At 36.3% G+C, this 270,605-nt stretch overlaps 10 protein-coding genes and 1 long non-coding RNA gene across 13 annotated transcripts; 6 read left to right on the forward strand and 5 right to left on the reverse strand.

The window, feature by feature from the left end:
• The first annotated feature begins 2,517 nt into the window (after positions 1-2,517).
• LOC127868422 (uncharacterized) lies at positions 2,518-20,601 on the forward strand. Its single transcript, XM_052410205.1, has 4 exons — positions 2,518-3,139; positions 10,741-10,899; positions 16,019-16,220; positions 19,267-20,601. Exons 1-4 carry the CDS (start codon positions 2,888-2,890, stop codon positions 19,365-19,367), a joined length of 714 nt encoding a protein of 237 aa, XP_052266165.1. The 5' UTR covers positions 2,518-2,887; the 3' UTR covers positions 19,368-20,601.
• Positions 20,602-21,691: 1,090 nt separating this feature from the next.
• Positions 21,692-176,941, reverse strand: LOC127868399 (ubiquitin conjugation factor E4 A-like). 3 transcript variants are annotated; one of them, XM_052410152.1, is made up of 20 exons: positions 176,923-176,941; positions 45,478-45,624; positions 41,403-41,519; positions 41,147-41,247; positions 40,319-40,483; positions 39,685-39,835; positions 38,681-38,886; positions 38,191-38,373; positions 37,960-38,077; positions 37,083-37,295; positions 36,568-36,683; positions 35,371-35,512; positions 34,970-35,226; positions 34,615-34,781; positions 34,216-34,408; positions 33,844-33,957; positions 29,052-29,303; positions 24,921-25,172; positions 22,581-22,738; positions 21,692-22,285 (listed from the first exon to the last, which is right to left on the reverse strand). In XM_052410152.1, the coding sequence occupies exons 2-20, from the start codon at positions 45,590-45,592 to the stop codon at positions 22,159-22,161; spliced, it is 3,147 nt and encodes a 1,048-aa protein (XP_052266112.1). In that variant the 5' UTR covers positions 45,593-45,624; positions 176,923-176,941; the 3' UTR covers positions 21,692-22,158. The 3 variants fall into 3 exon arrangements, with proteins under 3 accessions (XP_052266112.1, XP_052266110.1, XP_052266111.1); XM_052410150.1 differs by lacking the exon at positions 176,923-176,941 and adding an exon at positions 56,908-56,995; XM_052410151.1 differs by lacking the exon at positions 176,923-176,941 and adding an exon at positions 56,867-56,960.
• LOC127868423 (HAUS augmin-like complex subunit 2) lies at positions 56,997-76,797 on the forward strand. Its single transcript, XM_052410206.1, has 6 exons — positions 56,997-57,175; positions 59,843-59,950; positions 62,318-62,387; positions 64,045-64,177; positions 64,916-65,024; positions 75,620-76,797. Exons 1-6 carry the CDS (start codon positions 57,056-57,058, stop codon positions 75,758-75,760), a joined length of 681 nt encoding a protein of 226 aa, XP_052266166.1. The 5' UTR covers positions 56,997-57,055; the 3' UTR covers positions 75,761-76,797.
• On the forward strand, positions 83,798-85,823 carry LOC127868414 (uncharacterized). Its single transcript, XM_052410183.1, has one exon. It carries the CDS (start codon positions 83,809-83,811, stop codon positions 84,955-84,957), a length of 1,149 nt encoding a protein of 382 aa, XP_052266143.1. The 5' UTR covers positions 83,798-83,808; the 3' UTR covers positions 84,958-85,823.
• LOC127868408 (maternal embryonic leucine zipper kinase-like) lies at positions 87,488-153,918 on the reverse strand. The gene is made up of 16 exons (XM_052410176.1): positions 153,780-153,918; positions 140,191-140,251; positions 107,326-107,411; positions 107,055-107,171; positions 106,492-106,704; positions 106,077-106,169; positions 102,984-103,082; positions 98,441-98,608; positions 97,976-98,059; positions 96,663-96,776; positions 95,239-95,566; positions 94,859-94,979; positions 91,469-91,631; positions 91,184-91,287; positions 89,254-89,427; positions 87,488-88,754 (listed from the first exon to the last, which is right to left on the reverse strand). The coding sequence occupies exons 2-16, from the start codon at positions 140,243-140,245 to the stop codon at positions 88,745-88,747; spliced, it is 1,929 nt and encodes a 642-aa protein (XP_052266136.1). The 5' UTR covers positions 140,246-140,251; positions 153,780-153,918; the 3' UTR covers positions 87,488-88,744.
• On the reverse strand, positions 120,465-130,492 carry LOC127868425 (uncharacterized). Its single transcript, XM_052410209.1, has 4 exons — positions 130,382-130,492; positions 124,145-124,268; positions 121,691-121,817; positions 120,465-121,129 (listed from the first exon to the last, which is right to left on the reverse strand). Exons 2-4 carry the CDS (start codon positions 124,160-124,162, stop codon positions 120,786-120,788), a joined length of 489 nt encoding a protein of 162 aa, XP_052266169.1. The 5' UTR covers positions 124,163-124,268; positions 130,382-130,492; the 3' UTR covers positions 120,465-120,785.
• LOC127868411 (uncharacterized) lies at positions 154,102-156,946 on the forward strand. The gene is made up of 4 exons (XM_052410178.1): positions 154,102-154,187; positions 154,490-154,551; positions 154,899-155,028; positions 155,518-156,946. Exons 2-4 carry the CDS (start codon positions 154,500-154,502, stop codon positions 156,857-156,859), a joined length of 1,524 nt encoding a protein of 507 aa, XP_052266138.1. The 5' UTR covers positions 154,102-154,187; positions 154,490-154,499; the 3' UTR covers positions 156,860-156,946.
• LOC127868398 (uncharacterized) lies at positions 172,517-216,569 on the forward strand. The gene is made up of 8 exons (XM_052410149.1): positions 172,517-172,603; positions 187,519-187,566; positions 187,910-187,975; positions 188,475-188,840; positions 209,198-209,354; positions 212,126-214,723; positions 215,238-215,429; positions 216,230-216,569. Exons 1-8 carry the CDS (start codon positions 172,586-172,588, stop codon positions 216,337-216,339), a joined length of 3,555 nt encoding a protein of 1,184 aa, XP_052266109.1. The 5' UTR covers positions 172,517-172,585; the 3' UTR covers positions 216,340-216,569.
• Positions 179,401-180,253, reverse strand: LOC127868432 (uncharacterized). Its single transcript, XR_008044121.1, has 2 exons — positions 180,046-180,253; positions 179,401-179,476 (listed from the first exon to the last, which is right to left on the reverse strand). It is a non-coding gene; the product is annotated as an uncharacterized LOC127868432 (long non-coding RNA).
• Positions 216,570-228,148: 11,579 nt separating the features above from the next.
• LOC127868412 (synaptotagmin-17-like) lies at positions 228,149-242,306 on the forward strand. Its single transcript, XM_052410179.1, has 4 exons — positions 228,149-228,341; positions 233,470-234,369; positions 239,757-239,877; positions 240,676-242,306. Exons 1-4 carry the CDS (start codon positions 228,330-228,332, stop codon positions 241,026-241,028), a joined length of 1,386 nt encoding a protein of 461 aa, XP_052266139.1. The 5' UTR covers positions 228,149-228,329; the 3' UTR covers positions 241,029-242,306.
• A 15,561-nt stretch (positions 242,307-257,867) lies between these two features.
• LOC127868415 (low-density lipoprotein receptor-related protein 12-like) lies at positions 257,868-267,312 on the reverse strand. Its single transcript, XM_052410184.1, has 9 exons — positions 267,181-267,312; positions 266,553-266,745; positions 265,714-265,904; positions 265,371-265,490; positions 264,852-265,061; positions 264,203-264,330; positions 263,655-263,757; positions 258,484-258,606; positions 257,868-257,943 (listed from the first exon to the last, which is right to left on the reverse strand). Exons 1-9 carry the CDS (start codon positions 267,236-267,238, stop codon positions 257,939-257,941), a joined length of 1,131 nt encoding a protein of 376 aa, XP_052266144.1. The 5' UTR covers positions 267,239-267,312; the 3' UTR covers positions 257,868-257,938.
• Positions 267,313-270,605: the final 3,293 nt, after the last annotated feature.

Here is a 270,605-nt window from a genome sequence, read left to right on the forward strand (position 1 = left end):
GATGACCCCTATTGATTTTCAGGTCACTAGGTCAAAGGTCAAGGTCACGGTGACCCGAAACAGTAAAATGGTTTCCGGATGATAACTCAAGAACGCTTATGCCTAGGATCATGAAACTTCATAGGTACATTGATGACCCCTTCAAAGAAGAGGGGGTATATTGTTTTTCTCATGTCTGTCCGTCCGTATGTCCATCCGTCCACCAGATGGTTTCCGGATGATAACTCAAGAACGCTTAGGCCTAGGATCATGAAACTTCATAGGTACATTGATCATGACTCGCAGATGACCCCTATTGATTTAGAGGTCACTAGGTCAAGGTCAGGGTGACCCGAAATAGTTAAATGGTTTCCAGATGATAACTCAAGAACGCTTATGCCTAGGATCATGAAACTTCATAGGTACATTGATCATGACTCGCAGATGACCCCTATTGATTTTCAGGTCACTAGGTCAAAGGTCAAGGTCACAGTGACAAAAAACATATTCACACAATGGCTGCCACAACAACTGACAGCCCATATGGGGGGCATGCATGTTTTACAAACAGCCCTTGTTACGGACTGAGGCGCAGTAAGTGACACATAATGCCAGAATTTATTGATATACGTGTAGCAGGAATATTTATTTTTAACTAATTCTGTGCGCCCGCACCAACAAAAACAGCAATCAGATCCGCCATGAATCCCGTTTTAATAGTAAGCACAACATATTGAAGAGTGAGCTGTTCTGGTTGGCGTCTTCTTCAGCAATTTTACAAAACAAATAACTCTTGATACGGCTGAGATGAACACGTGTTGATTATCAATCAAGTTTCTATGACGTGAAACACCGCTTACATTGAGAGAGGCATTTTCCATGTCTGGCTTTCCCAAACTAATTAATTGTTATAGTCTTGATTTCGTCATAATTAAAAACAAATGGTCATTTGTGCGACCCTCCTGTACATATGTTCAAACTCATTTTATTCTTATTAAACGGCATGGCCTTTGTAGACATGGTCGCCTTTTTCGCTCACCTGAGCACAATGTGCTTCTGGTGAGCTTCTGTGATCACCTTTTGTGGGGCATCAACATTTGCCTTGTTAACACTTTAGAGACCACATTTATTGTCCGATCTTCATGAAATTTGGTCAGAAGATTCGTCTCAATGAAATCTTGGACGAGTTCGAAAATAGTCACGATTACTATGAGTTTTGTGGATTCATCTGATAGGTATGAAGAATGGCAATCATGGCAAGAGGTTCGACGCATAATCGCAAGAAACTAGGTTTCTCATGAGAACCTAGGTTCTCAGAATGAGAACCTAGGTTTTCAAATGAGAACCTAGGTTCTCATGAAAACCTAGGTTCTCATTTGAAAACCTAGGTTCTCGCGTGAAGATTGCACATGGCTTCAAGAACCTAAGTTTTCAAATGAGAACCTAGGTTTTCATGAGAACCTAGGTTCTCATTTGAAAACCAAGGTTCTCATGAGAACCTAGGTTCTCAATCTGAGAACCTAGGTTCTCATGAGAAACCTAGTTTCTTGGGATTATGCGTCGAACCGCTTGCCATGTCACATTGCCGTCAGTATTTACTATTAACGTTGTCGTAAGAACGCAGCCGCGTGTAATAATGACCCTGTTCAGGGGTGGCACGTGCATTCTCGGCGACACATGGTGAGGGGGAGAGCTGTTGGGTTTGGGAAAACTTTGGGTAATATCTCAAACTTGTGAAATATAAAAATGTTTAGGTTCCATTTGTGTTAGCGGATTGATAAATGCATTAATTGCTTTGCAATTTCATGTAAACTGATAATGGATACGTAAATTCATCAGTTAACACAATACTGCGCCTGTATATTTAATAATCTATATTCTTACCCCTGAGGGGGTATCTACTGTAATACACATGGACGTCTATCTGTCCGTCTGTTTGTTCGTAAACTTGTTCCCCAACATTTTTCAACGTAAAACATTCAGACTTGCAGGCATTGTTCCTTGTGATATGCAGTTGTGCATGAGCGATTTTTATCGTCCTTTAAATTCCTTTGTTTACCTAAGTTTTCTATAATATTGTTCTACAGTTTCGACATGCGCCGTCGGGCGCTATTATTCGTCACTGGAGTGAGAAATTCAAGTTTCTGTAACTTTTAAAGTATTTATCAAGCATCTATATGACATTAATTTATCATGTTTGAATGATGTGTATGAGCATCGATTGGTCAGTATACCACAAAGCAAACGGGGTACGGAAATATTCCCAAATGTATTCAGAAGTATTGCGATGTGCCTTTTAAGACGTATTTTCCGTTGTCAGTGTGATATAACTAATATTATCTCCAACATTAAAGCGCTGGAACATCATTTCATGCCCGTTGAAAAATATATAAATGTATACAAAGGGTGGTTCATATAGGTAAACAGTTTTTCAGTAGTTTAAAAGTATTGTGATTGGTAAAACTGTAGAAGCACTAGTGTTTTGGGATGCCGATTAATGATAATGCTCGTAGACCTATTTTCAACGTCGTATCCAGGCAGCGCGCATGTACCGTCAATTGGTGTGTTATTGGGTTGGACGCAATGCAATTAATACAGAGCGCGCTATCCGACTTAAATTAGGAGTTTTTTTAAATCGACCCATTAGATCGCTCAAGGGTGGTACACAACGTGGGTCTATTCTTAAACCGAGCTGGATTTATTTCAGTAGCAATCAAACCGGTGATTGTTACAATGGTTTAAGGTGAAGTAATCGGGATTTGTGCTGTAGTGAATTAAGAAGTTCATAAATACAATACAGTAAATTTTTGTAGTGTGCGATATTTTAAAAACTATGTACCACGTATCACCTGTAAATATGTGCTGATAGTAATACTCATCTTGTACACTGGGGCTATACGACGGCCGGATGCCTATTCAGGAGTGTAGCCCAGTGATGCTGGGTCACGGGCAGGGAAAGCGCGCGGTGACGCTGCTCACAGAGGGCGGCTACTACTACCCCATCATATCGCACTACTCTTACCAGGACCGCTCCCGGGCGCACTCGGCACCACAGCACGCCGGCAGGATACGCGGCACTCGTCCCATGCACGGCACCACCATGCTCATCGCCCCCGGGCCATGGACACCAGCAGACGGATATACCACTACTGTGAAAAAGGTAGGGTCAGAAAATATTTATTTCGCTAATTTAGACGTTAACAGAGTAATAATATGGTCTTCAGGTTTAACGCTCATTGTAATAAAGCCGCAACAAATTGATCAGGTTGGCTGAATAACCAAATACATGGAGCAAGCGAATTAAAAAAAACACATTATTATTCCATTTTCGATATGATATTAATGTAGGTGGCAGAAAAGCAAGGAATGCAAAATATTATGTCCATACATGTAAAACATTTCTGCCAAATACACACACAAGCTTTAGTGCAAATAGTTCGCAAATAATTCAATATTGACTAGTTTTTGTCCCTGACATGTGTTAGTTATTGTAAAAATATTACAATAAACAGCATTTTGTTGTACATTATGTGGACTTAACATTATTCATTAAAATAAAAAAGCTATTTTTGTTTAAGTCGGATGCGTGGTAAAATGGAACATTTACAAGCAAAACATTTTTTTTAATTTACGATGTTCATGTGCTGCCTACAAGTAAAATTATCATGTAACATATATTTGTTGACATTTAATTTGCTTAAATTTTAAACGTAATATAACAGACGATTAAAATTATTAAACTCACTGGCGTTTCCTAACGGTGTTTAAATACATACGCGTTATTAAGAAAAAAATGAACGCTTTTGACAGCAACGTGTTGTTATTTTAAAAACGTAATAATGTAAACTGTGGTTTGGTTAAAAAACAAGATGTTTCAGATATCTTGAACAAATTACCGATGTTTCCGATTGTGATCAAAATATCACGTAAAACTACCATTGATTTGAGTTTAATAATTCAGCAGTTATTGAAGATTCCTGTTTGAAGGTTAAATGTTTAATTACATTACGAGTTGCTGTTTATTAAAAGTATTTACAATTATCCACAGTTAAAATGTGTCTACTCGAGTATTAAGAGTGTCCACGTCAATGAAAACTTAAACATAATTATATAAATGTCATCCTCAGCAAAATCATAAAACAGCGTTTCTTTTCATTACATACAGTAGTGTCATAATACTTTATTGATGTATAATAATATTTGATACATATTCCAAAAAAATATGTACATGATAAAGTTAAATCGACCGAAGAAATAAATTACAAAAATCATGATAGAAAATTTATGTAACAATTGCCGCACATAATTAGTACTTGTCTGTGTTTTCATATAAATAATCTATACATGCGGGTATTTTGAAATTATGTACCGTTTTGTATCATTTAACTATTGGCTCTTTAAAGCAGAGTCTTAACTTTTAACGACTGCAAGTGCCGAGTGTAGGGTTTCGTTTTAAGTATTTAAGAACTGCTTGCAAACTAAACACAATAATAACCTCTGATTGCTATCTTTTTCAACTGTTATGACGCGTGTCCATATTAACTCTCATTAGTTAACAAGAGCGTAAAGGCTTGATTGTCTGCGTGTCGCGCCTTCATTTGCAGTCTTAGACTGCATTCGCATAGCTCTTGTTAGATGAAATTGATGTCTGAATTAATTATGATGGAAAAATACACAAACAAATTTACATGTACCGGTAATAAATATTTTTTTTAAGATTGGTTATATTATGAGGTTCACAAATAAGTTAATGACAGATGAACTTGACGATATGGTTTGAGGAGGTAGATGTACTCAACTATATTCATATATATTTACGGGTACCTAACAATTTATGTAAATATTTTTTCAACCAGTCATAAAAGTGACCATTCAACCACCGGCCAAGAAAGTGAATATGTAACCACCAGCCATGAAAGTTACCATGTAACAACCAGTCACAAACGTGACCCTGTAACCATAGTAATGAAAGACACTATGTAACCACCAGTCATGATAGTGACCGTGCAATCACCAGTTATGAAAGTGACCATGTAATCACCAGTCAAAAAAGTGACCATGTAACCACAATTATGAAAGAGACTATGTAACCACCAGTCATGAAAGAGACCATGAAATCACCAGTAATAAAAGTGACCATGCAATCACCAGTCATGAAAGAGACCATGTAACCACCAGTCATGAAATAACCATGCAATAATCAGTCATGATAGTGACCATGCAACCACCAGTCATGATAGTTACAATGTAATCACCAGTCATGACACTGGCTATGTTACCACTAACCAGTTCATGACTATAAAACCAACCAGTCACATATAACCATTTAAGTTACAGTTTAAAAGTATTGTTGTTTTTCTCACGTTTCAAAGTTAGTATTGTGGTTGATTGAATAAATAAGTGTAATGCAATTTCCCACTTACATGTGTTTGTACAAATGCTCAAATTGTTCAATTGAAATCAGTTTAAAGTTATTCGCTGAAAAAGACTGATTTGCTGGAAATCCTGATCATTGTTGGCTGGGCATCTCATTTTGGGATTACCGGACAAAACATATCATGCGTTCGGAAATGCATTAAAAATATCAACTTCTTGTTTAGCCAGTTTTTTTAGCACCCGGTTCAAGCAAAGTATCTGGTATTTGTATGTATTGTATTTAAACATGTTTTGTTCGATCGATTTAAACAATCACAGTTTAGCCAAACAGCTAAGTTTTAAAGATTTAACGTCTGAATGAAAAAACAACATTTAACGTATGGAGGAATTGAAAAAACAAACATTTAACCTCCAGAGTGTTTACAATGAATTCTATTTTAATGTACAATATAATCCCTTCAATATCTGTATTTCGGGCTTCAAGACGATTACAATGGCGAGCCTATGCGGACTTCTTTGTCTCATGATTGTTTACAGAGCAGATAAAAGTTTTACGCATTTTGACAAATGATTGAGTGTTTGATATCCAGCAGTAATCCAGTAGCATTCAAACAGTGTCTGATCCCCACTAGCTCGGTGAAGTGTCCCGTTGACGACACATTGTGTTTGTCTGAGACCTGTCCTGATGTCCATCCGTCCGTATCTCGGAAAGCATGTATGTTGTCTGGATGTCCGTCCGCATGTTTCTCTGTAGGCATGTCCGTCCGTCCTTTTTATCGGGGTTTTTGTCTATCTATATTTATGTTCGTTCGTGTATTATATTATGATTTATGTATATCCGTTTGAATAACTGTTAGTCTCTAAACTTGGCGGCATTTATGAGATTCGATCAACAGATACATTTGCACCTCAAACCGGTTGTGAAGTACGCTCTCACTTGGAATGCTCAGACATATGGGTAACTTAAACAAGTAACAATTTGTACCATGTAATAAATATGACACTTGTTATGCCCCCGGATCGAATGATCGGGGGTATATTGTTTTTGGCCTGTCTGTCTGTCTGTCATTGTATGTCTGTCTGTCATTGTATGTGTCACAAACTTTAACCTTGGTCATAACGTTTGCAATATTGAAGATAGCAACTTGATAATTGTCATGCATGTGTATCTCATGAAGCTGCACATTTTGAGAGGTGAAAGGTCAAGGTCATCCTTCACGGTCAAAGGTCAAATATATGGCTTTAAAGCGGCGCAGTAGGGGGCATTGTGTTTCACTAATACAGCTCTTGTTCTTTATTGATTCAAATCAGCGCGCGTTATTTCCTTTCAGCATGAATGCTTCATAGATTGAACATGAGGACTGGTGTGTGTGTCTAGTGTACATGTGTGCACACATTTAGCCCCAGATGCATTTGCATGCTATCAATAGCGAACAGCAATTATTAAGCACTCTGTATTGATCGAACTCTACAAGACACTTCGGTGTGGATTGACATACGAATAAAATGATTTAAGTTTTCTATGCATTGTTCAAGTATTTAGTAAACATAAAAAATGTATAAATCTTGAATGGTATGCCTGTGCGCTGAAGAATGCAATTAAACGTTAGAATGTATGCTCTTGTTTAGGTAGAGAGACAATAATTGTATTGTACAAACCCTGAACCAGAAACGATCAGAATTTCCACACAAACTGAATAAATAATTAAAGGATTTAAACAAATCACTCGTGCTAATTTCAAAGTAATTTGGAACTTTTTTAATAAGAGTTTTGAATAAATATGCACTGTTAAATAGTTCGAATAGTATTCTCATGGTAAGTTGCCACGCTTTTGAATTATCTGCGTATCTTCAATTGTGCGATATCTCCGTGTATTTAACACACACGCACGCACGCACGCACGCACGCACGCACGCACGCACGCACGCACGCACGCACACACACACACACACACACACACACACACACACACACACACACACACACACACACACACACACATAATATTATATATTTATATATTGAGCCTTTTTTTCCTTAGTTGATAAACGTTTCCCGACAGTTAAAAACAAGATTGGTACATTGGGTTTCTTTAGAATCGTGTTTTAGTTATTGAAACTAAAAGAACGTTAGCCGCGAAATTTCATATTGACATTAAATATCGCGTGTTTCCTTCATATTACAGTAGAGTTCGTATTATATTTGTATCTAGTCTGGATTAAGGAATTGCGTGCGTAAATGTAAAACAAGTGTGTGAAAACAATATTAAAATAACAACAAAGAACGATATTCGTCTTAATCCCGCTCCAAGTAAGGTTTATAAAGTGTTTATTGATTACCGTAATATCAACTCTATAGAGGCGTATGGAAGCCTGGATTATCAATTCAGACTATTTGACTATTATGACCCGTCTTATTCAAATGAAATTCAATCGTGTGGTGGTTATTAACTGTAATATGTGATCCTTAATGAGATGTCTAAATCACCAACTATTGGAAAGTAAACTGTATGCATGCATATCAAGAAATTATATTTAAAGAAGCACACAAGTAATTGGAATACCGCTGCAAAGTTTAAACTGAATAAGGTAATATAGTTTTATATAAGGTATTTTTCATTTATTGATATAGCCATTATTAAACAACTATAGTAAACACGTTTACCATATTTGTTCATCGTATCCGGCATTGTTGTTAATGTATAATTTAAAATTGCTAATTACAAGTTTATAGCTGACTACAATATTTAGCTTCAAATATTAAAATATCCGTATTAAGTTAATATAATATTTTAGGCGAAATATGAAAACGAATTGCCCTCACTAGCCGGCATTGGAATCTAATCAGATGTTTTAACCTTTGAAATTTGATATTAGATACGACATTCATTGTACCACGCTGGGTATGAGGATACTTTGATAACAGGTGACACTTCGATACCAGATAACAACAAAGGCCACGCACGAGAGGTAAGTTCATCAGTTTTTTTAAAGGTACATCATAAAGATTAGTTTTTTAGACAAGGCGCATCGTCGAGTTTATAAATAGTGTATCCTTTTCTATTGCAAAGAAAAACATCACGGAAGAATGGTAGACTTTTCCCCCCCAAAATAGAAAATTCGGTCGTAAAACAAGATAAACAGGATGAAAAGTAAACATTTCAACAAAATAAAACTACTAAGAAATATTACAAGAAATTGTTTGATATTCCAGCATGTAGAGTAATCAATGTGCTTCAAATACTGAAATTTTGATAGTATTCATTGAAATATAAACGAAGATAGAGCATGTTTTAATAGGTGGTATTCATGAAGTTGTGGATACTTTGATTCCCAATATAGGGCACTTCGGATAACAGAGACTTTCAACAAATTGGGCACTCTTATCACCGAGTTTTATCTTCTACCTGAAATGCATTTATGTATATTATGGCTATTCTTTCCAAACATTTTGAAGTACGAATAAATTTGTATTGTCAAGCGTGTCGCGACACATTGGGAATCTATGCATAACGTAATAACATACATATGTAAAATATAACCAATGGCGTTGTTCGTTTTCAAAAATCTTATTACTAAATATTTATATAATTACTATTATGAGTGCAAATTTTAAATAAGATTCAAATGCTTATTTCTGAAGAAATATGTTTCAAGTGACAAACGAAATGAATTGTCTAAATAATTAACTTGTTTTTAATTGGTAAATTGAGATTAAGAGAATTGCAAATACAACGGATCATGTGGATCAACTCGACTGTGTTCAATTTAACTTATAGCAGGACTCTAGATAAGGGGAGCAAGGGGTCTTAAAGCAGCCAATACACCTCATAAAATCCTTTGTCATTGGTACTCATTAGAATCGCATCATGAAGACGATACTAATGCGTAGCCACAAAATTTAAGAGATTGGAAAACTCCCTTTATATTGAGCTTTACACTTCCCTTTCCCTTTTATTATCATATTCCAAAGGGATAACAACATGTTTCGGTAATTCGTTTTTAATTTACGTCAGTACATACATTTCTATGTATTGCCTGCTTACTATAGCAGTGTTCCACAGCGAATTCTGCATTTCTGATTCACTAAATAGAGTGTATTATATCTGGTAAAAAGTGTCGAGTTGTCTGGAATCGAAGTGCCATTGTCTTTGTGATGATCGGTAAAAGGAAAATGAAAATTTGGCATCCGACTCTTTAAACATTTGAATTTCCTCAAATACGTTATTCAACTAAAATTTAACATGTTGTAACATTACTGGACATATTGATCTTTTTTTTCGATTAGTTGGCACGTTCTTGATTTATTTCCAAGTAGTTTAATTTTGTTGAAATACGTACTGATCATCGAATTCATGACGATTATCGATGAAATGTTATCTCTTTTTTATAATCCACTGTTTTTTTTCGCGACTTTCTTGCTCCGCAATACAAAGTACACTACCATTGATCGACCAAACAATGTTACGTGTCTGAAAACCAAATGAACAGAACATAAATGCAAAAAAGCTGAAGAACTCAACTCTCGCGCGTGGCTTTTGTTGTTATCTGGTATCGAAGTGCCATCTGTTATCAAAGTATCCGCATACCCGGCGTGTGTACACACTTTGTTATTCTTTAGTATTAATAACGGTTTAAGTTAAATCTAACAGTAAAAGCCAATCTAAGCATCCGCAATAATACAACATGGAAGGGTTTGTCAATGTATCCGCATTTCCAATGGAATGTTTCTTATTACAAACATATTTATTCCAAATATTTCATCAGTGTTACTTGCGAATGATGGTTTAGGAACAGTATTAATAAGTTATCGTATCAAAAATAGGTTTATATCTCTCATTAACTATTCGGATGCTTGATATGTGTAATTGCTGCTGTAATTGTGTGAGTTTTTTTATAGAACCAAATGTTTCAAAAATAAATTGTATAATGATATGACCATGTCCGCATCCGGATTGGGGATACGTGGAAAACGTTATGTTGGTTTCAACGAGTACATGTACTATGCGGAAGTGTTTTTGCCCTATTATGATGCAAACATTCACCTTAATTTGTATCTTTATTACTAATTTTGGTATGGTTTTATCAGTTTTATTGATAAATACTGTCGACATAAATTATCATTAATGTAATAGATCTGCAAGTTAAGTTAGAGCTGTTACATCAATACTGTATATGGTATAGGCCTTTTAATAACAGCAGAGTTTTGCTACCATAACACAGGAAGGACAAATATCAGGTGGTGGTGCTCCTGATATTACAACGAAGCCTTGTTATCAGGTGGTGGTGCTCCTGATATTACAACGAAGCCTTGTTAATAAAAGTATTATCACAATTCTTAAAATAAAAAAAGGCTTCTAAAGATTTACTCGTGTGTGTTTTCAGAATTTCGGCGGGAGTAAATTGTTGAACCCCGTGTTACCGCCTGCCCGCTGCCGCTCCATGCACCGCTCCCAGATCCAGCTGGGCCTGACCCCCGGGGCGGGGCAGCAGGACTGGAACACACACTATACAGAGACCTTCATACAGAAACCAGTTGTGCCGGTACGTATGGATTCCCCACACTGCTTTGTAATAATACTAATATAATAGCAGCTCATAACAATTGTATGTGTAGTACTGATGTGTGTTGACCGCTATATATGTAATGCAAGTGTTGTGTGATGACCGCTATACATTAAATGCAGGCGATGCGTGTTGACCGAAGTGCGTGTTTTGTTTTCTTTTAATGTAAGCTGGATCTAACGCTACACTCTCATTAATTAGAAGATTGCTTTTCAAAGAGGCCGTCCGTGCGCGGTATTTCAATTGGTTTATTTGTCTTTGTTGGCTTGTTATATTCTAAGCATTGAAATTCATAAGGCCAAAACAAAAAAATGTTGTGGTTCAGGTTACGGGCCAAAAAAATATTAGGGTAGGTAGGTAGGAAAAACATTTTTTTTTTATTTTGTTCTATTTTGTTGAACGGCTTTTTCCAATACATACATAGGCAATCTAGCACAAAAACCATTTAACTGCTGATAAGGATGAATGGCCAATACATGGCTTCAACTTGGTTGTAGCCTTGCATTGACTTTTTATCCATATCAAAAAGAAACTTCAGAAAACTTTTTATATAGAGAAAACTACTGTAAATGTTGATGAATAAAAACCCGAAAATACTTTGAAAAACATAGCAGGAACCCAACAGGAATTAAGGGCAGTGCCCCTCCACCCCATCAAAAGCCCATACTAATTGTGTTTTTTTATAGTCTGTCCAATTGTATTTTAGGTGAATACAATTCGAAATATTATAAACCACACCGTCGTATCACTGCATGTGTATTCGTCATTCTATTTCTTCTATAAAGAACTTCGAAAATAAATTATAATGGACGAAAAACATAATGTATCCGAAAACGACAGTCCGAAAAATTGTACGCTTTTTGCACATAAAATAGTTAACTGGTCCCCCGTTGAATATAACCGTTGACTCCGTTGACTATAATATACAACAGGTACAGGCTAATGTATCGGCGATTTAAATTGGATAACGCGAAGACCAATCGATAGCGCTGTTCTTGACGTGACGTTACAATGTAATGGTTTGCGCGAAGGGTTTCCCATATTTTTTTAATATCTCTATCATTCCGTTGATAACTAGATCAAATACAAAGATGCACATGCTCACAAATCAAGAATTTCCACTTTTAAGTTACGCGAGTATATTATGTATCATGTAGTATTCAAGCTGCATATGTATTATGAATCTTATTTGACAAGAACGAGCTTTTATTCTTACATGTCAGCTTTCAAAAAGTTCGGGGAAATAAACCGGAAATGGTAGACGGATTACTGCCCCTGATATGTTTCTAAAAATAACCGGTCCAATTTTGGACCGGTAAAATTAGCTTGTACCGATCCCTATAGGTTACAATATACTAAATACTCGTTTCATGTAGGTCATAATACACCAAATAGTTTCCCTATATAATTCAATGTAAAAGCGACAACTTTGAGCGAAAATAAATGCAACATTTTGCACATAGAGACCCCCATAACCATACCTTTTCTCAAAGGCCATTCTAAGCGGAATCGATTTATGCAATAAAAAAGATATGTCATGTACAATGCAAGAAAGAACTTGACACAAATCAAAATCGACTGTTTTTGCAACTTTTTTTTTGGCCGTTTCTTAGTGGAATGTAACCTTTTCTAGTGCAATGGTTTACTATAGTCTTCAAGTGTATCATATTTCAGGGATTCAGTAGTGAACACCTATTCATGCCCTACCATTATCTCCGCAAGGTAACACCTGAATAATGGTAAAAAGTGTAAAACATGCCTTCCTGTCAACTATGATATTTTTTTAGAGAGTACAGCCCTACATGAAGCGATCATTTAGTGTATTGTAACCTATAAGACAACGTTTACTGTTAACATCGCGAAAAATAAGCACTTCTCGATACTTATAAACCTATTTTCTATGTGCATGCCAATTTTCAGACCGATCTTTCACGTAGAAATGCTTGAAAATGCATTTTATTATAACGCCTGATAAGCCAAGTGGCTTTCGCGTTCGGAGCTTTGATTTATAACGGGCGTTCAGGCGTAAAACGATTACCCTAAATAATTACAATCGGTCAAAATACTGAAATATTGTTACAAGCTATGTAGAAAAAGAAGTAAACAACTATTAAAACGTGTTCATGAGCTCTTTCAGCACAAATTGTTGCAATTTGAGATGCTCAAGACGAGTTTTTGTACATTTTTTTCTTATTTTCCTCTGAAAACGTATTTTTTTCTTAAAAACTCACGATGCTCCTAAAATTCGTGAAACAAACGCATTTTTTCCGTGAAATTTGCCAAAACGCATCATATCTCACTAAAAAAATGATGATTTTCTGTAAATACAGCTTCTTTGTGACTAGGCCTGGTTTTGCGTTTAGGTCATAATACACCAAATAGTTTCCCTATATAATTCAATGTAAAAGCGACAACTTTGAGCGAAAATAAATGCAACATTTTGCACATAGAGACCCCCATAACCATACCTTTTCTTAAAGGCCATTCTAAGCGGAATCGATTTATGCAATAAAAAAGATATGTCATGTACAATGCAAGAAAGAACTTCACACAAATCAAAATCGACTGTTTTTGCAACTTTTTTTTTCGGCCGTTTCTTAGTGGAATGTAACCTTTTCTAGTGCAATGGTTTACCATAGTCTTCAAGTGTATCATATTTCAGGGATTCAGTAGTGAACACCTATTCATGCCCTACCATTATCTCCGCAAGATAACACCTGAATAATGGTAAAAAGTGTAAAACATGCCTTCCTGTCAACTATGATATTTTTTTAGAGAGTACAGCCCTACATGAAGCGATCATTTAGTGTATTGTAACCTGTAGGGCTGTACTCTCTAAAAAAATATCATAGTTGACTCGAAGGCATGTTTTACATCTTAAACTATTGTTCGGGTTTTATCTTTCGGAGATAATGGTAGGGCATAAATAGGTGTTCACGACCGAATCCCTGAAATATGATAAACTTGGAGACTTTAGTAAAGCCTTGCACTGAAAAAGGTTACATTCCACTAAGAAACGGCCGAAAAAAAAGTTGCAAAAACAGTCGATTTTGATTAGCGTCAAGTTCTTTTTTGGTTTGAACATGACATATCTGTTTTATTGCATAAATCGATTCCGCTTAGAATGGCCTTTAAGAAAAGGTATGGTTATGGGGGTCTCTATGTGCAAAATGTTGCATTTATTTTCGCTCAAAGTTGTCGCTTTTACATTGAATTATATAGGGAAACTATTTAGTATATTGTGACCTATATAGAGATTAGCGATAGATAAGGGGAGGTAACCAATCTAATAAAATATCAATCTCTTGCACGACGGTTACATTACATTCACCTCTGTGTTGGGCTCAGTATGGACTATTGTTATGAAAGCGTCTCATTCATGTCATGATCATTCCAAGCGTTCATCATTGAGGTTACAGTATACTAAACAATCTCTTGCATTCACTGCATTAAAGAAAACCATCTCATACCATGATATCTTATATCAGTCTTAATTCATTATTATAAAATTGATATGTTTTTTTTATGTAAAGAAACCAACATACATACACACGTCGAAGCAATTCCTAACGTCACTCAATAAAAATTATGTTCAATTGTTTACATTTGTGAAGTGCGTGGAATGATTCCGTCTGCGTAAATGGGCAATAAAATAGTTCCAAAGAGTTGCATTAAAACTCGCAAGTTTTTGCACGATTTATCGTACATTTAAAAGTCATATTTCTTAATTGAATGCATGCGATCTTAAATATCCAATCAAATATACATTGAATGCGTTTGTTCGGTTTTACCTATTTTATAGGCAAAATGGCAAGCTGAGCATTTCGCAGAGTTGTATGTGAGAGTAAGGAACGACAACTCTGCGTGGAGATTGATAAAATAGAATGTGCATATCGTTTTTGACAGCAGAAAATGAAAACCAGAAACCTTGCAAACATCGAATTGGGTTGATAAATTACTTTACACTAGCACATTTTGTGCGTAAAAACAACTTAATTATCACCTTTTAATTTCAAACGTTAATCGGCAGAAAGGTGTAACATCATCGAGATAGAACTAATTATTTAATTATCATCCTTTAATCGATGGATTGATAGTCAGGAGAAAGGTGTACAGTGATCAGCTTTAAAAATAATTTGTTTATTGTTACGCTTCTTTTCATTTGTTTATCTTTAAATACGACGTTTGCCATCGGCCGCTATATTGTTTGCGGACGACAGTATCAACTGTGTATTCCGAGTATACAGTGTCTGCGCATGAATGACCCAATATTATTTGTGAGCAAACTCAATGCTGATTGGCCAGCTACAACGTGCACTTCAATAAAAGTAAGGTCAAGCGATGTCTAATGCTCTGGTGCAGACTGGTTTTCGTTTGTTGTTGAAATTGCGAACACTTTCATTGATAAAAAGAGAAAATATTGTAAACCAGTATGTTTTTAAATGGCGGATGTTTTCATTGAAATTTTACGAGATTTTAGCATTTTCGCAAATCAGATTTTTCTTGAGCCGAATTCTTAATACTTTTGCAAATGGCTGAAATGGCGAACGACAGCGCGAGCCTCACCAGACGAGGCTAACGGTGCGCTCGTAAAACGCACTCCGGCGTGGCTAAAAACCGTTCCTCCGGAGTACTGTACTGTAGGCTATAGTTTTAACTTTACTGCGATTTTTTTCTTTTGGCTTTTAATTTTGAATAAAATGTTGTAGGATCGCAGCAAAATAATAGGCTCGGTCGGGTAACCGTAACCATAACATTATTTTGTTTTGGCCTAATCAATTTAAACTGTAACGAAATAATTTAAGTTATAAATAGCGATAGGCTAGGTCAAAGCATTATGAAATTCAAAATAAATGTTAACAGTGTTCATGTGTCGTACATTTACATGTCGACTGAAGAAAAGTTTGCTGCCAAAATATGTTTTATAACAGATAAACCTGCATGATTGATTGATATTAGTTCCCAGTGTTAATTATTCTGAAATCTACTTTTACTTTTTGGCTAAATTCTTTCTACTAGTACATAGCAATACAAAGAACAATTAGCTCAATATTATAATGAATCTACAAACTTGTGTTCCATCTTTTTTCATTATTAGGCGAACCAATTACATTTAACATCTCTAGTCAATCGTATCGATCAACAAGAAGGCTCTGACATGAAAGCGAGCATCAAGATGGATTCTTCCCCTCCCACCTACTTCACACAGTACACAAGGGTGCACAGTAAGCTTGGGACCGTACTGGGGACGGGGGCGCCTAGAGAATATCCCGTAAGGCACGAGTACAATGTGATTACAGGTGAGACAGTAGTACAATGTGATAACAGTTGAGACAGTAGTACAATGTGTGTTAACAGGTGAGACATAAATACAATGTGTGTTAACAGGTAAGACAGTAGTACAATGTGATAACAGGTGAGACACGAGTACAATGTGATAACAGGTGAGACAGTAGTACAATGTGTGTTAACAGGTGAGACATAAGTACAATGTGTGTAAACAGGTCAGACAGTAGTACAATGTGATAACAGGTGAGACAGTAGTACAATTTGTGTTAACAGCAGGGTCTTCCCCAGGCCATTTAAGCGCCCCTTCCCGGGGCGCTTGAATTTCGAAATCAGAGTCCCCGGGGCGCTTGAAATTTTCTGATCAGTGTATTCTTCAGTAAAAGAAAGTGGAGATTGTCCAAAAAAATCAAGGTTTCCCTATCAGTGTATCAATATTCCCTGTTTTAAAAGAGCACTCGGTACCTACTTTCACAAGTAATCGCCATAAACACCACATGGGGTAATGGATAATCCACTGATAAGAGAATAGCATGACGCGCGTATCGATTATTCTAGCCACATTACGCGGTCATTTAAATGCTGACAAGGATGTATCTGGTAACTTTCCAGTTGTCAAACTGTGAAGTTAATCGTCCAATCGGTTACGCGAATGCTTATGAGGGCGGGGTTAACTATCGACCATTATTTTTGATTGACGTCGGGCATGAAGAAAGAGTTTATCGCAGCTTGATTAGCAAGTAGCATTTGAGTAATATAAAACCGGTAATTAGTACAGTACAGAACATTAAAGACGGTTTCGGGCATCATCATCACACCTTTTTACTGTAAACAAGTGTTACCTATGACTCATAATTAATACGAGAAATTAATTGCAAGTGGTAAACAATTAAATATTATAGCGGTTACAATTATGTGATAACAATTTATTTAATTCCAGTACATGTATATTTCAACATGTCCATTTATAGAACTGATTCACCTCGTTTTTCTGACATTTATTCGACACGTAATGCGCTTTAACAAATTTTCGTTGAATTAATTACGCACACTTGTAAATGTTTCGTCCGATAATCGATAGTTAGAAGACTGATGATGGCAACCGGCCGTGATCCTCGTGGACAACGTGAATTTCATGCATAATTCCGTCAAAACATTTATTCGACTCGTAAAGTGTGTAAACAAATTATCGTTGAATTTATAACGCAACGGTTAATATTTGTTGGAATCTCATATGGGAATAATTAAATTTGTAATCCGAAACCCATTACCGTAAGTAGATTTTAACACGTTTTTAATCCGAAACACACTTTCGAATGTAAATGTTACCGCAACGTTAAATATTTTTGCTTCAAATTAGCAGTGCAAATTTATTTTGTGTCGAATCTTTTTCGAAATTAAAAAGAGCGCGAAAATTATGCAGCATGTACAACGTCGCGTCTATTGCATACAAATGGCGTGTATTGAGCGTTTTAACAAGCACACAACAGGTCAGGGGATTGACGCATATTCAGAGGCAATATTTCATCAAATCTATAAATAGTCACTTAAAAAATGGCAAGGTTTGCGTTAAAGAAATAACTGAAAGCTTTTATCGTAAATATTTACCAGAAAGAGATTGATAAAAACGGAATAAACGGGATTATCGGGTAATAAATAGAAACTTGAAAAATAGTAAGTATACAGTAATAGAATCGGGTTGAAAGGGATGTATTGGGGAATCGTTCGAGTCGGGATTTTACTATCTGTGCGGAAAAGTTTTAAAACAATTAAGCAATATAAAAAAATATATTTTTAAATGACTGGGGGATTTTTTTTTAAGAGTCATAGCGCACCAAATGACGTCTTTTGACGCTGTTTTTCTTTGAGTTATAACGCACCACAGAACGTGAATTGACACGTTAAATTAAAAAAAAAAATCAACGTCGGGAGGGGACACCCCTCCCGAACCCATCCCCGGGGCGCCTGAACAAATTCCTGGGGAAGGCACTGAACAGGTGAGACATAAGTAAAATGTGATTACAGGAGAGACAGGATTACAATGTGATTACAGGTGAGACACTATTACAATGTGATAACAGGTGAGACAGTTGTACAATGTGATAACAGGTGAGACATGAGTACAATGTGATTACAGTTGAGACACGATTACAATGTGATAACAGGTGAGACAGTAGTACAATGTGATAACAGGTAAGACATGAGTACAATGTGATAACAGGTAAGACACGAGTAAAATGTGATAACAGGAGAGACAGGATTACAATGTGATTACAGGTGAGACACTATTACAATGTGATAACAGGTGAGACAGTTGTACAATGTGATAACAGGTGAGACATGAGTACAATGTGATTACAGTTGAGACACGATTACAATGTGATAACAGGTGAGACAGTAGTAATAAAATGTGATAACAGGTGAGGCATGAGTACAATGTGATAAAAGGTCAGACACGAGTACAATGTGATAACAGGTGAGACAGTAGTACAATGTGATAACAGGTGAGACACGAGTTCAATGTGATTATAGTTAAGACATGAGTACAATGTGATAACAGGTGAGACATGAGTACAATGTGATAACAGGTGAGACAGTAATAAGTGAAAACAGGTGAGGCATGAGTACAATGTGATAAAAGGTGAGACATGAGTACAATATAACAGGTGGGACACGAGTACAATGTGATAACAGGTGAGACAGTAGTACAATGTGATAACAGGTGAGACAGTAGTACAATGTGATAACAGGTGAGACATGAGTACCATGTTATAACAGGTGAGACACGAGTACCACGTAATAACAGGTCAGAGGTGAGTGCAATGTGATAACAGGATCGACTGAAGTTCCTGTGATAATAATAAGAACATCAATTTAATTACATGCTTGCTGAGATAAAATATCATTGTGATAACAAGTAAGCATACACCCAGACACTAGTATATACGTCACAACTGGTTATGCATTGGTTCCATCTCTTGATAATTGACCCTGTTAGAGAAGTATATTATTTTCGTGGAGGAAAAACTGAAATAACAAGAAAAACACCATACATTTCAGGTGAAACTGGTGGACCATCATGGCGTGAAGACAACAGACGAGTGTCAGGAGACAAAGTTCTTCAAACATTAAGAAGGGGAAACACAACTATTTTAGGATAATATATGTTTTATTGAGATATTTGAACATATGCAATACAATAAACATAATTCTTTATTATTCGTTTTTTTAAGTTGGCATTTTAAGACAAGGTCACATGCTTACAAAAATCTTGCAACATGAAGTTACATTTCAAATTGGACTCAAGATAGCCGACATGCTAAATTAAGCGGTCAATTAACATTTATTCAATTTTAGATGGTCCGAAAACGTGAAGCTTGGAGTCATTACGGTATGCATTTTATGACACTGTGTAGTGAGAGGCATTACAAATTGCACAAGGCTGTTCATGACGTGATAAAGTGGGACTGTCTGCCCGATACTGAAACTTCATCATTCTTAAGTTGATTTAAATTGATTGTCACCTGGATACAGTCGACGCGCTCTTGACCAGCCCTTCTGTCTCAGTCATACTTGCAGGTCAAATGTACTCATGAAACAGCTTGTTTGCATGCTAATAATTTACACTTACTTGACAATTTTAAAATAACTTTAAAGAATGATCACCATGACTTTGAGTCAGCATGTCCTTGTCAACACCAGTGTCCCTAGCTCAAAGTCCAAGGTATAACGGAGAGATCGAACATACAATATGGGAATAGTAGAGCCTATAGGAACTGAAACATCATAATTTATCGAGCCATTTTACACACAGGTAACATGTGATGACTACATGTCGCACATAACATGCGCATCCCTTATGCCATGTTCACACCTTCATGCAAAATGTGACATGTCTGTAAACAAAATTTAGTCAAGCAGAAGAAATGAAAAAGATTAATTACTGTGCAAGGTTGTAATTAAAAATTGAAAATCCTGGAGAAACAATTTCTACTCTCATGACATATTTCCAGGTAACTAAAATGTTTCCCCTGTTATGACATGACATTTCCCATACCCTAGATATGCATTTCAAATGTATGGCCTTGGTTTGCCGTTGTCTGTAGTTGTTTTTTCCAAATTGTTATGTTTGAGATGTTATGTAAATGCTTGTTTACTTGCCATTGCTTTTTATTCATCGAATAATGTGGAAAATATGCTTATTTAACATTTTAAATGCATTTATTCATGATTAAAATAAACTGACAATTCAAGAGCAGGCCCGAATCGGTTGTGCCGGTGCTTCCAGATGAGGCAAATATGATTGTAAATTGTCTGTTAGGTTCAACTATATATGTAGCAGCTTAAACTTTTTTACATTTAAAGAGATTATTTAATAAATATGTGTTAACATTTTGTATGTGCTTTTTGTTTCTTCTTTTTTTAATGATGAACGTGACTTCTTCTGATTAATTTTACGACGTATTCACCAATAAATTATTAGACTTTCTGAGACTTAATTGGATTGGAACGGTTTCAAAGCACCAACTCTAAAGGTATTTTAGTGCTGTAAGCAATTTTGTTGAACAAATATCTTCATTACCCTATGGACAGAACAAGCAGTACATGCCTTATGCATCAAAGATGCCAGAACCACTAGATATGTTGAAAAAAAATACTTCCAACACTGGCCTATATTTTTTTTTAGTAAGTACAATTAAATAGATTTCATGGTATTAATCAACACGTAACATTTAAATACAACGCAAAATATTGTTAATAATGCATGTTTACCCCAGCTTGAACGAGTAATTACTAGCCAAATGTCTGTTAGCAACATGTCGAGAACATGACGTGAATAATTACTAGCCAAATGTTTGTCAGCAACATGTCGAGAACATGATGTGAGTAAATACTAGCCAAATGTCTGTCAGCAACATGTAGAGAACATGACGTGAATAATTACTAGCCAAATGTCTGTCAGCAACATGTCGAGAACATGACGGGAATAATTAATTGCCAAATGTTTGTCAGCAACATGTCGTGAACATGATGTGAATAATTAATTGCCAAATGTCTGTCAGCAACATATCGAGAACATGACATGAACAATTACTAGCCAAATGTCTGTCAGCAACATGTTGAGAACATGGCGTGAATACTTACTAGCCAAATGTCTGTCAGCAACATATAGAGAACATTACGTGAATAATTACTAGCCAAATGTCTGTTAGCAATATGTAGAGAACATTACGTGAATAATTACTAGCCAAATGTCTGTCAGAAATATTTCAAGAACAGGACGTAAATAATATAAACTGGAGCCTATATCATATCGTATGGGGTAGATCTATATTTTATCAAAATATTTGCTAAGTTAGGTATATATTTAAGTATGGGCATGACCAGTGTTTAATTTTATTTACAGGACAATCTAATTTTCCTCGTAGACTATTAAGCCCTCATAATAAGCTTGATGCATGTATGTCAAACAAAACAACTGATATGTTTTGCACAAAATTGTATTTGACTTCTGTAGACACTTTCCATAACAATACATAACAACGCAATTCCTGACAAAGCATTCATACTAGCAAAATATGGACACCATGATCTATACATATGCAATAGCGAAATGCTGTGAACATCACTGTACAGTAAGAAAGTACACACCAATTGTACCAAACTCCTATATTGTCATGCAAAATCATGCAAAATCTCATTAGAAACTAATGTACATGTATCTGGCTGGCTGACAATGAATTGTCTGTTTCTACTACAAAAGTACTTGAAGTTCTACACATTATGTACATGCTTTAGAATGTTATTCAACAATACACAAGTGCATACTTCTTGCTCAGGTGAGCTATTAAAAATCTTCCCAAGTTAAGTGACTCAACAAATAACCCCAAAATCAAAGTTACTTTAATCCCCACATGATGGACATATACCCCAACTTTCCAATATAAACAATCAGCTGTCCGAGTGCTTCTTGTTCTTTTGATCTAGGATCCAAGTATCTATTTTTTCCTTCAGTTCAGTCATGGGTACCACCATGTCCAGAGTTAAAGGCTGTCGGTTGAACGGGTCGATCTGGTCACTGGAATATCGGGAACATGCATAACATAAACAGGATCTGCAACAGCTGGGTGTTTTAAAAAGCCATCCCAAAATTCTAGATCTAATTTAATTAATAAAACCATGACTTTATACACGTAGACATAATTATTTACAACATCAATTTAGTAACACAGGCTACAATCCATTTCCTTTTCTGAAACATTACATGGTCAAGATAGAAAACAATTGACAAACAATCGATAAATTAAGTAAGACATAAAATTATAGATCCTAAGGACAATAAACTACATTCTCCAAGAACAGAAATGTATTACCTGAGTATATGCCTGGAAATGATTGAGCGATCCACGATATTGCCAGACGTTGGCAGTTTGACAGGATCCCTCATGAGGGTTCCCATGATCGGGTCAAGGAATTCCTCTGGAGCATCAGCCAGCAGCTCCTCCTCCTCCTGCTGGGCCAGACCTACCGCCTGCACAGACACAACTTGTGAACAACGGCCTTACATGTCCTAGTATTATATCAAAAATTGAACATCCAACAATTAAATTTTTCTATAATTATGAGTTAAATCATTGAAAATCATTGACATGGTAAAGCAAACTTCCAAGAGGTCTCATCGAATTCCAACTTTTTAAAAGGGTATTTTAGAAAATTGTTAACTTCCATGAGAACATAACACACACACACACAAAGTTATGTCATGGTTCAATTCACATCTTATTGGTTATGATGATTTCATGAAGTTAAATTCAATATTAACCACTAGCTGCCAAGAAATACTCAGAACAATATACTACACTAGACGCTTACAAGTCCCATTACTCTCAGAAAACCCACCGCCATGTTAGGTGCTGGCTCAGTCCACACCTCTACGTCACTACATGCTCACCAAACAATTTTCAGTACAGTGCAACCTGCCCGAGCGACCGCCTGTTAATAGCGACCAACAGTCAATAACGACCACAACGATTTCCTCCCGAACGATTTCACTATATATTGAACCTGCGAATAAAGCCCACCTGTGAACAAAGACCAACGACCACCCTTTTACATTCCGAAATCTCCATTTTGATAGCTTACAACGACCACTGCAATCATAAAAATCAACGATTTCGCAACTTTCAAAAAACAAAATGGCGGCCAGGACGCTGCGTAGTCACGTGATACACATCTTACCAGTGGACTCGTCGGTCGCTATGGAGATATTGGCAAGTGACAGTTTATTGCACTCGATAGCAGTTGTTTGTTTATTTAACATGCATTGCTAATTGGTAGTCGCCTGCTTCTTTTATGCATTTGACAGTTTGTCAAAAGTGTAAAAATTTGCCTTTGTATTTAAGTGACTCGCGATTAATGTACTAATTGCCGAAAATATCAAAGACAAATTTGGGGCTTTCAAAAACTCATTAAGGAAATTAACGGTTTCATATCATTTACGATGCCTATTAAAGACAAACATTTTGATAGTCATTCTCTTCTTAAATTTCTCCGTAATAAGACGTTCATAGATAATAGAAAAGTAAATTGTCAGTTCAAGTTAACCATCATGGCTTCCAAGCGTAAGTTCTTGACGTTGGAAGAACGCGTTAAGGTCATTAGTTTGTTAGGTAAAGGACACAGTTGTAGACGAGTGGCTAGTGATCTTGGTGTAGGAAAAACTCAAATTCAGAGCATTTTAAAGCGTAAACATGAGATTATGGACGAATTCAAGGAGAACGTAAACTGTGAAAGTAAACGCCCTAAGCGTGAGTCGGAATTCGCGTCAGTGAATGACTTAGTGCATAAGTGGTTTGTTGACACAAGTGCAAGGCTCTTGCCTGTATCTGGACCTATAAATTAAATAAATAATAAAAACATAAAGGAATAGAAATACAACATGTAATAAATATACAAATGTATAACAAAACTGTGTTTCAATCCTTTATTTCATTATACATGCATAAGTATTCAAACATTTAAACAATAGAGCACATACATAGATAAGGTACCTGTTAAAAAACTACTATCATATTTTGCAAAGTTTCGATCGACCCTGCGAATAAAGACCACCTGTGAACAAAGACCACAACGACCAAATCCCTTGAGTGGTCTTTATTGACAGGTTGGACTGTAGTAACAAGTTGCCGCATTCAATAAACACTGAAGCCCGAAGTGGAGGCCATGTCAGTACTGATCCATTTTAATAAGTCTTCCCCACTCCAAAACTAGGTCAATGTAAAGTTCAAAAAGAGGTCAGAGTGTTAAGTGTTCACAGATACGATCCATGCCAGTATCAAAGGTTTGTGGGACACTTTATTTATGTTGGATGAAACACGTCAGTTTCACTGTTTGGGTAAAACAAGAGTAAAAATTTAGGTCAATAAAAAAGTCAAAATAAAGTAAGGTGATATGGGTGTTTTTATAGTGAGCCAAGACAAAATCCATACCAGTATCAGTATCAACACTTTAGGAAGCAAATTTAGACAAAATGTGTCATTTTGGGGTAACCTCAGACAGACAGACGTCAGACGGACTGACGACGGACGGATGGACAGACAGACAGACAGACAAAAAACGAACTGACAGGCAAATCACTGTACACTTCGTGGCATCATTAAATGCTGGGGTCTAATAAAAACATTCTTGCACAATGATAAAACAGATCCACTTACACAAATCTTTGTATGCAGCGCCGCAAAGTTACTGATAAATATTGGCGATGTGCCAATCTTCTGTAGAACATGGACTGCCTTTGGGAAGAGTTCTTTGGAGTAGGAGCGGCCATCACCAGACACTGCTCTGCAGAACGCATCATTGTCACTCAGGTTCATGTAGATTTTGGTGATATCGGACACCAGCTGCCGAGGCTTGAACTCAAAGTCATTCACGTCTTTAACTTTCAGGTCACGCTGTTTGGGCCCCACCTGAAGAATAATATGCATTGGTATCACAGTGAAATGTTCAAGTAATTTATTTATTTTACATTTTCTTCATAAAGCATAAAATTTTAGAGATTAACAACACGGCATGAAAAACTGAATTATTCAACTTAATTTTAACCCTATCCACATTCATTATATAGAGAATGAATGGTTATTGTCTTGGGATAACAGACAAATATAGGACAAGGATGATATCAGCATAGGGAAGCTGGGACTCTCTGATTTTTAGCTAATTCTATTAATAATGCAACTTTTCTATACACAAAATTATAAATAAACTGAAATAAGTAAAACAAGGCTATTGTCAAGCAATATGGTCCCCTACCGGCTCCACCATTGTCAGAAATTCCACCATTTTCAGATTATTATTTTTTGGTTGCCATAGCAACCACAATTTTTGACGTAGAAACGAAATGAAATGACGTGCATTATGTCCATATTGCCATCTATCTATGTTGAAATTTTCATGAAAAAATATTAAGAACTTTAAAAGTTATCTTAGGATCCAGAAAACCACCATTTTCAGCAGTATTTCTAGTCTATTTGTTGCCATAGCAACCAGAATTTTTGACATAGGAACAAAATGAAATGACGTGCATAATGTCCATATTGCCATCTATCCATGTTTCAAGTTTCATGAAAAAATATTAAAAACTTTTAAAGTTATCGCAGGATCCAGAAAAGTGTGACAGACAGACTCATAGACAGACAGACAGACAGACAGAAGGACACACAGAGCGCAAACCATAAGTCCCCTCCGGTGAAAAAGGTAGGGGACAATAAAAACACCACCAACATTTAGCAATTTACATTACTGCCCAATATGCAATGAGACAGAACATACAGTACTGCCCAATATGCAATGAGACAGCACATACAGTACTGACAAATATGCAATGAGACAGCACATACAGTACTGCCCAATATGCAATTAGACAGTGCATACAGTACTGCTCAATATGCAATAAGACAGCATATACAGTACTGCCAAATATGCAATGAGACAGCACATACAGTAATGCCCAATATGCAACAAGACAGTGCATAAAGTACTGCCCAATATGCAATGAGACAGCACATACAGTACTGCCCAATATGCAATGAGATAGCACATACAGTACTGCCAAATATGCAATGAGACAGCACATACAGTACTGCCCAATATGCAATGAGACAGCACATACATTACTGCCCAATATGCAATGAGACAGCACATACAGTACTGCCCAATATGCAATCAGATAGCACATACAGTACCGCCAAATATGCAATGAGACATCACATACAGTACTGCCCAATATGCAATGAAACGGCACATACAGTACTGCCCAATATGCAATGAAACAGCACATACAGTACTGCCCAATATGCAATGAGATAGCACATACAGTACTGCCCAATATGCAATGAGACAGCACATACAGTACTGCCCAATATGCAATAAGACAGCACATACAGTACTCCCCAATATGCAATGAAACAGCACATACAGTAATGCCTAATATGCAATGAGACAGCACATACAGTACTCCCCAATATGCAATGAGACAGCACATACAGTACTGCCCAATATGCAACAAGACAGTGCATACAGTACTGTCCAATATGCAATGAGACAGCACATACAGTACTGCCCATTATGAAATAAGACAGCACATACAGTACTGACAAATATGCAATGAGACAGCACATACAGTACTGCCCAATATGCAATGAGATAGCATATACAGTACTGCCCAATATGCAATGAGACAGCACATACATTACTGCCCAATATGCAATGAAACAGCACATACAGTAATGTCTAATATGCAATGAGACAGCACATACAGTACTGCCCAATATGCAATGAGACAGCACATACAGTACTGCCCAATATGCAATAAGACAGTGCATACAGTACTGCCCAATATGCAATGAGACAGCACATACAGTACTGCCCAATATGCAATGAGACAGCACATACAGCACTGCCAAATATGCAATGAGACAGCACATACAGTACTGCCCTATATGCAATGAGATAGCATATATAGTACTGCCCAATATGCAATGAGACAGCACATACAGTAATGCCCAATATGCAATGAAATAGCACATACAGTACTGCCCAATATGCAATGAGACAGCACATACATTACTGCCCAATATGCAATGAAACAGCACATACAGCACTGCCCAATATGAAATGAGACAGCACATACAGCACTGCCCAATATGAAATGAGACAGCACATTCAGTACTGCGAAATATGCAATGAGACAGCACATACAGTTACGCCCAATGTGCAATAAGACAGCTCATACAATACGGCCCAATTTTTCAATGAGACAACACATACATTACTGCCAAATATGCAATGAAACAGCACATACAGTACTGCCCAATATGCAATGAGTTAGCACATACAATACTGCCCAATATGCAATGAGACAGCACATACAGTACTGCCCAATATACAATGGGACAGCACATACAGCACTGCCCAATATGCAATGAGACAGTGCATACATTACTGCCCAATATGCAATGAAATAGCACATACAGTACTGCCCAATATGCAATGAGACAGCACATACATTACTGCCCAATATGCAATGAAACAGCACATACAGCACTGCCCAATATGAAATGAGACAGCACATACAGCACTGCCCAATATACAATGAGACAGCACATACAGCACTGCCCAATATGCAATGAGACAGCACATACAGCACTGTCCAATATGAAATGAGACAGCACATACAGCACTGCCCAATATACAATGAGACAGCACATACATTACTGCCAAATATGCAATGAAACAGCACATACAGTACTGCCCAATATGCAATGAGTTAGCACATACAATACTGCCCAATATGCAATGAGACAGCACATTCAGTACTGCCCAATATACAATGAGACAGTGCATACAGTACTGCCCAATATGCAATTAGACAGCACATACTTTATAAGTAAACATAAAATAATTTGAACAAGAAATTGTTTTAGTTTTTTGGTGATATTTAAGGCAAGAGTTTTACTTTTTATGCAATAAGGCATAATAAAGCTTTAATTATGCCAGATGTGTTACTCTGGTGCCAACTCAGCAAAAATAACAGCTCAAAAGTGATTGACACTTATATTATCACAGTGGAATTTGCTGGATTGTGGATTATAAAAGGTTAGAGTTTGAATATAATTCATTGAAGTGTGCACATGGTCTACAGTAAAACTGTTGAGATGGCAATTGTTTCAATTTAAATTATATTTACCTGTTTTTGACAATGACATTTTATTGGTCAGACCTGTTTAAACCATGATGTCCCGAATTTATCAACACTTTCTAAACATCTTAACCAGATCTATTTTTTGTGTTTACTATATCAACAACCTTCCTACAAACAAGATGACCACAATGGCCTGTAAGGGCCCACCTGAGCTCATGGACACCAATTACTGAAGAAATGCTGGTGTTCAAGTATTTGACCCCAATAAACCCAGATTAATAATTGGACTAGATATTGTATGTATAAACATTTTGACAAACACTGAGTCATAACTGTGGCATCTAGTGGTAAATTTTTTTTTTTTCTCATATTTTATCTGGTGACCTAGTTGAAGATCCACACTGCACACTACACAACAATGTACCCGACATACAGTCATCACAATAGCTCACCTTGAGCATTTCATGCTCAAATGAGCTAAAAATCAGTAAACATTCCAGTATAATCTAAAATGTGGGCAGGGCTTAAACTGTGTTATCTGAAATAGTCCTTATAACACTGTCTTTTATCACAAAATATTAGGCAGAAGTTACCAGGTCATTGTCATGACAGTTGCAAACTAAAAAAACATCAACAAATTACATACCAAGTGTAGGAGGAAGTAATTCAACATGGATGCAATGCGTTCCACCATGACCCTATGACAGAATATAGAGCAAATGTCCTTGGTGAGCATTTCTAGGGTGAGAATGGTGAGATTTCCCATCATGTTGTGGTAGCGGGCCATCATGCGCAGCTGGTGCATGCTGGACTCTGTCTCTTGACGGCGCTGTTGGGGCAAGCCTGACCAGTCGGGGCCATCCATCAATTGCTGCTTCTCCTTGATCTGCTTCATGAACTGAAACAACATCACAACTATCATAGACATCCTTGATCTGCTTCATGAACTGAAACAACAACACAACTGTCAGAGACATCCTTGATCTGCTTCATGAACTGAAACAACACCACAACTATCAGAGACATCCTTCATCTGCTTCATGAGCTGAAACAACATCACAACTGTCAGAGACATCCTTCATCTGCTTCATGAACTAAAACAACACCACAACTGTCAAGAGACATCCTTGATCTGCTTTATGAGCTGAAACAACATCACAACTGTCAGAGAAATCCTTCATCTGCTTCATGAGATGAAACAACATCACAACTGTCAGAAACATCCTTGATCTGCTTCATGAACTGAAACAACATCACAACTGTCAGAGACATCCTTCATCTGCTTCGTGAACTGAAACAACATCACAACTGTCAGAGACATCCTTCATCTGCTTCATGAACTGAAACAACATCACAACTGTCAGAAACATCCTTAATCTGCTTCATGAACTGAAACAACATCACAACTGTCAGAAACATCCTTCATCTGCTTCATGTGCTGAAACAACATCACAACTGGCAGAGACATTCTCATCATCTTTCATGAACTGAAACAACATCACAACTGTCAGAAACATCCTTGATCTGCTTCATGAACTGAAACAACATCACAACTGTCAGAGACATCCTTGATCTGCTTCATGAACTGAAACAACATCACAACTGTTAGTGACATCCTTTATCTGCTTCATGAACTGAAACAATACCACAACTGTCAGAGACATCCTTGATCTGCTTCATGAGCTGAAACAACATCACAACTGTCAGAGACATCCTTCATCTGCTTCATGAACTGAAATAATACCACAACTGTCAGAGACATCCTTGATCTGCTTCATGAACTGAAACAACATCACAACTGTCAAAGACATCCTTCATCTGCTTCATGAACTGAAATAATACCACAACTGTCAGAGACATCCTTGATCTGCTTCATGGACTGAAATAATACCACAACTGTCAGAGACATCCTTCATCTGCTTCATGGACTGAAATAATACCACAACTGTCAGAGACATCCTTCATCTGCTTCATGAACTGAAATAATACCACAACTGTCAGAGACATCCTTGATCTGCTTCATGAACTGAAACAACATCACAACTGTCAGAGACATCCTTCATCTGCTACATGAGCTGAAACAACATCACAACTGTCAGAGACATCCTTCATCTGCTTCATGAGCTCAAACAACATCACAACTGTCAGAGACATCCTTGATCTGCTTCATGAACTGAAATAATACCACAACTGTCAGAAACATCCTTGATCTGCTTCGTGAACTGAAATCATACCACAACTGTCAGAGGTATCCTTGATCTGCTTCATGAACTGAAACAACACCACAACTGTCAGAGATATCCTTCATCTGCTTCATGAACTGAAACAACATCACAACTGTCAGAGACATCCTTGATCTGCTTCATGAACTGAAATAATACCAGAACTGTCAGAGACATCCTTGATCTGCTTCATGAACTGAAATAATACCACAACTGTCAGAGACATCGTTGATCTGCTTCATGAACTGAAATAATACCACAATTGGCAGAGGTATCCTTGATCTGCTTCATGAACTGAAACAACACCACAACTATCAGAGACATCCATCATCTGCTTCATGAGCTCAAACATTATCACAACTGTCAGAGACATCCTTGATCTGCTTCATGAACTGAAATAATACCACAACTGTCAGAGACATCCTTCATCTGCTTCATGAACTGAAATAATACCACAACTGTCAGAGGTATCCTTGATCTGCTTCGTGAACTGAAACAACACCACAACTGTCAGAGATATCCTTCATCTGCTTCATGAACTGAAACAACATCACAACTGTCAGAGACATCCTTAATCTGCTTCATGAACTGAAACAACATCACAACTGTCAGAGACATCCTTGATCTGCTTCATGAACTGAAACAACGTCACAACTGTCAGAGACATCCTTCATCTGCTTCATGAACTGACACAACATCACAACTGTCATAGAAATCGTTTATCTGCTTCATGAACTGAGATAGTTGATCAAGATAGTTGTGGTGTTGTTTCAGTTCATGAAGTAGATAAAGGATGTAAAAATGATGTCTTGATCTGCTTCATGAACTGAAACAACATCACAACTATCAGAGACATCCTTGATCTGTTTCATGAACTGAAACAACATCACAACTATCAGAGACATCCTTGATCTGCTTCATGAACTGAAACAACATCACAACTATCAGAGACATCCTTCATCTGCTTCATGAACTGAAACAACATCACAACTATCAGAGACATCCTTGATCTGCTTCATGAACTGAAACAACATCACAGGCCCTTCTGATTGGTTGCTAAGATGTATGTACTTGTTCTACAAAAGTAACTTAATGGAAAAAACGAAACTCTTGCTCATGTTGTTCTTATAATATTTTTACATTTTATCACAAAAACTACTAGAAATCCATAAACAAACTAACATAACTGTGGGTTACGTAATTAAATATCATAGCATCATCCTGGAATAAACATAACCTTCTTTCCAAAGAACACTGAAAATGATGAGAATTATCATCGTTATAGTCATGGATAACTATCAAATAAATTACAACTTCTAAAGATTGAAAAAAACATTAACTTTCCAGCACTTCTTGAAGGTTTTTCGTTAAAGGCACGATACTATGAGGAGGACCGATACTATGAGAGAAAGGGATAGACTATATTCAGAAATCAGCCTTACATTAGACAAAAGAATAGCCTGGCCTATAACACTGTCTATCTTCCAACATACATTTATTTCCTATTGCTGGCAGTTGACAAGTGTAAACAAAGTCAAACCCAAGTTCAATATTTATGATATGATAGCAAAATGGACAAGAGCACCGCCTTGCGGGTGCAGACTGCTCATCCAGTTTTCTTTTAAAGGTGAAGGGACCTATCTCAATACTTCAATCACAAAGGAGGGAGGGGGTCGGGTGGAGAGGGGTTTATAGTGTGGGTGTGTGGTCATTTATTACATTTTCTTCAAAAAATGCAAAAAAAAAAATTTTTTTTTTTTGGGGGGGGGGGGGGGGGGGGGGGGAGTTTCTTGGGTGGTATGGTTGGGACGGTATTTCAAAAATAAATTAATTAAACAAAATTTGTTTGTTTTTTAACCGTGTTTCCCAAAAAAAATAATTTGGAGGGGGTGGGGGGGGGGGGGGGGGGCGGGTAAGTGTGAGGGTGTAGTCATTTATTAGATGATCTTTAAAAAAACAGAAAAACATATATTTTGGGTGGGGATTCTGGGGTGGGGGGGGCGTGGGGGATGGTTTGGGTGGAGTCTATTGTGGTATGTCAGGTAAGAGTTGTTATGTCAAAGTATCAATCAAATCTAATCATAGATAAAGAAGTTATGGCAATTTTAGCAAAATTTAATAATTTGACCTTGATTGTCAAGGTTATTCAAAGGTCAGGGTAAAATTCAACTTGCCAGGTACAGTACCCTCATGTAAGCATGAAAGTATTTGAAGTTTTAAAGCAATAGCCTTGATACTTTAGAAGTAAAGTGGATCTAAACACAAAATTTAACCATACATGTATATTCAAAGTTACTAAGTAAAAAAAAGGGCTATAATTCCATCAAAATGACAACCAGAGTTATGCAACTTGTCCTATACTGTCCCCTTATGATAGTTTGCGATTGTTCCAAGTATGAAAGCAATATCTATGATACTTTAGGGGTAATGTGGACCAAATCACAAAACTTAATCAAATTTTCAATTTCTAAGTATAAAGGGCCCATAATTTTGTCAAAATGCCAGTCAGAGTTAAATAACATTGCCTGCACAGTCCCCTTAAGATAGTTAGTAAGTGTTGCAAGTATGAAAGCAATAGCTTTGATACTTTAGGAATAAAGTAGACCTAAACACAAAACTTAACCAAATTTTCAATTTTTTAAGTATAAAAAGGGCACATAATTCTGTCAAAATGCCAGTCAGAGTTACATAACTTTGCCTGCACAGTCCCCTTATGATAGTTAGTAAGTGTTGCAAGTATGAAAGCAATAGCTTTGATTCTTAAGGAATAAAATGGACCTAAACACAAAACTAAACCAAATTTTCAATTTTCTTAGTATAAAAAGGGCACATAATTCTGTCAAAATGCACGCCAGAGTTATCTAACTTTGCCTGCCCAGTCCCCTCATGATAGTTAGTGTACCAAGTTTGAATGCAATAGCGTTGATACTTTCTGAGAAAAGTGGACCTAAACACAAAACTTAACTGGACGCCGACGCTGACGCCGAAGCCAAGGTGATGACAATAGCTCATAATTTAAAAAAAATAATAGATGAGCTAAAAATGGAATGAAGATAGTACATGCCCATCCCTAAGCTAGATATAATGGAATGAAGATAGTACATGCCCATCCCTAAGCTAGATATAATGGAATGAAGATAGTACATGCCCATCCATAAGCTAGATATAATGGAATGAAGATAGTACATGCCCATCCCTAAGCTAGAGTTAACTCACATCAAGAGCCTCATCAAGTAGATATATAGCGTCATTTATCAGCAGATTGATGAACCGCAGGAACAATGGGGCATCAGTGTCTTCAATGTGCTGTTCAGCATACACCGCAAGTCTCTAAACATCGAACAAAACAAATTACATTTCAAAGTGACAAACCTTTTTTCACAGTTTCTACACTTTGTACAAAAAGGTAGAGCAACTAAAGTGTTATCAAAAATGCAATGCTGTTTCAATGAAAGCATCGTACACAAAAAAGTATGTATGTCTTAAATTTAAATCAGTTTGCGTATGATTACAAAAAGGAAAGAGGAAACTCTAGGAGCATACTGATGATAACAAGATGTAGAAGACTGAGTTTGTTTGCTGCCGTACCTTGACCGCCTCCTTATGCACCTGTTTCTCCCAGATATAGTGCATCACCTGGTACATGGGCCGCCTGTAGTTGAACTTCTGCTCAAACCGCACGCTCTGGCCAGTCATCTCTATGCTCACAAACACGTGGATGAGCTTCTCAGCAAGGTGGGAGATCAGGGGATGCTTCTGGAAAACCTGCTCTCTGTGATACCTGCACAGTACGAATGTGGGACTCAAAATTATATGATTTTTAAGTGGTAGCGAGTTTCAAGCAGAAAAACAAAAACAATAATAAACAACAATATCTTCATGAAAATTCTTCATGAAAATTTAATTCATATAGCATACTGTATCCTGTTCATAGTGGTCTCAAAGAAAAAATAACATGAGTGATTAAATATGTTGTACAATCCATACTTGGATAACATTCCCTGCTGTGCATTGGCTTTGTCAGGGTTGAAAGGCATGAGAGCGGCCAGTGTTTCTGCTAACTCGGCCCTCAAGTGTGGATTCTTCATGTGCTTTGGACTGCCCATAAACACCAAGATCAAGGTCATGAAATGCTGCAGACCACTGCCTCCAGTCTGAAAGGTTTCAGTATTGGTGAACACCCGTTACATTTAAGCCACTGTCTGTAAAAAAGGCACGCTAAACCAGTGTATGTACGCTAAACCAGTGTATTTTTAAGGATTTTCAGCATTCTTGAGAGCAGATACTGTTATATAGTTTTTGTCATCAAATGTAATATTACAACTTTTAGCACATTTTCTACCTCATACATCTCATCCTTGAATCTATGCAGGAACAGTGTAAAGTCTGTCACATTGCCCATGATGAACTCTGGTACATAGCCAAGAATTGTGGGCACCTCCTCTGGAAGGGGAAAACTGACCGGCTCGAATCCTGTGACATCACTTGTCCTAGCAACCTGTGCCAGCCAGGTGCTGGTTGCCATGTGGAAGTTTAATGTCATTTCCAGTAACTGAGGTTCTGTCAGAGCTGCTTTCATACAGAGATACCACTTCATGCCTGAAAACGAAAAAATAGAAAAACAATTGAATCAAATAAATGGTATCAGGCACAATATTAAATCGTTATTCAGTTCATGAATTTCAATCTGGACACCAGCGGAGTTTTGGTTTGGATAGATAGGCTTCAAACAACCCATTTTACCTTTCTCCATTTGCACTTTAACCCCTGCCATTCTGCTATCGTCAGTGGTGAGGCCTTGTGCTTGCAGGGACTGGAACACCTGCTGGGTCCTGTGTAACTCCTGATTGATCTTCATGAACTTCTCGTGTACAGCATGAAATCCCTGGGCAATAAAACACTGCGTTTAAAACATTCAGAGAAGATTTCCAAGTCTTATTAAGTTAACCATGGCAAAAGCAAAATTCTTTTTGAAATCAATTAAAAGAACTGTCAAATTTAAATATTTTAATTGAGAAACAACAATGTGTCTCATCCATTCTCTCCAATGCTTGCCAAATTCCTGGAACATTTCTGAAAATCAGGTACAAACAAAACAAAGCCATTGATGAGAAGCATCAAAGGGACAATTATCAGTTTATATTTTGACACAAGTGACGTTATATTAGGAGTGATCAATGTCAGTCAATATATTTTCATTTTAAAATACTGAAATAAGCTAACAGGCTAATATAATTACGGAAGTTGAAGTACATGTATAAGCAAATGATTGACTGGTTTTATGCAAACGCAGTCAGCTTTAAAACAGTCACATGAATTCAGCAAAACTGTATCGGAGCATACTCAATCGAAGGAATGTTATCTTACCATTTAATCACAGTCAGCTAAAATTACGTAAATAAAGACTAAATATTAAACAAATAAGACATTTTCATTGCTAAATCTGATTAAAGTCAATAGCAAATGGACACCAGAATTAATTATGACAAAGTGTAGCATGCATTTTATATTGCAAGACAATGCAACATGACATCTACTTATTGAGGCCTTTTCATTTATTGAAAAAATTGACAAGTAAAAATAACAAATAACGCATACAAAAAAGTGTGTGCATTGCTATCAGGTTGTGTTGCCAGTTAAACTTTTTTAATGCAAGTTAAACCTTTTAGGGCCAGTTAAACATGGACTGGTTTGAATTGCTTTTAATTATTGTGGTTGCGTTTATTAACCCTTATAACTGTTGTAACTAGATCCATACAAATCAGGAGAAACAATTTAAATACACTTTGGTAAAGCAAACGAAATCATAAAAAGAAAACACAACGTCATAACCAGAGTCGTAAAAAAACACATAAATAAAACAATAATTATCCTAATAGGGCAAAAATTAAAATATCACTTCATAAAAAAGGCTGCACTTCAGCATCTAATGACTATTACCTGGTTGATTGCCTGATGACAAAGGAAAAAGCATTCAGTGATGAAATTGAAGTTGTCGTCTTCTGGAAGTTTGACATTCTCTTCCAAGGGAATCAAACAAGTTTCTTTACTTAATCCTGCATGATAAAATGGAGTCGCAAACCAGAATATGAGTGAAACAGTTGAAAACATAAAATTCAGTTTTATGAAAAAAAAGCAACCAGAAAATGGCAATAAAAAAAAAATGCAAACAATAACTCCAGCTAGTAAATACAGATGTACATCTATCAATCCCAACTAACACTCATCCTATATGAACTATCATTGACACAATGTTTTACATTTTCAACAGTAAAGAAAAAAAACAGTTTTGAAACTTGAAGTGAAACAGATAATTACTATCTGGCATAAACAGTCATGTATGACATATGTTACATAAAAAAAGTATAAACTTAATATCATTTAATGCTATTAAATTGTCAGTTGCACGCAGTTGCAATATGTTGACAGACCAACAAATCCCATGTTGGCAGCACCTTTAGCATGAATGCCTCTGATGAGAGCCTGCTCCTCATCTGCAGCAATTGCTCGAACATAGCTGGTCTGGATCTTGAGCAGTTTGGGTGAACACGGCTCCGAGAATGGCACGCACAACTTTAGCAGCACATAGCACAGATTTAAACTGAAGCCGTCTGTTGTGTAAATGTTGCTGTACATTGGAGCGTGTGTAGTCCAGATCTTGGCTCTTCCTAGATATCAAGTAACAAGCAAATTTTTTGTCAATACTGCTTAGAAGATGTAGATGAGTTTACAAATTAAATACTTGAACACAAGGGCTATGATAACCCTAAAGCACTCTCCTGAATTCACAGTGAACCAATTATCCAACAGACTTGACCTGGTGACAAGGTTTTAGACACACTTTTCCCAGATTCACACTTGCCCTAGATATTGTCAAGATAAACATTCTGACCAAGTTTCATGAAGATTGAGTCATAAATATTGCTTCTAGAAAAGTATTAAGGTTGTTATCAAATTTGACCAGTGGTGACATATTTTTTGGACACACATGACCCAGACTGTTAATGTCAAGATAAAAGTTCTGACCAACTTTCATAAAGACTAAGCAAAATGTGGCCTCTAGAGTGGTAATAGGCTAAAGGTTGACAATGCCCACTTGGCTACCCCAGAGATAGAGTGATCACCATAACGCACATTGAGCTCTTTGTAAAATACTGTAGAGTGTAGATAATATGCTCACACACTGTTAACTGATAAAGCAATACCTGTTCACAACAGTCATGTTTTAAAACTTAATTATTTTTATATTCTTATCGTTTTTTTTAATCTATGTTTGTTATTTAAATAATATACTAATACATTAAATCAATGAGTGTTTGAACGAGACTACACCAGCATTGGCACTGATACATTTTCCCAGCCAGGACAGAACTCTGTGGCGTAATGCTGACGACAGTTTGATGATGCTGAAGACAATCTGAGATACCCCTTCACACACACCGGACTGGGGCTGAAATCACATATGGAACATATAATTTAAACCATATCATTATACATGTGAGCATTACTGATTATATTGTACTGGAATTTTCCATGAAACCTTCGACAAAAACATTGTGTTACCATCCACAGATTCTTTTCTGCAATATCATGGTCCTGTTTTGTGGCACTGGATGGATTTTCAAACAGGTCATTGGGTTTGTGAAGCTCTGGTATGGGACTCAAGCTCAGCATGGCACCAAGCAGAGTCTGCTCAAAGTCACTTCCCTTTTCCCAGTCATTGGGGGAGTTGTACGTCAGGAACATCTGGAAAAACAACTGAATCATAGATACATGTCTGAACTTGCATATATTAATGGTATTTCAAACCTTTGATATCACAATATACAAAATAAAATACAATTGCACAAATTGTCAATAACCAATTTTGTTAAGGCTACAATTCACAAGACCAAATTGTCAATAAAAAGTTTTGTTTGACTAGGATAATCCTAATGTTCACAAATATCCGTAACATAGAATATGATTCACAGGTGAGTTATTTGGTAAGCTTTTATGTAATATTTATTTTCTCTTCCTTACATACGACCCCATATTGCTCGAGTTGTCCTACCTCTGCTAGTGGTGCACTTTTTGTAAAGAACATTGTAAACTTGATGAACTTGTTCACTTCAGGATGCATGAGTGTGAAGTCTGACATGAACCTCTGTCTGATCACATCCAGCACCGGTGTGAACACCTGCTCCAGGCTACCATCCTCAGAACTTGCATGGATTTCTGCAGCAGTCTTCAGAAGAAAGTCCTCTAGGGTCCCACTCTCTGATTGTATATAATTCACACTTTCAGGACAGAATACTGTTACAGTTGAATACTGTAATATTGAACACCGGTAATTTAACGCTATTTGAAACATTTCCCCAGTCTTTCTTTTTGTTCTTTACTAATCTAAAATTTGTTCATCAAATTTCCTTTAAGTATTCATATGTATTTCTAATCACAATTTTGGTCGCATTACATTTTTGAAACCGTTTCAGTGGTGTTTATTTCAACATTGCACCTAGGCTAGTACTGTCTTTAAAAGTTGTGATAACATTGCATTCATAGACTGGTAATGTTTATTTGCCTTCCATTGTTTCCTTGATTAAGTGGTCTTTTGCTGATTTACACATGGGTACAAATGAATTTTGAAATAAACTTTGTATACATAATTGTGTTCCATAATGTACAACTCACATTCATCTTTTTCATTAATTTGTTTATATATTTGTTGTATATACAAATGTTTGTACAAACAAAACTAAATAACTTCGTTTGATTGATTAAGACAAAGTGTAAACAGAATCCTCATTATTTCTATGAATGAACAACAAAGACAACAGCTTTTTCTAACTTGCTACACAAAATATTTTTGATGGTACCAATTGTTCTGTGAAAATTGTGAAATAAACAAAATGCTGGTGCAAGCAGAGTGTGCCTGACAAGTGTGCTATAAACAAAACAGCAGTTGAAGTCATGGACATGACAAAACCATCTTGAAGTGGGTCTTATGAAAATAAAATAACCACAAATATGTTATGTGCTGCACATGCCATGTTGTAAATGCTGCGTATGACTTACCAGCCTGGTAGTGGCATGTCTCCATGTACAGGTCTATGAACTGTTGATGAACACGCTGGCTAGGGTACAGCTCTGGCTGCTGCAGGCATGTCTTGCTGTTCAACAGAATCACAGCCATGCACCTCGCCACATCAGCCTCCAGATCACAAAACTGTGCAGGGAAACCAGGGTATGAAAACGGCATAGCTGTATTTTTATGTTGGGACAAAATTCCTGTGTTTGGTTCATTTATAACGTTTCTCTCAGTCATTTGAAAATGTATATATTGTGGACAAAGTGCCATATACGAGATGAAGTGAAATGGATTACTTATTTATATTTACATCTGATCTTCACTTTTGGCACAACCTTGAAATTACAGACTGCTTCTTTTATGTGAGTCACAGTCTGGTGATTAAGTTAAGTTATTGGAAATCTTTAACAAACATACTAACTAAGTTGTGTTTACTTTTTCATTTATCTTGACATCTGACCTGGAAAAGCTTTCATAAAATACCTAGTTATTTGTTCCAATTAGGATCGAAACAAGAAACCTTTAATCTTTGTTTAAGTAATCATTTATATTGTTTAAGAATAACCATTGTATTGTTACTGTCTAATATATATATAATGCTAGTGGATACATGCAGCTGACCTGTTGTTGAGATTTCAACTTGAGACATCTGTTGAAGCACTGGTACAGATATCTAAGAACCTGCGCCTCGCCTGCCTCTGAGGCCTCTGTTGGCAGGACTTTACCAGGCACGGTCTGGATCACACATAGCCCGGGCTTCTCCACCAGCAACCTCTCAAACACCGCCTAAAGAGAGAAACTACTGGAATGTGTAAGGAATGAGGAATGACAAGAGAAACTTCTGGAATGTGTAAGGAAAGAGGAATGACTAATCCAGCATTCATTTACATTGTCCTACACGATTGTCTTTCATAAATTTGACAAGGTTGGTATTTGTTATAGGATTATAATCATATGTACCGTTACATGATATTGTAATTATTGTTAAAGATGATAACATTGTATGCCACATTTTTATGCTATATTGCTACAATAAAACTTTTTGGAAAATGTTTGTGAACTTATTTAAGCAACTATTAATTTATAAAATTTGCCTACATCAAATAATTGTCTTTCAATGCAAAGAAAGAGATATGGAGAAATTATACACAAACCTAAAAATGTCATTTCTAACTACAAAATGGGGCACAATTCTGCTAAATGTCCAATCAAAGTTATGGAACTTGGTTATTGACCTCACTACATGACCTGAATATAACAGCAAATGTTTTTTAATGAATATCTGCATAAGAAAAAGTTATATTGAGTTGTTGCACAATCACCCTAATCATAGAATTATGTCAATGCCTACACATGGGTAAGTATAAGATGAATAGTCTAGCTAATAACTGATAGTCTGATAACAAAATGTATTGAAAACATCAAATCTATCAACTCCTGTCAAAGTACATGTTCCAAGGAGGCAATGTCCAGCCAGTGCTGTCCCTCCATTGTTTCTGCCATTCGTTCAAGATACACACATCTGGGAGGACGACAGCTGTCTATAGGCTCTGAAATAAAGCATGGCCACAGTAATTTATAGTATGCACAAACAAATAATTCGGAAACAGATCAACACCTATTCTGATGAGAAGCAGAATTGCTCCATTTAATTTTATTTAAAAATTGATCTTTTCAAATTAAAACATGTTTAATGCATTTATACCTTCATTGTCCAGGGTTATGAGAAAGACATGCTCAAGTAGTTGATTGACTTTTCGAGTACGAGTAGACAACTCCTCGATATTTTCTGCAGACTCTGTTTCTAATGTTTCTAAGCTCACTGAAAAAAGGTTATATAAAAAGTATCAGAACTACATGTACATGAACTGGATTGGTTATAAAAGAATTCGATTGAAAAATTAAATACAAATCAGTGAGCAAAATGCTCTTAGGCGCTCACCTGAGACCCAAAGGAACTTAAGTATTCTGAGATGAAGAGTTAAGATGAATAAAAGTTCTTTATGAAACAGAAATATTTAACTTCTACGCATAGTATTATAGTAAACAATGAAACTCTAGAAATTATATCAGGAGAGAACTTCTTGCTCTTCTCTACTACTTTAATAAAACAAGACCAACATTAAACATACAATTATTAAAACTGTAATCACCGACTTGTAACGGCCAAATGCAAGAATTCAACCACTATTTTTTTGTCCCAAATTCGTCCTTCCTTCAATGGTCACTAATCCAACCAACCCACTAATGCCCTATTACTACCGCTTGAATCAGAACCAATCAATGATATTGCTCTAAATTGACACCCCAAAACTACCAGCGATTTTTACAACTTACTTGATTGGGTGTTGTGGTTTGATCGGGTTTGTGTAAGAAGCTATTGTGACCCGATTAACAACAACAGTTTTGGCACTGACTGCAAGGTGTTCGAATTTTTCCCCTTGTTATTACTTTTAGCCCTTGATTCTAGATTGATAATTAGCTAATAGTATCGTGTCTTAGATGAGTAAATCAGTTAATATTTGGTGCAAACTTTTAATAACAAGACTATTGCCAAGCAATATATGTCCCCTACCGGCTCCACCGTTGTCAGAAATTCCACCATTGTCAATTTTTTTAAAATATATATGTTGCCATAGCAACCAGAATTTTTGACATATGAACGAAATGAAATGACGTGCATAATGTACATATTGCCATCTACCCCTGTTTCGAGTATCATGAAAAAATATGAAGAACTTTTTAAGTTATCGCAGGATCCAGAAAATTTTTAGCCATTTTCACCATTTTCAGCAACATTTCTAGTCTATTTGTTGCCATAGCAACCAGATTTTTCAACGTAGGAACAAAATGAAATGACATGTATAATGTCCATACTGCCATCTATCCATGTTTTAAGTATAATGAAAAAATATGAAGAACTTTTAAAGTTATCGCAGGATGCAGAAAAGTGTGACAGACTGACTGACTGACGGACACACAGAGCGCAAACCATAAGTCCCCTCCAGTTTCACCGGTACGGGACTAATAAAGACAGCGAATAATTTAATAGTTAGGATAATTGAGTAAGATGGCCTTGTTTAAAAAGTATATAAAAAACAACCTGTATGACGTATCGTTATTCAAAACGGATAAGCAAAAACTGGAAGAGTCGAGTTGAAAAAAAAGATTGATTAATAAACGGGAGTAATAGGAAAGCTCAATGACAGTTGGTTGATTTATTATGCGCTGGAAAGATGAAGGTGTGTTAATTTGTCAACTTTTCCGTCCTTCCAAAACATTATTTTCTCAGCTCCATTCTGTTGTTTGATAGTTGGTTTATTAGATTTGTATGCAGCTGGTAACCTATTGAGTAAATTGTGACAAAACAAATTCATTTGCCATAACAAAATTCGCTAATAATAAAAGTAGCCCATTATAAAAAACGGTGATTAAATAAAAACAAGGGCTGTTTGTAAAACATGCATGCCCCCCATATGGGCTGTCCGTTGTAGTGGCAGCCATTGTGTGAATACGTTTTTTGTCACTGTGACGACCTTTGACCTAGTGACCTGAAAATCAATAGGGGTCATCTGCGAGTCACGATCAATGTACCTATGAAGTGTCATGATCCTAGGCAAAAGCGTTCTTGAGTTATCATCCGAAAATCATTTAACTATTTCGGGTCACCGTGACCTTGACCTTTGACCTTGTGACCTCAAAATCAATAGGGGTCATCTGCGAGTCATGATCAATCTACCTGTGAAGTTTCATGATCCTAGGCATATGCGTTCTTGAGTAATCATCCGAAAACCATTTTACTATTTTGGGTCACCGTGACCTTGACCTTTGACCTAGTGACCTTAAAATCAATAGGGGTCATCTGCGAGTCATGATCAATCTACCCATGAAGTTTCATGATCCTAGGCGTATGCGTTCTTGAGTTATCATCCGGAAACCATTTTACTATTTCGGGTCACCGTGACCTTGACCTTTAACCTAGTGACCTCAAAATTAATAGGGGTTATCTGCGAGTCATGATCAATCTACCCATGAAGTTTTATGATCTTAGGCGTATGCGTTCTTGAGTTATCTTTCAAAAACCATTTTACTATTTCTGGTCACCGTGACCTTGACCTTTGACCTAGTGACCTCAAAATCAATAGGGGTCATCTGCGAGTCATGATCAATGTACCTATGAAGTTTCATGATCCTAGGCCCAAGCGTTCTTGAGTTATCGTCTGACAACCACCTGGTGGACGGACCGACCGACCGACAGACCGACCGACAGACCGACCGATAGACCTACATGAGCAAAGCAATATACCCCCTCTTCTTCGAAGGGGGGCATAAAAAGGTCTGCTAGGCAAACAACAATAGACTGTTGCTTTAAGTAAAGAGAAAAGAATAGCATCATGATGAAAACTATGTTTCACTTCTTGCTTGAAAAGCTTGAATTAAATACTATCTTTGTACATGTTTTTATGTATTACAGTCATTTTGCTTGCAAAAAGATTAAAGTTCATTGAATATTTACCATTTGTATTATCTGTCCATCAAAAGTCATGAAAAGTCAGCATTAAGAACATCTCACTATTAAGACCATTTTCAAAAGTCCCACAAGTGGTCTTAATAGTGAGGTTTCACTGTATATTGGATGAAAGGTAAAATAAGATTCAAATGAAACAGTTTTAGTTATTTTTCTGGGCTTAGCAAAATGTGTTAAAAAAAAATATATATATGTGTAAATATCTGAAAACAGTAAATTAGAGTAATCCAATATCATTAGATATTTGGATTTGTGTTCATCTTCATCATCAACAAAAACAACTTCAACATTACAAAAAACATGATTTCTCTTGTATGGCTGTAATCATCTTCATAAAGTGGCAACTTTAACCTCTGCTTAAAGGTTGCATTTAAGCCAAAGTTTGAAGCTGAACTTACACTTCCCTGCCCCATCCCCTGGCGGCCATGTTTTTCAACTGACCAGAAGCATTTGTGAACTCAGCTGAGATATCATAAGCACAAATTCACAGACAAAGTTTCATGAATATTGGACTAAAAGTGTAATTCCACAGTGCTAAGAAGGTTTCTCTATATCCATATAAGAAAAACTGCCCTGCAACAGCCAGGTTTTTTGACAACCTCAACCATTTTCAAACCTAGCAAAGAAATCATTAGAACAATTTTTTTTTACCAAGTTTCATTTATAATGGGAAAAAAACTGTGAATTCTTGAGTGTAGTAAGGTTTTACTACAGCCATATATGGAAAACTACCCCGCCCCCTGGTGGCCATGTTTTTCAAACTAGAAGATCCATTTTTTAACTCATCTGAGACATCATTAGAATAAATATTCTGACTAAGATTCATGAAGATCAAACAATAAATGTGACTTCTAAAGTGTTAACAAGCCTTTGCTTTCATTTGACCAAGTGACCTAGTAATTGACCTCAGGTGACTCAGTGTCATGTATTACAGATTACACAGCATCGAAGGGATACAGATACAACATTTAAAACTGAGAACAACATTTAAGACATGAATTTCACTATACAAAACAATGTTAGATCAGTTTTTGCATTCTTTATAGAACAAAGACTTACCCCCCACCCCTCCCCAACAAAAAAAGAATAGAGTTTTGTTATATATATATATATATATAACAAAACACAAAATGGATACAGAAAATATGCAACAATCTCCTATGTAGAGAGTTTGATTACCTCCCTTGTGTGCTGTTGTGCTGATTGCTAAAACCAAAAATCATATTTAAAAGCACATATTAAATCAACTGACCTGCTTCATCGTAGTTCTGTACCAGACTTTTGCCAGCTGCATACAGCTGTGCATCAACAATGCTCGGAAACAAGGCTGCAAATGGGTTGTTGGCGATGCTGTCTTTGTCTGACATTATGTACTGTCAATTTTGTTGTATTTTATTATCTGAAAATAGTAACTTAACTATTACAAGCTCGCTCATTGACATTTTTACTCAATAATACTATAAATAACAAGAGCTGTCAGAGGACAGCGCGCTCGACTTTTCGAGTGCTTAACATTATAACGTAAGCCATCATGGGGAAATTGTTCATATTCAATAATTTATTAGATGATCTTTCAAAAATAAACAAAGGAAAAAAATTCATTTTTTGGGGGGGGGTTTAAGAGGGGGTATAATGTGGGGTGTGGTCATTTATTAGACGATCTTTCAAAAATAAAAAAGGAGGAAAAAAAAAAAATTGGGGGGGGGGGGGTAGGGGGGGTGAGAGGGGGGTATAATGTGGGGTGTGGTAATTTATTAGATGATGTTTAAAAAAATAAAACATGCATGCCCCCCATATGGGCTGTCCTTTGTAGTGGCAGCCATTGTGTGAATACGATTTTGTCACTGTGACCTTGACCTTTGACCTAGTGACCTGAAAATCAATAGGGGTCATCTGCGAGTCACGATCAATGTACCTATGAAGTGTCATGATTCTAGGCAAAAGCGTTCTTGTGTTATCATCCGAAAATCATTTTACTATTTCGGGTCACCGTGACCTTGACCTTTGACCTTGTGACCTCAAAATCAATAGGGGTCATCTGCAAGTCATGATCAATCTACCTATGAAGTTTCATGATCCTAGGCGTATGCGTTCTTGAGTTATCATCCGAAAACCATTTTACTATTTTGGGTCACCGTGACCCTGACCTTTGACCAAGTGACCTCAAAATCAATAGGGGTCATCTGCGATTCATGATCAATCTACCCATGAAGTTTCATGATCCTAGGCGTATGCGTTCTTGAGTTATCATTCAAAAACCATTTTACTATTTTTTGTCACCGTGACATTGACCTTTGACCTAGTGACCTCAAAATCAATAGAGGTCATCTGCGAGTCAAGATCAATGTACCTATGAAGTTTTATGATCCTAGGCCCAAGCTTTCTTGAGTTATCGTCTGACAACCACCTGGTGGACGGACCGACCAACAGACCGACCAACAGACCGACATGAGCAAAGCAATATATCCCCTCTTCTTCAAAGGGGGGCATAAAAATGGGGGGGGGGGGGGGTAGGGGGGTGGGGGATGAGAGGGGGGTATTATGTGGGATGGGGTAATTTATTAGATGATGTTTAAAAAAAAAAGTTTTTTTGGGGAGGAGGGGGGGGGGGAGGTTTGGGGTGGGGGAAGGGATTCTGGGTAGCGGCGTTGGGTATTGTTTGGGTGGAATCCATTGTGGTATTCACGTAAAAATGTTGTTTTGTCAAAATAATAATAAAATGTGATCATAAATAAAGAAGTTATGGCAATTTAAGCAAAATGTTCAATTATCTAAGTGTAAAAGGGGCCATTTTTATGTAAAAATGCTTGATACAGTGGTCTGCTCTTGTTTATAGGTTGGGGTCATGTTGGTAAACAAGTATGCAAAATATAAAAGCAATATGTCAAAGGATATAGGAAATATTTGGGGTAGTACGCAAACTTTAACATAGATTTTTTGGGGAGGAGGGGGGGGGGAGGTTTGGGGTGGGGGAAGGGATTCTGGGTAGCGGCGTTGGGTATTGTTTGGGTGGAATCCATTGTGGTATTCACGTAAAAATGTTGTTTTGTCAAAATAATAATAAAATGTGATCATAAATAAAGAAGTTATGGCAATTTAAGCAAAATGTTCAATTATCTAAGTGTAAAAGGGGCCATTTTTATGTAAAAATGCTTGATACAGTGGTCTGCTCTTGTTTATAGGTTGGGGTCATGTTGGTAAACAAGTATGCAAAATATAAAAGCAATATGTCAAAGGATATAGGAAATATTTGGGGTAGTACGCAAACTTTAACATAGATTTATCAATAATATGCATATTCTAAGTATAAAAGGTGCAATAATTATGACAAAATGCTTGATAGAGTTGTCTGCTCTTGTTTATAGGTTGGGGTGATGTTGGTTAACAAGTATGCAAAATATGAAAGCAATATGTCAAGGGACAATGAAAATAAATGGGGAAGTACGAAAACATAAACATTTGCTGCATATTCTAAGTGGAAAAGAGGCCATAATTATGAAAAAATGCTTGATAGAGTTGTCTGCTCTTGTTTATAGGTTGGGGTCATGTTGGTAAACAAGTATGCAAAATATGAAAGCAATATGTCAACGGACAATGAAAATAATTGGGGTAGTACGAAAACTTTAACATTTGCACGCTAACGCAGACGCCGGGGTGAGTAGGATAGCTCCACTATATATATTTCATATATAATAGTCGAGCTAATAATTTAAACAAGAACAGACCGACATGAGCAAAGCAATATATCCCCTCTTCTTCAAAGGGGGGCATAAAAATGGGGGGGGGGGGGGTAGGGGGGGTGGGGGATGAGAGGGGGGTATTATGTGGGATGGGGTAATTTATTAGATGATGTTTAAAAAAAAAAGTTTTTTTGGGGAGGAGGGGGGGGGGGGGAGGTTTGGGGTGGGGGAAGGGATTCTGGGTAGCGGCGTTGGGTATTGTTTGGGTGGAATCCATTGTGGTATTCACGTAAAAATGTTGTTTTGTCAAAATAATAATAAAATGTGATCATAAATAAAGAAGTTATGGCAATTTAAGCAAAATGTTCAATTATCTAAGTGTAAAAGGGGCCATTTTTATGTAAAAATGCTTGATACAGTGGTCTGCTCTTGTTTATAGGTTGGGGTCATGTTGGTAAACAAGTATGCAAAATATAAAAGCAATATGTCAAAGGATATAGGAAATATTTGGGGTAGTACGCAAACTTTAACATAGATTTATCAATAATATGCATATTCTAAGTATAAAAGGTGCAATAATTATGACAAAATGCTTGATAGAGTTGTCTGCTCTTGTTTATAGGTTGGGGTGATGTTGGTTAACAAGTATGCAAAATATGAAAGCAATATGTCAAGGGACAATGAAAATAAATGGGGAAGTACGAAAACATAAACATTTGCTGCATATTCTAAGTGGAAAAGAGGCCATAATTATGAAAAAATGCTTGATAGAGTTGTCTGCTCTTGTTTATAGGTTGGGGTCATGTTGGTAAACAAGTATGCAAAATATGAAAGCAATATGTCAAGGGACAATGAAAATAATTGGGGTAGTACGAAAACTTTAACATTTGCACGCTAACGCAGACGCCGGGGTGAGTAGGATAGCTCCACTATATATATTTCATATATAATAGTCGAGCTAATAATTTAAACAAGAACTGTCCCAAGACAACAGGCTTGACTTCTCTTCTGCTTTGATAGTATATAATATACAATATTATTGTACATTTTCTATCAGAAAATCTGCTGTAATGACTACAAAGATATTTGATGTTGAATTTCTGTACAAGTTATAACTTATATAGTAAATGTAAACTTAGTTCTGAAAATGTATCAAATAAAACAAGAAATACGACCATGCCAGGAAACTATAGATTTTCAACAATTCACCTCATTTAGTTGAATGTAATTAACTTTGAAAGAAAGGTCTGCATCTCAGCTACCAACACACAATATTCTAGCACCATACAGTTAATACCTCCATACGAATTCAAGATAGGACACTTTTTCTATTTTAAGAAACAATGATCTACACCCAACTGAACCTAAATGCAATCCCTCTGTAAGTCTGCATTAACGCTAACAGTATCTACAAACAATATAAAATATTATAAATGCACAATAACTCCATCAAAACTTCAGTTATTGAGTGAAAACTATTTTAGTGACCTTGACCTCACTGACCTGTTATGCAATCATCTATATCAGCATGTCACCTACATACATAAACAATTCTAGCACCATATTTCCATCCCAACAGAATTTATTGAGCTCATACGCTTCATCTATTTTTCATCATCATCATTATCAATCCCTTGACCGGTTTGGCCGTTAGGGAGAAATGAGGGACTACGATACAGAATTCCTCCTCCAGTCAGGTCTGTGGTGTGCTGCTGAGAGTAATTTATCCTTGGGAAGGGATGTCCATTCTTTTACATTATCCATCCACGTTTTTTTCTGACGGCCTCAACGTCCAAGTCCCTATAGCGTGCCCTGGAGAACAGTCTTGCTCAGAAAGTTGTGCCTGGTAATGTGTACAAACCAAGCCAACTTTCATCATTTGATGGTTGCCAGTTGGGGCTCTTGTCGACCAATAAGTGTTGCAGTCATGTTCTGGACGTACTTGTTGGTGTTGTGCTCCGTATAGGGGATGCCGAGCAGTCTTCCGAGACATTTATGTTTAAATGCCCGTATCCTGCGTTCTGTGTCCGCGTGAAGCATCCAGGTCTCCGACCGTAGAGTAGGATAGTGACTATGAGGGACTTGTACAGCCTGTACTTGGTCGGGAAGATGATGGAACTGCTTGTCCAAAACCTTGTCAGTCTGGCCATTGCTGCCGTCGCCATGGCAAATCTTATTTGGACCTCAGCGGTACTGGTACCATCCTTTGACAGGGTTGAGCCCAAGTACTTGAAGCTGGTCACTTTTTATAGCTTTTCGCAGTTCATGGTGAGCTGGTGTTGATTGTGCTGTTCAACATGATCTTCTTTGTGCTGAACACCATCCTGTATGCTCTTGCTCTTTCATAGAGTCTTGAAGTTCACTGCTGGATCCATCCATAAGGTTAATGTCATCAGCGAAGTTTGAGATGGGTCTTCCACCACTAAAATCGCCAAAGTAAAGTCAATTCATTTGATGTTTCACACTTAACTAGATCGAAATCACCTATTTAAACTTGTCAAAGTCTTCAAAATCACTAAAATCATGGAGCTTCGGGGGGGAGGCACTTTTTTGGCATTATAAGAAGGTACTTTGATGAAATAATATAAGGCGTAACATGCTCGAGAAGTGGTTGTCAAAGCCTTCAAAATCACTAAAATCGTGGAGTTTACGGTGGACCCCCTAGCAGGGCTTTGCCCTGCACCCACCAGGGGCACTAGCAGCCCCATGGACCCCCAGCAAATCTGTCAATATCCCGCCCCCCCTAACCAGAAATCCTGGATCCGCCCCTGGAGATAGAGGTGTGATGATCAGGGAGAGTCTTCTGCAATATCTTCTCTGAACAGAACGAGAGAGAGCAGACATCCCTGACGGACACCCACTGATGTCCTGAAGAAGTCCCCCTGCTGTCTGTTGAGAAGTACTGCACTGGTGGCGTTTCTGTAGAATTCTTAAATGACTTGCACCAGCCCTTTGTAAATGTTAAATCCTCTCATAACATGCCATAGGCCATCATTCCACATGAAAGTCCATGAAATTGAGGAAGAGGTCATGTTGGTGTTGCAGGTGTTTTTCAATGATGATTCTGCAGTTAAAGATCTGTTCTACTGTTCACGCAGCTCTGAATCCAGCCTGCTCCTTGGTCAGCAGTTCCTCAGCCTTACTTTTCAATCGATTTAGGCAATGCGTAGCATGACTTTGCTGGGATGACTTATTAGACTGATGGTGCAGTAATTCTTGCACAACTTGAGATTGCCCTTTTTCAGTAGGGGCATGACCAGTGATGCTCCTTGGGCCACTTCTTCTCCTCCCAGATCTTTTGGCATGGTGCCGTCAATGCTACAGTTGTTGCCCCTTCTCCGTCTTCTCCATGCTTAATCAACTCAGAAAGGAAGTTATCCACTCCATGAGATTTTCTTTCCTTAAGACAACGCACTGCATCCTCCACCTCTGCCTTAAGTATGAGTGGATTTTCTTCGTCCACTTGTGGTCTGGGATCTTTCTGAAAAATTGCCCAGTTGGCCAGCGGATAGTTGTAGATGTGTTTAAGACTGTTGCACTCTCGGTAAGGAAATTCCCGTGGTTTCCGGTCTTTTCTTCCCCTGGACGTTTCTCCCCTGGTCTTTTCTCCTCCCAAACCCTAGACTTTTCTCCTCCCAACATTTTTTTTATTATCTCTATATTTAGGTAGGAGAAAATGAAGTATATGATTGAAGAACTGTTAATGAAGGAGCAATTTAGTTATACCAATAAATGTTGGTGTTGTTATTGCGTTATCAGTGAGTAGTAATATTTTTAATTAAATTTTGTTGTAAGTCTATAAGACTATGAAAGAAATAGTAATATAGTGACAAATTATTTTAAGTTTCTGTTTTAGTTTATAAGTTAATCTATTTAAATAAAAATTGATTGTTAATCATTATTCAATATTTATGAAATGATCAAAAGATGTTGTTTTTCACACTTCTATATTTTGTTTATAAGTACTTGAGACTGATTGAAATGTTTGTTGTCCAGTGATTAAATACACAATTTGATTAAATTATCACATTTATGATTGATCTGGAACATTGTTGGGTGATAATTAAATAATATTCTTCATTTAAAATATTATTTGATACAAACAAGATGTGTTTGTGAAACACAATGTCCCCCTATATGACGTTTGACCTTGAAGGATGACCTTGACCTTGTGAAGGATGACCTTGACCTTTCACCACTCAAAATGTGCAGCTCAATGAGATACACATGCATGCCAAATATCAAGTTGCTATCTTCAATATTACAAAAGTATTCATAAAATAAGCGATTTGGGCCACATATATTTGACCTCTGACCTTGAAGGATGACCTTGACCTTGACCTTTCACCACTCAAAATGTGCAGCTCCACGAGATACACATGCATGCCAAATATCAAGTTGCTATCTTCAATATTGCAAAAGTATTTATAAAATAAGCGATTTGGGCCACATATATTTGACCTCTGACCTTGAAGGATGACCTTGACCTTGACCTTTCACCACTCAAAATGTGCAGCTCCATGAGATACACATGCATGTTAAATATCAAGTTGCTATCTTCAATAATGCAAAAGTATTCATAAAATGAGCGATTTTGGCCACATATATTTGACCTCTGACCTTGAAGGATGACCTTGACCTTGACTTTTCACCACTCAAAATGTGCAGCTTCATGAGATACACATGCATGCCAAATATGAAGTTGCTATCTTCAATATAGCAAAAGTTATTGCAAAATGTTAAAGTTGGCGCAAACAGACCAACAGACAGACCAACAGACAGGGCAAAAACAATATGTCCCCCACTACTATAGTGGGGGACATAAAAATATTATTTGATACAAATGGCACAGATATAACTTCTGAAATGATATTATTGTAACAATTTTAACACATTCATATTTTTTATTCATTTTAATTAATATTTATTACAAAAAAATATATTAAAAATTTCATTAATTTTTTTACAAAACTAAAAATTGTTTTTGCTGTATAACATAATATTATGAGTAAAAATTGATGATTTGAAATAAAATAAAGTTAATTAATTTGTTATTGTGTTGTGTTTCTGTTTAAAATATATTTAAACTTTCATTAAATGTTTTACAAAACTAAAATTGTTCTTGATATATACCATGATATTATGAATAAAAATTGATGATTTGAAATAAAATAAATTAATTAGTAACTGTGTTGTGTTTCTGTTTAATGATCAGTTAAAAATGAGCCAAGATGTTGATTGGCACATTCTTTCAAATAAACAAGGATGGCATATTCCAAAGGATGGCACATTCCACACATGTAATTTAGCAAGATTTTTTCACAAGAATGTCTTAGGGATTCACACCTGACCATTTCCACATCCTGTCCATATCCTGCCCAGTCCCAGTGTCATGAAAAGAGTTAGTTCTGATTTGACTTTCATTGCTTCATGATCATTTTGAAATTTATATTTTACAATTTGGAAATTGTTAAATTGTTTTTAATTCAAAATTAATAATCAACATTCAAATTTGGGTTGCTACACATTTAAATCACACACTTATTTTAGCAATTTATTTCAATTTGCTATCATTTATTGTGTGATCTAAATCTTTAGCAGTTTAACTTTAAAAAACATAAAATGATAATTCACTTGAATAATTTAGTAATTTTTTACATTTTGTACATTAATACTTTGGCATTAGTAAATAAAAAGTAGCTTAGAATATGTTTAAAACAAATGTACATACTTAATTCAAATTAATGTAAGGATTTATTTTGAAATATAATTCTTAGTTACTTTATTGTTAATAATTTCTAAGTATTGGCTAATAAGTCTAAATGTTCAAAAATAATAATATGCCTGTTTTTTTTTACATTTGAGTCCGGTTATGTATATTTAGTATTAATTTTAACGCAATATTATAAAAAGCTACAACATAAAAATACTAAAATTCAATTTCAAAGAAATGCAACGACTGTTTAAATAAATTTAACATTATAATGTTGAAATGACATAAACACACTCAATCTATTTCATTGACAAATCGTGAAAATGAAGCAATGATAAACTTTCTTTCTCTATTGATGAGCTTGATTGATCACTGATTGAATTAACATTGATAATAGATCAATAGAGGCGTTAAAAGTAGCAGATTAATCCAACCAGTATGAAATATATTGGGAGGAGAAAAGACTAGGGTATTAGGAAGAGAAAAGACTTGGGGGAGAATTGTCCAAGGGGAAGAAAAGACCGTACACCATTCCTGTCAGCGTCTGATATAACACTGGTAATTAAGGGTCATAGTTGGACATGACAATTTCAGGTGTGTCATGTTAGAAATGTTGTTAATTTATTTAACTATTCCGTTGCATTTCAAGAAATTATTGAATACAAATAATGGGTAATGTAACGACTCGCCCCATTAACGACTCGCCCATACGACCCCACTTTTTATAACGAATCGCCCCACATGTATAACGACTCGCCCCACATATATAACGACTCGCCCTATCAAAATAAAATGTTATATTATATATGGTAATATAAATGATATCAATTCATAATATGAATTTAAGGTTCGGCATTGTTTGATAACCATCGTTCAGCGGTTTTTTGCCTTATACCTGACCTTATATACGTCTATTGCAGGCATATTCTGAAAAGTAATAATTTTTATTTTATGATTTTTTTTACATCTTTGTTCAGTGACAATATTATCATAAAGCAAGACTATTGGATATCGGTACATTTGTCTCATGTCATACTTTCCTTTATATTTATAAAAAGAAGCAAAGGCTAAGCTCATATCGACAATTAAAGATTCCCAGGTTAAATTACTCAAGAATTTAGGGATTATCGTTATAAAGGAGACCGATGAATTAACAACATAATTGACAGGTACATTACCGCGGGCGGGTGATGACAATCAACAATACACGTGTCATAATCGCGAAAGCGTGAATACCTTTCTTCGTGGTAAAGATATTTTCATATATACGGGTATTGAAAGGTAAGAAAAATGAAAAAAGGTCTTTGCCGAAATTTATTTTTTGCAGAAATTTTACGGACACAATTCATCTGTAAGATAATTTTTTATTTATAATTTTAAAATTACCATTATAATCTTAAATCTACCTATTTATTACCTGTTGATCTGAATACACAACACACGTTTAAAAAATCTTTTTTCATACTATAAAAATGCGTATCAGTCCTTTTGTGTTTTTCACACAAACTTTACTTTAAAATGCTAATCAAATGGCGGTTCTTTTAAATTTTGGTGTGAACAATTAGCGCGAAAAGTTTTCAATGGTTTCAAAAAAACATTAAACGCTAATTAAATGGCGGTTCTTTTAATTTGTAGGTGTGAACAATTATCGCGGAAAATTTGCAATGGTTTTAAATAAACAAGAAACCATTTGTGATAAATCAATTAATTCCACGATTTGTTTAATTACTTAAATGGTTATAACTTTAATTGAGTAATACGTGCCACTGCGGAGTTTAGTATTTAAAGATGTATACATGATTATAGTATACCATTATTTTAAATTGATAATTCGACTAACACCATGCCTGTGCTTTGCACTCTGTATTTGCAGCGCAGCTGCTGGACTTGTGTTCAGCCATGTACGGACCTGTGCAAATAGTTGTTGTTGCTGTTGTTGTTTGTGTAAATAGTGTTTAAATTTGTTATGAATAAAACGATTGAATAAAATCATTTTAATAAATTCAATGTTGATAATATTAAGATATAATTATATTGATTACCCGGTACTGATGTATTACTGTCTTTTTTAAAACTTTTCTTATTATATCAATGTATTGATATTATTGAATTTTTTTTTTCCCAATTCCAAAAAAAAAAAATTTTTTTTTTTTTTAACCTTAAAATATATCAGTTAACCGGATCCGGTGTAGAAAATAGAAAGTATTGCATAATGAAATTATCTGTTTCCTTGAATTTGTTTTAAAAACTGTAAAATATGTTAATGATTATTTAAGACTTTCCTTATTTTCCTCAAAATCTGACGCTTCGCGCGATTTTATTCAACTAAAAAAAGGCCAGGCCTTTTCCCCAAATTCAAATTAAAAAACCTGCACTTATCACACATGTTCATAATATTTTGTAAAATCTTAATAATAAGTTATCAAAATAGTCATTATTTACCAGTTAACAGCTTCTTTTGAAATATAAGAAACACTATTTACATGCGATAATTTTTCCCAATTGAGCCAATTTTGCGATTATTTTTTTTCACAAAATTGGGGTTTTCACGACGCGAAATTCCCAAAATTCCAGTGTGGCGTTTTCCCAAAATGGAGCGGAAAAAGCCTGTATATATCTCTCTTTCTATTTATCTGTACTGTTTACATTTAACATAGATGCTAAAAATGTAACAATAAAAATGATGGGACGAGTCGTTATATATTATATACGCAAAAACATAGTTATGTTACTGTGGTAACGCATAATATTAATTGCAAGAGTTGATAAAATTCCAGGTGTAGATATCTTGAACATATCATGCAGGATGCGATACAGTATTCCAGTTTCTGTTGAAAGTTCCTGAAAATGGTGAAAGTTAAAGTAAAACATTTTAACAAATTTCATCAAAATTCTAATTTGCCAAATCTTAAGATATTTTTTCAATACCCCACCAGTTTTTACCGACTAAAAATAAAATAAAATCGAAATTAAATAAAAATCCTACCATATAAGTAATTATGGGGCGAGTCGTTATCTATGTGGGGCGAGTCGTTATACATGTGGGCGAGTCGTTATAAAAGTGGGGCGAGTCGTTATAAAAAGTGGGGCGAGTCGTTATGGGGCGAGTCGTTAAGGGGGCGAGTCGTTAGTAAATCTCAACTCTTTGGCTGTGAAAGAAACGATGTTAAGACGGTTGCCCGTGTGGTCAACAAAATGTTATAGTTCGTTTCGATCCCTAATTTGTCATAAGTGTAATGTAAACTAACAAATTAAAATGATTCCGCATCAGTCAAGCGGGGTAGCTTACGTCTAATTATTTGGACTAAGTGTAACGTCAGCTGTCACTGAGACATGCAACTTGAAGGAAGTAAGCAGAACTCTTCCGAATATATGTTCATTGGTTCCCCTTTCCTTTATTGTTTACCCAAGCCGAGTATAAATTGGCTTTTGAAAACATGGTGGCAACTTCATCTCAGATGGCAGAATCTAACAACCCATGGAGCACACAGGACAAATCACTTACAGGGTTGAAGAAAGCATTGATGCTTGGTGAAAGGACTGGGCACGTGGCGAATGTAAGAACATAAATTAATTAAGTTAAATTAAACAATAAAACGAAATTCTGTAAACTTGTTCCATCTTGTCTCTCCTGCTGATGTTTTTAGTTCTTCTTGAATGCTCTGAGCTTTTAGGAGTACATACGTACAGCTCAGAGTTCTTCCTTGTAACCCATTTTTTAATGTAAAAAAATTATGTCTCACGTATTTCTATAAAATCGAGTTCAATCAACCTAATACATTGTTACAACCACAATACCTGTTGCAATCGACATCAATTTGCGTGTATTTTGTTGAGAAATGCTTAAAACATAAACTTGATAACAAATCGTTTATGGCGGAAGTTGTGAATTGTCGATTTGAGCAAAGCAAAAGAAAAGGTTACACTGCACAAATTGTTTTCACTGTAGTATCTGACGATGTCTTGTGGTAGCAGTTGAAATTGTATTGCACATAACAGTGTAGTTTGAATTATGACACATTCTTATTACTGTATTCTCGCTGCGATCGGATAAGTGGCAGAGTCTGTGCTTTTAGATACGGCATTGTATAAACAGTTATTGCGCTGTATGCTAATTGAACTGAAAATCAAGAAAAAATCTGAATGTAGTGTCGGGTGTTCTTACATGCTTAGCAAGTCTATCGCCCTGTTATGTACTCTGCGGTGCATTGAAAAAGGGATTAACATGTGCGAATGTCTTTGATAAGGCAATAGACCATTTCAGAGCTGATAAGGGTACTGATTATCGAGGGGTAGATAAAGCTATTACTGAAAGGGGTTGCCTAGAGATAAGGCTGTAGTATGGAATACTTAATAAATATTTTATTTTTTATTGCTATATACAATTTAGTACTTAATTAATTAACGGAATGAAATAAATATTAGCATAAACGTATATAGATGTATGTCTACTTATGTACATATTGCAAAGCTTGATACTGTGTGTGATTATGAAATAAATATTAAAATAAAAGTGTATAGATGTATGTCTCCTAGTGTACACATTGTAAAGCTTTGATAATGTGTGTAAATATTGAAATACATATTAAAATAAAAGCATATAGAACCCGTCCCTTGCAGTTGTCTATACGTATGGTCCTTCGTTAGTGGGAGACAGTTGACTGAGAGAGACGTTTAAGAGTGTTGAGTGCTTAAGGCTGTCTGTATTAAAGACTTTGTTAACTAAAGAGATGGGTGAAAGTGTGTTATGCGTTAGGGAAGGTTGCGTTTTAAAGAATTGTTCTGTATGTGAGTGTGATCTTTGTCAGTGTTGTTTGAGGTGCTGTGCAAAATGCGAATGTGTTGGTGTAATAGGTGTTTTGGAGAGATTTTTTAACCAGGTTTTCCGAAGGAAAAAACTGGTTATTAGATTGGCGAATGCGGGCGGGCTGGCTGGCGGGCTGGCTGGTGGGCGGGCGGAACAAGCTTGTCCGGGCCATAACTATGTCGTTCATTGTCAGATTTTAAAATCATTTGGCACATTTGTTCACCATCATTGGACGGTGTGTCGCGCGAAATAATTACGTCGATATCTCCAAGGTCAAGGTCACACTTTGAGTTCAAAGGTCAAAAATGACCATAAATGAGCTTGTCCGAGCCATAACTATGTCGTTCATTGTCAGATTTTAAAATGATTTGGCACATTTGTTCACCATCATTGGACGGTGTGTCGCGCGAAATAATTACGTCGATATCTCCAAGGTCAAGGTCACACTTTGAGTTCAAAGGTCAAAAATGGCCATAAATGTCCCTTGAGATATAACCTTCATATTTGGTATGCATGTGTATATGGACAACGCCTTTCCATACGCACACAAATTTTGACCGTCCTGTCCGTCCGTCCGTGTGTCCGTCCGAAAACTTTAACGTTGCTCATGACTTTTGCAATATTGAAGATAGCAACTTGATATTTGCCATGCATGTGTATCTTATGAAGCTGCACATTTTTAGTGGTGAAAGGTCAAGGTCATCCTTCATGGTCAAAGGTAAAAAAAAAATTCATGTGCATATCTCCAATGTCAAGGTCGCCACGACTAAAAATAGATTTATTTTAAAACAAACTTACAAAGGGGGTTAATTTTCTTTGTTCATTTCAAAAGTTCAGTTTGAGTTGTCTCCCTTTATCAGATTTTTTTTCACAATGAAAACCTGGTTTTGTGACAATTATGTCCCTTGTTATTTGATTATTGTCACTGATTAAAATGTAATGATAAACAGACAAGAATAACAAGCAAATAATATATATATATACTGGTACTGGCATTTCCCCATGAATTTCGTCAGGCACTGCGGCAGGCGGTCAAATTCTTTATATACTTTCTAAATGTTATAAATCAGTAGATTATTGGAATAAAGTCTTTACCAGACATGATGCTCATAACATTATCCATGTAAAAATTTGTGATTTAAACTCAAGCAAACTGATTTTCTGGCATAACTCATGTGTCCCCATTAAAATATTGTGAAATTTATTTTGGCAATAATCCAGCTAATTGTGCCCCATCTAAAAAGTAAAACTAAATACATGCATGTGTTAAAAATTGCTTTTATTAGATTAGCCCATTTACAAACACTTACTTCTTATTTACTTATGATGCACAATCCCCAAAATTTGATATTTTTAAGTCATCAGTTTTCCTACATCAGAATCATGATATATTTTATTTTTGCACATATATTTCCAGAAGAGCAGTAGCTTGGTGCTAGATCCAGAGAAATCAACTCACCTGCCATCTGTGAAACTAATCCAGGTGTTGAAGAAAATGAGCAGAGCACAGGCAGAGCTGAACAAGGTCAGTATGAGTATTCAAAGACCAGTCGGGGATCTTGCCCGATTGGGAAAGTTGGGGAATCCCCTTTTTACTTTCCTGATCGGGAAATATTGATTGAAAAATTGCCCGATCAGACAAGAAAACAGCCATTTTTTCATATACCTTGGCAAAACGTGTCCGGGCATCACACAACTCATCCAAGGAACAACTTAAATTACTGAAGCCAATCTTAAAACAATTATCTTAAATTTACCGTAGCGATTTTTATGCCCCCAGTAGGTTGGCATATAGCAGTTGAACTGTCCGTCAGTCAGTATGTCAGTATGTGTGTATGTCAGTCTGTCTGTCTGTCCGAAAAAAAACTTTAACATTGGCCATAACTTTTTCACTATTGAAGATAGCAACTTGATATTTGGCATGCATGTGTATCTCATGGAGCTGAACATTTTGAGTGGTGAACGGTGAAGGTCAAGGTCATCCTTAAAGGTCAAATGTCAAATATATGGCGTCTGCCCGTCCGAAAACTTTAACATTGGCCATAACTTTTTCAATATTGAAGATAGCAACTTGATATTTGGCATGCATATGAATCTCATGAAGCTGCACATTTTGAGTGGTGGAAGTTCAAGGTCAAGGTCATCCTTCAAGGTTAAGGTCATCCTTCAAACTCAAAGGTCATTTTTTTTTTTTTTCAAAGCAGCGTTCTCGTGAAGCTGCACATTTTGAGTGGTGAAAGTTCAATGTCAAGGTCATCCTTCAAGGTCTAGGTCATTCCTCAAGGTCAAAGGAAAAAAAAAAATTATAATTTTTTTTAAAGCGGTGTTCTCATGAAGCTGCACATTTTGAGTGGTGGAATTCAAGGTCAAGGTCATCCTTCAAGGTCAAAGGTCAAAAAAAATAATTGTTTCAAAGCGGCGTTCTCATGAAGCTGCACAATTTTGCTTCAGCAGCCTTTAACCTGATAGGTACGAGTTCAAATCCCACGTGGACCCAACTTCCCCCACCAGTATCAGGCATAATAGACACACATTTTTGTATCTTATTGTCATTTCGGTCATAATCTTCCAATCTGAATAAAACATTAAGAGGCCAATGAAGTTATTAAGTTTATATAATCAAATTTTCAACATTCAAAAATACCCTTGATAGTGTTTGAACGTAATGCACCTTACAGATGTAAAAAGTAGAAATAACTCAATCTGCTATATTCACACTGCTTTCACCGGATAAATCAGTCGGTACCACAACATGCATCAACATGTTGCACTGGTTCATCAGGAGCCCTCTTTCTACCACAGTCCGTACAGGTCTGTTCGACATGCTGTATACATCCATTACAAAACGATGCCTTTATTGTGTTAAGATGTCTATAATAATTATCACTGTATAATCTGTCCAAAATATCTAAGGATTGAGCTTTAATGTGTCGTCTATTTAATATAGCTTCATCACTTTGTAAGTTCCAGTGGTTATGTTGAAATTCAGTTCCACATTTCTTGCTAAATTGTCCCGCCATTTTCCCAGAATGTTACAAAAGTCCAATGTCAGTTGCCATAAATTGCTCGTTCAGGAAATTCAAATTCAAAACGTGCAAGTGATTAAATAGTGTAACCTCGACGACTTGCTCCTTCTGGCAAGTTTGCGTTCAAAACATGCAAGTGCGGAAAATGTTGATAGATGCTAAAAAATGCTCAACTTTGGTGTTGAATATCTGACAAACAACAACATTTTTAAGAAATCGCTACGGTTAAGATAATTGTTTTAAGATTGGATTCAGTAATTAAAGTTGTTCCTTGGATGAGTTGTGTGATGCCCGGACAGATTTTGCCAAGGTACCGTATATGAAAAATGGCTGTTTTCTTGCCTGATCGAGCAATTTTTCAATCAATATTTCCCGATCAGGAAAGTAAAAAGGGGATTCCTCAACTTTTCCAATCGGGCAAGATCCCAGACTGAAGACACTGCCCTATGTGTACCAGTATCATTGGGGCATGCATATACTGGAGCTTACCAGGCTTATGTGAGATAAGTAGGAACTTCAAAGATGCCGTAGTTTTTGTATTTTTTCGTGAATTAGTATCTGATGTTTTTACACTTTAAGCATCTTTGTATTTATATTTATTTTAAATGAATACGACCTTTTGGCTCTACAGTGTTTGTGCTTCCCTCAGTATAAAAAAGTTATTAAAAAACAACCGTCCACAAATCTGTTGTCTTCTTACATGACGTTCAAGACATTGGACAAATATAAGTTTCTCTCAATAAACTATTGAGGCTCAGGTACACTATTTTCCCAAGGCCGTTTTATCGAAGTTAACTCATTATTTGCCTGAACAAATTGTTTAACCCCGCTTTTTGGAACTGATGCCTTTATCTTTTATTTTACAGGTGAACCTGGAGATTCAGTTAAGAATGCAGGACAAGGAAACCAGAGATATAACACACCTGGATGTACTAGGTATGTATGAATGCATTGACAGGGTATTCTGTCAGTAAAACGTATTATTATTTCCATTTATCAGTTTTCAAAATTAGTAACCATTGATTTGTAAATGTATGGTAACCAGTTAATAACTATCACCATTAAATATTTCATAAATAATTCAACATGCTTTAAGTCCTGTTTATTGTTATACTACTCAGCATATATTTTAAACTGTCTGTCTTTTCTCAAGTACTTTGGTGTACAATCTGATCCAATCCAATCTAAAGAATGGTTTCACAAATGTTTATCATGTGCACATTTGTTTGCAATATGTTATAAGTTATTGAACACTATTTAGTATAACATTCCACTTATATTATTTTTATGTCCCACACTTTAGTAGTGGGGGACATATTGTTTTTGCCCTGTCCGTTGGTCTGTCTGTTGGTCTGTCTGTCTGTTTGCGCCAACTTTAATATTTTGCAATAACTTTTGCTATATTGAAGATGGCAACTTCATATTTGGCATGCATGTGTATCTCATGAAGCTGCACATTTTGAGTGGTGAAAGGTCAAGGTCATCCTTCAAGGTCAGAGGTCAAATATATGTGGCCCAAATCGCTTATTTTATAAATACTTCTGCAATATTGAAGATAGCAACTTGATATTTGGCATAGGTCAAGGTCATCCTTCAAGGTCAGAGGTCAAATATATGTGGCCAGGGGTGTCAATTTTCCGGATTATTCCGGAAATCCGGATTTGAGCTGTCCAGGGTTGATTTTGATGTGAATGTAAATCGGATGAGTTTGTTTAAGGCGGGTGGGGGTAGGGACAAAATTCTTTAAGTGCGGGTTCATTTCAGAACGAATATTGTTATAGCATCGTCGGCATTCTGGACATTTGCGCTTGGTACCGATTTTATTTATTGATTTCTGATTGGTAAGCGGCTGGCACTGACATCAGCAGGAACTGGCAAAGTAAAGCACTGCAATATCATATTTTAAAACAATATGTTAATCAAATTATATATTGACTGCGTATTTACTAGGTTACTGGTTACTGGTTTTCATTTTCTGCAGTCAAACGATATACATATTTTATTTCATTTGCAAATGATGTATCGCGACATGTTTTCGGACAGTCTTTTTCGGATACGCAGGTTTGTCGATTTTAATTTAATTTCGAAGTTCTTAATATCATTTGTTTAGAATGACAAATACACCTGCGGTGTTACGGATGGTTTGGTTTATAATATTTCACATTGTACTCACCAGAAATTGCACCTAGAAAGACTTTAAAAAAAGAACAATAAGCTAGGGCTCAGGGGTTGGGCCCTCTCTTCCTTAATATTCCGGATTTTAAATTGGGGACAATTGACACCCCTGGTGGCCCAAATCGCTTATTTTATGAATACTTTTGCAAGATTGAATATAGCAACTTGACATTTGGCATGCATGTGTATCTCATGGAGCTACACATTTTGAGTGGTGAAAGGTCAAGGTCATCCTTCACAAGGTCAAGGTCATCCTTCAAAGTCAAACGTCATATAGGGGGACATTGTGATTCACAAACGCATCTTGTTTTCATAAAAGAGAATATGGAGGAATTTGTTCTTGACTCTAAACAGATTACACCAAACATGGTTATTTTAGTGATCAACGGTGACGTTGTTGTCTGCCTTGTTATTGCAGAGGCAAGGATCAACAAGATCAAGAGCCTCAACAGCCACATAGAGTGTGTGATAGAGAGCAAGGAGCTGCTGAACAGGCGACTACAGCAGCCCTTCCAGGGAGAGTACCTCAAGCTGGAGGCACAGCACCATAAGTTAGCACACTCAAACAAGCAAATACCTGTTTAAACCATTTAAGCCTAGTGGACTCTCCCATCATTCTAAATTGGATCAATTTATTTCCAAAATTAGGGAAGTCTATTATATTTATTTCTATATTTAGAATATTTCTTACATTTCCTTTAAGCAAACAGCGCAGACCCTTATGAGACGCTGCATCATGCGGCGTCTCATCTGGGTCTATGCTGTTTGCAAAGGCTTTTTTTCTAGACGCTAGGCATAAATGGGTTAAGACAGGCATTTGTCTAAAGATCCAACATGTACATACCAGATCCAGTAATACAAGCGCAATATGGATTGTTTTTATTACATGAATGTCTCAGTAATACAGGATTTGGTTTATTTGTTTTAACAAAGACAATTTAAAAAACAACCAGAAATATATGAATGACAAAATCCGAACAGTTATTGATATTTTGCCACTATACTGCAATTATCTTTGTAATTAAAATTGACGCTAATCTCCCTTGGTTGTAATTAGACGTTGAATACTTGGAAGATATTCATAAACAGGCTTAACAGCAAATATGTTTTCTATGGGCAAAGTAGTATTCTTTAATCAGGCCTGGAATTTCTCATGTAATAATCTTTAGAAAATTGAATAGACATGTTTAATTGTTGTTCATAATTACACAAATACTGTGACATTCCTTTCTGAGATACCAAAGTTATGCATAGAAGTTGTTGCAATGCTCTGTTTCATGTATGCCTAGGTTTGCCTGCGAGCTGTTCCCACAGATAACACCCTTGCTGGGAGAGTTGAGCACCAATCTGGAAAACATAGTGTGGGCGAAATCCTTGAAGTGGACAGACGGACGTCTGGTATGTATCCACTGCCTGACCTATCAGTTTTCTTTTCTTCACATCATTCAAGTCTTGGCTCGCTAGGATGGAAGTGTTGCTTGTTGCAATTGGGAGCAATAACTGTTTGTTAGTTGCTTTGTCCACTTTAAGTTATTTGAACGCTTCAAAACTACAGTTTTCTCGTATCTTTCTGCTAGGCAGATTTGCAACATTACAATAGCAGCTCCAGTTACCGTTATTACTGTAAGTTTTCAGACGATCTAAATTTTCGAACACTCTTTTTTAGCCAAAATAATTATTTTAGCTCATCTATTTTTTGAAAAAAAAGAGCTATTGTCATCACCTTGGCGTCAGCGTCCCGTTAAGTTTTGTGTTTAGGTCCACTTTTCTCATAAAGTATCAATGATATTGCATTCAAACTTGGTACACTCACTTACTATCATGAGGGGACTGGGCAGGCAAAGTAAGATAACTCTGGCTTGCATTTTGACCAGTGTCCGACAAATTTCTTATTTTTCAGGTAGCCCACTGGGCTACCAATAAAAATATTTGGTAGCCCATACATTTTTCCTACAAAATGATAAGAGGCAGGTTTTCATTTTTATTTAATTTCTTCATTTAGATATACATAATATGTATACATACATATACATAATACAGCAAGTAGTCTGATGTACACAGTCAATATAGTAAATTAATGTTACAGTACAGGCACCGTGTACTTAAATGTAAATGTACCAAAGAAAATAATATACTACATGTAGATATTACATGTATGTGCACATGTATGTGAACTTAAATTCGGACAGCACGTTAAGTCGGAAACGTAAATAAAGCGTTTAGATGATCAATACGATTGACTCGTATGGTGTTAATCAATGCAATTGCCCTTTTTAACAACAAATACCGAGTTTTAAGAAATCAAGAGTATTAAATCATTTATTTACTTGTGTCCGACTTTAAGTACTGTCCGAATTTACGTATTGCATCAGTATGTTACGACACTTGTGTGCAGTCAGTATACATTACAATAATTGTTTCAATAATGAAGGAACTGATACAGCGTAACAGTAACGATACAGTGTGTTTACATTATATTTTATTTAGAGGAAATGTCAATGCCAAATAATTCGCGAGATACCCCGGTATTTTAGTTGAAATTCACAACAAAACTTTTAATGGAAATTAAATGATCTCAATGTTGTACCCGCTACGAAATTTTTATTTACAAATAAATACACCCACGCCAATTTTCGCGCGCTTTTTATCTGGACAAAGAACTTCATTTATTAAATGTAGAATTTGGTAACCTTAAATAGCTGTACACAACGCGTGCAAACCGTGGCAAGTGATTTACGCATGTTGCAATACAACAGTCCTGATTGGGAGCTTATTTCATCATATCTTTTAATAGAACCATATGCCGAAATTCATTTGACACTTTAGAAAATTTCAAACGTTTGTGTTTATGACTCTTATCGTCTATATTACCCACCCATAATTTGATTTTAAAAATATAAATCGGGCATATATGGGATTATTGATTTACAGTCGATTAATCCAATTATTAATTGACTATGCAAACTAATAAGCAGGTGTTTACCGCGTTCACACCGTTGTAATTAATATTCATTTTCGGTTTCGTTACCGTTTTGAAGAATCCGCTATTGTTTTGATTTATTTAATGTTCTGCGTCCTTGGATATTTAACGACATCAAAAACATTGTCGCTATTACTCATTGATGCGGTTAACAAAGAATTCCAAACTGCGAAATGATGTTGCATCATGTGCGCCAACTATCCAACCGGCTCTCATTATGTTATTAGCAGACGACAAATATTGATTCTGATTGGATGATTAAAATACACTGTTACTGTTTACGACATTACCGCAAGTGATCGGTGACTGATTAGATAATTGATTGCACTTTGTTATCGGATTATAAGCAAAACACAGTGTACAAACACATGGTCAGCGTGTTTATTCTACGTATGTCTGTCAATAAACCGGGCTACCACTCTTATAGATTTAAAGTAGCCCGGCGGGCGTCAGCCGGATAATTTCAGTAGCCCGATGGAAAATTTCGGTAGCCCCCGGGCTCCGGGCAATGGATTTGTCGGACACTGATTTTGACAGAATTATGTGCCCTTTTTATACTTAGAAAATTGAAAATTTTGGTTAAGTTTTGTGTTTAGGTCCATTTTATTCCTTAAGAATCAAAGCTATTGCTTTCATACTTGCAACACTTACTAACTATCATAAGGGGACTGTGCAGGCAAAGTTATGTAACTCTGACTGGCATTTTGACAGAATTATGTGCCCTTTTGATACTTAGAAAATTGAAAATTTGGTTAAGTTTTGTGTTTAGGTCCACTTTTTTCCTAAAGTATCAAAGCTATTGCTTTCATACTTGCAACACTTACTAACTATCTTAAGGGGACTGTGCAGGCAATTTAATTTAACTCTGACTGGCATTTTGACAGAATTATGGGCCCTTTATACTTGAAAATTTGGTTAAGTTTTGTGTTTTGGTCTACTTTACCCCTTAAGTATCATAGATATTGCTTTCATACTTGGAACACTCGCAAACTATCACTAGGGGACAGTAAAGGACAATTTGCATAACTCTGGTTGTCATTTTTACGGAATTATGGCCCTTTTTTGACTTAGTAACTTTGAATATATGGTTACATTTTGTGTTTAGATCCACTTTACTTCTAAAGTATCAAGACTATTGCTTTTAAACTTCAAATACTTTCATGCTATCATGAGGGTACTGTACCTGGCAAGTTGAATTTTACCTTGACCTTTGATTGAAAGGGTCAAATTATTAAATTTTGCTATAATTGCCATAACTTCTTTATGTATGATTAGATTCGATTGATACTTTGACAAAACAACTCTTACCTGACATACCACAATAGACTCCACCCAAACCATCCCACACGCCCCCCCCCCCCCCCCCCCCAAATCCCCCTCAATCCCCCCCATTTTTTTTTTAAATTAAAGATCATCTAATAAATGACCACCACACCCTCACACTACACCCCCCCCCACCCCAGAAAAATTATGTTTATGCTTCCGGTAGGGTGGCATATAGCAGTTGAACTGTCCGTCCATCTGAAAAAAACATTAACATTGGCCATAACTTTTTCACTTTTGAAGATAGCAACTTGATATTTTGCATGCATGTGTATCTCATGGAGCTGCACATTTTGAGTGGTGAAAGGTCAAGGTCATCCTTCAAGGTCAAATTTATGGTGTCTGTCCGTCCGAAAACTTTTACATTGGCCATAACTTTTCAATATTGAAGATAGCAACTTGATATTTGGTATGCATGTGTATCTCATAAAGCTGCACATTTTGAGTGGTGGAAATTCAAGGTCAAGGTCATCCTTCAAGGTCAAGGTCATCCTTCAAGGTCAAAGGTAAAATAAAATAAAATTTCAAAGCGGCGTTCTCATGAAGATGCACATTTTGAGTGGTGGAAGTTCAAGGTCAAGGTCATTCTTCATGGTCAAGGTCAAAGGCAAAAAAAATAAAATTTCAAAGCGGCATTATCATGAAGCTGCACATTTTGAGTGGTGGAAGTTCAAGGTCAAGGTCATCCTTCAAGGTCAAAGGTCCAAAAAAATATTTAAAAATTCAAAGCGGCGTTATCATGAAGCTGCACATTTTGAGTGGTGGAAGTTCAAGGTCAAGGTCATCCTTCAAGGTATTTTTTTTTTTTTTTATTTCAAAGCGGTGTTCTCATGAAGCTGCACATTTTAAAATCATAAATACATACCTGTTATCTCTAGCTAATCCCTTTCCAGGGATTTAATTATCCGGAAAACTTTAAGCGCTGGGAATCATCCACCTCTAATAAAGAACACCAAGTCAGGTTAAACATAGTACAATGTAACCTAACCGGAAAACAAGAACAACAACTTATCTTTTTTGTCCGGACAACCACGAGTGCACGCCTATTTTGGCTCAGGACTTTTTCGTTCTTTTAATCGTGTTTATTGTCGGAGTTTGAGGGATAAATTTTATTTATCTTTTCTGTATATTATTCGGTTTACTTTTTTATACTTTAATGCAGTTTTTGTTATAATTCTGCTTTTGCTGGGTATCTTTGTTTATAGTGCTCATGTACATGAGCACGTGCACCACGAGGTTTTCGTTCCATTTCCTTCTATAGGTAATCCACGAGGACTTCGTGCCTTTTTCCTCAATAAATAATTGAGGGCATTTGTAGAGATTTTGTTTATTTACATGATGGTTTAAATTTAACAATTGTTTTTGTCTGTTGTAGGCTCTTTCTGTTTCTTTTGTTTTCAGAAATGAACTTACAAAAGAGAGGTTTGTGTGGTCAAATCAAGGCAAGGTGGGATTCTCACGACACTTGCCTGGCATGTACCAATTGTACTCTACTTAAAAAATGTGCGGTGTGCGATTTATGGTCTTACGACATATGGACACAAGCTGGTCGCCATCGGATGTCGAACAGCCACAAACGCCACGAACCTCTAACGGACGTTGATGATCCGGTGACTTCACTGGTCAACGATGACCAGCTGACATTTCAGTCACTGGATACTGGGCACGATGGTGGTGTTGTCTGTCGGTCATCATCTGACCGTATGACTCCCACCATACATACCGGCGACATTGATCGTGGACCTACGGATCGATCAATGTCTGACCAAATGGCAGCCGCCATTCTACGGTCTTTGGCCAGTGATGTAACCGGTCGTGAAATGACCGGCCGGTCAGCAGTCCGGTCTGGTCATGATATGACCGACCGGTCCTCTGGTCATGATACCTTCACCGGTCCGGTCCAGTTCGGTCCGGTCACCGGTCAACAGTCAGAAGAAGGCATCGATCTTCATCATCGGATTACTCTTCTTCCAACTCATCATCGACGAATGAAACTTCGTCATCAAGGAGTAGACATTGGACACGCTCATCTTCGTCAAGCGATTCTCATGGTTGCTACGCGCGTAAGCGATCACGTCGTTGTTCACGGAGCACTATTCCAGAAGATTCCGGTCTCATCGCAGCCGATCTACATCTCTACATCGCAGCCGATCCAGATCGTGACATCGCAGAAAACGAGCACGTCGACAAACCTCACGTAGACATCGTACCTACCATTCGGATAGTCGATCACCGTCTTATTCCTTTATGGAATCACGTTTCATCACCACTTGTGTCGGCTCCCATGTTAACAGCCACACATGTTGGAACTTCAGGAACGCAGCTAACAACTACTGCTACATTATCAGCACCATGGGTGTCTTCGACCGTATCTAGTTGTGTACCCCCTAATGCTACCCATTTGAATCCTGATGTTCTATGGGTACGAATGCGTCTGGTCATTTTGTACCGGTCAATACTGATAAGCATTATCAAATTGCTGACGTTGTGGATGATAATTCATCTTTACCAGACAATATGGCACAAGATAGTTTCATTCCTGTTCCTACTGTTTCTCTACACACCTCTGTTCCTGTAGAGAGTGAAGCTGAATCGGATGCGGACATTGATACGGATAAATTTTTGGTATCCAGTAATCAAATTTACGAGCTGATATTCCAGACTCTGGGTGAAGAGTTGTGTCCACGACCTGTGGAGACTTCTTCTAATTCGACGATCTCGATCACTGAACAACTCGTTTGTACGTTTGATCCCACCATGGTTACTAAGGCGCGTTCCCGCTTGGATACAGGCCTTCCGATTGGTACTACTGTCTTATCTGTTTTTCAATAGTTGGAATCAGTGAATAAAACGATTCCTAAACGAGGAGATATGTTGAAAGTACGGAAGGATTTTGCGGAGTCTAAACTTCAGGAACGTAACTACAAACCACCAGTACCTGATCCGACTTCCGGTTTAGATAGCTATAAATTATCATCACAGGATCCAGACATCAATAAGCTGTTGCTTACTATGCCTAGTTCATCTACTTGAGTGTCTGTCCCTTTTTCCATGATAGAACATTGGGAAAGTAGAGAGCGAAGATCGTTAGGTCTATCCAACCAGGTAGACTTAATGCTAGCAACCTTGTTACACTTGGTTTGTGATTGGTCTGATTCTGTTCCGAAAGAACTTCGGGATTTATTGATCCACCTATCACGAACAGCATTATCCCTTTCACATAATGCTGCTTCTTCAATGTCTGAGATGTTAAGGATTCGTAGAGATCTTATCCTTTCATCTTTACCTAAAGATTTACTCTTAGAACCAGGTATGAATACTCAGAACGGCTCCTCTCACATCAGGTTTCCTTTTTGATGGAAGGATACAAGAAGCAATCACAGCTGACAAGGATGACCAACTTCATGCTTCTTTAGCTAGAAACAATTCTGGACAACGCCAAGGAGCCTTTAAGCAGCCTTCTTCTAGGCCACCAGCAGTTCCAGCACCCAAGAAGGCTAAGAGAAACAATCTTCTCTAAAAGACCTGCTGTTAATCCACGGTCGGGTCCTAACAGGCCTTCTTCCTATAACAGACCTTTTTTTAAGAAGTTTTCTGGTAGAGATTCTGGGAAAAAGAACAAACCCAAGCCGGATCAGAGGAATTTAAAACCTTCTGCGTACCGCCTCCTTATCAGCCCTAGGCCCCTACCCTTTCTACCTCCACAACCTCCGATGCCGGAAATACCAGTTGGGGCCAGACTTTTCCACTTTTCAAACCGATGGCTTCAAATTACTTCTGAGGCATGGGTTCATTCTCTGGTTACAAAAGGCATTACTTTTCAATTCAATAAAGGCCTTCAGTTTCTAGCGTTCTGATAGAACTGGTATCTCAGCATCCACATATTCCACAGTCCATTCTCGGGCTCTTGGAAAAACAGGCAGTAGAAAGGGTTCAAGATCCTTATTCTCCAGGATTGTACAGTTGTCTTTTTCTTGTTCAAAAGAAAAATGGTTCCTGGAGACCAGTAATAGATTTAAAAGTGTTAAACATGTACCTTCTCAAACCAACTTTCAAAATGGAGACTCCTTCCTTCATACGGAACTCCATCAAACCCCTGCACTGGGGGGTGTCTTTGGATCTGGAAGATGCGTACTTCCATGTTCCTATACATCCCAACTTCCGGAAGTACCTTCGATTCGCCTTTCATGGCCAAGTCTACCAGTTCCGGGCCATGCTATTTGGGTTGGCGACCGCCCCACGAGTTTTTACCAAACTAATGGCTGCAGTCGGAGCTCACCTCCGAGTTCACGGGATTGTTCTTCTTCAGTATTTCGACGACTGGCTCTTACACCAGCTCGATCGTCATTTACTTCTGACCAACCTAGAATTCTCTTGGAAGGAACTCCTCTCTTTAGGACTTCTTCTCAATGCAGACAAATCAGACCTCATTCCTTCTCAGGACTTCACTTTCGTGGGAATGAATTTCTTGACACACATCAATCGGGTCAGAGTGTCATGTCAACGTATATCAGACCTTCTGGTAAAGGTCAACTGGGTTTTGTCCCAATCTCATATAACAGCTTAATAATTCCTCTCTCTCAACGGTATCCTGAGCTCAGTAGCAGACTTTGTGCAGTTGGGACGTCTATTCCTATGTCCTCTTCAGCATTATCTCTCAGCTTGTTGGAAATGGTCTCCGGGCAATCTGTTAAAACAGATTCCAATCCATCCTTCCCTAGTGTCTCATCTTCAGTGGTGGCTAGACGAGGAGACTCTCTTAGCAGGAGTACCACTTCTTCCTCAGCAACCGTCATTACATCTAATCACGGATGCGAGCAAGAAAGGATGGGGTGCTCACCTGGAACCTCTCAGTCTAATAGTTTCAGGGTTGTGGTCTCATCAGGAATCTCACCTTCATATCAACAATCTAGAAATGCGAGCAGTATTTCTAGCTGTATCTCATTTCCAGTCACATCTTCGAGACTCTTGTGTGATGGTGTCAACAGACAGCACATCGGTATTGGCTTACATCCAGGCACAGGGGGGAATACATTCTCAATCCCTGTATCTGGAAACCAAGAAATTACTTTTTTTTTTTTTTTTTTTTGCAAAACACTCAACATTTTTTTTTTGGCCAAATACATACCAGTTTGCCTCAACGCCCTGGCGGATGGGTTGTCTCGCATACACCAGATACTTCCATCGGAATGGACACTTCATCAAGAAGTGACCAACCAGATCTTTTTCAAGTTCGGTTATCCCCTGGTCGATCTGTTTGCGACCAGACACAACTACAGACTACCTCTATATGTGAGTCTAGTTTATGATCCAGCAGCGTGGGCAATAGACGCGCTTTTGTTCACTTGGGACCAACTGGAAGCTTACGCCTATCCCCCACCCATTCTAATTCTCCAAATATTGGCGAAAATCAGGGTGAGCTCATGCCTGATACTCTTGATTGCCCCTTGGGGCCCAGGAGATCTTGGTTCAACAATCTTCTCAGTCTCCTGTACGATTATCCCAGGAAACTTCCTCACAGGTCAGATCTTCTATCTCAAAGCGGCAGACTACATGCGGATCCAGTAATGTTCCACTTACACGTCTGACCGTTATCAGGCAATCTCTGCAGAAGAAATGTTTTTCTGTCAGGGCTTCAACCCTCGTTGCTTCTGCAAGGAGAAAATCCACCAGAGCAGTCTATGATGCTCGCTGGAAACTCTTCTCTAATTGGTGTATTCGAGGGAAAATTGATCCCCTCAATCCCTCTGCTAGACGCATAGCGGATTTTCTCATCTATCTTTTTGATGATAAGAAACTTTCTTCTAGCTCTTTCAAGGGATACAGATCTATGATTTGGCATACATTGGCTTTTACTAAGTCATCACAAATCTGTGCTGATCCAGCGATTTCGGAACTGATTAGAGCTATGGAACTTAAACGTCCTGTATCTCGAACACTGGCTCCTAAATGGGATTTAGCTTGTGTACTTGGTTCGCTTACTAAGGCTCCCTATGAACCTCTTGATCAGGCTTCTTTACAGTTCCTAACCTGGAAGACCGTTTTTCTTCTTACTATGGCTTCATCCAAACGTAGATGTGAAATTCATGCTCTTTCTATAGAAGATAACCATCTTCGTTTTGATGCTGTCGATGGATCTGTTACATTATTATGTCAGCCTGGATTTCTTGCTAAAAATCAACTTCCCTCTATGGCTTCCAAACCCTTTAAAGTTCCAAGTCTTTCTAGAACTTGTGGACATGAAGATGATGATAGACTCCTTTGCCCGGTAATGGCTTTGAAGTTCAACCTTAAGAGAGTAAAGTTTATTCGAGGTTCTCGTAAAAGACTTTTCATTCCATTAAAAGGGGGGGGGGATGTGTCTGCGGCTTCTATTTCCCGTTGGATAGCCTCAACAATTAAGAAAGCTTATTCTTCTCTTTCATCCAGTGATTTATCCCTGTTTAAGATAAGACCGCATGAATTAAGAGCTCTTCGGCTTCGTGGGCTTATATTAATTATACCCCACTGTCTGAAGTGCTTCAAGCTGCTTTCTGGAGGAATCCTACCACCTTCTCCTCTTTTTATCTTCGTTCTCTTGAGTGCCAACAAGACAATTTGTATATGTTGGGTCCTCTTGTTGTGGCTCAAACTGTAATTTCTTCTATGGCATAAGTACTCTAGGCCATCCGAGAATTAAGTACGTACAATATGGTACTAACGAAGATAATCTGAGGACATGATCTACTATCTCTGGCTGAAAACCCTAAATATGGGTTCTGCTGTGATGGGAAAAATATGCGAACCTTCCCGCCGCAGCTGCAAAATCAGCTAGAGATAACAGGTATGTATTTATGATATTAAAACAAATTTTTGAAGTAAAATTCATTTTAATTATTAAATACTTACCTGTTATCGGTAAGTCCCACCTCCCTACCTGCTCATCGACATTTTATGTTTTTGTAAAGGAAAGATGAGTTGTTGTTCTTGTTTTTCGGTTAGGTTACATTGTACTATGTTTAACCTGACTTGGTGTTCTTTATTAGAGGTGGATGATTCCCAGCGCTTAAAGTTTTCCGGATAATTAACTCCCTGGAAAGGGATAAGCTAGAGATAACAGGTAAGAATTTAATAATTAAAATGAATTTTACTTTAAAAATTTGTTTTGAGTGGTGGAAGTTCAAGGTCAAGGTCATCCTTCAAGGTCAAAGGTCATAACTTTTGCAATATTGAAGATAGCAACTTGGTATCTCATGGAGCAGCACATTTTGAGTGGTGAAAGGTCAAGGTCATCCTTCAAGGTCAAATATATGGCTTCAAAGCGGCGCAATAGGAGGCATTGTGTTTCTGACAAACACATCTTTTGTTTGTTCTGTGTCAGTTCAGGCAAGAGTAAGCAAAGCTGTGAAGTTGTATTTATTTCAAAGTAGAAAAAGAAGAGTATAAAATTGCAATAAAACTATAATTGTGCTTCGATTTATTGGTTTGATTTCAATATAATTATAATTTTCTGACACTACATGTTTGTCTCTAAATTTTCATGGTAAAAAAACACTATTTTTTTCCAATATTTCGCCTGTATTTAAAGAAAAATTCAGTATCTAAATTTTCGGACGCAATTTTTTTAAGTTGTTTTTAACTTGCAGTAACTACAGTAAGTAAGTGACAGTTTATGAAACATTAATTTTGACTCCTCCATTTGTTGTTTCAGGACAAGTTGATATCTGAATTATCCAGTGCTCTTGGTGCCATGCAGACCAGCTTCCAGTCATATTGCCAGATACAGCAGAGCATGAGGCAGCTTCACGGCATGCAGTCAGACCCTCTTCAGTCCACACGCATAGATCACTAGCTGGTCTCTACATGAACTCACTAGCTTGTCTCTACATGAACTCAGAGCACTAGCTGGTCTCTACATGAACCCAGATCACTAGCTGGTCTCTACATTAACTCACTAGCTTGTCTCTACATGAACTCAGAGCACTAGCTGGTCTCTACATGAACCTAGATCACTAGCTGGTCTCTACATAAACTCACTAGCTTGTCTGTGCATGAACTCAGAGCACAAGCTGGTCTCTACATGAACTCAGAGCACTAGCTGGTCTCTACATGAACCCAGATCACTAGCTGGTCTCTACATGAACTCACTAGCTTGTCTCTACATGAACTCAGAGCACAAGCTGGTCTCTACATGAACTCAGAGCACTAGCTGGTCTCTACATGAACCCAGATCACTAGCAGGTCTCTACATGAACCCACTAGCTTGTCTCTGCATGAACTCGGAGCACTAGCTGGTCTCTACATGAACTCAGATAACTAGCTAGTCTGTATATGGATTCAAATCACTAGCTAGTCTTTATAATGACTCAGATCACTAGCTAGTCTCTATAAGGACTCAGATAACTAGCTAGTCTCTATATGGATTCAAATCACTAGCTAGTCTTTATAATGACTCAAATCACTAGCTAGTCTCTATAGGGACTCAGATCACTAGATAGTCTCTATATGGACTTGGATCACTAGCTAGTCTCTAAGGTCATCTACCATATATGAACTCGTATCAAAAGCAAACTTAAAACCTTCCATAAATCCAGTTTAGATAAAGATTACAGATGATATATGGTAACGGAAAACTCAGCTGCATGTTTGGCCTGGGCCATGTGAAGTTAATATTGTAGTCAGTTATAGTATGATAAATCGTGATACAAATAAAACAATTGAACATTTTATTAAATGAAAAATGTCCCTAAGTACACATAAAAAATAGCAAAATTTAATTATCGTTTTTTATTATAACAGTTTGTTTTTTTTCAATTTGTAAGTATTTTTTAATTGCTTTAAAGTCATTTGTTACTACTAAATGTTGAATTGGTAAATATGTAAATATAATTTGACTTGTCTTTACTGTTACTGGTGTAATGAATGAGCTATTTAATGCCCACATTTGACTTTGGACCAAGTGTGACCATGACATTCAACTGAAGTCAAGGGTTTGAGCATGACACGCCGCCATCATGATAATTACTAGCGGGTACTTATGGTTCATAATGATGGTAAGGCGACTAGTTATACCCTTATTACCATTGGTAATGGGGGCTATATAGGAGTCACTTTGTCGGTCGGTCTGTCTGTCTGTCCCGAAATTTCATCCGATTTTCACCAAACTTGGTCAAAAGTTGTATCTAGATGATGTCTATGTCAAGTTTGAATATGGGTCATGCCAGGTCAAAAACTAGGTCACGGGGTCACTTAGTGTGTTTTAAACTGAAAGTTTGTCCGGACCATAACTATGTCAACTTGGTACATTTGTTTACCATCATGGGACGGTGTGTCGCGTATAAAAAGTACGTCGATATCTCAAGGACAAGGTCACACTTGGAGTTCAAAGGTCAAATGCTTGTCCGGGCCATAACTTTTCATTTATGGTGAGATTTTAAAATCATTCGGCAAATGTGTTTACCATCATTGGACGGTGTGTCGCGCGAAAGAATTACGTCGATATCTCCAAGGGCAAGGTCACACTTTGAGTTCAACGATCATAAATGAGCTTGTCCAGGCCTCAACTGTCATTCATTGTAAGATATTAAAATCATTTGGCACATTTGTTCACCATCATTGGACGGTGTGTTGCGCGAAAGAATTACGTCAATATCGTCAAGGTCAAGGTCACACTTTAAGTTCAAAGGTCGAAAATGAGCTTGTTCAGGCCATAACTATGTCATTCATTGTGAGATTTAAAATCACTTGGCACATATGTTCACCATCATTGGACGGTGTGTCGCGCGAAAGAATTGCGTCGATATCTCCAAGGTCAAAGTCATACTTTTGAGTTCAAAGGTCAAAAATGGCCATAAATGAGCTTGTCCAGGCCATAACTATGTCGTCTATTGTGAGATTTAAAAATCATTCGGCTCTTTTCTTCACCGTCATTGGACGGTGTGTCGCGTGAAAGAATTACGTCAATATCTTCAAGGTCAAGGTCAAACTTTTAGTTCAAAGGTCAAAAATTGCAATAAATGATCTTGTCTGGGCCATAACTTTGTCATTCATTGTGAGATTTTAAAATGACTCTGTACATTAATTTTGTTAACAGTCATTGAACGGCGTGTCATGTGAAAGAATTCTAGAGTTCAAAGGTCAAAATGGCTATAAATGATAATGGCATAATAATTCTTAAAAATCGCCATATATTAGATTCTCTTGTTTTGTGAAGACAGCATGCAAAATAGTTTGTGTCAATGCGGCACGTGGGGGTATACGCCACGTCTGTGACAAAGCTCTAGTTTTATATCCAACCAAAAGAAATCAGCTGACAGGAGAAATAAAATCAACTTCTTGATGAAAAATGCTTTAGTTTCATTCTTGACGTGCCGTATTATTTCTATATGTTTCCCTCCTTGAAGGAGTGGGAAGTATATCGTGGATATTTGTGCATTTGAGAGTCAAAATCCTTTATCATTTCATGACTGGTCATAAAAAACATTTTTCATGAATGCAAACCAATCAAATGCAAATACGATCTAACACTGAAATCAACTAACTTTATTTCATGCTCCTGTAAATTGCAACTAATTACAGAGTGGGTAATCTTGTGGTAGTCAAGATGGTGACGTCCATGCCAAGACAGTTATTTTTCGCCATTTTATATCCTTTTTTACTATCAAAAATGGTTTAATTTTTTAATGAGGCTCACTTTCCAGCCATATCAGTAAAAAGGTGATTTGGTATTAAATTTGATTTATATCTCATCTTTATTCCCTGCAAATTTCCTAAGTGGTGCTGTAATTTGGTCTTTCTGCTAAGAACTTTAGCAGCTAGCAAAATCTAGATATAGAGCCAATATTTATACAAAAGAAACGCTAGTAACTTTCTTGCTGATATGGCTGGAAAGTGAGCGGCATTCAAAACATAATACAAGTAATAAAGGGTATAAAATGGCGAAAAATATCTGCCTTGGCATGGAGGTTGCCATCTTGACTCACGTTATTACCCCCTCTGTAATAATTGAGAAGATTTGCATGCACATTAATATAATGTAATATGATTTAAAACAAATGCTCTATGCTGTATACAAAACATAGTTTTTACCTAGCTGCGTGTTGTTTTTTTCCGCTTGATTATATTATTTTATATTAATTAAATAAAATCATTCAGTTTCTGGCAATATTTTACACTGATATTATTAGAAGTCTTCATGCATTCACTGCATAGCATTAAATAAATAGCTTTGTACCATATCATCCAGTCTGCATCTGCACAATATAATACAAGAGTTTGTTTGACCTACAGATATGCAAATTGGTATGTTGTTGACCTGTGTTGAGAATATGTAACGTCATGACTTTACGCGTTAATGTCGGCCATCAACGTCATTGTAATTGTTCTGATTTAAATAGAGTAAATAAAGGATCGAACCGTTAAAAGGCGTAGTCAGGGGTGTGATTGAGGCAAAGTCAGAGGGGAGGAAAATTCTGTTGACTGATTTTGACTACGCAAATGGCGCGCATAACGCAATGACAAACATAAAAACAGACATTAAAATAAACAACTTTTTGAACTTCATAACAATATTTCTTTATAAAAACCTGTTGAACTTCACATTTAACATACTGAGGATGCAAAGTAAACAGTATTTATTGTGATCAATAGCAGCAGTTTTTCAATGTATTGAATGACAGTTAATAGACTAAATATAAACAAACACACTTGAGTGTTCTTCTGGTGTTAATGATGTATTAATTGAGTTAAATTAATATATTTAATTTGTTTACCTTTCAATATCTTGCATTTCACATCTTCACTCAGTTCAAAGCTATTTCAGTTAACTGAACAGCGTGACAAACATAATAAAGCAGAATATGCATATGAATCTGATTATACACAGACCCACAGACATATAAAAATCAAATCATGTTTGTCTATTTCCATGTTCGAACGATACTCTCTAAATTGTTTTACTTTGTGAGTAGACTACACTCCAATTTGCAAACACTGGTTTCCGTGACACAAATTCAGTGGGCACATTTCTTAACAAAATATGTGTTGCTTGTATCTAAAACGTAGTCTTTTTTTTGACAAACACATTTCATTATTCCTATCAGACTAGGTGATGTCAGTCGTTTATTCGATTGCTATTTGTTATTTCAATAATCTTAATTTTCTCTTCACAACGGCGCCATTTGCAAACAAATTACAGAGCGCATTTTAAGAACACAATTTTAATTGGAAGATTGGGAAACGACAGCCAATTATATGGCTCGTTTTAAAAATGCTTAGGCGGAATCTACCAGTGTAAAATGCGGAGAGATTTCGCGGGCCGCGGATATTTTGGACCGCTTATGAAATACGTCCGCGGAATCGGTGGTAGCCCCTCTCCCCCACATTTTTTAAAACGAATTTACGCAAATCTCAGAAGTGACATCCGGGACAACCCGATCCGCGGAAATCCGCGGAAAAATCACACCCCTGGTAGTACTTTCTAAGCAACATTTCTCACAACCTGCAATGACAGATGATGCCTATCCATTTTGAAGTCACATCAAAACCCAGGGGCTTGTAACATACACTTATATTCAGCTTGATATGTTGAGAATGTTTTTGACCTTCAATCATGCAAATAGGCATACATGTAATTCAAGGTGCTTTGTATTTTGTGGTCAAAGGGGCTTCTATCATGAATTTGTTTGTGGATGATACTTTAAGAACTCTGGAGAAAACAAAGTGACTATTCAACTCTAGAACAACATTTTAATATGACAGTTTCGATAAAGTTGTTTATGTTGACAATACCTAGACCAGGTTTGAATCTTGCTTATGTGGTCAAAAACTAGCTCACCTTGTAAAATCTTTGAACAAGAGATGTGTCAAAAATCAAGATATTGTAGTGAGCTGGTTTTAAGTACAAAAATTGTTTACCTTTTAAATACTTGTGTGTACAGTGACATTCGGTTGGTCTGGTGTTTTTACAAACATAATAAGTAGAATATGCATATGAATCTGATAATACACAGACCCACTAACATATAAATCAAACCATGTTTGTAATTTACCATTTTTGACCAAGAATCCTGCCACTGTTCTTTCTTGTAAAGTTGACTTGAAAACGGTCCGCTCGTAAACACACTTTTACTTCAATTATCTATGTTTAACACTGAATGTTTATAGCTTAAAATAACTCTCCGTGAAAGTTGAGTACACATATTTTGCTAATCCATGCATGTTATACGAATATCTTCATTATTTGTATTGTTATTTGTAATGTTCAGTAGAAATCGGCATGTGATTTTTCCACTGTCCGCCATCTTGGAATGTCGACTTGTGGGTAATTTTTGCATAGCAACACACAGCGGTGTAAACATAAATCTCACCGGCGCTATTATTAAGCTTTAGGTAAGAAAGCTGCACTATTTTTAGCAGACGTAAGGTCATTATTTAGTTCATATAGTCTGTTTTAAATTGTTTTGTCATTTAAAGTCTATTTTATTATTTATAAGTGTTAAGCGTGCGAGCGTTCCATAATTGGTCACGGCAGTTATTGTGACCCGTTTTTGGTCACACTGTGACCAATATTTGGTCACAGTGACCAACTTCTGGTCACAGTGACCAATTTCTGGTCACAAGCGGAACGCCGCGGCTATATAAAGTGACCAAATTTGGTCACAAGATTCATTCTAGTCAAAACCTTAAGGCAGGCAACATCCACGCCAATTTTTTTCTTAAAAAGTACTTTTTCTTTTCGTGAGTAATTTAAGTAACTTATAATAACAGTAATACCTTTGTAAGCAGATAATATAGCGAACATTTAACATATTTCATTAAACTTGAGCATTATTTAAAGTATTCAATCTATTTTGGTTATGATCGTTGGCAAGTGTCATTGTTCCTTAAATTCGACGAGGTCCCGTTTACGAGTGTAATGTCCATTGTCAAAAATATCTATTTTGACGCGCAGTTTACCGTCGCAAGATTGAAAGTATTGTAAAACCTTAATAAAGGTTGCAGGTCATTTTGTTGTTGGAAATATAACATTTTGTTGAGTTATTCGTGGAAACTGAATAAAAGTTGTTTGAAGTTGAATCGGACTTTGAGTTAAACATTAACCACCAATGATAAGGAGCGCACTAACGGAGCGTAACATAATTTATGGTGACGGCGGTGAGATCAGCTGTTATATGCTGGTCTAGTGAAATGAACAATACGCAGAATAAACATTTGGTGTTAATGTAAACTAAAACCGCAATAAACTAACGCTTGATATTTACGCTACCGAATTATTTATAAACGAGATATTTAGCACATCTAACAGAAAATAAATAATAAACTACACTAGAGTTGACATACACATTAAATAAATAAAATAGAATGTATTTCCAAACACACATTAACTGAAAATTATATTAAGCGAGAAAAGTAATAAACATTACTAAACATGCTTTCCCCAAATCGAGTCGATAGCGAAATAAGTTTTCAACGACGGACTGAAAATGAGGAGGAAGACAGCGACGTACAGGCAAGCCACGAAAGGGAGCGGGACGACGACGTGGACAGTACCGCCGACGTTGGCCAATCGACCGAGGGTTCGGTGATCCAAACGCAGTTGGCGAGTATCGCAACTGTGCTCAAAGATGTTGTTCGGGAGTTGAACAATTTGAAACAAGATCGCCAAACAAGTAGTACCGCTATGTGCATGGACACAAACAATAACAAGGACAAGAGCACTGGGGCAAGCGCTGTTGAGTCGGGGTCGGCTACTTATACGCGGAACGGAGTAGCAGGGCCTCTGCAAGGGAGAGAATACAGAGACGGGAGTCGGCAGGTGTACGAAAATATAACCTCCCACGGGCGTTGCAGTGTGCCTAGGTACCAGGATGGTACCGGTGCAGAAGAAAGGGGTTCATATGTCCATCGATACGACGGTGAACGGCGTGAACTGGACGAGGTTATACTTAACTACGATCGCAGACAAGCCGGTCAAACAAGGGACAGTGCGCGTTACGGTCCGGAAGTGAGGTATGCGAACGACATGGAACCATACGGGGTTAGGTTCGCTACTCCACTTGTTGCTAAACCGCTTCCAGTAAAACTGCCGGCATACTCCGGAAAGGAAGAGTGGGCTACCTGGATTGCACAATTCGAAATTATTGCGAGCAGGTTCCACTGGAGCGAAGACGAGAGGCTGAACCAACTGCTTCCCAGATTAGAAGGTGCTGCAGCCCAATTTGTGTTCACGCAGCTATCGCCGCATATCATCAACAATTACCACGAGCTAATTGCTGAAATTAATAGCCGGTTCAGGGTAATTGAGACACCAGGTGCGTTCGCCGCCAAGTTCAGCAGAAGGTCCCAGCGACATGGTGAAAGTTTGGAGGAATATGCGGCCGATCTCAAGCGTCTCTATGACAAGGCGCACAGCTACAGAGACCGGCGTACCAGAGACGAGGACTTGGTAAGAAGGTTTCTCGACGGCCTGAGTGACGAGGAGCTCAAATTTGAAATTGAGTTCAATAAGGACCCAAGGAACATTGACGAGGCGGTCTATTACGCCGTAAATTACATCCAGATACGGAAGTCCGGTAAGGGTGAACGGAGGGACAAACACAATGCTCGGAGAGTAACTGCAAGCTATTCAGGTGATCGCGACTTCCGGTCGTCTCGAGATGCTGAAGGAGAGGGTGCAGCAGCGAAAAGGACTAATGTGACATGGACACCTAAAGGATCGAGTGAGGGGGCGAGAAAGCAGATGGAAGCTGAAACCGATGAAACAAATAACAATGATATCAAGGAGCTGCTGAGCAGAATTGAAAAGTTAGAGCGACAGAATGGGTCCAGTAGATGGTCGGGTAACGGAAGACGAAACGTAGAATGTTTCCGATGCCATAAGCAAGGGCATTATGCAAGGGAATGTCCAGGTACACCAGATGGCTGCTCAGAAAACCTCATTGTCGCATCAGATCACCATTTAAATGTGCAAGGACCGACTCTTGCGGCCAAAGAGTGGTCCAATTAGAAAATAAATCTGAAGGCCATACGAACACTGAATCATTATCAGCAGAATATCAAAATCCACCTAAAGCGCGAATCACTGATGAATACCGAGAAGTACATTTCGCCAAAGGGGTGTCCTATGTAAATCGGCGTAGCCAGGGGCTTTATGTCGAGGGGTATGTCGGGGACATACCAGTTGCGTTTACTGTGGACACAGGGGCGACAATATCCGTGGTATCCCAGAATATTTATAACAAGATGAGCATGCAGGAGAAACCAGCCTTAAATAGGTCTGTGAGTTTAATGGGAGCCAATGGGTTACCTATAACGGAGTTAGGTACGGGCTGGTTTAAACTCAGGATAGGACCAATCACGTTGGAGCGTGAGGCGGTTGTGGCAGATATTAAGGATGACGCGTTGATTGGTTATGATGTACTAGGTGATGAGTCAGTGGACATTTTGTTTAGCCGGAACGTTATGGTGTTGAATGGCATTGAGATACCAGGCATGAAGTGTGGATCAGCCAAAAGAGTAAATGTAATAGAAAAGGCAGCTAAACCATGTGGACAAAACACAGTTTCTGATGAAGCTTGCATTTTGAACAAGGACAGTAGTGAGCAGAGTGCTGGATGCACTGCGATCGAGTCGAGGGATACACAGCGACGAGTGAAGATGACGGAAGCTACAAAGATGAGACACACATCTGGGTTGTGTTGTAGCGGTCGACCCTTGAGGGGAACGAAAGCCTGTTCGCATATTGGGCGAGATTACGAATGCAAACAAAGTGTTACGGGCGAGACAAGCGGCAATCATAACGACGCGGTAAAGTCATCGGTACGTGATACATTGGAAGTTGCGGCGAGGAGGGCGAATGAGGCTATAGATGATGTTGTTATGACGGAACCACCAGACCATCCACTACTGCTGTATGAGAGATCAGCGTCAGAGAACGTGGAACCTCTAGGGCAACCAGTAGGCGATCCAGTGAAGAGGACCTTTCGTTTTAGATGTTCTAGGGAACCTTACAGGGAGTTGCAACTACACAGTCGCACTGAACAGATTTAAATGTCATGGTGTACAGAACATATTAAACAATTAAAACAGTCTATGGGAGCGCATTGATGACAAATACTTGACTTCAAGTGAACATCCCACTATCAGTTAACTAATATTTTTGTTCACTTAAATATTGTGTGTATTTAACAGAATGGCAGTGCTATTAATGCAAGAAAATTATTAAAACAGTGCGCGTTGTTGAATTTTGTAGTATTAAATTAATTAGGATGCCTTCTTTAAATGTGTACGGTTATCTTATAACATTAATTCTACGGAAGCTCGATATGGACAGTTATACATGGATATTCTGGAACATGACATTTTAGTGGAATTTTATTTAAATGTGTATTGGCTACAGGAGTTTAGCCAAAATTTGTGGGGGGTAATGTAGTGAGCTGGTTTTAAGTACAAAAATTGTTTACCTTTTAAATACTTGTGTGTACAGTGACATTCGGTTGGTCTGGTGTTTTTACAAACATAATAAGTAGAATATGCATATGAATCTGATAATACACAGACCCACTAACATATAAATCAAACCATGTTTGTAATTTACCATTTTTGACCAAGAATCCTGCCACTGTTCTTTCTTGTAAAGTTGACTTGAAAACGGTCCGCTCGTAAACACACTTTTACTTCAATTATCTATGTTTAACACTGAATGTTTATAGCTTAAAATAACTCTCCGTGAAAGTTGAGTACACATATTTTGCTAATCCATGCATGTTATACGAATATCTTCATTATTTGTATTGTTATTTGTAATGTTCAGTAGAAATCGGCATGTGATTTTTCCACTGTCCGCCATCTTGGAATGTCGACTTGTGGGTAATTTTTGCATAGCAACACACAGCGGTGTAAACATAAATCTCACCGGCGCTATTATTAAGCTTTAGGTAAGAAAGCTGCACTATTTTTAGCAGACGTAAGGTCATTATTTAGTTCATATAGTCTGTTTTAAATTGTTTTGTCATTTAAAGTCTATTTTATTATTTATAAGTGTTAAGCGTGCGAGCGTTCCATAATTGGTCACGGCAGTTATTGTGACCCGTTTTTGGTCACACTGTGACCAATATTTGGTCACAGTGACCAACTTCTGGTCACAGTGACCAATTTCTGGTCACAAGCGGAACGCCGCGGCTATATAAAGTGACCAAATTTGGTCACAAGATTCATTCTAGTCAAAACCTTAAGGCAGGCAACATCCACGCCAATTTTTTTCTTAAAAAGTACTTTTTCTTTTCGTGAGTAATTTAAGTAACTTATAATAACAGTAATACCTTTGTAAGCAGATAATATAGCGAACATTTAACATATTTCATTAAACTTGAGCATTATTTAAAGTATTCAATCTATTTTGGTTATGATCGTTGGCAAGTGTCATTGTTCCTTAAATTCGACGAGGTCCCGTTTACGAGTGTAATGTCCATTGTCAAAAATATCTATTTTGACGCGCAGTTTACCGTCGCAAGATTGAAAGTATTGTAAAACCTTAATAAAGGTTGCAGGTCATTTTGTTGTTGGAAATATAACATTTTGTTGAGTTATTCGTGGAAACTGAATAAAAGTTGTTTGAAGTTGAATCGGACTTTGAGTTAAACATTAACCACCAATGATAAGGAGCGCACTAACGGAGCGTAACAATATGTGTCACAAATCAAGAAGACACATTAATGACACAGATGAAACTTCATTATTTTTCTTTTTGCAATAAATATGCTACATTTTAATGTCACTCCAAATAAGGTCACTAGGTCACATGTTAGAAAATCTATGTTACAATTCTAGAAGCCTCATTTACGATTATGACAGGTTCAGAATGTGTCCAGTTCAAAGTTGGGTCATGTGTGTCCAAAAACTTGGTCACCAGGTCGTTTTGAGACAAGCTTTTTTATCAATTGATAAGCCAGATTAATGACTCTTTTATCTTTATAAACTTGGTCATATTGTTAACCTTGACAAAATCTTGATAAAATTAAAATCTGGGTCAACTGTGTCCAAAAACTAAGTCACAAAAAAAAGAAAAAAAAAGAGTCTTGTTACCACTCAAGAAGCCTTATTGACTCGATCTCGATGAGACATAGTCAGAATGGTTAGGTTGACAATACCAAGGCTATGCTTAAATCTAGGTGGAGTGTGTTCATTAAATAGGTATCAGGTCAAGTCTTTAACAATCTATGTACCTTAAACTCATGTGCATGCTATGGTCCATCAGGGCCTGATAAAGGATCAGAATGCAGGCCGAACATTGATGATTGTTTTGCAGACAAGCGCAATACTTAAATGTCCTATATTTTGTTGGTGCATAATGTCCTCTCTACTATTTGTTTTTTGGGAACAGAGACCCAAACCATCAGTCTAACAATTGGATTTCAGTTGCTGAGAAACATCTTTATACATTTATGAATGCTTTTATTGTAAATTGTTCATAAATAAAAAGGGAATTGATATTTTACAAGCAGCATAAATGTATTCATACAAGCTCAAAATTAACAAATTCAATATAAAAAGTACAATATATGTGCAGTTAAAAACATGATACATGCAGAATTATATATATACACTTGTAAGAATAAGTACACACTTGTAAGTTCAGTTTTTACATTCCATCAGTCAGAATGAAACCTTTAAACACAACAGGTAAGAATGAAACCTTTAAACACAACAGGTTCATTTCACATTTGAAGTAAAACACATTCAGCAACATACAAGATGTGCTATGTGCAGGTATAGGCACACAATAGTACATATTAAAGCAGTATATGGGGAGAACATCTCCTTGATCCACTTTTTTCTTGAGCAACTAAGGTAGAGCCCACCTAAGTAACCTTCTTTTAAACTAATTTAAAAATCCAATCAGTGCTTTTTGACACAACACACATCAAAACCCTACCAATACCAGACACTTTCCATGCATCAGAGCAGAACCCATTGACCAGCTTTGGAAGAGGACCACCCATCGATCAGATGTGTGGAATTATTTAAATTTATTAGGATATGTTGTCCAAAGACGTCTATTTATAGTTCTGAAGCAATCTTATGCAGCGCCCATGGAATAAATAAGCAATGGTATAAGTAAGGAAATGTATTTTTACTAGTATTATATGCACACTATATTCATACACATTTTCACAGTTGTATATATCAGAACATATAACACCACATGATAACATTGGGTAACACTGCTGGATGCCAGCATGTACACATGGATTGAATAATGTTATTACTTCCAATGAACAAGAGCACTGCATAACAGGTGCCACGCTCGGCTGCGAAAGCTTGTCAGATTTTTTTTTTTTTTTTAGAGGTCACATTGACCTTTGCCTAGTGACCCAAAATGGGTGTGGCGTGTAGAACTCATCAAGGTGCATCTACATATGAAGTTTCAAAGTTGTAGGTGGAAGCACTTTTATTTTAGAGGCAACGTTAAGGTTTTAGCATGACGCCGGCGGACGGCGAGCAGGCTATGACAATAGCTCGGTTTTTTTCCGAAAACAGCCTCGCTAAAAATGTGTCTATGACAAATTGAAATTGATGAAATCACCTACAGCTCACCAACTGTTACCAGATTTCCACTAGCAGCCATCTTGAGTGACCCATTTGCACTGGCTTCAAGAACATGTGCACCAAGAGTGGTCAGAAGTCAAGCCTATGGCACAAACATTGCGTGGCACCATGTGTTTACACTCTAGTTTACACTTTTGATCACAAATCATTTATGATTAAGAAGTTCCACGAGCATGTGGCCACAGCCATGTGTGTGAATAAAATGTGTCCGTTGAAGAATTTCTGTGTTTCAGCACAACCTGAAAAATAGCAGTTTTATTTCAATTTTTTACTGTCTTTTTTTAAAAATGACTTATTCAGACTATGATAGCATTGATAAGAGCAATAGTTCATGACAAGAGATCCATGATGTCCCTTAAGCGTTCACCTGGATTCAAGGTACAAGCATGACTTATTTTTTGACTTCATGTGCCATAAGATTTTTATACTTGTCCTAGGTATGGTAAAGATAAACATTCAGAACAAAATGCATTGTAATTAGGCCACACATGAGGCAGTAAATAGTGTTTTTATGGTTTGCTGGGATTAGACCCAGTGTTTTTTTTATAAGATTTGGTCGAAATTGTGACCTCATGGAAATGAGTTAAAACTTAATGACACACAATGAGGAACATCGACTGATCACAATAGTTCACCTTGCGCTCTAGTGAGCTAACAAAAAAATTGGAATTAAAGTTTCGTCTATATTTGCTTTTTTAATTAAACTAGAGACTTTTCAATCCATTGGTTGTTACTCACAGTTTTGCTGTATTGAGGATATCTTCACAGAGTTTCTTGTAGTGCCAGGTGTCTCCTTTCACTCGTTTTCTAGCCACGCCTACGAAGCTCATCTTTGGTATGGAGCATACCTCCAGGTCGAAGGCAAGCTTCACCCGACCCCAGTCATCCATCACAGTGCACCGCAGCGTGTAACTGGACACACACAGTTATAATCATCTAGTTATTCATCATCAAATATATGGAGATATTTTTATGATATCAGATATGGCTTAATTCACTATCTCAGATATTCAAAACATCATTTTACTTAAAATGACTAACGACTATTTTCTGATTGCTTATAACAACAAACCTAAGCTCAGTATGTTTCCTATTAAGTGGATCATCCAGTTTTTGAACACTAATGAGTTTTACATCATTTACTAGCACCCATGACAATGACTGGTTTTATCCAAATGTTCAATATTTGACAGTTGTATGTAGCAGACTATCACCATTAGTTCTAGAAATGTAACAGCCATACAAATATGAGGTTGAAAAACAGGATTGAAAAGACAAACAAGTTAATTGACAATACATTTGAACAGGACAGAGCGCTGGACATAATAGTTCTTGTCAAGAGTTTTGGGTCCTTTTTTCTAAACAAAACTGTTGTTGGTTTTTTTAAAAGTTATTTTAGATAACAAGTAATTTAGAATTTTTATAATTTGCAAAATATCCTACGAGATACATTAACCTTAATTTTTAGTAGAAACCTTAATTTTAGTAGAAACCATTTTTCTATATTTACTAACAATGACCTTGACCCAATGTGCATCACATCCAAAGAAAAATAATGTTGTTTTACAATAGATATATGCTTGCATCACTATAGCTCAATTAATTCCCAAGATATAATCTAAGAGTGATTTTGAACTTTACAGCACACCTCATGTGCAATCCCAAGCTATATCTTCTGGATACAAGGCATTAATGTACGCAGTTTACATAGGATACAAGGCATTAATGTACGCAGTTTACATAGGATACAAGGCATTAATGTACGCAGTTTCAATTTGTTATTGAGTTATTTAAAGATAACCATTTTATCTATATTAAGAAACAGTGACAAAAACACTTTGTTTTTGAGTTAATAACTGGAAATTATGTTCTCCATTTTAAGTAAAAGTGATGTTACATTGACCTCATGCATGCCACTAACAAGGAATGGATCAGTGTTCTCCAGAAGCACCGGAAGCCGGCAATTTCACTGGTAACATTCAATCTAGATACCAGCTACTTTCCCAAAAATATCAATTGAAATGTTGCAAATACAACTGTTTTATTGCTTCGTCGCAGGCTACTTAAAAAAACAAAACTGGCTTCTCACATTTTCTGGAGAACACTGATGGATATTAGGTATTTATATTTAGTTTCATTATCCATAGGTAAATTTAAATTTAAAATTACAAATGTATTCTTGAGTTATTAAGCAAAAACCATGCATCTACATTAACAAGCAAATTTGTTGAATTTATATCTCCCGCCAATTTTCAAAATGTTGTGACACAAAAACCAAAGGACAACGCCAATTCCATATCCCTCCTCCCTGGGTTGGGGGGATAATAACCATGATATTGACCTTGTCCTCAACCACCCTTGGTGCAATCAAAAGCTAAATCTATTTATAAATGTATGAAGTTTCATTTCAATTACCCACTTTGTTATGGAGAACTTGAGTGGTTGTAAGTTTGAATGTAATCCCTCGAGCCATTCCTGAGAGCTAGCTTACCAAACATTAAACCAATGCCATCGTGAGTAGGGAAATAAAATAGTTTGTCTTTGCTTTTCGTCAAGCTAAAAATAATACTGCCATAATGCATACATATAAGAGACAAAAGGCTAACATTGTTTAAAAATGCTGAGATATTAGATCCATTACATGTGACCAAGTGGTTGCACGACTTACTCGCTCTGTTTGTAAGGAATGAACTTCTTTTCCACTGTGGACTTCAAACTGGCCAGAGCAAGGTCAGCATTAGTCTTATTGGTCCGGAACACATTGTGAAGAGCCTATATGGGAGAGAACAATGCAAAATACAGGGATCAAAGTCATTCAAGCAAATTAATAACAGAATCAGATAACCGACCAAAACTAAAGCAAAATTTAATAGAAGCTTTACTCAGAGTAGATAACACTGAATGGCACTGAAAGCCATAAATGGGGTATCACTGGAGGAGTTTCACTACTTACCTTGACTTTCCTGGGCCCATCGCTCGAGGAGTTCCGCTGCTTCTTCGGTGTAAGCATATTGAACATTTTCTCGAGGCTACCAAACACGGAGCCCTTCTTGGACTTGCTGGGGGTGAGATCCATGTGGGCCTTGTACAGCTCCTCATCCACTGACGCTGCTCGGCTGTAACCAACACAACAATTTCAACTCATGCAACATTGTGCTGGTCTAAAGGTTAAGTACATTCTAGAAATATGAAGCACATATAAAGTGATTCACATGACAAAAACTCCATGTCATGTTCAATAATAATGCATCAATACAGCTTGACAGTATAGGAAGACCTATATTTGTACAGGAGTAACATTTCATTATCAAATTCCATTTGAATATAAAAACAAAATAAAAAACTTTGACCAGACATTAGACCTCTGGTGAAACAAAGATCGTCATCATTATTATGAATAATTGAACGATAGTTGCAACAACAACAAATTCACATCTGAATTGGAAGAAGGATATCGAAATCTGCAAGAATACAGTTTAAAACGCACTAAGTGGCCCCGTGACCAAGTTTTTGACCCGGCATGACACATATTCGAACTTGACCTAGACATCATCCAGATACAATTTCTGACCAAGTTTGGTGATCGGATGAAATTTTCGGGACAAAGAGACCGACCGACCAAGTGACACCTATATAGCCCCCATTACCATTGATGTAATCAGTACTGGGCGAACATCACACCTTAAAAGAACTTATCGGATTTAAATTGATCTCAAAAATCAATCCTGGATGGATCAAATATGGATTTCTAGAATTATCCCGTCAATTGACACCCCTGTTAAACAGTATACATATAGGATCTTGCATAAGTGGTCGTTTTGTATTAAATTTATTTAAAAAGTCATCTAAATAAAGATAAAAACAAGGCTTGCCTGGTTTTTATCTTTATTTAGACGAGTTTAATAAATTCAATACAAAATGACCACGAATCTAAGATTCTATTTATAACATGACCAACACATTTTATTTTTATTATACGTTCTTTTCACCGTTTATTCACATTGAAAAAGAGTTTTACTGAAGAAATTCGCTGGAATAATGACGTCATTTTGTAAAACAAGAGCACCGCCTTGCGGTTGCAGACCGCTCATCTATTTTCTTTTTCAGGGGTTGTAATATTCCGGATTGATCCGGAAATCCGGATTTCAAGGCACCAGGGTCACTTTTGAGATCAATAAAAATTCGAGTTTTGTTGGGGGGGGGGGAGTAAGGAGTGATTCTTGGTTTATTTCGGTTCTACAGAAGATAACTCCTGCGCTGATATCATAAAATTTATTAGTGTCGTGTTCTGAGAAAACTGGGCTTAATTCATGTGCCTAAAGTGTTGTCCCAGATTAGCCTGTGTAGTCTCCTTACCGAAAATCAAGTTTAGGCGGAAAGTGTCGTCCCTGATTAGCCTGTGCGGACTGCACAGGCTAATCTGGGACGACACTTTACGCACATGTATTATGCCCAGTTTTATCAGAACAAGACACATTAGTATTTATCCTGTGAATTCCAATCAACAATGCATTTATAAACATGGAGTAACAACGAAAAAATCCCAAGTTTTAAGGTTAATTTTGACCACGTAACCTATGTTTAGAAGCTTATAAACGTAATTACTTTTTTATATTTTTATTGTTTCTTTACATAAAAGATTAATTTGATAAACTGTGACATTGGAACATAGGAAAACAACCGTGAATCTTACTTTGCGTGAACAGGTGTGTGGGGGGTGGTAAATTTAGCCACTTGACGAATAATTTATGATTACGTTTTCTTGTAACAGCATCAGTTTTTAGGTGGAAATCGTTAATATTATATATATTTATGTGATATTATTTAGTGCTGTTTATATAATGGGCTAAGGTTGTACTTTTTAATGATTATTTTTTTATTTCAATTTTTCCTGTATTGATTTTTTTTCAAAATATTTGGTTAATGTAGTATAATATTATGCTGAAAAATATAAGTAAATTCTTGGAAAAAAATCTTTCTTTTGCTATAATAAAATGCATTTAAAACTGCTTGGAAATGCAATCTAGAAGGGTCTGAAAATGATTTAAATCAATTTTTGTCCGGGGGACTTAGCCCCCCTTTATCCCCCTGACAAAGGCGCTGCCCCTTGACCCCGCTGGTGGCCTGCAGAGCCAGACCCCTGGCTTGTTTTCAGGATTGGCAATCTGGTCCTGTTATGACCCCTGCTTTTTAAAGGTGAAGGGACTCTCAATTTAAATCACAAAGGATGGAGAGGTGGAGTGAAGAGGGGTGTATAGTGTGGGGGTGTGGACATTTATTACATTATCTTCCAAAAATGCGGAAAAAAAATGCAAAGAAAAATTTCGGGGGGGGGGGCACGGGGGATGGTTTAGGTGGAGTCTATTGTGGTATGTCAGGTAAGAGTAGTTTTGTCAAAGTGTCAATCAAATCTAATCATAAATAAAGAAGTTATGGCAATTTTAGCAAAATTTAATAATTTTACCTTGAGTCAAGGTCATTCAAAGGTCAAGGTAAAATTCAACTTGCCAGGAACAGTAACCTCATGATAGCATGAAAGTATTTGAAGTTTGAAAGCAATAGCCTTGATACTTTAGAAGTAAAGTGGATCGAAACACAAAATTTAACCATATATTCAAAGTTACAAAGTCAAAAAAGGGCCATAATTCCGTAAAAATGACAACCAGAGTTATGCAACTTGTCCTTTTACTGTCCCCTTATGATAGTTTGTGAGTGTTCCAAGTAGGAAAGCAATATCTATGATACTTTAGGGGTAAAGTGGACCAAAACACAAAACTTAACCAAATTTTCAATTTTCTAAGTATAAAGGGCCCATAATTCCGTCCAAATGCCAGTCAGAGTTACATAACTTTGCCTGCACAGTCCACTTATGATAGTTAATAAGTGTTGCAAGTATGAAAGCAATAGCTTTGACACTTAAGGAATAAAATGGACCTAAACACAAAACTTAACCAAAATTTTCAATTTTTTAAGTATAAAAAGGACACATAATTCTGTCAAAATGCATGCCAGAGTTATCTAACTTTGCTTGCCCAGTCCCCTCATGATAGTAAGTAAGTGTACCAAGTTTGAATGCAATAGCATTGATACTTTCTGAGAAAAGTGGACCTAAACACAAAACTTAATTGGACGCCAACGCCGACGCCAAGGTGATGACAATAGCTCATAATTTTTTTTCAAAAAATAGATGAGCTAAAAATGATGTCATTTCACAGTTATATAACTAGTGTAATAACACCCATGTAATAAACAAAATTGAGCATTACGTTATTTCAATCCTGGAGCGTAGGTCATGTTATAAATTCATTTAGTTTATAATAGACACAAAATATTCTACGCCTACTTTTTGGAAGCACTCAGTGGTGTTTCCTTCTCCAGGTTGTTCAGCTGTGAATCATATGAGCGAGAGGGGGACAGTGTGCTGTTCAACATCGAGCCATTCAGCATCTTGCCTGGGGTGCACACTGAAATCACATACTACAGTATTATGGACTGGAGTCAAGCAAGACAATGAAAACATGAAAACAAAGAACAAACTTATCATTTGTATAGCCTATAATAGGCTAGTAACAGACAATTTGGTTTAGGCTAGTAACATAACACATAGGCTAGAAAACGACTGTAGACTTACAATAGACTGCAAAATATTATCTGGTAACTAACAGACAACAATGGATTGGGCCGGTGGTTTGGATACAGTGGATAGAGGTGTGTCACACTTACACGTGTCATCAAGGGCAATAGGAAGCTGCTTAGCCATCAGCGGTGATCTGGGCTTTCTGTTCTCAAGGTTGTTCTGTTCTATTAAGGTATTTGCATTTTTATTGGTAGCAATCAAAGAGCGTGGGGTTTTATTTCTGATGATAGGTGTTTCAGGGACCAGGAAGTTTTCCTTGTTTGTGTCTTTGCTATCTGAAAAGGGAAGCCTCTCCCTGGCGCGTCCCTTGGGTCTCTCAGTCCTGGACCCAGCCTTGGTCTCAGTACGCCGCTGGGGACCAGATGATGGCTCTGGTGGACTACGGCTGGCAGTGTCTGCACTCTGACTTCGGGGCTGGCAGGGAAAAAAACAATAACAATAAATAAATCTGCTTATACATGTACAGTCAATGGCCACTTGAATTAAGCGACCTTTGTCTTATGTGACAACTTTGAATTCCCCCAATGTTTTCCACTCTATTTTGATATTGTATAAAGTGTCTCTTTCTTACGCGACTAGCGATCACTGATTTTCATGTAATTTGAAGTCTGAATCTTGAAATTAGCGACCACTTTAGAGTAAACATGGAAAATATGTTGACCATTAAGAGACGAACTTGATAGACGATTTATCGTCAGTTTGTCGTAATCAAAGGATTTATCGTCAGTTTGACGTAATCAAAGGAAAGCAGCTTCCTGTCAAGAATAAAACAACACTTTCTCGCAGATAAAAGACTTCCTGTCTAGCGATCAACATGCTAAACCAATCGTGTAATAGCATGTGCATAGCTCCGCCTCACGGATCTTTTACAGATAACCAAGGTGGAGTTAACAGTTGAAGTGCACTACCAGTTGCGCTGATATTGAACACTTGATTAATACATGCTCAGTTCCTATTTGCAATCAAAATTACTCGGCCTAAGATCTGGATACAATTTCAGCGAAAGGCAAAGGATATACCAACTTGCTGTAAATTTCTAAAAAAAATTGTGATCTTTTGGTGCTTACGAAATTCCAACACATTGTCAATAACGTAAACAGCGTTTTGTTGGATTATTACTAGTTATCAAATTGCAAGGTATTGATATTTTAAACTAAGCTGATATCTTTATTATTTAATATAATTCAAATGCTATACATGATAGTTTTGTCACTGAATTGGTCTATGAATTTGACAGTGATAATGATTTTACTTTTTCTCAGAATGGTCTTTTTTAAAGACCATTTTATTAAAATTCAACTTGGTTACTCTCTTGATTGGTCGCTTAATACAATATTGACTGCATAACAAATAACCAGTTTAAAGAATATGTTTTGTGTATGCCTATACAATATTGGTAATTAATTAGAAGACACATTCTCTCTTGGTTTGCAGCAAGCTATGCAATATGTTTTATGATACTCTTTTCAAAGAAGGTCCTGCTTTTTTACATACAAGTGTGTGTACAAACCCTGGGTGTGTCCTGAGTCTGCTTTAGTTGCTGCTGTATCAGCCTCACAGGTCGGCCCTTCATTTTCTTCTCCAGAAGAAGAAAGTAGGTCGCCGTCAGGTAATCAAACTGCCACTAAGACACACAGACGGATGCTCAATGAGTAGGCAATCAAGGGACAGGCAGTGGTTTTGGAGAATTCTCAATTGGTTGGTACTACACTGCAACTCCAATATATCACGGTCCGTTATATCGCATTGTCCAATTTATTGCGAATCGGCTATGGCTCCCAAATATCTGACGAGCATAATCCCCAAATGACATTTTTTAATCTGATAATTTGCAGAGATTAAAAAGCCGTTTCAAGCTAGTATTTCACCCTTTTCACCCACTTTAATTTTCTGTATAATCCAGTTTTGTCCAGATTGTTTGCTTTCATTGTACATCACTTTCACACTTGTGTACTGCGATAAACAATAACCCCACTTGCCAAACATCACAGGTCATTTCGGGTGTTACCATTCTTAATTGAATTTGCTTTGAACTGCCGAAACACACCAGTCCACACCTGAAGGTGTTAACAATTATAACTGTAAATGTCACTAGTCAATACTGACCTATCTCAACAATATTTGCGTGTTAGATACAGTGTAAACTACTTGCTTATAATTTAGGGGTAAAGATCTCTCAGTTTGTCAAAATGCACTACTATTAAAGCCCATGCTTTCCACGAGAATGTATGACGTCATATTGTACATGGGTCTTATTTGTGCATGCTTTCTTGAACAATAAAACTTGGAAATGGTTTTCGGATTACAAATTTAATTATACGCATTTGAAAATACGTACATGAAATCATGTTTTGTATTATACCAAAGCGATATAACACATAATTCAATAAGGTAGGTAAATAGAGTGTTTTGGGATTGCCAAACTATCCTAATGCATACATATACATGCATGAATAACCTGACAATTTATTTCGCGCGCCGGATATATCACAGTCGCTATCTTTGGACCCCTTCAACCGCGATATATTGGAATTGCAGTGTATTTGACTTGCAAACAATCCAAAATATGAAGAAAAAACTACCTGTTTTCAATTAATATGTAACATAATTAAAAGGTTTATGATCACTGGATGCTTGCCTTTATGCAATTATCAACCAGTGATGTGCAATATGGTTTGAGGGAACTAGGCCAATAATAAGTAATACATAGCAATGAGGGTAAAAGCCCATTTGTAGCTAAAAAATGAAACAGAATCCTGAAAATAACTGTGGGGAATCAACAAATAAAAAACACACTGTTTTTTTATTTCAGGCCAGTTGTACCTCCTGTACATCCGCCTCCATATCCTGTTTGGTTTTCCCATAATGTACTGCCAGCTCTGTGATGCAGTCCTCATCCACCTTCCACTGAAATCACACAGTGAGATATGGTTATGTGTAACCCCCCATGCTGAACTAGGAAGGGGAATTTCCAATTTATTTGTATGCTACTTAATAACTTTTTTAAGGAAATATGCGTTAAGGAAACACATTCCATGTGAAATCCTTGCAAAGAAAGTGGTCTAGTCAGGAACAGTTACCTTATAGCTTCCAGTCAGCATACAAGCTGTTTAACAGAAAAAACAACATGAATTTACTCCAAATGTGTGACTAATTCGCAAAACAACAAACATCCATGATTGCTTGATTAATTACCTGCATCATCATAATTCAATAAGGCCAATCTAAGACAATTGTAATTATAAATTTTTTCAAATACTACCAATCTGGTTTTCGTTAAGCTCTCACCCTATACTTTGAATGCCACTCTACGCTGATGTCAAAGCCCTTGAGTAGCCAGGGATGTGAGATAAGCTGCCCAACTGTGATGCGCCGTTTAGGGTCAACCTGGAGCATGCTAGCTATCAACTCCTTGGACTCCTGGCTCAGCCATGCTGGGGTCTCATACCGTCCACTCTACATGGGCAACACACAGGCAACAGTGTCATGTATACATGGTACACACAGGCAAATATAAGGTTTGCTTGAGACTTTAGATACTGGTAAAACCTTTAAAATTATCATTTAATAATTTCATTCCATAAAGGCCCGTATATTTCTTTTAACTTCTATTAATAAACAATGTGATACATATCGAAACTTTGTTTCATGTTTCTTTTGTTTTTTAATTTATGGTACACGCAGGCCAACAGTGACATGTATATATGGTACACACAGGCCAACAGTGACATGCATACATGGTACACACAGGCCAAAAGTGGCATGTATATATGGTACACGCAGACTAACAGTGACATGTATACATGATACACACAGGCCAAAAGTGACATGTATATGGTACACACAGGTCAAAAGTGACATGTATACATGGTACACACAGGCCAACAGTGACATGTATACATGGTACACATAGGCCAAAAGTGACATTTATATATGGTACACACAGGCAACAGTGTCATGTATACATGGTACACACAGGCCAACAGTGACATGTAGATATTTATTATTTTTTGTGTCTCAAAATCCCATTATTTTATATAACACAAACTAAATTGATTGTTGCTTTTTATGGTGTCAGATCTTTGATTTTTCATGATCGATTTAATTGTAATGCTGCGAAATTACCCGACACAAACATTAACAACAATGGCGGACAGTGGTGTTGTTATTGCTGCTACCGCAGTTAAAATTTTGTCATAAAAGCAATTATACAAGAAAGTTAAGTCAAATATGTTTGTCTTTGAAATCATTTATCTGATATATGAAGATGCTATCTAGAAGCAAAAAAATATTCCTGAAGTACTGCAGAAATTTCGTGTTGTACTGACAACTGACATAACATTAGTATGCACAGTGTGAACAATTACTAATAACAACAAACACTTGTTTTGGCAGTGATAAATGAGTCTGTTGTAGACTGTTAACTCACTGTTAACTCAGTGCAGCCTTGGGCTGAGGAACTTACTCAATGGGTACCCCCCCCTTATAGACTGTTAACTCAGTGCAGCCTTGGGCTGAGGAACTTACTCAATGGGTACCCCCCCCTTATAGACTGTTAACTCAGTGCAGCCTTGGGCTGAGGAACTTACTCAATGGGTACCCCCCCCCCCCCCTTATAGACTGTTAACTCAGTGCAGCCTTGGGCTGAGGAACTTACTCAATGGGTATCCCCCCCCCCCCCCTTATAGACTGTTAACTCAGTGCAGCCTTGGGCTGAGGAACTTACTCAATGGGTACACCCCCCCTTATAGACTGTTAACTCAGTGCAGCCTTGGGCTGAGGAACTTACTCAATGGGTACCCCCCCACCCTTATAGACTGTTAACTCAGTGCAGCCTTGGGCTGAGGAACTTACTCAATGGGTACCCCCCCCCCCCCTTATAGACTGTTAACTCAGTGCAGCCTTGGGCTGAGGAACTTACTCAATGGGTACCCCCCCCCCCCTTATAGACTGTTAACTCAGTGCAGCCTTGGGCTGAGGAACTTACTCAATGGGTACCCCCCCCCCCCCCCTTATAGACTGTTAACTCAGTGCAGCCTTGGGCTGAGGAACTTACTCAATGGGTACCCCCCCTTATAGACTGTTAACTCAGTGCAGCCTTGGGCTGAGGAACTTACTCAATGGGTACCCCCCCCCCCTTATAGACTGTTAACTCAGTGCAACCTTGGGCTGAGGAACTTACTCAATGGGTACCCCCCCCCCCCCCCCCCTTATAGACTGTTAACTCAGTGCAGCCTTGGGCTGAGGAACTTACTCAATGGGTACCCCCCCCCCCCCCCCCCCCCTTATAGACTGTTAACTCAGTGCAGCCTTGGGCTGAGGAACTTACTCAATGGGTACCCCCCCCCCCCCCTTATAGACTGTTAACTCAGTGCAGCCTTGGGCTGAGGAACTTACTCAATGGGTACCCCCCCCCCCCCCTTATAGACTGTTAACTCAGTGCAGCCCTGGGCTGAGGAACTTACTCAATGGGTACCACCCCCCCCCTTATAGACTGTTAACTCAGTGCAGCCTTGGGCTGAGGAACTTACTCAATGGGTACCCCCCCCCCCCCCCTTATAGACTGTTAACTCAGTGCAGCCTTGGGCTGAGGAACTTACTCAATGGGTACCCCCCCCCCCCCCCTTATAGACTGTTAACTCAGTGCAGCCCTGGGCTGAGGAACTTACTCAATGGGTACCCCCCCCCCCCCCCTTATAGACTGTTAACTCAGTGCAGCCTTGGGCTGAGGAACTTACTCAATGGGTACCCCCCCCTTATAGACTGTTAACTCAGTGCAGCCTTGGGCTGAGGAACTTACTCAATGGGTACCCCCCCCTTATAGACTGTTAACTCAGTGCAGCCTTGGGCTGAGGAACTTACTCAATGGGTACCCCCCCTTATAGACTGTTAACTCAGTGCAGCCTTGGGCTGAGGAACTTACTCAATGGGTACCCCCCCCCCCCCCCCTTATAGACTGTTAACTCAGTGCAACCTTGGGCTGAGGAACTTACTCAATGGGTACCCCCCCCCCCCTTATAGACTGTTAACTCAGTGCAGCCTTGGGCTGAGGAACTTACTCAATGGGTACCCCCCCCCCCCCCCTTATAGACTGTTAACTCAGTGCAGCCTTGGGCTGAGGAACTTACTCAATGGGTACCCCCCCCCCCCCCTTTTAGACTGTTAACTCAGTGCAGCCTTGGGCTGAGGAACTTACTCAATGGGTACCCCCCCCCCCCCCCTTATAGACTGTTAACTCAGTGCAGCCTTGGGCTGAGGAACTTACTCAATGGGTACCCCCCCCCCCCCCCCCCTTATAGACTGTTAACTCAGTGCAGCCTTGGGCTGAGGAACTTACTCAATGGGTACCCCCCCCCCCCTTATAGACTGTTAACTCAGTGCAGCCTTGGGCTGAGGAACTTACTCAATGGGTACCCCCCCCCCCCCCCCTTATAGACTGTTAACTCAGTGCAGCCTTGGGCTGAGGAACTTACTCAATGGGTACCCCCCCCCCCCCCCCCCCCCCCCCCCCCCCCCCCTTAAAGACTGTTAACTCAGTGCAGCCTTGGGCTGAGGAACTTACTCAATGGGTACCCCCTCCCCCCCTAATGAAAGGATCAGAATCAGCAAGGTCACTGGACAATGTATACCTGCATACCTGCTGCAAACAAACATCTTCTTACTGTTACTAGTACGAGTATGTTTGGATTTGTATCATCTTCATCCACAGGGGTGTGATTGAGGCAAAGTCAGAGGGAAGGAAAATTCTGTTGACTGATTTTGACTACGCAAATGGCGGGCGTAACGCAATGACAACCCTTAAAACAGACATTAAAGTAAACAACTTCTTGAACTTCATAACAATATTTCTTTATAAAAACTTGTTAAACTTCACATTTAACATACTGACGATGCAAAGTAAACAGTATTTATTGTGATATAGCAGCAGTTTTTCAATGTATTGAATTACTGTAAATGGACTAAATATAAACAAACACACTTGAGTGTTCTTCTTGTGTTAATGATGTATTATACTGAGTTAAATTAATATATTTAATTTGTTTACCTTTCAATATCTTGCATTTCACATCTTCAGTTCAATGCTATTTCAGTTAACTGAACAGCGTGACAAACATACTAAAGCAGAATATGCATATGAATCTGATTATACACAGATCCACTAACATATAAATCAAATCATGTTTGTCTATTTCCATGTTCAAACGATACTCTTCTAAATTGTTTTACTTGGCGAATAGACTGAACTCCAATTTGCAAACACTGGTTTCCGTGACACAAGTTCACTGTGCACATTTCTAAACACAATGTGTGTTGCTTGTATCTAAAACATAGTCTTTTTGTTGACAAACACATTTCATTATTCCTATCAAACTATATGATTTCAGTCGTTAATTCAATTGCTATTTGTCTTTTCAATAATCTTAATTTTCACTAAACAACGGCGCCATTTGCAAACAAATCAGCTTAGAAATACCAAACACATTTTAAGAAACCGATTTTAATTGTAAGATTGGGAAACGACAGCCAATTATATCGCTCGTTTTAAAAATGTTTTGGCAGAATCTACCAGTGTAAAATGCGGAGAGATTTTGCGGGCCATGGATATTTCGGGCCGCTTATGAAATAAATCCGCGGAATCCGTGGTACCACCTCTCCCCCACATTTTTTAAAACAAATTTATGCGAATCTCAGAAGTAACCCCCGGGACAACTCAATCCGCGGAAAAATCACACCCCTGATCCAGCAGTAAAAATGCAAATGTCATTGACCAAGTTCGACATGTCATTTACCAAGTTTAACAGACCTTACCAAAACAACCAATAAGTCATACCTGTATCTTTTTATATAAATGAGGAATATTTTCATCGTCAAATGGTAGGTAACCACACAATAGGGCATAGAGAAGAATTCCCATACTCCATATGTCAGCCTGAAAAACAAGAGAAGAATTCCCATACTCCATATGTCAGCCTGAAAGACAAGAGAAGAATTCACATACTCCATATGTCAGCCTGAAAGACAAGACAAGAATTCCCATACTCCATGTCAGTCTGAAAGACAAGAGAAGAATTACCATACTCCATATGTCAGCCTGAAAGACAAGACAAGAATTCCCATACTCCATGTCAGTCTGAAAGACAAGCAGACACAACGAAATATGACAGCTTTAACATCTAACAATAGAAACAGTTTAAATTTAGATGAGACAGATCAGTATTTTTAAGGCTTTAAACACAGCATTCCTTATCATATGCACATTTTACAAAAATTCAATTCTAAAATAGGCACAGACATTTGCAAGAATAGACTAGGAACAGACTTTGCATAGTACCCAATTAATCTGGGGGTGTAATTCAAGCAGTCATTTCAAATTTTTGAAAAACATAACAACTTAAATTATCTGATTGCTGGGCTGTACAATTTTCAAAAGGCTATGCACCATGTAAGACTTATGATTTAAAATGCACTCCAGCCCATTCAAAGTCTGTATTTGCCATCACAAAACATCAAATCAGCATTTCCATAAAAGCTTTCAATAGGAATTTGCAAAATATCTTCTTCAAATATTCCAAAATAACATAAAGTATGAGGAACAGAATACCTGAGCAAAAGGGCACAGGTGTTTTTAACACAATGAGCTTGTATAACATTATCATTAAACTTCACAAGGGGTAGAAACATGAGAATAAACAGCATACAGCATTATTGAAACAGGTTGTGTCCCTTTGCATTTTCATCAACTGTCTGTAGACAGTTAAAAATGGCCAAGTCAGACATCACTGACAAAAAAGGCCTGTGGTTTATCAAAGAGATCATAACCAGAGTTCATCATGTATCTATGGACATAAGTCCACAGGTATGTAATGAACAATACTATTAACAACTAAGTACATGAAAGAAACGATAGTTATATCATTAAAAAAAAACTTTGACAAATCAATCATTTGAGTTATAAATAATCAAAATAATAAATCTGTACAGTAACTGTGAAAAGAACTTCAATTCTTGGTAAGGAAATATATAATATGAGATTTATAATTATATAAATTACTTCCCTTGAAAATAATTGTCTCTAACAAATCTTTATTTTTAGTAGCAAATAATTAAAAGCCACTACCGTGACTGTAGATTCACCACTCAAAATGTGCAGCTCCATGAGATACACATGCATGCCAAATATATAAAGTGGCTATGTTCAATATTGAATAATTATCTCCCTTTAAAGCTTATTACTTCCCTTAAATGTGTATTTTTTACCGTAGACCTTGAAGGATGACCTTGACGTTGACCTTTTAACACAATGTGTTTGTCAGAAACACAATGCCGCCTACTGCGCCGCTTTGATTTATTTAACAAAATTATATACATGGGCAGGTCAGATAACTATGTCCATATAAAACTTATAACTTCCCTTGACTTTGTTTTTTCGACCCTAGACCTTGAAGGATGATGTTCACCTTGAAATTTTACCACTCAAAATGTGCAGCTCCATGAGATACACATGCATGCCAAATATCAAGTTGCTATCTTCAATATTTAAAAAGTTATGGCCAACGTTAAGGTTTTAGCACGACGCCTACGGCGGACAACGAGCTGGCTATGACAATAGCTCGGGTTTTCTCCGAAAACAGCCGAGCTAAAATTCCAATTCATATTGTTGCTTGGTTGCATCTTGATTTTTTCATTTTTAATGTTAGAAACACTTTATTCCCAAATATGCATAATACATTTCCACTATAATTATCAGTGCAGTTCACATTTAATAGGGAACAAGATATATGTCCCCTAGCAGCTCCATTGTCAGAATTTTTTTCATATATTTGTTGCCATAGCAACCATAATTTTTTATGTTGGAATAAAATGAAATGACGTGCATAATGTCCATATTGCCATCTATCCATGTTTCAAGTTTCATGAAAAAATATGAAGAACTTTTAAAGTTATCGCAGGATCCAGAAAAGTGTGACAGACAGACAGACTTACAGAGCGCAAACCATAAGTCTTCTCCGATGAAACCGGTAGGGGACAAGAAGCATATCATGTAGTGTCTATTCTAGAAAACTAAAAGAAGGGTGGAAATTTTGGCTATCAAATTTTTCGGCAAATTTGATATTGCTGTGATCTTATAAAGTACTCCTGGATATTGAGCGCGCAAATTATTTTGCTCATGCTGAAAATGTGCACAATCTTATGAAAATTAACGTGAATTGTGCAGTCAAAAATGGACACTGATCATGTGACAATAATGCACGCCAAAGCTATAACAATTATGATCATACAAAATAAGTTTTTTGCATACCTGCAGGCTAGAGCAATTCATGATTTCTTTGAGATACCGTACTTTCTTGCTTTACTAACTTTGTACATAAAATGGTTGCTGACAGACAAAAAACTTTATTAAATAGTGGAAGTTCTTGGTATTTAATGATGTTTTCTATTGATTAAAGCTCAATAAAATCTTCAAATGATTTTAAAATCTCTGGATAAAACATCTCTGTTGTCAATTATTCAATATATTCAATAACACTTGCTAGTATAAACTGTAACAAGTCAATGTTACTGGAGTATTCTTAAGGTGATTGTTATGTGGAAAATAAGTTTGTTAGAAGCAGCTATTAAGGTGATTTGACACCCGTTATCCGTCCAATGTGTGTAAGCGTTCCTCTATTATATGATTTACACCATTTTAAATTCTTTGTATTTCATTAAAAAACATGTTTTCCAAGTCTATATGAAACTGAATTAGTTAAAATTGATAGTCTCCAAACCAATTTAGTATGTATCATGTGCCATATTTAAAAGAAATAAATCCAAATATCCCGAGTTTTGTCAAAATTACCTAAAAACAGGAGTGTTGGGGAAATTGATGTACATATCAAAATGCATATAAAGTGTTCACTGATATCCATGGTAACCCACTCACCTCTGCCCCAAGGTACTCCTTGCCTGAGATCAACTCTGGGGCTGCATAGGCCGGACTGCCACAACATGTATACAAATGGTTCTCCATTCCTCCCTGGAATGCAGTTAGTGAGGAAACAAACTTAGTTCTTCAGTGTTTGCTTTCAAACTGTCAATATCAAGTCCATTTCTCCTACATGTGATGTTAACCTAACTTTATATTGTTATATTTTGGATATTTTAACTCATGACTATGTAACGTAAAATAAATACGTATATACACATTTTGATTTTTGTTCAGAATTTTACTTGATGAAATTCAATTATTTTGCCAAATTTCATATTGTTTAATTTGAATTAAATAAGTAAATGTGTTTTAATTGTTCAAATGCCTCATTTTACTTGTTCATGTTAATGCAAGAATTACAAGAGCATGCCTTTGGCTTAGCACAGAGCCCAAAGTCTATGAGTTTGAGATTCTGTTCCTCATCTAGCAGGAGATTCTCAGGTTTGAGGTCGCGGTGAGCGTACCCCTGGTTGTGTATGTAGCCCACAGCGGCCACTATCTGGCGGAAGAAGATCCGCGCCTCCTCCTCCCCTAGCTTGTCTTTGGCCACAATGTAGTCAAACAACTCTCCCTCTGGGCAGTACTAGCAAAATACAGGGAGCCAGCTTTAGTCTTTCAAAATAAATCATATACATTTTTATGCTTTTAACTTTCACTTTCTAACAATTAAAGACAAAATTTTATGCCATAAAAACATTACAATTTCATATTTGATTATAAAACCTCTTCCCATATTGTGTGACAAAAATACCAGGAAAACCTGTAAATTTAGTATGATAAAATACAAAGCACATAACAGAAACATACAGTGTTGGCATCAGGGATTATAGATATATTAAGTATCTTTTTTCATTACATACTCTTCCCCTTAAAGAACATTACATTTAAAGATATGGCAATACCTGCACTGTCCGGTTGCCTGACTGTGCTCACCTCAAGGATCATGTAGAATCTATCAGTGGTCTCTATGACTTGGTACAGCTTACATATGTGCTGATGGCACAGTGCCTTCATGGCTGCAATCTCAGTCTTCACTCTCGGCAGGTCCTCCTGAAATAAAGGGTTGGCAATTGTTTATAAACAATGTTCTGCTCTTTAACAGCGAATATCACAAACGCATTATGTTAAAGTGTACTCACACAAAAAGTGTAACACTAAATTGTAATCAAGATTTAAACAAAATTCAAAAATCCTTTCAACTCACTCCAAGAGAGCGTTTGTCCATGATTTTGATAGCAACTTTCTCTCCTGTCAATGCATGGTAAGCTAATTTCACCTTGGCGAAACCACCTGAAAAACCACATAACATTTTACATGTTTATTATATCAAGGAGGAAGAAAGTGGGCGAAGATTTACAAAGGATGTCCAAAGATAGCTTGCTCCGCTATTCTTCTGTTCTAGTATTACCCGTATGTACCTTAATATAGCGACCACAAGGTAAAGTAAAGTAGGAGTGGATGAAAATTTATAAAACAAGAGGGCCAAGATGGCCCTAGTTCGCTCACCTGAGAGGAGTCGGTTCATTCAATCTTTACCAAACATCAAACTTGACCTAGATATTGTCCAGACAAACATCCTGGTCAAGTTTCATCATTATTGAACCAAAACTCTGGCATATGGAGTGTTTTTGTTTTTGTAAGATTTGACCTGGTGACCTATATTTTGAGTTGACCCCCCCTATACCAAATATCAAACTTTGCTTACAAAAATAAATATTATGACCAAGATTCATAAAATCTGAAACAAAATTGTGACCTCTAGAGTGTTTACAAGGATTTTGTATAATATAATGAAAATTTGGACAATCTAAGGGCAATAATTATATATAAAACCAATCTTTGTACCAAGTTTCAAGATGATTGGGCAAAAATTGTGACTTTTAGAGTGTTCACAAGCTTTTTTAACTATAAAAATTTAAGAAAACTGCCCCCCCCCCCCCCCCCCCCCGGCTGCCATGTTATTCAACTGACCAGAACCATTTTCGAATTTTCGAACTCAACTCTCATTTCAAGGAAACAAATGTTCTGACCAAATTTCATGAAAATTGGGCCAAAAATGTGACTTCTAGAGTGTTCACATGTTTTCACTATATACATATAGAGAAAAATGCACCGCCCACTGGCGGCCATGTTTTTTCACCGATCTGGACCATTTTCGAACTCGTTCGAGATATCAATAAAACCAATGTTTTGACCACCTTTCATGATGATTGGGCAAAAATTGTGACTTCTAGAGTGTTTACAAGGTTTCTCTATAGCCAAATAAGGAAAACTGCCCCGCCCACTGACGGCCATGTTTTTCAACAGACTGGAACCACTTTTGAACTCGACCAACATATCATTAAGGCAAACATTTTGACAAAGTTACATGAAGATTGGGCATGACATGTGACTTCTACAGTGTTAACAAGGTTTTTCTTTTTTTTGACCTAGTGACCTAGTTTTTGACCCAGCATGACCCAGTTTCGAACTTGATCGAGATATCATTGGGACAAATCTTCTGACCAAGTTTCATGAAGATCGGACATGAAATGTGGCCTCTAGAGTGTTTACAAACCAAATGTGGACGACGGACGGACGGACCCACGAATGATACATTGTGTGTCTTATATTTTGTGGGACTATCAAAATCGTATTGTGGGTCTTTTCATTTTTGTTTCTAACGAAAGATACATTGTGTGTTTTTCAGACTTCTGTGTCTATATCACTGTGTGTCTTTTCATCCAAATAAATAACTATGTTTGCAAATGGATTTCACTGCAGCAGAACAAAATGGAACAAAATAAAACAATTAAAAAGGAGGGCTGCCAGAGGACAGCGCTGGTCAACTTTTCTGAATACTTGTCACATATTTGCTCAGATCACACGTTAATTTTCAATATGTTCAAGTTATTACAGAGTATAATCTCAGATCACACTTACTTTTCAGTACATTGAAGTTTCGTAATTTAAGCTTTTGCAGTGAAAAACTAACATTGACAAATACAAATAACATTTTCCCAAAGTTATTTCTGATTTATAAAAATTTGACCACAGCAAATGCCGTGGTGGGTACAATAGCTCTCATTTTCTTTGAAAAGTTGAGCTAAACAACACCTAGGGAAAGTCAAACAAATATTGAAATTGAATGTCGTATTTCTTCTACAGACTCGGTATAAATCCTATTTACAACATGTATAGACAGTTAATATGTATAAAATATATCTCCATTTACCTATACACACACATGACATGAACTTCAGAACTAGATACCTGTCGAGCCCAGTGTCAATAAAGCAAAGTTGGTATCCTGTTTGGACACAGACACAATTAATAACAAAAAACAAACAAACCTGACAAAAACCAACAAGAAATATTTGTTTAAAAAAAGTGTCAATGCATAAGGGAGATACAGACTGGACACGGTGTATAATGCTAATTTTGGACCTTTGAACTCTTATATTGACTTGAGCGACTATATCTGAGGCAATCAGAAGCCTGTTTATGAAAACAACGAGCCAATTAACACCAGGCTTTCTAATCCACGCATGCGCGTACACCCGCATGTTGGACATGTGGCTTTTTTGTGTAGTGGGACTGTCAAACTCGCAGAACCCATACAACAGATTTATATTTGACGATATTTGAAGTGTGACCTTGACCTTTGAGGTAGCAACCTGGATCTTTCGTGTTGCACACCAGCTCATGGTGTTTAACAATTATGCAAAGTTATTTTAACAAGTGTCAATGCATACGAGAGATACAGACCGAACAAGGTGTATAATGCTAATTTTTGACCTTTGAACTCTTATATCGACTTGAGTGACTATATCTGAGGCAATCAGAAGCCTGTTTATGAAAACGACGAGCCAATGAACATCAGGCTTTCTAATCGACGCATGCGCGAACACCCGCGTGTTGGACATGTGGCTTTTTTTGTGTAGTGGGACTGTCAAACTCGCAGAACCCATACAACGGATTTACATTTGTCGATATTTGAAGTGTGACCTTGACCTTTGAGCTAGAGACCTGGATCTTTCGTGTTGCACACCGGCTCATGGTGTTTAACAATTATGCCAGGTTATTTAAAATAAGTGTCAATGCATAAGGGAGATACAGACTGGACAATGTGTATAATGCTAATTTTTGACCTTTGAACTCTTATATCGACTTGAGCGACTATATCTGAGGCAATCAGAAGCCTGTTTATGAAAACGACGAGCCAATGAACACCAGGCTTTCTAATCGACGCATGCGCGTACACCCGCGTGTTGGTCATGTGGCTTTTTTTGTGTAGAGGGACTGTCAAACTCGCAGAACCCATACAACGGATCTATATTTGACGATATTTGAAGTGTAACCTTGACCTTTGGGCTAGAGACCTGGATCTTTCGTGTTGCACACTGGCTCATGGTGTTTAACAATTATGCCAGGTTATTTAAAAAAAGTGTCAATGCATAAGGGAGATACAGACCGGACAATGTGTATAATGCTAATTTTTGACCTTTGAACTCTTATATCGACTTGAGCGACTATATCTGAGGCAATCAGAAGCCTGTTTATGAAAACGACGAGCCAATGAACACCAGGCTTTCTAATCGACGCATGCGCGTACACCCGTGTGTTGGACATGTGGCTTTTTTTGTGTAGTGGGACTGTCAAACTCGCATTACCCCTACAACGGATCTATATTTGACAATATTTGAAGTGTGATATGACCTTTGAGCTAGAGACCTGGATCTTTCGTGTTGCACACCTGCTCATGGTGTTTAACAATTATGCCAAGTTATTTAAAAAAGTGTCAATGCATAAGGGAGATACAGCCTGGACAAGCAATCCTGACCGAAAACCTAAACCAACTAATATACAGACACGCAAGTGCCATTGTGGTAACTGTATCGCGCTCATTACCAGCGGCATGACAAAAATTATTCCAATCATACTGGTAAACATTCCCATCAGAAAAAACTAATTGTCAGTGTTTTATTCAACTGCCTCGTCCTTTTTAAATAATCCAAATAAGTAACTGTAAAACAAAAAACATGCTTAGGCTGTGTGCATATGTATTTTGTACTAACAATTTCAAACTAAAAATGTCTAGACAATTCTTACAAAGTTTCCTTAAGATTTGTCAAACTTAATATTATCTTGAAAAAAAATTGGATCAAAAATGTGTCTTCAAGCATATTTACAATTATTTTTGTAAATGTTTGCACACATTCTAGCTTTTGGACCCACATGACCCAGATTCCATATTGGTCTTGCCAAAACATTTTCTTCAAGTTTGGCCCATACATATGGCAGCTTAAGTTACATATTATAAGCGACTTTTGGACAGGACACACAATCTCTTTTTTATAAATATCAAAAGTTGTGAACCTAAGAAAAACCACAGGAGAAAAAAGAATCTATTTTGAAAAATGTTTCTTCCTAAGTAGTGACAAATAGACCTTGCTTCTAAAATTCATTTGTGACCTTATGTTCAAAACATGTGTTTTTATTCTATACCTTAAACTTTACTTGTATTATTTGTAAACTGAAATCAGGTATATAAGAAAATAAATTAGGTACATTTCAAAAGCATTGATGAAGCAAAAAGGAAAATATTGTATCTAAGCTTTTCTATAAGCATTTTTAACGTTTGATATTATACCAGATTCTTTTCCACCTTTACACATATACATAGAAGAGTTTCAATTCAACAAATAAAATGCTAACGCAACAAACATCATCCTTATTTGCCAAGTCACTGTCGCATGAACTTTTCAATGTCTCTTGAAGGTATTCTTATAATGTTCCTTCCGAGTAACAGTAGTAAACAACATGTTTTTATTTTTTCTTATGATTCATTGCACTAATTTTCTTAATTATCTTGTCTTTTGACCTTTTCCAAATTTGCCCATTTTTCTTACGACTTTTCTGTTTGGCATCTTCAACATGCTGTTTCCGCGGACAAATTCCACTTTTTAGATATTCCCTAAAGTAAGTTTTTATTTCCTCTGTTTCTACCTCTGTGAATTTCTGAGGTTTTGCAGCCTTTTGGGTGGGCTTCCTTTTTCTCTTTCCCTCAAATTCCTCTTCATCCTCATCTGATATAGTGTGGTCATCTTCGTCCATGCTTCTGAAAAAGTTACAAAGAATATTATTCAAATAGAAGCAAGCAACACTAATTCAAAACTTATTACAAAATATATAGTCCTTATTTCTGACAACACACACTACAGTGGCGATAATTAAATCAATAGGACACCGAGGATTTGACTATTTTGGTCTTCTCAGATCAGCTTGTTCAGCATCAATTTCCAAAACATGACCAAAAAGCAACCGATTTTCTAATAGACAAGATTCACATCAAATATCTAAGCTTGCTCTATCAGAAAAGGAGTTTTCTCTATGCTCACAATGAGCATTTTGTAATCAGGTGAGCTGAAAAGTAGTAGTGAGATCTTAGTAAGCCATTCGAAAAAGTAAGAAAAGTAAAAACACTGGAAAGCGCAACTCAGCTAAAAAACAGTGATCTCCAATGGGGATATTAAAGTACATTGTTTCATTTTTTTTTGTAATTTAACTTACACATAGCCATATGGGGCATCAAGACTTGTGTGCTCAGCATCGACTTCTGCTTGACCTCCAAGACTTGTGTACTCAGCATCAACTTCTGCTTGACCTTCTGCTCCATTTTCATTACCACATGTCTCTGGACCAGATGTTAAAATTTCTGAAAACATTCATCAACTGTTTACAAAGTGTACTGTTAACAGTTAATGCACCTACATGTTTATCAGATTTTCATCAATTTCATAATCAAGCATCTGCCATGTACAACAAGAAGTATCGTTGAAAACAATGGATGCTCCCTGATAATGCGCTTGGTCAATCTATGTGTTAATAACCACCTAAAAAAAATTATTATTAGCCTCGGTGACCTTGACCCCAAATGACATGCGTCATCAAAAGATAGAGGTCTATGCAAGGTACCTACATGCCAAATATGTAAGAGATCGGTAAAATATTGAAGGCACTACGAGAAACTGTAACAAAAGTTTGACAGAAAAATATATTATTAGCCTCGGTGACATTGACCCCAGTGACCTCAAACCTCATCAAAAGGTAGAGGTCCATGCAAGGTACCTACATGCCAAATATGAAAGAGATCGGTTAAGTATTGAAGGTGCTTTGAGAAACTGTAATAAGAGTGACGGAAAAATCTATTATCAGCCTCATTGACCTTGACCCCAGTGACCTCAAACCTCATCAAATGTAGAGGTCCATGCAAGGTACCTACATGCCAAATATGAAAGAGATCGGTTAAGTATTGAAGGTGCTATGAGAAACTGTAACAAAAGAGTGACAGAAGAATCTATAATTAGCCTCAGTGACCTTGACCCCAGTGACCTCAAACCTCATTAAAAGGTAGAGGTACATGCAAGGTACCTACATGCCAAATATGAAAGAGATCGGTTAAGTATTGAAGGTGCTTTGAGAAACTGTAACAAAAGTGTGACGGAAGTAAGGAAGGAAGGAAGGACAAACTGGCAACTATATGCTCCGCCGAAATTTTATTTCGGGGAGCATTATAAAACAGTCTACATTATAACAGGGTCACTATGGGTTGAAAAGGGATATAGATATACAGCCTGCATTTGAAATAATTTGATTGGCTGATAAGGTAGGTCCAAACAATAAAATAGATTTCAGCAAGAAACTCCGGGAAATGGCAGTCATTTTGTTTTAAGTCAGTCTGAATCTAGTATTAAATAAGAAAGTAAATGTGAAATGTTATACATACATGTAGATATTTAAATAACATCATCAATAAGTAAGTGTTTGATATTGGCCCTGTTATTTGTCCTCGCGTCAGTCTTATTGGCCCTCTACCTTGGGCGAATACGACTGCCCTCGGAAAAATAACAGTTGAGACCAATATAAAATCACCTAATCATCAACAAATAGTCAAAATCAGTGCTAAGAAAATTTCTATATATATATTAGATATAAAACATTTATGAAAAAAAATATACACATACATGTGTTGTCCTAGAAAAACATAAACATTTTGCATTTAACTGCTACATCTGGTACTTACAAAACTTTTATTATTCAATCCTTATATTAAATAGTTATATGTGCTTTTAGTTTATAATTTTTATGCCATACCGCGATTAGAACACTGAATCTAATTTAATTATAATAGTTTAAAACCAATTTTTAAAGTAAAATTCATTTTAATTATTAAATACTTACCTGTTATTTCTAGCTAATCCCTTTCCAGGGAGTTAATTATCCAGAAAACTTTAAGCGCTGGGAATCATCCACCTCTAATAAAGAAAACCAAGTCAAGTTAAACATAGTACAATGTAACCTAACCGGAAATCAAGAACAACAACTCATCTTTCCTTTACAAAAACATAAAATGTCGATGAGCGGGGTGAGAGGTGGGACTTACCGATAACAGGTAAGTATTTAATAATTAAAATGAATTTTACTTTAAAAATTTGTTTTAATATCATAAATACATACCTGTTATCTCTAGCTGATTTTGCAGCTGCGGCGGGAAGGTTCGCATATTTTTTCCCATCACAGGAGAACCCATATTTAGGGTTTTCAGCCAGAGATAGTAGATCATGTCCTCAGATTATCTTCATTAGTACCATATTGTACGTACTTAATTCTCGGATGGCCTAGAGTACTTATGCCATAGAAGAAATTACAGTTTGAGCCACAACAAGAGAACCCAACATATACAAATTGTCTGGTTGGCACTCAAGAGAATGAAGATAAAAAGAGGAGAAGGTGGTAGGATTCCTCCAGAAAGCAGCTTGAAGCACTTCAGACAGTGGGGTATAATTAATATAAGCCCACAAAGCCGAAAGAGTTCTTAATTCATGCGGTCTTATCTTACACAGGGATAAATCACTGGATGAAAGAGAAAAATAAGCCTTCTTAATTGTCGAGGCTATCCAACGGGAAATACAAGCCGCAGACACATAGCACCCCCCTTTTAATGGAATGAAAAGTCTTTTACGAGAATCTCGAATAAACTTTACTCTCTTGAGGTAGAACTTCAAAGCCCTTACCTGGCAAAGGAGTCTATCACCATCTTCATGTCCACAAGTTCTAGAAAGGCTTAGAACTTTGAAGGGTTTGGAAGCCATAGAGGGAAGTTGATTTTTAGCAAGAAATCCTGGCTGACATAATGTAACAGATCCATCGACAGCATCAAAACGAAGATGGTTATCTTCTATAGAAAGAGCATGAATTTCACTTCTCCGTTTGGATGAAGCCATAGTTAGAAGAAAAACGGTCTTCCAGGTTAGGAACTGTAAAGAAGCCTGATCAAGAGGTTCATAGGGAGCCTTAGTAAGCGAACCAAGCACACAAGCTAAATCCCATTTAGGAGCCAGTGTTCGAGATACAGGACGTTTAAGTTCCATAGCTCTAATCAGTTCCAAAATAGCTGGATCAGCACAGATTTGTGATAACTTAGTAAAAGCCAATGTATGCAAAATCATAGATCTGTATCCTTTGATAGAGCTAAGAGAAAGTTTCTTATCATCAAAAAGATAGATGAGAAAATCCGCTATGCGTCTAGCAGAGGGATTGAGGGGATCAATTTTCCCTCGAACACACCAATTAGAGAAGAGTTTCCAGCGAGCATCATAGACTGCTCTGGTGGATTTTCTCCTTGCAGAAGCAACGAGGGTTGAAGCCCTGACAGAAAAACGTTTCTTCTGCAGAGATTGCCTGATAACGGCCAGACGTGTAAGTGGAACATTACTGGATCCGCATGTAGCCTGCCACTTTGAGATAGAAGATCTGACCTGTGAGGAAGTTTCCTGGGATAATCGTACAGGAGACTGAGAAGATGGTTGAACCAAGATCTCCTGGGCCACCAAGGGGAAATCAGGAGTATCCGGCATGAGCTCACCCTGATTTTCGCCAATATTTGGGGAATTAGAATGGGTGGGGGATAGGCGTAAGCTTCCAGTTGGTCCCAAGCGAACGAAAGCGCGTCTATTGCCCACGCTGCTGGATCATTAACTTGACTCACATACAGAGGAAGTCTGTAGTTGTGTCTGGTCGCAAATAGATCGACCAGGGGATAACCGAACTTGAAAAAGATCTGGTTGGTCACTTCTTGATGAAGTGTCCATTCCGATGGAAGTATCTGATGTTTGCGAGACAACCCATCCGCCAGGACGTTGAGGCGACCTGGTATGTATTTGGCCAAAATATAAATGTTGAGTGTTTTGCAAAAAAAAAACCCAAGTAATTTCCTGGTTTCCAGATACAGGGATTGAGAATGTGTTCCCCCCTGTGCCTGGATGTAAGCCACCACCGATGTGTTGTCTGTTGACACCATCACACAAGAACCTCGAAGATGTGACTGGAAATGAGATACAGCTAGAAATACTGCTCGCATTTCTAGATTGTTGATATGAAGGTGAGATTCCTGATGAGACCACAACCCTGTAACTTTTAGACTGAGAGGTTCCAGGTGAGCACCTCATCCTTCTTTGCTCGCATCCGTGATTAGATGTAATGACGGTTGCTGAGGAGGAAGTGGTACTCTTGCTAAGAGAGTCTCCTCGTCTAGCCACCACTGAAGATGAGACACTAGGGAAGGATGGATTGGAATCTGTTTTAACAGATTGCCCGGAGACCATTTCCAACAAGAGATAATGCTGAAGAGGACGTAGGAATAGACGTCCCAACTGCACAAAGTCTGCTACTGAGCTCCGGATACCGTTGAGAGAGAGGAACTCTTGAGCTGTTATATGAGATTTGGGACAAAACCCAGTTGACCTTTACCATAAGGTCTGATATACGTTGACATGACACTCTGACCCCATTGATGTGTGTCAAGAAATTCATTCCCACGTAAGTAAAGTCCTGAGAAGGAATGAGGTCTGATTTGTCTCCATTGAGAAGGGGTCCTAAAGAGAGGAGTTCCTTCCAAGAGAATTCTAGGTTGGTCAGAAGTAAATGACGATCGAGCTGGTGTAAGAGCCAGTTGTCAAAATACTAAAGAAGAACAATCCCGTGAACTCGGAGGTGAGCTCCGACTGCAGCCATTAGTTTGGTAAAAACTCGTGGGGCGGTCGCCAAACCAAATGGCATGGCCAGGAACTGGCAGACTTGGCCATGAAAGGCGAATCGAAGGTACTTCCGGAAGTTGGGATGTATAGGAACATGGAAGTACGCATCTTCCAGATCCAAAGACACCCCCCAGTGCAGGGGTTTGATGGAGTTCCGTATGAAGGAAGGAGTCTCCATTTTGAAAGTTGGTTTGAGAAGGTACATGTTGAACACTTTTAAATCTATTACTGGTCTCCAGGAACCATTTTTCTTTTGAACAAGAAAAAGACGACTGTAGAATCTTGGAAAATAAGGATCTTGAACCCTTTCTACCACCTGTTTTTCCAAGAGCCCGAGAATGGACTGTGGAATATGTGGATGCTGAGATACCAGTTCTATCGGAACGCGAGAAAGTGAAGGCCTTTTTTCGAATTGAAAAGTCAGGCCTTTTGTAACCAGAGAATGAAACCATGCGTCCTTAGTAATTTGAAGCCATCGGTTTGAAAAGTGGAAAAGTTTGGCCCCGACTGGTATTTCCGGCATCGGAGGTTGTGGAGGTAGAAAGGGTAGGGACCTAGGGCTGATAAGGAGGAGGTACGCCCTTGCCAGCAGAAGGTTTGAAATTCCTCTGATCCGGCTTGGGTTTGTTCTTTTACCCAGAATCTCTACCAGAAAACTTATTAGAAAAAGAAGGTCTGTTATAGGAAGAAGGCCTGTTAGGACCCGACCGTGGATTAACAGCAGGTCTTTTAGAGAAAAGATTGTTTCTCTTAGCCTTCTTGGGTGCTGGAACTGCTGGTGGCCTAGAAGCAGGCTGCTTAAAGGCTCCTTGGCTTTGTCCAGAATTGTTTCTAGCTAAAGAAGCATGAAGTTGGTCATCCTTGTCAGCTGTGATTGCTTCTTGTATCCTTCCACCAAAAAGGAAACCTGATGTGAGAGGAGCCGTTTTGAGCGAGTTCATACCTCGTTCTAAGAGAAAATCTTTAGGTAAAGATGAAAGGATAAGATCTCTTCGAATCCTTACCGTCTCAGACATTGAAGAAGCAGCATTATGTGAAATGCTGTTCGTGATAGGTGGATCAATAAATCCCAAAGTTCTTCCGGAACAGAATCAGACCAATCACAAACCACGTGTAACAAGGTTGCTAGCATTTAATCTACCTGGTTGGATAGACCAAAAGATCTTCGCTCTCTACTTTCCCAATGTTCTTTCATGGAAAAAGGGGCAGACACTGAAGTAGATGAACTAGGCATCGTAAGCAAAAGCTTATTGATGTCTGGAAACTGCAATGGTAATTAAAAAAAAATCTAAACCGGAAGTCGGATCGGGTACTGGTGGTTTGTAGTTACGTTCCTGAAGTTTAGACTCCACAAAATCCTTCGGTACTTTCCACATATCTCCTCGTTTAGGAAATGTTTTATTCACTGATTCCAACGATTGAAAAACAGATAAGACAGTAGTACCAATCGGAAGGCGTGTATCCAAGCGGGAACGCGCCTTAGAAACCATGGTGGGATCAAACGTACGAACGAGTTTTTCAGTGATAGAGATCGCCGAATTAGAATAAGTCTCCACAGGTCGTGGACACAACTCTTCATCCAGAGTCTGGAATATCAGCTCGTAAATTTGATTACTGGAAGCCAAAAATTGATCCGTATCAATGTCCGTATCTGATTCAGCTTCACTCTCTACAGGAACAGAGGTGTGTAGAGAAACAGCAGGAACAGGAATGAAACTATCTTGTGCCAGATTGTCTGGTAAAGATGAATTATCATCCACGACGTCAGCAATTTGATAATGCTTATCAGTATTGACCGGTACAAAATGACCAGACACATTCTGTACCCATAGAACATCAGGATTTGAATGGGTAGCATTAGGGGGTACACGACTAGATAGGGTCGAAGACACCCGTGGTGCTGATAATGTAGCAGTAGTTGTTAGCTGCGCTCCTGAAGTTCCAACATGTGTGGCTGTTAACATGGGAGCCGACACATGTGGTGAGGAAACATGTGATTCCATAAAGGAATAAGACGGTGATCGACTATCCGAATGGTAGGTACGATGTCTACGTGAGGTTTGTCGACGTCGTCGTTTTCTGCGATGTCGCGATCTGGATCGGCTGCGATGTCGAGATGTAGATCGGCTGCGATGAGACCGGGATCTTCTGGGATAGCGTCTCCATGAACGAGGACGTGATTGCTTACGGGCATAGCCGCGATGAGAATCGCTCGACGAAGATGAGCGTGTCCCATGTCTACTCCTTGATGACGAAGATTCATTCGTCGATGACGAGTTGGAAGAAGAGTCATCCGATGATGAAGATCGATGCCTTCTTCTGACTGTTGACCGGTGACCGGACCGGTACCGATGACCGGACCGGTCACCGATGACCGGACCAGACACCGGCCGGTCATATCATTCACCGATCATTGTCGCCGGTATGTATGGTGGGAATCATACGGTCAGATGACGACCGACAGACAACACCACCATCGTGCCCGGTATCCGGTGACTGAAATGTCAGCTGGTCATCTGTGACCAGTGAAGTCACCGGATCATCAACGTCCGTTATAGGTTTGTGGCGTTTGCGGCTGATCGACGTCCGACGGCGACCAGCTTTTTTCAATGTGTCGTAAGACCATCAATCGCACACCGCACATTTTTAAGCAGAGTACAACCGGTACATGCCAGGCAAGTGTCGTGAGAATCCCACCTTGCCTTGACGTGACCACACGAACCTCTCTTTTGTAAGTTCATTTCTGAAAATAAATGAAACAGAAAGATCCTACAACAGACAAACCAATTGTTAAATTTAAACCACAATGTAAATAAACAAACGCTGTACAAATGCCCTCAATTATTTATTGAGGAAAAAGGCACGAAGTCCTCGTGGATTACCTATAGAAGGAAATGGAACGAAAACCTCGTGGTGCACGTGCTCATGTACATGAGCACTATAAACAAAGATACCCAGCAAAAGCAGAATTATAACAAAAACTGCAATAAAAAGTATAAAAAAGTAAACCGAATAATATACAGAAAAGATAAATTAAATTTATCCTTCAAACTCCGACAATAAACACGATTAAAAGAACGAAAAAGTCCTGAGCCAAAATAGGCGTGCACTCGTGGTTGTCCGGAAAGGAAAGATGAGTTGTTGTTCTTGATTTCCGGTTAGGTTACATTGTACTATGTTTAACCTGACTTGGTTTTCTTTATAAGAGGTGGATGATTCCCAGCGCTTAAAGTTTTCCGGATAATTAACTCCCTGGAAAGGGATTAGCTAGAGATAACAGGTATGTATTTATGATATTAAAACAAGATCACAGCATAAAGGGTGCCAACGCTCGGCTGCCGGTGCAGTTTTGAATAAATGAAAGCATGTCAGATTAAAATTTTTTTGAAGGTCACAGTGACCTTGACCTAGTGACCCAAAAATGGGTGTGGCATGTAAAATTCAGCAAGGTGCATCTAAATATGAAGTTTTAAAGTTGTAGGTGGAAGCACTTTGTCAAGGTTTTAGGACCAGGCGGACGGTAGACGGCAGACGCCGGACGAGCTGGCTATGACAATACCTCGGGTTTTCTCCGAAAACAGCAGAGCTAAAAATCATCAAAAATACCTTCAAAAGGAATGCTCCCAATTTCATCAAGGCTCTTTCCCACAAACTTTTCTGTAAGGTTCATGTCCTGCATCAGCAATACTTTGCTGATTTTGACTCTTTCAATGAAGCCAGACATTTGCCTGTAGTGGTCCAAGTGCACTCTCGTTGTATGACCCAGGTGGCTACACAGCCATTGTAGCACGTTTGGTTTAAGGTTTAGCACCTGACTTAATGTTGCAGTGTATTTCCTAAGGTTCACACTTGTGATTCTATCTGGGTGGCTTAAACTCAGTTCCCCACAAATTGCCCTCAATAATTCGTAGAAACGAACATTGTACTGTCCTGCAAATGATATAGAATTAAGTCAAATATATGAAAGACAATCATGTATAGGTTTTTTTTATTTGATATCAATTTTAGGGGCAACCCGAAACATACAACGGGGCGAGTGCAATAGCTCTCATTTTCTTCGAAAAGTCAAGCTAAAAATGTTTGGATTTCGCCCACCATCCTCCACCAAGGAATGAAGTCAGTGACTTGACATAACAAACAGAACCAGACTTTAAACTTTGACATCAAAGTAACAAAAATATTATAGCTATGAAAAACAAATTTATGTGTGACAAATCGTCCCATGATTGTGAACATTCCTGCCAAGTAATTTCAAAACTGTCGAGGAATAACAAAAGATTTTAGCTGGAAATGAAAATGCCAACAAGTCTTGGCCCTTCACACATACTGATGGGGTCAACACTATATGCCTGTCAAGAATTATGGTGGATGCATAAGCATGAAAATATGAGTGTTTATTATCGGATCACATCTTTTGCTATGATGTTTCCTTCTCAAATACAAGTTCTCCAAGAATTGAAGAGGGATTTATACAAACTAAAAAGCGTATACCTGTACTTGCAAACAAGTATGTGTTGTTCTTAGCGATACCAACAGCCTCTCTGACTTTTGTATTGCTGATAAAGCTCAGACACTCAATTGCATCCCTAGGAATTATACAGGGCACTGGTCTGTTTCTCTGAAAATATTATATAGAATACTTCAAAATTTACAACAAGAGTTCCGCGGTCGGAGATGACCGCATTGAAGCCGGATTTTTGATTTAAATGACAGGAAAGTCATTGTGTTTATGTCTTTTAGATACAGTTTTTAAATAAGTAATCTTTTCATAGTTTGGGAATAAGCATGAGCCATTGTAATTTTAACATTTTAACATTTAAGTTCACAGTGACCTTGACCTTCAAATGAATGACATTGAAATGAATGACCTTGAAATGACCAGTGGTCATCTAAGTGTGCTTGCAAACCTTTACGTCAAGTTTGAGATTCTAGGTCCAAGCATACCAAAGTTATAACAATTTTAACATTTTAACATTGAAGGTCACAGTGACCTTGACCTTCAAATGAATGACATTGAAATGAGCAGTGGTGATCTTCTAGTACTGGCCAACCTTTATGTCAAGTTTGAAGACTCTAGGTACAAGCATACCAAAGTTATAACATGGAATAAGAACTTTAACATTTTTACCTACCAAAGTTATAAGAACTTTAACATTTTTACATTCAAGGTCACAGTGACCTTGACCTTAGAATGAATGACCTTGAAATGACCAGTGGTCATCTAAGTGTGCTTGCAAACCTTCATGTCAAGTTTGAAGACTCTATGTCCAAGCATACCAAAGTTATAACAATTTTAACATTTTAACATTTAAGGTCACAGTGACCTTGACCTTCAAATGAATGACATTGAAATGACCAGTGGTCATCTTCTAGTACTGGCCAATCTTTATTTCAAGTTTGAAGACTCTAGGTACAAGCATACCAAAGTTATAACATGAAATAAGAACTTTAACATTTTTACATTCAAGGTCACAGTGACCTTGACCTTCAAATGAATGACCTTGAAATGTCCAGTGGTTACTTACTAGTTCTGGCCAACCTTCATGTCAAGTTTCAAGACTCTAGGTCCAAGCATACCAAAGTTATAACAACTTTAACATTTTTACATTCAAGGTCACAGTGACCTTGACCTTCAAATGAATGACCTTGAAATGTCCAGTGGTTACTTACTAGTTCTGGCCAACCTTCATGTCAAGTTTCAAGACTCTAGGTCCAAGCATACCAAAGTTATAACAACTTTAACATTTTTATATTGAAGGTCACAGTGACCTTCACCTTCAAATGAATGACCTTGAAATGACCAGTGGTCATCTGTTAATCCTGGCCAACCTTCATGTCAAGTTTGAAGACTCTAGGTCCAAGCATACCAAAGTTATACCATGAAATAAGAACTTTAACATTTTTACATTCAAGGTCACAGTGACCTTGACCTTCAAATGAATGACCTTGAAATGACCAGTGGTTACTAACTAGTTATGGCCAACCTTCATGTCAAGTTTCAAGACTCTAGGTCCAAGCATACCAAAGTTATAACAACTTTAACATTTTTTATATTGAAGGTCACAGTGACCTTGACCTTCAAATGAATGACCTTGAAATGACCAGTGGTCATCTGTTAATCCTGGCCAACCTTCATGTCAAGTTTGAAGACTCTAGGTCCAAGCATACCAAAGTTATACCATGAAATAAGAACTTTAACATTTTCGAGCACGCCGCCACCCCGCCCGCCCCCCCCGACAACATCAATCTATAAGCCGAGATTTTTTCGAAAAAAATCCGGCTAATAAAAATTGTACTTGAAACACTCATTGATAACAACTGTCACATAGAGTTGAACATTCCATTAAGGTTACACAGCAGGCAAACAAGTCTAAAATTTCTTAAATTTGGTTTATTGTCTCATTGCCTAATATCTTTCCTTATCTACTAAAATTGAAGATTGCAGACCAATAATATGGTAACCATGTCTATAGACTGATTTAGATATTATGAACATTGCTAGGTTTCAACTTGTGAGAAGGTCCTAGTTAGTTTGAATCCTTGGTTTTTATCCTTGATTTGTATAGAGATATCCCCCAAATTAAGTGTGAATTGTCTCACATTTCTAAGCATATGAAATGTTCACCAGGGGAACAATTCACAGTATTGTTACATTAAAACAAGACAAAATATCACAAATCTGTTGCTTGGTTCCCTCCATTATAATTTTAGGAGCATAATGCAAAAAACTGTAATGAAAAGACTTGTTAAATAACAGTGGAAATGCAAGTTTTTAATAATCACTCAATAGCCTCCATTGCAACCTTAAAACATAATCATTCTGTTAATACCAAAGGTCAAAGCATTGTCATGTAACTTATTATAGACAAAAAGGTTACAAACAGACAGGCCTTCATGTTGTTCACAGGTCTGAAGGCATTTACAATACTGCACAATCTTACATACCTTCCCTCTAAGAGTCATAAGTTGTTGAGAAGTGAGCAGATGCTTCTACAATTCTGTCAGCTCTCCTAACAGGCTCTGGTCAACGTCATTAAGATGTTGAGAACGTTTGGCATAATCCCTTAGACTGAAATGTGGACATTTCCATAAAAGTTATATTTTATCAAAATAACAAATGAATTTAAACATTTTTAAAATAATACTAACACAACTGTTACAGTTGAAGTAACTCCATCATGTTTTGTTGTTAACTGTCATGTCCATAACTCGTGTAACTTTAATATCCATAACCTAAGTGACGGTCATGTCCATAAATAGTGTGACTTTAAATTTATTAAACAAAGTAACTGTCATGTCCATAACTTGTGTGACTGTAATGTCCGTAAGTTGTGTGACTTTATTGTCCATAACCTAAGTGACTGTCATGTCCATAAATTGTGTGACTTTAATGTTAATAATCTAAGTAAGTGTCATGTCCATAACTTGTGTGACTGTACAGGGCCCTCAATCTGTCAAATCTACGGCCGAAATTCGGCCGCATTCCCCCCCCCCCCCCCCCCTGAAAAGTATACTTTTTTCCCCTTTTTGGGGGAAAAATTCCCCCTAAACAAAATAAAATAATATAATAATTTATAGATAGATGTGTCTCATGATTATTATATCTCAATCCTATTTTAATTTAATCTTGTCAAACATACTAAATTATGAAAAAAGCAATGAATATAGTGCAAACATGTACAAATGTTAAAATTAGAGAGTAAGCAAAAAATCCCCCCCAAAAGGGAAACGCCGCGAAATTTTCCCTGCTATGGGTAGTGACCTGCTTCCCCTAAAACGGATTGAGGGCCCTGCTGTAATGTCCGTAAGTTGTGTGACTTAATTGTCCATGACATAAGTGACTGACATGTCCATAAATTGTGTGACTTTAATGTTAATGATATAAGTAACTGTCAAGTCCATAACTTGTGTGACTGAAATGTCCGTAAGTTGTGTGACTTAATTGTCCATAACCTAAGTGACTGTCATGTCCATAAATTGTGTGACTTTAATAATATAAAACTATGTAACTGTCATTTTCCATAACTTGTGTGACTTTAACGTCCATAACCTAAGTGACTATCATGTCCATAAATTTTGTGTGACTTTAATGTTAATAATCTAAATAACTGTAATGACCGTAAGTTGTGTCACAGTAATGTCTGTAAGTTGTGTGACTTAATTGTCCATAACCTAAGTGACTGTCATGTCCCTAAAATGTGTGGCTTTAATGTTAATAATCTAAGTAAGTGTCATGTCCATAACTTGTGTGACTGTAATGTCCGTAAGTTGTGTGACTTAATTGTCCATAACATACTAGTAAGTAACTGTAATGTCCATAAATTGTGTGACTTTAATGTTAATGATCTAAGTAACTTTCAAGTCCATAACTTGTGTGACTGTAATGTCCGTAAGTTGTGTGACTTAATTGTCCATAACCTAAGTGACTGTCATGTCCATAAATTGTGTGACTTTAATTTTATAAAACTATGTAACTGTCATTTTCCATAACTTGTGTGACTTTAACGTCCATAACCTAAGTGACTGTCATGTCCATAAATTTTGTGTGACTTAAATGTTAATAATCTAAATAACTGTAATGACCGTAAGTTGTGTCACAGTAATGCCCGTAAGTTGTGTGACTAAATTGTCCATTACTTAAGTGACTGTCATGTCCATAAATTGTGTGGCTTTAATGTTAATAATCTAAGTAAGTGTCATGTCCATAACTTGTGTGACTGTAATGTCCGTAAGTTGTGTGACTTAATTGTCCATAACATAAGTGACTGTCATGTCCATAAATTTTGCGACTTTAATGTTAATGATCTAAGTAACTTTCAAGTCCATTACTCGTGTGACTGTAATGTCCGTAAGTTGTGTGACTTAATTGTCTATAACATAAGTGACTGTCATGTCCATAAATTTTGCGACTTTAATGTTAATGATCTAAGTAACTTTCAAGTCCATTACTCGTGTGACTGTTATGTCCGTAAGTTGTGTGACTTAATTGTCTATAACATAAGTGACTGTCATGTACATAAATTGTGTGACTTTAATGTTAATGAACTAAGTAACTGTCAAGTCCATAACTTGTGTGACTGTAATGTCCGTAAGTTGTGTGACTTAATTGTCCATAACCTAAGTGACTGTCATGTCCATAAATTGTGTGACTTTAATTTTATAAAACTATGTAACTGTCATTTTCCATAACTTGTGTGACTTTAACGTCCATAACCTTAGTATCTGTCATGTCCATAAATTTTGTGTGACTTTAATGTTAATAATCTAAATAACTGTAATGACTGTAAGTTGTGTCACAGTAATGTCCGTAAGTTGGGTGACTTAATTGTCCATAACCTAAGTGACTGTCATGTCCACAAATTGTGTGACTTTAATTTTATTAAACTAAGTAACTGTCATGTCCATAACTTGTGTGACTTGAACGTCCATAACCTAAGTGACTGTCATGTCCATAAATTATGTGGCTTTAATGTTAATTATCTAAGTAACTGTTATGTCCATAACTTGTTAGACTGTAATGTCTGTAAGTTGTGTGACTGTAATGTCCGTAAGTTGTGTGACTTAATTGTCCATTACCTTATTGACTGTCATGTCCATAAATTGTGTGACTTACATTTTATTAAACGAATTAACTGTCATGTCCATAACGCAGGAGTGTGACTTTAATGTCCGTAACCTAAGTGATTGTCATGTCCATAAATTGTGTGACTTAATGTTAATAATCAAATTAACTGTCATTTCCATAACGTGTGTGACTGTACTGATCATCAAGTGAGTTATTGTTGAAATCAAGTATAATTGTGAAAAATAAGATCAGACGCCATTTAGGAAACTTTAAACGGACAATCTAAAGTCAACTCCTATATACCTCCCTTCAATCTTTGAATAATGAATGATGATGAACGTAATAAGGTGCAATCCAAATAACTTGCAGAAGGTTGGTGGCTCTACCCAATCGCACACAACAAACCAACCAAATACATAACAAATAAACAATCCAACAATTGAAGTATTTCAGTGCTTTTTTCAAGAGAATGTAAAACTACCCATACCACTGGAATTAAAAAATATCAGTAGTTTGGAAGAATTGTTTGTATTTGCAATCCTTTGGTATTATCCACACAGGTTGATTTGTAGAAAGCACCAAGACTGCTGTACTTTCAAACTGATAATTTTATTTCCTTAGAAAAAAATACAATTCACTCAGTCTTTTATTTCTCAAATTTCTCAATTTGCACCATCTTAATTTTTTACATTGATCAAAGTGCAAAAATACACAACAAGAGCACCGCATAATGGGTGCCAACACTCGGCTGCGTGTGCAGTTTTGAGTAAATGAAAGCTTGTCAAAATATTTTTTTAGAGGTCACAGTGACCTTGACCTTTGACCTAGTGACCCCAAAATGGGTGAGGCGTGTATAACTCATCAAGGTGCATCTAAATATGAAGTTTTAAAGTTGTAGGTGGAAGCACTTTGATTTTAGAGCCAATGTTCAAAGATTTACAAAATGTAAAGGTTTAAGCACGAAGCCGGAAGACGAGTTGGCTATGACAATACCTCGGTTTTCTCCGAAAACAGCCGAGCTAAAAATTAGACCAGCATTGAATATTCCAATAAAAGTTAAATATTTTATTAACACAATAACTATAATATTTTCTCTTCTAGTATTTTCATTGGCCGACCATCAAGGCTGTAAAATTGGCTGAAAAAAACCTGGATTTACCTCAGAATTATTGACAAACAAAATGAACATGCAAGTACCTTGTGTGTTCGTGTTGAATGTAAAATTTATATTTACATGTATATTTATTTCAGTACTAACTTTCAACTGAAATGGACCAGATACTCACATAAAAACAAAATGAACACTGACATAGAAAACTCTCAACAGTTCTGTTTCTCTTGTTTTATAAACTCATATCATTTTTTAATTGTTCATCTGGTGACAAACTTTACCCAGATGTAAACTTAACCTAGATATCATTACACGGCCCTAATTACATTTCAAGGGACTAGGGCCAGGGCCCTCATGTAGGGGAATTTAACATCGTTTTGAAGAAATAGGTTTTTTTTTTAAGCTTTAGGTTCCATTAATCTTGTTCAAATAATGGATATCCAACTTCAATTTCTAAGCAAACTTTATGAAACTTTATAATCGCAAATGCATCTTTAAAAGAAAATAAGACAAGGGACAAAATTGTCACAAAACCAGGTTTTCATTGTGAAAAAAAAATCTGATAAAGGGAGAAAACCAAAACTGAACTTTTGAAATGAACAAACAAAATTAAGCCCCTTTGTAAGTTTGTTTTTTAGAAAAATCTATTTTTAGTCGTGGCGACCTTGACATTGGAGATATTGATGTGATTCTTTCGTGCGACACACCGTCCCATGATGGTGAACAAATGTGCCAAATGATTTTAAAATCTCACAATCTCTGACATAGTTATGGCCAGGACAAGCTCATTTATGGCCATTTTTGACCTTTGAACTCAAAGTGTGACCTTGACCTTGGAGATATCGACGTAATTATTTCGCGCGACACACCGTCCAATGATGGTGAACAAATGTGCCAAATGATTTAAAAATCTGACAATGAACGACATAGTTATGGCCCGGACAAGCTTGTTCCGCCCGCCCGCCAGCCAGCCCGCCCGCATTCGCCAATCTAATAACCAGTTTTTTCCTTCGGAAAACCTGGTTAAAAATTCTGCAATATGTTTCACTGAAAACAATGTAATGATCAACGATTTTGCTTGAGCAATGCACATTTATTTGCTTGTAAGATGTAAAACTTAAACATGTCAGCCAACACATGGTTTCCCTGGAAAAGCTGCATTTTAAGACACACTGGTAATGGTCACAATTGACAGGTATCTAGTTTCTTTGGCACCTGGTTACTTCGACATCGTAATTAAATGCCACTTCGGCACTCGGGTTTGACCAGTTCGGCATTTACAGTTTGTCTAATCTAATTAAAATCTCATTACGGTGGCTGCCGCCCCACACAGCCGCTTTACTTTTTTTCGCTGCAGCAAAGTTGTTTACAAACGAAATGGCGACGTCTTTTTAACGTTGCTAACGACGAGCAGGTGCGTGTGAAAAAAACATTGGATGTAAAAACAATTGGACAAAATTTAAATATTGCATTTCCCGATCACTGTGTGGCCAATTAACCCATTTCATTCGGCATTCGAATCAATTCGTACGTACCCATTTAATTCGGGATACGAATTGACCGGTATGTATTACTGACAGTAGGGGAACCCTGTGTATACTTCGGAAAAACGTCATCAAAACATGTGGAAAAATACCCAGAAACGACTTCCTTTGAGCATGCGCAGATGAATCAAAACACTGCGCCAATTTTGAATAACAAGGAAGTGAATTTTGTAGAGTATTTCTGAAGCGATTTTGACAGTTTGTTTTTTTCATTTTCGTCATGGCGGATAGCACAGACATTGAGAGCGATGGAAGCGATATTGAGGTGGAATTAAATAATGATTTGGACACGAATACGAGTGATTTGAATGAGCCTGGCTATGAATGTGAACAAAGGAATGATGGCGAATGGTTTCGTGTTTTTTTTTAATCCGTTGGCGAAAGTGATGACGAGTTTTCGAAGGATTCGATGCAGAATGGAAACTGCAAACTTCGACGGCAGAAATGAACGAAATTATAGCGAAATTGGTGGTGCATAAGCTTTTAGATCAGTTCATTGCCTTTCAGAAATTGTATGCTTTGCTGTAGTTTACATGAATAATGAACATAACATCAATAATTGTGTACCATACTTTGTTGGTATTTTTCATTATCAATGAGACCAAATTATTTTGGCGGTTTTAGTAAGTTTCCCCTTGTATAGTATAATAATCACAACTTTGGTATTTGTAGGAATATTTAAAAAAAAAATCTTTCCTATAAAGTGTATAAAATTTGGAATAATTGGTACATTGACACCTACACATTTTATATATTAGATCATGTTGATTTATCTTGTTGAAAATGTTGCCACTATTGGTTTTTTATAATTTTAGTTTTATTTACCGGGTTTACAGTCTATTTTTTCGTTTAATTCTGAACATAATAAAATAAAAAATATATGACTGGATTCAGAATTTTGTCTTCTTTCTTAAAATGTATACATATATAAACTTCAATTACATAATAAATGTGGTACTGACCGTACTGATCTTTATCTGAACAGACCCTCAAATGTATGGCATGGCTTATCAGTTATTGCTCGGGTCTCAGATCTTGGGGTAATCTTATCTGGAAGGGGGGCAGAATGAAATGGGTTAAACAGATTTCAAAATTACCTTATTTATTCCTGTTTTCATTGCTTAAACTGGGTGCCATAATTTATTCACAAACCGAAAAAACATCTAAATGGATTATAGTAATAGAAAAAAAACATACGAAACTTACCTCACATATGGTTCTATAAAATATAAATCCGTTATCCGTTATGATGAGTTCTGCGATGTTTGACTGCACACAAAAGCCACATGTCCAACACGCGGAAGAACGCGGGTGCAAGCGCATGCGTCGATTAGAAAGCCTGGTGTTCATTGGCTCGTCTTTTTTTATAGACAGGCTTCTGATTGCCTCAAACTTTCACCGACAATTGCAAAAATAAAAGTTACGGTCTCGTCCATCGCATAGACAGTTTTACATGGACATCCTTTGGACACACTTTGGACAAAAAAATGTGCGACTTCTCCGGATAGGTTTAAAGTTGCACAAGACACATTTTGACGACCTTTGGGCAAATGTATTGTGCGACTAGTCGCACAATGAAATTAAGACACACAATGTATATCTAGGCATAAAAAAAGTTGCACAATGTATCATTCGTGAGAACAGACGGACAAACGGATGACGGACAAAGACCGGTCACAAAAGCTTACCTGAGCAATCAGGTGAGCTAATAAAAAAACAAGAAATAAAACCAAGCCAAAAATTTGATTTTCATATTTGTACCAATTAAATTAGCTGAATGCAATAAACTTTGCCAGCAATGTCTACATGTAAGCTACCAATACAGAGAATAACAGCATAACACTTTCATCAAGACTCATTCAGTGGAAACCATTTCCTATTGTTTCGTTACAGTGACCTAGATCCTGCTGACTTCAAATGCAATCTCTAGATTGGTCTCCATGTAAGCTACCTACAAACAAAATTAAAGCATAATACATGTAAATCCATTCACACTCAAGTTATTGAGTAGAAACTCATTTTCTAGTTTTAGTAACAGCAACCTTGACCCCACTGGCCCCAAATGCATTCCCTTGCTACCTAAACCAAAAATTTAAGCACAATATCTACAGCATTACCTACATGCAAGTTATTGAAGCAAAATAAAAAAACAAACAACAAGAGCACCGCCTTGCGGGTGCAGACCGCTCATCTATTTTTTTTTAAAGGTGTAGGGACCTATCTTAATTTCAATCACAAAAGAGGAAGGGGTGGAGTGGAGAGGGGTGTTTAGTGTGGGGGTGTGGTCATTTATTACATTATCTTCCAAAAATGCAAAAAAAAATATTTATTTTTTTGGGTGGGGGGTGGGTGGGGGGATTCTTGGGTGGTATGGTTGGACGGTATTTCAAAAAAATAAAAAATAAAATAAAAAAATTTTCTGTTTTTAACCATGTTTGAAAAAAACAACAATGCCCCCTATTGCGCCGCTTTGTTTTTTTTTTTTACCTTTGACCTTGAAGGATGACCTTGACCTTGAACTTCCGCCCCTCAAAATGTGCAGCTTTATGAGAAAGCCGCTTTGAAATATTATTTTTTTGACCTTTGACCTTGAAGGATGATCTTGACCTTGAACTTCCACCACTCAAAATGTGCTGCTTCATGATAACGCCGCTTTGAAATTATTATTTTTTTGACCTTTGACCTTGAAGGATAACCTTGACCTTGAACTTCCACTATTCAAAATGTGCAGCTTCATGAGAACCCGGCTTTGAATTTTTATAAAAAAAAATTACCTTTGACCTTGAAGAATGACCTTGACCTTGAACTTCCACCACTCAAAATGTGCAGCTTCATGAGAACGCCGCTTTGAATTAAAAAAAAAAAGATTTTAACCTTGAAGAATGACCTTGACCTTGAACTTCCACCACTCAAAATGTGCAGCTTGGTGATAACGCCGATTTGATTTTTTTTAAATATTTTGTTTGACCTTTGACCTTGAAGGATGACATTGACCTTGAAGGATGACCTTGAACCTACACCACTCAAAATGTGCAGCTTCATGATAATGCCACTTTGATTTTTTTTTACCTTTGACCTTGAAGGATGACCTTGATCTTGAAGAATGACCTTGACCTTGAATATTCCACCACTCAAAATGTGCAGCTTCATGATGCCGCTTTTATTTTTATTTTTTTTTACCTTTGACCTTGAAGGATAACCTTGAACTTCCAACACTCAAAATGTGCAGCTTCATGAGAACGCCGCTTTGAATTTTATTTTATTTTTTTACCTTGAAGGATGACCTTGACCTTCCACCACTCAAAATGTGCAGCTTCATGAGATACACATGCATGCCAAATATCAAGTTGCTATCTTCAATATTAAAAAAGTTATGGCCAATGTTAAAGTTTTCGTACGGACTGACACCATATATTTGACATTTGACCTTGAAGGATGACCTTGACATTCACCTTTCACCACTCAAAATGTTCAGCTCAATGAGATACACATGCATGCCAAATATCAAGTTGCTATCTTCAATATTGAAAAAGTTATGGCCAATGTTAAAGTTTTCGGACGGACAGACACCATAAATTTGACATTTGACCTTGAAGGATGACCTTGACCTTTCACCACTCAAAATGTGCAGCTCCATGAGATACACATGCATGCCAAATATCAAGTTGCTATCTTAAAAAGTGAAAAAGTTATGGTCAATGTAAAAGTTTTTTTCGGACGGACAGACAGACTGACACTGATGGCAATTTTAGCAAAATTTAATAATTTGACCTTGAGAGTCAAGGTCATTCAAAGGTCAAGGTAAAATTCAACTTGCCAGGTACAGTACCCTCATGATAGCATGAAAGTATTTAAAGATTAAAAGCAATAGCCTTGATACTATAGAAGTAAAGTGGATCTAAACACAAAATGTAACCATATATTCAAAGTTACTAAGTCAAAAAAGGGCCATAATTCCGTAAAAATGACAACCAGAGTTATGCAACTTGTCCTTTACTGTCCCCTTATGATAGTTTGCGAGTGTTCCAAGTATGAAAGCAATATCTATTAGAGCTGTAACGATTCACCCATCATTCGATTCGATTCGATTTCGATACCAAATGGTCCGATTCGATTATTTTCGATTCAATTCAAAATAAACTATTTGCTGCTTATTTTGCAAACTAGTCCATGTTTGGTTTGTCCAGGGCATGAATTAATATGTTTGGTATTTGTTATTAACTTATAATGTTGTACATTTAAAGCGTTCAATATTTGAAATAAAATTAAAAACGCAACATTGTTTCATAAGTAACACAATTATTGAACAAAACTTCCTATTAAGTAATTCTTAAATAACATTAAATGCACAATGTATCACATGTGTTTAACAGGAAAAAAAAACATGTAAGTATATAAACAACTTCCAGTTGACTTCTGAACAGAATGCACACAATTTAATAAACAAACCATATGTATTGAGGAACAAAATGAGATCAAAACATCACACGGGTATAATTTAGTAACAGTAAATTTCTGTTATCAAAATGTACATGTAGGTGATACAAATCACATCTGAAATATCAACCGAGTGTTTTCTCTTTAAATGTTGCCTCAAATTTGTAGTGCTTCCAGATTGAGGGTTACTAACGTCAACAAAACACGTTTTGCAAGTTGCCTTTGCATCAGAACCTTCGCGAAATCCGAGATGTTCCCAAACTTTTGATTTTAATTGTGACGGTGCGTCTTTCAGCGTGGTTGAAGAAGCCATTTTACCGGTTGATGTAATGCTCAGCATGTTATTAATTCATTCATTGGATGCCATATTGGCTATTGACAAATCACAAGATGTATTACAAATGGCAAGACAGTATAGGCGACGGATTTGGAAAGTAAGGTTTAAAATCGAGGTTGCAGTGAATCGAATAGAAATTGGCCATAATTGGGAACGAAATCGAATCGGCGGTGTTGAACCGGTTTTTCGATGCATCGAACTGAATCATTACAGCTCTAATATCTATGACACTTTTTGGGTAAAGTGTACCAAAACACAAAACTTAAACAAATTTTCAAGTATAAAGGGCCCATAATTCCTTCAAAATGCCAGTCAGAGTTACAAAACTTTGCCTGCACAGTCCCCTTACGATAGTTAGAAAGTGTTGCAAGTATGAAAGCAATGGCTTTGATACTTTAGGAAAAAAGTGGACCTAAACACAAAACTTAACCAAATTTTTAATTTTCTAAGTATAAAAAGGGCACATAATTCTGTCAAAATGCAAGCCAGAATTATCTAACTTTGCCTGCCCAGTCCCCTCATGATAGTAAGTAAGTGTACCAAGTTTGAATGCAAAAGCATTGATACTTTATGAGAAAAGTGTACCTAAACGCAAAACTTAACCGCACACTGTGGCCGACACCTACGCCAAGGTGATGACAATAGCTCTTTGTTTTTTCAAAAAATAGATGAGCTAAAAATACAACTGTAATACTTGCCAAAATGCAAAACCCACACTTGGTCATGTAAGCTTAAGTTTTTACAAAGTACGAAAAGGGGCATCTTTCAGATAAATTTCATGTCAGAGTAATGGGCCTTGCTCAGTGACATCACATGATGATCCAGAAGAAATGTGAACAGTGTCAATTGAATATTTTTAGTAGCTTGACTTTTGACCTATTTCAATGCAAACCTGAACCTAAAACAAAGAAGGTCATTACCATGTTTAAAAGCCGATAGGATAGGGGATTCCCTGCTTTTTAAAAAAAGAGCCGTAAAACGGACCCGATCCCGAAGCAAACGGTCCTGATACCAAACAGAAATTATTAATTTTTAAATCACAATTTACGTCTTTTTTTTTTAAAGAAGTGTCTTATACTTTATAATATCTCAATTTTATTTCATAAACATCTAACAAAGTCTATAACTCTAGATTATATGATTTTGTCCTGATGTGTAAATATTTTTTGATACAAAAAATACCAATTTGGTCCATTTTGTCCATAAAGATTCCCCAAGTATTCCAATTTGTTGATTTAAATAATCCCAGTTTGACCAGACTCCTTTTCCCAATTAATGGCTGGAAAACTCCGTCAGAGTTATACATGTAGGTCTTGGATTAGTGCCAGTGATTTATTCCGCTTTATGTTTTACAGCCTGTGCCTTTTTGATTGGGAAAAACAGCGCGATAGACCATTAAATTGGGGAAAAACGAACATTTTTTAATATGATTACAAATAACAGTACACCAATTCAGACATGGCGAAAGCCCGTCTGTGAAATGCAAGAACGATGGACTTACTGTCTGGTAATTTTAGTTTTCAAAAACTGTTACCCACTTGCAGTTTTCAAAACAATATTTCGTGGTTACCGGATTATGATTGATATTTCCAAATATAAAAAGTGCTTTTTCGCCAAATTTTGCAAGTCAGTATACATTGCAACAATGATACCTTACAGTAAAGTTTTGCAGTAACTTTTGAAAAGTTGGTAAATTCCGAGAATTATTCCAAACGTGAATAATTTCACATGGTTGCAAAAGTAGTGTGACATTTACAATTTTTCGTTTCCTTTCACGTATGTCGCAAATATTCCAAGACGGCGGACAATAAAGAGAAATAACGATGCTCAGCTAAAATGACAACAAAAATCAAATTATTGATGGACATCATTTAATAAGCATCGATTAATGAAAAGCGTTTGTCATTGAACGACGGAGAATACGTTTTAGATACAATTAACACAATGTTATAAGAAATTTATGAATGTAACAAAATTAGCATTTGGAGTTCATTCTACTCGTGAAAAGAAATCTTACAAGATCGTTTGATAATGGAAACAGACAAACATTATTCAATTTATATGTTCGTGTATCTTTGTATAATCAGATTCATGTGCATATTCTGCTTTATTATGATTGTCACTACAGTTTACTGTTATGGCATGTTAGTAAAATGGAAGATAATAAAAGGGGAACGTATTTAATACATATTGATGTATTTAACACAGATTTATTAATATTGTAAATACGTTTACTTTTTATTATCTTCCATTTCACTAACATGCCAAAACAGTAAAGTGTATGGAGTGACAAACATAATAAAAAACCATTTTCAAACCAGCGTTTTTCCTCTATATAAACTTGGTACCATAAAAAGGCACCATTCCCAAAAACACAATTTTTTCCAATTTCAAAATTACAAATTCCCAATTTAAAAAAGTCAAAATTCGCAGAAAACAAGAGATGTGTTTGTCAGAAACACAATGCCCCCTAATGCACCGCTTTTTTTAAAACTTTGACCTTGAAGGATGACCTTGACCTTTCACCACTCAAAATGTGCAGCTCCATGAGATACACATGCATGCCAAATATCAAGTTGCTATGTTCAATACTTCAAAAGTTATTGCAAAACTTTACTATATTAAATTTTTGCATTTAAGACCTATGACCTTGAAGGATGACCTTGACCTTTCACCAATCAAAATGTGCAGCTCCATGAGATACACATGCATGCCAAATATCAAGTTGCTATGTTCAATATTTCAAAAGTTATTGCAAAACTTTACTGTATTAAAGTATAAATTTTTTGACCTTTGACCTTGAAGGATGACCTTGACCTTACACCACTCAAAATGTGCAGCTCCATGAGATACACATGCATGCCAAATATCAAGTTGCTATGTTAAATATTTCAAAAGTTATTGCAAAACTTAACTATATTAAATTTTTAAATTTTTGACCTTTGACCTTGAAGGATGACCTTGACCTTTCACCACTCAAAATGTGCAGCTCCATGAGATACACATGCATGCCAAATATCAAGTTGCTATGTTCAATATTTCAAAAGTTATTGCAAAACATTAATATATTAAATTTTTAATTTTTTGACCTTTGACCTTGAAGGATGACATTGACCTTTCACCACTCAAAATGTGCAGCTCCACGAGATACAAATGCATGCCAAATATCAAGATGCTATGTTCAATATTTCAAAAGTTATTGCAAAACTTTACTGTAAGGTTAAAGTTTTGGGACAGAATGACAGACAGAAAGACAGGCCAAAAACAATATACCCCCGATCATTCGATCCGGGGGCATAAAAAATGGCGAAGAGTTACATACGCACACGTTTAACTCTTGTCAAAACATCGCAGTCTACACAATTGGTCAGTATACCTACCAGTGATTTTTTTTGCTTTTATTTGTTACAGCCTGTGCCATTCGAATTGTGAAAATTAGCGCAATAAACCATGAAATTGGGAAAAATAGCACGATAAACCATGAAATTGGGAAAAAGTAAGCATTATAAATATGATAATAAGAAACATAATTAAAATTGTTTTTAAGTTCATGTTCAGGGGTTTTTCTAGCCATTTAGGGAAAAGGAGTCTAGTCAAATTGGGATTGTTTTAATTGATAAGTGGCAAATTTGGGAATTATTTATCAACAAAAAGGACTTAAAGTTATATATTTTGCAGGATGTTTAAATAAAAAGTTGAGATCTAGGGTTAAGAAATCATAAGTCATAAGAGACTTCTATCTATAAAAAAAATAAAAAATAATTTTTTTAAATTAGGCGTTTTTTGGGGAAATTTTGGTCAGCTTTTTGGGAAAAACGTTGATTTTTGCTATAGGGAAGCAGCAAAAAATCGGCAGTAATTTTTAGAAAAAAAAAATCACTGCCTGCTAAGCGTGTTTTCATCGATTATTTCATTTTTAATTGTCAACTTTGCTGAGCATCGTAGTTTCTTTTAATTGTCCACCATCTTGGAATATTTGCAACATGCGTGCATTGCAAAGAAAAATCGTAAATGTCCGACTACTTTCACGACCATTTGGGACACTCCATTCACATTTCAGGGTTTGGAATAATTCTGGAATTTATCGATGCTGCAATGTTCTACTGACTAACGAAATTTGGCGAAAATGAACTTTTTATATTTGAAAATATCATAATCCGTTAACCATGAAATAATGTTGTTGTGAAAACTGTAAAGCAAAAATTTCTGGACAAAAAGTCTGACGATCTTGCATTTCATCGTCGGCCTTTTTAATTTTTCGTCTGCAATGTCGACGGGCTTTCGCCATGTCTGGTTGGGGTTTCCTCAGGATTCCTGAAAAGGCCGGACTGCCGGTCTTGTCCGGCAAAATTCTTTACGGTCTGGTGAAGTTTCTAATATCGCCGGTCCTTGTGACAGGCCAAAAAGTTTTGACTAAATACTTAAAACTCTAATATTTGCCATAAGAACGAAATCACCCCATTAAAATCACTTTTTATGAATTTCGAACCTTTTGAGTCATTAAGAACACTAACGCGTCACTAGCTTCAGTGCTCCAGCTAGGCCTAAATTGAAGGGCGCCCTGCCCTGCCCCTCCGAACTGCCCTTCCTAGGCCCTCCCCCCTGCCCTTACAAAAAAGAAAAAATCCTCCTCCACCTTTTTTTTTCATAAATGACAAATAATAAATCTCTTATTACATTGTAATTAATTTATTCCTCATTGTAGACATTATATTAATATTTTAATAATAATGGGAATAATATATTCTAACAATTATTAATAACATAAAAATTAACATGCAACAGGAAGCATTTCAAATCCTAGCTGGAGCACTGTTAGCTCTTAAGAGTGCTCTTCCTTTGTTGTTTTTGAAAATGTCAATTTCATTGGTCCGACATATTACCATCTATCCAATTACAAAGGTTGTAACAAAAAACTACACAATCATGAAGACTCTGACTGTGATTCTGATGATGGTCTTGACTTTCAGGATGAAGAAGGCAACACCAATCGTGTTATGTTATTTTGTTTCGTGTCTGACTAGAATTTAAAGCCCTTGTCCATCATAAACTGTAATCACTAGAACACGCCAGTGGTTTGTTTTACTTTATCGAGTGTACTTATACACACTGACAGGCTGCACATTTCAATAAATATGAGTTAAACTTAACTCTTCAGTTATAAACTCACGCTGTTCGGTCAGGTGAATTTTTGTCCGGACAGGCTAGCTTTTCCATCAGCCTGTCTGGTTGACAGGCACCTTTTGGGACTTTTCAGACAGCCTGTTTTCTCAGGGTAATCCCACTTCCCTCCACAAAAGTTCAAAATCTTTCAGTTACTGTTAATAGCTGGAAATTGCAGATTTAATTCGAAAATGTGTCCCAACTTTCATCAGTCTGGGTAGCAGCGAGGAGTGCTGGGATACAATCCTGGTCCTCACATAGTGCAACCTCCATTTTCAAACAATGTATTTTCAAACATGATATTACTCAGTTTCGTATCCAGTAGGAATACATATAAATTGACACAGAAAGTTTCAATCTTTCCAGATATATTTCGCCTATATAGGCTCTTTCAAAATATATTTTTATAAAAATTGGCTACATTTTCTTTTTATTCATCAACAAAACAAGTGTATATGGACATCAAAAAATAAATCAATCAAGATATTGTTAAAACAAATGTTCTGAACAAATGTGACTTCTAGTAAGTTTAGAGGTTTCACAAAAGCCATATAAGGAAAACTTCACCAGCCCTTGAGTAGGAATGTTTTCAACACACAAGTTCAACAACCATAGTAGTGATACCAGCAACTTAACGGAGATATCATAAGAAAAACGCACATATTGAAATTTACCTTCTAAAATTCTACACTAGTAAATACATGTTGTATTTCAAAGAAATTATAAAAGAGTGCACAGATTACTTAAAGGCCTTTGTGACCGTCTTCCTATTTCCACTAAATTTGCTATTTGATTGTTACCTTATTCATTATCAAATGCTGTAGACTTGCTTACCTGATCCGATGGTTTCTCGCAGGTGGTACAGACCTTTCAACTCTGTGTAGCTCATTGTTTACTGAAAAAGGCCGTCTTATTTGCAGTTATAAAAGAAAATATCAAAATGAAATATAATACATGAACAAAAGGCATCTGCAAAGCCTAAAGGTGTGGTCTAAGTAAATTTAGAATATATTGTAACAACATATATTGTCAATGCTGGAAGTTAACAAACATGTTTTTCAAACAAATATATGTTTATAGTAGTTACTATAGTTGCAATAATCCAACTCCCAGCTATTGACCCTCAGGGTTGCGGGGAGTTGCAACTGCTTACAGCATTTTCCATGTCAAGTCCCCTGCCCTGAATCCGGGCGGCAGTTTAAACCGAAATATTAGCCACATAAACTATTTTCTGGCATAAATAAACACAAATAGATTGTAAATATATCCATAATGCGCAAATTTAAACAACTGACATGAAAATATGTTAGCTTGCATAATATTGATATTAGTCCAAAGTTTCAAACACGTCAACGGTTCATATAAATGTATATGTTTTTGCAATGGACAAAGCCGAGTATTCCGAATTCGAAAATACGCTATAGTCTATCTCCGGAATCCTCGGCGAGATAGATCTCGTGTCTAATCTAAAAATCGTAATATACTGACTATCTCTGGAACATTCGTACGATAGATCAAATCGTCAATTCAAAACTTCGGCTTTTGGTTTGATAACGGTTTATGTATAAAGTTTTTGTTTTGAGTATTTCTGCACAATTCACTTGCAAATTGATATAGGTAATAACAGGTATTGTGTTTGTAACAATGTATTCGGTTGATTGAAAGCGATTTTAAAGACATACGTAAGACAATTTTTTTTTACATTAAAAAATGGGTTAACAAGAAGAACTCTGAGCTGGGGTCAATTGCACTTTACCGGTACATAAAAAAGAACAGAAAGCGTACCCTAACACAGCGATTTTTTTCCTTCTTTATAAAGTACCGGTAAACGGCACTTTCCCAATTACAAAAAAACTACAAATTTCCCAATTGCTGTCCAAAAAATTCCCAATTTAAGGTAAAAAATAATAATAAATAATTGGACAAAAAAAATCGCTGTAACACAAAACACAACTAGAAATGGCGCGGCAGAGGCCGACGCGTATCCCCACGCCTCATGTTTGACCCAGGGGCGCCCCAGGGTTGGTAATGGGGCCATGCATAGTTGAGATTGACCGTATTGTCATAAGAGAAGTTCAGTATCAATTAGAAATGAATCGGTGTAGAAATGAAGAAATTATAGTAAAAGACAATTTTGGGTGGGTGTGCTCATTATGGGCGGGGCGCCCCAGGGTTGGTAATGGGGCCATACATAGTTGAGATTGACCGTATTGTCATAAAAGAGGTTCAGTATCAATTTGAAGTGAATCAGTGTAGAAATGAAGAAATTATAGTAAAAGGCAATTTTGGGTGGGCGTGGCCTATGTGATCGGGGCACCCCAGGGTTTGTAATGGGGCCATGCATAGTTGAGATTAACTGTAAATGCAGACTTTTGAAAATACTGAAATCTGGTCGAATAATGATGATATAACAGTTTTTACTATAGTTTATTAAGGACAAAAATTATGCAAAATACTGAAATCAGTATTAATACTGAAAACTTTCACCCATGGACTATTGTCATAAGAGAGGTTCAGTATCAATTTGAAGTGAATCGCTGTAGAAATGAAGAAATTGTAGTAAATGGTGATTTTGGGTGGGCATGGCCTATGTGGGCCTGGCCTATGTGGGCGGGGCGCCCCAGGGTTGGTAATGGGGCCATGCATAGCTGAGATTGACCATATTGTCATAAGGGAGGTTCAGTATCAATTTGAAGTGAATCGGTGTAGAAATGAAGAAATTATAGTAAAAGGCATATTTGGGTGGGCGTGGCCAATGTAGGTGTGGTCTATGTGGGTGGGGTGCCCTAGGGTTGGTAATGAGGCCATGTATAGCTGAGATTGACTGTATTGTCATAAGAGAGGTTCAGTATCAATTTGAAGTGAATCGGTGTAGAAATGAAGAAATTATAGTAAAAGGCAATTTTGGGTGGGCGTTGCCTATGTGGCCGGGGCGCCCCAGGGTTGGAAATGGGGCCATGCATAGTTGAGATGGACCGTATTGTCATAAGAGAGGCTCAGTATCAATTTGAAGTAAATCGGTGCAGAAATGAAGAAGTTAATGTAAAATAACATTAAAAAATGAGTGAAATTCTCTGACCCAGCCCCGCCCCCCATAACTTTTGACCCAGGGGTCAGATCAAAATTCCGTCACTGTCACCGTCGCACATATGCTCATAGCTACCATGTATGTAAGTTTCAAGATTCTAGTGCAAATAGTGTAGGAGGAGCAGGTGGCCAGGACGGACATCACCACAATATCCCCACTTTTTCTCCGAAAAACATGGGGATAACAGCGAGTGAATGACTGATGTTCAAATAATCTTCAATGCAAGTTCAAACAATATTAAACGTCTGTCATTTTACCACTGGTACGATTATTTATGACATAGGCAATACTAAAATAAAATAAAACAACAGGCCAGGTCGCGAAAACGGTTGTCGGCTCTTTCGGCCCCGGTTTTTTCAGGCTTATTAGGCCCCAATTTCAAGCTCATTCGGCCCAAGTAACAGGCTTTTTCGGCCCCATTTTTAATTTGGCTAAATCATTGAAAATATGTTGGTCAATAATCTTTAAAACTATGGAATATTGTTTATTACAGTATTATATTATCTTTATTGAAGATTATTCCATTTGAAAAAATAAAATAAAATTCTCTTGTCTTTTGCTTCAGGTATGTCGTCGTACAAGATACAAGAATCTTTATTTAACGTCGGTTGTGAATAACAATAAACATTAGCTCATGAGCTATTTCCCGACAAAACAATTGTATATATATAACAAGTGTATATTGAGCTGAAAGAAAGAAAGATTAAGCATATTATATCCTTCATTCCTATAGGTTCGTGAATTCCTGTTAGTTCGTGAATTTTTTTATGACGTAATTTTTAAGCCGTCCGTGCACTGCACGCGTCCGAATTCAATACAGTTTCAAGCCGAATATATTTCTTTGTCAATAAAATCCGAAAAATGAGGACAAACAGGGCTTTTTTTCCTTCTTTGGGACCCGCCGAAAAACGGCCCTTTCCCCTCGGATTTTTTTTCCCCTCAGCAGGTAAATTTTCCCCCAGCCTTCATTTTTTTCCCCTACAAAAAAAAAATTATATTTTTTTTAAACTTTAAATACATAAATTAACCTGATCCAGATTAGAAAATATAACATATTGCATAATTAAATTATGTTGCATTGAATATGTTTTAAAAACGGCAAAATATGTTCAATTGATTATTTAAGACTTTCCTTATTTTCCCCAAAAATCCGGCGTTTCGCGTGATTTTTTTCCCCAAATCCAGCATTTCGCGCAATTTTTTTCCCCTCAAAAAAGGCCAGGCCCTTTCCCCAAAATCAGATAAAACCCCCTGACAAAGAATGTAAGGAGTTGTACTGTCACCATAATAATTGCACACACAATGAACAAAAAAATATAATCCTTTGAAAAAAGCACATTTTAAGTAAAATATTTCCAATATGTACGTTTTCGAATAATTCGGGTTCCTGTGTTCACATTTGTCAAGGTCAGTTTACTGTACATTATCGACTCGGTTCGGCGTTGTCATATTTTAGAGGTGCGTTAAGGGGTTTATCGTGTACACACGGAAATCAATTAAAATCTTATTAACGCCACGCGGATTTGTTAACGTTGTAGGCCAATACTGAGAGATACCATGGTAGGTTTAGATCATACGACCCCGATATTTTGAAGCAGTAGAGGTGGTAAAGACGAAAAAACTATCTGTACATCGAGTGGCGCTACAATAGTCCATCCCAGGGTTTTCCCCAGGCCATTTAAGCGCCCCTTGCCGGGGCGCTTGAATTTCGAAATCAGAGTCCCCGGGGCGCTTGAAATTTTCCGACCTGTGTGTTTTATCAGTAACTGCAATTACCCATTTTGGCGATTATTCAAAGTTTGCGAACGCCTGTCGTCTCAATCATCGATTTATTGCTAGGTTACGTAATTAAGGTATTGTCAGGGGGCCTATTAACCGGCTCAATCTAGCTGACAGTCGTTACGGAGCTTCCAGTTTAAATACACAGATGCGCTTCAATAGGCGTCTGTTTTATTGCCCAATCAAGCAACCAAACATCCAACAGCTTGTGTATTATAACATCCAAAATTTAGATAAGCCCGTGTCATCTGTCGAAACAATGATATTGTTAGTCACTAAGCACAACGAAGTAGCTTACACACTTAAATCCCAGAGATGATCTCGGGAACGAGACTTGATTGAAAACAATGAAAATAACGATATTCATTTGCATAAGATGAGCTAAAATAGAAATGAAAACCAAAGAAACCTACACAGACGACACAAACGATAATTGATTTTGACCTTTTAAATACAAAAAAATAGTTACAAAAAAAAACACTTTCACTTTCCCGTGTTCAGAAAATGGCTTGTACATGTACATCTTGCGTGAACTCTAAATTTACATTCAGTTGTTGATTGGTCACTGTCATAGAACGAACAAAAAACTATGCGCACACATCACGTCAGGTGTTTTAAGAAAGTTCAGTGGGGATACCCCTGCCACAATCAATATCCATATGCACTTAAATATGTTTTCAATTTATGTTGCTTAATATTTACTTGATACTGCTTATATTTTGCAAACGTTCATCATCTATGTTATCATTTCTGTTATAAGATTGTAATGCAGGTCTGCAGCCAACAAGACGGATGCTGTATGAAGACACCCGATGCTTATTATTTAATTTCCCGTGTTGATAATATGTTAGTTTATTGAAATATTATTAGTGATGTCCGGTTAAACACCGTAAATAATATGTGTTTCTGTTATTATAATTATTATTTATGTCCATCGCTTCAATAAAGTTTGACAGTCACATAATCGTTTATTTATTAACCCATTTGGAACCAAGACGCTATCTAGATGTTTCACATCCACAATCTCACGTTTGCACTCGCACCTTTGTGCACCCGTTTATACTTCTAATTGGCATGTTATTGACATGTTGTTGTTACATCAATAAACGACCAATAACAGGGGTCAGGAAGCGAGAAAACTCCTAATATCTCAACTGTAAAAACAAATGCAACGTGTCAAGTTGCGAGTCAATAACTGAACTTGCTATTATACATATTTTGTTCTTTCATCTTTGTTGCACACATCACCGACACACACCGAACATAGTGAACGCAAATAGAAGTCAAACAAAAGACTTCCAAGAAGTTAGCATAATGTAAAAAAACCAGTTTAAACACATTTACTCAGATAACACAACTTTTCTTTATATGTCCGATAATAGGGGGCACAGCATGCAAAGTTAAGTATCAGTGTGACAGAAACGTGAGCTTGGTGCTAAATCAGTCATTAATAGAACGTTCCCGATCGTTGCAGCAGCTTGACTTTGTATCTTTATTATCAAAGGGAAGCAACTGCTATAACGACAGTTTTCTAACTTAGTTGTTGTTAGCCTATCTTCGTCGTCTACCTGAACAAGAGCTTGGAAAGGATGATATGACAGTTTTAATATCGGGAAAATAATGAGTGTTAAATAATTAAGATGCTCTTAATTTGGATACAACTTTAAAACAATGTAAACATTTATCCTAACCAATCACTTCATATCTGTATTGCTTAGATTTATAACGCACCACAGAACGTCAATTGACACGTTTAATAAAAAAAAAATCAACGTCGCGAGGGGATACCCCTCCCGCACCCACCCCTCCATCGGCCCCGGGGCGTCTGAAAAATTTCCTGTGAAAGGCACTGCATCCCCTATCAAACCTTAAGAGATAGGATTAGTGGACGTGTAGATCCTAACAAGTTCCTAAAGGAGACCATTTTTACAAATGACAAAGAGTTAGGGCTTGTCAGAAGTAACAAGCAGTTCGGGCTGGCAAGCAGGCAGTTGAAGAGTATCTCCGGGCAAAAACAGAGGCGCCAACCCCTATCACGTGCAGATGCCAACAGAAGATTTCGGCGAATACAAAACCAAAACCTTGCGGGAAATTGATAACAAGTGAAGCATACAGCGAAGAGGTGGAGATGTACGACGCCAAGAAAAATGCCAATGCCGTAATATCTCAAAGCCAGATGATATGTAAAAGCCGTCAACAAGTGGCATACAAAAATTGCACGCCAACATTGTTAGTGAAGACTCTGATACCGAATCGGACACGGACGAGTCCGAAAAATGTTGCGTATGTGGACAATTTAGTCCAACAAAACTGGACACGAGACTGCACATAAAAATTGTTAATTGGGGGCAGTGCAACGAGTGTGGGCATTGGGTCCACCTTTCCTTCTGCCATACAAAATCGGTGCTGAGAAGAGGAGACAGTTTCCCTTGCCCACACTGTTGTTAAAATTAAAAGTTGTTTTGCACCGTTTATAAGTTATGCATTCCGATTCGTTAATAAATTGTTAAATCATTCAATCGCTGATCATTAATGATTCATTACATTCGCTTGAATATACCATTTGAATGCGTTCAATGTTCACAGGCCTCGACACTAACGGTGGTCCGGGGACCTGAGGCCCCCAGATTTTGGCGAGGACCACCAGTTCTTTCAAGCTGGGTGGTCCTCCGGGAATCCTAAATTTATAGAACCACTTTGTCTTGATTGACCATTTGAATTTTTAAAAGTGCCTCCAATTTTGAAAGAGCAGCCTATAAAAAAAATCGGTAAAATCTTATCCGAAAATGTACTGCGAATCGAAAGCACGCGACTGAGCATTAGCGGCCAGAGTCTGTCAGTTGTAAATATTGATTTTCGACGATGTAAGCGACCTACAGTGCAGAGAGTATATTGAAATCACTGAAGCGTGTAAGTGTTACAAACGGTGTTTTTACTGTTATTGTCAAGTTGTATGGAGGTTATTATCGGATTATCGGATTATTAATGGCTCCTTTATGATATTGAGCCCAAAAAAAGTAACACTGGGACAAACTGTCACGACGATCCGTAATTATAATAATTATTAGGGCCGCTATTTCTTTAATCAAAACCATAGGCGATCGGGCTGGCAAAAGCATTTAATTTCTCCACAAAAACACATGCCGGTATACACTTTTTTTCTACAGGTATTTGTGAGCATTTCTGTTTAATAGTTCCATTATTATAATGACCTTGGAAGGATATAATTTGATTAAGATACCAACAATTTCTGAAATAAAAAGTATATCGTTCACTTGGTGTAGTATATTTCGGATATGTTAAAATTCGGACATTTAAAGATAGTGACATGTATGTGTTTGTTTGTTGTTGATAGTTTGTAAAAAAAAAATGCTTTATGTTATTTCAGGCAACTAGAATAGATGGTGGTAATTATCTGGGCCTTTCTGTCAGGAAATAGGCGTGAAAAACTAATTTAATTGATCCTGGAAATCTTCCACCACTAACAGAAAACGTTTTAACAACAGAAGCTGATGTATGACATGTCCAAATGACCATATATAACTGTTTAACAAATAAAGTGAGATGATTTATTTTCTGATATTTTATATTTCTTTTTCCCTTTCAAATGATGTAAATTGGTGTGATTCTATGTGTAAATAATTAATTTTGAAACATTTAGGCAGCATACTGTTTAATACATTAAAGTTAACATTGTTATATTATTTTGGTTATCTGTGTTGTTAATCAAGTTGAAAAAATGGTATTTATATACAAATAAAGCTTATTAAGACTTATGAAGGTATGACTTATGAAGGTACTTATTGTTTTTTATGTAATAATATACTTTTTAAAGTGATAATAGCCTTCAGTGCCTCCCCCAGGAATTTTTTCAGGCGCCCCGGGGCCGAGCGGGGGTGGGTTCGGTAGGGGTGTCCCCTCCCGACGTTGATTTTTTTAAAATCTAACGTGTCAATTCACGTTCTGTGGTGCGTTATAATTCAAAGAAAAACAGCGTCAAAAGACGTCATTTGGTGCGCTATGACTCTTCAAAAAAATCCCCCAGTCATTTAAAAATATTTTTTTTTATATTGTTTAATTGTTTTAAGATAGTAAAATCCCGACTCGAACGATTCCCCAATACATCCGTTTCAACCCGACTCCATTACTGTATACTTACTTTTTTCAAGTTTCTATTTATTACCCGATAATCCCGTTTACTCCGTTTTTATCAATCTCTTTCTGGTTAATATTTACGATAAAAGCTTTCAGTTGTTTCTTTAACACAAACCTTGCCATTTTTTAAGTGACTATTTATAGATTTGATGAAATATTGCCTCTGAATATGCGTCAATCCCCTGACCTGTTGTGCGCTTGTTAAAACGCTCAATACACGCCATTTGTATGCAATAGACGCGACGTTGTACATGCTGCATAATTTTTGCGCTCTTTTTAATTGAGAAAAAGATTCGACACAAAATAAATTTGCACTGCTAATTTGAAGCAAAAATATTTAACGTTGCAGTAATATTTACATTCGGAAGTGTGTTTCGGATGAAAAAAAAAGCGTTAACATCGCCTTACGGGAATGGGTTTCGGATTACAAATTTAATTATTTCCATTTGAGATTTCAACAAATATTAACCGTTGCGTTATAAATTCAACGATAATTTGTTTAAACACTTTACGAATCGAATAAATGTTTTGACGGAATTATTCATGAAATTCACGTTGTCCACGAGGATCACGGCCGGTTGCCATCATCAGTCTTATAACTATCGATTATCGGACGAAACATTTACAAGTGTGCGTAATTAACGAAGATTTGTTAATGCGCATAACGTGTCGAATAAATGTCAGAAAAACGAGGTGAATCAGTTCTATAAATGGACATGTTGAAATGTACATGTACTGGAATTAAATAAATTGTTATCACATAATTGTAACCGGGAGTCATTTGCACAACTTACTCGCTATAATAATTAATTGTTTACCACTTTCAATTAATTTCTCGTATTAATTATGAGTCATAGGTAACACTTGTTTACAGTAAAAAGGTGTGATGATGCTGCCCGAAACCGTCTTTAATGTTCTGTACTGTCAGGGGTTTTTTTTACTAAGAAAGTGACGCCGATATTCGGCGTCTTCCCCTTCCAGAATTTTTCCCCTAAAAATACCATTTCCCCTCCAAAAATATAATTTTTTTCACCAAAATATAATATTTTACCCTCAAGGAAATGTTTTTTTTTCTTTTGGGAAGTCGACACTTATCCAATTTGTACCATGTACAACGATCTCGCTCTCTCTCTCTCTCTCTTCCGACGAACACTCAAATCTGGGAATCCCAGTGATTCTATATATAGCTCTTAAATTACGTCATGGAAACCGGGCAACTAATCGTATTAATCATGTGACTATTTTACTGGATTCCGGTCTTGCGCGAGAAGGGTGTTTCGTCAATTAATTACAGGAAACCAGTCGAGTTTTCATCCGGGTTATGTGAAAGCCAAGATAAAAACGTTAAAACAGAAAAAAAGTCTCACAATTGGTGTTCATACACGAACAAAATAAAACGTTCGGACTCGGAAAAAATTAATTGCGTTGACGCATTTTTTAAGAATGAATCATCAAAAACCGTTGAAACCCAGCAGGATTCGGAGGTACATGTAATCAACATCGATGTATACTGTCGGATTATTGTGAAAGTAAAAGTAGACAATCGGCAGCTGCCGCACCTTTCCCTGCCAATACTGTAGCAGATCTAGATCGTAAACCCATTCATCATGAGATTGAAATCATAATATTGACATCGTTCCCCGGCCCCAGTTGAAAACATTTCCCATTATTAGATCTACACCTGCAACTTTTTTAGGACTTTGACTTTAATATCATACTTGTTCATGTGTTTAAGAACAAAAAGGTCAGAGACATGCCTCTTTTTCTAAAAAAAACCTGAAGTCTGTAGGTGAGTTATAGACATTGAAATGAACAGTTTTTATTTTTTCCCCCAAATATGTCTCTTTCGCGCTCGATTTTCCCCTTTAATCCAGCGTCCAGCGTCTTCCCCTTTTTCTAAAAAAAACCCCTGACTGTACTAATTACTGGTTTTATATTACTCAAATGGTACAACTTCTTGCTAATCAAGCTGCGATAAACTCTTACCGGTACTTCATGCCGGACGTCAATCAAAAATAATGGTCGATAGTTAACCCCGCCCTCATAAGCATTCGCGTAACCGATTGGACGATGAACTTCACAGTTTGGAATGTTACCAGATACATCCTTTTCAGCATTTAAATGACCGTGTAATGTGGCTAGAATAATCGATACGCGCGTCATGCTATTCTCTTATCAGTGGATTATCCATTACCCCATGTGGTGTTTATGGCGATTACTTGTGAAAGTAGGTACCGAGTGCTCTTTTAAAACAGGGAATATTGATACACTGATAGGGAAACCTTGATTTTTTTAGGACAATCTCCACTTTCTTTTACTGAAGAATACACTGATCGGAAAATTTCAAGCGCCCCGGGGACTCTGATTTCGAAATTCAAGCACCCCGGCAAGGGGCGCTTAAATGGCCTGGGGAAGACCCTGTAGGCAATGACATTAATGTAGTAAGGTTTCTTTAAATGATTGTTCTTATTAATAAGGTTGGAATAATCAACAGTTTTCACAGCGCAAAAAAGTTGCAAGTTTTGTTGGGCCAGTGAAACCCCTGAATGCGTGTAATTACCTTTTATTTCTTAAAAGTTTATAATAAGAACTTCCGAAACGCTAAGTTCTGGCGGCGAAGGGCAATGCTGAAGATGATCATGCTGAAGATGATTATGACAAGGATGACGATGCTGATGATATTGATGAAATACATGATATCAAAAGTTTACAAGACAAGGTTATGAGCTCTGCTTTAAATGGCAACAGAATTGAATATAGGAAATAAAAATATGTACTAGTATGCTTCTTGTACTTATTTGCCCTTACGCCGAGAGAAGCTGTGTGTTGAAACAAGAGGGCACCCTAGTTTGGGTGAGGGCCACCAAAAGTTGAAAGTAGGGTTCCCTCCGGGTACCCTGTCAAAAAAGTTAGTGTCAAGGCCTGGTTCATACTTTATACGTTATTTATTAAATCAGTTCATTATGTATCGAGGATAAGGTAATCGCAAGATAGAGAAACGAAAGACTCATCGTTTGCCTCAGCAATTTCCCCTCACAGTAGAGCGCGTGCGTTCGGCCAATCGAATTCACAAACTTATAGGAAAACGTCTAGCAGATATTGACTTCCAGCTGTCAACTTGAAAATGAAAGTTTATTGCTTTTACGCATGTTTGTTGACGAATATTGTTATTGTTTTGTAAAACGTGGATATTTTCCCTTTTAAATTCACATTTTTCTTAATAATGCAGACGTTCATTGTACGCATGCGCGAGTTTGAATGCGTAGGTGATCGAACCAACAGGAAAAGTGTCTATAAGCATTTATAGTACAAGGACATATTTAAAGCATATAAAACACAAAATTAAGTAAAAATGTTCATTTAAAGCATAATATTTTGTAAGTTACACACAAATACGACAAAGGGAAATATACCTAAAAACTATATTGGAGCTGTTTTTGCATAGTTCATAATTAAAACATAATTATGTTAAGACACTTTTTAGTTGTCGAAATGAAGCATTATTATAGACTAGATACAAGAGTCTGAGACAGCTTTGAAAATACAACAAACTATAAATTTATTTCTATTTCATATATTTGGATAAATATAAAGTGATAACAATAAGGAATGCACACATCTTAACGATACAATAGGAGGTTTTTGTGTGACGTCACAAGAGGGGTTTTCCGTTACTAAAAATAGATTGGAAGTCAACTTCTCGATCGTGGCCAATTACATTGTATAAGAGTAAAGGTCGTCGGAAGACTTAATACTTACAATTTCACAAAACAAAACTATGAATACTGGTATTCTTTTTTTAAAGTAAGACTTTTATAAATGATATTTCAAAAATTATAAAACATATATAATTTGAATATTATTATAAGTGGTGTGGAATCGATAGTGTTATTTTTCATCCACGATTGAAATTTAGTGTAAGGGGTGCATTGAATCAGTTATAAAACAAAGCTCTAAAATAGCTCAATACATTTCAATCTTGAAATGTAGTTTTACTTTTCTTTAACATTGAATGAATTTTCGTTTCGTTTACATTGAATGAAAATATTAATAAATTTAAGCATTCCAATTGAAAAAAACACCTTCATATTTTGCAAATTGAACTGTCTTTGCATGTACATGTATATTGAAAACTCTTTTGTAGTGATAATGAGTGATACAAGTCTAGCATTTTATTATACCATAAATCTACACATTTAATTTATTTTACGCAAGTATTTTATATCTGTATAATGACCAAACGCGATTGCTTGTTTTCATGATGATGTTTCGAACACTGCAGTAACGCACGATCTTTAAACATTATAGCATAGTTCACATTTGCAGGTACCCGTTAAATACGTTAATTGTGTAGCAGTAAATTTGTAAAATATTTTAAATGTATAGTGATTAAACACTTTATTGTTATGTTTAAACTGGCTAATATATATACTTAATAGTTCCAAGCTGTTAATCCATTTCGGACAAATGTCTTTTTTAAAATATGTTCAAATATTTTATTAAAGCAACTGTTAAGTTTTTGACTTAATATGCCAAGAGATGACATGGAGGTATCATAAATTGTGTTTAATGACCAGACACATGTTGTTTATGCAGAGACCCCATACAGGGTCATACAAGTATAGGTCCCTGGGTTTATTACACACTGTTTTCTTAGTAATTGTCTGGACAGTATCCGATCATATCAAGATAATCGGTTTGCGATAAACAAAGGGGCAATTAAACACTGGGTTAAAAATGTTGAAACAAAGAGTGTAAAAACTGGTGTGAACAATTAAATAAAAGCATTAACATTTATCAAGAGGATTTAGTTAACCTGTAACAAGGTAAGTTTTTACAAACAAATAGGTTCAATCAGTTTCTATATGTTGATTACATAAATTCAATCAATTTGTTGATTGTTTTCGACATTATTTGTGTTCGATTATTGGATTCAATTTAATCTGAAAGAATTTCAGGTTCTGAGCATTTTTTGTTCTTCAAAAGGGTCGCGAATATGAATGTAATCTTATCACGATGCGGTTCATCACATGCAAACAATAGCAGAATGGCCGCAGTTTTGAAGCCAAAATTGGGTAAATTTGAGCATGCGCAAACGTGACGTCATTATCGGAATCCCCAAAACCTCCTATACAGTTTCGTATTTACTGCACATAAATTGTTCATTTTATTAATACGTTCAATTACATAATCATCATTCATCATCATAATCACCATCATCATAATAATCGTCAGCATCATAATAATCATCAGCATAATAATCGTCAAAAATTTGGGACTGGGCCGAAAATGCTTGGGGCCGAAAGAGCCTGCTACCGCGAAAACTTATGATATTTCTTATTATTGAATCTGAAGGCACGTAACCGTTAGCTAAATTATGAAAATATATAACTTGTATTACCAATTGCCACTGAAATTCTAAAAATTTCATTTGGAAGGTATCTGATAATTATTATAACTCTTTACTACATGGAAAATTTTCAATGTTCCGCTTTGAAAAATGCTACACAACCGTGTCCAATCAAATCGTCACAATTTTAGCGCTTGTTTTGTTTCAAATTAATATTCGATTAATTTGGTTACAAATTACTCATACTAGTTGTAATAAAAAATCAGCTGGTTACCATTGTATCCAATATAAAAAATTAGCAAATGCATTATTTGGAATGGGCATGTGTGTGCTATTTTTTTTATTAACACGATTATATTTGTTGATGTCACGTGAGTACGTCCGTGTCGTCACAAACTACCGTGCGGTTGCGAAGTTACAACGTCATTTAATGTTCTAAGAGAAAAACGTGCGCAGGCAGTAAGTATTATTCCATTTTTTACTGTTAAAACTGGATTTTCTGCAAAAACCAGGGACTTATACAAACAATTAGAAGTTTGTATAGTTCCCTGCAAAAACTGATAAGTTTGTTTTGAAATTATTCTTAATAATGTCAGGTATGTGTATTAGATACACATACCTGATAATGTATATGAAATTAAAGTGTTTGAAAAAAAATTAAATATACTAAATCTACATGTAAAGTTTTTATTGCTCGCGCGCGACTTATGATAAGAGATTAATTGTACAATTTTTTGGCACGATTTGCACATTTGTTGCAGTTAAAGAAGCATGGAAGAAAAGATAATACAATCTACAACAGTTTCACCTACATGTGAAATCGGTACGTCAATCGATAAATTACTGAATAATTATTGTATAGAGGAGCCCTCACAGAAAGCATGGCATGAGGCACAGAATGACATTAAACGCGCAATATGCAACAGTAACAACTTATTTTTTTTATTGCGATTATTTATTTAAATGGGAATAAACACTTTTTCCAAAGCTTGAGAACACAGTTATCATATAAAACACGTAGAATATTCTACACAGATAAAATAAACAAATAACAATTTAAGCTGCATCGGCAGTTAAAAAAAACCTTACAATAATATGCGGTTCTTAATTTATTGCAAGAGGGCTAATTTCCGAACAGATGCATACCATTTTGAATGCCTACTTGTACAGTTCCAGGACCTCCCGGCAGCAGTCGGTGTACATCGCCAGTGCTGGAGGAGTACTTAGCGATGACAAAGAAAGAGGAAGAGAACGCGAAAATCTTGCAAAGTATCACTGACGAACTGGCCGAATACGACCGGTAATTATTAACTTTAAAATCGTTCGAAATAAGCAACATTTTGTAGAATTCAATTTTAATTAATGATCGTTCGATAGTAGTCATTATAACTTAAACATCGTCAAAGATTGTACATTTCAACTAAATAATTTATTTCATTTAATTATAATTATACACAGGATACACGACTATATATAATATATACTTTCTCAGACGTCGCTAATTCAAGATTTTAAAGACTGCGTTTCTCAATAACGCTCTATGTTACGATGAAAAAATGATTTTAAATGGTTTTTTTTTTCGGTACAATAGTGCGGGGTATTTGAAGATAATATCGGCACACTAACTTCATCTTTTTCTAATCGCACCATAATGCGTGTGTATTTTAACAGTAACTGTAGATGTGTTATTTGTCTATATAAATAATGATAGTATATATGTATGTATATATACCGGTACGTTTATATTGTGTCATAATTTGACAGAAACTTGACGTGAAATATAATTTAGGTTGACCGACGCGCTCTATGGCGACTATGACAGTCTCAGCGACCAACACGCTCAATCCAACAACGAACTGATGCAAATACGACGACAACACTCAAATCACAGCAGCGAAACAAAAAGGCTGCATGTCGACAATAGCGCCAAAGAGATCGGCGCCCAAATGGTGTTTGAAGAGGCCAATTTTATGAAAGAACAAATCACCGAGCTGCACGCGCGGATTACAGAATTGAAAGAGCTATGTGAGATTGGTGGTAAGACTGCCAAACTTGATATCGAGAAAATGAAGAAGTTCTCGGATGAACTACAGCATAAAAATGATGCTTTCAAGTTTCAAATTATGTGCTGTAAGAGAGAAGTGAAGGAAAAGTTGTCTAAAGTCAGAAGCATTGGAATAATTGAAAACATAAACAAGAAACTATATCCTAGTGTATCAGACATAAGGTTTAAAAGACTGAACATGTTTACGAAATTCCAAACTGATATATATGAATCTTGTGATGAAGAAGACGATGCTCGTTTTAAACACACAGTGAGGGACGAAGAAATATACTTCGAGAAAGAAAAACATATGTCCAGTGTAAGTGACATGAAACAACAAGATAGCATCCCATCAACTGACGAAATCCGTCGGATACTGGCTAAAATAACAGAACAAAACAAACCATACATCAAATGTAATAATGCTCAAGAAAACGTAGCTATAGCAGATGAAAAGAAAGTGTGCGCGTTGGATAACCAAGAACTCAACAAAAGCAAACTGAAATTTGTAGTATCAAAGGCAACTTTGGAGCAGTCAAACGAAACAGATAAATGTAGAGAAATATCAGTGAAACAACATTCTTCACCCGCCAGCCTGGCCAGTTCTAATTCGAAAACACACCAACGTAAACTTCCGAACAACGATAATAACATGTTTAAAATTGAAGTGAAAACTGATCACAACATGGGTGATAGAGGTAGCTATACACGCTACATAAAAAGAAACAACAGAAAGACAAACGTCATAGGTAACGACAAAGTAGCCACGCGCAATGTAAAGACAACCATCGATAAAAACAAGTGTCCGCCGATCAAATCTACATCTCCAATCAAATCTACTTCAGCTTTGACGAACAACGTGTTTAAAGGCACAAGCAACTGTACAACTCTCCCAAAAATCAATTCACAGTTTACTGGAGAACTGAGAATGACACAAGGTTCAGAAAAGTTCTCCACCGCTCGACAGCAACCTACATGCCTGTCACCTATTGGTTGCAAATTCATAAGCAACAACTTTAAACCAACACCGCCAAAGGAAGAACGCAAAAGAGAATATAGACGACGTGTTCGAACAAAACCAAAATAAACTGTTTTAAGCTGTCAATAATAGTTTATTAATCATAATTGTTTACTTATGACCCGAATAGTAAACAATAAACCCTGTAAAACGTGACATTTCATTTGTTTCCTATATTTTATTTACTTTTGGTATTGCAAATGTAGAAAATTGGTAAGAAGATCGTGGTAATATTAAGAAATAAATCTAATATTCCTCGCATGACACCACACAGCATTAAAAAAGAAACAGGTTTTATTATAACTTTGGCGGAAAAAAAATTACACCTGCAATCTTATATTATAATACCCGTCTCATTTTATGAGCAATAACATTGACTGCAAAACATGTATACTCGGTAGCATTTTCTGAAATACATTTCACCTGTGTGAAAAAATGTTACTGATTCACACATTTTCAAAACTGTAACAATGATTTGCTAAAATTCAATTTTTAACAAATAAGTGTTGTTATTTTTTATTATAACGTTTAAAGTGTTATTTATAAAGCAATTTTACTGTTTTAAATAAAAGTAAGGTTTGAAGCAAATATTAAATAATTGCTTGAAATCTTGTAAATGCAGATTGTTAATCGGAACTCCGACATCGACACTTCGATTTCATCTGAGCAATTTTTATAATCAACAATCTTTTGTAACTAAGTAACTAAATATACATTACAATAATACTAATAATTATTTCTTACACGCGGACTATAAACTCGTTCTGGTATGTTTCATGGTCAATATGTCATGAGAGAGATAACCTGCTGTGAATCGCAGTCTCTTTCACTCTGGATATCTTATGAACCATTTCCGAGTTACGGTAATCGATGCATCGTGATTATCTTCCATCATGGTGATGCAATAGGCAAGGGTTCGAGTTCATGCTTCTGCGTGCTATAGTTGTGCGCCAATCTTTAAGGTTTCTGAATCACAACACGGGCCAAGAACGGTAGTATGCAGCAACTCTTGGCTGAATCAGCGAAAGTTTTACAGTTTGGGTTTTTGTGGCTGACTGGTGGGGAAGTCGGTTAATGACTTATGTGACTATACTCCCTCAATGCGCATTTGTTGTCGACGTTACAGTTGTTTGTTTTTAACCTTTATTATAAATTTTGAATTATTGAATATAATATTGAGTTGATATCATTTACTTTAATAACTTATACGTAATACTAAAAATTTCCCACCAGTGTCGGATTAGCACCGTGATGCCCATATGCAGAAATACTTTCAGGGGCCCACGCACCAGGGCCCTGGTCGGCCTAGTGCCTACAAGAACGTCAATGCCCAGTCGATTTTAGGTGTTTTAACTTTCCTACAAGTGCCAAGGCGGGCAAGACATACATGCGACAATGTTCTTTTATAGATTTAACATATTGGCAAGTATGTGAGCATAATTAAACACGGCGCCTTATGAAGGTATAGGTAGGTATAGCAAAAGATTAGATGATAAATAAAATTGAAGTGAAATAAAAGGACTTGTAATTATTGCATTACTGCAATCAAAAGTATTCAAAATGCATGTTAATCTTTCAACTTATGTGCGTAATATTTGTTCAGAATGCTGATAAAAATTATGTTTAAACTTTGTCTTTATTAACAAAATCAGTACTATATTCAATTTACTTATTTTAAAGAATGCACATTTTTGCTCCAGTTCTTTGTTTGCAACACTTCATTTTGAATATATAAATAATCAGCGCAATTAGCCAAAAACTCTATAATAACACCATTCAACTAGATAATCAGTCGTAATGGAATGCAGGTTTTTAGCTCTGTTTCATGATGACATCAGAAATGTATAATTGCATATCAATTTCTGTTTTCTGGTAAATAAGTAAAACATAGCTTGACCAATAAATAATGCATTTAATGAAAAATAATACACTTAATTGTTCTTTACATGACCAATGAGGTATGACTTGTTCACTTCAAATCGTCCCATAATACTGTATTAGTAATGGGTGATAAGTTAGTTCCTTTTTCCTAGTTCCTTATTCCTTATTCGAATAAGGAATAAGGAACTATTCCTTATTCACGCGTAACATATGGGTTATAGGGTTTAAAAGAACAATAATGCAAACATTTCTGAAGTAAATCAAAACAAAATAACTCGAATACATTTACTTTACGTTTTACGTTACATATTCATGTTTCTTCTTCGCGCTTGCATAAGATTTCTTGTTTAACCCGAACCGATGTTTTCTAATTTGAATACTAACTTCACATCAACAAAACCTAAAGCATATACTATTATTTTACATGTATGTGATAAAAAATCAATCTTGTTCATTTAAACATGTTTGTTTTTATTTATAATCCAGTTCCTTATTCGAGGCTGAATAAGGAAAAGGAACCAGTTCCTTATTCCTTATTCAAGCCGAATAAGTAACTGGCATTTTCTTACATGAACATCAATGAAACTGATCCAAAATTAACCACATATTAATGATTATTATTTATATATTGGTTGTATATGTAAAATTCTAATTGCAATATATTTCTACTAAGTTTTATGTGATGATTATCCAGTTCCTTATTCAGTGTGAATAAGGAATAAGGAACTGGTTCCTTATTCCTTATTCAAATCGGATAAGGAACTGGAATTTTCTTTCTATAAATTATAAATCAAAATGAACCATCGAGACAAATAACTCAACGAAAAATATTGTAAATGTATGTCGGGTGTAACAAATAGTAATTGCAGTACATTTTTACTTTGTTTTATTTAATAATAACATAGTTCCTTATTCGGTTTGAATAAGGAATAAGGAACTGGTTCCTCGTTCCTTATTCAAATCGAATAAGGAACTGGCATTTTCCTACTAAACAAACTATTAAAATGAACCAAAGAGACCAATAAATCAATGAAAATCATTTTCATTGTAGGTCGGGTATAAAAAACATTATTTGCAGTACATCTTTAATAAGTTTCATTTAATGATAACGTTGTTCCTTGTTCGTATTGAAAAATGAATAAAGAACTGGTTGACGCATTCAAATCACTTTGCATCCTTAATCATATCCCCCTGTAACTGTATGGGTATACAAACGGAATGTGATAGCTAAATCATGACTGGTATTCAGCTATCGGAAAGTCTTCTCTAGAAGTTAGGGTCAGAAAAAAAATTCAAGAACTGTATCAGACATATAAATTAAAAACTCTAACATTGAAAATAGCCAATAATAATGAATATATAGCTGTGCTATTCTAGAATGATCCGAATTTCAATATCCGAAATTATGGCCTCTGAATAAGGAATTGGCGTAAAGTTAGTTCCTCATTCGGAAGCCTGTATTTCGGAAATCACTTTCGGATATGTTATATTTAAGATGTAGTGTGGGTTATTTAAGCATGATGATGTTATATGGACGTATTCTGTCACATTTCTTTTTATATTCTATGTCACTATACACGCTGAAAACAAGTATTATGAAAAGGAAATTAGGAAATGGTATTGACTTTCTCAAACATAAATTAAAATGAACCAAATAATATAAAATGTCGATGAAAATCATGGTTTATGTAGGTTCGAAGTTAAAAATATTTATTGCAATATATATCTACCTAGTATTATTTAATAATAACACAGTTCCTTATTCAGTGCGACTAAGGAATAAGGAACTGGTTCCTTATTCCTAATTCAAATCGAATAAGGAACTGGCTTTTTCATATTCAACAAACTATTAAAATGAACCAAAGAGACCAATAAATCAATGAAAATCATTGTAAATTTAGGTCGGTTACACAAAACATTAATGGCAGTACATCACTACTATGTTTCATTTAATGATAACCTTGTTCCTTATTCAGATTGAAAAAGGAATAAGGATCTGGTTCCTTATTCCTTATTCAAATCGAATAAGGAACTGTCATTTTCATACTAAACAAACTATTAAAATCAATCAAAGAGACCAATTAATCAATGACAATCATTGTTAATGTAGGTTGAGTATAAAAAACATAAATTGCAGTACAACTCTACTATGTTTCATTTAATTATAACCTAGTTCCTTATTCGGATTGAAAAATGAATAAGGAACGGGTTCCCTATTCCTTATTCAAATCGAATATTGAACTGGTATTTTGATACTTAACAAACTATTAAAATGAACCAAAGAGACCTGAAAACAATTAGTATGAAGACGATATAAGGATATGGTTCCTTATTCCTTATTCAAATCAAATAAGGAACTGGCATGTTCATACTTAACAAACTATTAAAATGAACCAAAGAGACCAATTAATCAATGACAATCATTGTTAATGTAGGTTGAGTATAAAAAACATTAATTGCAGTACATCTCTACTATGTTTCATTTAATTATAACCTAGTTCCTTATTCGGATTGAAAAAGGAATAAGGAACTGGTTCCTTATTGCTTATTCAAATCGAATAAGGAACTGTCATACTTAACAAATTATCAAAATGAACCAAAGAGTCAGGAAAACAATTTGTATGAAGACGATAATAAGGAAATGTCATTGCCTTACTAAAACAAAAATGCACATTAACCAAAGAACATTAAATGTCAATGAAAATCATGTTATGTGTTGGTTTGTAGTTAAAAATATGAATAACAATATATTTCTACCTAGTTTTATTAAATAATAACACAGTTCATTTTTCAGTGTGAATAAGGAACTGGTTCCTTATGTCATATTCAAATCGAATAAGGAACTGCCATTTTCTTACACACACGCACACCTAGAGTAAGATAAAATGTTCTCCTCTTTTGCTTCATGCACTTCTCCTTTATTTACTGCACCGAATTGCACTCCTACTTTATTAAGTTTTGCACTGCTATTTTTTTCAATCTCGCTCCCTCGACTTAGTAAGACGTGACCACGACAAAGCTCACTCGTTCCCACGAGTTAGTAAGTCGTTCCCTCGACTAAGTATGTCATGAGGACAAGAAAGAAAAAAGAGGTGTGCAATTTAAAAATCAAATAAACAAGGAGGAAGTGAATTTCACATTTATGCTACAGTAGAATTAGGTACTGGCTTTAAAAAAAATGTGTAATTGACTGTGTTAACCCTTTGAATGTTAATTAATATCTCTCGCTCGTGCAGACCAACGATATATTAGGGGACCATCAGATATATTTAGGACAACGTTGCCGACAGTAAGACGTGATTGGCGTCACCATCAAGGCGAGACTGTTCCGTAAGCAGCGACCCGGGTGCCTCTATTAGACTGGAAAGTTTCATTAAAAAATGCGTAAACAATCCGTAATTGAGTGTTTGCATTTAAACAGATGTTCTATCACTGGAAACGCGTGTTCTCGAACTTGGATGCAAACGGTATGTCCGGCAACTTACAACATTGGAGCGCGATAAAAGGTCACGGGAAGCGAAGAAATCGCGCTTTTCTATTTGATTACCAGGCCTACTGGTATTTTCCTAAGCTATAGCAACTGGTTACTTTTGCATTATTTAGTAGCAAAAAACGGGAACTGGGTTATCATTTTAATAAACAAAGTAGAATTGTACGGCAATAAGTAGTTTTTTCATCCAACTTACATATACCATGATTAACATTGACGTTCATTAATGTTGGGTTACTGTATTTATGTTGGATTATGAAAAGGCCAGTCTCTTACTATCGTCTTCATAATACTTATTTATCGCAAATTATAATATACAGTAGAAATGTTAAAGAACATTTCCATAGAACATAATCAAGCTTAAATAACCCACACTACATTTTAAATAGAACATATCTGAAAGTGAGTGTCCGAAATCCTGGCTTCTGAATAAGGAACTAACTTTACGCCAATTCCTTATTCAGAGGCCAAAATTTTAGATATTTAAATTCGGATCATTCTAGAATAGCGCAGCTATATATTTTGTAATTATTGGCTATTTTTAATGTAAGATTTTTTAAATTTATCTCTCTGATACAGTTCTTGAAGTTTTTTCTGACCCTATCTTCTGTAGAAGACTATCCGATAGCTGAATACTAGTAATGTTTTAGCTATCTCATTCCGTTCTTATACATAAACAGTTACAAAGGGATATGATTAAAGATGCAAAGCGATTTCAATGCGTCAACATGAAAGCAATACTGCAACGGAAGCAGCGGTCTGGGTTCCTCAAGTAGATTTTAAAGTTTAATCGAGAAGCCTAAATATTTTATTTTATTATTCAAACGCATGCGCGCATACTAGCTGTAAAAGTGTGTTTTCTTCATAGATTTGTTTAAGTGCGAAAGCGCGTTTTCTCACTCATTTAGACAAACGGTATATCCGGCAACTTTTAACCTCAGAGAACGACTATTGACTGTGGGGTCTACAAAACGGTGATGGCTTCTTTGGAAAACAATCCCTCGCCGATCTTATCGTAACAGTTCCGACTTTATTCGTACCGAATGCTGGTGGAATATTTCGGACAGCGTTCTCGTCATTGCGACGTCACTGACGTCACCATTAAGGCGAGACTGCATCGGAAGCAGTGACTCACAGGCCTCTGGAAAGTTTCACAGAGATTCCTCCGTATTTTGATTTTTAATTAAAAAAACCAAATGCGTATGCCAGCTTTACTTGAATGCTTATATTTAAATATATTTTATATCTCCGAAAACGCGTCTTCTTCATCTTAGATGCCAACGGTACATCCGGCGATCTTCAACATTGCCACCAGATTAAAGGTCGTGATAAACGAAAACATAGCGCTTATCTTGGTGGTAACCAATCCTTTTTGTTCTGAAGATAGTGCACCTGGTTACTTTTTTTCCACAAAAATAACTGGTTATCATGACGCAAAAAAACTATTTAGAAATGTACTACAATACATATTTTTAATACCCAACCTACGTTTAAAATGATTTTCATTGATATAATGGTCTCTTTGGTTCATTTTATGTGTGTGTGCGTGTAAAAAAAAGGCAGTTATTTATTCGATTTGAATAAGGAATAAGGAACCAGTTCCTTATTCCTTTTTCAATCCGAATAAGGAACTAAGTTATCATTAAATGAAACATAGTAGAGATGTACTGCAATTAATTTTGTTTATACTTAACTACATTAACAATGATTGTCATCGATTAATTGGTCTCTTTGATTGATTTTAATAGTTTGTTTAGTATGAAAATGCCAGTTCCTTATTCGATTTGAATAAGGAATAAGGAACCAGTTCCCTAATCATTTTCCTATCCGAATAAGGAACTAGGTTTTGATTAAATAAAACATAGTAGAGATGTACTGCAATTAATGTTTTTGATACCCAACCTAAATTTACAATGATTTTCATTGATTTATTGGTCTCTTTGGTTCATTTTAATAGTTTGTTTAGTATGAAAAAGCCAGTTCCTTATTCGATTTGAATGAGGAATAAGGAACCAGTTCCTTGAAAGTTTCTCAGTGTGCTATCAGTAGTTGATTTATATGGCATGACAAATATTTGTTTCCAATTAAATTATTTTTCTCCAAGGTTTTGCCATTTTATTTGAGTTTTTGAGATTTCGGGAGGGGTTTTAACTTGAAGTGTGTAAAATATTTTGTTCGTTTTGTTTTGCAATTATGTTTTCTACGAATGTTTTTTGAGTACATGGTGTGTTATTTGTTTTGGTTACAGCTTTAATATGTATTGGTATACTTTTAATCAGTGTGTAGTACATCAGGAAGTTACTTGTAGGTATTCCGAATATGTAGCATAAGTTATCAAAAGTATAGAAGTCGTTTATTCTGTAGTCGTACAATTGATCTACATATTTTATGTTTCGTTCGAACCACTGTTTATAGAAAAACGTTTTATTGTTAGTAGTTATATCTTTATTGTTCCACAGAATGATTGTACTGTTTATTTTGGTTTCTAAATTATGAGTAACTTTACACCATGCCGATAGAACATTCGATAGAAATATGTTTTGGTTGAAATTTCATCTAAGATATTATTGTCGATATTACATTCAAAAAGTAAGGAGTCATCATATGTTTTAAAAATTTTCCTGTAGAATAATTTCCATTTACTCGTATTGGTATTTTCTAAATATCTTTTAACCCAACTGCATTTTATTGCATTCAGGAAAGAATCTATGTTTGTTAGTCTGTTACCTCCATATTCTACTGATTGAATTAATTGAGTTCGCTTAATTTTATCAGGTTTTTCGTCCCATATGAAATTAAATATTTCTGATTTTATATTTTCAATAATATCATTTGGTGGATTTGGGAGAACTGTTAGTGTATAAATTAATTTAGGAAATGCACATTTTTGTAATTTAGGCAGTATGTTTTTTAGTATTGTTTCATTTTCATTGTTTGTAAAGGTTATTCCTAGCGTTGTTGCTTCATCTGATGCCCAGTTGAATTTCATTTCTTTTTTTAAGATGAATATTACTTTGTTTAAATTTGCCTACTCGTAGCACAGTGCATTTACTTTTGTTTAGTTTAAGACCCGATGTCATTCCAAAAAGGGTTAGCGATTCTATAAGATTATTGAATGAGTCACTACTGTCATGAGTATAAAGGTTTCCCTTCTTCTTATCTAATAATGGGTTAAGAACAGTATTGAAGTCACCACCGACTATAATGTTTTTATCTTGGTTATTAATTATAAAGGATTGTAATGTTTCGTAAAAAGTGGAATTATCTATGTTAGGGCCGTAAACGTTGATTAATGTTATTTGTGTTTCGTGTATTTTGATATCTATACATGCTTGTCTGCCAATTATTATTTTGTTAAAGTTATCGACTGTGATCCCTTTATTATTTTTATCAGAAAGGCAATGCCTTGTTTATTAGTATGTTGTCCACTGAGATAGATGTCTCCTTCCCATTCATCTTTTAAGGTTTGTGCTACAGTATGTGTCAAGTGACTTTCTTGTAATATACTCTTTTTTTTTCGTCTAACCATTTGAAGATTTTTATGCGTTTGTCTTTATTGTTTAGCCCATTTACGTTCAAAGTACATAATTTAATCATTTAAAGAGGTGTAGGGTGTGTAAATTATATTTGTGGGTGCTGTCCAGTTAGTTTCTATTTTAAAACATGTCCAGTTGGTTCCTATTATAAGACATAAGATGTCCATGCAAAAAAACAAAAACAGAAAACACAAATTAGGGATACAAAAAGATGAATATTTCATAACAATGAAGAAGTAAAAAGAAATAATCACAATAATGAGACAAAAAAGAAATAAAATAAAAAGAGAAACAGATAATCAAAATGGAACAATGTACAAAAGAAGGTTCAAGGTATGTAGATACCAGTTGATGTGGTTGCAAGCACCCACTGAGTGATATAGTTACATTAAAATACATGAATTTTACAACAAAAAGAAAGGTGACCGTATAAGAAAAGTTTACATTTTCCTCTTAACGGTCTTTAAAATAAGAAAAACATCATCTAGTAAGACACAATTATGTATATATTGATTTATATTACAGGTTAGTTTAAAATCCCTAACTAACTGCATGCTATCTTGATAAAATATTATACAAAATTTAAACACATAGAGACAGTACAGCTGATGTATTCGCAGAAAGATTTGTTCACATTGTTAATATGTTAATAAAATTGGTCAGTATTTAGTAATCTAAATCAATTTTTTCAGATAATATAGAATGCATTCTGGTAAGAGTATAAACAAAGTAACAAAACGACAACAGAAAAGCAAACAAAAAAAAACACCACTAAAAGTGTTTCTTCTGATATATTTTAAGGGCGAATACGCGTTTTCACGCTCATGCAGATCGACGGCACATTCGGTGACTTTCAGCCTCGGCACAAGACGAATGCTAATGTTCCGGACAGAGTTGTCATCAGTGCGACGTCACTGATGTCACAATAAAGCGATACTGAACCGAAAGCAGCGGCCACGGTGCATCTATTAGACTGGAAAGTTTCATCGAAATTCCTCTGTATTTTCTTGTTACTGTTGTTGTTGTTTTTCAATTAAAAACCAAAACTTACATAGCTGTAATTGGTAGGTTTTAATTCAATAGATTTTCTATCTCAAAAAGCGCGTTTCCTCGCTCTAGGACGCCTACGTTACATCTTGCCACCTTCAACATTGGCGCACGATTAAAAGTCATGAGAACCGACAAAATGGCGCTGTTCTCGGTGGTTATAAGTGATATCTTTAGATACTACAACTGGTTACGCTTTCCTTATTCAGCAGCGAAAACGGCACTAGGTTATCATTACACAAGAATACTAAAAAAATACTGTAATATATACATATTGTTTATTCCCAACCTACATATACAGTTATTTTCCTTGATTTATGCGTCTCTTAATTCGTATTATTTTATTTGTTAAGTTAGAAAATACGAGTTCCTTATTCGATTTGAATAAGGAATGATGGTACACAGGTGTTGGGCGCGTGGCCAAGTCACGTTAACACTATCAATATGTCATAAAACAACATTTTTCATCATGTTGACAAAAACAAATCTGATATCACATATATATACATATTGTATCAGATTTTTTAAACAAGTAATACATTCATAATTTGGAGTGCATTAAAATATTACTTAATATTACATATCTTATTTTCTCGATAAATGGAATATTTGGGGCACTGTTAGATGCGCAGTCTTTATAACTGATACAAGCCACGAGTCTTTTTATATTTATCTCAAATGGTATTATTCACTTGTTTTGATAAAAATCTAGATAGATTCAACCTTCAGATTAATCAAATAATTTTACAATTCTAAAACATTAAAAGCCGTATGAACATACTTTTACCAAGAAAATTTAATATTTTCATTTACATCCAGAATGTTAAAAAATGTATAGCAATAAACAATGTTTTAATCAGCACTAATAATTTTACTTCGATCAGTAAGTACTCGGCTTTATTTGAAAGGAACGTGGAACAACTCCTAGTTTACTGAACAAAATACAATTAAGTGTACTTGCTTTAGGTTTTAAAGTCAATTTAAAAAAAAGAAGGGAAACTCCAGCTGCTTAAGCAGTATTGCATTCTTAGTATATACAAATTCGTGGTCCTTAATATAAGGCAAGTAATCAAATGCCAAAACAGTACAAAACAGCACAATACGAAACAACAAACACACATAGAATAATAAAGTTGAGGTCACCGCCTTGGAACGGTCAATGCAATGCACTGGGGGCTTAAACCGGTTTTAGAGCGCTAAACCTCACACTTGGCCCAGCAATATTCATGATACATATGAGTGTAAATAAATTAATTAATTAATAAAATTCTCATAGCATTTCAACTTAAATTTAAAAAAATAATAAAAGGGAATTAAAACGCATTTAATTTAATTACCATTTACTTACTAAATGGTAGGAATGAGTCCAGAACAACAGAGTTACAACTTTTTGAAAAACGAAGAAATGAAATTACGAACAAGTTTCAACTACATCCCTTCATTTTACAAAAAGATTTATGAATATACTATCATATAGTAAATATTTCAGATCATCATCGTGCACATACAGGAAGAAGCAGCAATATTGGGTGTAAAAAAGCCATATTACTTAGCTTGGTTGTTTTATGTGACTGCTTAAAAATAAATCAAACAATTTACATATCTTAGCTGCAAACGAACAATGATATCAACAGTTTTAATACCGCAAAACTAACATCCACGTATAAGAACAGAAGCAATCATCAACTCAAACAACCTTTTTGGGTTCTCTAAGCAAAGTTTTGGGTGTTCAGCGCAGAGATAACACCTTTGTCGCTTGGCAGCAGCCCACACGGAGGGATCGACAAGCTGATTAAAACCTGACAATCAATTATCACTGGTTCCGGTACATTGACCAAACAACACCCTGGTTCACGCTTCTGCTGTCAGACGATAAGAAGTAAGGGAGATGCACGTTTCACACGACCGGCTGCAAGTTTTTGGAGAGGAAACGGGCACCGCTTTAACTGACAAGCTCACTGAAAAGACATGCTTTGAAGATGACAATAGAACACCATACCGAAATAACAACCACCATGCCTTCCACTGCCAGTATATAGGACGATTGCGACAAGTAAAGCTACTTGAGCTGAGACATCAATGGAATTGTCAAAAAGGAAACAACACTATCAAATATAACGTAAGAACACTCCAAGCGAGCGGCAAGTTAAACGAACTGATGCACGAGCTACAACGCTAACGCTGGGTCATCATCCGACTAGCCGATGTAAGGTGGATAGGCTTCGAAGAAACTTATACCGAAGAAGGGAAAAAACTAAGGTTCAGCTGGTAGGATTCTTAATATCGCCAAGGGGTTGCTTACATCGTAAGGAAGGAGGTAGTCAATAGCGTCATCAGTTGCATCCCTGTCTCGGGCATACCTATCTCCATCCGGATCTTAACGCGACCTGATCGCACCAAAATCATTCAGGGCCTTCATCAGACAACAAAGGCGAGAAGATTGAACAGTTTTATTAAGAGTTTGACTGCATCATAGTCAATGTCCCAAAGAAAGACATCCTCGTCGTCCAAGGGGTCTGCAACACCTAGGTTGGACCAGATGCATACCAAGATTGGTCAGAGACAGTTGGTAGTTTCAGCATAGTAGAGACCAAGGACAGATGGATTCTAGAGCTCGCCAGAAGCAACCAACTCACATGCAAAAACGCTACAACCCCACAAACTGAACAGAAATCGGGCATGCTTCAAACGGGTTAGTACGCAATAAAATCGATTTTAGAATCAATAAGGCGAACATCAGATTGATTTTAGAATCAATAAGGCGAACACAAGAACGTTTCCAGGCGCAGACATCGGCAGTAATCACGACTTAGTGCTCACCAACATCAAGCTTAAGTTAAAAACCAAGCGCATCAACAAGAACTCGTTAGATTTGACTTAGAGACTCTGAAAAATCAAGTAGGCAGTGCACAGTCTGAAGCTTAGAAATCTTCGGGAGAGGACAACATCTTTTCTTAGCTGATTAAGCACAGTGGAAACGCAAAGACTGCAGCAATGACGGTCCTATGCAAGAGGAACTTGGAGGAGAGGAGAAGAAGTGGCCGAACATGAACTCTTCCACAAATTCATCGACTTTAAGAAAGCTTTCGACCGAGTGTGTCATGATTTTTCAAGATAAAACGAATGTCTGGTGCAAGTCATCAAAGAATTCATCGCAAACGTAAGCATCGCAGTTCTTCTATATGAATGGTTTGATGTCTTCTTCAGGGCATCAGTGGGCGTCTGTCAGGGATGTATTTTCTACCCGGTTCTGTTTAACCTTCGGGTAGATAATGCAGGAGACCGGCCAAGGCCACCACTTTTCCATCTCCATCGGTGGCAGACCCATCCCTTACTCGAGATTTGCTAATGACATTGACCTCATGGGTGGCACTAGCAGTTAACTCAAAGACCCCACCAACACTGTATGAAATAGCAGGAGTACCGGTTTACGGGATTGAGGTCAGCACGGAGGTGTCGAAGATGGTGAACAACACCGGTGCAGATATCACCATGACCGGCGAAAATCTGGAAAAAAGGTGCCCTGCTTTAATAACTTTGCAGCAATTCTATCCATGGATTTCACGAGTACCGCTAAAATCCGAATAATAATAATAATGTCCATGAGAAAACGCAGCGATGGCCAGACTGAGCAGGTTGCGGACAAGCACCTCGATCAGTCAGCTTACCCACCAATTACAGGCTCTACAAGTTCCTCCTAGTCCCCATCCTATTGGTCGGCTGCGAGACCTGAGCGCTTCACGTGGACACAGAACGCCTGATATAGGCCTTTGTACACAAACGTCTCTTAAGACTGCTCCAGGTCTCCTATATGGAGTACAAGACCAATCATTTTCTCCAAAACATTACCTCCTCCTGGCGAACGTCAAACGACGAAATCTCGCTTGGTTTGGGCACTCAAACAGGCACGACTGTTATCCAAGGCAAGCAAGATGGAGGTCGCCGTCGAGGCCGTCAGAGGAAAAGCTGAATTGACAATGTGAAAAAATGGACGTCCCTCGGATAAGCTACTCACAGCAGCCCACGACAGAGCTGACTGGCGGTGATCCTCGTCCCTCATTTTCCCCCAACGACTTGAACGGTCACGCGATTGATGGCGATGATGATGATGAAAGGCTAATACAGTTTTCTGGATTTTTTTATAATGGAAAAAGCACCCTTTTCTTTATTAATAATATATGTTTAGGTCTACCGAATCTACCATAATACAACAATATGACTCCTACATAAGCATAGCTCTCTGTGGTTGATTTTACATCAATTATGAGGAAATCGTATTCTTTTTCTTCTTCTTCTTCTTCTTCTTCTTCTTCTTCTTCTTCTTCTTCTTCTTCTTCTTCTTATTCTGATACAGCACTCCTTCTAAATACATAAATACATAAGGTGCTCAATTGGATGTTAGTTTAAATTTATTTACATTGTAAGTGTTTATAGGTTGATAAGGTGGACAATGACAGCCAAAGGAGAAAGGGTATTGAAAACTTCTACTGTGGCTGCCTCATGTATGTGGGGAGGTAGTGAATTGTATTATTGATATTAGGTAGATTGAGAATTCATAGGAGTCTTTTGAAGTATGTATGAGTCTAAAACAGTGGTTACTGCTGAGTCTGGGTCGGCGGTCGACAGGAACACAAGATTTTCTGGAGAAGTGATGGCAACGATGTGGTGGATAATTTTATTTAATATGATTAGACGATATTTTGTTCTGTGTGTTTCAAAAGAGTGTGCCAATTTAGGCTGTCTATCATATTAGTTACTGAGCTTGTGTTGTGGTATCTGTTTGTTACAAATCTGGCCGCACGTCTTTGTACTTTTCCAGTTGATTTATTTGAGCTTTTGTATGTGGGTACCAGACGCTGGAGGAATATTTTACTTTAGGCCTGACTATAGCTTTTTAAACATGATTTTTCACTTTTGATGAGCTAATTTTTAAGTTGCGACGAAAAAATCCTAGACCCTGGTTCGCATTATTAGTGATTGAGTTAATATGTTTATCCCATGTGAGGTTACTTTGGAGTGGGAGACCTAGATATTTGGCATGGTTTACTTTTTTAAAGGATGTGATCATGTAATTTATATGAGAAGATGGGTACCGTGAGAAGATTATAGGGTATTCCTAAATTCCAAATCGATGGTTTGACTTTCTCATGTTTGTAAATACGTGTATAGCTATAATCGTGCAGAAGTAAACAGTTCTTAAGTTTTAATATCCATTTAACGGATCTGTTACATGTAATATGTATATATTATTGTTTAAACAAAATATGTGTTAAACAGTATTATTTTCTCCAAAATAATCTTAAATTGATGCCAAATTTCCCAAATGTATTGGTATATGTCACACTCTCTGAAGGAGAAACAGTTTTTGTTTTATTTCTGTCATATTTCCATCATAGTAAAAACTTGAAATGTGCCTTAAGACCCATTTCCTCTACCAATAGACAACTATTCTTAGTTTTTGCTCTTGTAACTTAAAGTGCCAATAAAGTACAAAACTCTGACATAGCATCAAATGTAAGTTTCAATTCTTCAGGCGCATCATCTTTAAATACAATTCTACTGAATGAGTTAACTGCTAATTCTGCTAAACAAGTAAAACCTTTTGATTCAGTGGAAAAAGTCACTTATCATTAAAAAAGCTATGGCGATAAGTTTTGATCACCCGACTTTATGACAGATGTATTATATAATTTTAAACATTTCGCCTCAATATCATTACTCAAGATCTTGATCCATTAGACAATGAAATCGAAAGCCTTGCACCTGCGAAACCGGGGGTACGTAATCGGTATAACCCAGGCCTTGTAATACAACCAAGCGAACCAAATAATTGAAAAGAAAATGGCCTCGTCGGACGATGTAAGAAATATATTTTGAAAGTTTTTATTACGATTTATTAGACTTGAAATTTAGTTCTGCATATTTACACAAGTAAAAATGTGTGTGGAAGCTCATAAACAACATATGTGTAATTGCTGATCAAATAATATGCTCAGACAGGTGTCACGTGTTTTCGCGATGTTCCATAGTCACTTTGTCACGATATAATATGATAATAGGTGCTACCTAATTTACGGGCAAAAGCTTTTTAAGTTTTTTTGATAACCATGTATTTTTAATAAATATATGGACATGATTGTGTTCAAAATATTATAATTGTTGCAATAATTAAGTAACGCAACTAAAAAAAATCAATCTTAAAACAAGTTACATGTTCTTACTCCTATAAATATGAGGTCGATTTACATCGACCTCATATCGTTTAACGTTATTTTGCAATAGCATCGTTCCGACATGAATTCATGTCGGAAGCTTTAACGGCATCAAATTCATATAACAGCACAGAATAATCATGCAATAAATTATTAAACATAAAATATAAACATTATTTTACTAATTGCATTAGAAAAATGTTTATACAAACTTACAAGTAATGATAGTCCAGACCTTAAAACACTACCACTGTTCAAATTCCATATTGTTGCCATATAGCACTGTGTAAATTGAAAGATGCATAATGTTACCTCATTGGTCGGTTATAAATACATTGTTTCTCTATATAAAGTATTCGATTTAGACGAAAATAATAATTTACATGGAATGTCATATTAGTTTTCCATTAAAACTTTGATCTTGCCGTGTGTGTTTATGGACGTTATTAATTATGTTATCAGTGATTAATCTAGGTCCGCGTCCTGCGTCTCTGACGCATCAAAATCGGAAAAAACGCACCGTAGCGAAGTATGAGCGTCCTCGAGGACGCATACAAATCCGTGTTTGTATTTCTCACGAATGCATATATTTTACAACGCCGTATGTATCACGCTGTTAAAATTCTACAAGACACATTTTCATTGGCTTACAGAGCCGCATATGCTAAAAATAACCAATCAGTGTATTCGTTCTAAATTTGCTTCGTCGAGATTAATTTTAAAGAGCCCGGATGATAATATTCGTTCGGCTGCATTAAGAAAAAATGCCACCAAAGAAAGTGTTAAAGCTTGACACAAAGCAGCAAACTCTTGTTAATTTTTGGCGGCCCGATACTGGCGGACATGATGACTCGCTCGATTTATCCGCGAGTGTTAACGAAGAGAAGGAACAACCAAGCGCAAGCGTCCGAGATGTAAGCCAGCCAAAGAAACGTGAGTTTTTGACCAAATGGCTTTCAATGTACTCTTGGCTTAGATTTGTTGAAAGAACAGACACGCATGACAACTTTATGTATTGTTCTATTTGCGACGAGAACAACGCTAAAAATAGCATGGTTCAACAAATGCACAATAGAAACTACCAGAATACAACTTTGGTACGACATGCAGGTCACCCAGACCATGTAAATGCTGTACGTGTTGTACCCCAAATGAAACAAAGCCTGGCTGTAGCTTTGCAAAAGGGCTCATCTGATAAAGATAAAGCTATTGAAGTCATGTTCAAGACACTTGAATGGATGATCAAGGAGGATTTGCCTTTGTCAAAATTCCAATCTCTTGTTCAGTTGCTTCATGATTTCAATGTAAAGGACTTAGAAATTTTAACCAAAAATAAAATTAACTACCATTGTTTTTCATTTCTAGTCAGCGAAATCTAGTAAGGGAAATTCTAGTCTTGTCAGTTGATTAAAAGTTTAAAAAAAAATGTGTTTGTGCTATTTTCTTCAGCCCCCAGGGAAAACACGCAAGGACTCATGAATAAAGTTTGGGACTCATTGAATTTCTATGGGACTCATTGTTTTCAAATATGTGAGTCCTGTGACTCATTGAAGCAAACTTCTAGATTAATCACTGATGTTATACTTATTTTTGTATTTCATTAAGAATTAGAACGTGTAGCCCTTTTTGTTAACTGTTTTTAGCAAACGATTCGCGGCTTAATAAGACACGGAAAATAGTTAAAGCGACACTTTCGTTTAAAGGTTTAATGTGAACAATATTAAATGAAACCTTTTTTGGTATTAATATATTTTATTGACATGTTAAATTCGATACTTGAAAAGGTGTTTAGTCTTTAAAAAGATGTCGCTGATATTGTTAATTTCAATAACTGTTATTATGCTTAATGTTGTATAAGAACTTGAATAGTTTCACTGAGTTGTATTCACGCCTAAAATCCGGTATCGTAAAACGTGCAACGGTTAAGAATAATGTCTGAATAAGTTTAAGTATTCAGATTCGAATATCAGCAGCTGTGCCAGCTGGGAAGCCCCGTTTTGGATTTAACAACCGCAAGCGAAACAACATACTTTTTTAAGTCTTGCACTTAGACTCCATGATCACAAGTATAGGTCCCTGCTGTGGCGTATGACACCATAGTGTTATTTAGTATTGGTCGGCACAGTATCTGATCATAACGAGATAATTGGTTTGTGCTGAACACAGGGGCAATAAAACCACAGATCTATCAATAAACAAGATTATTGAGATATCTTTTATTGAGCACCGCGATAAAAATGCTCAAACCACGGACTCTAGATTACACGGATAAGAAACATGGCAACATTCTCAGAATCATCACTGCTATATGTGTAATCACCTAACAATTCGTCTAAAAGTAAAAATAATTTATATATTTGAGTTGAAGACGATGTACTGTTGTATAAGTCTGAATAAACTATCTGTCTGCCTGTCTAAATCTAAGCCGTCATCGTCCCAGTGAAAAAAATCTGATTTTTAATAGTTGGACATGATGCCCTGATGTCAAAATACGAAATGACCCGCGTAACACCGACCGTGATTTTCAAGAATCTTTAATAAATTGATAATTTAAGGTAAATAACATTTCATATAATTATACATAATTCCCTCGTTGATAATTAACAGCAAACGATGAATGTTTTTGACACCCATTTTATTTCAAGTATGCATGTAAAGCCGAATAAAATCGAGAGGATCCGCTATATACGCTGTTTCATCATAAGTTTAACACCCTTTCTGTGTTATAAACAAGAGCTGAAATCGTTAATTTATTAAGATTTATTTATAATAAGCTTTATTGATATGTTTCGTGAACAAAATACTACAATATATTCCATAAAAAATATAATAATCATGGCAAAGGAAATTCAATGGCCGGTTTCTAAACAAAAGCATAATCGCCAAGACCGTAGCATAAGTTCAGTGCGTTAGGAACGCGCGCTACTTTCTTCCGCCTTCATTCCTTAATTACTTTCGTTTTTAAACATTTTTTTCTATCGTATACAGAATTCTATTATCCTAAGCAAGATCTATTTTTAAAACTGAAATCCAAATATAAACGCTACAAATTGGTATTAAGTACGAACATGTCAACCGTAAATCTAGATTCTAAAACTCCAAAACGGTATGATATTTGCAAAAGTTAAAGTTATAACTCGCCGGGCTGTCGAAATCAGAAGTAAGCTTAATATATTTTTATATATCTGTTTACTACGTAACGTTCGCTTTCTAATGATATATAATTTGTCAAAATCGGCCGAGAAATGAAACTATAATTCAACAAAAGACGTGAGTGGGTACATCAAAATGTATAACCTCGGCGCTTCGCTGTATGCTAATTGTACAAGATCGATAGCCACAACACGGTAAAACGCGGGGTGATAAAACATAAAATGTGTATTTCTTGTGTTTATCTCGCTATAAATCCATTAATAACAACGGGAATATACTAAAACGTATATTTTTTGAAAGAGGAATTAATAAGCAACAAGATAACGTATAAACCAATAAAATCGGATGAATAGTTTTTGCATAAGATTGAATTTACTACAGTAAGGGTCAAATACTCGATTCATCTCCTATCAATATACACTCCGTGATACAACTGGTAGTTTTAACACACACATATAGGTTTCATTTAATTAAAGAGTACAGAAAGCATAAAAGTGACGTGGTTTGTTGTACAACAACAATTGGTTATGTGTAACCTATTCAAAAAATAATTTCGTTCAGGATAATTCAATGTAATTCTATAAACGACAAACACACTTCGTGTGTTGTGTATGTTTATTTTTAAAAATGTACATAACTGGTTTAAAAGCACAATTTTTACACATTTAAGAGGTAATCGCTCACATTTATGTCTAATTAATGATAATTATATGCATTAGCAAAGATTTAACAAGAAAAACTGAAGTTTAAGTTGAACTCAATTTGCTATAGGAAAACGACGGTAGCCGTTTAGACGTAAGCGGGGTAGCTTACGTCTAATTATTTGGACTAACATGTTCTTAGCTTAAAGATCTAGCATCTTATTTTTTTTTTGTTTTCTAGTCACAGGAATTTAAAGCTGGTTCCGTGGCTGTGGTTTAGTGGATGTGGTGTCTGCTAACTTGCTTAGTCACTGGGACTGGGAGGTCTCTGTATTGATCCCTTAAGTGGGAGCATTCTTAAGATAACCCTAAAAACATACTATGGCGTACCATTTGGGTTGAAAGTCAAGAAGACCAACAAGGTAATAAGAGAAATGTACGTCGAAGTACAATAATTGTACGTAAAATACACTTCGAAGTAGATATTCGTACGTCAAAGTACAATTTGTACTTCTACATACATGTTTGTACTTCAACGTACACATTTTCTGAACAGCCAATCAAAACATTTGTCTCTTGAGCCGCTTTTCCTTCAGATTTATTCATACTAAATGTTTTAAATCTCTTTTAATTGAGGACAAAATGAATAAAAACATCAGAATGGCAAAAAAAAACACATAGAAGTTTTAAGTATTTAATGCCTTGAAATAGATTATATACACATTTTAAGAAGATTAAACTGTTACCTTTTTTAAATAAAAATTATTCAGCATATTGTGAGTATTTATTGATCATGCGGGGCTGAGTATCACGACTGTCAAGCGCATTACTGTTTAGGAAATTCCCAATGGTAACCAAACAGTTACCAAACATTAACGGGATAAATAATGTATAATAACCTCCCCGTTGGTCGTATTTTGTGATAACCATAACTTGCATAAGTCAAGAGGTTAATTCCGCCACGCCAGGTCAATAAATACGCACAATATCTATAAGTTAGCGGTTGATAGTTGCATAATTTGGTATAAATTATAATAATAATAATGTTTTATAAATACGCACAATATGTATGAGTAAGCGATCGATAGTCGCATAATTTGGTATAAATAATAATAATGTTAAATGTCAAATATCTCTAAAAGCAACAGATGTAAGGTGTCTTCTGATTGGCTAACACTCAAGGGTCGGTGAAAATTGTACGTCGAAGTATGTTTCTCGTTTTACCTAGTAAGTCTTGTAGACTTTCGACGTCATGGTACGTCGTATAGACACTTAGTACTGGTCCTACCCAGGAGACAGTTTGTTTCATCAAATGTCTCAATTCAACTTGACAGCTTGCTAAAGCAGTTGCATTTAGCATACAGTTACTGATTTAACATAATCAAAATCATGTGATGAGTCAAATCAATTTTGATTGACAAATTTTACAGGATTTTTTAAAAATCCAATTAGTCTTAGACTGTCAAATAACACACACTACGTATTTAAAGCCGTACCTGGAGCTTTCGTCTGTATACCACTGACTTCATCAGAAGAATGATTTCTACTGTTGGGAAACGTTAACACCGCTAATTGTCTTCTTATTTATTAGCCGGATTTTTTTCGAAAAAATCTCGGCTTATAGATTGATGTTGTCGGGCGGGCGGGCGGGCGGGGGGGCGGGCGGGCGGGCGGGGTGGCGGCGTGCTCGAAAATGTTAAAGTTCTTATTTCATGGTATAACTTTGGTATGCTTGGACCTAGAGTCTTCAAACTTGACATGAAGGTTGGCCAGGATTAACAGATGACCACTGGTCATTTCAAGGTCATTCATTTGAAGGTCAAGGTCACTGTGACCTTCAATATAAAAAATGTTAAAGTTGTTATAACTTTGGTATGCTTGGACCTAGAGTCTTGAAACTTGACATGAAGGTTGGCCATAACTAGTTAGTAACCACTGGTCATTTCAAGGTCATTCATTTGAAGGTCAAGGTCACTGTGACCTTGAATGTAAAAATGTTTAAGTTCTTATTTCATGGTATAACTTTGGTATGCTTGGACCTAGAGTCTTCAAACTTGACATGAAGGTTGGCCAGGATTAACAGATGACCACTGGTCATTTCAAGGTCATTCATTTGAAGGTGAAGGTCACTGTGACCTTCAATATAAAAATGTTAAAGTTGTTATAACTTTGGTATGCTTGGACCAAGAGTCTTGAAACTTGACATGAAGGTTGGCCAGAACTAGTAAGTAACCACTGGACATTTCAAGGTCATTCATTTGAAGGTCAAGGTCACTGTGACCTTGAATGTAAAAATGTTAAAGTTGTTATAACTTTGGTATGCTTGGACCTAGAGTCTTGAAACTTGACATGAAGGTTGGCCAGAACTAGTAAGTAACCACTGGACATTTCAAGGTCATTCATTTGAAGGTCAAGGTCACTGTGACCTTGAATGTAAAAATGTTAAAGTTCTTATTTCATGTTATAACTTTGGTATGCTTGTACCTAGAGTCTTCAAACTTGAAATAAAGATTGGCCAGTACTAGAAGATGACCACTGGTCATTTCAATGTCATTCATTTGAAGGTCAAGGTCACTGTGACCTTAAATGTTAAAATGTTAAAATTGTTATAACTTTGGTATGCTTGGACATAGAGTCTTCAAACTTGACATGAAGGTTTGCAAGCACACTTAGATGACCACTGGTCATTTCAAGGTCATTCATTCTAAGGTCAAGGTCACTGTGACCTTGAATGTAAAAATGTTAAAGTTCTTATAACTTTGGTAGGTAAAAATGTTAAAGTTCTTATTCCATGTTATAACTTTGGTATGCTTGTACCTAGAGTCTTCAAACTTGACATAAAGGTTGGCCAGTACTAGAAGATCACCACTGCTCATTTCAATGTCATTCATTTGAAGGTCAAGGTCACTGTGACCTTCAATGTTAAAATGTTAAAATTGTTATAACTTTGGTATGCTTGGACCTAGAATCTCAAACTTGACGTAAAGGTTTGCAAGCACACTTAGATGACCACTGGTCATTTCAAGGTCATTCATTTCAATGTCATTCATTTGAAGGTCAAGGTCACTGTGAACTTAAATGTTAAAATGTTAAAATTGTTGTAACTTTGGTATGCTTGGACCTAGAATCTCAAACTTGACGTAAAGGTTTGCAAGCACAAAAAAAAAAAAAAAGTTTATTTTCTTACATTTGATAATGAAATTGATGGAAACTTCAAACAATATGTTACTAATTTGCTAATAAAAAAATTGAGATCAAACTTTCCTAATTGTCAATTCAAGTTCATATTTGTGACCTTAAATGTTATTGTTGTTCATGTATATGCATGCATTCAAAACATAACACAAGGTTTGCTCATGCCTTGAAAAGTACTTACATTTCATTTTGACCTTTGAACAATATTTCAGTAATTTAAGTATTGCATTGACAAAAACACGAAAGGTACTTTCCTGTCATTTAAATCAAAAATCCGGCTTCAATGCGGTCATCTCCGACCGCGGAACTCTTGTTATCAATGTATTATTATGTGTAACAGCATAACAACATACTTGTTTCGCAATTAAAATATTTAATAAATACAGGTATCTTGCAGGTTTCTAAATTTTCTTTCGCAAACTATTGTTGAATAGTTTAAATTTTGTCGCCACTAAAAAACTAGCCATTTTGTAGCAATTCTTAAATCACAGTCTAAACTGCATACACTTAGCTCTATAGTTACAATTTGAATGCAAATATTAGAATGCATTATGTTATATCATCCATATATTTTTATTTAAACATTCAAATAACACATAACACAGTACATATGTAAAAAGGTACAGTACAGCCAACGCGGCACAAACATAATCCGGGGCTACGCCAAGGCCAGATTATGAGTACGCGGCGGCCGAAGCGTGTGTTCACGCGGCGTATCGCCGTGGCACTCGGCATCGATCCGCGCAACGACGCCAAATCTGCATTAACCTCGCGTACTTTCGCGGAGTAAATCCGCCGCATAAGTACGCGGCGGATCGAGTGAAAAGATATCCACCTACATGTACATGTGTAGCGTAGAATTAATTACGCGCAACTGTTAATGTTTCGTTCGATTATCATTATTAAATTTGTAATCTGAAACACACTTCTGAATTTTAATGCTAACGCGACCTTTGGCAAATTCTAGCGTCAAATAAACAGTGCTAAAATATCCTTTGTTTCATAAAAAGCGCGCAAAAATTACGCAGACATGTAGAACGTCGTTTGGAAAGTTTGGGTGTATTTTGTGTTGTATAAATACATGAACATAAAGTCAGGCGTAAATCGCGTGTTCAGTGGAAAAAAAAAACGCCCCGATTAGACATTATTTCATCATCTCTATAAATAGTAACAAATGCCAAAATGTATTTGATACTTAAGGAACTATCGAGAATGTTTGTGTATCGTAAATATTTACCAGCATTTGCTTTAAAACTGGAATATACGGGATTATAGGGTATTTAGTAGCGATATTAACTGTATAATATGAACAAAATAAAACGTGTTTATATACGCATATTCAAACAATAGTTATAAGCTGATAATAAACAAAACAACAAATACGTAGTCACCATCTTGATTATTGATGTGGCTTCAAACTGCTAATTTTCTCAGCTTAAATATAAAAGCAAAATCAACATGCCATTAATTTATAAATCCACCATATGCTGGAGCCTTGACCACTTGTATGTGCGAAAACATAATTACGTGACCTTGTTTATGTGTGAAATACATACACTTCGGGTGGGAAACAAACTTAATTGGCCAGACACATTAACTATGCTTACATGTATATGCTAATACAATCCGCGCACAATAAATTTATTATGATTTTAATTATTATTATAATTGTTCTTTTAAAATTTGTTAACTACATGTTACTTATAATTTTAAAAATATTTTTTATTTCATGATGCGCATCGACTCAGCATCATGTTGCATATCGCGGCATGCCTCGGCGGACAGATGCTAAGTTTTGCGGCGCAATGCGACTTGCCGCCGCATACTGACGCGGCTTCAACGACTGACGCGGCATCGACTCGTTTCGCCTTGCCGCCGCGGATCGCGAAATACATTTGTTCCGCTTTGGCTGTACTGTATGTGGTATTGTGTGGAGATACAAAACACTTCACATCATTTATTTGCGCATAAAATAATAGTGACAAAATGAGTAATACTAAAACACTGTCATCAACCTACAGTACAAGAATATTTACGTATATGAAATTACAAAGTGGTGTTATTTTATTACCTTTTACAAAATTAACAATGCTGGTTTTCTACTAGCCATAAAACATTTATCATGGATTAACAAGTAACAACCAATTTATTAATTACACAATAGAAAGGAAATCATATTAATTGCAGTATGCATTTACTAAACAATTTATTTGCTACTGTTTAGAATTACACTATCTTACTAAAAATGATCACAACAGGTACTTAGTGCTTTTACATACTTGTGGTAAGTTTTGTATTACTAGTTTAACATATTTTGGCAGACACTTATGATATACAGACTAAATTTGCATGGGAACTTTCATATTTTTTCAGCATAATTGCCTTCAAATTGTTAATTTAACAACCCTTTAACATTGTTTGCACATCTGATCTTATTATACCATAGCTGATTTTTGTTTAAAGATAGACAGATATAGACTTTTCAAAGTTCTATAAAAGTTCACACATGTTCCATCCAAGTTAACCAACAGAACCAATAAAGACCACCACAGTTAATAACTGTGTATATAGCTTTGAAATTTTGATAGTTCAGGAATCCCTCCTTTGTTGATATCTGTAAACCAAAACTGTCAGTTTTGCTGGATAGAATGGCCTCTTGCCTTGGCAAAACAGCTTCTAAAAACAAAAACCAACAAATATCTTAGAATTTGATCAATAATGCAGACAATTTATAAATGTCTTGTTTTTTGTTGATTTCGAATCTGGAAGATTTTTTACGTAAGATTGTGGTACGAAAATCCAACAGTATCGGATTTTGTGGTTTTAGGCTAAACTTATTATTATTATAGTGATATGTAACCTTTCGGGTATCGGTAAAGTGCGAGCAGACGAGGTGTAAATTCGTTAAAAATTAAAGCTAAAAGACTAAAAAGTTAGATCGGAATGTCTTTAAAATTTGTGAATAAATGTGTTTCTGCTGGATAACTACGACAACTTACCAGAATATTGCTCATGATCACACATAAACTTTCTTTCTGAGAGCGAATGGAAAATGCGTTACGAATTCTGACAAATAAACAGTAGGGTGTCGTTATTGGAATACCGCGAGAATACTGGAAGAATAGAGATGCCAACTATAATGTTTAAAACAAATAATTTATTAACAAGCGTTTGTGATTTGTCAGGATAATAACAATAAGATATCGAAAAGATCAAAGCAAATAAATTCAACAAAAATCTGAGATTCGGCAATATATTTAAGACGGGTTATGTTCACGTAAATTGTGTTTGGTAAAGACTGTCACTATATGTAGTGAACCAGTCTTCGGCTGGTCCTCGGATGTTTCGCCCCCAAGACGTTTCCGCCCTGGTCGATTCGCACCTGGTCGTTTCGCCCCCATATTAGCGAAACACTAGGTGTTGAGTAGTTTAATTGGTGACCATTATATAATTATCAAAGAAAGTACCATGAAGCATGAGTCTAAAATTAACAATGTATTTCATTCCCTCATTATGTAAATGTGATAAAACAGGTGTTAGTTATGGAAGCTATAGCGCTTACCATTTGTAGAAAACGAAATGTAAAATCATTTGGAGATTCGTATTAAAAAAAATAACAGTGCTGCTATATATTGTAATGTAAATAATTACGACTCATTCAGTTTATAAATGTGCTTTGCTGTAATTTATTATTGTGTGCTATGTATACTCGAATAAACTATGTGTTCTGTTCTATTATATTCAAAAAATATTCATGTAGTGCAATTTCATATTTAATACAATACAATGTATGGAAATAAAACAGTTGGTTTCTTGTATGCGTGATATTCTATTAGTATTAAACTATTTATTAAATTCAATTAAAAATGACTTTGTAAAAGGAAATAATATTAAGAAAGTGAAGACATATTATAATGTTAAAGTCGTAAGACATAATTAAACATCTTAACTGCGATAAGTTCCAATGATTAACTTGACAGCTTACGCACAAAGTGGTGCTTAGGCAACAATCAATTACTGACACCCGCCTTCAATTGTCAATAAATAAACAAATCAATTTTCTTTTAAAGTGCTCCCTAAATGGATATTTGATTAACAGTCTGAACAGGTGTTATAAACATGCCATTCAATGCGGATAGCTTATCTGTTAGAACATTGCCGCTAATCCGATGTTGTTGCGTAATGTTATTTTAACTATCAGATAAAAATCGTCGTGTATTCGCTTCACAGTAAAAATGATTTTATAAAATGTCGTTTTTTTAGGGTTATTATCATTATTAACCAGGTTTTCCGAAGGAAAAAACTGGTTATTAGATTGGCGAATGCGGACGGGCTGGCTGGCTGGCTGGCGGGCTGGCTGGCTGGCGGGCTGGCGGAATAAGCTTGTCCGGGCCATAACTATGTCGTTCATTGTCAGATTTTAAAATCATTTGGCACATTTGTTCACCATCATTGGACGGTGTGTCGCGCGAAATAATTACGTCGATATCTCCAAGGTCAAGGTCACACTTTGAGTTCAAAGGTCAAAAATGGCCATAAATGAGCTTGTCCGAGCCATAACTATGTCGTTCATCGTCAGATTTTAAAATCATTTGGCACATTTGTTCACCATTATTGGACGGTGTGTAGCGCGAAATAATTACGTCGATATCTCCAAGGTCAAGGTCACACTTTGAGTTCAAAGGTCAAAAATGGCCATAAATGAGCTTGTCCTGGCCATAACTATGTCATTCATTGTGAGATTTTAAAATCATTTGGCACATTTGTTCACCATCATGGGACGGTGTGTCCCACGAAAGAATCACGTCAATATCTCCAATGTCAAGGTCGCCACGACTAAAAATAGATTTAAAAAAAAAAAAAACTTACAAAGGGGGTTAATTTTTTTTGGTCATTTCAAAAGTTCAGTTTGAGTTTTCTCCCTTTATCAGATTTTTTTTTCACAATGAAAACCTGGTTTTGTGACAATTTTGTCCCTTGTTTATTTATTAATAATGAAATGATAAATCAACTTGTTCTATTATGTACTTGTCTTACTAATAAAACGATATACATTTACTTATTATAAAAAAATATTATATAATCCATCACTACCTGCGTGCTTGCGGAAAACTATACGGACCGCCAGACATGGAGTAATGTACGCTGTCTAACTCACCTACCTGCGTGCCTGCGGAAAACTACTGAAATATCGAATGTGTTCATCGCGTTGTTTTAAATTCTAATTTTATGCCAAATTAATAAACAAATAGACTCTACGGACATTTCTTCGTGTTGTCATGCGCTGTTATGTTTATGTACTTCATAAACTATATAAATAAAGAATGCTTTCATTGTCGTTTTATGTAACTAAACTACTGAATTATCGTATGTGTTTATCGCGATGTTTTACACTGTTATTCTACGTTATTTTATGCCAAATAAATAAACAAATAGACTCTACGGACTTTTCTTTGTGTTGTTTATACGCTGTTGTGTTTATGTACTTCATAAAATATATAAATAAAGAATGCTTTCATTGTCGTTTTATGTAACTAAACTACTGAAATATCGTATGTGTTATCACGTTGTTTTACACTGTTATTCTACGTTACTGTATGTCAAATGAATAAATAGGTCAGAAAAATTATTTCTTTTTAGTTTTTTGTTACTACTCTAGAGTCTAGACTATAAGTTTAATCATTGACGTGATAAATATCCTCTTATTAAAATTATATAATGGTCACCAATTAAACTACTCAACAACTAGTGTTCCGCTAGTATGGGGGCGAAACGATCAGGTGCGAAACGACCAGGGCGGAAACGTCTTGGGGGCGAAATAACTAGGGTGCGAAATAACTTGGGCGCGAAACGTCTGTAAATCCTTCGGCTTATACCCACTGAAGAGTATTCAGGGGAGATGATTGAGTAATGACTTAATTCTGGAACGGTTGCGAAGAAAAACAAATAATGCAAGAATATTTAGTGCGATTCGCTACACAATTATGATGTTATTGATATAATTTTTCCTGAGGTATGTATTTACATGTGATTTAGCATATGTCAAAGTGTTTTTGATTTGTTCAAGGTCATAAATAGCATTGCGAAAATATATGTTGTGTGGCAAATTTTTTTGAGACGCATCCATATGTGGTATTCTTATGTCATTTTATGGTCTAAATTTCCATATGTATGAACGGTCAACGCCCGCTTTGCGGACTTTTGTCCGTATAAATATATACATAAAGTTTAGGTAAAAAATTAGCAGAAATGTATCCCATATATCCATGTGAAAGAGAGAGCAAACCTGAACCACCAGAAAATATATAAGCATTTAAGTGCCAGGTTATTCTACAAAAAGCCAGTTGACAAATGCGTCAATCACAGTTACCTCAGATTCGCATTCCTCAACGACGAACTGGAATGACAACTGTTCAGCCATTACTCTCTGTGTCCCGAACGCAATGCAAAACATTTATTTTACATAATAGTAATCCGTGAACCACAAAACCATGCGCTTTATGCGCAGTAATCCAATTATCGGCTGATTGCCCAGCACGTGTGCGCAGTGTGTTATAACATAAGCGACTGTTGATTTAAACAGCTCAAAACTTTGTTTACAAATATTGAAAATGAAAGTGGAACTTGTTTTCTGTTTAATGAATTGTACAAGCACGTCAGGCTTGTAATATTGGATTTCCTACAAGCCCGAAAGAAAAAATACTAGTTTTTTGCTGTCGGACTAGTGCGAATTTCGACGACTGTGCTTAGCGACAGTGGGGTCTCCGTATTGATCACTTAAATAAACGATGTTCATGTTTTTAGAGGGTATAGAATTGCACACCAAAATTATTAAGTATACTGTAACCTATAAGCTTGCAACACAGTATTGTCACGTTACTTGAGAAATACTCATTTGCGTGTAAACACCATATTTATATATCTGTTAAATGATTGAATATAAAATCATATTTCACTTAAGTCTTAACTTTATTTCAGCATTTTCTTTTTATATCCAAATAATTTTTTTAACTGGTCACAACCAAAACAACACAGGTGTCTGTCATTCTTAGTTATTATTAAGTCTGCAAACAGGTAAGTTGGCACTAAAATTAAATCAAGTTTGAACAAACAAAGATCAGACATACCATCAAAAGTAACAATCAATTAAGTTCATACTATTTTTAATAATTGTAATTTTTTAGACACAAAAATAAATATCACTGTTATTTCTAATCACTGTCGTATTTTTTCTTTAAACAAAAATCACTTAACCTCTGAAAAATAAAATTAAAATATTGTTAGGGTTAGAGTTTTTAATTACGGAAATTCGATTGATATTGGCAGCAAGATGTTTTCTTGCAGATTTAAAAAGAGTTAGTCATGCAGGTTTGTTTGTAAACAAGCCCCTTTAAAATGTTAAAAGATGCTACCTAATTTACTGCAAAACCTTATGAGATGTCTGTTTAAGATAATATGGGTAGTAAATGTCTGCACATGAGTATATAAAGTTGGCAGCATGCCTTACTGCATCAAAACACGCCTCTTGAAAGCATCTGTGTCCATGATTTATTGTGTATCTTCTTTCACACAGGAGGACTTGGAGAGTCTACGACTTGCGGCCCTTGCAACATTGAAGCCAGTATGTACCAATTATATTGACCACAAAGTAGTGCTCTTTTTTCTCCAAAGTAAGATACTGTTTTTTAAGTGTATGATAAATTTCAGTTGGAGGCTGTGTCACAAACGGTGTGAATTGTCAACTTATTGTGCTGAAGTATATGTCAATACATGTATGCAATTTTATACAAAAATACTATTATTACTCATGGTCTTACCAAAGCACATGTCAGTGTTCAACCATTTACTTTCTAGTAAACACATATCCATGCCTTACAGGTTTTGTGTAAGCCTTGTTCTATAACCATGGCAGATGGCCATTTTCATGAAGTCTGAAATATTCTGTGTATATGTTGATATTGCAGAAAGCTCCCCAGGCCCCACAAGGCATTCAGGTCCTTTCCACTGTTGGCCAGATCAACATATCTGAGGTACTTGTGGTAGACAGATGGTTGTAGTGTTAGTTATTCATTCAATTTGTTTTAATACAGAAAGAACTGTTCGTGTCTTGGTGACTGTTGGCGTTTTACTGAATGCTCTACGTCCTTATAGTGCTGTCATGTAACGATTGTGATGATTACTACGGGTACTATATGTCAAATATATGGGATACACAAATGTTAACGAATTAAAATGATGTGATTATATAAAAAGACACATTAACAGGAGATATAATTATATTTTCAATTTCATAGCTAGGTAAATCACCTTGTAAATTTAAACGTGATCACATAGACTAATTTAGTCTATCTAAGTAATAGAGCAATTCACCAGGCGTCTTTGAATAAATAAATAATGAAAAATAAATACAATATTTTTGATAGATTGAAAAAGGAAGAGCCATTTATGTACATATGGTTAGTCATGACATTGAATTGTGTATATATTTATATACCATATTCATGTTTCACTTTCTTCTTTTGTCTTTAGGCTCAAATTTCCAGAAATTATGTTGATGATAATCCAGAGTTTGCCCATATGCCGGTTGCCTGGAAACAAGCTGCAGACCAGCACAATGTACTTTATGAGCCAAGTTTTCAAGGCAACCAAGGTCAGTTTGTACAGAGTCAGCCAAGTTTTCAAGCAAACCCAGGTCAGTTTGTACACAGTCAGCCATACTTCCTGAGAGGGAGAGGGGGCTACCAGCGAGGGTTTCATGGCCCAGCAGGCTTCCAGAGGGGCTATGGTGGACCAAGACTGGGCTGGAATCCCAGGGGCAGAGGAAGGGGAAACTTGGGCACTGGTTTTGCTTCGCCCCCTGCACAACCGAAATCTAATGCTCTTATTGTTATTCAGGTATGATGCAACTGTTTTCATTAAATCAAATTACCAGTATGTTATGGAAGTCTCATACAAAACAAAGATAGTTTACTTGTAAGCTGCTTTTAAATATTGTTTTGACATTTCGGTTTTTTAGCCCATCTATTTTTTGAAACAAAACTATGAGCTATTGTCATTGCCTTGGCGTCGGCGTCAGTGTCCTGTTAAGTTTTGTGTTTAGGTCCACTTTTCTCATAAAGTATCAAAGCTATTGCATTCAAACTTGGTACACTTACTTACTGTCATGAGGGGACTGGGCAGGCAAAGTTAGATAACTCTGGCGTGCATTTTGACATAATTATGTACCCTTTTTATGCTTAGAAAATTGAAAATTTGGTTAAGTTTTGTGTTTAGGTCCACTTTATACCTTAAGTATCAAAGCTATTGCTTTCATACTTGGACACTTACTTACTATCATAAGGGGATTGTGCAGGCAAAGTTATGTAACTCTTACTGGCATTAAGAGTGTGGCTTTTTGTGTATGGAAGAATTAAAAGCGGTAAATATATTGTTGGTACTTTTTTTGTCCCCTACCAGTGAAACCAGAGGGGACTTATGGTTTGCACTCAGTCTGTCTGTCAGTCTGTCTGTCAGTTAGTGTTTTTCCCAGGAGGGCAAAGGGGCATGGCGCATTACTTTCAAAAAGGGCATTTTAGGCAAAAAAGGACAAAAACGTTCCCGGAATACCTGAATTACGGGGAAACATGTAATCGCATCAGAAGCAGTTGTAGAAAAAATAACATATAAACAAGCACATTTAATGGTAATAGATGTATTTAACTTACTATGATTTATATTAATATATTTACCTTGCAATGTACATTTAAGTTCCATGCTGTTTCAATAAACTGTACAGCACGACAAACATAATAAAGCAATATATGCATATGAATCTGATTATACACAGATCCACTAACATATAAATGAAACCATGTTTGTCTTATCCCATTCTCTAACAATAATCTTGACAGATGTTTAAAATAACATTGCGAGTAAATTGATCGCTAACAATATGCAAACACTCCTTTCCGTGACATACATCCACCGAGAAGATTACAAATAAATAAATAATGTTGTTGCTATCTAAAACATTATTATGCATCGTTGATTATCACAGACATTTCATCAATTCCTTTTTAATGTATAATCTCTATTGTTAATTCGATCGTTTACGACGTTATTTGCCATTTTTGCCAAGTCACAATTTAATTCTGAATAGTCCGCCATGTTGATAAAATGTCAAATGATGTAAGCGACAGGTGCGCATAGCAACGTTAAATCGTATACGCGATTCACATTTTGTTAAATGAGTATACGTCTCGGTAATTATTTTAATAATTAGATCTAATTATCTTTAAGACGAAAACGATAAAGAATAAATTTGTGTGTGATTTTAAATGTAATTATGCGTAAAAATATATGTTTTGATATAACTGAATAATGCGTGCAATGCACAATTGCCACAAGAATAACATTGAATTTTTCATCAAAAGTCTCCGAAGTAATGATTTTATAGTGGAGGAGTACACATTGCGGACCGAAAAGTGCGCTTGGTATAACATAGCCTCCGGCATTATCGATTGATACTAACACGGGGCTATTCACGCATGACTAATTCACAGCTTTGGAGCAGTCAGTTTGACTATCGAGCACTGTTATAGATTAAATCTACTGGATTAATGTAGTCGATTAGACGTTGAAGTCTCTCGAGTAAATCAAGCACAGTCGGAGCGTCACAGACAATCAAGGAAGCTGATTTTGCGGACCAAGTTAGATCGTAACATTCTATACATAGATGGTGACGTCACTACGTTATTGTCACCTCTATACTTAGACGCATCACACACCTCCATTTGGAGGCATTTATGACTACGACACAAAGAAGTCCGCGGATGTATGAACAATTTGCTTTATAAGTAAACATTCATGTTATGATTTAAAAGTTAAGTATTATTTTGTTCAGTCTTACGGTCTTATGTTAGTATCAATTAAAATTTTCGTTAGTTTTCAACAATTCTTTTTATTCATTTTTAACCAGGTTTTCCGAAGGAAAAAACTGGTTATTAGATTGGCGAATGCGGGCGGGCGGGCTGGCGGGCGGGCGGAACAAGCTTGTCCGGGCCATAACTATGTCGTTCATTGTCAGATTTTAAAATCATTTGGCACATTTGTTCACCATTATTGGACGGTGTGTCGCGCGAAATAATTACGTCGGTATCTCCAAGGTCAAGGTCACACTTTGAGTTCAAAGGTCAAAAATGGCCATAAATGAGCTTGTCCTGGCCATAACTATGTCATTCATTGTGAGATTTTAAAATCATTTGGCACATTTGTTCACCATCATGGGACGGTGTGTCGCACGAAAGAATCACGTCAATATCTCCAATGTCAAGGTCGCCACAACTAAAAATAGATTTTTTTAAAAAACAAACTTACAAAGGGGGTTAATCAGGGCTTGCACTAAGCGGCGTACGGCCGTATATTACGCCCGATAATTGTTTCCATACGCCGATAACAAAAACCCATGACGTCCACTATACTTCCTTAAAATTGGTCATACGCCGAAAATAGCAACCCGTAACGTAAGCTGTCGATTAAAATAATACTTCAATCAACACTGCTTTCTGCCGACTCAATGTGTTTTGCACACGTCTCGATAAGTCTAAACTTCGCCTCCTTTTATTTGATACCGCCCGCAGGTGATTAGCAAGTTTATTGTGTGTTGTTTATCTAACGGTTACACAATTTACCCCCGCGCGGATCGCAAATTGACCGTGACAAACCAGTCGCTTAATATTGGTTGCTTTAACAACACACTCGTGCCTATTTGCGCGTGTCGCATGTTGTCTAATGATTAGGAGATAATTGCTGGTTTGGGGCAGACGGCACGGTAAAAGAAAGACGGCAAAAATAATTAAAGAAAAACAAAACTGATCAAAGTTTAATTAATGACGTAGATTCACTACCGTATTAGGTCCCGCGAGTTTTTTCAGTTTGTTAATTGACCTTATCGCAACATCCGGACACTTGCGTCAGTTAGAGTTACATGCCCCTTGACAACGGTGAAAACAAAAGCGCTGTCGCCATTTTATTTGCATTGAAATATTTAACACTGCTCGCAATTTTCTTAAGTTAAGGCACATTTTTTAGAATAAAAATACCCAGAAATTGAAATTCTTTCATAATAAATTTAATTTAATGAACGAACACAAATAAGGATGAAAACAAACAACCAATAAATTTTAAATATATGCAACATATAGTAGCTGATTTGAACCTCTATATTTGTTACCTTATTACCTTGTTACGTATTAAATAAATTCTCATGATAAATGTTATTATTTTTATTTAATTCACACCAATTTCGACACTTTTTGTTTCCGCATGTTAGATATTTGAATGCCCCTTTCTTCATCACAAACCGATTATCTCGTTATGATCGGATACTGTACAGACAAAGAAAACACGGTGTCATAAAGCCAGCTGGGGACCTATACTTGGGGCTCTGCATAAACCACATGTGGTCATTAAACACAATTTATGATACCTCTATGTCATCTCTTGTCATACTGAGCAGTCATTTAAGCCAAATTTTAAATGCCGAAATAATTGAATATACAGTTGCTTTATAAAACACGCTGACACCTTAAATAAACATTTAATTAAATTGAATGCAATATTTTTCATTTGATTGTTTGCATCAGTCATAAAATCGTGTAAGCTTTTGTATTCTGGTGTTTAATTGCCCCTTTGTTTTGCATAACTGATAATCTCGTTTTGATCAAATATTATTTTGATCAAATATTGTCCAAACTTAACTGACAAAAAGGTGTCATAAACCACACTGGATGGTCCAGACAGTGTCATTTAACACGATAGATGCCACCATGTCTCCTCTTTCTGGTAGTATTAAGCAGTCACTTGGATGAATAATTAACGCCGATGTACTTAACAGTTGCTTAAATTAGATATGTGACATATGGTCAAATATAAAGTCATGTCCAATTTAGATTATCAGAAATTTACACCGTAAAGATACTAGCCCGATTAATTTTTTAAAGTATTTAATAATTATAAAATTTACGTAAAAAAACAAGTAACGTATTTAGCGTGTATCAATTAATTAAAAAGACGTCATTCCGTATTAAGATTTAATGTTACGACAATAAACGATCGACATCATAAAAAAGAAATTACGTTTGACAGCAACGGGGGTAAATAATGTTTGAAAAACAAATATTTATACAGATATATGTGTGTTCATTTTAATATTTGTCACTCGTACTTATTACAATCAATACAACTAAGGCTTTCAGTAAGTCATGTACCAGATGTCCCTACGTATTTTACAGCTTCACATTAGCATGATAAATTGACATAGTAGAAATATAATTATAATGTTCGAAGATGAATGAACCCTGAAAAGAACGACAATACTCATTACATCAACATCTACAAGGATACTCCCATTATTACAGAATAAACGAATTTACCCGGTGTCTCAGTGAGAAAGTTAATCATGAATGTCGCCGTACTCGATCATCGGCCACTTGGTCGGGTCATTTTTCCAACATCCAGCTTGCATTTTGTACGGACATTCATTAAGTCCAATTAGTTTTATTTTCTGATCATATCGGGCTTTCGAAGTGCAATCTAACCCTTCATAATAGTCAAAAGACATCTTAAACACCAATTACATGACATTTAATTACCTATCGACTTCCCAATAGGAATGCAATTGACGAAATATCAGCAGAGGTGCTCAATCAGCGTAGTAAATCGACCGTATCTAGGGCATTGTTTTCACCGTCGCTAAGGGACTGCCCCTTTTATGACGTCATCGCGATAAGGTCAATCCACCGATAATTACGAGTAATAACCATCTTATATAAACTGGAATCACAGTTCATTTTCTATACTAACATGTCATTTTACTAGTCAGAAACATTCAGAAAACACATTTCCTGGATTAGATATAAATTCTCCGAGTAGAATTAAATTGCTACGCCATGACCTTCGACATTGCAAATGGCTGACCTATTGTAACATTCAACCCGCGTTCAGTTCAAAGCTGGCGATTCAAATTACAAGTAATGTTGATTCAATAATGGAGAAAACATTAAATGGATTTAACAAACATTTGATAAGGTTTGTTAAACCAGATAACAACAAGGAACGTTTGGATTATTAAAGTTAAACTGGTAAGGCATTTATAAAGCGTACATATTTCGGACATGTATAGTATTCGGATAAACAGTAATAGATATACTAGATGCTCCATCATGACCATTCATTAAGATTGTGTTTTGTTGCAAATGCAGTCATAGGGGTGAGGATAATAAAATGACAATAAATATGTGATGAAAACTTGCAACCGCACATATCTCAAATTACTTAAATGGGTTGAATGACTTAAATGTGTTATGATTATTAATCAATTAATAAATAATTTAATTTAGGTAGATTTTAATGAGAATTTATTGTTTTTACAAATGAACATAGTAAAATGATAGAAATAATAAATGTTTTGAAATTAACATGTTTTGTCGATATTGTTTGCACAAACTTATACCCTGATTTTCCAAACTTCTCCCTATTTTTAAAGCCTAGGGTAGTTTCCGCCTTGTTGTATGATATATCTAGTTACTTTCACAGATGTACAGTGACCCAAAATGGATGGGAAGAGTTTGTGATCATTTACGCAGTTGACATTCCGTTAACATCAACATTGAAGTTGTTTGGACTTCCAACATTTTTGAGTGGGACTTCCATAAGTAAAGGGCAGGAAGTCAGGACTTCCAAAATTTATTTCTTAGTGCAAGCCCTGCGGGTTAATTTTTTTTGTTCATTTCAAAAGTTCAGTTTGAGTTTTCTCCCTTTATCAGATTTTTTTTCACAATGAAAACCTGGTTTTGTGACAATTTTGTCCCTTGTTTTAAACTGTACTTTCACTTTCGGTTGTATAACAACAGATATCCTTTATTGACGAAAGTTTGCAATGAAATAGCGTTTTCAAAACCGCCTAAAAAGTTTCAGAAGGTGTGTCTGATGCATGTTATGAATAGACACAATGTCATAGCTATATTGCCGACTAGTATGGGAACAATTTGATATTTCAAGTGGCTCCATTTGCATTGCAAGAGAAGTGCAAATTGACTTGTTCAGTTTGTTAAATTTTGACACCCTAATTATATATTTTTTATAAGTGCCTGATTTTTTTCTTTAAATAATTGAGATCAATGAAAACTTTAATAAAAGCACAGCATTGATGTTCTATGACGGTCATTTTTAGTGGAATAGTATGTTACAATAAACAATTATAACTATTGTATTAATGAATTTAGATTAAGTGTCATCTTTAAATGGGGTAGCAATTCATTATATGAGATTAGCACATTATATAGTTGAACTAGAAATGGCGCTGCAGAGGCCGACGCGTATCCCCACGCCGAATGTTTGACCTAGGTGTGCCCCAGGGTTGGTAATGGGGCCATGCATAGCTGAGATTGACCGTATTGTCATTAGAGAAGTTCATCATCAATTAGAAGTGAATTGGTGTAGAAATGAAGAAGTTATAGTAAAAGGCAATTTTGGGTGGGTGTGACATATGTGGGCAGGGCGCCCCAGGGTTGGTAATTGTGCCATGCATAGTTGAGATTGACCGTATTGTCATAAGAGAAGTTCAGTATCAATTTGAAGTGAATCGGTTTAGAAAAGAAGAAATTATAGTAAAAGGCAATTTTGGGTGGGTGTGGTCTATGTGGGCGGGGCCCCAGGGTTGGTAATGGGGCCATGCATAGTTGAGATTGACCGTATTGTCATAAGAGAGGTTCAGTATCAATTTGAAGTGAATCGGTGTAGAAATGAAGAAATTATAGTAAAAGGCAATTTTGGGTGGGTGTGGTCTATGTGGGCGGGGCGCTCCAGGGTTGGTAATGGGGCCATGCATAGTTGAGATTGACTGTATTGTCATAAGAGAAGTTCAATATCAATTTGAAGTGAATCGGTGTAGAAATGAAGAAATTATAGTAAAGGCAATTTTGGGTGGGTGTGGTCTATGTGGGCGGGGCCCCAGGGTTGGTTATGGGGCCATGCATAGTTGAGATTGACCCTAATGTCATAAGAGAAGTTCAGTATCAATTTGAAGTGAATCCGTGTAGAAATGAAAAAATTATAGTAAATGGAATTTTTTGGTGGGTGTGGCCTATGTGGGCGGGCGCCCCAGGGTTGGGATTGGGGCCATGCATAGTTGAGATTGACCCTAATGTCATAACAAAAGTTCAGTATCAATTTGAAGTGAATCCGTGTAGAAATGAAAAAATTATTGTAAATGGAAATTTTGGTGGGTGTGGCCTATGTGGGCGGGGCGCCCCAGGGTTGGGAATGGGGCCATGCATGGTTGAGATTGACCGTATTGTCATAAGAGAGGTCCAGTATCAATTTGAAGTGAATCGGTGTAGAAATAAAGAAGTAAATGTAAAATAACCTAAAAAAATGAGTGAAAATTTCTGACGCGGCCCCACCCCAACCGCTATAACTTTTGACCCAGGGGTCAGATCAAAATTCCAAATAGTGCAGGGTCGCACATATGCTCATAGCTACCATGTGTGTAAGTTTCAAGGTTCTAGTGCTTTTAGTGTAGGAGGAGATAGTGGCCAGGACGGACGGACAGACAGACAGACGGACGGACGGACGGCGGAGATAACCACAATATCCCCACCTTTTTTTCAAAAAGCGTGGGGATAAAAATAAATAACACTTTAATGACTTACCATAGTAAAATAAACTAGGATAGAATATGTTGCAGGTCATAAAATGTAAAACTGAAGTTGAAGAAGCTTTACAAATATTTAACACTGACAACACTGTTGATTTTCCAAACAAAAAATCCTTCCTATCTACCTGCCCTAGTTTTTTGGGGCAAATTTAAATATTTTTAATATCATTGAGTTAAATTATTAAAATATCAATATTTTCTTTTATTACATTAGCTAATTATATTATTATATTATTAAATATCAATACATTTTGATTACATTAGCTATTATTAATAATGAAATACTTTGTAAGGAAAGTCTAATTCTGTTTTAATTAGTCTTAATAAGCTACTAGTAAAATTGAAAATATCAGTGACATACAATAATTGGATTATATGCGTATGAATGCATATTTTTTTATGACAGTTACATAGTTCCCTATATAATTGGATTAAAAACAACAAATTACTCTAGTTCCACAACCCAGCCCAAGTTTACTCAAACTGAATTAATTCATCAATTGATCCTATTTAATTATATTAAAAACAACATTTTTATGATTTTGATAATATTTCCCATGTATTCCTCTAGTATTCCTCTAGTACACCAACATGCACTTACTAATAATTTACATGCACTCCTTAAACAGTTTAACAAAAATAATGAATGATTAATCCAAAGAAAACAACAAACAAGCTGCTTCATATAAAAAGTTAATTACATAAGATAACATAAGCAAAATAATCATTTTGATAATAAATCAAGATTATACTTCAACCAAACCATTATAAATTTATTGTTGGGTAGGGGGGGATGTAAGCACTAAAACTAAAATGGGGGAAATGTCTGGGGAGGGAACATCTTAGGGGCGGGGGGGCGTCCGGAATTCGTGCTAAGAGCAACAGTGTTGTTATTGTGTCTTTAGAAGAAATAATTGAAGGAAAGTACTCTTTGGTGTATGCCCATCCAGAAGCATTTCTGAGCATATCAATTGGAACAGCAATATTGAGTGCATTTGAAAGAGATATAACTGTGTCATGCATTGCTTTTGATGAAACCCACATGGTCCTTTAATGGTAGCTTTCCTATTAGGGAATTTTATACTTATTTTTTACTCTACAATCTAGCTCTTTTGTCATAAAATGAGATGTTTTATTATCCAACAGGTTTTGTGTTTGAACCTCACAAATTTTATAATACCGAAGTCCCATCATATAATCATCATCACAATCAGCAGCAGCATTATCATATTCATCATCATCATCGTTAGCAGCAGCAGCATTGTGTTGTATGATCAGAATTCAATACAAATACAAACACAACCATTACAACTCTTACTACTACTACAACTAATTAATTAGTTATCTACAACTACAACTACTACTACTACTGATATTACTTCTACTGCTACTAGTCTACTACTACTACTACTACTACTACTACTACTACTACTACTACTACTACTACTACTACTACCACCACCACCACCACCACCACCACCACAACCACCACCACTACTACTACTACTACTTCTTGGTACACCAGTACTTGTTGTCCATGGAGACGATAATGAGAACTCTCCCAGAGTATGGATCGAACTCACGCCCAGCGGACAACATTCTCTACACCACAGCGACCATGAATTAATATTTGACGCCATGTGCAACATAATTCACCTTATTACAAAAAACATGGAATTCACAAAATGACTGAAAATGCTTTAAAATGAATGCAAATTTGAAATTTGAAACAAAACAACCTAAGCAATACATAATAAGAAACGCTACATTATTGAAACACTGATACCATGAACATTTTAGGGTGTAACACCTTATGTACATGTACCAGACCTTTTATGTACTACCGGTACTTTGAAACTTTACGTACCACCTACATAAAATATAGGTGTTATTGTCCATTCATTCATAGCAGTCCTAATGAATCAAGGTCATTCTCTAAACATGATTAAATTCTAAAGATGGAAATAATTTGATTTTTACAGTTTGAACATTAAGGTCATTCTCTCTTCTCTTCAAAGTATCACATTTCAATTTTACAATATAATACAAACATTTTAGACTTTATAATCCTTAGTCAGGATAAGATAAGAGACAAATAAATTTTTATAATTTACTTCAATTTCAGGTAAGACTAATAATCATTTATTAAGTACTACATGTACTTGGGCTAATAAATTACACTAAGACACTCAGTGACACTTAGACAATCTGACAAAAAATAAAATCTATGGCCAATATATAAGTCTAAATTCATAAATACTATCACACAAAATACATTTCATCAATAACACACATTCATATTAAATGAGTTATCTCTATATATTATAAATATGGTACATAAAGTGTCAGATAGTGGTACATAAAGTGTTGGTACATAAACGGAGTGGTACGTGAGGTGTGACATTCAACATTTTAAAAATCAGTAAACAATTTATGGACTTCATTGTTTTGCATATACGCAATCAAAGCATATTTATTAAAAATTAAAACACACTGTTCATGGCTGTATCTTTTAATTTATACATGCATCAACTATTCTGGTTATTAATACATTTTTAAAATTATATATAAACAAGAGCACCACATAATGGGTGCCAAGCTAGGCTGCGGTGCAATTTTGAATAAATGAATTTTTTTTTTTTTAAATGTGGTTAGTGACCTTGACCGTTGACCTAGTGACCCCAAAATGGGTGTGGTGTGTCGAAATCATCAAGGTGCATATACATATAAAGTTTCAAAGTTATAGATGGAAGCACTTTGATTTAAGAGCCGATGTTAAGGTTTTAGCACGACGCGGACATCTGACGACGATCTGTCCATGACAATACCTAGGGTTTTCCCTGAAAACAGCCGAGCTAAAATTGAGCATACAGTGTTTTTGCCCTGTCTGTTGGTTGCTTGGTTTGTTGGTTGGTTGGTTGGTTGGTCTGTTGGTTTGCGCCAACTTAAACATTTTGCAATAACTTTTGCTATATTGAAGATAGCAACTTGATATTTGGCATGCATGTGTATCTTATGAAGCTGCACATTTTAAGTGGTGAAAGGTCAAGGTCATCCTTCAAGGTCAGAGGTCAAATATATGTGGCCAAAATCGCTCATTTTATGAGTTCTTTTGCAATATTGAAGATAGCAACTTCATATTTGGCATGCATGTGTATCTCATGGAGCTGCACATTTTGAGTGGTGAAAGGTCAAGGTCATCCTTCAAGGTCAGAGGTCAAATATATGTGGCCCAAATCGCTTATTTTATGAATACTTTTGCAATATTAAAGATAGCAACTTGATATTTGGCATGCATGTGTATCTCATGGAGCTGCACATTTTGAGTGGTGAAAGGTCAAGGTCATCCTTCAAGGTCAGAGGTCAAATATATGTGGCCCAAATCGCTTATTCTATGAATACTTTTGCAATATTGAAGATAGCAACTTGATATTTGGCATGCATGTGTATCTCATTGAGCTGCACATTTTGAGTGGTGAAAGGTCAAGTTCAAGGTCATCCTTCAAGGTCAAATATATGGGTCAAAATTGCTCATGTAATGTCACTACTGCAATATTGAAACTAGCAATTTTATATTTGAAATGCGTGTGTATCTCAAGGAGCTGCACATTGTGAGTGGTGAAGGGTCAAGGTCAAGGCCATCCTTCAAGGTCAAACGTCATATAGGGGGACATTGTGTTTCACAAACACATCTTGTTTTTCGTTCAAATTTGGGTCCAGTAAGAGGACCCATTCCCAATAAAAAAAAGTATATATTTTTCGCAAATGGGACCTAAAAATTCCCAATTGACGGTTTCCACACAAAAAAATATTTTAATAATTATATAAACATGTAAATTATCTCAAAGTCAAGCTAAAGAAGTTGAACCTTAAAATATATCTTATTAAAATCACTATTATTATCAATTTCAAAGTATTTTTAATCATAAAAGCAACAATATTAATCTCCCAAAATAACTCAAAAGAACACCTTATTTTCCAATTTAAAGGGACCCGGCCCCATTCCCAAAATGGTGAGAAAAAAAACACTGGCATATAAATTTAATGGAAAACATACAATATTATGTCAAGAAAAATAAAGCTGTAAAAATCTCACCTGCTCGGCTTTGATGTTGCAATTAGCACATTCAGATTTTTCAGTATCTACTAAATAAATATATGAAAGTGCCAAATGTCCAAGATACCATGACGTCCTCCTAAAATGTTAGATCCTTCGAACTTCATTTTATTTTATCCCTGATTAATCCTCTTACACAGTAGGCCTACATGTACGATTCCTTGTAATGTTCACAGCGTTTATTTTAAATCGTTTACGTTCTCAAATTTCAGCAGGTGTGTAATTATAAATATTTATTTATGATTTAGATTTATTTACTATTTCGAAGATACAGTATTGCAACGTGTTTAGTTAAGTCTAATTTCGTGTTTAGTGATTCTTACAAACAATAGACTGACATGAAAAGTGGCTCCTTTTGAAGCACAAACTGCATCCAAATATATATTACAGCTGGCCCGGTTTGATGGGGCCTGTTTTTGATAATAATTAATTACAATTTTTCACTTCCGTGTTTATTATGTTTACCAACGCCATGATGGAAAAAAGTCCGTTTCCTACAATGCTTAGCGCGCATTCACACAGGTCAGTAAGACCGGTGTGACACAATGAGATCGTAAGGCAATAAAGATGTTATCGATAAGGTCATGTGGCGAAATTTGCCTTTGAAAAGAAGGGCGCGTGGCGAAATTTGCCTTTGAAAAGGGCTGAGTGGGGATCCGGGAGGGCGGCGTGGCTTTTCGCCACGCTAAAATGGCCTGGGAAAAACACTTATCAGTATGTCTGTCAGTCCGTCACACTTTTCTGGATCTTGAGATAACTTAAAAAGTTCTTAATATTTTTTCATGAAACTTGAAACATGGATAGATGGCAATATGGAGATTATGCACGTCATTTAATTTTGTTCTCAGTCAAAAATTCTGGTTGCTATGGTAACAAATAAAAAAATATTTTATTTTTTTACTGACAATGGTGGCGTTTCACCGGTAGGGGACCATATTGCTTGGCAATCTCTTGTTATCCCCACGCTTTTTGAAAAAAAGGTGGGGATATTGTGGTTATCTCCGCCGTCCGTCCGTCCGTCCGTCTGTCTGTCTGTCCGTCCGTCCTGGCCACTATCTCCTCCTACACTAAAAGCACTAGAACCTTGAAACTTACACACATGGTAGCTATGAGCATATGTGCGACCCTGCACTATTTGGAATTTTGATCTGACCCCTGGGTCAAAAGTTATAGCGGTTGGGGTGGGGCCGCGTCAGAAATTATCACTCATTTTTTTAGGTTATTTTACATTTACTTCTTTATTTCTACACCGATTCACTTCAAATTGATACTGGACCTCTCTTATGACAATACGGTCAATCTCAACCATGCATGGCCCCATTCCCAACCCTGGGGCGCCCCGCCCACATAGGCCACACCCACCAAAAATTTCCATTTACTATAATTTTTTCATTTCTACACGGATTCACTTCAAATTGATACTGAACTTTTGTTATGACATTAGGGTCAATCTCAACTATGCATGGCCCCAATCCCAACCCTGGGGCGCCCGCCCACATAGGCCACACCCACCAAAAAATTCCATTTACTATAATTTTTTCATTTCTACACGGATTCACTTCAAATTGATACTGAACTTCTCTTATGACATTAGGGTCAATCTCAACTATGCATGGCCCCATAACCAACCCTGGGGCCCCGCCCACATAGACCACACCCACCCAAAATTGCCTTTACTATAATTTCTTCATTTCTACACCGATTCACTTTAAATTGATATTGAACTTCTCTTATGACTATACAGTCAATCTCAACTATGCATGGCCCCATTACCAACCCTGGGGCGCCCCGCCCACATAGACCACACCCACCCAAAATTGCCTTTTACTATAATTTCTTCATTTCTACACCGATTCACTTCAAATTGATACTGAACCTCTCTTATGACAATACGGTCAATCTCAACTATGCATGGCCCCATTACCAACCCTGGGGCCCCGCCCACATAGACCACACCCACCCAAAATTGCCTTTTACTATAATTTCTTCTTTTCTACACCGATTCACTTCAAATTGATACTGAACTTCTCTTATGACAATATGGTCAATCTCAACTATGCATGGCACAATTACCAACCCTGGGGCGCCCTGCCCACATATGTCACACCCACCCAAAATTGCCTTTTACTATAACTTCTTCATTTCTACACCAATTCACTTCTAATTGATGATGAACTTCTCTTATGACAATACGGTCAATCTCAGCTATGCATGGCCCCATTACCAACCCTGGGGCACACCTAAGTCAAACATTCGGCGTGGGGATACGCGTCGGCCTCTGCCGCGCCATTTCTAGTTGTATATGTATTTCTGTATGTATTATCATTATTATTACATACGTGCAATCGTTTGAATTATTTATTTAAATACTATGTTAATAATTTGGTATGTTTGACAGTATATATTATAAATGTATTGTATTTATTTTTAGAGAATCATCAGCGAATAAAAATAATGACGCATATCTCGTTTCTTCATATTGAACTGGACAATTAAATTTTCCGTAAATTAACGGCGTTAACACTGTGCAGGCAAAGTTATGTAACTCTGACTGGCATTTTGACAGAATTATGGTCCCTTACTTATAAAATTGAAAATTTCGCTAAGTTTTGTGTTTTGGTCCACTTTATTCCCAAAGTATGTTTTGGTCCACTTTATTCCCAAAGTATGATAGCTTTTGCTTTCAGACTTCGAACGCTCGCAAACTATCATAAGGGGACTGTACAGGACAAGTTGCATAACTCTGGTTGTCATTTTGACGGAATAATGGCCCTTTTTTTACTTATGAACTTTGAATACATGGCTAAATTTTGTGTTTACATCCACTTTACTTCTAAAGTATCAAGGCTATTGCTTTCAAACTTCAAATACGTTCGTACTATCATGAGGGTACTGTACCTGGCAAGTTGAATTTTACCTTGACCTTTGAATGACCTTGACTCTCAGGGTCAAATAATTAAATTTTGCTAAAATCGCCATGACTTCGTTATTTATGATCAGATTTGATTGATAATTTGAAAAAACAACTCTTACCTGACATACTACAATAGACTCCACCCCCCCCCCCCCCCCCAAAAAAAGTAATTTTTATTATGCCCCCAGAACATAGGTAAAATCGCACCGTCCGTCCGTTAGTCAGTCCGTCCGGATTAGTCCGTATTAGTTTCCGCTCAGTAACTCAAGCAATTTTCATCAGATCTTCACCAAACTACATGAAAATATGTAAGGCAATAACATCTAGGCCAAGTTCGATAATCGGCCAAATTGACCTAGACACTCTTGAGTTATGGCCCTTGAATCATCGTAAAGTTGGTTTTTTTAGCTCACCTGTCACGAAGTGACATGGTGAGCTTATGTGACCGTGTGATGTCCTGCGTCCGTTGTGTGTGTGTGCGTCCGTCCGTCCGTCAACAATTTGTTTGTGTAGACAGTAGAGGTCACAGTTTTCATCCAATCTTTATGAAATTTGGTCAGAATGTTTATCTTGATGAAATCTGGGTTGGGATTGTATTTGGGTCATCTGGGGTCAAAAACTAGGTCACTAGGTCACATAATAGGTCAAATAATAGAAAAACCTTGTATAGACAATAGAGGTAGCAGTTTTCATCCAATCTTTATGAAATTTGGTCAGAATGTTTATCTTGATGAAATCTGGGTTGGGATTGTATTTGGGTCATCTGGGGTCAAAAACTAGGTCACTAGATCAAATAATTGAAAAATCATCAACAATTTGTTTGTGTAGACAGTAGAGGTCACAATTTTCATCCAATGTTTATGAAATTTGGTCAGAATGTTTATCTTGATGAAATCTGGGTTGGTATTGTATTTGGGTCATCTGGGGTCAAAAACTAGGTCACTAGGTAAAATAATAGAAAAACCTTGTGTAGACAATAGAGGTCGCAGTTTTCATACAATCTTTATGAAATTTGGTCAGAATGTTTATCTTGATGAAATCTGGGTTGGGATTGTATTTGGGTCATCCGAGGTCAAAAACTAGGTCACTAGGTCAAATTATAGAAAAACCGTCAACAATTTGTTTGTGTAGACAGTAGAGGTCACAGTTTTCATCCAATCTGCAGTCTTGGCATTAATTTTTTTTAAGCACTAGCCCGGTTGGGCTACCAGCTCTGAAATTTCACTAGCCCGAAACAATTTTAACTAGCCCGAATTAAAAGTTATAATTCTGTTACATTTGTAACTATGTTTGTATTGATGAAACATAGAACAATAAAGATTAAACAAATAAACACTTGATTCTGTTTTTATTCACAGTTAATATCTTACAAAAAAATTAACACAAGGTCTCCTGACATCTCCATTCCATCATGGTCATTGTCGGAGTCTCCGACATCCAGGTCTGACATATCATGTATGCTCCTTAAGGTGGCCTGTAAAATACATATTGTATAACATGATATAAATTTTCCAAACACATATCTGAATAAAGTAAATAAAATGTCAAACGAGCAATAATACCTGTGCATAAGACGTAGCACAAGGAGGCAACTTTCCTGCCCAAACTTCTGAGTATTCTAATACTAATACACCTTTGATTTTAATGTCAGGATTTGTTTCTTGACAGCAAAACTTTATCTGTAAAAGACTATACTTGTAATTTAGTGCATGATATTTAATTGCATATTTTTTACATTATGTATGACATGCACATACCAGCAAGTCAGCAATGCTGGCGCATAATCAAATTTCTCAATACTTGGAGACATCAAAACGAAGTAAAGACCTAGGATAGCGCTAAGGAAAAAAACGTAGTCGCCAAATCTTGGGGGGGGGGGGGGGGGGGGGGGGTGCGAGGCCATGCCCCTACCCCGTAATTTTTTTGGATCCTAGATCGTCTGTGGTGCGTTTTGGGGCTATTTCCTGAGAAAAATTAAGACTATTTTTGTCTGAAATTAGCCCTTTTATTTGCTTAAAAGTTTTTCTTCGCTGGTGAGCCACTTGCTGACATTTTGCAGACGATTGTTTTGTTTACATAGACACCGGTGGCGTAGTGATAATGATACATTAACACCGTTAAACAGTTTTCGGTACATGTGGTATTTAGGTTTGAAACCACTAAAACAACCCGCCTGTCTCTAGTAATTATACGACATTTTAAAAATTACTTTTTTCATTTTTGTTTTTGTTTTTGAAGAAATGCGTGAGAAATTACTTAGTCAGCATGAGAACGTCATTGCATGTCAAAAACCGTGAGACTCACGACGAAACCGTGAGACTTGACAGGTAGACGTTTCCGATTCTGCATTCACATCTGCACTATTTTAGACATCCTCCGATCGCGAACCTAACATTCGGTCATTTCCTACATTATTCTGTCCGCTTTCTTTTCTAAAGAATTGTGTTAATTTCTGTTGCTTCGACTTGCCATTTTCGCTCGCAGAATCCATTTTTCCCGGAATCTGCAACTCACTTTCTAAATCAGTCTTTCAAGTCGCATTGCGAACGTAAAGGCAAGTTACTCTTATCTACTTTTAGCCAATCAAAATCGTTGTTTGTTGGGAAATTAGTTTATAGTGTCTATGTCAATGCCATAACTCCGCCCATCTGATTAAATGACAATTCCGTATTGGTCGATTCGATAACGTTGAATCGTAACATCTATAGCATAGGTGATTACACGGCACGCTTCAGTGATTCAGTTATCACGTAAATCGCCAAATAACACAAATGTTCAAAAAGTCTGGTCGCAGTGTAAAGCGTGACCAATTAAGACATTAGCCATGTGGATTATCAACCTAGGCGGTCGTCATTATCCCATGGGGCCTTTCCGGTAAGGGTGTTATCTGTGTAATCTTAGCGATGTTTCTGGCGATTTATAGTGTGCAGTTGTAAAGCATAGGGTCTATTTTTTTTCAATCGCCAATTTCATGAAAATCTTATTTTTAATCGCCAGCTAGGAATTGTTATTGCCAATGGCGATTTCGGCGATCGGTAACGCTAACGTAGAAGACTGATTATTTTTCCATGACATTTGGAATTTTCGTTTTGTTGTTCATATTTTGTGTTGCTACCTTCATTCTCATTTTGCGGTTGATGTTTGTGCGATGCGCCCTCAAAATAACACAGAAAATACATTAAAATAAATGTATCGCCGCAAGTTCTCCACCAAGTAATAATAATTGTTATAGCGTCTCGCGAGATCGACTTACAACACTGTTCAATAAGTGTCTAATCAGTAAGTGCTCAAGGGAAATAACCAATGCAGTCTTGAATAAGCGTCTATATGAAGCTATTTCGGACTCGTTACTATGTTCGGACACAAAAAAAGCACTCGACCCATCGGGCTACCGGCTTAGAATTTTCACTCGACCGAGGCAAAAATCAATCAAACCGGTCGAGCGGGTTACTGCCAAGACTGAATCTGTATGAAATTTGGTCAGAATGTTTATCTTGATGAAATCTGGGTTGGGATGGTATTTGGGTTATCTGGGGTCAAAAACTAGGTCACTAGGTCAAATAATAGAAAAACCTTGTATAGACAATAGAGGTCACAGTTGTCATCCAATCTTCATGAAATTTGGTCAGAATGTTTGTCTTGATGAAATCTGGGTTGGTATTGTATTTGGGTCACCTGGGGTCAAAAACTAGGTCAATAGGTCATTTATTAGAAAAACATTGTGTAGACAATAGAGGTCACAGTTTTCATCCAATCTTTATGAAATTTGGTCAGAATGTTCATTTTGATGAAAACTGGGTTGGGATTGCAATCTGATTAGTCAGGTGAGCGATTCAGGGCCATCATGGCCCTCTTGTTCTCGTTTCCCGCTCAATAAGTCGAGCAATTGTCATCAGATTTTCACCAAACTTCATGAAAATGTGTAAGGCAATAACATCTAGGTGAAGTTCGATAATGGGCCAAATTGACCCAGACTCTCTTGAGTTACGGCCCTTGAATTATCGTAAAATTGTGTTTTTTTCACGTTTTCGCGCAATAACTCTAGCAAATGTCATCTGATCTTCACCAAACTTTATAAAAATGTGTAAGGCAATAACATCTAGTTCAAGTTCGATAATTGGCCTTATTGACCCAGACATGCCTGAGTTACAGCCCTTGAATCATCATTTTTTCTTGTTTCCGCTCTATAACTGGCGCAAATGTCATAGGATCTTCACCAAACTTCATGAAAATGTGTAAGGCAATAACATCAAGGTCAAGTTTGATAATCTGCCAAATTGATCCAGACACTCCAGAGTTTTTGCCCTTGAATCATTGAAAAATTGTGTTTTCTCTTGTTTCCGCTCAGTGACTCCAGCAAATGTCATAGGATCTTCGCCACACTCCATGAAAATGTGTACGGTCATAAGATCTAGGTCAAGTTCAATAATCAGCCAAAGTTACGAAGACACTCCTGAGTTACGGCCCTGGAAATCATGGAAAAATTGAGTTTTTTCTCGTTTCCGCTCCAGCAATTGTCATCGGATCTTCACCAAACTGCATAAAAATGTGTAAGGCAATAAAATCTAGGTTAAGTTCGATAATCAGCCAAATTTACTTAGGCACTTCTGAGTTACTGTCCTTGAATCATAGAAAATTGCTTTTGCGCTCGAAAAATGCTCATAACTTCTATGTCGCTTCAGAGGTTACCTTCATATTTGGTATGCATGTGTTAATGGACAAGGCCTTTCCATACACACATAAATTTTGACCCCTTTGACCTTGACCTTTAAGTTTAGGTTTCGAAATCTGCATTTAGGTTTCGTAAAATGCTCATAACTTCTATGTCCCTTGAGATATAACCTTCATATTTGGTATGCATGTTTATATGGACAAGGCCTTTCCATACAAACACAAATTTGGACTTTTTGACTCCTGTGACCTTGACCTTGAACTTAGGGTCCGTGTTAAGGATTCGAAATCTGCGTTTAGGTTTCGAAAAAAATGCTATAACTTCTATGAAAGCGTTTATAGGGGGCATATGTCATCCTATGGTGACAGCTCTTGTTTAATATATTTTTTATTGCATTTGTATTTCTTATTTTTGGAAGATAATGTAATAAATGACCACACCCCCACACTATACATCCCTCTCCACCCCACCCCTCTATCTTTTTTGATTGAAGTAGTGAGCTCCCTTCACCTTTAAGAAGAAAAATAGATGAGCGGTCTGCACCCGCAAGGCGGTGCTCTTGTTTTATTCTTAATTAAGAGTTCTGGCCCTTATTTCTCAAACATTCCTATAATGGTATCTGGCTTAAGTCTCTTGTGTACCTAATTGATAAGTACATTAATTACAATTTTAACATAGATGATGGTGAATAAAATAGTATTTATGTTTGTTATTTCTCAAGTATTTTAAATGTAAATTGCAATGAAATTCGTTCAACATTTTTGGCAATCTTTGTAAGTGTCAAAACCTAGTTTGTACTAGATGGGCTGTTATATTAACTTCTACTTACTGTGTTTTTTTTTAACACCCCCAGGTTAAGGGAGACGATAGCAGGGAGGAGCAGCCACAATCTATTGCAGCCCAGGACCGCAGGAAGTCAGAGGTTCGCCCCATGCTGCTCAGGCCTCAGGACAAGTGGGCTGGCACAGAAGCCAGGACACAGGCTGCCCAACTCACAGAAAAGATTAAAGGTGACAGAATACTAGAATAATATGTTGAATAAGATTTTGATAATTCCCTCGCCATAGTCCTTTTCAAAGATTTTTTCCATGGTTGATTTATTCCTCAACATTTAGTTTTTGCATAATATCCCCTGCTGGTGATTATTATTTCTTTTACCTATGTATGTAAGCTCTATTGTATCAAAAGCCAAAGGCTTATTGAAACACTCTGGGCTCTAGTTTCCTGGATAGAACCAGTACTTTTTGTCTTTGGGGAAGTTTTTAAGAACTCCTCCACTGGGGAGCAAACCCTTCATCTCACGGTTGCTAGACAGACACCGTATCCACTACGCCACAGCAACCTGCGACTACCTTTGAACAGTCACCCCCTGTCGATATCGACCACATTTATTTCCTCCCGAATGATCTCATTATATATTTTACCTGCGAATTACACCAACCTTCAAACCACAACAGCAATCGCCATTTTACATTCCCAAAAGTCCATTTTGATAGCTAGCAACAAACACTTCAATCATAACAATCAAGAATTTCACATTCTTTCAATAAAACAATGGCGGCAATGATGCTGTGATAGTCACATGATAAGCATCTTACCAGTGCACGCATCGGTCCCTATGGAATTGGCAAGTGACAGTTAACTGAATTCGATAGCAGTTTTGTGTTTATTCAGCACACATTGTTAATTGGTAGCGATAGCAGTTTTGTGTTAATGCATTTTACAGTTGTTTAAAGTGTAAGAAGTTGCTTTTTTCTTTAAGTGGCTCGCAATTTATGTACTTATTGCAGAAAATATCAAATTTGAAAAGGTTGGGGCTTACATAAACTCATTAAGGAAATGTACAGTTTTGTTACAATTATGATGTCAATTACACGCATACATTTTGATATTCATTCCTTTTTAGTTCATCTATTTTTTGAAAAAAAATTATGAGCTATTGTCATCACCTTGGCGTCGGCATCGGCGTTGGCGTCGGCGTCCGGTTAAGTTTTGCGTTTAGGTCCACTTTTCTCAGAAAGTATCAATGCTATTGCATTCAAACTTGGTACACTTACTTACTTTCATGAGGGGACTGGGCAGGCAAAGTTAGATAACTCTGGCGTGCATTTTGACAGAATTATGTGCCCTTTTTATACTTAGAAAATTGAAATTTTTTGGTTAAGTTTTGTGTTTAGGTCCATTTTATTCCTTAAGAATCAAAGCTATTGCTTTCATACTTGCAACACTTACTCATTATCATAAGGGGACTGTGCAGGCAAAGTTATGTAACTCTGACTGGCATTTTGACAGAATTATGCGCCCTTTTTATATTTAGAAAATTGAAAATTTGGTAAAGTTTTGTGTTTAGGTCCACTTTATTCCTACAGTATCAAAGCTATTGCTTTCATACTTGAAACACTTATTAACTATCACAAGGGTCTGTGCAGGCAAAGTTATGTAACTCTGACTGGCATTTGGACGGAATTATGGGCCCTTTATACTTAGAAAATTGAAAATTTGGTTAAGTTTTGTGTTTTGGTCCACTTTACCCCTAAAATATCATAGATATTGCTTTCATACTTGGAACACTCGCAAACTATCATAAGGGTACAGTAAAAGGACAATTTGCATAACTCTGGTTGTCATTTTTACGGAATTATGGCCCTTTTTTGACTTAGTAACTTTGAATATATGGTTAAATTTTGTGTTTCGATCCACTTTACTTCTAAAGTATCAAGGCTATTGCTTTCAAACTTCAAATACTTTCATGCTATGATGAGGTTACTGTACCTTGACCTTTGAATGACCTTGACTCTCAAGGTCAAATTATTAAATTTTGCTAAAATTGCCAAAACTTCTTTATTTATGATTAGATTTGATTGATACTTTGACAAAACTACTCTTACCTGACATACCACAATAGACTCCACCCAAACCATCCCCCGTGCCCTCCCCCCCCCCCCCCCGAATCCCCCCCCCCCCCCGCCGAATCCCCCCCCCCCCCCAATTTTTTTTTTTTTTTTTTTTTACGATCATATCACAAATGACCACCACACCCTCACACTATACCTCCCCCCCCCCACCCCACCCCACCCCCAATTTTTTTTTTTGAAACTGTTAAAAAACACAAATATTTATTTTTATTATTTTATTTTTGAAATACCGTCCAACCATCGCACCCAAGAATCCCCTCCACCCCCCACCCACCCCCATCCCCCCCACCCCCAATTTTTTTTTATATTTTTTGTGCATTTTTTTCCGCATTTTTGGAAGATTATGTTATAAATGTCCACACCCCCACACTATACACCCCTCTTCACTCCACCCCTCCCTCCTTTGTGATTGAAATTGAGAGTCCCTTCACCTTTAAAAAGAAAATAGATGAGCGGTCTGCACCCGCAAGGCGGTGCTCTTGGTTAAATTTCTCCATGATAAGCCGTGCATGGATTATAGATAAGTAAATTGTCAGTAAAATTTTACCATTATGGCTTCTAAGCCTAAGTTCTTGACGTCGGCAATAAATAGTAAAAATAAAGAAATTAAAATAATAAATAAAAATCAAAACTGTATTTTCAATCCTTTATTACTTTATGTATGCATTAGTATTCAAACATTTAAACCATAGAGCACATTAATAGATAAGGTAACTGTTTAAAGCCCATTAGCATATTTTGCAAAGTTTTAGTGGATCCTGTGTATAAAGACCACCTGTGAACAAAGACAAAAATGACCACATACCTTGGGTGTTCTTTATTTGCAGTTTAGACAGTAGTTGTAATACTGTATATTTATTCTGCAGTTTCCTCCAAATTCAGACGTTATGATGATGACTCGGATAGTGAAGAAGATGATGAAGAATTTCAGAGGAATCGAATCCAAACAGAAGACAACAATGAGGCACAATGGCTAGAGTCAGTACCTGGTGATGTTGAGGTTCAGGTACACAGAAGAGATGATAATGATTACCTGGGGAATGTGCCAGGACATTTGGGAAGTGTAGAACTGGATGAGGTTGTGGAAGTTCACTCAACAGCTGACAGAAAGAGCAATGAAGAAGATGGTGTTGCTGATGTCAGTTTGGCAGACATTTCCGATGTCCTTTTGGGTGAGGAAAATATGGAAGAAGGGCATACTGCAGATGAAAGCTTGACCCCATATGTTGCAGAGGAAGAGGTGATAGAAAAGACTGTGGTAGAGAATGTTGAACATGAGAATGTTATGCAATCTGTAAAGCAACACACATGTGACTCAGTTATGACAGATGACAACTGTGAAGAGTTTGACTCCTCAAAAAACGACAGTAGTGCATTGGCTGAGTCTCTCCGGCAAGATGATAATGCTTCAAATTCTTACAGTACATTCAGCAGATTTAACCGACGCAAAGCACGAAATTCTAATTCTGCTGAAGAGTCTAATGAGTCAGACTCAGATTTAGAAAGTGGAACATCGAGTAGAAGCAGTTTGCCAAGTCGCAAAAGCAGTGCTAGTAGCAGTGACAGCAATTTTCAGGATGGTGAAAAGTCTGACTTAGACGATATCGATACAAATAAACCAAGTTTAAAAGAGACCAAAGTTTTTGTGTTACCACAACCGGAAAACCATCTCTGGAAAAAAAGTGCTTTACAATCACCCTCTTCCGAATCTTCCTCCAAATCAGACAGTGATTCTTCATCCTCATCAGACTCACAAGTGCTCCAAACACGTGCCAAAAGTGTACAGGATAAACACAGCAGGTTATCCCCAGATACTGAAGTAAAAATTAAGACTAAATTTCCAAATTCTGGTTCTGTGATAGGGACAACTTTCAAACAAGACCTTCACCATTCTAGCTCGCCTCAGGACAATAGTCATTATGCTGATAAATATAAAGGTCGATCGTCTGATCTCATTCACAAAACTGATGACAGGCTTGAAAGATCATCATTTAAACAACATTCACCTGAAAATTCAATTATCAAACAGCATAATAAGACTAAGAAAGACATGAAAGGAAAAGTTGAGAGTAAGGGATACAACTCATTTAGTCTCAGGAATAAATCTCGACAGCAGATGACTGATACATATTACATTGAAGCTGAGCCAGAATTTGATGCAGCAAATTATAGAGATGATAAGTTGCATAGAAGATCAGAACATCAGAAAAGAGATTCAAAAGTTTCATGTGAAAGAAAGGAACAGTCAAAAAAGCCTTTGAAAAATCAGGGTGAAGGGGAATTAATCAAAGGTAGGCTTATTGATAGCATGAGGCATTTTAAAGATATTGGTATCCACAAGAATGGAAATGAGAAAAATAAGATTCTCAGAACTGAGAAAGATTTGACCAGTAAGTATAAAGGTTCTAAAAATAATAGCAGAACAAGCGAACAAGAGAAAAGTGCTAATGTAAAAGATCTTGACACTATTCCTAAGGATGTTGAAATAATAAAAGAATCAAAAACTTACCCTAAGCAGTATGAAAAAGATGCCAAAAGGAACAGAGATGAAAAAATATTAAAAAGTATGGAAAAGTCAAAAGAAAAAGCAAAGCAAAGGCAGCGTTCCACAGAAATATCTGATAGAAAAACAAAAAAAGATAAGTCCAACAAGTCATTAAAGCGCAGAAGTATTGAAGAAAAACTGCAACGAATAGCAAATGTAAGTTTTTCATCAGAGTCCAGTGATAATGATACTGCAGGAAACATATCCAGTTTAAATGATTCAAGTAGTGAGTCGGAGTCTGAAACATGGAGAAATAAGAAGCATGGGGGCTCTCGTGATACCAATGATATTGAACTGGAGAAACGAAGAAGGAAAACACAGAATAGAGAGATAAGGCATCCAAAAAGCAGCCATGAAAAGTCTGGGAAAAGTCAGAAAAGAGATGATAATAAACAGAAGTTTACAAAACATGAAAATAAATTTCAAGAAAGAGATGCTGATGATAGAAAACAAATAAACTATCAGAAAAAACTCGACAGAGTAAGTGGATTTAGAGATGAAAGGAATAGTGAATTAAAATCGGAAAACATGAAAGACTTGTCATCACACAAAGGCAAAAGATTTGAAGAGACTCATTCAGAATCTGAAAGTGAAACACGGAAAAAAGGAATTGTAAGTGTGGTAAAGCACAATAGGCCAATGTCAAGCAGTCTTGCTGTTGTAGATTTTAAAGTATCTCATTCGAAACATGATGATGTAAGGAATAGGCACTTGCACACAGAAAGGATAATTGTGCATGTTGAAAGGTCAGACAGTGAAGACAATTCTGGTACTAAACCTCATCAGATGCATAAGAAGAAGCATAAGAGTAGAGACAAAATGCAGACACTGTCTGATACTTTAGACCACAATAATGCGGATCTTGAGAAGGGTAGAGGAGATATGAAAAAGGTTATTGGTGTAAAGCTGTCCACAAGAGGTAAGTTGGGCATGGCTGTATTTTATATTTCGTTTAATATGTTGAAAACCTCTAATAATGTTTATGCAATATTTACCATGCTGGTAGTTCTGAGTGTTGGTCAGTGGTGGATATCAATCTAAATAATATATGAGAATAATAAGCCATTTTATAGTCATTTTGTAATTTCTATGCATCAATTACAAAAAGTCAACTTGTTTACTTATTAAATGAAAAGCTGCTCACTATGTTTGTAATTTTTGCATTTATCAGTGTACAATACACGTTCAGTTTAAGAGAAGTGTTACGTAATTTGAAAATCACGAGCTTGATTTTACACTTCAAAGATGCAAAGGTCATTAATACTGAACAAAAATAAGAGTATCATACTCTTGATGTAAGTGCTAAATATAATTTTGCAGTGTTCAATTTGGATTTACCGGCAGTTATAAAAGGCAATAAGGCACTTGGAACAGTTGGCACAAATTTTGAAGACATTATTTGTTTCTGATTCCATGTTTATTGTTCTATGAAGATTCCTCCTCGAAGAAGGCAAGTGTTCACTCAAGGCTTGGTGTGCCAGTGAGGAGAGAAGAGTCCAGGTCTCTCTTTCCCCAGTCTAAACGCTCCAGTGACTTCACTGTGCCTGCAAGGGAAAAGAGGAGGAAACTAGCCGTAGATGATCTCAGCAGTACGAACAACAAGAGTCGTTCAGTAGATGCAAAAGGTACATGGATTACAGCGCATTTCATTATGCTTGTGATAAAGCTCAGATCTTGAGAGCTCTTTTAGGCTGTCCTAACAATTTATGACATCCCCTCGCTGAACAAAAATGTGCTTTTCATAGAAAATGTTACCAAATTCTTAAAGCAAGTGGCTGCTATAAATTGTATATACATTTCAGCTTTATTATTGAATCTGATGGTAGATAGTCGTGGTGGCAGTTTTCATTGAGCCACATCCAGACTTTCATGTTGCTATGAAGTAACGTGGATGGTGCACCTGTGTGTTTTCTTTCAAAACATGGTTTTTGTTTATGAAAATCTTTTAACATATTTATCGTCAATATTTGCCATTCAGATTTTTTTTAAATATTTTATTGACCGCTTAAGTTAAGATGAAATAACAGTTGGTTTTATGTGTCCCAATAAGACAGTCCCACTTTGAGGTCATATGTCCAGACATTTTTATTTAATTTGTATTGGACATGCATGCCCATTTTGACAAATTGAAGAATTTCCTGTAATCATACTTTTGTGTTACTGCGATAGTATTTAGTCTTTTACTCTTTAGTCACAGGACAAAAAGTGATAGTATCAAGATTTTGAGTAATGTGTTACTGAGATTGTATTTAGTCTTGAGCCACATAGCAAAAAGTGATTTTATCAAGTTTTGAGCCATGTGTTACTGCGATGGAATTTAGTCTTGAGCCACATAGCAAAAAGTGATTTTATCAAGTTTTGACCCATGTGCTACTGTTATTGTATTTCGCCTTGTGGGTAACATTTATGATGCATCTGGTTGCAGGGGATGCAGATGTAGAGCTGGAACGACACATCAAGAAGATGCAGGAGAAGAATGCACAGATTCTCCGACGCAAGCAGGAGGTGGAGCAGGACAAACAGAGATATGGATGACATCACAGCCCCAATTATGTGTAGTGGGAACAACGGCATTTTTATTATATGTGTATGCACAAACTTAAAAGTGGTTAAGATGTAGACTTATTGTTGTAAAATGTTATTGAAAGTGGAATTATTTTATAAGTTCTTATGTTAAAAGATGTTTTATTTGCATCAAATAAGAAGCATGGTCTTAAATAGTAGTTTTTTATGTACCCGGCATATACTGATACCAAGAGGTATTCAGTTGTTCAGTCCATAAGTATAAAGTATAAGTATAAAGTTAACTTAAAACAATTTCATCGAACATCAATAACGATTCTTACAAAGCTTTGATGTATGAAAATGTTGAACTATCAACTCAACCATATCTTGTAACCCTATTTTGACCTTGACTTTAACCTACTTTTGGACTTTAACTACTTCAGAAAGTCCAAAGTCTTGGCTTACCCAAAATTGAAATGTGTAACTGAATAGTTATTCCATTCTTAGGAATATTTATGGGTATACTATTTATTGTGATATGTTCCTTTTAGCTGACTGAAGTGTCTGATGAGATGGAAACTGTTATATAGTCAGGAACTGTCAATGTACTGCATTACTTTTACTTGCTATATGTGAATGCACTAATTAAAGAATCCGTATCTCATATGAATGTTGTTTATTGTTATAGCGGATTTTTTATCGATGGTATGAAAGATTTCTGTTTTCAGCCGTTTTTCATGTTAACACTTTTTTTGCAAAAAACTGAGTGAATAAATATTGTATATACAAATTGTTTATCAATATAATAAAATTATTGAATGCCTTGTCTGTTTTTCATCGGTATAATACCTATGTATTTTGTGCAATTTATGTAAAGTGTTGAAATAAAATGATACCCAATGTCTTTCATAAAATTGGAAAGTGCTCTGAGAATGTTTTTATGATACTCACAATGTTTGTATGATATTTTTTTACTGTTTTATGTTTTCAGGAAGTAAGTCAACTGAGAACATGTGAATGCGCCAAGCATTACTAATGGAACAGTCACAAAATAAAAATATAAATAACTGTGCTTAGTTTTGTTATTATCCAGAAATGCATTTTCCAAATAACATACTAATTGTATTGTGCTATTACAAATGATTGTTATATTCTGTACTGATCAGATGTTTGCATGGTATTTGTTGCCAACGCTATACTGTAGCAATACAAGAGAAACTTAAGATGAATATTGTCTACAAATACATGTGCTTTGTTTATGTTTCCCTTGCAGGAAATAACTACCGAAGCACTGGATTTGTAATGGCAAATGCTATTACACATCATATTGCAAAGTCTCTGTGAAATATGGGCAACTTTCTAAGCTGGGGTATGTCCGTAAAAACAGGCCAAATAATTAACAGCCAGAAGTATTACGAGCAGAGAAATCTGATGGTCTTACACGGCAAGTGCTGGGCCAGTATATATGAACATCTTAATAGTTGGTATTACTCGACTGTTTACGGATGACAACTCTATGGCATGCGCATCCAAAAACGTTTCCGAAACAAATACTGTTTACTACTCTGACCTTGACAACTTCTGAATTGGTATAACGAATGTCTGACGTCTTTTAATCAAACAAAAAATACCGGTAATTTCATTTTATATCTAACACTATCTGGAGATGCTATGAATGCAGTTTCATGTTGTCGCTGTCAGATAATCTTAAACATCTATGGGTTACATTAAAGGCAGTGGTCCGATCACATGAATTGAAGTTATTTTTCGTGCTCTAAAAGGTATATGTTCCTCGAAAATTGACATATAATGTAGTAACAACTTACCGGTACTGTTCTCACTATTTTCCGTACTTTTATTCTCCAAGGTTTAGAGAACCTTAGTGACAATAAAGTCGCTAGGATTGCTTGTAGGTTACCTGTGTTTTGTAGTAAAGAAAATTACAATAAAGAAAGCAGGTCTAGAACCTATTGCATATATGAGAACTCGAAAGAAATTGATTACTTTTTGTAAGTTTCACTCTCAAATGACTCCATAATATTTATCTCACTCCGCGGAAGCGGAGGGTCAGTAGGATATCAAACTAACCTATGTAACCAATCTTTAACCCTTCTTTAAATGCCCTTAATTTCATATTATAATTGTGTAAACTATTAAAACATTAAATCGTCACTCAAATATAAATACCTTGCAATGACATGATCGTTACATGCCCTTGAAAAAATGTTCCGTACATTAAATGCATATATAACAGACTCAAAACAGTTTAAATTCAAGTTTGCAAACATGTATAGATATTCAGTTTGTTTTATTAAACGTATAATTTTTTTATTTCTTAATACATACATATGCATTTGCATGTTTTATGCAAATACATATATTTAAACTAAACTGTTAATTAAGATATAAATAGTGTTAATTATTTTACAAATATTTTCGAACAGTTCTAGTTTCTGCAGATTTAAAAAAAAAATGACTTTATTAAACGATAATGTCAATCACATGTTATCGTATGTCAGTCGCCTCTTGTTCCATACCAAAACGAGCAGCCGGAGGTTCCTACAAAAGTTCCATACCAAAACGAGCAGCCGAAGGTTCCAAATAGGCTCCGCGCATACAGCATCTAATTCCTTCAAGTTGCAATTGACTTCATTTCATTTTACAAAGCCATCAAATCGGTGCTCACAATTTTGATCATACCAGTTAATTCTTGTTGGGTTTCTTCGTGTCAGTCCAAATAATCGATACAATTAATAAACGTCTTCATTCTTAGTTTTGATATTACCAAAGAGTATTTAGGTCTGTTCGTAAACGAAACGGGGAAAGTAAAACAAGCTTGTAGACATGAACCAAGAAAACAACATCAAACGTGTTAAGAATGTTATTAAGTGCATAGGTTTTGACAAAACGTAAAAAGGCAATGATCCGTGCACCAAAAGCAACTTCCGCGGTAAATCACAGGCAAAACCAAAACCAATAAAAAAACATTCAAAGAAGTCTGTTTTGTTACTCTGTTGTGATCTTGAAGTTAAGTGTGAAACCACGTGCATGAACAGGAGTAGAGAACTTCTGACAGAAAATGCCTAACAACGTCATCAGGGCTGTGCGCATCGAGCAAAAAACGTGATTAGTTCATAGGAAGGCATAGACGACGATTAGTTGAAAGACTTGTCTAAGTCGAGAAATAAATATGAACTGACACGAAATGCGTTGTAGATTTCTATAGACTTTGAAAAACTCTATATAAAACATTTACTTGATACAAAATATGCACCTTTATTAGTTGTGTAATGTGCGATTTGAAATTTACTATCATGTGTTTGTCGTCGCAGGTATTTATTGTAATTTATATAAGTTATGTTTACACATCAATCATAAAGAATTAATTGACATGACGCCTTATCAGTGATCGCTCCGCCCACTTAATCACGTGGCTCAGCGGGAAGAAAACCTAGACAAGCTAACACCAAAATGGCTTCTTTGCCTATAGACTGCATATAGATTTACGCGATATTCCGGATGATTTTATGGACTTGTTTAACACCATATTACACTTGTAAAGGGGTTGATGCCATTTAGTTATTCTGCAAATGCAAAAAAAATACGATTAAAGAGAACATCAGCTATTTATAACGGGTAAATCGGTACATTAAACACGCTCTCAAACGCTTGCGCGCTTACCGAAATCGAACCCGTTATTACGTGTAATGGTGGTATTTGCAATAAATTAACACTTCACCGGTATTAACCCGTGTTATTAACAAAATTATTACCGAAACATTCCCTCCTACCCGTGTATTTGACACGAAATAGCGCTTTATAACTGGGAATTCGGTGTTTTACGCGCTTTCTGACGCCGTGTGAGTACCTCAATCCCACATGTTATTGCGTATAAAAGTGATATAAATCATATTAAACATTGCTTATGGGACATTTATCAATCACTATAATTTAAAGCGCAAAAACAACACAGTAAGTTTGGACATTGTCTGATATAAAATTAGCGTTGTACGAATTGGAATACGGTCAGGCTATTATAAATTAATAAGGCTACCAATATCAGACGCTCGCGCAGTACCGACTTCCCCGAAGTTACCGCATTTATTGGTTAACTAATATCAGTAATACTAACTCTTTTACAATAGTATTTATCGATACGTCTTTATTAAAATAATAACAAAATGGTTTTCACTTGTTTCTGACACACACAGAAACGCGATTTTTAACGGCGATTTCGTAAAGTTACACGAATTGGGTACCAGAATTCTCAATAATTTTACATGCACACGTGACATAATACATACTTAATAATGCTTAGTTATTGCTTATATGACATTTCAAGTTTGTGAAATAAATTAATGTTCTATAAAGGGGATCTCGGTAATTCCTGAAGCTTCCACTCGCTCTTGTCAAGACCGCATTGCCGCGTTGGAAATGGTATAAATTTAATTGGTTTACTAACGACTCGCCCCCTTAATGACTCGCCCCATAACGACTCGCCCCACTTTTTATAACGACTCGCCCCACTTTTATAACGACTCGCCCCACATGTATAACGACTCGCCCCACATAGATAACGACTCGCCCCATCATTACTTATATGGTAGGAATTTTATTTAGTTTCGATTTTATTGTGTTTTAAGTCGGTAAAAACTGGTGGGGTATTGAACAAATATCTTAAGATTTGGCAAATTAGAAGTTTGATGAAATTTGTTAAAATGCATTACTTTAACTTTCACCTTTTTCAGGAACTTTCAACAGAAACTGGAATACTGTATCGCATCCTGCATGATATGTTCAAGATTTCTACACCTGGAATTTTATCAACTCTTGCAATAATATTATGCGTTACCACAGTAACATAACTATGTTTTTGCGTATATAATATATAACGACTCGCCCCATCATTTTTATTGTTACATTTTTAGCATCTATGTTAAATGTAAACAGTACAGATGAATAGAAAGAGAAATATATAAGAAAATCTTTTTTTGTGTTGATGGTTTATTAGATACTTATGTACGTATATACAGCAACAACAACAACTTATAAAAATAGAAAGTTACGCAGTGTGTATAATAATATCAATACATTGAATTAATAAGAAAAGTTTACAAAAAGACAGTAATACATCAGTAATCAATATAATTATATCTTAATATTATCAACATTGAATTTATGAAAATGATTTTATTCAAACGTTTTATTCATAACAAATTTAAACACTATTTACACAAACAACAACAATAACAGCAACAACAACTATTTACACAGGTCGTACATGGCTGAACACAATTCCAGCAGCTGACTAGTTGAGATGGAACGCTCGTTTTATCTTTTCCTTACTCCCCAGAGCTTCCCTGTACCTGAAGTGTCTGTTTATTCTCATGTCTCCTCAACTTTCCCTCTCTCACTAACCGCACCTGTGTATTCAGCAGCTTCGCCTCTTCACACAACAGTTGAACCAACTAGTAAAAGGGGAGATTCCCTTTCTTCGCACGCACATTTTATATGTATACATACAGTATATATGATATATGTGACAATATGCATACTAATTACACTGTTCATTTCAGAAAAACGCGACTCATTTAATAAATACATGGAAATAAACAGATGGAATTATAAATACAATTCCGCTACCGACAATCTTTAAGTTGACTGGAGCAGTGGGTACGATGTCCGTCACTGTGGCGTCATGTAGCGACTGCTCCATTTCTTCCGATGGGAGTTCCCGTTTCGGTCGTGTGATGTCGAACGCGTGGTCAACTTCCATTTCCTCTTCAAGGAGTGACATGACTGACGTTGCCGTTGATTCCATGGTGGTGTTTGTCGAATCCGGTATCGAGTTGACTATCTCGTCCATTAGATCACCATTCTCATCGGTGTTGTTGTGCCGACAGCGCATACACACAAATTGTAGATCCCGATTTTCGGCAACAGCGGCGTCGTATTGCTCATCTGTGATCCCTGAAATTATATACTTAAATATTTATAAACTATTTGTTTCAAAGTTTGTTCATATATATATATATATATATAGATAGATATAGATATAGATATAGATATAGATATAGATATAGATATAGATATAGATATAGATATAGATATAGATATAGATATAGATATATATATATAGGTTAACAATGCTGCGCTGCAAATACAGAGTACAAAGTTTATTCAATCTCTGATATACATAGACTATAATATAAGCATAGATAATAAGAGAAAAACAGTTTTATACACTTTTATAAATATTAGTAAACAATGCTGCGCTGCAAATACAGAGTGCAAAGTTGACACACGAAAATACTACAACGCAAAAAAATAATTTATCTTCGATTGTACGTTTTAGAAGTACTTACCAGTGTTACCACATTTTATGTGATGCCACCGTGAACAGTTGTCACATGTCACCGCTCTGGAGTTTTGGTACACCCGTCGTAGACAAAACAAACAAGGAGGCGCAGGCATGGTGTTAGTCGAATTAACAATTTAAAATAATAGTGTACTATAATCATGTATACATCTTTAAATACTAAACTCCGCAGTGGCACGTATTACTCAATTAAAGTTATAACCATTAAAGTAATTAAACAAATCGTGGAATTAATTGATCTATCACAAATGGTTTCTTGTTTATTTGAAACCATTGCAAATTTTCCGCGATAATTGTTCACACCTACAAATTAAAAGAACCGCCATTTAATTAGCATTTAATGTTTATTTAGAACCATTGAAAACTTTCCGCGCTAATTGTTCACACCAAAATTTAAAAGAAACGCCATTTGATTAGCATTTTAAAGTAAAGTTTGTGTGAAAAACACAAAAGGACTGATACGCATTTTTATAATATGAAAAAATATTTTTAACAAGTGTGTTGTGTATTCAGATCAACAGGTAATAAATAGGTAGATTTAAAATTATAATGGTAATTTTAAAATTATAAATAAAAAATTATCTTACAGATGAATTGTGTCCGTAAAATTTCTGCAAAAAATAAATTTAGGCAAAGACCTTTTTTCATTTTTCTTACCTTTCAATACCCGTATATATGAAAATATCTTTACCACGAAGCAAGGTATTCACGCTTTCGCGATTATAACACGTGTATTGTTGATTGTCATCACCCGCCCGCGGTAATGTACCTGTCAATTATGTTGTTAATTCATCGGTCTCCTTTATAACGCTAATCCCTAAATTCTTGAGTAATTTAACCTGGGAATCTTTAATTGTCGATATGATCATAGCCTTTGCTTCTTTTTATAAATATAAAGGAAAGTATGACATGAGACAAATGTGCCGATATCCAATAGTCTTGCTTTATGATAATATTGTCACTGAACAAAGATGTAAAAAAACATCATAAAATAAAAATTATTTCTTTTCAGAATATGCCTGCAATAGACGTATATAAGTTCAGGTATAAGGTAAAAAACCGCTGAACAATGGTTATCAAACAATGCCGAACATTAAATTCATATTATGAATTGATTTCATTTATATTACCATATATAATATAACATTTTATTTTGATAGGGCGAGTCGTTATATATGTGGGGCGAGTCGTTATACATTTGGGGCGAGCCGTTATAAAAAGTGGGGCGAGTCGTTATGGGGCGAGTCGTTAAGGGGGCGAGTCGTTACATTACCATTTAATTCATCTAACTTATCTTTCTGGATACCAAATGTCAGAGTTGCATTAACCCTTTTTACGCGGTTTTTGCCATATTTCATTTCCGTTTTTTAATCCGAACAAAATAAACGAAACTCGTTTAAAAAATGATCTCTAGGCATTCGAGCTCCTAGTGTGGATTAAAAGCGTTTATTGGTGACACCACATGAGTGCAAATCTGTAGATACCGTTAATAAGATAATATATCACATGTCACCTTCAAATAACATGTATGATGTCAATTAAGTGCATTACTATCAGAGTAATAAAACACAGCACGAATTAGGCTTCATGCTGGGTTTTATTTCTCTTTAAGTAATGCAGATGAACCTCGCTTCTGACCTAGTAACTGATAAAACTATTTTAAAAAAGTGAAATATTATGTGATAATCAGATCGATAACATAAACTATTTAAATCTGCTAGTATATCCGATAAAAATATACTATAATTGTCTTTGACAGTGTTGACGTTCAGTTGGTCGTGGTGACGACCGCATGTATTTATACATCTCTTACACTTCTCAAGATCTCTTTTCGGCTTTGGAAACGATATAAATTAAATGTCACCAACTAATCTTTCAGGATATCGATTGTCCGAGTTACATAATCCCCATTGACATCGTTTAACCATTTTTAATCGTTTTTTTTAAAGAGGAAAACAAAAGAAACTCGTTGGAATAAAAGTGAACCTAAACATGGCTTGTCTAGAAAATGGCGGACAGGTCGTTGCTAACGAGTGCGCCCGATTAATCGATCGCTGATTGGTGGATCAATTCTAGTGGGCGGAGCGATCATAGATAAGGCGTCATGTCAATTGTTTGGAGGTCGCACATAATCTGTATCACATCACTGTTATTGAATCAAACTGAACTGTTATCTGTGCTTACAAAGTCGTGTGAGGGTATATTGGAGTAAACTTGTTGGTTGATCGATTTATTGGTTGTTTAATTGGCCCATATCAATAGGTATATGTTGAGAAAAGGATAAAACTTTCTCCACTTAATCTAAAAGTTATGACTTCGGATATTATCCAGTCTTTTGTCGTTAAAATAAATGTTTCGTAAAGTTGTTTTAGAAACAGGTTACTGTTATTTCATTTTTTTTAAAATTTGATTATCGTTTTTGTGATAAAGAGGTGGCGGGGTACAATTCACACTTTTCTGACATTTTCTGCTCTAGTCTATGCTGTAAAAGTTCATGATTCAGATAAAGCTTTCAAATGAGGTTGAACATCTTCTTAAATGAAAACAATATCTTAGATGAAAATCAAGCTAGAATTAGTAAAGGCTATTCCAGCTCTGATCACATATTTACACTATACTCACTAATTGAAAATAATATGTAATACAAAATATATATACTGCTCATTTATAGACTTCTCCCAAGCCTTCTATATCGGCCTCTGAGACAAACTTACCAAAAAATATAAATGGTAATTTTCTGACCTTAGTTCAAAACATGTGTAGTATCAGAACCATTTATATCAGAAATTTGCGTAAGACAAGGTGAAAACCTTTCCCTTCTCCTATTCTCCCTCTTCCTAAATGATCTGCAAACACATATACACCTTCAAGGCTCAACTGCCACAGAACTAACACATCCTGTAGACCTTATTTTGTGGTTGAAACTACTTGTATTACTTTATGCTGATGACACTGTCATTCTTTCTGACTCAGAAACTTACTTAAAAATAGTTTTAACATATTTCATGATTACTGCGACAACTGGCATTTGTAAATAAATCTCAGCAAAACAAAAAATATAGTTATGATCTTATGCCTAAGTATGTGCTTGGAAATGAAAATTCAGTCTCAAACCTGTGTAGCCATCCTTTTTATTTATATTTAGATTCATTTGATTACAAAATACGAAATCATTGTGGCAAAAAGAGACAATCCTTCATAGATTTGAAATGGAAGGTCCGTATTTTTCTAGATTGTCTTTATTTAAAGACACTTTTATTAAGAGACAACTTTTTGTTACTCCCTTGAGTGGTCTCTAAATACATGATTGACTGTAATTTGATTTCTGACTGTAATTTGATTTCTTCATTAAGCATTTAAAATAGAAGGAATATATGATACCTATAATTAAATTATCGATATCAATAATAAGAACGATATCCCGATATATAAAATATATTATAATTCGAATTCCTTACATCAATCAGCATATGTGTTGATATCAAAACTTGATGTTTGATACCGGAAAATGCATTTTTGCAAGGAATATTGGATATCAAAACAAATAGATACTGGTATTCATATCAAGGATTTGAATTATTGAAATAAAAAAGATTTTTTTTAATCAACAGAGCTCCATATTAATGTTTGATTATACAAAATAGTAATTCCTCTTTTCATCGAACTCGGGGACGGGCATTGAACCCGGGTCGCCATTATAATTTAATGGCATGGTTATATGTTGGTTGTTCGTGTTTTGAAGTCATTGATTGCCGTATAAGCAGGCGATTTTTACAACATGTATCAATAGTTCACAGACGTTACAATATAACATAAAGAATTATGTCAATTTTCAACATCTGCTGTTAATAACTTATTGACCAAATATCAATAGCATATTGGGATAATATTTAAAAGAAGTGAATTAATTATTGTGTGTCAAATTTATAACGGTCACATCGACAGTATTTTGTAGTCATATATGTATACAAGATACCTTTTATCGATTTTTTAAACTGAGCCATGTACTATCGAATAATCATAGTTCATTTTACGTACTTTTAGTTATTGAAATAGCATAATACATGTATGGACCAGTTTACTAACGTCATGGACGTGAAACAAGCGACACATTTCTACGTACATGTATGTTTTATTTTGAGAGCCTTTTCAACGACTTTTTAAAACAGCACAACTTCAAACTTTTGGCCTGACTGAGTGATTTCCTTCAACAACTGCCAGTGAAGTGACCAAAGTTTCGGCCTGATCGAATGATAGCATTCATCCGCAGCATGTTAAGTCACTCCCGTTTTGGCTTGGCGAACTGATTGCCTTCACCATCTACATTTTTTAGTTACTACACTTTCGGCCTGATCGAGTACTTCCATTTACGAACTGCCTGTTTAAGTCAATCAAGATTCGGCTTTGCAAAGTGACTGCATTCGCCAACTGTCTGTTAAGTCATTTAAGTTTCGGCTTAGCGGAGTTAAAGCGTTCAACAACTGCCTGTTAAGTCACTCAAGTTTCGGTCTGAACGAGTGATTCCATTCACGAAATGCCTGTTAAGTCACTCAAGAATAGGCTTGGCGGATTACATCAACCACCTGCATGTTAAGTCTTTCAAGTTTCAAGCTTGGCGGAGTTTGCATTCGCCAACTGTCTGTTAAGTCAATTAAGTTTTGGCTAAGCGAAGTTATTGCGTTCAACAACTGCCTGTTTAGTCACACAAGTTTCAAGCTTGGCGGAGTAACTACAGTCACCAACTGTCTGTTAAGTCATTAAGTTTCGGCTTGGCGGAGTGATTACATTCACCAACTGAATGTTAAGTCATTCAAGTTTCAAGCTTGGCGGAGTTATTGCCTCGCCATACTTCCCGTTCAGACTTTCAAGTTTCGACCTGACCAGGGTTTTAACCAAAAGCCTTTACAGACTTACAACTGTTTATCAGCAAAACCCAGACGTATTTAGTTTTATGGCGATCCATCCGTTTTATTGATATGAGCATTTTCACAATCATTCAGCATTTGCATATATGTTCCTTAATTTTAAGTTCTATAAAGCTGAATCAATATTCCACAAAGATTCATTTTTACCAAGCTTTATTGATAATGTGTGATACAAGTACTGTGTATTTTTCAACAATTTTGATTATAGGCCTCGTACTCTGCCCCCCCCCCCCCCCTTCCTCCCTCCCTCCATTCCCCACACCAGATGATTGCCTCTGTCTTCCTTGCATCTGGGAAGCTCAAGCAAGAGGAATGTTTGTTTGGTCACATGACAGAATGTCACAGGAATGCATGACAGAAAGTACTGGTTCTACTCGGAATAAAGCTACCCGGTAGCAGCTCGATAAGCCACATGCTTTTGATACAATCGAAATACAAAGAATAGAATTCAACAACCCCCCTGCATGCCTGTTTTAAAATAAACATGCATGAGTTCAGTCTTTCATCCGCTTTTGTCACATTGCTTCGTTCTCCAGTAAAGCAATAAAGCATTTACTTGAAGCACAACAAGTGTGTCGCTGGCTTTCAAATATCGATACATGTCGCACTAGAGATATATTCGCATCTAGTTCCTGTAATTTTACGAGACGGCTTTCCATATAAAAGGATTCGAATCAATACGGCTGTACATAATTCACTTCAAGGTGGTGAGGACAATGTTTTTAACGGTAAGTTTTCATTTTTCTTTAACAATTTGTGTTGATAAATTATGCTCATTTTGTATCTGTAATGATATAACTTGTCCAGTGAACATTGGCTTGAACGACATTGTCTATTAAATAACATAATAATTTAAAAGTTCTTTGTGTCTTATAAGATGTACGAATGTGAATAATTCAATCTCTTGGTGGTTTATACATATATATATATATATATATATATATATATATATATATATATATATATATATATAATAACTTTTTAGTCAACTCTCAACACAAATATTAATTGCTCTAACTATCGGTGCTGTTATGGAAATTAAATCATCGAAAATTGATAACAGCCATATAACGGATCGTTACTAATGCTTTTGGTTGGAGCATATAACTTGCAGAATATGTAATCTCGTTTGGATATGTAACATATTTTGCGATGTATGTCATGCACATAATCTCAATGTAAAATGCTAAATTGATTGTTGTTTGCGTAAAGAATTACCAAAAAAAACGTAATACAACAGCATTTGTTAAATAAAGCTACACACAATATTACAATATATACAAAAAAAAAAAAACCAGCGCTACCCATAAAATATGGCATTTCATAACTGGATCAACAGCTATAGATTATGTTTTTGCGTCTCTTTTATATTTTGTAAGAGCGCAAATAAACCGTTTATCAGCGCTGCACTGTCAAGGTCGGGTTGAGATTGTATCTACAGCGGCAATCGATCCGTCATGAACTATGGTAAGGAAAACAATACCATATGGTGGTTGTTCTGATCAGATTGGTCACATACATAGCCAGGAAAGAAACACAGCATGTCAACGCCAGGTCAATTGGATTGATATGCGTCTTTAAATTTTATTATTTTGTCGCCTGTTGCGGTAGCGGCTTTTCTTGAATTAAATCGATCGAAATCTTGATTTGCCGCGGCTATTTCAAGGCAAAAATCGATGTTCGGATAGCGAGCTGCGTGTACTGCGGCAGGTTTTACTGAACTTGCAAGGATGTCCATTTAGCGGCCAAGTGATGGAAAATGCGTACTTCACATTTTAAGATGAATATGTCATTTATTGACTAGGGACAATTTGAAACACTTCATAAAACACCGTAGAGGCGTAACGGACTTCATTATAATACGTGTTCAATTTAAATAATGGAATCTCAAGAAATATGACATACCATTCTTCATAAGTTGAATCATAAATAAAGGAATTGCAGGGTCTTGAAGAATTAAGTCTCATATGACAAAAATACAATAGAATACAAGCCTTTTATACAACAGAATCTGAATAAAAAGTTAAACTACGCCACAGATTTACTTATAGGTCTGATAGAAAAAAAATCCGTCACTGTTTTTAATTTAATAAATGTTATTAAAGAAGATTTCAAATGGTATTTATAATTTAATATTAATATTTTAAATACCAGTATATGTTTAATCAAGGTTTTGATTATTTAATGTCATTTTATTTGTAAACTGCCACAGTGCTAGCCTTATAGTACTAGTATATGGCTTGTGGTAAGTCGACATGTATATGAAGTCAATTTGATTCGACTGATCCGTAGAATTTTCCCGAGGACAGAGCATTAAATAATGCTCGCATGATTTTATACTCTTTTATTGATTAATATTTCTTCTCACAAAGAAGGAGACAAAGCACTGCACTTGTCCATTTGTCTGTAAGTTTGTCCGTTTGTTCCAAAAGTTGATTTCGCTCAACCCTTCACAGCTTGTGACATTAATGTGTAAGTGATCATAATGGTAGGAAATGTTACTGCGACACGTATTGGCAGATACATGGATCTTTGTCTTTGAACTATACAATACATAGTCCCTGCAATTGTGTTTACGCAATTTCACTTAAACTACTCGACGGATGTCGCTTAAACATTTGCAGGTCGGAGCCCAAACTGTACCCAGAGCAATTAACTCGAGATTCGCACAAGGCATTACACCAAGCCGCATTACTAAAGCTACTTTACGGTGGACATTTAAACAACTGCGGATCGCCTCTTGACCGTTACCATGCTAATCCCTCAGGGATTGATGTCGCGTTGGTATAGAGGATATAATGGACCTCTAGCGATCGGGAAGCCACGGTTTCGACCTCCTTTCGGAGCGTTTTTAAGATTGTCACCAAATACTCCAAGTGCTTGTTCTAACTATTAAACGAACTCGATAATGTCTTAATAAGGAGTATGCGCGATATATCATTTCGAGTGTATTTGAATCTGGTATCAATGTGTATTGTCGTGAGTCGCGTAGACTATTGTGGGTTGTACTCCATAATTTTAAGGCGACAGTTGACAATACAAGATGTTTGCTGCCGTTCGGACCTCGACATTAAACAACGACACTCGTCAATAATCAACAAATCAACGACATTCGATTTTCGATGCAACATTTCTTGCCAAACCCTGGCGCGACAATCAAATCTTCAACTGTCGTGACGTCAATTGTCGTTGTTGATTGTTGAGGGACGCATTTCACGTCGCGTTAATTGCCGTGTGTAAATTTTAAAAGGCTAAATAAACGTGACAATACCAGGATTCCGAATATATTGCTTACGGTGTCTGTATGATTAACACAGATCAACGTCCACTAAAATTAAGGCCGCGAACGACAAGCAGAAAATTACAGTAGTGCATACGTGCATGCGTCGGCGAGCAACGGTTCTCGCAATGACCGTGCCAATACCATCAACGCACTCTGATATTTGTTATATAAATCCTCCTTTTCAAATTGTCCTCTAAGTTTGTTTAAGCCCACAGGCAGAGCAATATGAAACCATTTTATAATTTACTAGCGCTACCGTAATGTTGATTTTCAAATGTTAAACAGTATCTGTTTTTTGCACTCGGAAAAAAACAGGAAAAACGCAATTTTCCTTTGTATCTCAGATGTATTTACAGAGAGTGCATTGTAGGAGAAATTAACACACCAATCGTTAATATAATACATCATATAATTAAAAATGCCATTTCTATTTGTTTAAATGAAAAAGATCATATATAAACCATTTATATATATATATATATATATATATATATATATATATATATATATATATATATATATATATATATAATATACACATGCATATTTTGAAGTATAAATCTCGATGTATTGCTTTTGCGTCCTAACTATGATTTTGTATGTCGATTTAGTATGAATTACTTTTTCCCGGATGTGTTATATATTTTGAAATGTGTCACCAAAGTTCGTTTCACAATTTAGGAGAGAAAGTATTTATCGAATGTTGCCCTATTAATTAAGCAACGCATTAAGTACACGAGTAAAATGTATCGTTGCATACATCATGGTTTCTATACAGGCCCGTACCCAGGCCATGGGCCCAGGGGCCCGGGCCCCCCCCCCCAGCTGGCTGTCGAACTATGATTTTTTTAATAATCGGCCCACTGCAATTGTTTCTCTCGTGCAAGGGCCCACAGTACACTTTCCCTCAAAACAAAAGAGCAGCTATGTTTTATTGTCCCCGATAAACAAGGGGATTAACGCTCGCCAATCGAGATAAGCCTCTAGGCAAAGTTTTCTTATCGCCTTGTACACACATCCCCGATCAGTCCCCCATTGTGATCATGAATGCTTCATCTATCGATGGTTGATGTAACATGTATTTTGATACGTGCAGCGAATGGAAGCAACTCTACAGGAGTTCGTAGACTATGGTCTGATAATTTCCGACGCAAGTTTTTTTACCTTCTTTGAGAAGGCCCTAGGCGTATTTTTCCCTTCTAAAAGTTTAATTGTTTTTTTTTTTAAACCTTTTATTGGGAATTTTTAGGTCCCAATATATACTTTTTGCATTGAGAATAGGGACCTGAATTTGAACCGGAACAAAAACACTGACAAAGGTATTAAAACTGAGTAATTATAATTTTTGAAAGGAAATCACTGAAAAAGACTACGATGAGATAGTTAACATGTTTGTTTTAAAGAAAAACAGATTCATAAATTTGCCGAGCAACAGATAAGAATTTGGCAGAATTCAGTATTTTAAATAATTGAGTACCGAGAATTGAGTAATATCAACCTATTAATGGCTCATAGGTAAAAAAATGAAAATTGAAATACAAATCGATCTCATTATATAAGTTAACCTGATCCAGTGTAGAAGAATATTGTTTAATCAAATTATCTCTTTCCTTGAATTTGTTTGAAAACAGTAAAATATGTTAAATTGATTATTTAAGACTTTCATTATTTCCCCCAAAAATTAGGCGTTTCGCGCAATTTTTTTCCTCAAAAATGGCAAGGTCTTTCCCAAAAAATCAGATTAAAAAAACCTGTGACGTTATTGATTTGTGAAAAAAAATGGTGGAAGCAATACGAGAGTTGATGTGGATAATCGTCAGTTTAAACCAGTAAGTTTCGGAAATCTAAAGCTTTTAATATTGTTGTGAATTCACACCAATGTTTAAAGCTTAAGACTTCCGAAATGTGCTGATTTACTTGTTATATTCCATTAATTCATATCACAAAATACGTTTTTTATAAGCATTAAAATTCACCTTGCAAAGTCCCAAATTAAAAAAAGTATATATATAGGGAGGGGGGACCCCTCCCAAACCCTCCCCGGTTGGGCCCCCCCCCCCCCAGTCAAAAAATCCTGGGTACGGCCCTGCAATAGAAACGTGAAGATTTACACATGTGTAATACAACATTTTTAAGCGTTTTCATTGGCTGAGTTTTCGTTTATTGACCAATCGCATTTGTTATTTTGCTGAAATGACGTTGCAGCGTCAAATGACGTCACGAAATGTAAAAATCATTCGGGATTTTATCATTATGTTTGCGTAAATATTTATTTAATTTGCTCATTTAAAAGCATGTGATAAAAAGATCTGACACTCGTTGTCATATCATACCATATTTTATTAAAGTCGTCCAGGAAATTCGTTAGTAAGCCCGCCAAAGGCTCGCTTACTAACAAAATTCCTGAACTCTTTTAATAAAATATGGTATGATATGACAACTCGTGCCAGATCCTATATATATTTATGGTACATACGGATGCGTAAAACACACCATTCATCGAAAAGAAAATGGTTGAGCTAAGGCTAATGTAAATTACCCGTACTTGATTTTTTATAAAATATTAATTCCAGAAAACAGCTAAGAAGTTGTTGGAGAGCCTGTGGTCACTGACGTGCTGCGAGTACGGCTGCTGCGACTGTTGCCATGACGACTCGCCGCCGCCACACAAGAGGATCACCAAATCCGACATACAACACTCATTCCGGGATTCGCTGTCGCGCCTCGACTCCACCAGCTCCGCGGCTGAGTCAACCAGTACGGCGACGCCACGGAGCATCCACGAGAGAGCAGAGTCCGACAGCGTTTCACGCGCTGACTCGGTTTCGTCTGCCACGTCCGCATCCCAGTTCTCGTTCGAGTACAAAAAGCCGACCACCACACCGATCATTGATATGAAGCCTATTGAGTTTTGGGCTGCTAATAAAGAAACTATCCAACCAAAACAAGGCCGTCGTCGCCTGCCAAGCGAAACAGAAATAACCATAGAAAACTTCCAAAAGGACCTCTACAAATCTGACAAAACCAACATACCAGCCTGCCTGACAGACGAAGAGAAACTATCAAAATACCAGTTGGGACAGATACATTTTGGTTTACATTATGAAGTGTCGACTGGTGTTCTGGTTGTGAAGATTATCGAGGCCCGTGAGCTGCCGCCGCCGTACTGTCTTGACGAGCACAAGCAGGATCTGGCCCACTCGAACCCCTATTGCCGCGTCTCCCTGGTTCCCGATGCCAAATCCTCGCATCAGACCTCGGTGCAGCGCAAGACTCAGGATCCTTCCTGGAGCGAGTACTTCATGTTCGAAATCCCCTTTAAGGAGCTCGGGGATCGTACCCTCGAAATCCTCATCAAAGACTTTGACAAATATTCTCGTCACTGTAACATAGGTCAGGTGCATTTTCCACTTGAGGGCCTGAACCTTGTGAAAGGCATCCACACGTGGAAACCGCTGTCGCCATGTAACGCTGTAAGTAGTATGTTGCTTGCCGTGCCCGGTATGTTTGGTATATGATCCTTTTTCTATACATTTTATATACATTTTATGGGCATGTTTTAAATAAATTTCTGGTGTATGTTTTTAAATCAGACGCCAGCATTGACACAACTAGTAGCAAACACGCGATAGTGTCTTTTATAACTAAGCAATGTTCATATTAAAGGAAACGGGATCGTTAGTGGCCTAAGCGAGAAAGAATCATAATACTCATGTACCTTCAACAAATTGAAGTCAACTCTTTACATTTCACAGAAGTGGTTGAATACATAGACTCTGTACGTATTTGCTATCAGTTTTGAGACCCAAGATACTGACTTATATCAAATGGATATCGCAAACATGTTATGATCGCTTATGAAATGCATGAAAGCGGTCATATATTTACTTTCCTTAGTTTAGCTTAGTAACCTGTTGCCTAGTAAATATGTTTAGTAAATACAATATCGCTACTCTACGTTATATGATAGTATGCCACTAGTAAACAATCACAATGTATACGCTGATCCAATATAAGTTGTGTTATACCCCTGACCGATAAATCCTATTAATTCCGCCCATTTCCAAAATTATTATGTCACTGATAACATCTTAGCCTCGCCAAAATTTGAGAATATGTAAGGAGAGATTGATAGAAAAAGTGGAAGTAATTTGAAAAAAAAACATACATAATTTATTGATGAAGATATTATTGTAAATAGCGGACCTACACATACATAATTTATTTATAAATATGTAATTATATATAACGGAACAGTTGGTACTGTAGGTAGTTGTTAAAGTCTATCCGATCGTACTCTGCATGGCTTACAAATGATATGAACAATAGTTTAGCAGCCCAGTGATGAACATATTTTATAACGTTTATATTGGAGTTCTGAATACTTGCAATGGATTGAAGAAACATAATTTGTATGTGATGCTGCGGCAACTCGTAAGAGCTAATTAGGAAAATGCGTCGACGAACAGGCCTGGAGGCAAGCGGCATTTCTGATGAAAATATTTTCCGTTTAGGATAGTTCATAGGAAAATCTCGAAATTGGATTATCTGAACATACTGGACATAACCGGAAGGGTTGTCATAAACTGTTTAAATACATAGCCGCTATTAATGGTTAGGTCATATTACAATGAAATTCTTGGCGTTCTATTTAAAGCAAGGTTAATATCCTCTTTTCTTAATGCCGAGGACATTTTTTTGTGCGTCATTAATAGCATAACCGGGCGCAGATACTTATTACAATATTCTGATTTTAAACGTGGCTGGAGAGTATTTACGTTCGGGGGATCTTTATTTCAAAATAATTCACTCGTTATAGAACATACTATTCAAGCAGACAGCTCTGCTGCTTGAACACGACTCAATCTTGCAGCACTATCGCAAAATTTCAATTGTTTAATTATAGAATTAATACGTTGGCAACATCGACCAAGTTTCTGTTCGAATGTCCGTAGTCCTTCCCCCCCACCTGAACAGGCGATTTTATTGTAAACGGTATACGAATTAATGACGATCATCGCGTCTGTAGAGTGGCTGTTCAGTGGCGTTATCTTGGTCACAGTTATGAGTCAAATGTCATTTCAGTATGTTCTGTTTTTGCTTTGATTTTGTTCTAACGACGAATTATCGAACCCACTTTCGACCCATTACATCAATATAGAGTGTACCAGTATGATAAGCCTTGGCTATGCGACGAAGATGGCCGATGGGAATTATTGATAGTATAGCATCACCGAATACTGACTCGGTCTTTATTTGTCGTCGCATTGAAGTGTTTCAGGCTTTGTTGAGTGATATTTTTATTTTACCATGGACGGGATTGGTTATAATTAAAACTGTCTGTCAAAACATATATTTTTATATTATTTGTGTATTTTTACGATTTTTGAAATAATAGACTTCAAGTACGTATTTCTTACAGAATTTAATATTGTTTGCAATCGTATACATGCTCATTTTGCCTAATCAATTGATGATCCAAGAAATACAGGGTGCGCTTAGTGTTTTCAATACGTTACAGTGTCAAAGACCGTTAAAAAACTCGTTGGGCTAAAACGATCATCAATAATCGGTCGATAAAATATATTCGTGTTATATAAACGCGACGTTATACAGGCACATTTATTAATTGGGCTGTATAAGTTAAGGTCTTTGTTATTATTTTTGAACATGCAATCAATCAATGTAATAATACTTATATAAAACGTTAGAACAAAAGTATTCTCCCGGATCGGGTTTGCTCCTCACAAAATATGATTGTTTCCCTTGTACGGCATTCAATCGAGCTCTACGGTTGGCTGCAATGGTTTAACAAATTTTTAAGAACTTTTCTAAGATCGAACTGTTCGGTTCGTGAAAAGGTCATTAAAAAGTGCTTATATACTAAACGTCTACACGTTTAAAGAGTGTTGCAAACATACATTAAAAACATAACATAAACGGTTTTGTGTGAGAAATACCCCTTATAATGTCCAATCTAAGTTTAATGAATATTCCAAATTCACATAATACAATGCTATGAATTTACTGTAGTCATTATGTACTTTCATATAAATTAAAATACATTTGACACGATATGTATCAGCTATGTTTTTTTTCCAATCAATACGAACATTGTAGACTTAAACGGTTTGGTATTTATTTCCGTGCTTATACTGTATATAGTGGTATAGTGAACGTTATTAAAGTAAATTTAAAAAAAAGTAAATAAAAAACTACAACTTTGCTGTAAGATATGGAAAACATTGTCATTATTTAAATCTCTATATATGAATAATACAATTTTATAATAAATGACAAACAAATATTTAACTTGCAACTGTTCAAATTGAAAAACGTCTTAAGTTCTAAAATGTCAACACCTTTTTTTGAACACAGACACACCAATAAGATATACTATTGTATTGTGATAAACCTTTTATTTTTCATGGAACCGAACTTGGTGTTAATTGTTTTTGCACAGTGGTTCCAATATTGGTTCTCAGACTTTCATTTCATTCCATCTGATATATGTACAAATAATAAACAATATTTAATAAGTATAACATTTTATGTATGCTCTGTGTAAAAAGTAAAAAAGTACTATATTCTTGTCAGATCATACTGACGAAACAGAACATTGTCTATACACATTTCACACTCACCATGTAGACAATAGCGAGTAGAGAAATGGTCGGACGGACAAGCGAGTGCATGATTTATGGAAATTATAGAGCACGAAATGGCGTTCGTTTCAAATGCTTGCAGCAGTCAAAATAAAACATTTAATTTCTTACTAAATTTGACCAAACGAACCACCTGAATGCACAATCAGCAAAATTCTCAGAAGGTTGTTATACTGCTGCAACTCACATACTCCTGATTGAAGGCCGTTACGTCATTAGCGAATCCGATCCGCGAACATACTTTCATGTCACGTTTATAAACTTATAATACCATTGATTGATTAAATGTCCAATCGATACTATTTAGAACAAAATCTTATAAAGCAAACGTGGATACCCAATGTCTGAGCATTGTATATACATGTAAACACTGCATGTATATACACGTACCGGTAATCACTTTTTGACATAACACGACTTTATTCTATCGGTCCAATATTGATCCACGTTTTCGTCCAGCGAAGTATTCTTCTTGGATGGTCTCTGACACAATATGAGTTTATAATTTACAAAATTGTACAAAAATGAACAAATACTATTAATATTTTTTTAAGCAATGGCAATGTCAACGTCAATGGCAAAAAAAATATCAGTCCATACAGACGACCGCCGAATAAACAGACAAAACAAAACGTGAAATTGACAACGTTCTATTGTGTTAATATTTTCTAGGTAAGCTAAAACATATTTAACTGGGATCAAACAGTTTTGAGTAACTTTTATATTTTGAAAGTTAGTTTTGGATAAAAAATTACAAAACTTTATAGTACAGTATATTTTTTAAAGATGAGGAACAAAGGTTGTTTTTTTTTTAATTGTAAAGCATGATAAGTTATAATTGTTTGAGCATTTTTTAAATAGCTTAACAGGACTCAATCTTCTAACTAAATAAAAAATAATATTACATCTTACTTGAACGTACAACATGTCTGGATACTTGTTTTTGCTCAATCCCTAATTCTTACGTTACCGTTTCGCGTTAGTCAGCGTCCATTATTAATTTAAAAAAAACTACGTTGGCAAAGAAAGTATCACAGTCAAAGAAGTAATGAGTTTTATATACACATGTATATATTTACTCTTTGTTTATTGCTATGGAATTTAGTTATTTGCTTTATCAGATTGCTGTTCAACAAGTACCTCCGTTTTGTTAAACCTTGATTATAAACAATAATTTAAAGTGATTTATGTAGGTATTGATCCTTACTTATTCCAGTGTACCCGTTTTTAAGAAATCGAAATTAAATGTGATAGTTTGCTGAATACAAAAAAACCCTCTAGCCTGAACTGATGTGTTGCAATGGTTGTCATGAGGACAGCGTTTAATTATTTTTTTTCGTATAATCAAATAAGAAACTTTGGATTGCTTATTTCCTTAATTGTCATATTTTAAAATTCATGCTTAAATGCAAACACAAATATTGCTGTTACATCATGAAAATTATATGACATGATGAATATTTTGGTTATATGTAAATAACTGCGATTGAATTATTCATCTGCCTTTTTAGTATACTGCTAAATATTGATTTACTTATATCGTATTGTAAACTTTTCATGGGCGTCCCTTTGATGTTTTGCATCAAGAGCTTTAATGTGCATGTATGTTGAGTTCATTTGCGTTATCCATTCAGTTCTTCCACGCAATATGCGGTAATACATTACAACTGTCGTAGTTCTATGGTCAAAACCAATGCGGTAATCATTTGAAGGTTTGCAAAATGTATATTGATATTTTAACCAGTAGGTGTATTTAGAAGTTTATGATATCCGTTTGTACCTGAGGCTGCATTATGTCAGAATGTCATTATGTCACCTTCAACAATTTACTACCAGATGCACGAAAGTTGGGGCGGATATATATCGTAGGTGCATTTTCCTGCTATTTGATGAACATCAAAACCCACATGCGAATTGAGTCGGACTTGAAACCGGGTCGCTAAGGTGAGAAGCGCATGTACCTACCACTGCGCTTACCGGACACCTTCTCTATAGGTTCGCATAGAGGAACATCTAATTACACTGCGCTTACCGGACACCTGCTCTATAGGTTTGCATGGAGGAACATCTAATTACACTTTTGTACCAGTACCTTTATAAGCTGGGCTGTTCTTTTATTTTACAAAATTTCTTACGGAGATAGGTTGTAGGCTGTTAAATATTGGTTTGCTCATGCGTCCCGTGTGTCGCTTCAGGACCGCCACGAGCTAGGTGAGCTGCTGCTGTCGCTTAACTACCTGCCGAGCGCCGGCAGACTCAACATTGACGTCATCAAAGCCAAACAACTGCTGCAGACGGACATCGTCGGCGGATCAGGTACCACAACTGCTGTGTACTGTGTTGTTGTTTCTGGGTTATCTCACTTTTGAGTAAACCTTTAAAGAAAACTGTACAAGCTACGCTGTTAGTGTCTTTTCATATATTGGCGCGATTGTATAACTTACTGGCCATCATCAACATAAGATAAAACACGATCATCCGGAAAAAACTTGCAGCTGACAGATCTTATTTTGTTTAAGAAAGACAAGCATGCAATCAATTATTTGTTGAGTTACTTCTATTCCTACTTGAATGTAATACATGCTTATGTTGATAACGATTTCACAAACTACATGATATTTGATTTTATGATCTAGTACTAAATCCTGGATTATTTCATAATTAGGAGATACAAGGTTGTAATAAGGAAATGTTACGTCCTAGTGAAGAGGATTAATGTGAACAAGTTACTATCTGCAACTACCTAGGATTTATTATATCATAATAAACACACATAAGGACTTCTCATACTGCAATATAAAAAGTCATTTGAACAGCATATAGGCCATAACGGCTCGGTTAAGTTTTGTTTTCGTTTTAGAATGCCAAATAAAAGACATTTCAAAATAAAGACTCACGTTTGTAACACGGCGAGCTGTAATGTGACAAAGGAAATGTCAATGTTTGTTCTCTTCGGTGCATAATTAAAACTTACAGCTTCCTAATAAGCAAACAGTACCTCATAATTATTAGATATTGCTAAATTCTTACTGATAGAAGCTACATAATGTGGCACTTGTGCGTTTCCACAACAAACTAATGCGGTGTTGAGCCTCATAATTTGCATACTTTCAGATCCATTTGTGAAGATAACATTGGTGCACTTCGAAAAGCCAGTGAAAACAAAGAAGACAACGTTCAAGAAAAACACGCTGGACCCAGTGTTCAACGAGTCGATAACATTCAACATCACTCATCAACAACTCGAGACAGCCAGTCTCGTAATTTCCGTTTGGGATTATAACTCGAAAAGTAAGGATGACTTTGTCGGAAGGGTCGTGCTCGGTAAATATGGGACTGGCCCACACGAGGCAAACCATTGGCTGCGCATGCTCCAGTCGCAGCGAGTTCCGGTTGCGCAATGGCATTCACTGCGCACTCGCCAAGAATGCGACCAGGTGTCGCCAGCTTCGATCGCTGTGCTTTAACACACCAAGTTTTCAAGGAAATAGAGGAATCTTGCTTATACAACATTAAACACAGCCAGCGAGTAGAACGAAACAAATACGATTTACACGAAAAGCATCCTGATTTTGCGGTTGTGAAATTAACTTGTTATTGTTTGTTGTTATGTTTTGTTTCATGTGACCCATGTTCATCATATAAAACATGTTAGATCAATTCGTCTTTCTTTAAAACGTAATGTTCGGTTATGCAGCGTTGAAGTTGAGTTATAAGTTTTGTTCGAAACTAGTCCATGGTGCAGGATCACGTGACTTTTGGGGGTTCCCATTAAACGTTAATGCATGTAAACACACCGGTAAGTAGTGTTTTTTTCGGCGTTAACTGTATACGCCAGCTTTTCACCTTAGCCTGACCTTTGTTAGCGTCCAATAGAATTCAAATAAAACTTCCCGCGGCCAAGTACAGATGAATACACTTCATTGACTGCATTGGCTGATTTGATAATACCACTAGAACATTGGAAACATGTCCGCGTCTTTGTAACACTGTTTTACTGCGTGTTCAGCATGAAACAGTTTTATCTCTAATAAAAAGGCTTAATAGATAGAACAGTTTTACACTCAATCTCGACATCAATACAGTTTGTGAGTGCACCTTTTATTTTCAGAGGATTTTCAGGGCGAGAACGTTGTGTACTTAAAGGCCATGTGCTCATATTTAGTACTGACTTCCATATTCCTGTCAACATGTTATATGAAAAAGTATAAAGAGCAGTGGAAGCGATGCCTCACTTTAATGCATTGCATTTCAACCCGCGAGGTATACGGGGTCAGTTCGCGGTTAGTGTGTTTGAATGTCAGAGTTTATATACAGGTAACACCTTATGTGCTGTTCGGAGTTCGCGGTCAGTAACATAATAGTTATATAATAAAGACGCTATAGCGTGAACTAGGTGAACTGGAATTTTCTTTACCACCAGAAAGATGTGAAATGAAGATATCCAGCGATATTATTTTATGGCATGTCAATAATAGATTCTTAATGTGTTTTCAACAATACCATGATAAATATTATTTTTAATTAATTAACAAGAATTATTCCATCATATTTACTAATGTATTATTGCAGCATATTAACTAATGTATTAAGTATGAGCGCGATGATTCTCGATACTGTTAATAATCGAATCAAATACACGTAGCAATGCCCGATAAACCACTCAAACAGGTTTGTTCGAAGAACGCGCGTATACATATTTAAAATATGTACGGAGACTTCGCGTGTGGCCGGTTGACTTTGGTTTTCTGTTTTGTATCCATAGGTTTATGACCAGCAATATGTAATAATGTAAAATAAGCCGCGAAAACTCCGCGTAACATCCCGTACTGCGTTTGATGCAGCTAAAAACTGCACAGAAAAAGATATTAGCTATCCTTGTTCTCATTCATTTAAATCTTTACCTTCCATAAACTCCAACCACAATCAACGCCGTATATCTTTTTTAAAGATATTTCTTGTTTCCAAATAACTTGTTTAAACAAGATTTATTAAGAATTTCAACTAGTGCATAAAAGACAGATTTTTATGCTGCTTATGGCAATATGAAATACACCAGAATTACTTAATTTAATAAGCCTGTGTTCTTGTTAAAACATTCCTTGTGTACTGTACGGTTATGCTTCACGCAAAGTGAAATTTTGTCACCGATTTTAGAAGTATTCAATGATTTATTCTTATACCTTAAGATATCGATACAAACTGCAAAACAAACTGTCTGTTATGCATTTAAGATTTTGCAAATGTGTGTGTATTTCAATAACTTGAGATATTTAAAATAAATAAAGTTCTTAACGGCGTGATTACATTCTGTCCAGTCCGTGTGTAAACCCCTGACACCCCGTTGATTCTGCACCCTGTAGTCGCGACATGCGTCTAAACAACGCTATAGCTATGCGTGTCACATCACTGAAATCACTTGTAAACAGTAGCGTTACAGTGAAATGACCTCTTTTTGACAAATTTGATTACAACAGTTGAACATGCGATATCATCGACCTCGAGTTTTTCAAATTGTACAATTAATGTTGTAAATACCAATACTCTACACTAAATAGTTAAACCTAACATGTATATGTAATCCTGGCAGATTTTTTAACGATCACATGTAAAAATATGATAAAGTATTTCGATATTCAAGTTAGTATAGCCACAAACCAGTTTTTCATTGAAATGTCAATGTATTTACAAAAATGGATTTAACACGCTATTGGAAGAGCAACTGCAAAATCTGTATGGAAACATTTCGATTACTTAATGACGATGCATTCAAATATTCGAGCTGCATAGACGTTAACCTAAGAAACATCCTAGCATCAAGAACAATATCTCAGCGTTTCACTAACATGTTCTCGGCTTTTCGGCTCATTAAATGTTTGTGCATATTATCAAAAAATTCGTTTATGCATAAATTGTTCGTTCCTGACAATCCATACACTGATGGAATTACATCCAAAAAGATGAAAATGACCAAAATGTCAACATTCTAAACGCAACAATAGACGTCTATACGCTCGGGTTTTAATTAAAGTTCTGTTTCGATTTAATGTATTGTCGATCGGCATATCGAAGACGTTGGCGTGCTTTTTTCAGACTTGTTAATGATAAAGTAGTTCGATCATGAATATTTGCGTTTAAGTCGCTTACGGATTGATACCCTCGGGAAATAAAGGCGGGTCACACGATCATATAATTACACTACACTAAATAATTAAACCTAACGTGTATATGTAATCATGGCAGCTTAATATTTTATTACACGTGAACATACCATTACAAACATGACGTTGACGTGCAAAATATTGGCCAATCTTATCGTTCCATGCTCACATACATTTGATCGAGCTATGCTGTTTCCAGTCAAATATCGACGTCGTTGAATATTTAAACTTTTTATGAAAAAGTAGTACGGTAATGTACATAAAGGTATAAATTCGCATACGGAATTACACCATCTGGAAATTAAAACATGTCAAGCGATCATATTATCCAATCAAAAACAACGTTGACGTGAAAGTGAAAGAATAACAGAATAGTAAACGTTTCAACTGACAAACGATGAAACTCTTAACTGATTAGTAACTTTGGTAGACATCTTGAAGAATAACTCAACAGCCTAAAACATTATCACAGTTTTGCTCAGTTAAGCATTACTATGCAAACCTACCTATAGTAAGTAACAAGAACATGTTTAAAAAAGATATACGGCGTTGATTGCGGTTGGTGTTGGTGAAAGACAAAGAATTCTATCAAATAGATCAAAGGTAGCGAAAACTTTAAAGCGGAAGCCTTTTCCTGCGCAGTTCTTAGTTGCATCACACGCAAATCAATTACGGGATGTTGCGCCAGAGTTAATTGCTTATTTTGAATTATCAGATATAATTGATCATATATCTATAAATACAAAACATCAATGAAGAATGGAAATGAAATGGAAAAAAATAAAAGTCAACTGGCCACACGCTTTTATCCAAACGCATTTGAGATATTTATACGCGCATTCTTCGAACATACCTCTATGTGTAGTGTGCCGGACGTTGTTATTTGATTCGATTATTATAAGAATCGGGGCTCATCGCGATCATTAAATTGCTCAATATGGTGGAATAATTCTTACTAAATTTATAAAAAATAGTACTTATCACGAAAAAGTTGATAATATGGCCGCTTATCTTAATTTAAGATATTTCTGGTCAAAATATAATTCAAGTTCACCTAGTTAAGGCGATAGCGTTGATATAACGATTCTTGTACCGACCGCGAACTTACCCTTGATACCTTGCGAGATGGAACGTATGACGTTACCATTTGTGTCAAAAGTCAACAAGACCTACGAGGTAAAAAGAGAAATGTACGTCGACGTACAATATGTACGTCAACGTACATTATTTTGTACTTCGACGTACAAAATTGTACATTCGACGTACAATTTTTACCGACCCTTGAGTGTTAGCCAATCAGAAGACCCCTTACATCTGTTGATTTGATCCGCATGTTAAACATTCTCTGCGCTATTTTCAGACTCTTTATACGATTTTTATATCAAAATTTGATTCCATATTATTTTGTCTATACTTTCTAAACAATAGTGTTACCACAATAAAACAGCGGAAGTCTACACTGTGTATTAGCAACCTGCTGTGGTAACCCTAACCCTAACCCTATCCCTTTGAGCGTCAAGTTATGACATATAGATCAGACATCGGCCGGCTGTCTAATAAAGTGTATAATATTTATAACTTATACCGATTTTAGATCAATACCGTCAAGTAGATACTTATTTTTAATTCTTGTTTTCTTTTGTTTTTTTAATTTTGATATTTTTATTGATTTTGCCCTCAATTAAAAAAGAGATTTTAAACATTTTTTATGACTAAATCTGAAGGAAAAAGCGGCGCACGAGACGAGTATTTTGATTAGCTGTTCAGAAAATTTGTACGTCGACGTACAAAAAAGTAAATCGAAGTACAAATTGTACTTCGACGTACAAATATATACGTCGAAGTGTATTTCATATTTGTACGTCGAAGTTCATTTTTTGTACGTCGACGTACATATTGTACGTCGACGTACATTTCTCTTTTTACCTAGTAGGTCTTTTTGACTTTCGACCCAAATGGTACGCCATAGGAATGAAATGCATGACAGTGGTAACACGATTTCATTGCTGGAACGACGACTTGTATGAAACTTTTTACTTGTACATGTTTAACGGTAAATTAAAACAAGAAACCGTCAGGAGACGGGTGATGCTCCCCAAAGGTTTTTTTGTCACAATATTGCACTATATATTCAGATAAAAGGAAACGTCTTGAGGGCACAGTAGTTTGGGGGACAAGAATTTGTTTATAGAAAATTTCAAAGGGCCATAACTCTGTGAAAAAATCATCCGACCAGAACCCGCTGATAATATGAACATCTCCTCTTGGTAGTGAAGCTTCCCATAAAGTTACATTGAATTCCGGTCATTAGTTGCTGAGAAATAGCCCGGACAAAAATAGTGCAATGACGGACAGACAGACCGACAGACAGACAGACATACAGACGCACACACGGACAGACGAAGCGGCGACTATATGCTACCCCCAAAATAAATTTTGGGGGAGCATAAAAAATATATATAAATAAACAATTTTCTAAATATGTCAGTCAAAACGAAAAACCAGATACGAACACCAATACTTGTATGATCTAAAATACACTTGTGCATAGATCCCAATATGGTGGTAATGACTTAATATTAGAACATAACTTTAAAGTACAAACGCTCTGGCGCTGACAATCTTGTCAATATAAAGACGCACACACAAACTGTATTGATGTCGAGAGTTTAGCGTAAAACTGGTTCATCCCTCAAGCCTTTTTATTAAAGATAAAAATGTTTTATGCTGAACACGCAGTTGACATCGTTGCAAAACGCATTGGTGTATACCTATTATGCCCTATACTTCACAAAATAGAAAGTCAATTGAATTACCTATTAATGTAAACGTGATAACTGTTTGTAAATTGCACGTTTTCTAATGCCAATAGTTTCATTCAAATTTTATTGGACTTACACATGTCAGCTAAGGTGAAAAGCTGGTTTAAACAGCTACGAAGAAAAAAAGGTACATGCAAACGAATAACCATGTGCAAATTGTCAATTATGTGAATGCAGCAGACATTCGCTGTAAGATATTGTCAGTTCAGACATTGGTCAAGACGGAATCCGCAAACTCCAGTATAAGATTCAATTATGTTTGCTAAATTGCTTGCACTCGTTTACGTTGCACAGAAAGCGCATTCCACCAAAGACATATCAACTGGAATAACAAGAGATGTTTGAACTTCAAATTTATATACATCCGGTATGTAAATAAGGTGAAACAACAATCTTTCAATTAAGTTTACCTTTTAGTGCAGATCCACTATGTGGACATTGTTAATGAAAACTGGTTAAATGTATTTTTTACAATTAATTACGGGCATTACATGTCTGACACGATTTGGTTATGTTTGATGAGAATCTTTTTAACACTGTCAGGCAAAGAAAACGCAACAAAAGATTACCAACAAGTAAATCAATATTCCCCGAGTGTGGTGTAATAATTATCTCAACCACGGATTGCTGGTATTTAAACATGGTTCAATCTCACGATGATAATTATTCAATAGTTTCTTGCGACATATTTGAGACGTATTGTGCAATGTTCGTGCTAATCTGAGAGATGCGACGTGCGCGGAAAGTATTTATTAAACGTGTACGCTTTTTGTATGGCAATCGTTGTTGTTAATGCCCTGTCACACAGTGGCGAATTTGATCTACCAGTACTGGCGAGTTGTTACTGAAGATCTTTTACACATGTCGTTGCGTGTTGCCGTTATGTCATATTTTGTCGCAAGACATTGCCAAGAAGCAGCGAGAATTTTCAACCGTTCAAACTTCTCGTCGCTGTTCGACGACTTTTTCTTAACGTACACAAAGACATTTTGAAGGACTATCGCTCACTCTCGAACACAATCACATGGGTGCCCTCATGGTAGCGTTTCCCTGCATATTATCATTCTACATTTATAACGAGTTTGCTGCTATTTGGGAGACTACATTATATGCTCATAAAATGTCATAAGCTCATGCCAATGTCGGTGTAAGTCGAACAGCCTCGTTAACATTTTAAACAAAATGGCCTGAAAGGCCCAAAGTCGCTCACCTGAGATACAAAGGAACTTACCTGTTTTGTTCAGCACACTATATCATTAAAACAAATGGTCTGACAAAGTTTCGTGAAGAGTGAACTATTAATGTAACTTTTCGACTTCTAACAAGGTTTTACTATAGCCATATTAGGATAACTTCCCTGCCCTCTAGCAGCCATGGTTTTCAACAGACTGGAGATATTTTCGAAGTCATCCAAAATATAATTAAAATAAATGTTCTGACCAAATTGCATTATAATAAGACAATAAATGTGACATTTAAAGTGTTGTTACGTTTTTACTAACGCCATTTAAGGAAAAATGCCCCGCCCCCTGGCGGCGGCCATGTTTTTCAACTAACATGAACCATTTTTGAAATCGTTCAAGATATCATTGGCACATAACTTCTGACCAAGTTTCATGAAGATCGGAAATAAATGTGGATTCTATAGTTTTAATAGGGTTTTACAATATCCATATAAAGCAATATAAAGAAAAATGCCGCCCCTGGAGGACATGTTTTTCAAGCAACTAAAACCGTTTTCGAATTCGCCCAAGATATCATTGGGACTAATCTTCTGACCAACTTTCATGATGATTGGACTATAAATGTGGACTGTAGAGTGTTAACAAGGTTTTACTATAGCCATATGAGGAAAACTGCCCCGCCCCCTGGCGGCCATGTTTTTAATAGTCAAGAACCATTTTCGAACACATCCAAGACACCATGAACACATTTTCTGACCAAGTTTCATGAAGATTGTCCTACTTATGTGACTTTTAGATTATTGACAAGTATTTACTATACTTTATAGCCATCTTATAAAAAATGCTCCGCCCCCTGGTGGTCATGTTTTTCAACCAACCGAAACCATTTCGAACTCATTCGAGATATCATCGGGACAGATCTTCTAACCAAGGGTCATGAAGATCGGACAATAAATTCGGATCTTCTGGCCAAGTTTCATGATGATAGGACAATAAATGTGGCCTCTACAGTATTAACAAGGTTTTACTATAGCCATATAAGGAAAAATGGCACGCCTTCTAGAAGCCATGTTTTTCAACCAAACTGAACCATTTTTAAATTCGTTCAATATATTATTGGCACATATCTTCTTACCAAAGTTATGAAGATCGGGCAATTAATATGGCCTCTAGAGTGTTAACAACGCCGCACGACGCACGACGGACGACGGACAAAATGCGATCACAAAAGCTCACCATGAGCACATTGTGGTCAGGTGAGCTAAAAAACAAACACCGAGACTAAAGTGTTACGAAAATTGTATAACTAGTCCGTACTTGTACATAACTAAGAGCGCAAATTGGCCATAATATGAGTGCCGTTCAGAGCAGGAGTTCAAGCGATTGCGTAATTCTGTTACACAAATACATAAAAATATAAGTACCGTTACTTGTTAAAAGGCCCTGTGCTAAATTGACAAAATTGGAAAAATCGTTTCAGATTTGCATTTTTTCGACGTAGCTGTTTAACGTCACGCTTGACCTTAGATGACCTTCACGATAGGTCCGAAATTAATAAACCCGAATTGTGCATTGGCTAATTATACAAAAATCATCGTAAACATTGGTAGTCTGGTTCCCAGACTAAAACATTGGATGCATATCATTTGAACTGAAATATGAATATATAGTAAATTACATGTAAATTACAATAAATTAAAATCTTTCATGATACAAAACATCCTCTAAACATTACATCGAAACGTTTCTCCTTAGTTTACGAAGCAGTATAGGTAGCACACCACGGTAGGACGCAGAAATATGCGAATTGGCCACGGGTCAAAAAGTGAAATATTGGTAAAGGGTAGGTTTCAATGTCAAATTTGAGGGTAATAGGTTTTATTGTACCCCAAAATTGCATTAAATCCTAAGAATATGACCATTTTCAAATGCGAAACAGTGGGGTCATGACCTCTTATTGTTGTTGTGTTCTTTGTTACTCAGGAAGGACAACTGCAGTAGGCATATTGTATTTTGGGTTATTTTTAAGCTGGAATCGCTAGTAGGGTCACGCTGTGAATTATTGCGCGAAAACCACCTGTTAACGAGGTATTTATTCATGGTTTGATGGGTTGTGCTATGTTTTGCGTGTAAAAATATCATTCCAAAAGAAGGCTATCATTACGTTTCATTCATTCCCAGCCACTTTCGTACATGGTAAATAGTTGATTTTGAGGGCCCCTGTTTGCGGCCTTGCCATTCTTCCATTTGTTTGTCAATAGTATCACATGTACATGCTCCATATAATATTTTTGTATCTTAAATGTAAGTTTCATTCTACTTGTGTACATTGAATGTGTTTTTATAATTGCTGATTCGTTGCTTTCTAAATTGAGCTTGGTGGAGATCAAGAAGGCGTCCGCGGCTCCGAGAAAGTGTGTTTCTACTGTGGTGTGCTACCATAGCATTAATCACATGACTGCAGGCCCGTAGCCAGGGTTTTGAAAAGGTGCGAATTTTTGCCGGCGAAGGGGGTGTGCGGGAGGGGATGTACCCTCCTGCAATCGGGGGCTTTGGAGGTCCTCCCCTAGAACATTTCGATAATGAAACTTCATTTTATACGGTGTTTAACCCGACACTAGTATGCGCACACACACTTTGTTTACATATGCAACAACAAATATATCTAATGTTAAATCAACAATAAGAACGGTATATAATATAATTATTTATTGGATTCTTGGAATCTAAGATAAAAATGGTGTGTTTTACCATTCCAACATTCTACCATTCATAAATCGAGCAAATCCAATGGAAATGTTTGCCCTTTTTTACAAAACAATTGTTTGTCTGCTACTGTGGATAGTACCAGAGGCATAGCTTTGCTCTAAACTTGCTAATAGTGTATTGTACAACAAACATGTATTGTACAACAAGCACTGATTAACAAAACTGGGTCTTCTCTACGCTGCACCAATACTAAAAATAATTCAAAAGTACAACTGGTTACTTAAATTTTTTTTTTAAACTATTTTTAACAAATTAGTTATCTTTTTTTCTAAACGAATTTCAGAAACATATAACACTTAAGGCTTCAGTAAGACCATATAATCACAAACTACTGGTCCTAAGGTCTCAAAGTCCTTAACAATGTATACAGGACGTTAAAGAAAAAACATGTACTTATTTGCCCATTATATGCTCAAGATCCGTCACAGTTGATGAACATTTAACGTTGACGTCCACCTGATCCATATGTTATAACGTTTTAAATTCATTATAACAACTGTTTAAGGGTAGGACATGCCTAGTGTCAAGTTTGACATAATTAAAACACTGTGGAAAGTTATGTATGTTGAGCAGAACAGACGCCATTAAGTGTTGGTAAACTACAAAAAAGCTACATTGCTTTGTAGAAATGATTTGTTTTCTTGTCATTCAACAAAAAAGCTATCCTGTCTTGACCATAGCTGATATTTTTGTTGCTGGAAACCCCTTTAGGGGATCCAAAAATGGTTGTACGGGGATATAACAAAAAGACAACGCATTTTGTCGGAAATGCTGTGCACCATGTGTAATTGTTATAAATCGTGGTATAATGCAAAGTTATTAACCAGTGACTCATTAGTCTTCGGCAATAGTCATAGGGTGTCCTTTGATTTCAGTCATTTTCGGAAGCTGACATAACATTCCGTTAATAATCATCTTAAATGTATTTTCATTTTCACAGGATTATTTATTCAACTAAATCAAATCGTTTTTAGATAATTGTCGAAAAAGGTTATTGGACTGGGATTTCAACCCACAATAAGTAGGCTTCATCATTTTGTTATGATATATGTTTAAGTTATAGCTTTTATACAGACATTAATAACGATAACAAAAGTTACAAAACAATCATTCAGTATCAAATATCCTTAAATAAGTATCGATTTTATACGGATTAGGGTGCCAGGTTAATAATTTTCATTATACAGAAAACAAATATTCATTTATAACAAAGATTCAAATTCCATTTTGCGCGGACCGGCTTCTTAGATCTTCTCAAATTTTGCTGTCAAAACTTCTGTTGATTTCAACATTTCTACGGTTAAAAATTGTAAATAAAAATCATGCGCTATCTTGGAAATAACTTAATCGAGATATGAATTATATGGTGACCTGTCGGATGCATATTGAGTACATTATTTTAACGCTTAAATACGAAGACTCACTGGGTTTCTGGAAAAATAAATAACCGTTTGTGCCTCAAAAAAAGTTGTGTGCAACTTATAGTACACATTTTTTTACTTGTCAAAAAAGATTGGGTGCGAACGCCCAACGCCCCCCCCCCCTGGCTACGGGTATGGACTGTACCGGTACGCAGTTGTTTACTACTATCGACAATGCGGGGGTTTGGGGCGGGTTTGGGGGCGGTAGCCCGCGATACTAAGGAAATATATAGGTGTTGGAAATATATCTGTCTTTGATTTATTATATTCCATATTTGCGTTTATTAGTGTAAATAAGTGTAAATATGTTTCTTTGTATTTTGTTTTGTTCATTTTTTAAAATATAGTTCTGTTTTTCTGCAAAAAATTCATATCACTATGATGCTTGCAATATTGAGTTATGTTTACATTCTACTAACATCTGTACACATTATAACACATTATCGGTTATTTCATTCCAACATTGTGTTCATAGTTTGTCAGTGGCGAATATGTTTTCTTTTCCTATTAAAACTAATGTATTACTCGTTCAATTATGAAAACCTAGTCATTACAATACTTATTGACAATAAAACATACAATTTCACCTCTTCTTGTTCTTCATTTTTATTTGTTAATACATTAAAATAAATTATCTTATTATCACTCACTACCTTCATTAAAATGCATGGTCGCTTCATTCCATCTCCTTTCACTGGGCGCAAACATTACAACATCAACGCCGTATATCTTTTTAAAGATATTTCTTGTTCGTTTTAGTAATGCTATTTGCGATGAAACGATAATACAGAACATTTACCATGCTCTAAAATTTTCATTCTATGCATCTTTTGACGATTTAAAAAACTGAAAATTATAACGATTGAATAATTTGGAGAGCTCTGTTGTTATCGTAATATTTTGTGACACTTCCTGTGTATATAAAGTTAAAAAAAATCAATAAGATATGCATCAGCATGGATGGCCGAGTGTTTAAGCGGTAGACTTTTACTCCACGGGTCAGTGATTCGAGCCGAGGTGTGTATAACTTTTTTTCTCTTTTTTGTTTTATACTGGAGCTGTTTAGTTCCGATGTTTACAGTTATCATTTTAAAGCTTCTAATAACACATTTCAAAACATACCAACATCTGTGAACGAGTCTCTTTAAGTATTTTTGTTGGATTAGTATTGTTATATGTACAATAGCAGGGGGGGGGGCATGTGTAAACTGGAGCCGTACTGGGTTTAAGTGAGGTTAGTGGGAACATACTTCCAAGATGGCGTCGTGTTTGTGTTTTTCGTGAAGGATTAGCGGATATTTAACCAGGTTAAATTTCTTTTAAATGAATAGCACTTTCTGCTATACGGTGTTTGCGCTTTCCTCGTTTTTTTTTGTTTCAAGATCGTAGACGATTGATTGTAATATTACATATTGTTGCGATTCGGAATGCCTGAAGCAATTTGGAATACCTGACGCTTGCTTAGAAGATGCATATCAGTGGAAGTTTTCTTTAATTGCAAACTTAAATATTACCTGTTAATTAAACATACTGGAATTTAACGCGTTATACCATAAAGATACCGATACATTTATGTAACTTTGATGTGACACAGTTTTGACGACCTTCTTTTAAACAAGTTATGAGTTGGTGAATCTATCATAATCGCACAATCGCAAGTGAACTTGCAGTGGATAGAGATTCGGACAAATGCAATACACGATGTGATTTCAGTAGAAGTGATCAATATATACAAGCATTTTTTCTCTTTAATACTTATGTGAATATGTAGTATTTAAGACTGTTGCATTGAGGAAATAAAGTAGAAGTTCACTAAGAAAGGTTATTTCGTTTGTTCCTAACATTGCCTCCTAATCTTAAGTGATGTTAATATGTCAAATGCATAACGATTTTATTCCGACCCAAAATATTTTTTTATAATGTATGTAAGTGCTGAATACACTTGAAGATGTATGCAGAGACATCGCGGGAAGAGATGACGTAACACAGATAATTGTTTGTTTTAATTAAAAAAAGTGAGAAACTAGCATCATAACATATACGGAATTAAACGTGTACATTATATGTCAGACTTGTCTATTTGTAGATTACAAAAGACAACTACAAACATCAGCTGTACATGTTTGTGTTGGGTTAGTGTGTTTTTATTAGCTGTTTTAGTCCGGCTATGCTAAAGGATTCTTTCTGGCATGTTTTTCATTTAAACTAATGCGGTCCATGAATGTGGCATGGCATATCAGTCGTCCCCTCATTTTAAATTCCTAATTACATATACTGCGACGAAAAATGCACTTATTATCGCCCTCTAATCATCTAAAAAGCCAGTAAAAGAATGGTTAAAAAATGTTCATATCAGAATAAGGGCGACACGTAACAAAATACATTAAATTAATTAAACTATACTGAAAAGGGCTACTATCTCGTACATCAGCCACCCCATATTCATATTCAAGAAATATGTTAATTGATTCAGTTGGTCGGCAGGTTTTTCGTACAGCATTATTATAATTCTACAGTAAGTAACGTGATTAAGATAACACTAAACATTGCACCACATAGCATGCTATAGAACTAAAATATTGAAGTACACATATATTAAAGATGGATAGGTATGTCGTGGCAAGCTCGTTAACATAGAAAAGAGCTGTTTGTCATTTGAAAGTCAGGCACCAAAATGTGCTTAAAAGGAAGTCAGTTTCTTTGGTCGGTAAAGCTCTTAAGACAATGAATATATTGATGTTTAAATGTAATGACTTTACATATAACGAACAAATATTTTGTCCATTGTATTTACTCTTTTTTTAGGTTCTATATCAAATTATGGTTCAGAAGTCTGGGGTTTAATAAAGTCAGATGATCCTGAACGCATTCATTTAGAATATTGCAAACGATTGTTACAGGTTAGAATAAATACATGCAATATTAGTTTTTATAGTGAATTATGTAGGTATCCATTATTTGTAAACAGATTTGTTTAAATTCTTAAATATTGGTTTAAAATGTTAAGCAAATGTTAAATAATTTTGGATTTTGTTATGCATTAAAAAATTCAAACGTTGTGCAAGTTAATGGTTTTAGTAGTGAGTTTAAATGTAGACTTATTGACATCTTTAAATAAGAATAATATGGTAATATGAGTTATAATTCTGTATTATATATGTATAAAGTTTTCAAACCTTTTTGGAATATGTAGAATATTTAGATTTACTTCCTAGACGACTGCGCTTATTTTTAGTAAGATTAATAGTCTCTGCACACCCGTTGAGAATACACACTGGCAGATACGCTCAAAATAACATTCTGTCTGTCTTTCCAAAAAGGGGGTTTCAATCAATTATGTTGGCAATAAATTAGTTATCTGAAATGAAAACGGCGTCGGGAAAATGAAATAATCGTGATTTATGTTATATTTTACTATACACGTGCGTCAACACTACATGTATAATAAGAGAAAATTATATTTGTACATCCAATTTCTCGAACGTCAGATACGTACGTCTTTCAATAACTTTTTTATCCCGACGTCTACGATCGTGAAACAAAACACCGAAAAAAGCCCAACCATCGTAGAGCCGAAAGGGCGTATTCATTTTAAAGAAATATAAATATTAAGTGGCTTACCGGGTGAAAATATCCGCTTCTCCTTTACGAAACACGAAAACGACGCCATCGTTGAAGTAAGTTCCATCTAACATCAATTTAAGCTAGTAAGCTCCAGTTTACACATGCACCCCCCTGAATAGGTTGCGATAAAACACGTATTGAACTTACTCTGATATAGTTTTATTCAGAATATTCTTATTTAGGATAATGTGTATATATCTTGTCGAGATTTGTTTTCACTATGAGCCAATTCTTTCATTTTTGGACGGAATACACATCTGTTTCGTTTTTTATTCGCTGTCGCTACAAGGGATGTATGTAATTCGTTTCATACCGTGCGTGTGTTTGTTTTGTAAATATTACAGAACTGAACAGAATAGTTTATTTTGACTTAAGCAGGTGAAGCTCATCGTCATTTACATACATATAAAATAACAAAATGCGTTGAAGTACAAACAAAAGACACCTCATTTTAAAGAACGGTTAATTTCAATTTACAGAAAATACACGTACATGAATGAGATAATACATAGTGACCATTCAATGTTATGCGTATAGTTTAACAATTATAACAATAACTATTTGATTCTGGTCTTATTTTTTTAAGTAAAATATATTGTTATTCTACACTACAAAAATATTACATTTTCTCTTATTTAAAGCATTTTAAACAAAACATGGTTAGGTTACTTAATACAGTTTTGTTTGAACTATTAAGAGGTTAAATAAATGTGGACATATTTGGACGAGTTCTATTATACTTTGGAATAAATTCTTTACTTACATAATTTAAATAAGAACATTAAAGAATAAAGTGAGATTCATCCTCGATGTCATTAAGGTTGCATAAGATATATTTGCGTTGATCTCTTTCAATGTTCTGGTGTCCGTTTCTATAAATAATTTGTGAGGCGTCAAGCATAATTTAGCAATAATGCTCATGCTTTTTATTTTCAACAATAACAAGATACGATGATCTTTCAAAAACTGGTTTTAGTTTCGTATAACGAATCATTGAGCTACATGACGCCACACTGACATTGCAGTTAGTGATATACTGGTCTCGTAATCTGTTTTTGAATAATGGGGTAAACTTATCATTGGTTACAGATTCGGTAATCGGTTTGGTTAAGAATGTTCCGTTCTTTCGATGACCATTTGTTTGCATTTTTTTCCGTTGAATGTCTAATCTCAGTAATAGTTCAATTTGTTTAAAGATAATTTTTTCTGTTTTCCTGTATGTAATTAAAAAATATATTGAACGATCCTGAAACAGGTCTATATACAAGGGTAATCGACCAACTTCGGAATAGAGCGCAAATCAATTTGTTGACATAAATAGTAATAATCTTTTACAAATTTACGATGAACGCGCTCAATATTTTCCGCTTTGATGAATTCCCAAACTAGTAGTTTGTGTTTATTTGCATCATTGGATTTGTATTGTACTAATGCACTTTGACTATAAATTGTTTACTTGTATGTAAATGGCTAAAGGCGTATTGCCGATTTTTCCAAACAAAACTTGAAAACTTAAAACTCGATGAAGATAAAAATGTCAAATTATGACAACGACAATGATCAAAATAATGTCGACAATGATAACGATGATGGAACAGTCGAATTGAAGTTGGGTGTACAACAATGTGCGCTACTAAAGCTCCCCCCTATTTACACAAAGTGAACAACTGGAGTGCCTTCAGTGCATTCAGTCCCTATATCAACTTTTTGCAAAACTTTTAAACAATCATCTTAATATGTATGGATTTTACTTGTTCTTCCACTGCTAACCGTTAACCTATAAAAAAAAAGAAGTTATTGCAACTTTTTGATAAATGTTACCTGATGCGGATACAGGATTTGGGTACGGCGGGGGTGTATATATAACAATAACCGACCATTCAAAAACACACCAAACGGCGCCACAAATATACTGCATATTCAAGTGACGATATGCATTTCACGATTGCGTGTGTGTGTGTGTGGGCGTGTGCGTGAGTGTGTGCGCGCGTGTGTGTATGTGTGTGGCAAAAGGCTGTTATAGTTGTCTTTTTTTCAGAAGCACGTGTTGACTTTTCTTATCGGATGTTAAACAAAACAAATAACTAAGCGAACTTGAGTTGTTTCGCTAAAACTACGCCCAACAGACACATTGTGCTTACAAGTAGCATATTATAAACTGGCTTCGCGTGATTGAAAAAAAGGGGAACCTTGGCAAATTTAAGTGGCTGGGGCGTTCGCCGTTTCCGTCCCACTTTAAATCGAGCTATCATAACAAATAGACTATCCGTGTTTGTTCATCGTTGTCTTCAAGACGAAGTGGAAAATAAACAAACGAAATCTAAACTGGTTTCATATGTTTTTTCTAAACATGTAACATGCACGCGGATATTGACAAGTGGCGTTCACAGCTCCGATTAACCTGAAATATACACTGATATGTTAACACACCATTCAGAAGGCATAAAATACAATTTATTATACTTCCCCATATACAACGGATTTTCAAGCATTTTTCGAACACTCAGAATCAGTATTTGATCAATATATACGTCTATTCGGCCTTTAACGACCCATTGTATACAAGTCTTGAACAGATCATGACTTGTTGTTTGTTTACAGCATGTCTTTTCAAATTTACGCAACATTAAACAGCGTTATGCTGTGTTGGCAATTTAAAAAGGCGTAAAACGCCAGAACACCATCTGGAACGAACATATATGCACCATATAAATGTACGTGTTCTTCGTGTGATGGCGAGTTTGAATGGTTACAACGCAAGCACGACAACCGACTGCGCCGATACGACAATTATACCCTGTGTCGTAATTCGTGATGTCGTTTTGGCGCTATTAAAACCGACCAAAATGCTAGAACAATATGGCAGAAATCAGTCAGCATATAAACTGATCATGAAATAAAAGTAGATGAATTCGAATATAAGGCCATTTAGACTGTTTACTTGTCGCCTTCCACGTTAGCAGGAAGCCCGTGTTTTCGTTTGAGGAGTCGGAGATGAACCGGATATCCGCCTCGTTACCCTGGATCTCGAACGGGTCCGGGGCCGTTCCACCACAGAACGGACCTGAGTACAGTAATGATAGACAAATAAAATAATACTTTATTTCATTTCTATTTTATTTTAATTGTTCTTACAACGTCGTGCATTTTAGATTAACACGTTAAGGTCATGTTTTTGTTATGCCCCGAGATCGAATGATCGGGGGTATATTGTTTTTGGCCTGTCTGTCATTGTATGTGTGTGTCTGTCATTGTATGTGTGTGTCTGTCCCAAAACTTTAACCTTGGCCATAACTTTTGCAATATTGACGATAGCAACTTTATATTTGGCATGCATGTGTATCTCATGGAGCTGCATATTTTTAGTAGTGAATGGTCAAGGTCAATGTCATCCTTCAAGGTCAAAGGTCAAATATATGGCTTCAAAGCGCATTATGGGGGCATTGTGTTTCACAAACACAGCTCTTGTTTAAGTTCTTCAATAATTGCTTTTAATTGATGAATGTCAAAACGGGAACTTAAGAACAAGAATATAATTTATCAAAGCAGGTATTCTACCTGAGCTCGACCACTGATCATATGCTTTAAACGATATCATCTTAACCACTCGGCAAACGAAGTATTGTTGCATGCATTTTTTTCTAAAGCAATCTATGTATAGTCACACAACTAAACGACAAGAGAGCTTATATTCATAAGTTGCGCACCTGAGTCATGTATGAAAAACCTAGTGTTTGCTAACTTTTTTATGTTTGTCTATTACGTGCGATTGCAGGAAAGAAGATTTTTAAGCGTTCAGTACATATAGATACAAGTATAACAAGTAACTCCTTGGGCGGGGCCGATTTTGAACCCGGGGCATCAATTGAACAAACTTGGTAGATTACCAACATACTAATATGATGTTATTCGCCAAATATGACACCGCTTACCCTTATGGTTTTAGAGTGTAATATTTGTTAAATTATTTACGAATTAAGTCTATATTAATCGTTGACATGGCTAGGGGCATGATTGAAACAAACTTTGTAGAGAAGCACCGTACGAGGATACTCGCCATATACCAAACCTCTCAGCCTTGTTCAATATGGGAACACACTTTGAAGAGGTTCACCATACGATGTTAACCAACTTAATAAGGGAAAACTATATCATATTGCACATCATCTTTCTTTTTATGCAACGGTAAATTGCAAGTTTTTTTACATAAGGACAAGAAATTTCGCACAGACCTACACATGGATAGTGCGACTGCTGTATGCCTATTTCTTCGAAAAGGGACATAAAATAATAGAAACTCAAGTAACACACAATTATACACAAAGACATACAACGAATTTAGTGGTACACGATATTAAATATAGTTGTATTACATATATGATTACATATATGATAAAAGTGGTAACAGTGTTTATATAAGATTTTAAAAAGTCATCATCAAGTTGAGAGAATTTTAGTATTTTTTTCAAATCAATTTTTTTAAAATTAATATATCATACAATTGACAATTATAATTTCACATGGTAATCGCCTGAATGCAGTCTATGCTACTTCATGGTGATTCGGGTTTCTATTTGAAATCTTAAACTGTGTTGATTTAATGTATATAAGGGAAATATTATTTTCATCGTTTGCGTTGAGGAATTTGAACAAAATTATTTTCCCATAATGGTATGAACGTTTTGGCGAACTGAACGTGTACTCGAGAAAATCGAGTGTGTTTGGCGGTTTTTCGTCATTCAGCTTCGGGAAGCGGACAAGCGACAACGAGCGAGGCTTCAGCTTCGGACAGTCAAATTATAAAGACCTAGTTAATATTGTGTTTGTTTCCTTTTTTGTTTTTTAATTACTATTGAAGTGTGAATGAATTTTCGAACTTAGTTAGGAAATTCAGGTAGTGGTTAACTTAAAGATGACAAACAAAATAGGCAGTTATTGTATATGTGTATGAATGAAATGTTTTTCATTTAGATAACATTACTTTTGTGGATATGTATCTGTTGAATTATTATATCATTTTGATGTGTCTCATGTTTGATGCAGACTGTAAACTGTAGACTGTTAAAAATGTATTGAAAATTGTATGTCTTGTTTTGTTTATTTGTGGTAAGTAAGATAATAAATTGTATTTTATTTGAGATTCGTATAGGGAAGATTCGCATATGATAGTATAGGCCAAATAATACAACTTTGGTTTTAGAGTAGACTGTTTGTAAGTATATGCTACTATCGTGTAGCCGCTGGGGCGTTGCCAGTTTTGACCCCAGCTTGAGGGACGAATATTTTGGCATAGCTGTTTAATCCAGCATTTCACCTAAGCTTACCTTTGTAAGCGTCCAATGAAATTTGATTGAAATTTCCCGCCAGTAGAACAGAAACTTATCGAAATAGAACACGCGCAATCTACAAAGATTTATCACAATTGCATATATAGGTAATTCAATATACTTTTGTGAAGTATATGGTATGATAAGGGATAAACAACTGCGTTTTCAGAATGAATTTATTTTATATTTAATAAAAAGGCTTGAGGGATGCAACTGTTACACAATAAACTCTCGACATCAATACATTTTGTGTGTGCCCTTTTATATTGACAAGATTGTTAGCGCAAGAGCGTTTGTACTTAGAAATTATGTTCTCTCTATGCACTAGCATATTTTTGTTCTCTGTTCTGATATTCGTTTTGACCAAAATATGTTTTTATTGTTTTCAAAATGTACCATTTAACACGTGAACGTATAAAGTTTTAAACAAGTGGTCGTTTCAGCATTGGGCTCATGACCTCACATTGATGCATTGAGTTCCATCCGCAAGGTATAGGGTCAGTTCGTAGGTCAGTAAAAGAATCGTTATATGTTGACTAGAAATATTTTAAATGAAGATATTCGGTGATATTGTTATAATGTGTCAATAATAGATTCTTAATGAGTTTCCTTGATAAGTATTTTTCGGCTTAGCTGTTGAACCCAGTTGTTCACCTAAAATGACCTCTTACATAGCGCAAGCAGATCCGAATGAATACACATCATTTATTCCATTGGCTGATTTGAGCATAATCACACAGACAATTCGCAACATCACCGCGTCTTTGTAACGTAAAATGTAATACTGTTCAGTGTAGGGAGGTGCGGAGCCTGCGGACACACATTCTGACCCACTTACAATTACGGATTATCGGTAATCTTTATCACCAAGACTTTCAGTGTCAGAGCTGGGTCAGTTAATCTTCAGGAAAAGACGGAATAAACACCTTTTTTGATGACACAGTATTGCATTCAAGATATCAAATAACACGAATTTTAAGGAAATAAATGAATAGAAACATATCGATAAATGCCATATGAATTGTATTGTGAGACAAAACTACCGAAATTGTATATTGTCCATGAGATAAGGGACATCGTTTAATTATCTATCATGTGTGACGTATGCAACCCAGAATAGGCCCATATTTGCCAGTTTGCTATTAATAACACAGTGTGACCTCAATGCTCTATAGCAAAGTATCGTGGTCTGATGTTCCATTTACAAGACGCAATAAGATTTTTAAGACCCGCGTCATGCAAAAAATGGGTGTCCATGCAATATGCTTCCAGCGTAGCTACTGCCCTGCCTGTGCATCTGCGAAATTTTGTCAGAATATGCATATTGAAAAGGCTACTATGAAGATACCACGACACCTTGCGTGCTTTTTCATAGCGGAAAGTGTAGCCCTTGACCAGACTGCGAAAGTGCATATGCCATAAGACCAATGTTCACATGACGCGGATGTAACAGCGTTACTTGAATGTGTGGAAAGAAAACTGCGTCTTAATCAAATATCAACATAACATATGTTTCGATGACGAAGATGGGGGTACAAATGATGTGATCTCGCCTAGTAAAAGTTGCATCTACTAACACTTGTATGTGGTTTAATGTAACGAGCGCTTCATAACAAATATTTCATGCAACAATACTCTAATTTAATAACGTCAACTTTCTACTTTCATTGCAAAGTCAGGATGTACACCGAATATCTTTTTAAAAAGATATTTCTTGTTTATTAATTTGACAATTATTATTCAACCATATTTACCAATTTATTTAGCATGCGCGATGCTATTAAAAATCGAATCAAATAACAACGTCCAGAAAACCACTAAAACAGTTCTGTTCGAAGAACGCGCGTCTAAATATTTCAAATATGTATTGATGATTAACGTGTGGCCTGTTGACTTATATGTTTTCAATTCATTTCCATTCTTCTCATGTATGTCTGTTCTGTATCTACCGGTATAGATATTTGATCAATTATATCTAATAATGCGGAATAAGCCATGTAATCTGGCACAACACCCCATGACTGATTGGCGCGTGATGCAGTTAAGAACTGCGCATAAAAAGGCATTCGCTATCTTTGACCACATTGTTAAAACTCTTCATCTTTAACCAACACCAACCACAATAAACGCCGTATATCTTTAAAAAAAGATATTTCTTACTTTAAATTTCCATTTAAAATGTAGTTGTATATGTTATATGTTACACAATTTGAAAAACTTTGAAAGAAGGTCACCGAAGGATCATTCCTTTAAAACTTCGTTAAAATATGTCAAGAGAGTTAGAAGGAGAGCTCGTTTGATGATAAAGTTAACACACCCCACACGTGAACTCATTCAAACAAGTGAGCTAAAATCAACAGAAGCACTCCAAATAAGTCGATGGTATCGCGTTTGTAATTTTATCATGTTCCCGGTTTCGGAAGAAAATGTATTTTTTATTTGAGTCTTCATAATTATTGTAATGTTCTCTCCCTAATACTTAGAGTTTTTCTGTTTGTCATATGTTACAATATGTTGTAAAATTGTCATTTCGACACTATGAGATCAATCGCTCTATATGATATATATCAGCAATCATGGCAAGAAAACAATACGCAAAGGGAACTTCTTCTGAAATGTATTATTTATACCACAACATACCACTTACTATTTTATTTCACGTAAACAGTGTTTTGGCTGCACAATGATCATTGTCGAAACTGGCCGAGCATTCGTTTCTTAAGTTTAAAGTACCATTGAAGAAAAAAGCGATCGTTATAACTTATGTAAAGTAATAATATGTTACCATGAGACTGGTGGCCTTGCTTCGATTCGACGATGACATAGTCGTATGAACATCTGAGGTCGTCCTCCAGGTGGAAACGAGGATCGAACTCGAATGCGATACTCTGAAAGCACGGCGGTCAGCGCGTTAAAAATGTACACACAAACAACTGCAGGAATTTTCGAATGAAATAAACGTGTGTGTGTTTAAGCCAGTAAAATAACATTAATCACAATGAAAACTGCCTATGACCGGAAAGCATGTTATGAAGGTTCGGTAAAAAAAAACATGCGCAACTATTTGATCAAAGTTTCACATAAAACAACTATTTGACTAAATACATAAAAGTGAAAACGGTGTAATTGTAATATTCAGGTTTTTTAAATCGATGAGTGACCATTAGAGCAATACTGCATCCAAGCGCAAGCGTTGTACTCGCCATTTTAGGCCCTTTTAAGGCGCCATGTTAATTTTTCAGTTCCAAAGACAATACTGGTCATTATTCATTGAGACCTTTATCAAACCGGTTTCCTGCAAAAGAAACATGGCATAACCGTGCACTCGCGCACCTTGGTTCCGGAAGGGGCGGTCACGTGGTACGTGCACTGGGCTGCTCCGGGGTAGCTGAGGGGGTAGTCGGGACTGCTGATGTTGCCGAAAGTTCCGGTGAAGTCTCTAATGCCACACGCTCTGCTGTCTGTTCATACGGTGGAAACGCACGTTCGTAATGAAACTACTCATATTATCACAATTACGTATTGGATTATTGTGGCTACCATTACCTGGCAACCTAAAGGGTTATACTGGTTGTACATATTCGACATCAGGTCACACATTCTTCATCACGCAGTTTGTCAGTTTAACTGTTTCATGATGGCATATTTACTTAAGGGGAATCTATCCTTTTGATAGTTCCATTTTAGAAATATTGCATACCGCGATTCCTTAATAAATCACAAAATGTCGCATGTTTGCTCTGATAAGCAAATTCACGTGCTTTAATTCCTACTATGTTTATATGCTACATAAATTTACCGATTAAAGTTAAGGCTTAAAACTAACAGTTTATATTAAATCGCAAGGTGACTTTAATTATATCTACCGGTACTTATTTGAGGATTACGACAAAATAAGGACCGTAGAATAATCGTGTTTACTATTTTAACTATTTTACTGAGGCCCTGCCCTATTTGCTACGAGATGTCGATGATCACCTACTTGAGAACGACACCGCTGTTGTGAAGAAGTTACTGAAGATGTTAGTGGAGAAGTGTGATGATCCCGAGCAGGCCGGACCGGACTCGTCCGAGTTGTCGCCGCAGTCGTTGTCTCCGTCGCACACAAAGTAGCTCGGGATACATGGGTTCTGAAGGAACGAAACACGGACACACCGGAACTCGTTGAAGCCGCAGGAAGTGAGAGAGGGCGCTGTGAAGAATATAGCAAAATACAATCATGGTAATTATTAACTTTGACCGAAGCGAAGTTGAAGATATTAAAATGGAATGTATGGTTGTCATCTCAATTCAATGTGCCATGCAAAATACTAATAGGACGGTTATGGTAAAGCCTGGTTTCGAGCCCGCTTCCCAATTCAGTTATACATGTACTACATGTGTATGACTAAACCAGATTCTACGGACCATTCATGTACAATGACATCAACTTATGCCAATCTAGTGTTATGCTGCGGGAAAAAATGTGAACAACGTGCTAATTTCAATCACTCTGCCTTACATGTGTTTCGACAGGAAGTCTCGTCGCTGTCATCCCCGCAGTCATCCTGTCCGTCACACCGGTAGCTGCCGGTGATACAGCGCCCGTTAGTGCACAGAAACTGGCCCTGCCGACAGGTATCTGCGGTCAGAGAAAAAATACAAACCACTGCATAGTGAAAATAACCCATGACCTAATTGACCTAATTGACACCAATTTCCAACAACTTTTCCTGGAAAACATTTTATTTTCAATCTTATGCTAAAAATAATCAGGATAATATCATCCTGGCGGTAGGTTGCCTCCTTTTTTTAGTTCCTAAAAACAAAATAAAGTTATTACGGTCGTAGTTCACAACGCTTACGGATGATGTGATCCGTGAAGTTGTAGAAGAACTCAAAACCACGAAAGCCTGTCGCGTGGTCGGTGACAAAGTTGAGGGTGAGGAAACGCTGGGTGGAGGATATGGGCAGGAACGTGTGCCCGCAGAAGCGGCCCAGGCTCGTGGCGCCGGTCGAGTTGCCGTCAAACAACTCCACGTAATCGTACTGGCAGCTGCATGAACGGAAACGATTGTAAGTCAAATGATGAGCGACCTATCATATGGAAGATAATATTGCTTTTACGGAGTAGCATAACTAGTAAGACGCTGTGCGAATACTAGTATTAAGCTATCATTATACGGGCAATAGGCAATATTTTCCCCCGCAGTTCCAGAGAATTTAGGCATATAATATCAGAAAGAAACACTAAACGTGTTTCGTGTTTCAATTCCAGGCAAGCTACTAGAGGTGCGTTTATAGTTAAAATCTCATTTTTTTAAATAAAAAGCAGCACCGTTTATTCCCTGGGAATCAAGTGTTGCGTTGAAAAGTATGGGTTTAAAATTCAGTTGTTAATACCGTGTATATATATATATATATATATATATATATATATATATATATATATATATATATATATATATATATATATATATATATATATAAGATAAATAAAGTATTGTTCTTTCGGCATTCTTCTATGCTTGTTTGTTGAATAAATAACACGAATTATCGCAGCCCTATGAAGAAAACTACTGATCTTTAATAGCGTTATTACAAAACAATTCAAGTGAAAAAATTCTTTCGACAATGCTGATTCTTTATCATGACAATGTTTTATAAAGCAGAACTTTAACAAAAGGTAAGCATGCCTTCATACTTATAATCTCCCTCGACATTGAATGTATTGGCCACGAGCTGCACCATCTTGCCAGGTGGCGCCTCTATGGTCCACAGGCAGTCGAGGTCCTTGCCGTAGTCATGGCCGTGGTCGTAACCGGCGTGACTCCGGATGATACCGTTATCGCTCGTGTAGTACGACTGGTTCCCGCACTGGAACGAACGCTGGACGACTGGGTGAACAAGAGGAAAGACATAGTGTACATAGAGGTCTACAGCTACAAGTAACTTGTACTTTTCATAAACGATTAATGAAATAGTAAATAGTAAACCCACCACACTACATGATATAACTATGTGTTACATCAATAATTACGCATATTACAAGCAATGTATGGAATCGTGCACTGGAACGTCATCCTTAGTGCTACTGGAACACGTAATGAGCAAAATAATGAGAGGGAAGTTTATGAACATCTTGTCTTTCGTTTAGATTTGCACCTTAAATGTATAGATGTATAAATACATTTTTCAGACTAATGCGTGTATTCAATTTAATTATTTTATTATTTTGTTCCGTTCAGAAAAAAGACAATTTAAATGACTAAGAGCATTAAAAACACTACATTTCAATGAAAGAGATCAGTCGAAGAATATACACGACTTACTTCCAGCGTGTACCAATGCAAACAGCGCGCAGAAGATAGCTGTATTCAGTGTGGACATGACGAGGGAAACAACTTAATAGTACAATGGAGAGAGGTGCCACTTATTTTATCCCACATCTTGCTATCTTTTATGACATCATACACTCAATTAAGAAACTTCTTACGAGACATTAATTTCAATCATTAAAGGCACTTTCCTTAAAAAAAAACCACTTTCAAACATATAACAGTAGATGGGGATATTTATTGCCATAAGATAAAACTCTAAATCTCTAGAAATTATTTTTATTTATTTTGAAATCTTGCCTTTCCTTATGATAATAAAATGTCCGTTACTGAAATAATAAAAATTGGTTATAAATAAATTCTGCTCTTATAATTTCTGAGTTGATAATTTCTGAATATATCATATTTATCTGATTAATTATGTATTGTGGAATAAAATGACTCTACAACCGGTGATGAGATTCATATCCGCGACCCACGCATATATTAAAGTTGACAAACACGTTTAAACTTTTATTATTCTATCCTCCCCCAAACTGATTCAAAGAAAAAAACAAGAATAAATAATTGGTCTTGCCTTCACACGAACAGTTGTTTATAAATCTTATAAAACAAGAATTAACGTAATGCATATACAATGTATTTACAAAACCCCATTTAGCATAACATTATAAGTACGTACATGAACAAATTAAATGATGTTTACAACTCTTCCTCGTTTTGGTATATGCATAGTAAGTCAGTTCACTGTCAATTATACGACAAGCAGTAGTGGAAACATGACGATTCGCCTTCGTCTCGACACATTCCGGTTTCCAACAATAATCTAAAATATGACATTAAATTATATGTTTACTCCAGGAACTCCTGTAAAAACACTTAGTTTTGTACGAATTGTTCTTTTATTGCAGTTGTAGCAGTCATTGATGATCTCTGTTCAGCGTCGTTTGGACTAAAATATACCTACCGCTCTTTAAAGGATCTTTTCACGTTTTGGTAAATTGACAAAATTGAAAAAAGTTGTTTCAGATTCGCAAATTATCGTTTAAGTTATGATATTTGTGAGGAAACAGTAATACTGAACATTTACTATGGTCTAATATAGCCGTTATATGCATCTTTTGATGATTTAAAAACCTGAAAATTATATAGCGTTGCAACTCGAAACGATTGAATAATTTGGAGAGTTCTGTTGTTGTCGTTTAATTTTGTGAAACTGCGAAGATTGCTTATATGAAGTATAAAATACATGTCAGATTCATACTTGGCAGGATGGCCGAGTGGTCTAATTGGTTTTTACTCCAGGACTCCGGGGGTCACTGGTTCGAGCGCTGTTTTTCCTTTTTTTAATTTTATTCTTGACTTTTTACTGGAGCTTTTTAGACCCAATGTTTTCATTTATCAATATAAAACATGTAATGACAAACTTCAAAACATGCCAAAATCTGTGAAAAGGCCCCTTTAATTGAGTTTTTCTGATGGCTAAAATATTTAGAAATGTGATATGGAAGGTAGCTAGATAAGAATTCCAACGTGACGCTCGGTCGCATTTTGGTGACAAAATTCTTAACGCTCCCAAATGTCCTGTGTAATGTTACTCAGAGGAAACACACCATATCGGTCAGACAAAATGATGCTTGGTTTCGTTCAACAAGTGCACACATAGGTGAACACTACGTTGCTCTTAATAAGTACAAAAAGACGCATCTATTTGTTCTGGGAAACTCTTTCCGACGCAACTGTCGAACCCAGGTTTTGACCTTTATGAACAGCCCATTAAATGTTGCAAGAATTTCCCGCGAGCAGGCCGAATGATTAACTGGAATTTTCGCATTCGTTAAAACAAGTATATTTAATAGCCAAAAAGGCTAAAAGGCTAAAACAATCAATTGTGGTGTGAAAACCTGCTTGACAGGCATTGCTCTGTAGTTAAGCGGAAAGAACGTGACGCGTTGGAAATCCCCATTTATTTTGAGTATTTGTACGTACGATACATACCGGTAGACTTTTCGGTTCTGCAACTTATAGGAGGATACGTGTCAGTACCAGTCTTTTTCCTACGATTAACTGACGTTACTATATTGTCGAAATGTTAATATCGGAACCAACATTAGTTTTACTGCCAGTTCGCCAAAAACACGCATTAATTGAGGGTCTTATAAGAAACGTTCGCTTAAACTCAACAGAAAATACCAAAAAGGTTTGTTTTGATCATTTTCGATAGTATTGTGTTTGATATATTTTTAAATAATACTTATATTACTATTAAAACCAGCTTTTCGCATCGATGACACACTTCGTATTTTGACTCGTTACTCGTCTGGGAAAGACATAATGGACTATCGTTAAACGTTGAAAAAAAAAACAGTATCGCTTTCAAGATGAGGAAACAAAAACTTCCGAAATATTATAAAGTCATGATAAAACGGAAATAGTTTCATTATCTTACCACAAATGTTTGCCGTACGTGGTTAGTCAGTATGGAAATCGTTCTTGAAAGACTGACTTGGCTACCAAAATTTGCCAGTGTGCTGTAAAAACTGTTTGAATTGAATATCCTATCGAAAAGTGTTTTGCTTAGATGTTCCATTCATGAAAAACAAAGAGAGTTTTATATAAATTTTAAGACCCGCGTCATGTGAAAATTGGTCTTATGCCATATAATACTAGCGCATCTTGAAGTCTGGTCAGGAGATACCTAATGAGACCTTGCGTGATTTATAGCAGACAGCGCAGCTCCTGACGAGACTGCGCAATTGCGCAGACTAGGCTTGAGGTACGCTAGCCGAATCGCCATAACACCTTTTTTCGCATGACGCGACTCTGAAAGAGTGATTTGAATGTGTCGACAGAAAACTGCGTATAAATCAAATATTAAAATACCATTTATTTCGATGGTAAACATAAACTAATAATAAGCAATGTTGGGACACATATGATGCGATCTCCCTTAGTTAATTTTTATTTACGACCATTTACGTGTGGCTTGAATATACGCGCATTGAATAACACACATTTCATATATGCGACTTACAAGAGTTGTAAACTGTTTTTGAATTTAATTTTTTAAAAGCGTATTTTTCTTACTTAATTTCAAAGTCAGGATATTATATGTTAGCGTTTCCGATTGCGAAAATCGCCTGTGGCGATTGAATTCAACTGGCGATTAAAGTTGAAAATGTAAAAGAAAATCAAGGTTTCTCTAATAGTATATCTGTATTCCCTACTTTAAAATAGCACTCAGTATCTACTTCTACGCGCTGATAGCCATAAACACCCCATTGGGTAATAGATAATCCACTGATAAGAGATAGCATTACGTGCGTGTCGAATATTCAAGCCATATGACACAGTATGTGTGCTGACACAGATGCGTCACGAGAAATTCCCAGGTAACTTTCTAGTCGCCAAACGTTGAT

This window comes from Dreissena polymorpha, chromosome 2, assembly GCF_020536995.1.
Source record: "Dreissena polymorpha isolate Duluth1 chromosome 2, UMN_Dpol_1.0, whole genome shotgun sequence".
NCBI classification, from domain to species: Eukaryota; Metazoa; Mollusca; class Bivalvia; order Myida; family Dreissenidae; genus Dreissena; species Dreissena polymorpha.

Coding starts and splice junctions, on each gene's coding strand:
- LOC127868408 (XM_052410176.1), bottom strand. CDS start 140,245: ATGAGCTACACAGAGTTGAAAGGTCTGTACCACCTGCGAGAAACCATC. Junction 106,705..107,054: donor GATTCTACATGATCCTTGAG/GTGAGCACAGTC, acceptor GTATTTTGCTAG/TACTGCCCAGAGGGAGAGTT. Junction 96,777..97,975: donor TGGAGGCGGATGTACAGGAG/GTACAACTGGCC, acceptor TGTGTGTCTTAG/TGGCAGTTTGATTACCTGAC.
- LOC127868422 (XM_052410205.1), top strand. CDS start 2,888: ATGCCTATTCAGGAGTGTAGCCCAGTGATGCTGGGTCACGGGCAGGGA. Junction 3,140..10,740: donor ATACCACTACTGTGAAAAAG/GTAGGGTCAGAA, acceptor GTGTGTTTTCAG/AATTTCGGCGGGAGTAAATT. Junction 16,221..19,266: donor CGAGTACAATGTGATTACAG/GTGAGACAGTAG, acceptor CATACATTTCAG/GTGAAACTGGTGGACCATCA.
- LOC127868399 (XM_052410152.1), bottom strand. CDS start 45,592: ATGTCAGACAAAGACAGCATCGCCAACAACCCATTTGCAGCCTTGTTT. Junction 35,227..35,370: donor TAAAGTGCAAATGGAGAAAG/GTAAAATGGGTT, acceptor TTTCGTTTTCAG/GCATGAAGTGGTATCTCTGT. Junction 22,739..24,920: donor CGCTGCATACAAAGATTTGT/GTAAGTGGATCT, acceptor GTGTCTGTGCAG/GCGGTAGGTCTGGCCCAGCA.
- LOC127868414 (XM_052410183.1), top strand. CDS start 83,809: ATGTCCAGGTACACCAGATGGCTGCTCAGAAAACCTCATTGTCGCATC.
- LOC127868425 (XM_052410209.1), bottom strand. Junction 121,130..121,690: donor ATACTTGTTTGCAAGTACAG/GTATACGCTTTT, acceptor TATCATTTGCAG/GACAGTACAATGTTCGTTTC.
- LOC127868415 (XM_052410184.1), bottom strand. CDS start 267,238: ATGTCCACACTGAATACAGCTATCTTCTGCGCGCTGTTTGCATTGGTA. Junction 266,746..267,180: donor TGCATTGGTACACGCTGGAA/GTAAGTCGTGTA, acceptor TTGTTCACCCAG/TCGTCCAGCGTTCGTTCCAG. Junction 265,491..265,713: donor CTTCACGGATCACATCATCC/GTAAGCGTTGTG, acceptor CTCTGACCGCAG/ATACCTGTCGGCAGGGCCAG.
- LOC127868411 (XM_052410178.1), top strand. CDS start 154,500: ATGGAAGAAAAGATAATACAATCTACAACAGTTTCACCTACATGTGAA. Junction 154,552..154,898: donor TTCACCTACATGTGAAATCG/GTACGTCAATCG, acceptor CTACTTGTACAG/TTCCAGGACCTCCCGGCAGC. Junction 155,029..155,517: donor GAACTGGCCGAATACGACCG/GTAATTATTAAC, acceptor AATATAATTTAG/GTTGACCGACGCGCTCTATG.
- LOC127868423 (XM_052410206.1), top strand. CDS start 57,056: ATGGTGGCAACTTCATCTCAGATGGCAGAATCTAACAACCCATGGAGC. Junction 62,388..64,044: donor AACACACCTGGATGTACTAG/GTATGTATGAAT, acceptor TTGTTATTGCAG/AGGCAAGGATCAACAAGATC. Junction 64,178..64,915: donor CTGGAGGCACAGCACCATAA/GTTAGCACACTC, acceptor ATGTATGCCTAG/GTTTGCCTGCGAGCTGTTCC.
- LOC127868398 (XM_052410149.1), top strand. Junction 188,841..209,197: donor ATGCTCTTATTGTTATTCAG/GTATGATGCAAC, acceptor TAACACCCCCAG/GTTAAGGGAGACGATAGCAG. Junction 209,355..212,125: donor ACTCACAGAAAAGATTAAAG/GTGACAGAATAC, acceptor TTTATTCTGCAG/TTTCCTCCAAATTCAGACGT.
- LOC127868412 (XM_052410179.1), top strand. Junction 234,370..239,756: donor CGCTGTCGCCATGTAACGCT/GTAAGTAGTATG, acceptor GTGTCGCTTCAG/GACCGCCACGAGCTAGGTGA. Junction 239,878..240,675: donor GGACATCGTCGGCGGATCAG/GTACCACAACTG, acceptor GCATACTTTCAG/ATCCATTTGTGAAGATAACA.